Source organism: Candoia aspera, chromosome 2 (assembly GCF_035149785.1).
Source record: "Candoia aspera isolate rCanAsp1 chromosome 2, rCanAsp1.hap2, whole genome shotgun sequence".
In the NCBI taxonomy this organism is placed as follows: Eukaryota; Metazoa; Chordata; class Lepidosauria; order Squamata; family Boidae; genus Candoia; species Candoia aspera.
Window position 1 is genome coordinate 136550009 of NC_086154.1, and position 288358 is coordinate 136838366.

Below are 288358 nucleotides of genomic sequence, written 5' to 3' on the forward strand. Positions count from 1 at the left end.
CCTAAATATCTCTCACTAAAAAAGTCTGAGAGATGTTAGGAATGTAATATTTTAACAGCCATCTGGATAGTTATTCAAAATATTGGGTATATTAACTAATCTTAGTCATATACTTTCACTGATGACATTCATTAATAAAATCAATGTTTGTTTTTGTCCTTTTAAATTTTGCTTGTCATTGACCAAATAAATATGATTGATTGATTCAGTCATTCATTAATTTTAAAAATCCAAATTGCCAAATGCATTGGAATAATGCGTAATTCAGAAATGGATTAATCATCTGGCAAGTTATTGTTATTCTTTGTGGAACAGTAGTTGACTGATTACCCAATTCGTAGAAACCAGGTGTTTGTGTGTGCGCGTGCGCGCACGTGCATGAGAGAGAGAGAAAGAAAAAAAGTCAAGATGGTAACTAAGAAGGACAGTGGTCTTACCTACTTGGGCTGAGCCTTATATGATTGCAGCCCAGGTTCCTGAACCTGGTGACTTTTTGCAGTTTCTCATGTAAAGGAGTCAAGAGATCCTGCTTGTTATTGACAATCCAGTGGGTCTGAGGAACTTGACATGATTGTGTAATTTATTTGTGACAAGCTGGTTGCTAGTGATGATGTAAAAGGCAAGACTGGTAGAAAAACAAATGATGAAACAAATGGGAGGGTTGTGTGGGAAGACAATTATTGATAAGTTCACACCTAAATGTGTGCTTTCTCCTTAAACTGCAGGAGATGCACAGTCCATGAGAGAAGCTGAAAGTACAGGCTCTGTTTGTTCTTAAACAATTTAATTAGATAAGTAAATAAATAAATAAAGGGTTTCATGGTCCCCAGGCTGCTCAGATATATTGTGCCAAGTGTGTGCATTTGTGTGTGTGTGTCTATATGACAGTATACACATGCATGCACACAACAGAAACACATACATACAATATATTCATATGTATTCGATGCCTCATTATAACAGATTATTAAAAAGCTGAAAGATATCCTGGATCAGGTGCTGGGGAGAGCCCAACAAAGTGGGAGAAGCTCTCTCTCTCCCCTCCTGCTCTACTAAGAAGCTGCTATCCATCTTTGGAGCACCAGCAATGCTGAATCCATGGAATCTCCTGCCTCAGCCAGTGCCACCACAATGCACAGTCTGCTGATCAGGAAGTCTGTGCAAAGAGGACCAAGCTACATGTCTGTGGCATGTCAGCAAGTCCCTGGAGGTTCCTCTCAGTCAGCACTGCTACCATGCACAGCCTGCCCACATAGGGGCTGACATGCCACACTGGGAATCTAAGGGATCTCCCATGTGGCATGTTGGCAGCTGTATTGGCAGGACACAAACAGGTTATGGTGGGGCTGCCTGAATGTCCCACTTCAACCAGCACTGCCACCCCATTACAACCTGCCAATCTGCTAGACATGGTGGATCTGTGCAGCACAGCATGCCAGCACCAATGTCAGCAGGTCCCTCACAGTAGCAACACTGGTTGTAGCAGAATTTTCCCTGGATCAGCCCTGGATGTGATGCAACCAGCACTGCCATTTGTGTGACCTGCTGATGCAGCTGCCGATGGGCCACATGAGGGGCCTGGGAGGGGAAAATATGATTTCCAAGGGTCATTTTCTCTCCCTCTCACCAATATCCCTACCAACCATTATCTACTGCAAGTGACTGCAGGGTGGAGAGAATGCTTGCACCAGTCAAAGCTGGCCAGTAGAAGCTGGGCAGATCTCACCTTTGTTGCATCATCAGCTCAGTCACTGCCAAAGCACCACAGGTCATGCAAATAGCAATGCTTGTGTTATAAGATGGGAAACCCCACTTCAGCTGGGGTTACTAAAGACATGACAGATGGCTTTATCATATGGAGGGGTCCTTGAAGAATGGTAACCAGGCACCCTCAAGCTGAAAGTGGAGGGAAGCGTAGCTGCATCCTCAGTCTGTCCTCCTGTATTTCACTGTTAGGTAAAGGTAAAGGTTTCCCTTGACGTAAAGTCCAGTCGTGTCCGACTCTAGGGGGCGGTGCTCATCTCCGTTTCAAAGCCTTGGAGCCGGCGTTGTCCATAGGACACTTCCGGGTCATGTGGCCAGCATTTCACTGTTACATACATGAATATTACTTTAAAAAGCAATAAAGGCTTTAGCATCTTTAATTCTTTGCTGGATTGTGGCTGATAATTTCAGATAAAGCTGTACTGTAATTGCAGAGCCAGTATGTTGCACTCAGAAGGTATTTTGGATTTTTTCCCCATTGACCGATAAAGCTATGATTATCTGCCTTATTCAAGGAATTTCACAAACAGCCCATATGACTGTATCTTCCTTTTGTAAACCTTCCATCTTTTCCCACTTCTTCCATAATCATTCCCTCATCCCTCCAAACATTTAATGAAATAAATAGCTACATGTTGCCTTTTTATTGGTAACACCACAAGACCTCTATATGGAAGTACCCTAAAGGTAGCACCTCACTGCTGCAGAGTGTGCTTCAATGCCACCCTGGAATGGCCTGGGTTTTGCTTGGGACTTCTCCATTTCATCGCTATTGACAAAGAACACCAATATTCTACAGTGGTTTTCAGGTCTCTCTGATGCTGTTCATTGACATGGCTTGACTCACTATGGCCCCTACCCTTCAGTCACCCCAGATCTGTACAGAAGTATACCAGTTTATTTCTGTTTTCCAAAATGTGTGGAGGTTGAACAGCTGTTGTTAAGGATTTCCTTCTTCAGGATGCATGAATATGCTTTCTCTTGCTCCCTTATTACTTGTAATAAATGTTTTTGGATGTTTGAGCAAAACACACTGAGTTGTTAGACAATCTGAACACTTGCTGCAATATGGTATGTAAAGTCTCCCTCAAGTTGAGTTTGACTCCTGGTGACTACATGGATACGTCAGTAGTTTTTCTTGGCAGCAATACAGAAATGGCATCCCATTTCAATTTCCAGGTTTTTTTTTTTTAAATCTCAAGTCTAGTTTACAATCTAGTGAGTTTGTGATGTTTCCCACCCAAGTACTAGCCAAATCTGACCCTGCTTATCTTTTCCAAGATCAATCAGGTGACACTATCTGCTCTGACCACCTGAACCTAAATTCTTCAGCAGAGAAAATCGCAAATCTTCCTGTAGCAAGCCTTAAGCAAGCTGGGAAAGGCACTGACTAATCTTGCCATTTAAAACCAATATTTTATTGTATGGATTGTGGTGATAGTTTCTTTCCCCACTTCCAGGAACTGAATGCCACTGCTGGGGGAAGAGAAGTGCAGTAATACAGCATTTGGCATTTCTTTTCGTTCGTGTGATCTTATCCATTTTTTCCAACTTTTGGGAACTGACTCACCAGTATCTATAGTAACTGGGAGACTGCAGAAGTCCAACCCACCCGGAGGCATGTGGCTGGAGACGCTTATCCATGGTAATCTGCTACTATTCTCAAGAAAAATAGCCTGGCTTCCATCCACCATCGCCGAGTTACTGTAGGCAGAGAAAGGAGCGGTCTGTGACTAAATGCATTCTGTATACAACACACGATGCAAGGTACCCATAACTCCATCCATTAACCCTGCAAATTAATTAACCATGTAAATTCTCCAATGGGATTTATTTTGAAGGACACAGCTACAGGCTTGCGTTGCAGGTAACCAGAGGCAAGGACGAAGTCCGCCGTCCGTTTAGATTAAGAGTGTAATTCGGGAGGAAAAGAGAGGAGCCTATTACTATACGCGCTCCCTTCAGCAGAACGGACGTGCGAGGGGAAGCTTAATCTAAACCAGTTGGAAAACCCGGGTCAATTTCCCTTTCCCCGCCCTTCACGCGTCACCTCGCACGGCCCCACTGACGTACGAGAGTGGAATGGGCAGAGCGATCTCGATGAGCTATTTCGGAGAGGCGGAGTTAGAGCCTGGTACCGTGAAAAGCTATTGGTGGAGCAGAGAGGAGCGCCAGCCCCTTACTGGGCGCGTTTAAGGAAATTTGGAGAGAAGGCGGTGGGGCGGAGTCGAGTAGACGGTGGTTTCCAGTTAATAGGCGGGTTACGGGATGGGGTGGTGGAAGGTGATAGCTGTTTCGGAGAACCGGGACGGGGAACTGAGGTACTGCGCTAGGTGGGCTCCCCCGTTGCCCTCTCGCGCGGCAGAGCGCTTGGCGCGAGCCCGCGAGCTTTGCGATCTTGTGAATGTGCGACGGTGGTAGTATGGGGATTACAGTATAGGGAGGCTGGCTTTCACGGGACGGGGCATTATTCCTAACCTGAAGCGAGAAAAGTAGAATGTAAAAAGGTCGTGCGTGTGGTTGGGAAGAGGAACTTGTGAATCTTCCTACTGCTACTGTTTTACAGTAGGGCGTCTAAGGTGGACTTGGGGAAAGGAGAATAAGAACTGAGAGAAAAAAGATGCGAGGGTGTCTCTGGATTTTTTTTTTTAAGTATGTTTTCCAGGACTTGCTCATTATCACTACCATATGTTTCCCACGTCTCCCTAAGCAATTTAATATTACTGAATTACTGTATCACAGCAGCTTGGCGTGAATGGATTCATTAATTCGAAGATGTTTCCATCTTCTGTGGGGAACAGTTGGTCAAAAGGGGGGGGAAAAGTGCTCAGGGAGGGGATGCAATTTTACCTTCTCCAATCTAAGGAGACTTGGTCTCCTCTGGTCCCTATCCTGAATGGGGTTTTCTCATTCTTGGTTTGTGTATCCCTGCCCTAACAAATGCCTAAAAATGAAAAGTTGCAGCTGCTTCACAGGACAAGAGGGAATATAATTTGAGAACAGGAAGTTGATATTCTCTAAATGGAACTATATGGGTATTAACCTAAGTATTTCTGAAGATTCATCATGTTTGTATGTGATGTATACAAAGGGGCAAGTAGGATGTGAGGAGCTGTTCTTTACGCTGAAGGGGCATTGGGGCTTATATCCATAAGTATTGTTAAACAATTGTTATGAAAGTATGTTGAGATTTTTAGGCTCAAGAATCTGATCTTCACCATTTGCTATCTGATGTCAGCCTTACATGTGTACAGTTGGATGTTTCATGGACAATGATGTTGCTTTGGCCGGTTACAGTTAGTGGAGTCGTGGTGTTGACATGTTTAAATATCTTCTTTTCTCTCTCAAAAGTTGTAACATTATATATGGATCAGAAATAAAGCTGTTTCCTCACTAGTCATTTACAGGCCTTCTCCCCACTGCTGAGTTGAAGGATTCTCTGCCCATCCTAGAATTGGCAGAACAGTATAGTGGCATATTTGCTGCCCAGATGTCAATCTGTCTTACCTCTATTGCCTTTGTTCCCAGCCACTGCAATCACCTGACTTCCTTCTAAGAGGTAATGGGGTGACAAAGCCTAAATAAATTTTACGTACATTATGGCTGACCTTGGATGGTGCTGAATATGGAAAAAGACTTTTTTAACCCCAGTGCAGTTAAAGATAATGTAAGCCTATATCTGAACTCAGAATAAGATGAAGGTGATGTAATGGTCAGACATCCAGTTTGGTGTAGTGGTTAAGGCACCAGACGAGAAACCGGGAATCTGAGTTCTAGTCATGCCTTAGGTATGAAGCCAGCTGGGCAGTCACTCTCTCTCAGCCCTAGTAAGCAGACAAGGGCAAACCACTTCCAAAAAACCTTGCCAAGAAACTGCAGGGACTGCTCAGGCAGTCACATCAATCCAGAGCATTGTGAGAAATTAAAATGGTTCCTAGTCTCAGGCACAATTGATTGCTGCCACCAGCAAATAAGCCTGATGGGTCAAAAAGGAGAAATATTCCTTTGACATACCAGAGGCCAAGAATCTGGCTTTTATCATGCGCGCTGATCCTATCCTGCTGCACTCCCTAGTGCATGTAATGTATAAATAAGACTTTTAGACTGAACTTCTCCCCATAGCAGTCTGCTTGCTTAAAGAACCAGAATTGAATTGAACCAGAGGTAACTATTACCCTGCCTTTATTGTTTTCTTCAGCCTTTTGAAAACAGCTGGCTGGCTATTTGCCTCTTTCTAAAGCCGCAGAAACTATTAAGATGTCATTTGCTGGTTAAAAAAAAAACTGAACTGCAAAAAAAGTAACTTGAATTCTCATTAATTTGGTGCAATATATATTTTGTGTGTTACTAGAGTATAAAATCTAGAATGGTGCCTACTCTGGTTCTATTACTACATCTGCTCTAAAAGTGTTTGTGATAGATGCAACCCATGTTATTTGATCTTGTGAATGCGAGAGGGGGGGCCTTATTACTGGAAATATTCAACTAGAAGCAGGATGGCCATTAATCTGGATTACTACACCCAACAGAAGGTTAGGCTTGATGGTCTACATGGCTTCTTCCAACTCTGGGACCCTAGAATCATATGAAAAAGACCAGTTATGAGATTTGAGCACTACTTAATTTTAAAAGCAGTGTCTAAAAGATAAATGATTTAAAATGCAATAAAAAGTACCTTGCCCTGAATCCTAGACCTGTGCAGCCATCTGTAATTGCTTTTTCCTTTTCCTTTTCCACCAAAGAAGTTCAGGATACCATATCCAGTTAGCACTACATCTTTAGGCTGGGCTGGGAGCAGTTTGTTGACTCAGGGTCACTTAGCTCAGTAAACTTTATAGCTGAAGATGGAAAAATCTAGAGTTGAATTCTAATTCAGATCCATTATATACTGGGCTAGCTGTTTCATATTGCATCATATGCTTCACAGTTGAGCCCTGGCTAATCTTAGTTCAGATCAAACGATGGGTCTGAAGTGCTAGCACAATTGAAGCAACACGTTATGTGAATAATGTTTCAGTAATACTTCTTAACTGACTTTTCTACTAGTCATTCCTTACTTTATCAGTTCTCTTCTGATTTATTCTCCTGGTCAGTTAAATATAGCCATATCTTCATGAAAATTAGGATGGATTCTATGGCTATATATGCCACCTTGATGTGTATGGCATGGGAGAACTGCACTAAAAGTATTTTTATTTATTTATTTTTCAAATTTCTATCACCACCCATCTCCCCCAAAAGGGGAGTATCTCTATTGCTCCTATAAGCCGTAGAATAATAGGGTTGGAAGGGACCTTGGAGGTCTTCTAGTCCAACCCCCTGCCCAAGGCAGGAATCCCCAGACCATCTCAGACAAATGCTTGTCCAATCTTTTCTTAAAAACCTCCAGTGATGGAGCACCCACAACTCCGGTAGAGTCTCTAGATGCATATTGGTAAAGGAATCTAGGGTTTTTCTTTCAACCATTCTCATTCCAGTCCAAAATGTTTCCCTAACATCTGTTTGCCAGCTAACAATACTACAAAGGCTTCAGACATTTAGAAAGTGAGAGGCACTGTAAAGCTTTCTTAAATGCTTCTTTTCTCCTAGTTGTTCTCTTCAGATATTTTTGCTTGAAGCAAAGCTGATTTGTATTCTGAACTTGGTTAATAGGATGGGGGACTATTTAGCTATTTCCCTTCCCCTCACTGACTAGTTCCTCTAGTATCTCAATTGTGGAGTCCTTGGTGGTCTCTGAGCTTGGTTGTTTGCTTGTTTCACTACCCAACTAGATAACATCATCAGTGCCTATTATGATATTAGAGCTATAGCACAAACAAACAAAAAAGAGTTAGCTGCATTGTGCAGAGTTCCACCCTGACTGCTTTGCTAGGGTTCTTTTTCTCATGTAAAATACTTCATTTTTTTTCCCAGATGCATAGATACAAAACATGGTTTCATCATATGCTTGTACTTTTTTTGTTGTGGCTGTCTGAATAATAAAAGTTCTGAAAACTAGTTTAATCTAGTGAAAGTAAAATTATCACTCTCCTATTAACTTCTTGGTTGGCCTTGGACCCTTCCAGTTCTGCTTGTATTTAAACTTTCTTCACAGAGTTCTCATGTGGATAAGCACACTTAAATATTTTACTTGTATGTTATTCTGTGTATAAGAAATGATAATTAGACCTCTAAAAATTCAACAGGCAGTATTAGTTAATTTATTGGCCAAATTCTAATAGACTTTTTATGCACATTCCAGGACATTCCCACACACAGCAGGTCTGTTTTTCCCAAGAAGTGCCTCTCCCTTGCACGTTATCACTTTTGCAATTCTTCCCTCTCTCTCACAGCACTTCCAAGGAAAGGTTGGTAGATGCTGCTTACAGAAGAAGATAAAAATCCATGTGCCACCCTTAGTTTAGTCACATGCTTTGGACTGAGATTCTTTTTTTTTTAAACTACTTTGCATTAAGGCCAAAACCTAGCCCTAACTTTTGTTCAAGAACAGCACTGTGCATAGTTTTAATTGGCCAGCCGCTTTGTTAAATAAAAAACTAACATCCATGAGAACAAATGAAATGCTTAGGGAATGGTTCAACACTGAGCAGGAGTAAGACAAGAGTGTTTACACCTTCGTAGTTTAATGCAGTTATGGATAAATAAGGAATGCTTGTTGTGATGTTAGAAGTGTGGTGCTTGGAAATGCATAGTATGTGTTTAAATGTAGATGATACAGGCTGTTGGTTGCGAATTTAAATAATTTGAAAGTGAATATTGGATAGATTGTATAATACAACCAGGATCATGGATGTGAAACTGAATATATCAAAGACCAAAGTATTGTTTGGTGAAAGGGAGTAAATGATTGCAAGGTATATACAAATAGTAAAAAAAAGTAGAGTGTATATGATGCAGGAAAGCAAAAATGGCTGAAAGAAGAGGGTCCTTCTGGGCATTTTATTATATGAGAATTAAGTATGTAGAAGAAACATAAAAGCAAGTTGAATGAAGTAGAAATGGGCCAAAGAAGGGATGGATCAGGAATGAATAAATGTGGACTGAATACAGAAGTGATGACCAGTACATAAGAACTGCATTAAGATGGTTTTGTCAAATCACAAAACAAATATATGAAAGAGTGAGAGGAAGGAGAAGCTGAGAAACTCATGGTTAGTTGATGGGATCCTCAAAAAGAGAGGGGCAAGAAGTTTAAAAGAACAAATGGCAGTGTATGGAGTAAGCAGTATATGGATGTTGTGGAAGCACGGATGGTTTCCCAGGTTAGAAAGATATGGAGCAGTCTAGTGAGTGGTGTTAGTGTAAACCAGATTGACTTAGATTTCTTCTTCTTCATTTCCTCCCTTTAATATTTTTGCTTATTACTTCTTACCCGGGCATTACATCATATCACTTATGTTGAAAATGAATAGCATGATGGGTGGGTGTGTATGTAAGTGCGTATTATGGAGATAACCTAGCTAACATTACAATGTTGCAAGGACTGGAGATTACTGTATGCAAAGCATATGGAGAATTAAGGGAGAAGTGTAACCTATGTGCTAAGACTTCTCAGATTTAAGAGTTGGATGGGTGCTGTCTTACAATTCAAATAATAACTTGATACCTATACAGAATAGAGCATTCAAAGTGCTAAATAGATGTATGTCAGTTTTCAGCAGCCTTCTTTGGTGGGCTAATATTGCAGATCGGTGGACTGAGGGCAGGAAAAGACCACCTAATGAGTTAATAGCAAGCAGCCTAGGCCAAACAACAACACTAGCCCTTAAACATGCATAGTTCATTTTGACTTTTGTTCTGTAGCTCAGATACTACCACACAGGTTCTTTAAAGTGGCTTTAAGTCTATTTGTTTCTGGCTTTGGGTCCATTTGGAAACTATGTTGTTGTTGTTGTTGCAAAAGATTGACACCAAAGGCTAACACTTGTTCCAAATTGGAAGGATTGCTTGGCCACAGATAGAAAAAAAAGGGTGGAATCTCTATGGAAGATTTCGTGAATAGACTGAAAGCCACTTAAGGATAAGATAGGAGTAGAGCAAGGGGTGCTACTTTGCTTCTCATCCTTTCAGCAGACTTCTTTTATCTTGTATTTCTGCCATTCTAAGACATCTGATAATTTACTCAAATTCTGTAAAAACGAGCTTTTAGACAGGGTTGTTTCAAGACTTGCCTTGTTCTATGTCATGCTCTCCTCCCACACTAAATATTGGCGAGTGACTAATGCTCCTTTGCAGGATAGGTTGTTGTAACATTCAGGAAAATCTTCTTTATTTCTGAAAGATACTTCTCCAAGTTCAAATTTATTTTGGAGACACTTCAAACTTCTGGGAGGTTACTGCCCTTGGAGCAGATGGGATCATCACTAAACTTTAACGTGTATGTACTTAGCCTCTAGATTTGAACTTCAGGGATGTAAAAATCACTAAGTCTCACTGCTAGACCCTTAAACATTTATGCTGGCATCTTGGAATTTTTCTCCTTTTTCTAATTCTGTATGTGTCTGGCTGTTACCAATTTGTAAACAAGGGCTGGAAAAATACTGCAGGGTTGATGCAGAAGCTTAAAACTCTTTTAAAACAGTTTAGCAGGATGCTGTAAAAAGTAATTGGATTTTAGTGTAGGAGGTTGTCTTGTCCCCTGCCTTCCATAAATTAGCAAGACTTCCAAAAAGCAAGTCTCTATGAATCTATACAGGTAGCATAGCTCATGGGATACAGTTCTTTCATGGAACCTTGGTGTTGGCTGTCAAGTTCCTTAGTAGGAGATGGTATGAAAGAGTGACAGTTATTCAGAAGACATTCAGAAATCCACCTTGGATCTTTTCCCTATTTATTTCCATTTGTAATCCATAGTTAATCAGATATAAAATGTGACAGCATATTAATTGAAGAATTAATCAAGCCCATAATCAGTGTACGATATGGCATTTAACTTTGCCAGTCTAGGTTTTTGTTTGTTTGCTAGTTTTGCTTATCTGTGATTCTGTCTAAATTCTTCATCCATTTACTCATATAACTGATAATTTGTTCAGGTTCTGAATTTCACCAGCAATTTAGAATAGGCCCAGCAAGCGATCCAAATTTTGTTTTTTAAGGTTTTCAAATTTTTCAGAGTTTCCCTTGTTCTTGTAATTCCTTTAGAGCAGCACTTCCCAGCATTACCCAGCTTTGGGAGGCACTGCTTTAGAAAGAGTGCTTATTTGAAAATATTGGAACCAGTCCAATGGTTCTGACTATTACAAAAAAAAAAAAGAGTCTCAAAGGATTTCCACGTTACCTTACTGACAATTAAATCTATGATTTATTATATCTCTAGTCAGTCTGCTTACTATTGGGGTTCTGGGTCTTTGCTGCTTTGAAAATTTACAACATGACTTAATAGGCAATGAATTTCTAATTCTGTTAGTGTGCACACAATTGTGCCAGTACTATATGTCCCCCTTTTGTCCTTGTCATGGATATGTTATATGCTTATTATATGTAAATATAATGTCAAATGAGCAAGGCCTAGTAATCTTTTCCAGTAAGCTGTGTAAAGAAAAGGAAAAACGAAATCAGCATGGTCAGGGTAAGCCATATTCAAGTCAGTTAGATAAACCTATAATCTGAGTAAGTGGTAAGGCAGCTTCGTATATTCAATGTAAAAGTCAATTGTGTATAATCTGAGCACTCATTTATCTGCTTTATTGGGAAAAACATTGTAATTATCAGTGTTTCCCCATTTTATGTGTACATCTTGTAGTCTCAGTGAACAGGCCATTCATTAGGTCTGGAACTCTCTGTACTTTTAGGGATGGAAAAGGGAATTGTTTGTTTGGATCATAAGGAATATAAATGGCAAGATAAGCAAGAACAAAAGTCCAACCAGATAAGGCAGGGCAAAGGCTACTAAGGGTGTTAAATTCATTTTGATGCACAGTTTTCTGAAATAGCTTTTTGACATGTACTGTGATTAGAAATACAAATTTGGCTTGTGAATTAAGCATCTCAAAGTACTAGGGTCAGTTTTGTATGAGTACACTGCCAAGTATTCAGTTGAAACTGGGTACTTAATAGTTAGGGAGGCAAGTAGCAGGGATTTAAGCCCTGTCCTATTCACTGTAAGCAAAAAAAACCAACAACCCCTAATTATGGCAGGTATGTCTTATCCTAAGCTACTTAATTGAGTCTGGTAACTTGGGGAATTGATATTTAGAAAAATCAATCTGTAAATGATGGAATTCATTTTCTATCCTAAACATATTGTTTCTTTAAAAAACTTGATTCTCTCCCATTGCTAATCTCTATTAACTGAGCTTTTTGTCTAAATCAAGTTAACTAACTAGCAGCCTGCATGCTACTTTTCTGGCAGTCTTTATCAACTTTAAATTTTAGTTAAAAATAGTAGGAATAAAGGAAAAAGAATTTCAGGAAGAAGGAGCATTCTACGTGTTAACACTGCTGTAACTTTTGATATTATGTTTATTTTATTTATTAAATGTATAGTCCAATTTGTTGGGTCAGTGGGCATATCTAAGTTGCATGTAAATGTACCTATAAATCTGCTCAAGATACACTTCTAGACTACAAGGTTTTGACTGAAGAATAGCATTTAGATGCTACAAAAATGAGTTGTGATCTTTTCCCTTAAAATAATTTAAACTTGACATTATCAAGACATTACAAAGTGGTAATTAAATTTGGACTGAAATTTGAAATGTAAGATAATTGAGTAATATGTGTGTCTCTTGAGGACTATTACATTTAAGAATCCAAGCAAACTAAGCTTTCTATGTACTTTCATAATGACTCAATTTAAAATTTAGAGAGCTTAATGTATTGACTTTTTGGACTGCAGAATTCATATGTATAATTGACAGTTTTATTTACATACATGAGTAAAACACTTAAGAAATACATTTTGTATTGGGTAGCTCCTATCACGGTTCTTTTTTTTTTTTACTGAGTATTACTTGTTCACCTTAGTTCTCTGCTCCAGCTTAAAATTGTGTGAAAACTCTGGTGAAATACATATCTGATTTATATTTTATGGTTTCAGAATTTGCCTCCTTGGATAACACTACCTTAGATTGGCAAGTGGCTTACTACATCTCTTCTTCAAAACTTCAAAATAACATCAGTAAGTATGTATTTAATTATGATTTATATTGTTATTTTGGTTTACTTTTAAATGACCTTTTGGTATACATTTACAAAAAAGGCATCTTATTTACTTGTGCTCTGGTTTGGTATTTTCTGTGTAACTCTTGAAAGGAACTGCAACAACATACATGAAGGACCTTGAAGGAGTGCTTGTGTAACTTGGCTCTGACCTTTGGGTACAGATGGATCCGAGTGAAATGAAGGATCTGTGTTCTTTGGCTAATACAAGAAAATGAGTGTTTTATTTAGAGGTGTATTATATTTGTTGGACTGCTGATTTGCTTTTATTTTATTCCATACTTTTATTTCTTTAAAATATTTATACTCTGTTTTTTCAGGAGTGATCTTTGGAGCAGCTTACATCTAAAATCAAACAATATAAATTCAAATGCCACCAGCTTATTCTTCAAAAAACTATGAAAGAGCTTACACATTTTATCTTACCGTAATCAATATTTTAAAGTTTAATTTCATTTTGGTACTGATAGATTGATGAATTCTCATCCCTTCATAGCAGCCATCTGTAAAGACAGGAGTTTATTAGAATTGATCAAATTTATACTCTTCATTCAAAGAACTCAAAAGATTAGTTTGCTGTTACTCTCATATTAAGCTCAGAGACTAACACACCAGTTCATGTCTGAACATTGGACCAAGAGCGATGTCCAGAACCATAACACAAATGGTTGCAGAAGTTTGGGGACAAGAGCAAAGCATTATTTTAAACATGGCAACCCCCCCCCCCCACCATATTTTAATTATTCAAGTAGATGGACAGGCCAGATTTTTTTAGTGGTATAGCTGGCTATGATGATCCTTCCCAGAGGTTAAAATATAACATTAGCCATGTATTGGACCAAGCCAGAACCATCTTGTGTCCAGCATTTTGTTTCTCACACTGGCCAGCCAAATATCTCTTGGGTGTTTGCGAGCAAGAGGTGGAGACATATCCCTCTCCTTAGATAGTTCCACTGCAACTGGTATTTGGAGACTGCATATTGTTCCTCACCATGAAATATAAATCTCAGGAATAAGAGCACATGATACACCTATCATCTATATGATTTTATCCACTCCCTTTTTAAAGCCCTCCAAGTTAGTAGTCATCCCCACGTCTTGCAGTAAAGAATTCCATAGTTAATTATGCTTGCTTTTGTTCTCAATTGCCTTTCAGTTAGCTCAAATGGATGACCCCCAAACCTACTGTTTTGAGAGAAGAAGGAAACCTATTCCTCTCACTTTCTCCAGGCGGTGTGTAACTTTATACATGGTTGTATCTGTGGGTCCATCATGTTCCCCCTCAGTTTCCTTTTTCAAACTAGAGTTCCCAGTTTTCTGTCTGAAAGGTTTCTGAGCCATCTCATCTTTTGTATTCCTGTTGTCAATCAAGGTTCAATCAAGAAATCAAATATAAATGAAATTGCATAATTATGTTGCGTTTTAAAGCAGTTGATGTATAGAAAGAAATATTTTGGAGACCACATGGATAAAAAAAGGTGAAAGGTCCCCTGTGCAAGCACCAAGTCATGTCTGACCCTTTGGGGGACACCGCTTTTGCGATGTTTTCTTGGCAGACTATAGAGCGGGGTGGTTTGCCATTGCCTTCCCCAGTCGTCACCTTCCCCAGCAAGCTGGGTACTCATTTCACCAACCTCAGAAGGGTGGAAGGCTGAGTCGTCCTGAGCCAGCTACCTGAGAATCCAGCTTCTGCTGCAATCGAACTTGGGTCACGGAGAGTTTCGGTCGCAATACTGCCGCCTACCACTCTGTGCCACACGAGGCTGTGCGACATGGATAAAAGGATCCCTTTAATTGTTTATTTGTATTGGTTGCAGTGGTTCACAAAAGTGTTAAGACAAAAATAATAATAGTAAGCATCAACTATATAAATACTGTAGCTTGTAAAAATAAAACAATGTAATAATTTTAAAAGCATTAGGAAACCAACAAAGTGCTTTGTCTATTGGCAGGATTTCTTCCTTGGGAAGAAAGTGTCATAATACAGCTCCATTGCTAAAGCAGTCATCTCCCTGACCAATATCTGCCTCACCTCACTTGGAAAGAGCCTTAGCTGCTGATTTACTGATCAGGCAGGCATTAATGTAGTCTCTCAGGTACTGAGAATTTTAGCCAGATGTTTATATCCTGTCTTTTATCCAGGAGGGCTTTAAAGATTTCAATCAGCATTGACTGTCTACCTGATATATTACACCTATCTGTTTGATTTACCCTTAATTAGGCCTGCAACTAGGGTCTGGGTCACCCGAGGCAAACATGGATTCCGTGCCCCCCTATGGATTGGTGAGGGAGGATTTTGTCATTTTGGCACCCCCCCACCAGCATGGCGCCCAGGGCACATGCCCCACTTGCCCCCCAACCGCCAGTTGCGCCCCTGCCCTTAGTCCTTTCCAGTTTGGTGCCTTAACCATGATCAGTGACTCTTGCATGGTAAATGCAGGATGGCCACCTGTTCTAGTTAGCATTAACCAGAATTCAAAACCTACAAGTAACCATAATATCAAATTCCACTTAGCATTAACCCAAAGTAGCAGCTGCTTCTCACCCACATGATGCACTTAACTGTAGAAGGGATAACAACCAAGATTAAGGAGCTATAAAGGTTTGGAGTAAGAAGGTGGCATGTGTGTTCAGTTCTTCCAGCCAGGTTTAATGTGTCATGCAAACCCTTTAGCTTAGGTTGGGAAGTTATTAGAATTCAGCAGTTTTTAAGATCTGAAAATTCTTTTAAGGATTTGTGAGAGAGAATCCCACAGTCAATGCTGATTAGGGACTGATATTTCTGTGCAGGCATACATACAAATATAGTGTATTTCATTAGAATAACTGGTCAGTTACCTCTTTTTAGGATGAAATGACAGTAACTGGCACAGCAGTCTTAACTATTTTTTGTGCGTGTCAATGAAAGGCAGAAAATGCCTCCAAGATGAGAAGCTGATCTTTTCTGGGAGTGTTATCCCATCCTAAATACAGAGTTATTTGAGCAGAATGTGTATTCATTGGCAATTGAAAAACACAGCAGTGTAGCATTATGGTGTGTATAGAATGCTCAGAATCTAGACATTTTGTTGGCATATTTCTTCATTGTGATTCTTTATACATGAGTTAGATTGCTGCTTTCCTGACCTTGGACCATATGGTAAAGAATCTGTTTACAACTATTAAGTGGTAAAAATAAGAATGGTAGTTTGGACTGTAGTTATTCCAGTCTTCAATTGCTCATATGGGAAAAGTCTTATTATTATAATCTGACCATGGGTGCTTCTGGATGAGGTTATTATTGCATTATAGTTCTATTTTAAAATTTTTGTAAAGGGTCTGGATTATATCATCCTCCGTTTGTTATTAGTAATCATATCAACCCACAAAAAAGCAATTTTTATTGTTTTCAGGATTTCTGCTTTTTCCAAAAATTATAAATGGATTTATTTATTTTTTAAGGGGCAACATATGCAGGCAAATTTCTCTACAGATTTTGCTTTGAGATAATTGTAGCAAAGTCATGACTTTCCATTCTGTTGGAAGATTTCCAAAAATTATATGAAAATAAAACAGCATTTTAGTGGCACCACACTAAAGGCACACACAAAAAGGTAAAATGAAAAAGCAAACTAAAAGGAGCAGTAAATAGATTTCATATTTACATAAAGAGGTAGAATGTATTATTTGGGCCATGAGCAAAATTTATCTCGGGCCAATGAGAAAGACACGATTGCATGTCATTCTCATTGGCCCCGAGATAAATTTTGCTTATGCTAATTGCTTCCCCAATTTTTAAATTTCCTTTTTAAAATTAATCTGAATGTATGCTAGGTTTGGAATGCTGGTCAACTGATCAGATACATGTTCATTAGTCAAAATATTTTCAAATTATTATTTTCACACAGTCTTTTATTGCATCATGAATAGGAGTAAGTGTCATATGCATCTTAGCTGTACAGGAGTCAGCATTAACACATAACCCCATTCCCACTCCCAAAGAGCTCACTCCTGTTGTCTGAAAATTCTCTAGAGCAGTGTTTCTCAACCTTGGCTACTTCAAGACATGTGGACTTCAACTCCCAGAATTCCCCAGCCAGCCATGTTGAAGTCCACACAGCTTAAAGTTGCCAAGGTTGAGAAACACTGCTCTAGAGGGTTTTGCCTTCTCATGTCCCACTTCAGCCAGATGCAGTAGCTCAGGAGCTGCGGTGCTTGGTTTTTAGCTTAGAACCCTTAGATTGACAACACTATTTTCCTCCTTTCCCAGTTGAATATACAATGGCACTACGAACAGAGATGTCCATGTAAAATGTAGGTGTCAGTGAAATTCTCTTTTTCTAAATTATTTCTAAATAGTTCTATACATATGTAAATAGTTATGTCTATTTAATTCATGAAAAGCAATTGCTGCCTAGCCTCTGGTACTGGTGGTCCAGCTCCGTTATTTAAAGCTGATTGAATTGTTTACTTTGTACGGGCCTGACCATAGGGATGAGAGCCAGTTTGGCCCAGTGGTTAAGGCACTGGATTAGAAGCTGGGAGGGAAACTGACCATGAGTTCTAGTCTTGCCTTAGCTACGGAAGCCAGCTGGTGACCTTGAGCCGGTCAACGTGTCTCAGCCCTAGGAAGGAGGTATTGGCAACCACTTCCAAAAACATTGCCAAGAAGACTGTGAGGATTTGTCCCCACAGTCACCAGGAGTCCCGGCTGACTAGCAACAACTAGCCTGAGCGATAACCTGATATTCTGAGCTAAAGTATTAAACTTAAACAGCCTGTGGGACTGTGCAGAGATCTGGATTTAGAGTGCAAAATGGGATTTGGGATATGTGTAGGTTTACATGCAGCAGCCTGGATGTTTCCTTATTAATTGATAGGCTGGTATGACCGTGAGTATGACAGGAGATTAAACATTTTTCATTGGTTTTTATGGTCCCAAGGTGCCCTAAGGAATGCTAGCATGGACTGTGTTAAGACAGTATTGTAAAGCTGATATTGCTTCAGACTTAAAAGGGGTGGATGGCTTTAAAATGGCAACAGTCTTCATGGTGCTTTAAAAATCTTTGAAGCTGAGCTGTAAGAATGGGAAGTGGGTGACAGGAAATCAGTGAGAGAAGAATCATAACCACTCTTTCTCTTGCAGAAGTTCAAAATGTATTTGATCAGTTCTTTGATGAAGGTGACACAGACTAGTGTTGCTACCTAGCCAGAATTCCCACATTTATTTTTCAAATTTTGCTACCACCCATCTCCCCCAAAAGAGGTGGTGCAGTGGTGCTGAATTTATAATGCACAGTTATGTACTATCGGCACACATTTACATATGCTTTACTACTACTTTATGCAATCTGGTCCTTAATCAGAAGGGCACAGAGGCAGGTGGCATAATTCTGTGAATTGCCTTTGGCATGACAGCATTGTGCATCTCAGCTGGTGTCTCAGTAGGTGTGCAGATTCGCTCTCCTTCCTTCATCCCAGCATTTTCTCTGGCACTGGAGTGTCTGTGGGGCTACTACCAACCTTTGTCAATAGGTTTGAAAGCTTAAGAAAAGGCAGAGGATTTTTTTTTAGATTTCCCACAGGTAATAAGGTGACAGGGTGCTTCCCCCACCACCACCCCAGTCTTGCTCCTTGGCTACTAGCATCCAGGAGCAGCTGGCTTCTAAATCTGCAGATTCTGTAGCCATCCCTAGTAGCGCCTGATTTACCTTCTTCTCCTGAAGTTTCTCTTTTAACACACCTAAGCAAAAGGCCACTGCTACTTCTTACAGCAGCAGTTTGAATGTGAACGGCATCAAGAAATCCTTTACAACTGAAAGTGTTTTCCCTGTAGTATTGTATTGTTGTAATGTATCCATCTATTGTTCCCTGAAAATGTTTTCCCTGTGTTCACCATATTGACACTTGCTGGGAAAATAATTAAAAAATAATTAAAAAAAAGTCATGAGGAATCAGCCTTACAGGTTTTGGGCAACTCTATGCTAATTTGAAAAGAACAGGAAGATGGAATCTTGGCCCTTCAGTTAGAGAAACTACCAGGAATGAGGGAGTGCTTAACACGTTTTTTTCCTTTGGGCTTTACCTTCTCCTTAGCTCTCCGTAGAGGAGGTCCCCGAATCTCTCCTTGTAAGGAGAAAGTAATATTGGGGGAAACTTTCGTATCATCTCTGAATATCACTGTTTCTGACGCTGTCTTTGATTTTGAAAAATAAACACAATGGAATAGAGATACTTTTGCATTTTTGTAATAAAATATATCCCTGACACAACCATAATGTGTCACTACGGTAAATGCAGTGATTAATAGCGCCTGAAGGGTAAACTGATTAAACTGAACGCAGCTGCACTCTACCTGCTTTCCCGTGTAAGGCAGTTTGAAGCCCATCTGCATTCGCTGTCCCAATTTGTAGATCCAGCGCTCTGCCCGTTGCACGTGTGTCCCTGTGCAAGCCTAGGATTCCCGGAAGGCATCATAAGCCAATCAGGGCGTATCCTCTGTCCCTCCGGCTGACCAATAGGAGTGTGCAAAGAACCTCCGAGCAGTTCCCCTCCTACTGGTCCTGTAGTGATTGTGTACAAAAAGGGAATACGCGCACGTCGCTGCTAACCCCCCTTCCTACCTTATTCATGTTTCCCTGGATTTGCCTCTGTATTTTTATCTGATTTTTTTTTTAAGAAGAAATCTGAAAGGTTGCTTTGAGGGAAGCTGTGTAGGAGAAAGGCATTCTAAAAATGTAGGGGCAAAAAAATCCATTGATCTCCACCCCCCACCCTTCCCCAATACTTCCCGCTCACCACAGAACATAGTTACCTCCTGTATTCAGAAGCCTCTGTAGTTTGTGAAAGGGGCAGGATAACGTGGCAGCAGCGTTACCAGAGCCATGGGTTTTTCCCAGGCGCTCTGAGCAAAGAGGCTGGATTCACGCAGCGGTCAGCGATAAGCTCTGAGCTATGCATACGGGAAGAGAGAAACCCCAAGGAATGAGACGCTGACCTGGGAACAGGGAGAGGGGCATATTTCATTGCAGTTGCTGTAATGGCTAACTTGATCCTGGAAGCCAGGAGGTGGGATAGGACAAGAAATCTTTCCAGTGAGAAAATAGCCTGCCCACGAGGGCTGCAGAACAGCAGCAAAGCTTTTTGGAAACCTTGTCATTCAAAGGAAAAGTGATCTCGAAACTGGCTTTGCTGCTGTTTCCAATGAACTGGAGTAGAGTCAGAAATAAATTGATTCAGCTCCCTAAAAAAAAAAACAACCAACAACAACAATTAAATTGTTGAAACAACCAGGGTTCTGTTCTGTCTAATCCAGGTAAGGAGCACTTTCTGCAGAGGTGGGTAGCTCTGTGTTCCTCACCCTCTTCTGTAACCTGGAGCGGTGATCAATCCTAGAGCAGCTAAAGAGCTCCCTTTCCTCAATTAAGGTACCAGGAAGAATATTGCTTTTAAGTAACCTGCCATTGCTGAAATGAAAGGCAGGATTTCACTGTATGTGAGTCTGCATTTATACAGTGTTTAGCCATGGCTAAAGTCAGAAGGAATGTGCAGAGAATTCTGATTTTTTATTATTATTATTTTTTCTCTTGAAACAAGAATCCTCCCCAAATGATATCAAATTAAAAATGTGGGGTCTGTTAGAGTTGCAGCACATACCAAGTCTTTGAACATGATGTTCCTCTTAAAGATGTGGGCATATAAATAATTAGAAATATTGATAAGTAACAAAACCTAAAAGAGATTTGCACTGCAAAATATACTTGTTGAAACGGGTTGTAACATGGCTTGCAGTTTTAATGAATGACTAATGTGTTGTAGGATTCTTTGCAAAATGTTAATAGATGTTGTGAAGATGCATAGGAGTTGGTAGGGTGCATCTTTGCCCCCCTCGTTTGATGAGTTCCCAGCCATCAATAGAGACGTACCTTTAAAAGTAATTTGATGAACATTTATTTGGACATTTCACAGAATCTAATAGCAATTGCTCTGGAATTTGTTTACACTCTTCAAAGACAGTGTTATCCAAAATGTATAAAGACTTTTGATGGTGAATGAAAACATAATTTTTTTTAGTATGATCACTGCTGCTGAAAACATGCATTTGGAAATTCTCTGTGTGGTTTTTCAGAGCCATTTAAATTAGGCTCTATCCTAGAGAAACTAGAGTACAGAATATGCAGGTGTTGTGGAAGCTTTTTTTTTTTTTCAGCAGGAGCATTTGTCATTTTATAATGCTGTTTATGGGGTGGATGAATAAAACCTTGGGGATTCATACCTCAGAATGCACCCTGAGCTTAACAGAACCAGGTTAATTTCCTCAGAAGCAATGCTAGAATAGAAGTTAGCAATTGGAAACTGGAGCTTTTCGCCATGCCTCTGAGTCATGTGACAGTTACTCTAACAGAGTCTAAATTGCCTGTTCATTACTGGGATCAGGCAGTCACTCACTAAAGGCACAGTTCAAAGGAGGTACGGCTAAGTCCCGTGCCAAACTGCAGGTAAGTTTTTAATCAGGTTTCTACCTTAACAACTGAAATCAGCCTCCAATGTAAATATTTAGCATTTTAAGCATCACACAAAGCTCAGTTTGTCATTGTGTGATCAGGTGTTTAGATCCTGGCAAAAGCAGTAAAAAAAAAAAAAAGCTTTACAGAAAGTGAAGGTAGATTTAAATGGTTCTGAAATGATTGTAATATAATAGCTGTAGCAATTAACTTTTTTTCTCTCCGAATGTTAATTAACATTTGAAAATAGGGATAAACATAATTTTTACCATACTTTTTCCTTTTATGAGTTTGCTTCTTCTGGTCTAATAGGACAAACTTTTTTTTTTTTTTTTTTTTGTGCCTTTGGGTCAGTTTTTAACTCCTGGCAACTGTCTGGGCAAGTCCCTGCGGTTTTCTTGGCAAGGTTTTTCAGAAGTGGTTTGCCGTTGCCTGCTTCCTAGGGCTGAGAGAGAGGGGTTGGCCCAAGGTTACCCAGCTGGCTTCCTGCCTAAGATGGGACTAGAACTCATGGTCTCCCTGTTTCTAGCCTGATGCCTTAAGCACTACACCAAACTGGCTTTAATAGGGCAAACTAGTGTCAAGAAAATAAATATTCTTTGCAAAAAATGAAGAATGCCAACAGCTGTGACTGAGTGCAGCATTATAGTTAACTTGCTGTTTGGTTCTTGCTTCTAAAAGAAAAGGCAGCATTTTAAATGTTTAAATTAGGAAGGCAGTGCCTATCAGTTGTTTTCCTGAGTGCTGTAGGAAGAACAATCTTAAAGCTGAGAGCTGATCTTCTTTTTAAGAAATTCCAAGTAGATGTGGGGTCCTTGTTTGTATGTGCAGGTCAGGAATCTCAAGGAGGGACTGACTTGGCAGGTCCTTAGTTCAAAATAATGCAAATAATTCCTCTTCCTCCAAATAGGTTATACTGGAAATTAAGACACATATGAAAACTTAATTGTAATATTTCTTTAAAAAGTATTTCTTAAGCAAAATCATTTATTAGAATTTGTAATGCAACAGCCAAATCAATTTTTACTAGGAATACTGCAGCATTGTTAAATTGATGCATGATCCAAAACTAAAATTTGAACCAAGATTGCTTATTATATAACATTTAGAATAATGTACATAGTGCAGATGCAAAATTTCAAGAGGATACATGTGATTAATAAAACTGGCTGTGTTTTAAATACAACAAAGGTTCTCGAAAAGGTTTTCCATTAAATAGTAGGTCATTTCGTGACAACAAGACAATAAGCCTATGTGATACATTGAGCAGCTGGAAACATTTGCAATGACACTAGTTTGAAGAATGGCTTCTGGACTAAAACATTTTGTAACAGAGTTCAGTTGTATAGTAAGATCTAAATGTAGATGGCATGTGTAACTATAGAAGAATGTTCTGGGGTATAAGAGCTGAAGTCAAAATTTGATTTAGGCCTTTCCATACTACCAAGGTGAAGCACTGGATTAGGTGCAAATGGAGGTACAGCTGAAAAGGAATACTTAATCCTATTGATTGAACCAGCAGATCATTTTGATTCTATCTAATGCACACTTTTGAAAAAAATGTAGTCTTATAAGCCTTTTTGTTCTGTTCTTCCCATTTCCTTTCCTTGTCACATTACACTATAAGTCTGAGAGACCTGTTTTATGTTTGAAATCTCTAGGAGATACTTTCTGTCTCAGGCCTTTGGTTCCACTTAATGTTTTTGTCCCAGATTATTATTTTCTATTGTTTTAATGTGCTTTTTTTTCTCATTCTTAATTGAGTTTTGTTGTAGATCACTTTGTGATTTCTGGATGAAGAGTATTATATAAATGTAATAAATGATACATATAATAAATAATAAAAGCAATACCACTGCATAATAAATTTTTATGTAAAATTCCCCTCTGTTTACAGTCAGAAGGACACTTCTTGCATATTGACTTTTCAATGCAGATACCTCCTTAGGATAGGAAATTATATGAGATTACAAGTAGTCTTTGTTTGGCAACTGCCTTGTTTAGCAACCGTTTGCAATTACGAAGGTTATTAAAAAGTAACTTTACAACCAATCTGCGCATTTACAACCTTTGCAGGTCTAAAAGGCAAAGGAAAGCTGAAGTAAGATCATAAGCACAGTTGTGGTTTCGCTTAACAACTGGTTAAATGGGCAAATTAATTGACGGCAAAGAGCTTGGACAATGAGATTCCTTCAAATTATTTTTGACTGTCAAGTTTGATATGGCATAAAATTTTGTTTATTGGGCTGAAGCTAAATGTGATGGTGGTTGATCTGGGCAGATATCCATTGAAATATTATTTAAAGGGTGGGAACATGGCACATTCAGTTGAAGAGGGGGAGTGATGCACCTGAGCCAGCCTACAATATCCTTCTAACCTCTTTAGGCCACAGTTGGGCTACAATACTGGAGTTAAGCCTGGTGGGAGGGAAGAGGCAAAAAGGAGGAATGGGAGCTAAGCTGTGAGGATGTTGAACAGTTTAGCTTCCAGTAGTTACTTTTAAAATTGGACTTCAGTTCTACTTTACATGTAATTGGGGCAGTCCAGTTGCAAGCAGACTATGACTGTCTGTTCTAGTTTTGGTGATAAAAGCAAGATGAATGTACATTCACAAGTAATACTTACTTTCCTGCTCCTTTCAAGCCACTGAAAACTTTTCAGTCGCTTGTCTTAATCAAAGAGTTGGGGAAAAAATCCACACAATAGCATAGATGAGGTTGGTGAATTTCACAGTTGGGTATCAAAAGTATGTCTTGGTGTATGGATGTAGCAGAATTAGTAATAAAGGAAGTGTAAGTGCTGGTGTCATTTTTAAAATCTATCTAGAAATTGGTTCTAATGTAAAAGACAGGCGATTCCAAGATGCTGAGGCAGCTCCTCACACTTCTGTTCAGAAGATGTGTTATCAGTCTTTTCCTTTTTAGCCAATTTTATGAAAAATAACAACAGAGAAAGCAATTGTCAAACTTCACACTAGGCATGGCAGTAAATCTCAGGTCTTTAGATACTCAGCCCTACATCCAATAATTAGCTTACAGCAGGAGATTCTCAGACTCCACAATGCTAAATAAATTATTACATATAAAAAATATTAATGTGGAAGATTTGCCTACCGTAGAACTCGGGAATCAAGCCTAGGCCTTTTCCTCCCAGCCTTCCAAATCAAAGGACCTTTGGTCATTCTTTTCTTGGCCTGAGAATCAGAGACATGCGTTCCATGTTTACATAACAATTCTGTCAGGCTTGAGTTGGTTCCTGCCATACCAGGTCCAGGTTTTACAGCATTGGAGAAATATTGCAAGTGAAAGACCAAGAATGGAAACTCATTCCCTCCTCCAAAATCCCATAACTGAGGGTAAATGAATGCACAAGAAAAGTTTTCTTTGTGAATTCCTAGAGATCTTCGATAAACTGAAATTTGTCTACATCAAATTACACCAAAAACAAAACAAAAACAGTTTATTGATTCCCAAAATATTTTTGTAAATCTTGGTTGTCAAACTAGACTACAGCTGTACATTTGATGAATAATCCAGTAGTTGAATAATTGATAATTCAGGAATTTAAAGTGTGAAAACTTGTGTGTTTTTTTGATGAAAGAGAAGAGAACAAAAGTTACAATGCGAAGGCTTGCTTTTGAGATGCCCATTGAGAAACACATAGGGTGCATACCCCGTAAACTGGATATCTATATTTGTTGGCACAAGCAGACAGTGTTGCTGTGCATATTGCATATAAAATGTTGGTGTTGTAGGCTTTGAAAGCCTAAAATCAATTGCCTTATTAACTACTTCCAAAATTAGTCCTAAATATGTTCTTAGTGACTTAATCCTATAGGGTTTTTTTTTTTCTCATTTTACTGGCTGACTTCACATATCATACTAAGCCATAATTTGGTTTATCTGATTTTGACTTAGTGTGATACATAAAACTTACTACTATAACTGAAAAACATTGAAGTTTAGAGTTTATCATAATAAGAGGCTCATTCCTGCACACTCAGTTTGGGAATGCCACCAGGGTAATTACTTTACATTTTTAATGCTTTGCCTGAAGATAAGCAGCAATCTCAGATATAGTAATTTGAAACCAACTGTTTTTCTTTTTTAGCTGTTCTCACTTGTATAGAAATCAGTATTTTTCTCCCCAAAACTTTAATGTGTGCCTTCTATTATGCTAGTTCATTTTCTACCTTCCAAATGTACTTATGTGCATAAACAGGGCTGCATTCTTAATTTGGATTCATTAGTCATCTTAGTTTTGTATTCCAGTACACGTTATAATTGCAGCTACATGCAGAAATATGCCTTGTTTGTAAAGCGTCATGCAATCAAGCGGGGAAAGCCCTTGATAAACAGTAATAGGAACTATAGCTTCATTGAAGATTACAATGTCCAAAATGCAATCCTTGAGGCTGTTGTATCACTAGAAAGAATCTCCTGCATGTTCTTCTACATGCAACCTCCTCATCCTAAAAGTCTTACCCATTTTGGATTTAAGGAGTTTAAATATTTGAGGAGTACTGTGGTACTCTTTAACAACAATTTGAGTTGGTTTCATTAATTTTCAGAGCAATCTTGAGGGACTGGGAGAAGGTTAACTTGGAAAAGATTTAGGTAAATTGGAAATTTGGGAGCACTGTTACTGTACAGAATAGTGTATTAAACATGCCGTACTGTACTTCTTTTTTTAACCCTCAACCTTGTTCAGATGCATATGCAAGTAAGAAACAGAGACATGCCTATTCTATATTTGTCTTTTTAATCTTTTTAATCCCCAAATTTGCTCCATTTTGAGCAAAGAGGTCTCAGCAGAGACTTCTATCCATATTTGCATGAATGGGAGTAGAATTTCCCGTGTGCTTGGGTACTCTTATAAGCAAGATTTCTGATTGTATAGAGAATTCTACTGTTGGGTAAAACGCCCCATTCCCCAGTTCATACTTTGACACTCAAATCAGCAAGAATAGTAACAAGGAGGCTGGGCTACAGTTGCTGGAATCAGGGCTGTTGAGAGTAGTATCATGCTCCTAAAACACACTGGATTCTCAGTTCAGACATTGTAACAGTTCCTGAAATTATTTTCAATATATATTAATATAAGGAAATGTATTTTGATCAGGCAACATATTAATACAGCTTACTGGTAGTGCACACAGTACATAGGCATCAAATACCACTTCTAGTTATAAAAATGTGTCAGTAATAGATCATACAGATGAGTAATTGGTCAAATTATGGGATACAGTTAAAAAATTGTGTCAGTAACTACATGGTTACAGAATGTTACTGCACAAGAGTTGCAGCTCAAATTTAGCTGATTTCAGAAGAGTGGGCTCCCTGGGGCTACTGATCTGAGGGCAGCAGTACATTGCCACTTTGCTGAATGTGCTGAAGAAAGGCTATATAGTGGGATGGGCAACCTTTTTTTTTGGCCAGGGATCACAAACTTTATTTTTTGACCCCGAAGGCTGCAAGCGTACTGTGAAGTTGGAAGGTTGATCTTTATCTTTGTTTTTTTGTAACAAAGATGCATTAAATTTACTGGCTGAAAGGCTTGTTTGAAACAAAATGAAGAACAATTATACCACTGAGAAGGGTGATTTGCACTAAATTCACTTGTACAATCTTGGTGGCTTTGGAAAAATCACAAAAAGGGAATTAGAGGGAATCACAGATTGCTCATATCAGCTGTAGAAGCAATCGAGAGGAGAGGAACTTTTTGTGAAAAGTTTGTTGGTAACCTTCCTTAGAGTTTCTTAGGTGAATATTCCCTGCCTAGATCATCTCACTGTATTTCATTTTTTGACTATTTCTATAGCTCTTGTTAAGAGTTTGGTATAATTGGAAAAAGGAAAACAGTATCAACATTAAATTAAAAGTCACATGTGTATGTCTGCATTCATACAGAGGTAAGGTGCCTTATCATGTCTCATCAACTGTTAACCAGCATGTCACTGTATACTTTTTTTTCCTATCTGCATATTTATAGATAGATGTGAAATAATGAATGCAAGTTCTCCAACTTGTCTTGGCTCTGAGAAATCCCAAAAGGATTCTTTGGTCAAATATACAGACCCCTCAAGTTAAGCTGATCCTCCAGTAGAGGATTCTAACTAATGAGGCAGGAGCTATGTTTTCCAATGCTTGTGTAGACTAAAGGCAATTCCACTCGGGCCAGTATTAATGTATCCCCATTCATTCTGGAACCCTGAAGAGGTATAAAATGTTTCATTGCAGTAAACTCTGTCCTGTGGTTTATTTTTGGCTAAATTAGCTAAATGCTAATATAGCATAGCTACCCATCAGAGTTGTAAGATGATAGTGAATCAGTATGGAAATTATATTGACCAAAGGAAAAGCGCTGCTTTTCCAGAGAGGGCAAAGAAGCAGTTTGCAGAAATAATGCATTTAGATAAAAAATGGGAATCAAATATTTTGTTCTTTTTGTGCCACTAAAATTACTTCTCTTAGCTTATTTGTGTTGGAGTTCTAAAGCATTTACATAGGTTATGTTTTAGTGGCTGGAGCTATAAGGTCAAAGAAGGCATAGTGACCTATGTGACATTTCAGTCTGAAAAGAGATGTGCATATTTTAATATTCGCCTGAAAATCCATCTCTTTTCAAAGTAATTGTTCCTTTGGATTTCAAGGGGAAAAAAAACAATAGTATTACAGGGTTTCTGCAGTCTCAAGAAAACAATTCATAACTCTGCACTGAGGAGTATTTAGAGGAATTTACCAGACGGTTACTCAAAGTTTGTTCATTTGCCGTCAGCTTTGCTTCTTTAGACTTTGGCTGCTGGTAGCTTTTTTGAAGAGAGCATCCAATTGAGAGCAACTGTAGCCCAGGATATGCTGTGACATTGTCTACATAAATCCCTCAAGAAAAAGCATGTGTTGTCTAGCTTCCAAATAAAATCCATTTGTAATAAAATCATAGGAGGTATTTTGGACACTTGTTAAATATAACTAGTTTTGTGTGACAATTCTAAGCAAAGCTCTTTATTTGTGGATGCAACTAAATGTATGTTGGATGGATACAGCCTAGGATGTGTTGAGTGCAAGATGAAGGTGGATGGAACATTGATAAGAAAGGGAAGAGGATGGAACGTGTGGGACAAGGGTGGAAAAGCAATGTAGTGAGGAGAATAGGAATAAAAATAACATGCAAATTCAAATTAGTGGCTGGGTTTGGGGAAGACATGGAAACAGTAGCTGAGGGGAAAGCATAAAGATTAGATAATCCATGCTGTCAAACTTTCTTTCTTTGTCCTAGGCGTGAAAGCTGGCTGGGTGACTTTGGGCAAGTCACTCTCTCTCTGCCCAACTCACCTTACAGGGTGGTTGTTGTGGGGAAAATAGGAGGAGGAAGGAATATTAGGTATGTTCGCCACCTTGAGTTATTTATAAAAATAATAAAAGTGGGATAGAAAATAAATAAATGAATGGATGAATGAATGAATGAATGTCATTCAGGGTTTGTGATAAATTTAGTATAGAAATCTTGGTACATGGTATATGACAGGGTCAAGCTTAAGATTTGCAAAATACTAATTACCTTGGCATACAATGATTAACATCATATTTGAACTGATATTTATGAGATCTTTTTCTCTTCTTTGTTATTAATTGAGTGGAAATATTTCATTTTATAACCTTTTATTTCCTTATATTTTCAGTATGTGATAACCTATTAAATTGATACCCTGCACATTTCCCAATCACAGTTCTTGAATTAGCAACATCTGTTTGCCAATGGGTATATATTTACAGCATCATCTAGGTTAGCAGGTTAAAAATAAGCAATTACTTTGGACTATATGTATTTTGGAGCTAAGGATAGAACGGAAGGCACTGCATGCATCTATTGCTGGGTCTGTCTGTTTCACAGAACATAGTATTCCCAGGAGCTGTCTGTCTTCTTCACTTGGCACCCTAACCACATTCTTAAATAGATATAGTAACTCCTGCATGATCCTTTTGCTAGGCATTTGTCTTCATTGCACTCCATCTGTAGCTGCTTTTTCAGCATGGATTTGCAAGCCAGCAAATGAGTGGGTAATTAATCATTCATGCAAGGAGCTGTAACATGAAGCTTCTGTTTCCATATCTGTTTCTGTGTTGTTCCTGTTTCTGTTGTGATAGTACTAATCATACCTTGTTTTCAGCTCTTTTAGCCTCTCAATATTAATGGTACTGAAGGCCCTGTTTTTTTTCCCCTGTGTCTTTGGTTCAATTCATATTGCTATTGTCTGCCTCATCAGTGCCGCCCCCATCTTCCGTTTGTTCAATACTGGCTTAAGTTCCAGTATTAAGCGCTCTATTTGAGACTCCTGATAAACCAGAAATTGCCAAATTTTGAGGACCAGAGTATTTTGCCTCATTTAGGGTCTTTTTCTCCAAAATGCTTTCCATCTCATCTCTGCTCATCAGTGTTGGCTCAGAATTGAGCATTAAAGATACTCACCCATATTTCCAAACATTTATGTATAACCAAAGTGCTGGTTCTTGATCTTCCCCTTCAATTAAAAAAAATTGCTTTTTCAGGTACATCATGTTAACAGTGATACTGCAAAAGCAATTCCTTACTTGTTTTTTTTTTCATAGAGATTTATTAATTTTCAAGATATAATTAAAACACAAAATACAGAATGTAGAACAGATAGAATACAACTCTAAAAAAGAAGCAAGATACAATACAGTTACAGTATTTTCTCTTATCAATGCTGTCAGCTTAGCCATTTGCGCCAGTTCCATTAACTTAATCCTCCAGTCCTCCATTGAGGGAATTTGTGCATCCTTCCATCTCTAAGCGCATAAGCGTCTTGCTGCTGTTATCATATATAAGAACAGAGTCCCATGTTGCTTCCCAAAGTGTTGATCCATCAAACCCAAGAGAAACAGCTCTGGTTTCAGTTGTAAGTCCACTTGGAGAATCTTTTGAATAATAGGACATATTTGATTCCAGAATTTCTTAGCTTTTCCACAAGCCCACCATAAATGATAGAAAGTTTCTTCACCCTGTAAACATTTCCAACAAACATTTGGTACCCCATTATACATTTTGGACAGCTTATCAGGAGTTAAATACCAACGGTACATCGTCTCCTTACTTGTGAATGGTGAAGCAGTCATTAACAGTACCTTTCCCTGTTCTTGTACATCGCCACTATCTGTAGCCTAACTCCCAAAGTTCCTCAGCTAATGTAGTCACATACAATATGTAGACAAAGTCCACGTATATGGGTAACATCTAGGTCAGGGAGGTTCAAGAGAGAGATAATACGTATGTTTGTTGGTTTTCCTTAAATACTCTAACAATTCCATTGTCACTGAAGTAGCTCAGCGAAAGTTCACCCTGTGAGTCCATTTTGCACTCATTAATGGTGAGAGGAAAAAATTGGATATCACATTTTTACCTTTCAGTCATATATCTGTTCCCCATTGCTAGTTTCCAAACATGCATATCTAAATATCTGTAGCTAGTGATCTGTGCCTGGTCTGTGCTGATTTTCCTTGCTTGATCCTGCACCCCAGAACTCAGTTTTTTGTTCCTATGGTGTGGGGTTTCAAGAACTCTCCATCGAATAGTTTGCTTACTGGATTTCATTGTTCAATTCATAGTAAAGCTGCAAGGTCAAACATGCAGTTCCAAGAAAGTTATGCATTTATATAGTCTGATGGAGGACTGTATCAGAGATACAACATGGCTTTATGAAATACAGTCCCAGTCTTCTGTGTGTCCAGCTCCTCAGAGAGGACGTTCAAGCCAATCTTAGCAAACATGCATTCCTTCATTATGACTCTTCAGGTTTTTGCCCTGTGTTGTGTAAATTTGCTTGTTTTTCACACATGTTGGACAACACAAAAACCACACAGAAGAAGAACAAGTTGCTTGTTATATGTCTTGGTAATCATTATTTTGTACAATCACAGAATTCAGCCCCTTCCTCCATGCAGGAGCTAGTATTATCTGTATGCACATGTACATGTGCTCTCTTTTTCTTTAAGCTTATATGAACTGCTCCAGTTAGGACTTGGGTTGGGAAGTCAGGAGCTGGGCCTCCTTGAGCCTGTTAATTGAGGGTTGTGTGTCCATAAAAGGCTATCTTTGCTGAGGCTCAGTATACTACATAGCTGAACCACAGTTACAGATAAGCCACCTTTCTTGTTAGTTTTGATTTCTTAGCCATGAATTCCTTTGGGAAGGGATATAAGGGTTTTCTTCTCTAAGAAGTCCATATTGGGACAAATATGAGCCTGTCCTTCATCCTTCATACAAATAAATCTGAAAGGTATGGGAAAGATTGAATTTGCTTTCTTAATGTTTGCCAGGGGTGTCTTTTTCAACTTTATTTAATATTTTAAAAGCTTGGTTTGCTTAAGTAACATTGGACTCTTTACAGAGAGATCTTTCTGATGGAGCCATATGAACCTCCAATAGTTGTTGCAGATACCATAAATGGAAATAAGTTATCTCTGCCAAGAACCCCACCATATATATATTTAAATAAAATATAATCACTTCTTCTCTGTCTCCATCCAGACCGGCAAATTTTTGTAACCCAAACTCCAGAAAGTTTGGGCAGTAGAGGCCAAGTGAAATTTTGGAGAGCCACATTTCCCTCTTATAGGCTAGCCTCTCCTTAAGAGTGGCATTCATTACTCTTGAAGCATATTTGTCTTGTTTCAAAGTCTCAGAGATAACAACAAAATACAGTACAATTTTTGTCTAGGCAGGTGGTCTCTTCTTATATCAACCAAGAAACAACTGTAACTATTTTGGTAGAAGTAAGATCAGAGAATTTTAGTACTGACTTAAAATAGCACAAGTCCATTCAATGTTTTCTGTATGTACTGGGAATAGCCTGTTTGTCCTTTTGTCATGATATCATCTGTCTTCGTGGGCAACATATGGGAGCTTGTTCAAAACAAGGCTAATCTGAGAACTGTGCAGACACCATACATTGCCCTGGCTTGTGGGGACCAAACTCTCCCATTCTTCTTTACTGTCTGCAAAACTATTTGGGCAGTCTTACTCCCTTTTACTAAGTGCTCTGTGCAAATAAAGCTTCTTTGTCTTAGGTGATTTGTTAAAATATTTGAGTTTTGTTTTTGGCTTCATCAACCTAATATACGGGCAGTTAAAAAGGTGTTTTCCAGCTATTCTTGCTAATAAATATACAAAATAGTCTCTCCTCCTGCTAAATAATATCAAGAAGAATGCACAGATTTTTTTTCCCTTTTACATGTTGAGATACCATTGTGGATGCCAAAATACAGAAAACTGGTCAAGAAGCCTTGGATACCCCAGTCACTCTTTTTAACAACTGTAAACTGAAACAGTTCTAGTTCTGTTAATGCTATGTTTCTTTTTCCTCCAGTACAAAAAGCACTGACATTTAAATTGCAAAATAATAAATATCCCCAACTGGGAATTGTACAACGTATTTACATAAGGATTCCCAAATTAACCACTGATTATTAGAAAAAGGAATTATGGCTTCATATTTCATCTTGCCTTAAAAACTAGTGTTTTTCTCACAGTTTAGAGTGTGCTGTTATCAACTGAACCTAACAATGATTAGCAAAGCAAAAATCATACTCTGATCAAAGAAAAGGGTTAGCTCATGTGGGAAACATGACTTCTGGGGTATTTTCCTTTAGCAGATAGAGGTAAATTTCTTGGAGAAATTTATCAAAAGGCACTAACTATATTTCTGAACTTTGGCATAATACAAGTTGTATCATATCTAGTCATTCCATCATCAAAGGCTCCACGTTCATTTTGATGATCTTGCAGGTAAAACTCAAAATTCCTCAGTGCTCTGCAGCTCAACCTCAGCAGTAAACCAAAGACCACGATACACGGGTTTAGCTGAGAAGAGCTCAGTACCATGGAAGAATTTAATAATTGTAGCTTTGTCTCTTAACTAAGAATTATGCAGGTTACAGGTCATAACAGGAGTGTTGCATCATAGCTTGGAGTAGACTGTAATTTGGGAAGTTCCCAGTTCTCAAACCTTACTTCAGTTGTGAATTTGCTGAGGTGTGGCTTCAGCAAATCAGTATTCCTTGCAGACATAGTGTGCGGCCTGTAATACAGTAGATTAATTCTGGCCTTATTGTAGGTTTGATGTAGGAATTGCCAAGAAAATTATGTGATATATTGTGTATGCTTAAATACAATATAAATGGCCTATTGACCCAATGTTTTATCCTACTCAGTGACTAACAGGCGGGCAAGACCATCCCTCCTGTATTTCCTCCAGGATTCAGTGTATAGTAAATTGTGAGCATTTTGAGCATTTTTAAAAGCTATAGTGAGTTTAGTGGGAAGTCTTTTAGGTTACTTGACCTTTTAAAGAAATCATCTTAAGTAGGCCAGCCAAAATAGTGTAATACTGTAACAAGTTTTATTTTATTTAGAACATTTATATGGCTGCCCTTTTAAAGAAATCTAGACAGCTAACAAAAAATATAGATAAAAACACAATTTAAAAAAAAATATGAAACAGACCAATTTACGAATGAATGAGGCATCTCACATTTGTCTGAAACAAAACATCCATGCTGGGATCTACTAGCATCCTGGCCCTAGCCAGGTGGTCAGGGCTTTCTGGAAAGAGAACAGGTTTCAGGGAGGCTGTTCCATAGGGCAGGTGCTATAACAAAGAAGGTACGTCTTTTGGATCCTGCTAGATGACGTTATTTTCCAAGAGGGATCTGAAGCATGCTTACCTGCCAGATCTAGGGGTCAGGCATAAACCAGTGAAGATAGTCCCACAAGTAACTTGCCCCTGTGCCATGCAAGACTTTACAATTATCTTGAATTGCACCTGGAAGTCAGTACAGCTCTTTTAGCAATTGTATTATGTGGGCATATTGCAGTGACCTCTGGCAGAACCCTAGGGTTTCATGGACCCCTGGTTGGGAAACCCTGATCTAAACCCTTTCCAGTTGTTTCTTGGCTTATGAAAATGCTGCCTGCCTGCCTGAACTGATCTAGTTTAGAGATCTCTTTCATTAATTTATGCAGTGGATTAAGCTTTTTGCAGTCTTCCAGGTTTTGAATATTCTGAATCCTGGCTTCAGATTGTCAGTGCTGCACTATTGCTGAATAGTCAGCCATCAGCATGAAACTATGGTAGAGCAAGGGATGTCACATATTATGCAAAATCAATCATAATGACAAAAATGGCAATGTCTGAAAAAGTATGTCTGAAGTAATTCCGAAGCCCTCTGCCCAAAAATCTTGGAGTCGTGGGCATTCTTGCCATATATCATATTAATGAGCCAATAGGGGTTATCTTTGAGGGCTTTTCAGAATTTATTAGATGCGTTTGCAGAGATGAAATGTACAATACATAAAGGGTGTTAAATAAAATAATGGGAGGTCTGATGTCTGTTTTAAAACAGTGTATATTTGTAATCGTTTTCAAGATACACAAATGAGCTAGTTTTTATTGGAAAAACAGTGAGAGAGGGAAACAATGATGAAATCCTCTTCTCCGAATAATTCAGTCCTCCACAGCTACTGTTGAGTCCCACATGTTTCACTGAGGTAAAGCTTCAGCAAATCCACCAGTGTCTGCCAACTAACATTCTCTTGTCTCTTCCCACACACACTATCTTGTTACAGTGAAAACAATTCAGCTGTAATTCAGGGTACATCACGATACACTGTTCTTTCCTGCATTTATGCTATGATCTGTTAAAGCCTCCAAAGTCACACTATGGACTATAGTCATAATTGGTAGATTATAGCAATTGTCAAGTTCATGATAGATAGCAGGATCCAGTCTTAAGCAAACAAGAGTGTAGGAGCTTCAGTTTGCTCCCTGTTGTTACTTTTTCACATATAATCTGCTTGCCTATCTAGGTGGCAGCAACAGGTGCTCAAACTTTGCTGATCTTAAAAAACTCAACAATGTCAGACCTGTTTAATTCCTGGATGGAAGATCACCAGGAAGTCCTGGGACTGCAGAGTTGGCTGGGAAGTAAGAAAAAAAAAAATGCTTCTGAAACAGTTGTACACATGCAGCTGCTTTAATGACTAAAAAGAAAAGGTGCTCCACAAATGCTCCTATCCGTTGTGAAGCATTGCTAAATATTCACATCTTCAGCTTGGAAATCTGAAAAACCTCCTTGTTTTGCCAGGACTGTTTTAACAAAAGTTGGTGGTGGTGTTTATAAAGCCTTGTGTAGTCTCCATTTATGAACCTAATTCAGATTTTTGAAAAGCAAGACCAAATGTGTCTAGTACGTATAGCAATATGTCTGTCTGTCTGTCTGTCTATATATCTGGAGACTGATTGATAGAATGAGAATATCAAACATTAGAGAAGTGTGTACAAGAGCTTCCAGCTAATTTGATACCACTAATGAACTTCAGAAACCGAGAAGGCTTCTAGCTTTCTAGATTATCATGTGATTGAAAATGAACCTTATCTGTAAAGGCCCTTGTCTCTACAGGTCAAAGAACTATATACTCTTACCTGATCTTCTTGCTTGTTTCCCAACTCACTTGCAGGCATAAGCAACTTCTGCTATTCTACGTGTTGCAGCTGAACTACAACTCCCAGGATTACTCCCTATTGGCCTTGCTTCCTAGAATGCTCGGAGTTACAAGATCAGCAATATCACAGTATTGCTTATTCCTGTTCTAGTCAATTCTCTGACCATTTAGGTGTTTGGAAGGACACTTTGATTCTGTGAAATGCTTAGTCACCTTATAGTAGTTCTAGTTCCTCAAAACAATCTATCTTTGTCCTAAATTTACATTGCATGAAATGGTTCTGTTTTTAATAGCATCTATCTGCAAATAGTGTTGAACTTTCGTTGAATTCTGTACGGTTTGTAAACCATTTATGACGCCTTTGTTCCAAACTTGGGACATGCACAAATCTGACAAGGCAGAAAACAAAGAAGAGGAAGAAAATTCTGATTGCATTTACTGAAAATGTTCCCTTAAAGTGTTGGGGCTTTTTTCCAGAAAAACTAAGTTGCAGATGATGTTGAACATTTTTATTGGTTTCAGAAGATAAAAGTTATGTTGCCTGGATAGTAAAATACTGCATGTTTTGAAGACCTATTTTGCCTGGTCATGTTCCTGTTTAAATTTATTATGGCATAACTCATTTATGTATTTATTTCATTAAACTTATTATATTAGTCTATTACTTCACTTTATATTCAACAGTGTCTTGAGTATGAGTAAGATCCATAGGATGTATGTAGGATATATTTTGGCAGGCTTACTCCATTTACTTTTGAGTACATGGTTTGTTTTTCATTCCACCATCCCAATATGCTATCTTCAATTCAGGGATCAAGTCAAAGTTAATGCTTAAGTCTGAACCATAAAATGATCATTTCTCTTATTACAATTGAAAAATAAGTGTAAAAACCTATAGGATCAGCATATATATGCTGCATTAGATGCTTCATAATATCAGGAAATAATGCAGACTCCAAAATGTTTGTTGGGTAATCTTCTGTGTAGGTAGTTGAATACAGTGCTTCCTATTAATTTTTTTAAAGAAGAAATGGTAAAATCTACTGGGATTTTTATTAATAAAAATTAAGTGCCAGATTTAAATCTTATGAAATGTAGTTGGAATGGAATTGATCTAGTATGTTAAATTAGTGCAAATGATGCCATATATACCAGGATTTATCCAGCCAGCAAATAAGTAGCTTTTTTCTGTTGGAAAAAACTCTAGATGACAATACATAATAAAACACCAGAGGAGTTAATTTGGGGAGTGGGGGTGGGGAGCATCTGGAAAATAAATCCAAAGTTGAGTCTAACCTGTTTTTAAATAATGTAACTAGCAGGGAGCTTCAAATTTTATAGATATTACCGAATTTTAAGAAAATTAATTTAATTTTAAAGGGCTTTTGAAATGTTGATCCTGGTGAAAGACTACAATAAGTATTTATTACATGCATAGAGTCATACATTTATTTATTAAATTTATAAATATGTGTACGCATATCTAGCTATATCTTCCTAAACAGGAAAATACCTGTTTCCTGATCATCACATTATATTCCACCTTTCCTACAGTTTTTCCCCACAATACCAACCCTGTGAAGTAGGTTTGGGTGACTGTGAGTGACTGACTCAAAGTCCTGCAGAAGCTGAACATGGCCAAACGCGGACTAGAACTCGGCTCTCCCTTTTCCCAGTCCTAGCCCAAAATCGTACCCACTACACTATACTGGCTAGCTTATTTATGTATTTATTTATAACCATTTTAACCACAGTTTCATTGTTAAAAACCGAATGCCAAACTGGGGAATTTCATAGAATTGTTACGTATCATTTATTGAGGTAGCAAAAGGGCAATAAACTGTGAATGTTGTAATGAAACTGGTAGGCTGTTTTCCACAGGGACAATTAAGTAGTAGCTGCTTAAGATTCGGGAATTCCATCTGAAAGGTGTATTAGTCATTGTTTAATGATATATTCATAATTCTGTTTAGCGAAAATTCATCTGCCTCTTGAATATTTGGTATGTGGGTATGTATCATATGGAACTAATTAGGTAAATTAGTTCCATATGACGTAAAGTCCAGTCGTGTCCGACTCTAGGGGGCGGTGCTCATCTCTGTTTCAAAGCCTTGGAGCCGGCGTTGTCATAGACACTTCTGGGTCATGTGGCCAGCATGACTACACGGAACGCCGTTACCTTCCCACCGAAGCGGTACCTATTCATCTACTCACATTTGCATGTTTTCGAACTGCTAGGTGAGCAGGAGCTGGGATGAGCAACGGGAGCTCACCCCGCCGCGCGGTTTCGAACCGCCGACCTTCCGATCGGCAGCTCAGCGGTTTAACCCGCAGCACCACCGTGTCCCTTATGGAACTAATTAAGACCTAGTAATTCCAACTGTATAAATGAGGCCGAAGGTCTAGAGACTATAGCATACTGAGAAAGAAATGTATACTAAAATCTTAAAAAGCTGCTAGCTTAGCCTGTTATGGCTACTGGTAGTTCAGGTTTCCATGTAGAGAGGGCCTCGCCCAAAGACAGGTTTCATGTCACCCAAACCCATGGCTTGTTTAATCTTGGCCTATTGAATAAACCACAGTTAGCTGGCTTCACCATAACATGTCATGCTAAAATTGAATAAACCCAATGAACCAGGCTACTTTTCCAGAAGACAGATTGTGCTGCATGCTCTGGTGAGATTTTTCTTAAGCCTTTCCCCCAATTTTAAGTAGAGGATTGTAACCTTTTAAGAGGTATTATTTTACCCCAGTTAACTGAAGGAAAAATTTCAAACATCTCAAGAAAAGAAGCAGTGAAATAATTTGCAAGCTTCAGGGAACAGACCATAATTAGAGGACGTTCCCACTATCTTTTAAGGAATCTGTTTTTGTCTGTACGTGATAAAGGCAAAAAAATGAAAAAAAAATCAGGCAAATCTTTGTGATGCAGAAAGATCATCTCTAGCCCAAGGAAGTGAAAATATCTTGGAAGTGCCAGATTCTGTTGGTGAAAGATGCTCTTGTTGGCATTCAGAAAGATACAGTATTATCAAGAAGTAATTTGGCATTTCTTTAATGAGGTAACAGCCAATATCAAGTATTAGCAACTCTGCCATGATACTGAAATCTGAAATTGTTGGAATGGCTAGAAGACTCCTGTTTTATTTTGGATGGAAGTGGCCTGTGACTACCTTGACTAATTTAATTTCTGGGTTGCATGTTCTTGCTAGAATAGAGATCTGGAATTTGTAAATCCTAACCCTAAATCTGGTTATCTTATGCCCAGTAAACCAGCGTGTTTCAAAGCTCTAGTCTACTCAAGGGCCAGCTTCAGCACTGAATTTAGACATATCTGGGTGTATCTATGAAATCACTGTTTTTGTGAAACCTGAGGGTTACATTCATATCTTAAAATTAGCCGGTAACTAGAAATTACCCAGTAACCAAAGAAACATGTTTAATTCCAAAAGGAGGAGATTCTGGTTTTGTGAATTTGGAGAAGTGCTGAGAGTGGGAACTGATGCTCCAGAGTATTTTTTAAAGAAACAATAACATAATCTTTCAAAAAATATGCACAAAGACAGGATTTTTATGTTTCCGTGTATGGTGTGGTTACAAAGGACCAATCTAATTCTTGTTATAGCCTAAGAAGAATGTTGTGTCATACTGAAATATATGTATGTTATAATAATATACAGTAGCTGTAGCCATCTTCTTTGTTTGCCAAATCTGCCTTCAATGGATTATATGGATCAAGCCTGTATAATAAATGATAGCAACCTCAGGATGGATTGTAGTGTGCGTGACTACTGTACAGCAGTGGGTTATTGTATTGTACTGAATGATATGATTAAATTCTAAAAGCTACACTGAAAATTAAGGAGAATTAGTTTATGTGTTTTTAAACAAAAGAAACCCATCACTTCAATAAATATAATTTAGAAAAACAGTATTTGTTCTAGTTTTTAAAGTGCCATTTAGAGTTCTGTGTTGTGCGGATTGTACTATCGTACTATTCTATCTGTGGTTGATGAACAGACTTTAACCTTAAAAAGTGCAGATTCATGAACCTGAACAATTCTTCAAATTCCTAAGTGCCAGTTTAAGTATTTTGGATAAATAAGCCTGCTGACAATGAGTTGGCTATGACAAGGAAAACCTGTAAGTGCTATCTCTGTTTCACTCCAGAAGACAACTATACTATTTTTACAATCCTGTTTAGAAATATTTGTCAGATAAACCATGAAGAATTTTGTTCTTTTTACATTGTCCTATGCTTTCTATTTAACTGGGTGTTTCTTCTAGAAAAGAATAACCTCTCTGTTCTGAAGGCCCCTCATGTAGCTAGTTGTTAATATCTTTGAGAATTCTCCAATTTTCCTTTGCAGTGCCCTGAACCCCGCATGGAATTAGCAAAAAATCAGGAATTTGGTAGCACCTTTTCCAACTAACAAGTTTTATTAAAAGGCACACGCTTTTGTGAGCTGCAGTTCACTTCATCAGATGAGAAAAGTGAGTGTCTTAATACAAACGGTCAGTTGGAAAAGGTGCTGCCAGATTCCTCTTGATTTTTTACCACCATAGGCTAACACAGATAACTAGCATTCTCTCTCACATTTCTGAGGTGACGTTACAAGAAGCAGTACTAAAGTGACACCTGATTTTTTGTGACTTATGTTTAGGTGTGGTGAATTATTTGCAGAGTGCCATGCCTCATTCTTTAATGTATGTTGCTTACGTCAATAGGTTGGAGTTAAAAGCTAGAATAAATTCCCAAACTCAAAGTAGGTGAGACTTGGACACACTCTTGATAATTGTTGGATGTTAACTTTTTATAATAATTTTGGATTGCAGGTGGTTCCATGTCAGAGTTTCAGAGCTCGTGGGAATTATTTCAGCAGGGTATCCCAAATGATCTGGATGTCGGTAAAGTACCTTGCTTTCTTTCAAAAATATTCCTGTGAAGTAAAATAAGATACTTCTGCCAGAGAGGAAAAATAAATTGTGCATTTTGAAATTACATTGTCTCAACCATTCTGAAAAGCCTGATGGACAAATCAACATCTGCTCTTTGATCTTTCTTGAATAGCCCAGTTTTTTGCATATATTTTCTTTGGTATTGGAATCTGCAGTTAATCTGTAGGACTGATTTTGAATGAAACGTGATAGTCTTTCAGTTGTGACCTACTTTTTGTTAATGTACAAGGGTACAAGCTTTCAAACTACTTAAGTGCTTGTGTGGGTAAAAAATAGAGCTTTGGATTAGGATAGCAATTTCTGATCTGCTGTGAGCTCACCAAGCAATCTTAAGATGGACATCTCTGATTTTATGATGTCAGCCTTTTATTTGCAAAATGAAGACAGTAGATGATTTTCTTCTTCTTCTTCTATAAATTTATTTATTTATTGTTCAAATTTAATCACTGCCCATCTCCCCCCGAACAGGGGGACTCTGGGCAGTTTACAATAAAATTAACAATTTAAAACATCCATATATAAATAACCTAACAAAGAACCAGGCAATAAAATAATAAATATATAAATATAAAATCCAAGTGGCAAAGATTGCATTTGATGGGGGGAACTCTACAACACCAGCCACCCCTGGGAAGTTATTACAAGTTGTCGTCTTATAATAGCAAAAGTCATCCAATTGCTTTTCTACACACTTCTATTTGCTATAAAATGCTAAGCGTTATTGCTAGATATTGTTAGCTGTATTTTCCTCTTGTACTTCATAACATTTGTGGTGGAGCACAAATGTTTAATGTGAGAGTGTGTGCTGATGTTGGAACACAGATACGGACATGGAGGGACTTCAGAGGATGATAGAGAGAAGGATTGTGAAGACTAGCTTCACCAACAAGAAAAGCTTACAGATCGCTTTTCTCTTCATCTCAGTGGAAGCCCTCCTCTGACATGGTAAAGAAGACAGTCTTTCTCCTAAGGAGAGATAATGACCCTCAATCATGATTCCGCTTTTTCCTCCACACAAAGTATTGTTTTCAGCAGAGGGAAGATTCCTTGGCCTATTCATGATGTCAGATCATGAATTTTCAAGAGTCCTAATGTATACAAAGACCTTCCATGAAAATAGAAGGCTGTCCTCTGCAAAAAGTCACTTTGCATGTGGAGAGCAGTGGCAGAGGGGGCGGAGCTAACATCTCCTCCTTCTGTTTAAGAGCCTATATGCATTACAGGTGCCTGAAGGTTTCAGCCACAACGCAGTGGCTGTAGTGCATGTAGTGAAGTGGATGTTTTCAGCTCTGCGGACTTGGAATTCTGTAGTCCCAACAGATTTGTGGTACATCTGGCTAACAAAGACAATTTGAGCCCTTGAGCTAGAGTAAGCTGTAAAACTTGCTACATAGAGCAGTGTTGAATAATGATTCTAGCATTTAATCAAACTACATACAGAGCGATTGAGCCCTAAACTAACTTTTTAGGAATCTTAGAGCAAATTCTCTGTTGGACTGCTCCAACAAATTAGCTCTTCTGGCTGAATGCATAGTGTATTAAAACCATGAACAGTGGGCTGGCTGATAACACCTGAAAGGATTAACTGTGTTAAATTAATAACAAACTTTTCCCAATGTTGTAGAGAATCAGTTATTCTTAGTTGTCTAATAGTCTTCCGTGACTGTGTTTAGGTTCTTCACAAACGTATTGGTCCAAGGGGATACCACCTGTCCCTCATTCTTTGTGTATATTCTTTTTGTAGATATTATTGGCTGCTCTGTAGATAATAGTTTCAGTTTTAAGAAAGATTTAATCAAGCCCTAGTTGCTAAAAACATTAACTTCTCCATCCTGGGTTATAAGCTAAGCAATTTCAATTTGCATAAAATCAGTTTTATTTTTTCAGTGTCTCTTCCAAAAAAACCTTTTCCACCCGTAGCCTCAGTACCAGAACTGAGAGAAAATAATTTAAGGGGCCATAAAAAAAAAATGTGGGCAGAAGGAAGTTCATCTGCTCTTAACAAACAGAATTGCCAGGTATTAACATATGGGTCTGTCACTAATACATATTATTTGAAGCCAGTCCTTTCAGATAGAGACCTTTTTTTAATCTAAGCCCACCTGTACACACGCTACATACATGTTGCAGAACAGCTTTTAAAAAAATCCTTATGTAGAAGCAGACCAGAAGAGATTTTCAGTAACTAGCCCCTGATGAATATTCCAGATTCTTGGCTCTCAATTTTTAGCCTTAATTGAAAAGATTTTGCTTCTAGTGGGACCATAGAAGAAACATTTGAAGGAATAAACTGTTGAATTACTTGTTTCTGTCGTACACTGTATGGCAGGGTTTCTCAACCAGGGTTCTGTGGACCCCTCGAGTTCCACAAGAGGTCCCTGGGCATTCCCTGGGGGATCACGATTTATTTTAAAAATTATTTCAAATTCAGGCAACTTCACATTAAAGAGGTAAGTTTCATTCTTTAGTTTAAGGACACTGTTAATGCATATATACAGGCCTACACAGGAAACGAATATAATGTTGTTACTTCTGGCCTATATTTGAGCCTGAATGTGCAGGGGTTCCCCGAGGCCTGAAAAATATTTCAAGGGCTCCTCCAGGGTCAAAAGGTTGAGAAAGGATGCTGTATGGTATTAAGATTAATAAGAGAAGCATACATCTAGTTCTTCTCCGTAAAATGAGAATTAAAAGACAGAGTTCTGACTCTTCCCTTGCAATTCTGTTTCCTTTTCATATGAAATCTCACAGTATGAAAAATAAATTATTTTCACACTTTCCTTGTTTGAAACACCCCCCTCCCCTAAATTTGGTATAAACAGTGAAACTATACCATGAAATCTTTTCTTTTGAAAAGGTAATGTAGAAATATCCTGGTTGGGCAATATTTACTTCCTGTAATTCAGCCATTTATATGAAGGTGAGCAGACAAAATAGAACTTGTTGCAAGATATGTTTTTATCATCCTGAAAATCAAGAATATGTTTGTTAAGACCTGTACATCTTGAATGAAACATGTTACTGTGCTCACGGAAATATTCATAGTCAGATTGATAATGGGGCGAGAGAACTTCTTGCTGGCTTTTATATATTCTGTATGTATTGTTGCCATATTACTCAGAGAATATTTATTTTGAGTATATTTACTCAGAAATTACTATGATGAAGTTGGTAACATTTACATTTCCTCTGTCACAGAAATGGAGCCCATGGCCCCTTGTCCATCCTTTACTGATGCAGCCAATGACTTTGACAGGAACATTCCCCGCATCTGTGGTGTCTGTGGAGATAAAGCTACCGGCTTTCATTTTAACGCTATGACCTGTGAAGGCTGCAAAGGATTTTTTAGGTATGTGGTTCTTCACTTAAACTAATGCAGTTTTGGTCCATGACTTATCTTTTTATTGGAGCAGCAGTTTCTTCTTGCCATCAAAAATCAGTCAAAAAAAGATGGTTTCTTATCTTCTTCTCAGGCCCGCAACTAGGGTCTGTGTTACCTGGGCAAACATGGATTCCACATCCATTTTGGCGCCCCCCCAGCACTCATTTTGGCACCCCTGCCAGAGCTCATTTTGGCACCTCCCCAGTGTGGTGCCGGGGGCACATGCCCTGCTTGCCCCCCCCCCCAGTTGTGGCCCTGCTTCTTCTTAAACAAATGCAACAAAATAATAATACTTGTAAAGTACCTTTAAAGAAACCCAATGTACCTATTCATAGTCTAAGGAAGGAAATATAAATTGTTTTGCCTCCAATATGGTGGCTAACTTTTAGATGGGAAACTATTTGATTGGAACCTCAAACTGAACTTATTCCTATATAATAAGAGGAAATAAGAAAGCAGCTAACTTTCATCACCTAATTTAACGTGTGGTGCAGAGTGGCAGGCGGCAGTATTGCAACCGAAACTCTCCCCACGACCCGGGTTCGATCCCAGCGGAAGCTGGATTCTCTCTGGGTAGCCGGCTCAGGTCGACTCGGCCTTCCGCCCTTCCGAGGTCAGTGAAATGAGCACCCAGCTTGCTGGGGAAGGTGACGACTGGGGAAGGCAATGGCAAACCACCCCGCTATAGTCTGCCAGAAAAATGTCGCGAAAGCGGCGTCCCCCCAAAGGGTCCGACATGACTCGGTGCTTGCACAGGGGACCTTTCACCTTCAAGAGGAAATTATCGTTGCATATACACTAGCCAGGAGTGTTCCAAGAACAGTCATCAGTTTAGCATATTTCATACATGAAATGCTTAGTTCTCATATGGTACACTTCTGTAATTATGACATTTGAGGTTTTCCTGGGAACCATTGGCATAAAATGGATGAGTAATTGTAGCTATAATCAAGAGCTGAAGCATGACTAATGAAGGGAAATCTCATTAAGACTACAATTGGAAGGTAGGAATAGCACTGATATGGGATTTATATAAACACTAAATTGGAATTCTAAAGGACAATTTCCTCGTAATGTGATTTTTTTAATTGCAGCATTTCTGTAGGAGACATATTTACTTCGCAAAATAAAGAATTAGATAGGCTGTTCTGCATACCATAGACATTGCAGCCAGATTTCCAGTCAGGCTACAGTGCACTTGGCTAACCAGAACTGCAACATTTTCTTCAATTACAGTTGCTTAAGTGAGTGACTTGTCTGCCAGGGGTGTATTTCCACACCAAGACTGGTGCCCTCGGCTAACCAGTCATGTACTGTCTGTCCTAGACATAAAACACACCAGGTTAGGTTTTTCCTCAAGTTAATGAAACGTTAGCTGGAAGAACTGATAGATACTTGGGGAAATAGTGAATGAGGCTTTGAGAGTGAGTACTTCACTCCCTGTAGCATGTTGTCAAAATGTAAACAATTCTTTCACAGGTATTCTGAAAATCATAACTTTAATTATTTGACTAAGGAAGATCTCCACCTTTCAGAGAACACACCTGTGACCCGGTGTTCCCCAAAAGTATGGCAGCTAAGGAGCAGTGCTTTCCTGAAATAAAAGCTGAAGATGTATCACTAGCAGTGTTAGTACCCCTAGAACATGGAGCCATCTAGAGCCAAGTTGTGGTAGGCTGAGCCTTTAGAGCTGTGTGGAGGCCAGCAGCAGGAGCTGAGTGGTCTGAAGCAAAATTGGTGTGACGCTTGGGTCATTTTGTGTCACAGCAGGTTGTTTTGTGTATGAAAGAAGCAGTACCTCTTCCGAAGTGCAAAAAGATTGCGTGCCCGTATCGTAGAGTAATAACTTGTATAGAGATTCAGTGGAAGAATCCTTGTTGGGCTTTTGAGCGTGATCAAATGATTTCTAGTGCACAAGAGGAGATTCAGAAGAGAAGATTATGACAAAGCTGCTTTCTTTGGTATATGAGCAAGTCCAGTTAATGTGTATCCATGTATACTTTGTAAATGATTGCTCTAGGCCTATAGTAGATTGACCTGAAATTGGTTTCTCTTTAAGAAACGTATTAGTAACATGTTATTAATTTAAGATACCTTTGTCAAGAAAATTGGTTCTGTGCCTTGGGAGATCCAGTGTTTTCCAGAATTTTTAAACAAAATGAAAGAGGGATTAACTGTGATTACCTAGAAGCTAGAATACAGCTAGCTTCCTTAAGGACTGGTTTGCTCCCTCCTTTTTATCCCTTCCTCCAGTGTGGGTGGGTGGAAGAATTTTGAAGTTGTAACTTTTACTTTAGACTAATCGAGCTTTATGTCACAACCAAGCTGGAGTGTGTTTAGTCTTTTGTTGCCAGCTGACACAGACCAATATGATAGGGTTATAATGTCTGGGCTTGGATACACGCTTGGAGAAACAACTCTGAACAGTGACAGTTTTTTCTCCACTTCTCAGAGAATACCTTTGCCCAGCTTGGTCAGCATACATGTGGTTATTATCTCTCATTATCTGAAAGTTTTAAAAGCTTATCATGTGGCAGTTTTAGTTGTTTTCCTTAGTTTCCCATTTTTCTACTTAAAGAGTTTCTTCAGATCAATTATCTCTGATTTCCACTGTCACCATTATTCTGCATCAATCTACAGTTTCTTGTTGAAATGAATTTTTGCAGCAATCTTAAATTATGCCCGTTTCTTTAAATGAATGGAATCTTCTGTCTGTTCATTCCTCTTACGCTTTTTACCCAAGCTGCATCTTAGACATTAAGCTTTCTTTAATATCACCATTGGAAATAAATTTAGATAGTAGTGGGATATAGATGAAATAAACCAACCAACAAATAACATAATTTCTAAATACACTCCAGGCAAACTAATTTTGTGGTGTGGAAAGCTTTGGAAGTGGAAGATTACAGAGCAGGATCTCCATTCCAAAACTACTCTATGTAAAAGATGCTGAAACCAGATTTGTTGGAACTCCAAATCCATGGTTCTTGTATTCTATATTGAGCCTATATTTCTACTGCTAAATTTGTCTATATGAGAGCTAGTAAATTTTGTAAAACCTGTCCACATATAGTTAATATTTTAAAGCAAGACAAAGGGCACTTCCACACACCTGTGTTAATGTGCATTCTTCCCAACCTTGAATTGGCAGAAATGTCAATACGATTTGTGCTGCCTCCATTGCAGAGCTTTACTGTGCCTCCACAGGGTAGATGGGGAGTGGTGCTGTTCTTACAGAGTTAACATGGGACAGTTTCAGGGCAATACTAGATGGATTGTGTCACCTCCTGGTGGCAGAAACAATGACAAATTCCTCTCCAATAACATGTGGCATGAAGGGGGCTTGCGGCAAATGACAGAAACGGGGTTTAGGCACTTTCAAGTTGCCAGAGTGGTCTTCTGGAAGGCAGTTATTTTTTTAGTGACAAGTTGGTGGTCCTGAAGAGAGCTTGCAGGCCCTTTGACTGAGCTCCTTCCCATGTCACAGTGTGTCCCTTCTACATGCCCCATCAACCGGTCAGCTGGTTGAGGGTTCTTTTATCTTTGATACAGGAATACCCAGCTTTCAGAAGTTGGATATGTTAACATGGAATATCCAGAAATGAACAAATAAATAAGCAAGTTCAATTCATTCATTCATTTATTTTTATCGATCAAATTTTATCATCTCCCCCCAATGGAGGGGCTCTGGGCGGTTCAATCATATTCAAAGAAGGAGCCCATAACAAGCAGCCCCTGGAAGGAAGTAAAATGGCATCAGAATAATCCAAATAACAGTACTCCCCTACCAGTGCATAATAAAGCCATGTGAAATCCATTCATGGCAAGGCTGGTAAAAAAAAAACATGTGATATGTTCATTTGAAACATAACCAGTGAGTAATGCATCTCTGCTGATTTAAATCAATTGTCAGTGGGAGGTTTATGGGGAGCAGGGCACAAATTTAAAGGCAAGTCTGTTGGTAGACCTGTACATATAAGGAACTCATGTAATGCTTTATCTGGATTTTCTGAACTGCCATCTAGGCATTACATGGGCAGATGCCCCTGGCAAGCCAGGTAAATTGGATTATCTCTATTTCCCCACCTGGGAGCTGGCCACATGAAATGTTGGTTTAGGCAGACATTCCTGGAGTGGATAATGGGAAATAAATGCATCTGATACTCTGCCACCTATAATAGGCTGGGTATTGCCCTCAGCCTAATAGGTATCTAAGGTAGACATGACAGATAATGTGAAAGAGGATGAAAGTTATTGAAAGTGGATCATGAAGAACTGAACTGAAGGCAATGAGTAGAGCAGGTAAAAACTGTTATCCAAATAATGAGTGAATGACTATATGAAATGAAGTGAGAGAAAACCTTAAATGTCTGAATATCTTCACTTGCAGATTTTGTTACGTTTTAAAATGGTTAATCAGACATTAGGCATTATTTGAGTTAGATAAATAAACTTACTTCCCATGTTAGGAATAAGAGATGGTGCTGCTGGACCTTGTGTAATCTACCTCCCCGTTTACCTGAGAGCTAGATAAAATACAGGGTTACGTTGAAACAAAGTTATTGTGAACATAGTGTTACTTTAAAGAAGTTTCCTTCTTCCTACTTAATACATGGCATAATACAAGCTAGGATGTGATATCATAGGGATTGACATTTCTGTTAGCTGGTGATTTTGGGAAGGGAGAATCACAAACAATGCAATACGGTAGTTTCACAGCATACATCTTATTATAGTAGAGGTATTAGAAAGAGAGGAGAAATAGACCTACAGCTGCTACCCTGTCTTGAAACTTTTAGTTCTGGCCCATAAACATGGCATAGCACTGAAGGCTAAATTGTCAAGGAAGTTTGAACTTCTGTGCTGTGAAACCAACTCTTTAGGTCTTTTTCTGAAAACATGCACTAAAGGAAAGTACAAATTGCTGTGCCTGAGATGATGATAGCTGCAGGAACATCAGTGGTATGAGTGATGGAAGCCTGAATATATCAGAAACAATAAGTGACCTTGAAGTGAAAGACCATTATCTTGATGGAAACTTGCAATAGGCTGTTTCAAAGCAACAGTAATGATATCTTATACCCAAAGAGGATGTTAAAAACGAGATGCCTGCCAAGAGACTGCCTACCCTCTGGACATTTTCCTCTCCTGAGCATGGGTTTAAAAAGATTGCAGATTACCTTGCCCTTCATCCTATTTGTGAAGGACTATAAGAAATGCATATCTTAGCAGAGAAAACGAACTAATTGCTGCTCAGGCATGTATATTTTAAACTAGAACTTTGCTCCATAAACGTTGGGTCCTTCATAACAAATCCTTTAGATATCTTGTAAAACTGATGTCAAGGCAGTTTGTTTCCCATGGTTTCTGTTCTATTGGGAAATAGTTAAAATCCCTTTAATCTTTGGACAGGTTATATTAGATTCTCTCCTTCGTTCTGTTAACCCTTGACATCTCTTGTGATTGGTGATAGGGTCAGGGTACTAGGCTAACTTGTTTTTACATCAGATTGTGTTCATATAAAATCAGTCACATTTCTGAATTTAGAATAAAGTAGAAAATCTTCTCATTGTGCTTGTTTTGTAATGCCAGTGAAATGTTTTACTGTGTTCTAAGGGTCTAGGTGGCTTGCCGTGCTCAGGAAGAGGCCTAAAATGCTGCAGTTCCTCTTTCTCCTCCATCATTCATCAGTAAACATGATTGTCTAGATAAGTGTTTCTCAATCTTGACAACTTTACGCTGTGTGGACTTCAACTCCCAGAATTCCCTAGCCAGCATGTTGGCTAGGGAGTTCTGGGAGTTGAAGTCCACAAAGTGTAAAGTTGCTAGGGTTGAGAAACACTGGTCTAGAATGTTTTTTTTAGCTTTTCCTTCCCTAACCCAATGTTCAGAGTCCTCTCTCTTAGTAGGTATGGGTTCCTTTCCTGTTTGGCAGAGAAAGATATAAATGATGTAATTTTTTTTTTAGCTCAAGATAGGTTCTAGTGAAATATAGCTGAATGTTAAAGCAAGAATTTCATTTAAGCAGAAAATATCTAAGGGTGAGGTAAAGGTGATATAGATGTACAAAGGACAAAATGACATTAGACAAGGTGTTTAAGCTAAGGCAGTTCGAGCAATTATGTGGCTGATAGGAGATGACTCAGCTATCAGAAAGAGGAGGTAAAGGTATTAGATAGGTGCTGTACAAACTTCCAGTTATGATTCTGTAGCTCTTAACAAATCATTTGATGCTACATGAAGTTAATGAAGCTAAAGCCTAAATATTTTAGATATATAATAAGGCAATTAGTCATTGGAGAAGATCCTGATGTTTGGAAAATTGAAGACAATTGGAAAATAAACCAACAGAAGACATGATGGTGGGATACCATCACTAGTGACAAACGTATAAGTGTACATAAAGTTGAAGAAGCAGTTATTGATAGACCAACCTGGTGAAATAATGTTTCTTGGATCACAAACAGCCAGAAGCAACTGAATTACAGTACAAGACAACGAGAAATAAGCTTTTAATTCAAGCACTCTGGTTATTACCAAGTCAGAAAGCTACAGGAATTGATGTAACATTTATAGAAATATGGGAAACAACGGAAGAATCAGTAAAGGTTCTAACTAAACTATGCTTATGCTAGCAAATGTAGAGAACATCACAGTAGCTATCAGATTGGAAGAAGTCAGTCCACATAGCATTACCAAAGAATGGAGACTTAAATATGCAAAATAATAGAAATATTTCTAATTTCACATGTTAGCAAAGTAATGCTTAGGGTTAGGATTAGTCGCAATTTAACTTAGCAACCACTTTGCTTAATGACTGAGTTGCTGGTCCCTACTGTGGTCACTAAACGAGGAGTACCTGTAACCTGCACTATGTTGATGATGATATTCTGATAGCTGAAAAGGCAAGTGACCTGGGAGCTGTAGTAATGAAAGGACAGGGCACAGTGAAAGCGGAACTAAGATTAAGTATCAAGAAGTAATGATGACAGTAATCAGCCTTGGAATTGACAATGAAGATACTGAAGACAATGAAGATATTGAAATGGTGAGTAACTTCTGCCTTTTACAATTGACTATGAACAGTAAAGGAACCAGCAATCCAGAGATGTGCCATAGATGAGGACTTTGTAGGGTAGCTGGAAGTAAATGTCATTTATTATTTTATAACCCCTTCTAACACTAGAAGACGACTAATTCTTTATAAAATATTACACTTGTAGCTGTTTATAAATGGTTATTGGAGACCATAGGGAGGCCTGGAATTCTGGTTTGGGAATGTCAGTGAAAAACTATGACACAAATTAAAATTAAAATTAGTTCAACAAAAAGTATTACTATATATATATCTGATACCTCTTTTTTTTTAGGAAAAAAAATAGATGGATTCAACCAGCTATTGAAGACATGGTGCTCATGAAAACATGTAGCCATGGTTTATAAGATGGTCATGTACTATTCTTGCCTTCCTTTTTAGATAAAACATACTCTACATATTAATGTAGTTCTAGAGGATTCACTAATTTTTGTATATACAAGAGTATATACAAGTGTGTGTTTTGGAAACTAACAAGAAAAGAATGGGAGTGGTTATACTACTGCATGCTTTTGTGGTTGGGAAAAAATGATGCTACAAGGCTGGAAGGATATCCATTGTCAATCAGTTAAAAAGTGAACTGAAAAACTCACCTCTATAGCTGAACAAGTATTTTACCAACAGGAGTTATATACTGTGCTTAGAAATTTACACTGAGTATACTAGTTTATATCCTTAATTGGCCATATTTTTCCTATGCTTATTTAAAAGGACTTAAACATTAATAATTTAGTTGTATAACATAGCATTAATATATATGTAAGATTAGTTTATTTATAATGTCAGAGATGTGGGGTTTTGTGGTATAGATAGATAGTCTCTCTGTGTGTGGTGGTGGGGGGTGTAAAAATATGTTTGGGATGAATAACGCCAGACGGTTTGTGTGTTCTTCTTGCATAACAGTGGTGAGAATGTCTACTTTGCTTGTATGCAACATGTAATTTTGTTGTCATTTTGTAGCATAGATCATGATATTTTAAAAAAATAGATAGTTTTATAGGATACTTTTAGGTTCCACTTCTGCTATGTACTGAAATCATTAGAATTGAATCAGCTTCCTGTTCCTATTGCTATTCACAAAGTGGTAAAGTGGTATTATGAACTGGCACACAATTCCACCCTAACACATTTGACATTGTGATTTGTCCAACATTGAACATGTCCTTGTAAAGATGAAGAGAAACTTGTTCCAGAGGAGGGAATGGTTTGAGTTCAAGCCCATTCAACCATGCTCTGGACCCAAAAGAGGCAAAAGGAAGTTCAACAGCAGCTGAGGCTTGATGATTTCTTAAAACAGTGAAGGAGAATTTCAGGCTTCCAAGGTTACATGGTGATTCACTGTTGGGACTCAGGAAAATCCTATCTGGTGCTACTCTGACTGGTTTTCTGAATTCCTTTGGCCAGTAGATCTGTGAGGTCATCTCCAAATGACTTGGTTCAACAGAGTCTAACTAGTCATTTAAATAAGGTTAAACACTAGGCAGCTTCATTCAAAGTGCAAACAACATTGACTTGGTTTTCTGGCTCTTTATAGAACAAATTTGCTGTTTACTTATTAATTTATTTTAGGAAAGAGACATGTTTGTATAATTCCCTTCAACACTAAATGCTATTTTACTGTCACCAACATTTAGATTTGTAATATTGCCCTCTCTTGTACATGCTCTATGTATTCTGCGCAGATACTTGGCATGCTTGCATGGCAGATGGTTGATAGGTTTTTTTAATCCTCTGACAAGCCCATTCAGTTTGTTCAAATTTCCTGCATGAATCATAGGCAACAGTGATTGTCAGTAGAAGTTAGTACCTATTTAATTATCTAAACATTTAGGCTAAAGCATCATATACTATACTGCCGTCACACCATACAGTTGTAGGTGGTATGTGAATGATAGCACTGAGCTCAGTGAGCATACATTAATTCACAGGATATCTGATGGAGCAGGCAGCTTACTGTTAAACCCTGAATGGATATATTGCAATGACAAGCTTTAAAAAAGACACATCTGGTGTGATTCAAGTTATATTAACCCACTTCTTTCTGCATTCATTGATGGCAGGTTTGAAATCCAAGTGTTGTGATTGATGTTTTCCAATCTTTTTTATTTCTGTTTTTATTTTGTGAACTGATCCAGTGTACTTGCGGTTGCATTCTGAGTCCATGTCATGTATCTGAGAAAGCAAGTTAATTGCCTCTGAAAGCTCGTCAGAAAAAAAAACATGACATCACAAGTCATTACTGTGACTTGAAGGGGGGATGTATATATTATCTTCTTCCATTCCATTTCTAAATAGTTCTCTACATTTATAGATGGCTGTTGGAGCCATTTGAACAGTGGTTAATGTTTTCCTGTTTATTGTACAAACTGTTTCTGCTTGACAAGAAACTGTATTCTTCTGTATGCAGTTCATAAAATATTAAATGATTGTTGCAAAGAAAGCCACGAAGACATGCAAATGGTTTGTGTCTTCTAAGTATAATAACAGAGCAGATTTTTAAAATACCCAGATTTCTCAGAAATAGAACTGTAGTTATGTTTGAGATATCTATCCTGTGTTTGGTGGTAAGCTATGCGTATTGCCTTTTAAGGGACAGCTCATTTTGTGTGTAGATCTCCCATACTATTTATTTTCAGAGCAGTATCTTTGCAGAAACTATAAACTATGTCTCACTCTATCAACAAGTAAGCCAACTTGATGTATGTTCTGTTTACTTTTTCAGGAGGAGCATGAAAAGAAAAGCAATGTTCACATGTCCATTCAATGGTGACTGTAAAATTACCAAAGATAACCGGCGGCACTGCCAAGCTTGCCGGCTGAAGCGTTGCATTGACATAGGAATGATGAAAGAGTGTGAGTATACATGTTGCATTCTCTTCTTTGCACAAGAGGTTTTGGAATAGTTAGTGGTTTGGGCTTTAAAATATTAGGAAGACTCCAGCTTCAGGTTTTCAGGCACTTGTTCACTCTGTCTGCCTGTCTTTCTTTCTCATTTAATAGGATACCTAACATTCTCCTGCTAGTATAGGTAAAGCATCCCCATCTATTTTCTTTATAGACTACTACACAGTTATCTAAAACTTTTGAGGAGCACCACGTAAGCCAAAAGTCAATAATATGGCACCTGTGGGAACCATCGCACACTTGACACTCCCATGGCATCAGTGGGATGCCAAAATTATTGCTACTACCTGAAATATTTAGATTTAGAGATTTAGAGCAATAAATGTCAAATACCATAAGACTTTAGGTGAAAACATGTCAATCTTGCAAGCTTTGGGCAATTTAATTATTTTTTGTCAGCGTTGGCATCCATACCAAGGATTTCTTGCAGTATCTGTGCAGACCACCAGTGGTCCCTGAGACGCAGGCTGTATATTCTAATCCTAGAGGAAAATGTATTTTTGTAGCAATACTGATTTCCAAGCTACATGTGCCTGCTTAACTTTTTTAGTTTCATGATTAAGAAGAGTTTAGCTGAGGAGAAAAAACAATCAGTTTTGTCCAGAGGGAAGGGCAGTAATGGATCAATAGGCTTCTAGTCATTTGCAGTACCTTCAGATGCTTTTGACTATGGTGACATATGAGGCAAGACAATTACATTGTTGATCTTGTTAGGCTGCAGCAAAGAAATGCAGTTTGGAGAAAGGAGTGCTGAGTACAAAGCAGGCTTTTTATTCCTGAGGGCTATTTAGACTTCCTGGTTTGGCTGACGACCTCTTCGGGTTATGGCTACAGTGGAAAATGTTAGTAATGATTTTTTAAAACAGTTGCACTATCAAGGACTTCTACTTTAATTATATACTTCTAAAATGCAAGTATGAGTTGTTCCAGTCAATGTATGTTACGTTTTGTAATCACTTCTAATTTACATCCTTAATTATTTCCTAAAATCTGCCCCGTTTACTTAGTGACGTGTGTGATTATTACCAGTATTATTCTAAACAGTCTTGAGAATATAAATTTTCGTTGCTTTTCCCATCCTTTTTTTTAATGTTACCACAAATTCACTTGAAATCAATTCCTCTACCTTGTTCTGTCTCAGCTGCAGCTATAGATTTCTGGAGTGCAGAGAATTCTTAGCCTCAAAATCCAGAGCCTTGCTTCCTGAAATTTGAGCACTCTTTTCCAGAAAACTAGGGCTACCGGATCTGGTCAGTAAATATCTGGACAACCATGAGATGGAAGCTCAATAAAATAGACAAATACTGCTGCCATCCAGTAGTTGCCTGGATTCTTGCAGCCCAGGTCTGGTAGCCCTAAGAGAGCAGCAACTAGCTTTCCTGAATATAGAAGGAAATAGCTATCAGAAGGAAAACTAGTGGTCTGGGGAAATGACCAGTGAAGTATGTGTTAGAAAAAGTTGGCAGCAAAGTTCTAACTGTGAAGTAATAGGTTTAAGGTAAAATATGAAGCAGGAGAAAGCAAAGAGAAGTTTTCCTCTCATCAGGTTTGGGTCAGATGGCTCTGGAGGCTGCACAGAAGTCTTTGTGGGGGTAAATGCAGGTCATAAGTTGTCTGTACTGTACAGTACTTAAGTTGGATCAGTGAAGTCTCCATGTTTTTGAGGCCAAACTTACATTGACCTGGGCCTTTTACTGTGAATGGGGAATGTTGTGGGAATGCATCCTGACAGAAATATAGAAACTGTTGCTGCTATATTAGAACTGTTCCACTTCGTAGGAAACACAATTCATTTATGAGTATGTTATTCTTCTGTTCCCAATTTACAAAAGACATTGAGTTTATAACAGCCATGTCGTATCTTAGCTCTTAAAACATTTCTAGGAAATGTGGGATATTACTAGTTAAAGTTTGCTATGATTCTATAATGGTTAATATAATTCTTGGTAAAAGGCAGTGTATGAAGTGATGTAAGGTCATGGTAGAAGCAAAGATGATTTGCAAAGATAGAAAGGATACTGTGTGCTAGTTAGCACAGCTGCTGTTTTGTGCCTTGATTGAAGCTCCCAGGCATTCTTCAGAAGTAGCCTGACATAGAACACATTGCTCTATCACAGGTAGACATAAAGTCATGTAGACTGTTGCCAGGTTTGAGCATCTGGAACATTAAATGTATTTCCATTAATTTGTTCTTTACCAGCAACACCACCTGGACATCCAGGGACAGCATTGGGTTATGGAGCAGGTGGAGACTTGTAAACCTACTACAGTATTTTAGGGGAAGAGTACAATGCCTTTCAGAATAGATTCCCCCACACACAAATGGGAAAATTGAGGAGAATCATCTTCATCTTGTCCAGATTATTTCATGCAGACTGTCCTAACAGCCAGGAACCACACTGAGACAAGGAGTAGGTCTCTAGTGTTTTATTACTGCTACATAACAGAGAATCCTAACAAACTGAAGAAGCGTGGGAAAACCCAGACATATAAACCCCAAAGACTAAGGCGGGCCCAATCTGTGTCTCTTTGAATGGCCACCTAATTCCTCAGTACTACGCATGTGCTTTACAGCCTGGATGGGAGCCCCCTGCTCACCATCCTCACTCATGACACAGACCTTTATCAAATATAGGCAGCATTCAAAGATATCTGTTGGTTTCTTGTTATTAGATTATATAAAGTACAATAGTATTGAGCATCATCAGCTTACTGGTGGCAGTTTACTCCAAAATTCTAGATCAGGGATTCCTAAAAGTTTTGCCATCACACCTCCCTTTAATGTAATCTTAAAGTACACACCTCCCCTAAAAATACAAAGACCAAAATGAACATAAATGAACAATGAAAACAATACAATGAAACTTCAGGAAAGATGGATTTATTGTAACAATGTACAACAAAAAGCTTCAGCAAAGGATCGTTACCTTGTCGTGGTGCTGGAGCTTGAGCACCTCAGTGATGCCATGAGCTAAACCATGAAGGGCCACCCAAGACGGGAAGGTCATGACAGAGAGGTCAGACTAAATGTGATCCCTGGGGAAGGTAATGGCAACCCACCCCAGTATTCTTGCTGTGAAAACTAAATGGATCAGTACAACCAGAGATATGTCGGTATACCATCAGAAGATGAGACCCCCAGGTCGGAAGATGGTCAAAATGCTACTGGGGAGGAACAGAGGATGAGTTCAACTAGCCCCAGACATGATGACGCAGCTCGCTCAAAGCCGAAAGGACGGCTAGCGGCCGACAGTGCTGGTGGTGAATGGCGAATCCGATGTTCTAAGGATCAACACACCATTGGAACCTGGAACGTAAGATCTATGAGCCAGGGCAAATTGGATGTGGTTATTGGTGAGATGTCAAGATTAAAGATAGACATTTTGGGCATCAGTGAACTGAAATGGACTGGAATGGGCCACTTCACATCAAATGACCACCAGATCTACTACTGTGGACAAGAGGACCACAGAAGAAATGGAGTAGCCTTCATAATTAATAGTAAAGTGGCTAAAGCAGTGCTTGGATACAATCCAAAAAACGACAGAATGATCTCAATTCGAATTCAGGGCAAGCCATCTAACATCACAGTGATCCAAATATACGCCCCAACCACAGATGCTGAAGAAGCTGAAGTAGAGCAGTTCTATGAGGATCTGCAGCACCTACTGGACAACATGCCTAAAAGAGACATTATTTTCATCACAGGAGACTGGAATGCTAAGGTGGGCAGTCAAATGACACCTGGAATTACAGATAAGTATGGCCCGGGAGAACAAAACGAAGCAGGACATAGGCTGATAGAATTTTGCCAAGACAACTCACTCTGCATAACAAACACTCTCTTCCAACAACCTAAGAGGCGGCTTTATATGTGGACTTCACCAGATGGACAACATCGAAATCAGATTGACTACATCCTTTGCAGCCAAAGGTGGCGGACATCTATACAGTCGGTGTATACCACTTGGATGGCTGAAAGTGAAGAGGAACTGAGGAGCCTTATGATGAAGGTGAAAGAAGAAAGTGCAAAAGCTGGCTTGCAGCTAAACCTCAAAAAAACCAAGATTATGGCAACCAGCTTGATAACTGGCAAATAGAGGGAGAAAATGTAGACGCAGTGAAAGACTTTGTATTTCTAGGTGCGAAGGTTACTGCGGATGCTGACTGCAGTCAGGAAATCAGAAGACGCTTAATCCTTGGGAGAAGAGCAATGACCAATCTCGATAAAATAGTTAAGAGCAGAGACATCACACTGACAACAAAGGCCCGCATAGTTAAAGCAATGGTGTTCCCTGTAGTAACATATGGCTGCGAGAGCTGGGCCATAAGGAAGGCTGAGAGAAGGAAGATCGATGCTTTTGAACTGTGGTGTTGGAGGAAAATTCTGAGAGTGCCTTGGACTGCAAGAAGATCAAACCAGTCCATCCTCCAGGAAATAAAGCCAGACTGCTCACTTGAGGGAATGATATTAAAGGCAAAACTGAAATACTTTGGCCACATCATGAGAAGACAGGACACCCTGGAGAAGATGCTGATGCTAGGGAGAGTGGAGGGCAAAAGGAAGAGGGGCCGACCAAGGGCAAGATGGATGGATGATATTCTAGAGGTGACGGACTCGTCCCTGGGGGAGCTGGGGGTGTTGACGGCCGACAGGAAGCTCTGGCGTGGGCTGGTCCATGAAGTCACAAAGAGTCGGAAGCAACTAAACGAATAAACAAACACAACAAAAAGGTTCTTCACACCTCCCCAGACTCTGTCTGCACCTTCCAAAGGGAGGTACACCTCACAGTTTGGGAAACCTTGCTCTAAATAGTGTCTGCCACCATTTTATGTGCGTATTAAGCAACATAAGGGAAATAGTACACTGGGACATTGTTGGACAATATAACAAGGAGTGTTGTTGTTTATTCGTTTAGTCACCTCCGACTCTTCGTTACTCTGGCTCTGTTTCTATGTCTGTAACGTCATCCTAACAAAATGGAGCAGATAAACCATGGAAAACTTGGCAAATTCCATAGAATCATATTTGGGGAAAAAATGGCAACCCCTCGAGGAAAAAAGGAAGAAGGCAGCATACAGTAATGAAGTTCTTTGCCCCAAATTCTGAACTGCTTTTTTCTATATGTCCACTGAGCAAAACTATGCTCCTTCTAGTAGAGGTTGCTCCACTGAGAGCATTGGACTTTTCCACTTTAGGCGTTTTTGTATCTGTGCTGAAAGTGAGTTAAAGGTCAAGTTCCTTTGGCATTTGATACATGCTTTAAGGCTAGCAGGGTTTAAAAGAACATTTTAAGGTGATAGGAAATCAATACAGCTGCAGTGGGAAGCAGGCATGAAGACTAAACTCTGCTCAGTTGTTCCCTGAATCCAGTTCTTTCACTGTGTTAGCATTTGAGGTACTGATGTTCCTCTGCCATTTAAGGAATTCCACTACTGGAAAGAGATTAACTCTGTTTTTACAAAGAAATACTTGCCTGTTTGAGAAACAAAGGTTGTTCAAATTATTTCCAAATCTACAAATCAGATTATTATTTTCCTGTAACAGTGTTTTCCCCCCACACTTAATTACCTTGTTGTGATCATTAGACAGGCAGCATTTAAATGGAGCTGATGCTTTTGTGCTATAGAGATACTTTTGCATAACAAATTCAAGCCCCAGGAGTTATGAGGACTTTGATTTCTGCAACCCTTAATATGAGCAAAGGGCACTTTCGGGGGAAGCGTATCCACTATGAATTTGGGAGGGCCAGTAGCAGCATGGGAGGCGGATGCTTTCTGCAATATGGTGGTCATGTATAGTGTGGTAGTTAACTTGTAAATGATCCTTTTAGTGAAATAGTTACTTGATAAAGGAAACCTTAACTGATTGTAGCTAAAAATAGCCCTTCCATGCTGACCTCTAGTTAAATGAATGAGAACAGAATGTGCTTCAAAGACCTGTAGGCCAAATTACTAAAAAGGTTGTGATCTCTGTACAGGACTTCTGCAGCACTAGCTGTTTTTCTTTTTCCTGGAAACAAGTGCCGTGATTCATAAAACATAAGACATTGCCTTCTTCCCATCAATTGGATGGTCCTGTAACTTCTGAGATGCCATTGTCAGCTGCTATGTTTGTAATAGCTCATACAGCGTGTACTTCAACAGGATTGCTTGTTTTATTGACCTTAGTTAAAGATTGTTGTGGTTCAGAGCTACGTGCGACTTTTCATTTTTCTGTCGGCTCCACCATCCAGTTTTTAGGTACTGTGGACTCTGGAAAGAGTGGCAGGTGTAACTATACTTAATAGTTCAAACTGTACTCCAAGCCATAGGTTAGAAACCTGCTTCTCCAAACTGTGGGTTCTGATTTTGGTCTATTAGTGAATCATAAGCTGTATCTATGAATTCTGATGCCACAAAATCATATCTAAGCTACCTGAATCAATCAAGTGTGGCTTAACATGATCTATAAAACAAAAATAATGTTGATGTTGCATAAAACATCATGAAAGAAATCTTTCATCCTTGTTTTCTGTCATGGTAATAATATATGTGGAATAATTAACAGGAATAACAATATGATGCACTTCTCTACTATAATCAGATATAGAATCTTTTTTATTGTATCTGATTTTGTTGTTGCTGGGGAAATATGCATAATACTATTTTGGGGTTTCCTGCATACTAATCATGTAATGTTAACTTTTAAAAAATGCTTACAGGCTCTAAGTCATGTAAGCCTTACACATAAAAATTTATATAGGTACATACCAAGCTCAGATGATTCTTTGGGTAAAAAAAAATAAAGGAGAAACATGAGAGTGTAAAGGAAAATGAATTCATGCTTGAGTGGTCATTTATAACTGTAGAATTGCTGAGGGAATGTAATTAAAGAATCAGTTGATCTGAGATAGACTTGAGATGGATAAAGATAGTGAAAGTATACAAAAATAGTTCTGTTTAGCAAAACCTTTATTAAAAGAAAAAGCAAGTAACATCACAGAAGGATACAGTGGTACAAGAAACTCAGTAATAGATTTCCTGTACATTGCTTTATAAAATTATAAATTTTATATATTTTATGTTTCTAGAGTTTCCTCTGGGTTGTTCCAGTGTTGTCGCCCTCTTAGCACAACAGATCCTACTAGAGCAGGGGTCCCCAACCCCCAGGCTGCGGACTGGTACCGGTCCGTGACCTGTTAGGAACCTGGCCGCACAGCAGGAGGTGAGCAGTGGGCGAGCGAGCAAATTTACAGCCTGAGTATTTACAGCCGCTCCCCATTACTCGCAATACTGCCTGAGCTCCGCCTCTTGTCAGAGGAAGCAAGCCCATTGGCTGCTATCTCAAAACGGTGAGAAGAAAAAAGAATAAAAGGTTGGGAAAAAGAGGAAGCGCTTGAATCATCCTGAAACCATCCCCCACTCCCTCCGGTCTGTGGAAAAATTGTCTTCCACGAAACCGGTCCCTGGTGCCGAAACATTTATATGCTCCCACCAGTTCTGCTGTAGAAGGCTAGTAGTCCTACAGAATAGATTGGAAAACGTAGAAGTAGAGAGAAGAGGAAGGAGACATTTCCTGCCTGATCTCTTTGGCACAGTTGTGAAACTTTGCCTCTTCTTTCTCTCCCTTATTAATGATGTTGTTCAACAGTATGATTTTGTGCAGTATTGGAAACCAGGGAGAGATTCTCAAGGTACATCTTTCAGTACATTTCAACATGTTTGATTCAAACGTTACTTTAATGCCAGTGTTTCATAGCTAAACCCTTAAGACAAAATTTAAAAATCTGAGCTATATTGCGGGGGGTGGGGTGGAGGATTAGGCCTCCTTCCCACTGCTACCTTCAGAAGTTATTCCTAAAAGTTGGAGGCTCCTCTGAAGAACTGAGCGTATCATCACAAAATACAAGTGAAATGGAAAGGTGACAAAATAGTAACAAATGTACATTCTACAGAGCATTTAAGATTTTGTTGCCATTTTTTTTCCAATAATTTTTGAGATAACTCTGTCCTTATCATACATATCTGCACAGCTTTGCATGACTGGAAACTCACTTGTTCTGAAGGTAGCCTGTGTAAATTGTTGTACAATATTCAGTATGGTGATAATGACTGTGATAAACCAAATTCCCATGGCTGTTACTCAATTGCTGCTGGACTTATCTGATTTAAATCCGCTAAAACTACTGTATCTTCACAAAGAAGGTGTGAAGATGGTTGATGGTTTCTTGATGGTTTCTGGGAAGGTACAATAAGCATCTGAACTTAACAGCTAGCAGTTGAAAATATAATATAATAGGGAGTTTGTTAGATTTATTAGTTAGATTTAGTTTAGTTAGTTAGAATTGTTTGTTAGATTTATGTTTTCATTCAGAGTTCAGTGTGAGATATGTAGTACTCCTTTCCCCACAACAACTACCCTGTGAGGAGGATTGGGCTGAGAGAGAGTGACTGGCCCAAGGTCACCCAGGGAGCTTCTGCAGCTGAGGGTGGATTAGAAACCGGGTCTCCCCGGTGCCAGTCCAGCATCTGAACTACTACAACCCACCAGTTCTTGTTTAATTCCATACTTCTGCTGGCTTTCAAACTTACTTTAACCTTTCTTAAATTCTAGACCGAGAGAAGAAACAGTTACGTTTTTTAGGGTTCTGATATCTGACTTAGGTATCTGACTTAGAGCCAGTTTGGTGTAGTGGTTAAGGCACCAGGCTAGAAACCAGGAGACTGGGAGTTCTAGTCCTGACTTAGGCACAAAGCCAGCTGGGTGACCTTGGGCCAGTCACTCCCTCTCAGCCCTAGGAAGGAGGCAAGGGCAAACCACTTCTGAAAATCTTGCTAAGAAAATTGCAGGGATTAGTACAGGCAGTCACCAGGAATCAAAAACTGACTTGAAGGCAAAAAAAAAAAAACTAAAAAAAAAAGTATCTGTCATTGCCACATATTTCTACAAATGTGACCAAAGGCAGTTTCTGTTAATGCTTCTGTACATGGTGTTTAGGAATAAGGTTTAAGTGCATTGTTTTGCTGTTTGCGTGTTTTATGACAGGAATAGCTGTTCCATTTTTTCCATATACCAGAAGGTCCCACTGAAAGCTGGGTGTTTAACAACTTCCCTGTGGTTCCACCAGAGATGAGGTTTAAAAAGTTGGGCCTCCCTGTCCACTCTTAGCCAAAAAAGCGAGCAACAGCAACAACAACTTCCTTCACCAGGCAGAGGATATCGTACAAGAGTGAAATCACATTCAAACAATTCCTTCTGCCCCTTGGGATGGGATGAGGGGGAGTTGACCAGAGCTGCTGCTAATCCATGCAGCACATTTGTGTGAATTACAAAAGGAGCCCCTGGAATGGAGGATGTAGGAAGCCTGTATATATGCTGCTGCATCCCCTGCCCTGCTCAGCAAGCAAGCCATCCTCTTGGGGGGCAGGCAGACCATGCTTGTTTGCCAAGCTGCCCAAGTGCCATTCCATCTGCTGGTGGATTGCTTGCTGTTTGTTGCTTTGCCTAGTAAGGGAAGCACTGCTGATTCCTGCACTTTGCTGGCTAGCACCTTGTGGAGTGTACAACTGCATGCTACATTCCTGGGATTGACATTTGTGGGACTGCGCGCATATGTAAGATTCAGCTCCCCTCTTGATCACAGCCAAAGCTCAAAGACAGGAGGCTTTGCCCTGTTTCTCTATCACTGCAGTGGTTGGTAGAAGTTTTCCCCCAGTCGATAACGTCTGGAGTGGGGCGGCAGCCCAGCCATAGTGTTAAACCAATTATTTTGCTTAATGTGCTCTGGAGTTGCCTAATCAGGACAATACCATTCAGCAGTGAGTCAGAACAGAGGCAGGATAGGATTGGTAATGGGGACAATACATTCACACCAATGTGGTGTTTCTGCTGACTCAAGAATGGGTTGCGAGTCTTTCACTCAGCAGTGGGGAAAGGCCCTTAGACAGGAAATTTCAGTAAGAGAGGAGGCACCTAAAAAAACAGTAATAGTAGTGCTTCATGAGACTTATACATTAAGAACATGTACTCTAATGTCTCCTTTGATTTCAACTCCTAGGTTAGGGTGAACCGTAAAATTAAAGCTTTGTTAAATTGAAATAAGTGCTTCACTTATTTCAACATACATATGTTCAGTATTTGGGGATGGATCCAAAGTATTTTCTCAAAATAGAAGGCCCTTAGATTCACGCAAGTATCCCTTCTTTGAGAATAGATAAGTATGGCATAAATGAAAGTGTGATCGGAATGTTTTTTTTTCCAAGCTATTCTGTGTCTGTTTTTGTTGCACAGATTTAGAGGTGTTTATGTTACAAAGTTCTGATATCTCCCATTTTTTCCCAAGCTGTTCAGTTTCTTATCTTTTATGCTCTTCTAAACTCATGATAAGTGCACAGAAGCTGCAGGCAGACAACAAATTATGGTGGCAGGCAAGAAAGAGATAGTCTGAAGGCCATTTGAAAGTAGCTTTATTTTTCTGCAGTGTCATCCAAAATATGGGTAAAGTTTCCAGTTACTCTCAGCAAGGTTTGATACCTCTGTAACTTCTACTTATTGCAATATGCTCTAATGAAGGCCCATGTCATGTACCAAACTCCTTGTGCATTTAGATTGTGATGAATCTAGAAGGGGCAGGAAATTTATCGTAGGGGTTTAAGGAAAGGCATCATACGACAAGCACCAGGAGAATGCTTTTATCTGCAGGGTGCAAGATTAGACAGGATAGAGAAAGGATGGGCCACCTGCCTGCTTCCTATAAGTACTGAGTCCCTTTTTACACCCCTAGAAATCATGCTGTTCAAAATCAATGGCAAACCACTGAGAAACAGGTGCAGTTTGACCTAAATAACTGGTTTGACCATTTGCTTATCTTTGGCAAACCATATTGGTACCATGGATTCCTGTTCTTGAGAAAAGAATCTCTTTTTGATTGATTAATGAATGGGAACAAAAAATTCTTGCATGGTTCTCTGATGATAGCCTAATCACAGATACATCTTTAGACATGGGGAATTGTTGGAAATTGCCCAGGAGTCCAAACAGAGGTTGCCTTATAAGGCAAGAGAAGCCAGTGCCCTCGCTGCCTTGGATGAGCTACACAGAGCTCCTCCTCCTCCTCTTTCCCCCCAGATTCCTTATCTTCAACACAGTACTCTTGTTGCAAATGTTTAAAAATGTTAGTGGTTGCAATAAAATATTTTAGTGGGCCCCTCATTTTGACAGGAAGTAAGAAAAATGTATCACATTGCAATTCATCTCTCTTGGAAGAAGCCCACTGTTCTGCTCCTTGCCATTTTCCAGTCTGCAGAAGGCTTACATCAGGCTGCTGGCAACATTCCAAATGAGAAGCTGCCAGATTCCCCCTAAGAGATGGTAAAATCATTCTAGAATGGAATCTTGTAAGAACTTTCCTGCAAAAATTGTGACATCGGGAAGCACTTTCTTGGTAATACTAATTTGTGTTTGTGAAGGCTGAGGGCCAAAATAGACTTAGAACATGCATGTTTTAAAATATGAAGAGCATCTTTTCACATTAGTAGTACTGTCTGGGAAGGGGAGAACATTAATCATTTATCAGAATCCCAGATACAGAGAATTTAATCCTTTCCTCTTTCTACTGAAGAGAATCCCTCACCAGGAGGTAATACAGTATTCATATCTGCCCGACGGCCCTGTTTAAGATCACTCGATCCCTTTTTGGGGAAGGTGGGCTCGGTGACCCACCTACAGGGCTGTGCAGAGGAATTTGCTGAGCATCTGCAGGACAAAATCGCTCGGATCCGCTCCAAGTTAGACTCCAGGCGTGAGGCTTGGTCTGGAGAGATACCAGGGAACGGGCTTACCCAGTTATTTGGGAGCAGTTTGATCCTGTTGGACCTGAGGAAGTGGACAGGATCCTATGGACAGTAAATGCCACCATGTGTCATCTAGACCCATGCCCCTCCTGGCTGGTAAAAGCAGCCCGGGAGGTGACATGTGGTTGGGTCCATGCGATGGTTAATACATCCTTGGGAGAGGGGGTGTTCCCGGCTACCTTTAAAGAGGCATTGGTGCACCCCCTCCTCAAGAAGCCATTGCTGGACCCTACTGTTCTGGACAATTTTCGTCTAGTCTCCCACCTTCCCTTTTTGGGGAAGGTGGTCGAGAAGGTGATGGTGTTGCAGCTCCAGAGAGTCCTGGAGGAAACGGATTATCTAGACCCCTTTCAGTCAGGTTTCAGGCCCGGTTATGGGACAGAAATGGCATTGGTTGCACTTATGGATGATCTCTGGCGGGAGCAGGATGGTGGCAGTGCATCCATCCTCGCTCTCCTTGATCTCTCAGCGGCTTTCGATACCATCGACCATGGTATCCTTTTGGGTCGGCTCAGGGCGTTCGGGGTGGGCAGTGTGGTCTTGCGCTGGTTCACCTCCTTCCTCCAGGGCTGGTCCCAGTCGGTGGTGATAGGGAGCGAGAGGTCTGACCCTCGGCCCCTCCTTTGTGGGGTGCCGCAGGGTTCGGTACTCTCTCCACTCCTTTTCAACATCTACATGAAACCGCTGGTTGAGATCATCCATCACCACGGGGTGAGGTATCATCAATATGCTGATGATACTCAATTGTACATCTCCATCCCAGGTGAGGTAAGTGATGCTGTGACTGCCCTCTCGCGGTGTCTGGGGGCTGTAGGGGTCTGGATGGGGAACAACAGGCTTCAACTGAACCCTGGTAAGACGGAGTGGCTGTGGGTTAATGGTTCTTCCATATCTGGGACATTATCCTCTCTGGTTCTGGATGGAGTCGCACTGCCCCAGACAGACCCGGTGTGTAATCTGGGGTCCTCCTGGACTCACAGCTCCTGCTCGAAGAGCAGGTGGCAGCTGTGGCCAGGAGAGCCTTTATGCAGCTACGTGCTGTGCACCAGTTATGCCCTTTCCTGGATCGGGAGGCCCTTCGAACAGTCACTCACACCCTTGTTATCTCTCATATAGACTATTGCAATGCACTCTACATGGGGCTACCCTTGAAAAGTATCCAGAAGCTTCAGCTGGTCCAGAAAGCAGTCGCGCGAGCTGTTTTTGGTGCCCCCAGAAGGGCACATGTAACACCGCTGCTGCGCGAGCTGCATTGGGTACCAGCTTGCTTCCGGGTCCAATTCAAGGTGTTGGTTATCACCTTTAAAGCCCTACATGGTATGGGGCCAGGTTACCTGAGGGACCACCTCTTCCCCATTACATCAACCCGTCCCACCCGATCGTGCAGAGAGGGCATGCTGTGGACCCCGTCTGTAAGACAACTTCGTTTGGTGGGGTCCAGGAAGTGGGCCTTCTCTGCAGTAGCTCCTGCCCTGTGGAACACGCTGCCCCCGGAGGTGAGATTGGCCCCATCGCTCCTGGCCTTTCGGCGGAGTCTGAAGACCTGGTTCTGCCACCTCGCTTGGGGTGGAGAGGGGAATAGATCTACATGGGGATGGCTGCTATAGACCACTCCTCCCACACCTGGAGTGTTTTAGATTCTTTGGCCACTTGGACTTTTTTATTTTTTTATTTTTCCTCTTATTTATATTATTTATTACTGTAATTTTATATTGTGTATTTTATTCATTGTATGATTGTTGTTTTAATTGATTACTGTAAACCGCCCAGAGTCCCCCAAAGGGAGGAGATCAGCGGGGACAAATTGGATAGGTAGATAGGTAGATAGATAGGTAGATAAAAATATCAAGAAATCCTTGCTGACTACAGGGCTAAATTTCTCTTCCATCTCTGCTGTAAGCCCAACCATTATCTGTTCTTTCATATTACTAAATATCGGTGTTAAGGTCATACCTACAGTACTTGGGGCCATAAGATTGGTCTCCGTATCATGTTAATGCATTGGGTTTAACCTGCTTTATGAAATTGGGTCCCGAGATCCGGTTAGTATTAGATCTAAGGAAGAGTTTTCATTCCTATTTCTATGGTTCATATGGGATAAGAACACCAGTGCATCCAGAGGACATTCAGTCCTGCAGCCATATTGGAAAGGGCCTTATCATCCCAATAGAGGGATGATTCACTCCTTGTATAAGTTTGCCCAGTTAGTATGTTTGTGTACAGTTACTGCAGGTTCTTTCATCCCAGTGAATTACAGGATAATTCTGATTGACTTATTTTACGACATTTAGAACACAGGCCTGATTTCCTAGATATTAAGATATGAGGGATGTTAGCTTTGGGAAATAAATGCCACATCTATCTTGGAACTTTTCCTTTTTTATGCAAAAATCAACTAGTATCTCCACCTTTTTGCTTCACTTTATTCACTAGTTCATAATTCTGACTAATGCTGAGTCAGCTGTGGAAGAATATATTCCAAGTCTGCCTCTTCCTGTGCTTTGAAGTGGTCCGCTATCCACTGTGGTCCATAGACAGACAGACAGACACCAGGATTCGGCCAATGCTTTGAGAGGACAGTATATTTAAACCTTCTGCATGGAAAAGTCTTTGAGCTTCCTTCCTTGAATGAAAAACTACCCACAGTATTTAGGGCCTATATACGGTCAGAATTCTGCTCTGTGGGTTTCTTTAGAACAGCTTTGAATCAGTTTCATTGGTGTAGTTCAAAGATGTTTCCTAATGCTGCCAGCTCTTTTTCGGTAAACTAAAAGCAGAAATGCCCATTAACAATCCAGGCTTGAGGGACTGGCCTTGTTTTGATGTATACTTTTCATTGTGTTCCACCTGCACAGCGTTGGTGACGGAGTGGGAGATGAGGTACGTAAGCAGTACAGTCTTCTTCCATTTCTTGGCTCCCGATGATTGCGCCTTCTCCATTCTCCAGACATTTTGAAGCAGATGCTTCTTGCTACCATGAGAATAGTATCTTCAGATGGGGTAGGGTTCTCCAGAAATGCAGATTCAGATAAAGTGTAATCTAACTCATAATCTAAGCATGAATATTCTGTGTTTGGTGAAGGATTGTCATCTCTAACTTGTTCCCTGCAATAAATTAAAGATGCCCCCAAGTCAAGCTCTGTTCCTGGTGACTAAATGGAGGCAACCATTACTTGTTCTTGGCAATAATATGGAAGTTTTATCATTATCTTCTTTTGAAATAGTTTTTGACTTCTCAGTTTAGTTTTCAGCTCTGAATTCTGTCAGGGCCTGAGCCTGGTTAGCTTCAGAGTCCAGACAAATTCAGCCACTTGCTGAAACTTTCCTGTATAATTGAATGTAAACATGCTTTTATAACTTGTTGCTTTTGTGTATAAGTATATTAACTGGTGGACAGTGGTTTACACCCTCAGAACATTTTGTTACATTTTAGGAGCTCGTTACTGTCATAAAATCTTAGATAAGGAGGGTATGGAGGAATATTGCTCAGAATAATTATTCATAAAAGCACCATAAAGAGAATGTGATACACCCGTAGGGGACAAATATTGTACATGGGAAAACACCTCTGCTGCCTTTGCCTGTCATTGTGCAAATGAATTCTCTAGAAAGTTCACAGAATTTGTATCTGTTACATTAGTTAATCCACCAAACCATTAGAGAAGAATAGTACAATATAGCTTCCTTTCTGGAAAATCATGCAGTGATTGCATGAGAGAGCTGAACGCACTGAGAAAAATATTGCATACCCAGCATGCCATATTCCTTGTTGGAAAGTCCCCTTCAAACTCAGTTGAATCCTGTTGCAAAGTGGTCGTGGTGGGGAGATGCAAAGCACTTGTGGGCCTGGCAAAAGCACCACCAGATCGCTCTGACTACGTATGCCATGTTTTCTGGCAGGCAGCCATGAACAGTAGTCATGTGTGGAGGTCAGCAGCTGCCTAACAAGCTACAGGTGTCATAAAAGCCAACCCCACTGTTAGAAAGACGGGGGCTTTCTGATCAAAGTGCGTAATTCTAATAGCTTTAGTATCTTCATTGATCTGAAAGTATTTCCACAGCAATACTGAATCTTTCTCAACACAGCACTGCATGAAAAGTTGCAGTGATTCATTTCCCACACTTAGGTTTAGCACGCAAGCTGTTGCAATAGGCTTTCCAGCACTGTCCACAATATTTATCTATTTTTACCAGTTTGAAAATGTGTTGTGACTGTTTCTGAGGAAATAACATCGCCCATCCCCAAAAGAGCAACTCTGTGGTGTGGGGGTGTGGGGGTGTGTTTGACGTTACAGAAAGTATTTGGAATTCTCCTCAAGTAGTGTAAAAAGAAAGTTTAAAAAAATGTTACTCTTCTAAAATGTGCTGCATTGGCCAACTATGTTGGGGAGGCTCTGGGATTATTTCAAATACAGCAGGTCCCAGGTTTAAGTACGTCCTGGTTTACGGACGACTCCTAGTTAAGAACAGACTGCCACAAAGACTATTATATTAAAAATTCAAGTTAAGTACAATGTTTTGGGTTAAATACACAATACTACTTTGCATATTATTATGTTGAAGATGTTTTAGTGTATTTGGGAGTGTTTCCTAAGTGTTTCATATGCATAGAAAGGTAAAATACTGTATATACTGTATACTAAGACAAACATTTGACTAACTGATGCTAAATAACTGTCCCAACTTACATACAAATTCAACTTAAGGACAGATTTAGGAACGGAACTCATTCTTAAACCTGGGACCTGTAGACCTATTCCTGTAGGTGGGGGTGGGGGGGAACTAGAGTGTTCATTACAGTTGCTGGAGCCTTGGCATTGGCTCAGAAGGGATCAGTTAGATATATTGACCAAAGGCATAGGATAGGCCTTATAGATAAATCATTAAATGCTAGCAGATGAGCAATTTAATTTTGATCTTTCATGGATCAATTCATTTGATTTTGCGGAAGGCTTGATACATGTTCTTCTGTAACAATCCTTATAAGGTACATGTTGCTTCATACTTTGGTAGGGGTAGGGTGGACTGGATTCCTGAAGGAGAGATGGAACTGCAAATTGGTTGATGGGACTACTCCAGCTGAATCAAAATATTGAACCTATTTTTTCTTCAGTTTGATGCAAGTAGGAATATTGAAACCAGGGATAAATGTTTGCTAATTTGTTTTATGCCTTGGCTTTAGTTAATCAATTGTAACAAACTTTTGAGCAGACCTATCCCCTCAGCCTTAAAAAAGTTCAATCTTTACCAACTTTGTCCATGCCAAATTCAGTGCCTTGGGTTTAAAATAACATTTATTTATTATCCCCTGCCTGCCTCTGCAACCTTCTTTCATTTCTCCTGGCACAAACTTTGGTGCTTCTTTTCCAGCTAGCTCACTAACTCGGTTTGCACAGCCATGCACATGTGTAGCATATCTTTACTACACTACCTAATGAAGAAAAGTGGAATTTACAGTTTTATATTTTAAGGCTTTTTAGAGATTACAGTTCTGTGGAAACTCTTGTAGTTAAGAAAACTGCCTCAGCTGCCCCAGGGATGCAGCCTTATTACAGTGGCATAAACTCTGGGTTCACATCTCATCAAGCCATGATGTGGTTTGTTTATCTTTAATATTACTGTAGTAGGTTGGCTAGGTTCACACAACAGATTAAGTCTTAAACTATGATTTATTACTACAGTTTATCCACAAACTATTTTGAACAAAAATATGCCATAGTGTGAAGGATGAACCCAGCCCAAAGTATCCTAGTTTTAGCAGAGAAACAAAACAGGAACTATTTCTTCCAATCTAGGACTCAGATTAAAGCGGGAGAATCCGCAATACAGATATTCTTCCAGAATTCATGTCCCTAAGGTGTTAATTCAAATGTTTCTTGATTTTGCATTCTGACGTAGCTTAGCTTCACATTTGGGTTACCATAAGTAATAGAAGTTTTACAGAACTGGATTTCCTAGTTTCCAGTCAGCAGAACTGATTCTTAGGAAGTTTAGTTGTTGAATAACACTCTAAATATAAATGTGTCTCCTGGACTGCTGTTACTTTTCAATAGTTAAGAGAGTCCTCCTTTTCCTTCATAATGTTAAAAGCAAGTATGGTACTTACGCTAATGCCTTAGTTGATTGATTTTGAAGTTAAGTCTTTAAAAAATGCTTGTATCATAATATCATTCTATCCCTGAATAAGTGTTGGTATTCTGGCCACCTCATAGTCTGGAGAGACAGTTAAATACAGTACTACCTTGATCTTTAGATCATTTTCAAGAATGCTCTGAGTTGTGCAACTTTTGTATTGGAAAAACACTAGTGGCTAACACCCTCGGCTTATGTAGCTGCAGGCTGCAGAACACGGTTACTTGCTTGCATCATCCAGCCACACCACAGCGACAAATGACCTGGCTTCTATTTTTTCTTGCCAGACCTCGCATTCCAAACTCCACCTTAACCATAAAATGTTCCTTCTGCCCAGTGTCTGGAAAACAAAAAAAACAACAACCAACAGCCCTAGTCATAAGATGAATGTTTCCCTTGTGATTTGCTCCTGTTCGGGTGTTTTTTAAAGGTTACCAGTATTTTAACAAATGAAACTTTATCAACTAAGATTTCTTTTTCCAGGGTGTTGGTGATTTGTAACTCTGGTTTTTTTTTTAAAAGGCTTCCAAAACAACTGTTGTACAATGGCTGATACTGCAAAAACGATGGGAAAGAACCCCATAGTGCATATTTTATATATAAAGGCTTCGCTGCTCATGCTTTATTGTTTGCAGAGGTTAACATGAAAGCAACAACATAAACATTACAGCAGTAATCTTGAACAGACTCGGTAGAGCACAAGGTTCACCGAACGTTGTATTTTGGAGTTGATATACATAGTATTCCACTGCACACATGCTGGATATTCAGTAAACACCATTAATCTTCACTACCAACTGAAATTTCCTGTGTTAAATATTGGGGGAAAATTGGGGTGTGTGTGTTTTTTTCTTCCTCCTTAATGAATTATGAGAAAGGTCAATATATTCAACAACCAGAGTTTTCTGAGAACTGAATATTTGAAAAATGTTGGGCTTCCTTCCACATGAAATTTTTAAAACTACAATTCTCAGGTGTGACAATAGACATTAAATTCTTATATGCCCTATCCAGGATCCCATCAGTCAGTCTCTTATTTTCCATAGGCCATGCTGAGCTCTAACTTAAGGCCTTTCCTCTTTACATCTAACCATGGCAGAAATTTACTCTGGCACTGTCATTTTTCTGCCACATTCCCATGGCATTGTCCATAACTGTACTACTGTTAAAATGGTGTTTTTTCCCTTTCTTCTGACACCATCAGCAGCCTCAAGGTATCTAAAAACTATTAGGCGTTTTTGCCCATTTCCTTGGAGGGAGGTCAGGTGAGTGGCAGTTCCTGGAAACAGAAGAAATACTAGCAGGGTAGAGATGGACAACTGAGACCCCAAATTTCATGCCATTGCAATCCTCTGCCGACTCAAGTATGTGTGGGGAGCACTTCAGCTCAACAGTGGTAAATGTGAATATGTTTTCTACTACAGATTAAGGTTACTATGGTAACCAATCATTTTGGCCGGGTGAAGAGGTTGAATTTAATTATCCTCTTTTCTGATGTTGATTTTTGCACCTGGGGAGAAGAACGTGTCTGGACTTGTTTTAGTTTCAGTTTCCCTTCTGTGTAGGCGTGTAGAGAGTTAAGCAGCTCTCACTGAGAGAGCCTGTAAATGTGTCTGCTTTCTGTAAATAAAATTATTTTTATAGAAATGCCTGGTGTGTGACTCTCCTGGGCCAAAGGCTTTCCTAGCAATCTGCCAACAGTAAAGGGCCCCAAGATTCCTACTGAGATTCCAGAATGTACCAAATTCCAGCTGTTATTAGAGCTGGCTGCAACTGGGGGGGGCAAGTGGGGCATGTGCCCTGGGCACCATGCTGGGGGGGCACCAAAATGGGTATGGAATCCATGTTTGCCCCAGGTGACACAAACCCTAGTTGTGGGCCTGAACGGGTTTGGAAATAATATTTACCAATAAGTAAGTGGCATGCAGTGCACACACTATAACCGTTGGTCATCCTTTGTCTGTGTGGTTTTGATAGACTGTGTATCACATCTTAATCACTGTTCAGCTTTTATTAATGGATTCCTCCTCCTCCCTTAAGTTGGATATCAGCCTAAATCAGAAAAACTATTAACAGATAATGCATGTGATAATTTGAAAAAAAATATGATGAGCCCAGTAGAGCCAGGTGACTTGGCATGGTGAATATCCTTGTAAGTGTAATTACTCGTCTGTCTAAGCTGGGTTTGGCTTGGTTTTGGAAATGGCAGGCCAGAGTTTCAGTATGTATGAATATTCATGAGAAGCTAGCCTTAACTTATGGAAGGCTTGACATATTTAAAATGATAGCATCAGTGGGGTCCAAGATAAACTACTTCCTACTTGTGCTTTATCAGTCATTACAATAAATTTGCATTCTCTTCCAGTGTAAAGGTTGTATAAAATAAGCATGACTTCTACACACTTTTCCCATTTATTACCACTCTAAGCCTACTCCTTTCATGATGGTGGCTAAAAATAGTTTTCTTGTTTGCTGCCTAACTTACTCAACTATTTGAGGATTTCAGTCATAAAGAGCATTTCCAGAAAATGATTTCTTCCCCACCCCTCCCCTCAGTCGAGAAACATTGGGTATAAACAAGCCCTGATGCAAAGTGAAAGATTTCTTAAAACTACAGTTAAGCCACAACTAGAGAGCTGATCTGCATTGGCAGGCATCTGTTTTTCCCAGGGTGGGGACTGTGTGCACCATTTCCCCAGTCCCTGATACCATGTCATATAAGCCTGCCTAGGTAAAAAATCTGCCAAAGAAATGTCGCTGTCTTGCTCCTCCTCCAGTTTTTGCTGGGACACTGCAGTTCATAGGGCTTGCTGGAATGCTGCTTTCCCAGGATTTGCTGTGGAGTACCGAACTGATGCCCAGGGGAGGAGAAAGCTGTTGGGGCTTCCTGATGCATTTATTCATAGTGTCCCAGACTGATCTCCCCTTGCAGCGAAACCCATAGCAGTCCCTACATGCCTGACCAACGCATGTAGAGGGTGGGGAGCAGGCAGGGTCCAGAGTAACATTTTCTCCTGTTTGGATAGAAGGTGAATTGATGTTTGTTAGCCCTTAGACAATATCCTCTGCAATTGGCACATGGAAGTGTAATAAAGAAGTAAATAAATAGACCAGTTTGAATCAGAAAAAGTAAACATTAGCTGTTTCCCCCCCGCCCTCATATAACACATCCACATGGTCTGATTGTATTTGTCTAAATCAGGGTTTCTCAACCAGGGTTCAGTGGAGAAGTCACTAGGGGTTCCTTCGGAGATCAGGATTTATTTAAAACATTTCAAATTCGGGCAACTTCACATTAAAGAAGTAAGTTTCGTTCTTTATTTTTAGCTTAAGAACACGGTTAATGCATATAGACAGGCCTACCCAGGAAACTAATATAATCATTTTGTAACTCCTGGCCTGTATTGGAGCCTGAATGGGCAGGGGTTCCCCAAGGCCTGAAAAACATTTCAAGGGCTCCTCCAGGGTCCGAAGGTTGAGAAAGCCCGGTCTAAAGTCAAACTTCAAGCTGAACTTACGGTAGCATAATTTGCTCACCTTATTGAGAAAATAGCTGTTCCCGGGAAGGCAAGAAAATACTAAGAGGGGCTCTTCCAAGATACAGCTAGGAGGCAACCACATTAACCTTAGTCCAGATGCTAGCTGTAGTATGTGAGCATAACTGTACGTAAAACCAGAGGTGTAAGATATAGAAAAATACAATTTGTAAAGGAAGATCTGTATATATATATATATATATATATATATATATATATATATATATATATCCATATAAAGCAATATCATATAGATCTTGGTTGGGGGAGATTTTAAGGTATAAAACTAATATTAATAGCAAAGTTTAAACTAGTAAGTAACTCGATGTTAAATAATTAAACTAACACGAAGACAGAAAGAGACAGTTAACACAGGTAAAGATTTAAATGGTAAACGCCTTGGGATAATGAGGTGAAAACTGGCAGGCTTACAAATAAGGTGACCACTTAGAACGCTTTCAAAAGAAACAAAGGGAAGCAATTGGTCTCTAACTAATTAGCCTAACACTGACCAACAGAGGAGACATATGCCAGATGTGTGATAAGAACAACTTCAAAGGAGGCTCCTCCAGGATGTGCTAAGCAAGGAGATAGAGTAAATGTCACCATATGAGAGATTGGCCTATAAAGATTTCAATGTGTGAAAACCTTGGAATGTTTAAAATGTTTCAAAATGAGGCTTTTACAAGCGTAAGCAAAATAAGATAGAGGGGTCCAGGGGATGAGATGGTTGGAAGATTGTGCGTCTGAGAGTACCCAGCCAATGGGGAAACAGGCCAGAAAAAGGGGGGGGGAGGTTGGACGGGAAAAGGTATAAGAAAGTGTATATTTGTAATTTTGTGTGTGGCATCTCTCCTTTCGATCAGGCTCTGCGTAACCTGGTCGAGGTGCCCACCGCGCTTTGCAAACCGCTCAATAAAGTAAGTTCCTTTTCAGAGATCTCTGGTCTAGTTTTCGTGATTTTTATATCCAACAGAGGTTTTTCTGGATTTGCTGTTGGGAAAAAATAGGTTGGTGCTCTTATGAGTTTTAGGGAAGCAGGTACAAAAAGACATGCGCAATCAACTGCAAAATCTGGTTTTATGGATTAAACAAACAAACTAAGCTAGAAACATGTTTTTAACAGCAAAAATGAACTTCTTTCCCATAAAGTCTACACACAGCAGCAGATTTTCTTTCTTTCTTTTAAAGTTTTCCATCCCATAGTTGTTGTTTTTGTTTTTAATCAAAGTGATTTGACTGACAGATTTTAGGAGATGTACAGATAAATATTTAATGGGGAAAAAATTGTGACAGGGAATAGCCATCTGGATGTGGCATTGATTTCTCAGTCACCTAATGCTTCAGATTCACTTGCTTTAAAAATGTTGCATGCACACGACAGTATTGTGCAAGTTTCCTGTAAATAATATAACCTGATTCAGAGAACAGGCCTCTGAGAATCCTCTTAGTAAACAGCCTGCTGACTAGAGTGTGGGTTGGTCTTTTAGTTCTCTATGATATGAAATAAATTCTAAATCAAGGAGCTAGACTTCTGCCCTTTCACCCAGTGCCCTTTCCCTTGAATGCATTTACTACCCTAAATGTACAAGATATATAGATCTGTGATCCAGAACTTACTGGACTTCTTTTGATGGTGCCATAAACTGTAAGAGAGAAGATAAGATGTGATAAGGATAGCACTGAAATATGTTTTACACAAGAAAGAGTACCGGTCTTTTTCCAACACAGCAGTTCCCCTATTCCGTGTTCTGTGGGCCTGTGCTGATTCCGGAGGACAGCAGGGAAGGGCAGAAGACGGGGCAGGGTAAAGAGTAGCCCTGGTGACCCCTGCAACCCAAATCTAACGGCTTCAAATGCCCTCCCCTCCTTCATCTAACACCTCCGTTTCACATTTCAAACATCCAGTTACACTGTTCTAAGAAAAAGCTCATGCTAGTTTAAAATATACTGGTAGTTATTTTGAAATGAACCTGAAGCAGTGGGTTCTGAAATAAGAATGTCACATGGGGCCGGATAGATCAACCCAAAAGTCCATCTGATTCAGGGTTCTTTTCCCACAAGGGCCCACCAGAAGAACACAAGAATAGTCGCCCTCTCTAATCCACATCCCAGCAACTGCCCCTGATGCTAGAGGGTATAACCATGAATGTTCATGATGTCAGAATTTATTTATTGCTTGCTTGAGCTTTTATGTCATTTAGAATCTTGGGACTGAAGCCCCATAAAAGGCTAAGTAAGTAAGCAAGTCAACAAATAATAAATACCCCGTCATTTGGGGTACTGTACCATACTTTATAGCAGTGGTTCTCAAAGTGTTGTCTGGGGATCCCTAGGGGTCCCTGAGACCTTTCCAGGGGATCCGTGAAGACAAATATTTTAAAATTTCTCAGTTTTGATTTCAAATACAGTAAATATCGATAGGTATAACCCACATAAACCAAAGTTCTTTGGGGTCCTCAATCATTTTTAAGTATGTAAAGGGATCCTGAGTGCAAAATGTTTGAGAACTGCCGCTTTATAGTATGCCATATACTTAAAAGAAGCAAGCTAGAGACTTGTTTTTTTTAATTTTTATTTATTTTCTATCCCGCCTTTATTATTTTTATGAATAACTCAAGTGGGGGGGGACTTACCTATTTACTCCTTCCTCCTCCTATTTTCCCCGCAACCACCACCCTGTGAGGTGGGTTGGGCTGAGGGAGAGTGACTGGCCCAAAGTCACCCAGCTGGCTTTCATGCCTCAGGCGGGACTAGAACTCTCTGTCTCCTGGTTTCTAGCCCGTTGCCTTAATCATAGGAAGAGAGGGGTTGCAGACAGCCTGCTGCTCCTCATCACACAATAGCAGAGCTCTTTCTCAACACTTCATCCTGCCTGCCAAAATAAGGCTTGCAGCTGTTGCATACAAAGGGGCTGATTTGAATTGCAGCCCTCTGGTTGCTCTGCTCTGCCTATACATCCTATATTGCAGGGGAGCCTTTGTACCGCTTTTAGCATTCAGGATGATTTGTAATCTTTCTCATTATTCCTTATGTGTCATGAGTCTTTGTTTAAAAAAAATAAATCCTGAAACTGCTCAAAGCTACCAATAGCTGAGTTGAGATAGGAACCCCCATTTCCCAGGTTCCAAATCTAATCTTTCCCATATGGGGCTGCCATGCTGCATTTTGCCCCCAACCATCTTTGGAATGTAACTCATCTGCATCATTTGGTATATGCAAGATATTTTTTGAAGTAATGTCCATGTGCTATTCTGACCACAGAGGATTTCCCATACTAGCATCTGAAATTAATTAAAATACCCCAAAGCCTGATGGATTAAAATCCGGATGATTTTCCAGAAGACATACAGAATTTGTATTTTGAACAATTTGTCTTGCTTCACTCTAGAAGTATGTGGGGGTGGGAGCAAAGAGGGAGCCCTGCTCACTGCTGTGTACAAACCAGTGTTCATGTGGAGGCTGGTGTCTACAGTCCATGAAATCATATTCCAAGGATCATGCAGTTTCTCTTCCACTTTGCATTTACTGAAGCCTTACCTTGCTGTACTTCTGTAAAAGCTATTTAATTCAATGGGCTTTTGGCTCCAGCTGACTGGTTTGGGGTACCTATTTGGGGGTTATTTTGGATTTTATCCTTGCTTTTTTTTCTTTTTCTGTTATTTTTTGCTTTTGATACACATTGGGATGAGAATGGTGATGATTTTGCTTCGTTTAATGTTTGCTGCCCAGAGCCTTTGGGATTGGGGTGGGTTATAAGTACTGATAAATGAATAAATCTCCGTTGGGGATTTAACTGTGAAATTTTGTAGAAAAGGGATGTGAATGTTTTGGGTACTATTGGAGTACATGTTTCTCTACCTATGTTAACCACATTTAGAGGAACTTGGTTTCTGTCTTTCATTTCCCGAAGTCGGCTTTTGTCTGTATTTGCCAAGTGTGTACTTGGTAGCTTGTCGTGCAATACTTCTGTGACTGATATAAAAGTGATAATGCTTCTGCCAGCAGTGTGTCTATGGCACTGCTACATTGTGAGAATGGGCTGCACACTTGTCAAAATATTCAGTTGCTTGCAGACCGTAGTTGTTGAATTTTCAGTAAGAAACCCAGGCAGTGAAGGCCTTTGCCCCGCTGCGGAGTTGATCTGCTCTCCCCAATTCTTTGAGCTGACAGAAAACTGTACACCGGGATGATATTTGTTACCCACATGGTCAGCCTCTGTTCCCAGACACGGCCACTCACCTCAGTTCCCTCCAAGGTCAGGGGTGACAAGGTCTAAGAGATTTTACATGCCATGAGGCTGCCCTTGGATGGACTCAAAGGAAGAAAAAAAAATACAACTTTAACATTGGACCGTTTGAACTTGTCTCTGGGGACAAGGTGTAGGGAATGCCATGGGAGCATGCTACCAGAGGCTATTTGTGCCATGGCTAATTGTCCGTAGGGAAAGGGCCACAAAAGCAGCCTTTTCCTGGGTTGAAATGTTGTACAGGTAGCTTGTGGAGGATTGGTGTCGCAAAATGCACGCAGACAGCATTCCAGGTACCATTCAAGTTGCTGTTGATGAGGATGGAGTCATACTATTCCTCCAGTTCAAAAAAGGACTGCAGTGCACAGTCATACAAAGAAAATCTATTGGCTGTGTATTTCTTTAATAGCAGTAAGATTTATTCATGTCTATGAGGTCTGCTTCTAAAAAGTACATCTGGCTTCATGTCTTCAACAAGTATGCAGACATCTTGTTTGAAGAAAGTCACTGTGAGCCAGAGAAAGTTCTTTAAAGCCAGCTTTTAAACTAGAGTTTTTGACGTTCACCAAATGGACTGGATTACAGTCCAGCTGGGATGTCCTCTCCATGTCAACCGTTGCTCTTTCTTCAGACATTTGTTAGCTACTGAATCATTCTTGCCCCAATAAACAGTAACCCTTAGGAAACACGTGTTGTTGTCTTCTTTCTTTCTTCAGCTAAATCTAGCAGTGTGATCTTACCTATACTGTAATGTGCTTATTATTAACCTGCCTTTGCAGTTATTCTGACCGATGAAGAGGTTCAGAGGAAAAGAGAGATGATAATGAAGAGGAAGGAGGAGGAAGCTCATAAGGAAAGCCTAAAGCCCAAATTGCAGGAGGAACAACAGCGAGTCATTGAAATTCTTCTTGAAGCCCACCGCAAAACTTACGATCCCACTTATTCAGATTTCACTCAGTTCCGGGTAAGCTATAGGGGTTGCTTGTTCTTTTACTTTACTATAGCTGTGAGTAGTAGGACATCTGCTGGTGAACAAGTGAATATTTTTCAACCTTGTAACTTTTCTGAATCAGTGATTCTAACTCTTGCCGGCTTCCCACTTAACAAAAGTAACATTGCTTGCAGATTCAAGTCGTTAAACAAATCTGCAATTCATTATGAAAGAACCATTCAGTGTGTTTTTAAACTGGATCTATGTCCCAGATTGGAACTCTTTAGCCAAGTCACTGCCTTTAGGTTTATTCCAACTGGAAATTATTTTCAGGCTGGGTTAGCATGAAATACATCTGTAAATATACCACAATCGGCTCTGCAGCTATACAGCTGGGAGAAATTACCAGATGTGACTAGACTTTAGTGGGAGATGGCTGTATTATGTGGGCTACCCAATATAGCTTCATCACAATCTGTCCTTAAAAATGTACTTGATGGAACAAAATAGGGGAGTGTTCCCTTAAGGAGAATGAATAACTGAATGCCAGGTCTCCCGGTGGGCCCCATTATTCTACCTGCTGAACCTGCCTTTCTCAGCCACACACAAGTCTTTGGTCTTTGAACAATGATGTTTATCAGTTCTGGGGGGGCGGGGGAAGGAAGGAGAAGGTACTTGTGGCTGAAGCAACCACAAGTGTTTCCTACCTCGTCACAAGAGCAAAACAGCTTGGGGTTGAGTGATGCACATGAGGCGTCAAGAGAACAGCTGAGGGAGATAGCAGAAGTAGAAGAAAGAGAACTAACTGGCTGACTCATGGTTTTGAAAACCTGGGGTTACTCAATCTTGCTTTTGTGGTACTTCCCGACAGACTCTCATTCCCTCCTGCTTCTCTCCGCTAGTTTATATTTTCTGAGCAAAACCAGTATCTCCAGTATAGGGTGATGTAGCCACCAACATCTTCTGCTTCTCCTTTCTCAACCTGAAAATTGAACAGATACAAGCAAATGCATCTTACCTGCTATCAAGAGGCAGTAATGCACATTCTTTTCAAGGTCAATAGGCAAATGACATAGCAGTTACAGTGGCCATTTGGTTCAGAATACTCTGCCTTGTGAAAGCATTAAGTCATCCGTACTGTTAGGGCAAAATCTTAGGATATCAGAGGAGAAGTGTCTTCTCTTGGGAGGTTCTAAGAAAGGGGTCCATGGAGCTGGACAGCATTCAGTAGACTGGAAGAACAGAGGTAGAGGAAGTAAAAGCCTCAGGGCACCCTTTTCCTTTCAGCAAACCATCTCCATTGGTGAACTAACTTTCTGGTAACTAGAATCAGGATGAAAGTATGAAGAAGGTAGTGAGCTACTACCACCAAATGGTATCCTTTCTGTTTCAGCCTCCTGTAAGGCAAGATTCAAGCCAAGACCATACAAGTAGTTCTTCCTCTATCATGACACCAGGTTTTTCCTTCTCAGATGATTCTTCAGATGCTTCCAGCTTCTCTTCAGGTAACATACAGGGTGCTAATCATATTTATATTCATGGTAAACTGCAAGAATTATAACAGCAGCTATGTTTCTTCTAACCTGGCAAATCCCACAGTTGGTTTTTTGTACTGATGTGGTCTTTGCAGAACTTTTACAATCACTCTTAACTTACAGCTAAGCAGCCCGTGCCCTGTCTGGCATTTGCTTAAGAGCAACGGCTCGTGATTGGTTTCGGCTTTCTTAGTCTGTTTTATACCCACTGTTCTGAAGAAAGACAGGGCTGTGTTTTCCGAGAGATGCAAAACTGCCACTGAAAATATGGTCCCCATATATGTGGACTGATTCCTGCTATACTACTACTTTTCCATGGTAGTGATGTTACAATATTACCAGTTCCACACAGCAGTCCTTTATACAGAATTAATCTGGTGTTAATGTACAATATGGTAGCATGCCACAGGGTAGGTTGAACTGCGTAGTATGGGGGAGAACGGGCCAGTCTGTTTAGTACTTTGGGGCCACCACTAATCCCAAATTAAATGCTTCTGCTTTCTTACTTCATGGGTTGCTCCACGTTCACAGTAGCCCTGTTATATCTGTTTAGAATATTTCTATGTAATTCATTCCTGGAAGATGGAATGGAAATAAATACCTATTTGATTAGCATTCTCCACATAGATTCCCTCACAAAGGCCTCCCTCTCAGAAGACCTAACACAGTCCTATGACTTTTAGAGAGTACTTCCATTCAGAGAGTTCTTAATGCCAAAACCATTTGTGTAACCATTCTGATTTTTCTCCTTTAGTGGTTTTGTGGAAAAACAAAAGAGATTGTAGAGAAACGCAGAAGACGTCTGTGGCTAGGGGGACCATGATAAATGCTGCCTCTGGCATCATACCAAGATGCATTCTGAGGACACTTCCACATGGCCAGCATTCCATCTCCATAACCTTCGAAGCTGTTCCTGCAAAGCCTGTGATTGATCCAGTCACAGCTTTTGTGTGAATGGAGAGCTGGCCTGCCCTTCTGCTACCTGAACAATAGACAAGTGTAGAAACTGAGTGTCAGCCAAGAGCCCTTTCCTTGTTGGTTGCGTTTGCTTGCAGTGGAGGAGAAAAAAGAGCTAGTTAAGCTGTAACCATTGTCTAAAAGAACCATTCGAAGTGGGGCTAGGAAAGAACAGAGCAGTGGATTAAAGTGGGAAACTGGAGCATGTTTGTGATCATGTGGATAGGAACCAAGAATTGGATCTCTCAGGAAATTCAGTCTTAAAATTTAGATCTCACTCACGAAATCACCCAGTCTGGACTCTTTTGGTTTGCTCATGCCTGTTAGAGTACTACCAGCATGGCTTTCAGCCTGCCTAGAGACAGCAAGGGCCTAGCCATTGCAATGGCTCCTCAACATCACCTTCACATCATGACTCTCTCAGTGCAAATCAGTACCCAATAGAAAATTAATAAATAGTAATCGTAAATAGCCCGACTAATGCTATGCAAATTCTAAAACATTTAACCTGTCATGCTGTCATGAGTGCTAAAATCACCTTGCCTGCTGGTCTGACATAAGGGTCTCAACTGTGTCTTCCTCTCCCTGTCCACCAGAGCCGAAGATGCTTTCCAGTCTGGAGTTGAGCGATGACAGCACATCCATGTCCCTTGACTTCTCCCGCCTCTCCATGTTGCCTCACCTTGCGGATCTTGTTAGCTACAGCATCCAGAAAGTCATTGGATTTGCTAAAATGATTCCAGGGTTCAGGTAGGGAGATTTAGATGTAGTGTCAGAACACTTGCCTGCCTTTTCCTATAGGCGCATATCTGTGTCTGATTTTTCATGTTTAAATAAACACATATGAATGCACAACACCACAGATCTCTCAAGGAGACTTCAGAATCTGCTAAGGTGCAGCAAAAGGCTCAGTAAGATGAAAATGGGTCAACTTAAAAGCCAAATAAAATCTTGACACAACAAGCCACATAAAGAAATACAATTGTTCCTGAGTCATGCAATGTTTCTCAGGTTTATTGAACTGAAGTCCTACCCTACTGAAGTCCTGCACTAGTAGAGAACATTCTCCACCTTTTTTTAAAGCCCTGCAGTCCATTAACAGCTCTTTCCTTGGCAGGTGACTGCAGTCTTCTCAACCCATTGCTGTAGGCAAGAGCATGCATGCCACCTTGGCACTGGTAGAGAACTTGAACACGGCATCTCAGATTCCCTCTTAAATAAGAACAGGAAGACTGGGGAGAGCATGTGTGTGGGTGTGCGTACATGCCTGTGCAGAACCACTGTGGCCAGAAGTTTCCCATAAGTTTGCTGCTTTTGCGAACTGAGTAATACCGTTGGCTAGAAAGTTGAAACTCTGCTTTATGGAGCTCTAGCTGCTGCAAAGTCCTCTCTCTGCCTGGAACCTTGTGTCTTTTTCCAGAAGTTTTTGTGATTCATGTTGTTTTGTGGCCCAACAAGGTTTGTATCACAAGATTCCAGGAAAACACTTGGCACTCTTGCATGCTCCAAAGAAACTTTCCTTAATCAAATCCACAGCATTGCACAGCCCAGTTGTGACTGGCTTTTAAATCAATGTGTGGACTGTGTTGCTAAAATATTGACATGAAATGACGTTACAGTTCTGTCAGGAACATCTGATCTGTGGTCCATCATTCACCCAGATAAGCTACCATTTGAGGCTACAGTGAGCTTTAAGCACAAATGTCTGCAATCAACTTAGAGTTTGTCACTGGTTAACTGAGCTTATGTGTGGGGACTGTCATCCAGGCAGTTGTATTAGAGCAGTTTATACTAAGAGAAATAGCAGCATGGTGGGGAATAAATGATAATCATTTCCAGTCCTGACCTTAGAGAATGATATGATGATGGATTGCTTGAAGTCTGAGTTTCATATTCTCCGTTCTTCAAATACAGAAATCTAACAGCAGAGGACCAGATTGCTCTCCTGAAATCCAGTGCCATTGAAGTAATAATGCTCCGTTCCAATCAGTCATTTTCACTGGAGGATATGTCCTGGACTTGTGGCAGCAATGACTTCAAATACAAAATCAGCGATGTCACTCAAGGTATGGCTTGTAGGGTGAAGCAGAAGATAACCTCATGGAGTAGCCACCTCATGGAGCTCCATTTTCCTTCACTACTTTTAGATAAATCCTAAGATGTATAGAAGATGTGTCTCAAAGCTACATAAGGTTGAAGCAAATCAAAGTGGCACACAATACTTTTATGAATTGGTTTACAGCTGGTAATATTAAAAAGAATTAATGACAGTGGTGCATCTGAGAACAGGAGTTGTGTTTATCATTTGTTTAATAATTTAGAGTTTATTTATAGTGTAGTGAAAAATGGGAAATGGTTATTGTCCCTAGATTTCTTGCAACCTTTAGGAAATTAATGCCTTTCTCCTTGGCAAGAGAGGATAGGGAAAAGGTAAGGGTGGGATTGAAGGGATTTTGGAATTGAAGAAATAACAAAGCAAGCAGGGACCTGTTTCCTAATTTTTTTATTGTCTCCTGACTGAGGGAAATGCATATGAATGAGTATTTTAAAAAAGAGACTTTAACAAAGGCTGGTGTTAATTTATATTTCTATTGGGATTATACTGCTGGATGTCTTATTGACTTATAAATATTTCTCCTATTAGAGTTACTGTTCCAAGAAACAATATGGAATAAACCTGAAAGTTTATGTAAATTAAAGCTAATCTTTCAGTACTGACTCATTCCTTGGCAACTAATCCTGATTTGCCATCTCCCCTGTGTGGCTTAGGGTTTTGTGCAGAACCGTGTGATTGCAGCAGTTATGACTGAAGAGCCCTTCCACACCATCTCCATTCTTATATCAGAGGCCCTTAGAAACACTCCCAAATCTCCTCAGGGGTGTTGTAGGAGGCCCCAAAACATTGAGCTCAAGAGATAAGCTCACAAGTACTCCCTCTAGCTTTCCAATGAGGGAGTGCAAAATGCAGTATTCCCTAGGTCAGTGTTTCTCAACCATGGCCATTTTAAGATGTGTGGACTTCAACTCCCAGAATTCCCCAGCCACACATCTTAAAGTGGCCAAGGTTGAGAAACACTAACCTAGATAATCTGTCTCTGTCTCCACCCAGTTCCATGTACTAAAACACCGTTCTGCTGCTGCAAAGGAAGCTTGCAGTGATGTTTTCCTCAAGAAAGAATGGGGAGGGGGAAGCTGAGGAGCCAGGGTGAGGTAGGAGTTGCTCCCAACTCTGTCACTGCATGAAAACTGCGGGTGACTCTCCTCAGCTGCAGCCAAGCTAGAAGGTACTTGTCTGGACCACCTAAAAAGGAGGCCAGTGTAGTGTCGCTAAAACCTTGTGCGGTTGGGCTTGAAGTTCAGGGAGGAAAAGGGATTTCTTATTTGCCGAAACCAAAAAATTGGGAAGACGCATTTGATGGCATGAGCTGCAGCTCACAAAAGCTGATGCCCTTTTAATAAAATGTGTTAGTTGGAAAAGATGCTGCCAGACTCCTTCTCTTTTTTTGCTGCACCACAGAGACTCTTACTGGAGCTTCTGGGTGGTACCCAGCTAGAAGAAAGGAAGGCTAGCAAACCTAGAGGAAGGAAGGGCTGTGAGCCAGATAAAATAAGGTTCGCTCTGCTACACATGCAAATGTTTCTCCAAGTTCTTCCAGTGGAAATGTTGTTTTATCCCTATGAATAATAAATGGGGATGAGGAGGTGGACTATCTGATGGGCCAGATTGCTGAGCTGGCTGGTGTTTCATGAGGTGTGCAAACTTAAGAATTGAGTTTCTGCTGCAGCCATCTAACCAAGATGGGAGGAACAGGAAGCTGAAAAAGTAATCACATAAACTGCATAATTGCACAGCCTCAAGGACTAATCCAGCACAAGTTAAGTTTGCCAAAGGCCTAGTTTTAATAAAAGGTAGATGTTGCTATTCTGGCTGCTTGGTTTCTTTGGGCATTCCTCTCACCTTAGGGATGACGACTCAGTGGATGACACACTTAGAAATGGATGCATTGGAAGGAAAACCCATGGCCAGGATTTATGCTTACATTTGCTTCTTCCCCTGTTTTAGGCTAGCTGGTAATTAGTAATCTAGTGCCTGCCTCTCAAAAGTTGCTTTGTTTCTGTTTCAGCTGGCCACAACCTAGACTTACTGGAGCCCCTCGTTAAATTTCAGATTAGTCTGAAGAAACTGGACCTGCATGAAGAAGAACATGTGCTCCTTATGGCCATCTGCATCCTTTCTCCTGGTGAGAAAAACTTTAGCATCTCAGGCTGCATTTCAGCTGCCTTAAAAACATGTGCCATCAGTGAACTATCTTATACTTTACAATTTTCCTATATGAAAGTCTTGGTAGGAAATAACACACATAGCCGTGTACACCACCATACGTAAAAACTGCAGGCATCTTTTTGACCAAATGTACGTATTGGACGTCCCTCAGTGCAAGCTGCTCAACAAATGACTGCCTATAGAAAATTAATTTTTGCAATCCCTTCCATAACATAAAGTATTGTTTTTAAGAATTTGATCTTCTATCCTGGAGTAGTTCTAGACAACTAATCCTTCCCAGCCCTTTGGAATCTACTTTAGAATAGACCTTGGCTAGATTCAGGCTGTTTCGATTATTTTCAGATCCATTCAGACATCCAGATGCTCTGAGCACATAGTGGTATCGGTACATGCCGTTTTTGGGCAGTAGCTGAAGACAGACAAGTGTCAGCCAATCGGTGCTTCCTTCTTGACCATTTATCTTCATATCCCCCTAACCACTGCATGAACATGTCCCAGTACCATTTTTATGTGCCATGTCTTCATGACGTTTCCATTGTCTCATCCCCAGCCCACAGTTGAGACAACTTAAAGTTACCTTTGGCTACTCCAGTCTTAAAGAAGTGTTTTCCCTCTTCTCCCCACACATTTTGCTGTGGACACTATCTAGCACACTTAATTTATGTGGTACCTGACATGGTTGGGGTGAGATTTGCCCAGCTCCTTTTGGCCAGGTTGTTCCAGGTGTGCCCCCTCCATTCTGGTCACCCAAGCATTGTCCTTTGTGGCCACTTGACTTTCAGGAAAGACTAGAAATCTGGCTTTCACTGAGACATCTGCCAAGATAATGCCTGATGAGCACTTTCCAAAGTGCTCCTTAGGTCTAATGCAGTCTCCTTATATTCTCAGGCTTAGAGTTCTTCTGAAAGAGTGCTAGGCCTGTTTTTAAACACTGATTTAACCACCCTTTTGGAAGAGTGCTAGGTCTGTGTTTAAAAACAGGACTAGCCCTCTCTCTAGAGAGCACTGGTTTTGTGGTGAACAGAAAGTCAATTTTAATGAAGAAAAAGAGTGGGTTCTACAATCTGCATCTTGCTAGTTCTGTCACTACTGAGTGCTGTACAGGTTGCTGCTGCTGCTGCTGACATGGGATTTTAGGGACTATACTTTTTATTAGTTGTATTATTTTGTGGGGAGTGGGTCTGCCTATGCCATTTTGCCTACTCCATAGGCTACTTTGGAGTCTTGCTGGCCACAGCCATTCAGCCCTATTCTCTTGTGGCACTAGTCAAGGACGGAATTCATGGTTATTGATTGCTGCTTCCCACCTCAGCCTATGCCCCTTTTCTACACCTGGGTCCTGTCAGGCAGGCTGTGTTGGGGTGAGCCACACCTTCAACCTATCTCATATCAACGAAAAGCACCACCAGGGTGCACAGGAAGTTGTGGCAATAGTTCAGCTGCTGAAATTATCATGTCTCCATCCCATTCTTGTCAATACATCTTGTTTTGAAAGACTGAGCAGACCTCTCTTGGAAGAATTACTTTCGGTTGAGGCAGATACCAAATAGCCTGACATGTAAGTCAGGGTCCAGGATAAGTGTAGCTCTTTTGCGTGGCATTAAAGCAGCCATGGAGCTAAAAATCTATGACCTCCTGGCATCACGTCCATGGGAGACTTCTCCCAGATTAAATAGGCATGGAGCTCTGACATCAGAATACTCTCTAAATACCAGCTAAGCAGGGAAGTCTCTCCCTCTCCCTCCCCAAGGCTAAGAGATTGAAAGATGACTAAACAGAGTGAGCTGACACAGACGGTGAGTATCAGGAGATCTCCTGGTTAGGCGGTGGCTTCCGACAGCATACAATATGATAGACATATATGAGCAGTTGCTTGCAATTAAGCCTGCATGAAAATTGTGGCTAATGCTTCTCTGAAATGAGGCAGCAATATATTTAGCCCTCAAGTGCAAAACCATGCGGAAAATACCGGATCACTTTTTATGACAATAATTGGGTGATTTCAGAGATCCAAGGAACAGGGCGTAGGTAACCCAAAGGTTCCAAATAATTCGGATCTGCAGGTTTATCGAAGTAATCAAATTACGTTGAACGTTGTTTTTCATAGTGTGAATAGATGGAGATGTTATCCATGTGGTGTATATATGGAATTTATTGAATCTAAATAGAATGAAATGGGTGCCAAGTAAGAAAGGGAGGAGTAGAATAACAGCCTGCACTCCCCCCTGACAGATTGCGTCCTTGCCAAAGCAGACTTTGAGCAAACTGAGTATACAGTCTGGGGATTCAGCTGATGTTTCTGAACAGAATCTGATTAACTCTTCTAGCAACCTGCCACAGGATGAATAGAAGGAGATTAAACTGGGGTGACCTAAGAAAAGACTGCCGTGACCTACTTGTGATAAGCAGGGTGAAATAAGAGTGAAAGAATGGAATAGGCTTAAAGATGACAAATGACAAAGTTAATAGGAAATCGTCCTACATTAACAAAGACACTTAAAGACCTCTTAAAATACCACTCCCCGAGCATCATGCAAAAGGAAGTTTGTTGCACAGCCTGGGTTGGAGACCAGGCCTGGGAATCTGATATTGTTTAGCACATTGAGCAGGAACTCGCTCACAAAGATCCCATGCTTGACCTTCCCGTCAGCGGCAGTGTGCTTCACTCCCTGCACAACACGGATTGTTAGAAACGTTTGGTGTTCAGTTTAGGTCAAGCAGCTTTCCAACCAAAGAAACCGAGCGTGAGGAGCCCCAAGGTGGGCCTTTCCAGAAGTGTCTTGGTTAACAATTTAATGGCCAAATGGTTCTGAAATTACTACTGAGGGATATAGGGTGTTGTCTGTCAAAAGGAAAGGACAAAATGCTTGCAGAAAACTTGATTTGTGAGCTTATTAGTTACAAAACACACTACTTATGGAGAATTTTGTGTAGAGGAGACAAGCTTGCTTGCTGAATAGAGAAAGGTTCAGGGGGGGCTTGAGAATTTTTGTTGTGTGTAAGGTATTTGCTGCGTGTCATTGTGGGAATTAAACTTTACAGTCATGACTAGGATGCTGAAGGAACATATTGATTGGCTGTCAGTCTGAAACTTTGTCTGTTGGATGACCTTAGAAGATGCTATAATTTACTAGTGGGGAAGTTACCTTTATCAACATACGCTATTTAAGAAAGTTTTGTCCTGTTTGTTGTGCTATGGCCCCTTTTGCATCTGTTGCATTTGCTGATACAATTACAAATGAAGATGGGAAAACATGGTGGGGTGGGAACTGGGCTGGAGATTTATTATGTGTGTTGCTCATATAAATGTGAGCAATAAATAAATAAATGTGTTGGGAATATAGCAGGGCTCAGTGGCAGCGACACAGGCCTGTCTCAAAACTGCAAGTACCAACAGAGGGATAATTCCCCTTGTATGAATGCCAGGGCTGTGCTGTCATCTGGAACACCTCTAGCAATGCTTTTAGAATGACATCATCTACCACTGTCCTCTATAAGGCTATCCCCTCTTTAATGGATTCTAGGCAGTAAGAAAAAGGGCCAAAATAATGGGGGAAAGTTACAAATTAACCACCTGTACCATTCCATGAACAAGGTAGAGCAATTGTACAGAAATCCTTTGTTTGAAAGCATCCGTACCTGCACTGCAATCTGGGTGTGCTTGTTCTTTGTGATTAATCAGCATGCGGTTACAAGAGTGAACTATTTCTGACCCAGGCCTATTCTCTCTGTTTGACCCAAAATGCTGAGGAAATTAAATGTGCTGAAGCAATGCTTTACTCATTAAGCGGATGGTTTCTTTCAAGCAGACACAAGGAAGCAACCAGTAACTGCAAGTGGTGAATGGTATCTCAACAGCATCCCCTTCGAGATCTTTCGGTAGAGAGTTCCAGTGGTTGAGCAAAATCACAACAGTGGTACACTCTTCTATCCAGAACAAGTTGTGTTTTTCTTTCTGAACCTAAGAGCAAGTAGCAGAGGGTTGGTGGTAATAAGTTGACATGGGTTTGTGATCGCGCAAGCCAGGGTTGAGCTGTATAGATCTGGTCTGTGGCCCATGCAAACTTCAATTTTATTTTTAATGCAAAAGCATGGTCTTTAAAAGGTCCAAGCTGTCTCATAATTGAAATATTGAAATAAATACTCTGCCTCTCTTCCAAAGAATTGCTTTCTTCATTGCCAGTTACTTTCTTTTTTAAATCATGTGTTCAAGCTGTGCCACTGCACCTAATACCTTTCACTGACTTAGGGTTTTCCAATATCTCTGAATCTTGTTTTGGTCCTCCCTTTTCTGTTTCTGGCACATGACGTGGAATGGATATGTGGATCCAATGGCAAATTCAGAATTATTTTTAAGTGATTTCGAAAAACTTCTATTGTGACTCTTAGGGTAGGGGGGCGGAATTAAGAGAATGAATAGAAACTAGTATTAGGAGAGGAAAAAAGTGGAATTAAGTATAAGTGGAGCACACACAGGTCCTGTCATTGATGCTATTGCCTATGTCCATCATGTAAGAGGGTGTGATGTGTTTTGTTTCCTAGACCGCCCTGGCGTTCAGGACACAGCTCTGGTGGAGTCCATCCAGGACCATCTTTCGCAAATCCTGCAGACCTATATTCTTTGCCGACACCCCGCTCCGGGCAACCACTTGCTCTATCCCAAGATGATCCAGAAACTCGCAGACTTGAGAAGCCTGAACGAGGAGCATTCCAAGCAATATCGCTACCTCTCCTTCCTACCCGAACATAGCATGCAGCTCACTCCACTGGTTCTTGAAGTCTTCGGCAATGAAATCTCCTGAGTGGCCATTGAGGAAAAAACACATGGAAGTCAAGAGTGAGAGTCAGCCCAGCTTTCCACTGGCAACAGACTGAAAGTTTTATCCCACATGAAGTTGTGTATATTCTATCAGTGAGAATTTGATTTCTTCCTTTTCCCCCTATGCTACGTGAAGAGCCACACTCTTGATACATCCCCAGTCTCTTTCTTGGCCTTGCTGCTGAGCAGCAACTTAACTCCCCCCACCCCAGCTGCCCTTCAAAATTGAACGGCTTTCTCTGTTGCTACTTTGCAGCGATGAAACAAAGTATTGGTTTTCAAGCCTCTGTAGTGTGGGAATAGGAAGATACTGATTGTGCAAGAGCACCCACCAAGAATGGGTGGAATTTAGGGTTTCAGAGAAAATGGAACCTCGGTATTCTCCTTACTATACTCTATTAAAAGCTTTCAGTCCTGTATAATTGTAATACACAGAAATAACAAAATGCCCATTTTTATTTAAAATGTGCACTTCTTCCTATAATTTCCTGCCAAATACCAAGATGCTTCAGCAGCAGCAACAACAAAATGTATTTATTAGCCAAATGAGGAATAGAAGAGAGATTCATCAGAATAAATAACCATCTTCTTGGGGTTTTTTTTAATACTATTTGTCAAGTGCATAGAAATGTGCCAGCACATTTTTAGCCCTAAATGATCTATAATAGGAAATGGAAGATTTTGGAACTAATCATACACTCCTCAGTGGGGAATATGGGGGTGTTCTTAATAACCAGGTTCCTCCAGGATCTCTGCACTATTAAAAGCGTGGCCGTGTTTGCCTCTTCCAGCCTTGCACAGTGTCTGACGCTACTAAGTACCAACAGTTGATGAGGAATAATCCAATAGTATAGTACTGACTTTTAATCTATCCAAGAATGTTCAGTTTGTTCAGAAAAATGGTTTGGCATCACTTTTTAGCAGGTGTGGAAAGGATCCCTATGGTCAGATTAAATCATGTACAAACCCACCTTAATTATCAGAGAATAAGCAATTTTCAGTTGTTTCCATGTTGGGGCTATAATGTTTGCGTCAGTTCTTAGTAATCCTTGGGAGGCTGAAACTAATTTGTTTTTGATACTGGTAAAACATTTACTCTTAAGTTTGACAACCTCTGGGCTACATGATCTCTAGAAAAATTAAGCACGTATGAGCCATTTGTTGATAAGGAAAAGAACTTGTCATCAGTAATGTCTTCACCAAGAATCTGTGTGGTTTGAGTAGTTTTTTGCTGCATTGGTCCCAGATAATATGAAATAACACTTGGACCAATTTCTCTTTGATGAAGGAGTCTACAAGCATTTGAATGAGAGATTTATTAAGACTGCACAATTAAAAGATAAGTTAATTGTCAGTTTGAAAGAGCAAACATGATTATGGATGAATGTTCTCCTGCTGTCACTTAGATGGAGGCCTGTTCATAAAATATATATTGCTTATTTCAAAGACATGTTGAACATTCAGCATTGAGTAGTTCTATTTGGTTTTAAATCTTGGTGATAACAGCAGTTTGCACACCATACATCTCTACATATTTTAATGTATTAGGTAAAATAAAGTAATTATATTACATGGATAGGAACAGATTAGATAAGCATTTTTTTTTAGATTGTGCTGGTTAGATTTTACAGATGATGATAGAAGGTGGAGATGGACATTGAAATCTCCCCTTTGCTCACTAGGTGTCAGTAGGGTAATAGAGTAGACAGTAATTCTTGTGAAAGTGCCTTGAGTTTGCTGCAAAGCAATTTATCTTTTTCCAGAATGATTAGATTGTTTTACTCTGAAATTAACCTAAATTACTGGGATTGGAAGGCTTCATCAAAGCCTTAACTTCCTTCTGTACTTCTCTGAGAGTTGGCACAAAGGCAGCCCACCCACATGGAACAAGTCCCTGTGGTTGGATGTGTGTGAGCACATGTGCGTGGGTGCCCCTCGTCCATCAATAGGACAGCTAGCTCCCTTTCCATGGACACATTATTAAAGCTCAAACTTTTGCAACCCAGAAAGGAAAGATACATTGAATTTCTCATTATATAAACAAACAACTTGTAATATCTCCTTTTCAAAACTTTGCCCTTTCAATTGCAGAAGCACATCATCGCTTCAGTGAACCCTCCTTAGCTTTAGTCATTTGAATGGGCTTTTTTAGGACACTCTTATCAACATTTGTACTACGTCTCAGCATCTTAGCTGATAAATAATTTTAAAGATAGGATGGGTTTGTGTCTACCAGATGCTTGAGTCAAGAACACTTGACCTTTAAAAACTGAAATCACATCTGCAAATACATGGTAGAGATGCAGAATGGAGTTGTGGCAAATTTGAGTTCCTTGGTGGTATCAAGTATTGAAAGAGACCCAACCATTTAGAAGAAAAACATTCAGGTATTCAACACCGAATGCACTATATAGACATTGCTAACTTGTCTGCTATTTAAAATGCTGCTAGAGCATAAGCATGCTAATTTGCAATCTGGTATGTGTGTGTATGTATCTTTACCATTAGACATTTTTGCCATTTTTTCATGGTTAGAACAATAACAAGGTCTTATAGGAGCTGCGGTCATGGATATAAGATTTGGAATCCATATATCCCATATCAGGAAATAATCTCCAAGCCCGAAAGGATAAATGAGGGTGGTGGTGGTAGTGGTCTAGTAGTTAAAGCTTTTCTGCCTAGGAGAGGAGTGGAACTAATTAGCCTCCCAAATCCTGTGCACTCAACTGAATACAGCAATGTTTTAACGTCATGCTCGTTACAAGCCTGTCAAGTTACTAAGATGAACCAGGCCTAGGCTATCGAATGTAAAAATGATTCTTAATTCTATTGTAAATCTTTTTCAAAATCTCTGGTGTATTTTCCCCCCCATTTCCTTTATTTGTGAGAATGGAGAGTGGAGGGAGAAGAACAATAGTTCTGTTTTGTTTGGTTATCTGTTCGAAGCCACGCGGATAGAGCTGATTCTAAACCTAAATAAATGGATTTGTCACTGCAGTCGCTAAGAGAATAAAGTTTGCCATTGTATTTTCTAAATACTTGGGGAAGTATCTTGGCTGCCCGGCCTTTATGTTAAATCCATTAATAAGGCCTACGCTGAACAATTTGCAGCAGTTTGCGGCATAATTGTATAAATAGCTATTTGATATAGGCTGAAAATATTCCATGTGAATTGGTTTTAGCGGCTTTAAGAACAATGACGTTTGAATCAGAGCTGCTCTTTCTGAAAGATGCTAGGCTGCTGCTGCCACCTCTGCGTGTAAAAGCCAAACCTGTACAGTTAGAGAGGGGTAGCTACACAATGTGGAACACAAATCATTTCTTTTTTGTTGCCTTGTGTAAGAAATTGTCATGCACTTTATAAAAATCAAATACAATGATTTAAAGAGACAAATCTATATTTTAATTATACAGTAGTGGTGGTGGTAATGATGATGATGGAAACTTAGAGATGAATGCTATCTTTTTATTCCTCTGTACATCTTTTGGCTTTTTTTCTAACAGATAAAGGTCTGATATTTAAATATAATATTCCAGAGCTTTAATAATAAAGAATGATTGAATAGGGTTTTTTGCAGTTTTAAGTGTAATGCTCGGTTATCTTATTAATAAAAAAAATGGGGGGGGACCTTTTGAGTGATTGATTTATGTGTTTGCTCAGAAATAAATCATTTAAGCCCCCTTTATAGGGGTTCTATAAAGCACCAAGTGAGCAGATTCCTGTTGAAGATGATCCAGTATTTGTAACATCCCAACAAAGGAAGAATAAAGCACCAAGTAAGCAAATGTGGAACAGGTGTGTGTGGGCTCCAGTGCTCTTCCCAGTAATCAGGTAGAGTGGCTGACTTGTGTGAGGCTCTCAGAATTTTGAGGTTGGGTCACATTTGAAAAGCTTTCTAAGGACTGGAGGAGTGAAAATTACATCAATTGGAAGGGACCATAAAAACTTCCTAAACATACGTACTGTATGTGCATATCACATATTTTAGGTTGAGTCTACTGATGCTTTAAAGGTTTAATGCTGCTATATAAATTGTTTCGAAATACTGAACAGCATGAGGAATAAGATGGCGCCTTGAAGTTAATGGGCAAAGCTCTGCAGAACTAGGTTGCTGAGATCGCATGCCTATAACTGCTGCTTCACTCCTTTCATGAAACCACTGGGGGAAGAAATTTGGAGATCTGGTCTGAAGCATCAGCAGGCTCATCCTCACGTACTGCTGCTCATAGCATGAAGATGCTCCACTAGCCATTTTTAAAGGATATTTTCGCATGATACTGCATTCACTCTATCTTTTGCCAACAACAGAGACAGCTTAAATTTACCTTCAGCTATTCCAGTTTTACAGTGCTGCTTTTCTCCTCGTCTTGCCATTTACACAATCTACAATGCCTCACTGGTAGTGTGTGATGATGCAGTCAGGCTTGAATATGCCCAGCTCCTTCAGACACACCTCCCCTTCTTGAATGCTGGTCACTGCCCTCCATGGCCATTTTAGCTTGGAGTGGGGTAAACCTGGACAGGTTAACTATGAATCCCAATTTGCATGTATTTTCCAATAAGGAATACTAGAAATTCAACCCAAAGTAATCCAACACTTGGAATTCACAACCTTAGCTAAAAGTGGTAACAAGTGAAAGCAGGAACCACAGGAATGCCAACTAGCCATGCCAGTCCATAATAAGTGCTTGAGGACCATTTGCATCAAGCGCTGGGAAATCAGACTCCACTGTGTTGGGGAATATCATGTACAGTATGGGGAAGATGTGTAGGAGAAGTATGATTTAATTTATGCACCATTTATTCACCTTCACTCAATATATATGATGAGCTTATTCAATAATGAGCATTAACCCAATCAATAAGGTTAACCTTATCAATCACAATCAATCATGCCTTGGTAGGTGCTTCTGACATGGAAAAAAAAATCACATTAACTGTAATGGCAAATTGCATTTTAATTAACTCTGTGATGTAACCAATCCAATGGACACGATACTTTGCAAAATATCATGCAAAATAAAAATTGTGTGTAACCCCATTCCTCTTCCAAGTCTTTGCTTCCTGACCTTCAGTACTGAACCTGTCAATAAATCAATTTACCAGGTTTTGCAAACTCACTTTGAATCAAGTTAAATATTGACAGTGTGGATATAATTGTTTTAAAAGAGATTCCTGTAAGGATTTTGAGGAATTTTGCAGAACAGAAAAGACTATGCTTTTTTAACAGATTCTGAAAAAGAATAAAATTGTTTTTTTGATGGGAAAGATTGGAAGGTGTAAGTTTTATGTTCCAACAGCAAAGATTCAGATTGACCTCCATCTATAAGGCCAAAGACTTTCTTGCTAGATATGGATCTAATTTGGATCTGGGTATAGATGAGAAACCTGCACCTGGAACTGGATCCCTAGAATCTGCTCTACAAGGTATAGACATGGGTGCCACATCTAAGGACTCTGATCTGATGTCTGCTTAATCATGGTTTGCACTTATCTTACTTGGAATTTTTTTTTCATTATTTGAAGAAATTAAACCATGACGTGATATGCTTGCAGGAGACTCAAATAAGAAAAAAAGATATTGAATATTTGATGAATAAAAATTTAGGAGAGGAATTTATTTCAGCAGGTTTGAAGAAAATAAATGGACTTGTAATATATGTTAAATCACAACTGAAACCACGTTTATTGCTTTCTGACAAACATGGCAGATATGTAGCAGTGGAAGTCGAGCTTAATGCACTTAAATCCATTGTTGTGGGGATATATGTACCAAATGAGGATAAAAGTAAATTTTTTAGACATATCCTGAATGAATTGTCACCTTTTTTCATATCAAAGCTGGTGTCTACTAGGAGATTGGAATGGTGTAACTTCCCCAAGAGTGGACAAGACATCTAAAAAGGAAATTAAGCTTAAACAAGGAAGACTCCCACAGTCCTTTTTTGACATGATAGACAATTTGGCATTAGTAGATTCCTGGTGACACAAAAATGGATTAGCAAGGGAATATACCTTTTACTCAGAAAGACATAAATCTGTTTCAAGAATTGACATGATACGGATTTCAAATAATTTAGCCAATAAAAGTTTAAGGTTGATATTTTACCAAAGACTTTTTTTTATCACAATCCAGTAAGTTTGAAAATAAAGAGACCATCTATGGCTTTTAGATGGAAATTGAATTAAGCTATTTTACAAAGAGAAAACATTTTGGCTGATTGTAAGAGGAGTTTAAAATATTTTTTTGACATCAACTTGGACAAAGGGACTGACCTAAAAACTGTTTGGGACACCAGTAAGGCAGTTATGAGAGGACATTCATTTACCATAATTGTAATATAAAAAAGAAGTGTCAACAAAAAATGCAAACTATCTTGGATCAAATTAAAGTAAAAGAAATTGAGTTACAGAAAAACCCAGTGGATACTGGTATTTTTCACCAACTTAAATTATTATACCAACAATTATCTATGTTGACTGAGGGAAATTGAGACAAAATTGAATTATGTTAAACAGAGACATTTTGAGTGTGCCAATAAAGATGGTTGGCCTATAAATTAAGGAAGGAAAGAGGAAAAAATGATATTAAAAATTCAAGAAGGAAATATTGAATTAATGGATAATGAAGGAATTAAGAAATCGTTCCACCACTTTTTTTTCCAATTTGTATAAAAGGCAAGAAGTTTCTCTGGAAAAGATAGATGAGTATTTGGACAAACAAAAATTACCAAAACTCTCATAATCACAGAAATTATTAATGAGCAATCCTATAACTACTTTTGAAATAGTGAAAGCTATAAAAAGAACCAAACTGGGGAAAGCACCAGGTCCAAATGGTTTGCCAGCATTGTATTATTGGTGCTTTGAGGATCAGCTTCTTCAGCCTTTTCAAAGATTGATGAATTCTATTTTGCTGGGCTCTGCAATGCCTGACTCTTGAAAAGAAGCCAATATTGCACTTTTACCAAAAGAAGGCCAAGATATTACTCTAAGAATTATAGACCAATTTCATTGTTGAACAATGATTATAAAATATATGCTTCAATATTGGCTGAAAGAATGAAGAAAATTTTACAGGACTTTATTCACCAAGAACAATGTGGGTTTCTACCCAAAAGGCAGTTAAGATACAATGTAAGAATAGTTTTGGACATTATAGAATATTTTTACAACACCACAATGAACAGCAAGCAGCTCTCATCTTTTTAGATGCAGAGAAGGTCTTTGACAATTTGAACTGGACATTTATGTTCAAAGTTTTGGAAAATAGGGACTTTGGAGACAATTTTATACAAGGAATTAAATCAATTTATGTGCCTCAAAAAGCTCGTATTATTGTAAATGGCAGTTTAACTGAGCCTTGTCATATACAGAAAGGAACAAGGCAAGGATGTCCTTTGTCACCTTTACTTTTTATCCTAGTTTTGGAAGTCCTGAATAGGGACATTAGACAAGATGATCAAATAAAGGGTTTGAAGATAAAGAAGGAGGTCTTCAAACTGAGGGCCTTTGCTGATGATTTAGTTTTAATATTACAAGACCCTTTGAACGTTGTTGAACATTTGATGAAGAAATAAAAGGAATTTGGGTCATTAGCTGGACTTAAACAAAAAACAAAGATGTTGATCAAGAATATGACTACACACAATCAAGAAATGTTGATGGATAAGACTGGTTTTAAAATTGAAAAAAAGGTCAGATATTTGGGGGTGACATTATCAAACACAAATTGTATGTTGTTTCAGAATAACTATGTTAAATTGTGGAGTGATATTAAGAAAGACTTGTTAAGGTGGGAAAAATTACAACTGTCAATGATGGGTCGGATATCTGTGATTAAGATGAACGTTTTGCCTAGAATGTTGTTTTTGTTCCAGACAATACAGATTTTGACAGCAGAGTTACCGTTTAAACAATGGCAGAAAGATATTGCTAAGTTCATTAAGGGAAGAAACCAAGAATCAAGTATAAATTGTTACAAGATGCCAAAGAACAAGGTCTAGGTTTGCCTGATTTGAAATTGTATTTTGTTGCCTGCTGTTTGCTATGGATGAAGGACGGGGTGACTTTGAAGGACAAGAAATTATTGGAACTAGAAGGACATGATCTCCAATTTGGGTGGCATGGCTACCTGTAGTATAATAAAGCTAAAGTTAATAAAGATTTTAAAAATCATTTTGTTAGGCGTGCCATACTAAGGATTTGGAATAAATATAAACCAATATGTACCTATGTGGTTGTCCCCTCAAGAAGCTTTTTTTTTAGAAGAGAGATGACAGTCAAACCAAGCTACGCTGAATTTTGAAGAAGGTATACGAAATTTAGGGATGCAGTGGTGCTGCAGGTTAAACCGCTGAGCTGCTGAGCTTGCCGATCGAAAGGTCGGCGGTTCGAATCCGCATGACCGGGTGAGCTCCTGTTGCTAGTCCCAGCTCCTGCCAACCTAGCAGTTCAAAAACATGCAAATGTGAGTAGATTAATAGGTACCGCTTCGGCGGGCAGGTAATGGCGTTTCGTTTAGTTATGCCGGCCACATGACCACAGAAGTGTCTACAGACAAACGCCGGCTCTTCGACTTTGAAACGGAGATGAGCACTGCCCCCTAGAGTCGGACACGACTGGACTTAATGTCAAGGGAAACCTTTACCTATACTAAATTTAAAACTAGGGAACAACTAGAACTGGAAGGTCATATTTGCCACTGGTTTAATTTCGCACAACTGTCAGAAAGGTTTAATTTGGATAAGAAGGTATATAATTTTGTTAATGAAAAAGCAAAATTTGGAATGGAACTTTGTACAAATGATGAGCATCTTATTAAGAAGACGTATAAAATGTTGTTGCAACTGAATTTAGAAGATGAGTATGTTAAAGATTGTATGATTAAATGGGCTAAGAATTTTGGGTATAATATTATGCTGGAACAGTGGGAGAATATGTGGAACAATGGTATGAAATTTACTTTGAATTATAATTTTGAAAGAGAATTTTTATAAAATGATGTACCGTTGGTATTTAACTCCTGATAAGCTGTCCAAAATGTATAATGGGGTACCAAATGTTTGTTGGAAATGTTTACAGGGTGAAGGAACTTCCATTTATGGTGGACTTGTGGAAAAGCTAAGAATTTCTGGAATCAAATATGTACTATTATTCAAAAGATCCTCAAATTACAACTGAAACCAGAGCTGTTTCTCTTGGGTTTGATGGATCAACAATTTGAGAAGCAACATGGGACTCTGTTCTTATATACGATAACAGCAGCAAGACGTTTATACACTCAAAGATGGAAGGATGCACAAATTCCCTCAATGGAGGATTGGATGATTAAGTTAATGGAACTGGCGCAAATGGCTAAACTGACAGCATTGATAAGAAAAAAAATACTGAAACTGGATTTACCTTTACCTTTACCTATACTAAATTTAAAAGCCACTTTTGGACTATTTGCTTGTAACGGAAAAAAATGAAGTTCTGATTTTGGGTTTGGATGGTTAAATGGTTTGAATTTAGAGAAATAACATTACTAAATGTTTAATTAATAGCAAGAGAGTAACTTTTAGTTGCTTTTATATCTGTATTGGAGAAGGTCGGAAGTCACCTGTCTTTTATGTTTTTCTGTCTATTCTTACACTGTTTTAGTTTTTTTTGTTTCTTTTTTAGACTTGTACTCTATCTGTTCTATGTTTGTCTTTTGTGTTTTAATTATATTCTGAAAAATTAATAAAGCCTTATGAAAAAAAGTTATGCTTCAATGTAATTATCTCTAATTGGTTTAAAGTATCCCTATTTTTTTTCTTTAGACTGCAGAAAAGATCAAACACCTGACTTCTGTAGAGGCATGTACCCATATAATGCTTGACCAGTACTTCAGAATGTACCAATCAAGTGGACTCCTCATGTACACAAGTATAGAATTCTTCTGAAAGGACATTAGATCTGTTTTCAAACACACGTTTAGCACTTGACCCATTTTTAAAAAACTGGCTACTGCCTTCTAGTTTTTGCCACTGTGAAACCAAGTTCTCACAGTTACAAATAAATGGCATGACACCACATCAGTCTATTATTAAATCAAGAGGTAGAAACTGTCATTCATGCCCAAATGAGAGTGATTTCTAAACTGATACATTGCATGGCAAAAAACAAAACAAAACCAGCAGGGTTGACAGGTTGCACGTGCAGTGGGGGAACACAGGATGAAGTGGGAAGGAGCTCTCACAATACTCCGTAACACTCTCCCAGTTTAGCTTACATCCTGCCACATTTGGTTCTTTGCACACAAGTTTAACCCTCTTCCAGAGGACTGCTGGACCCAAGGTCAAGAGAGGGATGTTTGTGAAATCCTCTGTTCTAGGCACTTGCCCACAGTCACCCAATCCGGTCCCACCAGAGTGATTAGTGGTTGGTCTTCCCACTAGCTGGAGATGCTTGATGTGAGGGAGAAGAAAGGGGAACCCACAACCACTTTCCTCGAGTTGTCCCACATCAAAACTGCAACTACAGTACTCCTCTTTTGGGGGAGATGGGCGGTAGCAAAATTTGAAAAATAAATAAATACTTGCTGGCCTACTTACTGAGGCATAAATTATTTGACCATCAGAACAGCACGATTTCTGCCCACATACTTCTCTGGAAGGATGAAAGTTAATGGACTAGGAGGAAGAGACTATTAACATAGCGGCCTCTCAGCTCTTTCTCTCATTTCCACGTATTGGTCTCATGGAGGCGGTGGACTTTTTGAACCAATTTTTGGTGCTTCAATTCCGCAGCCAGCATGGCTGGCCTGGGAGTCAAAGTCCACACACCTTCACGTTGCCAAGGTTGAGAAACACTGCTCTAGGACATATTGAAAGTAAAGGCTTCAGAACTCAAATGCAAGGGGGCGGGTTTAATGACTCATTCACTTTTTAAATATTTTCATTGGTTTCGACGACATTTTAAAAACAATGTTTATTAGATTTATACCACCACCATCCCTTTTTCTATTTTTTTAATTCAGGAGCTCAAGGCAACATACCGAGCACTCCGGCCTATTTACCCCAACATCCTGTGAAATAACCTGGGCTGAGTGTGTGGGTGTCTATCTCCTGTAACGTGTTATACAAAGTTTTGCCTTGGAAGGCAGCTTTTTTTTAAAGAAACAGTTTATATGTTGAATATTTTTAATTCTGTTTTTCGCACAAGGGAGGTTTGCCGCTCTACTCCCGTCGCGGGCGCCACTGCAGGCGCGTACTACCTGGTCCCGCTTACGCCCGCAATCGCAAACTGGGCCCGTGAACAGTCTTTTTCGTTTACAAGAAGTTGGAAGAGATTGTCGGTGGTGTGTAAGGATTGCACAACTTTTGATATTGTGGGATGGCGGATTTTGCGTTTCTATTTCTAACTCGAACGTCTGCAGGATTTCTTCTTCCCCAGGAAAGGATATTGTCCCACGGGGGAAGGGGCTGGGGAGAAGAAAATCTACGCGCCCCGGCTCGCAGGAATACGGTAAAGGCGCCCTACCAACTCTGGCGGCGGAAATCAGGCTTGGATCCGGGCAACCCCCGCTATGCGCATGCTCCGTGTCCTCGCTTGGGCTCCCCGCGCGACTCGGAGCCTCATGCCGGGCCCCAAGCGTGCGCGCCCACCCCGCATCGGCACCCACGGGGGCACCTTCCACTGCGACGAGGCGCTCGCGTGCTTCCTCTTGAGGCTGCTTCCCTCTTACCAGGTAGGCAGTCCCACCCCATAGGTACGAAGCAGTCCTGGCAAGCCGGTGCAATAGGACCTCTTTCCAGAGCAGCCTTTCTCATCCGTGTCTTCCCGAGGTGTTGGACTACAGTTCCTATGGTTCCCAGCCAGAATTTGGGGCTTGGGGGAAGCCGATACTTTCCATATGGTTTTGGACCCCGGGTCCTTGCTTTTTCAGCCGGCATGGCCAATATGAAGGCATTGTAGGAACTGCAGTCCAAACATAGCGAGGGTATCTGCCCTCTGCTTATGACGTGATGTAGGATTAAATTAAGAAGTCTTTCTTTTCCCTTGGGGTGCGTGGAGATGTGCTTTTTCAGATCCCATCAGCCAAGCACAACATGCTGGCATTGCTCTTTTTTTGGGGGGAATCCTCCCGGAGAGGCTTCGCAGATACACACACAAGCGCTGGCATCTTTCTTCCCGGTTATCTTCAGTAATCGCATGACTGCGGGTGTAAAGGCAATTGAGCCTTGATGGGGAGCACGGAAGGGTTAAAAGTTACTCTCCCTCCTCCACCTGGATCCTGGTATGAGAGGAATCCCTTTATCTGAGATTTACAAATGGAAAACAAATAACTTTTAAGAAGCTGTGACTAAAGCTGCAAATTTTTGCAGACTTACTATATTGTAAGTCATTGGAACTCTTACTCTACTCTTAGTCCTGCCCCTGTAATTACAACTATATCCCAGCTGTCCTAGATTTCTGAGATTTCACTAGATATTATCCACATGCTTTCAAGGGTACCTTTATAATCATAAGAAATGGAAGCTGGTATGATTTTTAAAAAGGCAAGTTCTTTATGGTGCTGATTTCTTTCTCTAAGGTCAGTTTTTATGTTAGAATGTAAGTGGGTGGGTGTAACATACAAACATAATATTTCAGTATCTTTCACACCCACAATAAAAGATAATTTGGGGAAACTTATTAGCTGGGATTTTTCCTTTGGAAGATCTCATCTAAGGATGGGTTCCACATGCTCCAGAAACCTTTATGTCCATCCTCAGTTTAAGGATCATGTCCCGAAGTTCTTTCTAACACAACACTTTAATCCCAGCCTGTTCCTTCTGGAATTCCTGAAGCACAAAACAGGAAAAATATATATTAATTTATAACAGCTTTTTGTCAGCAGTTGAATCTACAACCTGAATGAATTACAGAGAACTCTTCATCATGCAGATACCTGCTACCTGGTGAAGCAAACTGTCTAACTAAATGGAGCCTGAAGTTAAATAAAAGTTATCCTCTCACCTGGATTCTTATCTCTTTTTCACTGTAACTGGGTTAGAAGGGAAGGCGGTCAGAAACTGCAAGATTGATAGCTATGCACTTGTTTCACTGCTTGTGTTGTTGTCACACACTATGGCCTTAGGATGCAGAGATTATCCGGACCCGAGACCCCCAGCTGCTGTCAGCATGTGATATTGTCGTGGATGTTGGGGGCGAATATGATCCTCAGAAACATCGCTATGACCATCACCAGAGGTACCGAGGAATTCCTTAAACTTTTCCTCCCTATTCTGCCATCTCAACCTGGTGATTAAGTGTCACCGTCCAGCAGGTGAAGAAGCCAAGAGGAGTTTGAAAGACAGTTAACCCCAAATTTAATGGTCTTCAGAAATCTTGGGTTAGATTCTACCCTCTTAAGTGGCCATTGGGGAGGGTCTCCTTAGGAGAATTTCTCCACTTTGAAGAAGTGACAAATTACATGGAACCTGAAGTGTTTTTCATTCCTTGTCCTGCTTCTTACTGAGGTAAAGAACTTGTGCCAGATGCACTCCCATTATTCAACTTTATTTTTAGTATTTTAAATAACAAAGTGTTTCTCAAAGCATCTTTCAGACCCAGGGATAATACAGTTAATACGGTCCTTGTTTTTGGCCTTACAATCTAAAAGACATGACACAAAGGGAGGAGGGGAAGCATTAAGAAAGAGGAATGCACATTCTGGGCAAGGTTTCTTTGTTGTATGCATGGTTTTGAAATATATTTATAAATGCCAGTTCTACCAGTCTGAAGAAGAGAAATTTGGAAAGCCAAGGTCTTCCCTGAGGTGGCATGACTTTGTCTCTATTGCTGCCCTCCCAGCCTCCTCCGACCCTGTCTTGTTCCCACAGGTCATTTGAAGAGTCAATGCACAGCCTGAAACCTGATAAACCTTGGCAGACCAAGCTGAGCAGTGCCGGGCTGGTATATTTCCACTTTGGCTCCCAGATTTTAGCCAACAAGTTGGGCCTAAAGGAGGAAGATCCTGTTGTGTCTCTGCTTTATGACAAGGTATCTAGATGCATATGGGGTGTGTGTGTGTGTGTGTGTGTATGAAAGAAAATGTATGTGTGGGAAAGAGAAATAATTGAGACCTTTTCAGCAGCTGAAGCAGCTTTCTCCAACTTAGTAACTTCTAGATGTGTTGGACTACAGTGCCTGTAATTCCCAAACCAGCATGTCCAGCAGGGAAGTATAGTGGGAACTGTAGTTCAGCAGTATCTGAAGGGCCTCACCCCTGATAAGCCATCAAGTCGTACTTAGATTCAGTGGGTTCAATGCATAATTTACAGGGAGAATGTAAAGAGTGCTGTTGATGGGCTCCTTTGTCCACGCACTCCCAAGATCTATTCCTTGGGGGCTTTCCACTGAACTGACCCTATTCTCATTCCCATCCTCGTCCCTTTTAGTTGTATGAGAACTTTGTAGAGGAGATAGATGCGATCGACAATGGCATCTCCCAGTGGGATGAAGAGCCCCGCTATGCCATGACCACCAACGTGAGCTCCAGGGTGGGGTACCTGAATCCTCGCTGGAATGACAAGGATCAGGACACTGAGGTAGGATTCAGAAGACAGAGGTTTGGTTGGCAAATACGTGAAGCCACCCTTGAGCCAGTTTAGGTAAAGGTAAAGGTTTCCCTTGACGTAAAGTCCAGTCGTGTCCGACTCTAGGGGGCGGTGCTCATCTCTGTTTCTAAGCCTTAGAGCCGGCGTTGTCCGTAGACGCTTCCGGGTCATGTGGCCAGCATGACGACTCGGAACGCCATTACCTTCCCGCCGAAGTGGTACCTATTAATCTCGCATTTGCATGTTTTCGAACTGCTAGGTGAGCAGGAGCTGGGACTAGCAACGGGAGCTCACCCCGCTGCGCGGTTTTGAACCGCCGACCTTCCGATCGGCAGCTCAGCGGTTTAACCCGCAGCGCCACCGCGTCCCCGAGCCAGTTTGGGTGACAGTAAAATCAAATACAAAGGAAAGTCACTGTGGATTAAAAAAAAAAAAAAAAAGCAAAGCACAGCAGCACTGAAAACGTCAGGAGGAGTCCAATAGCACTTTTCCAGACTAACAAATTATATTAAAAAGCATAAGCTTTCATGAACGACAGCTGACTTTGTCAGGCATACACCTTTTAATAAAATGTGTCAGGCTGAAACAGTGCTGCTGGACTCCTCCTGGTCTTTGACTACCATAGACTAACACAGCTCTCCTCCTGCACTGAAGCATGTAAAAAAAGACAAAAGAAACAGCCCGGTGCTGATATTGCTGTCCTTTGGCCCCCAGGCGGTCTTAATCTTTTTTCACTTCTTTCTGGGGCAATGGTTCTACCCATGGAGGGTCACAGTGAAGGAGGCCCCTTGTGCCAGTTCCACTGGAGCTTCTGGGGGTGGGGGTGGCATGGCAGTCTTTGCCAACCCATGACCGACTCAGCACAACGATCTTTTTTCTGGAGAGCCTGGCCGTTTGGGAAATCCTTACTTGGTATCTCTCTGTGTAAGGGCTGGGCCGGCTAGGAAGCAACTCACAGCTGCTAGGAGGAAAGAGGCAGCCAGATGATGGTTTCTCTGAGGAACACAGAGGCAGCTCAGCCAGCGGTGTCACCTCATGTAATCAGTTAAGATAAGGACACATACAGCACAGGCTGCCTGGCCCTGCCTTAAAAGTGCACTCAGATTGAGACTTTAATTGCCAAATCCATCCTTCTTTTCCAGGCTCCTTTCCAGAAGGCCATGGCGCTGGTGGGCCATGAATTCTTAGACCGTCTAGATTACTATTACCGCAGCTGGCTCCCTGCACGCAGCCTTGTGGAGGATGCCATCCGACAGCGCTTTGAGGTACCCCTGCTGCTCACAACTTCCTAAGAGGCAGCCAGCTTCACAAACACACCTGTCAACGACCCCCCCCCCTTTTTTTTTTGGCTAAGCGTTCATTTTTCCCAAGGTGGAAAAGGAGCTTTGTGGTGATGTACAGGTGCTGCTGCATCTTCACAGCTGGAAGGAGATGATACGTCCAGAGCTGCATGAAAAGCCATTTGCTGCTGCTTTCCATTCCAGTTCTGGAATCATTAGAACTCAGGATGCATCTCCATGATTCCCTCTGTCATTATGAGGACTAGAAACCAGGGGAAATGAACTGAAACCTCTGTTAGTCTGATGATGCCAAACTTACTTTTGTACTGGAGTCTACAATAGGAGACCTTACGATTTGCACTAATACAGCAGTAAAGGCCTCTAGTGTATTAATTGCCCTCAGACATTGGGCTGGTAAAACTAGTACTTCTGAATGATGTGCATCTCTTTCTATGGCAGGTGGATCCTAGTGGTGAAATTCTGGTCCTGGCACAGGGGGGTTGTCCATGGAAAGAGCATCTTTTGCAGCTGGAACAAACAATGGATGTGAAGAAGCCCCTGAAATTCATCTTATATACAGATCTCAGTGGCCAATGGCGGGTGCAGTGTGTTCCGGCTGGGCTGCGAACCTTTCGGAACCGGTGAGCGTGGCTCCCCAACACCTTTTGACTTGCCCTGTATTTCCCTGAAAGAAAGGCTAATATTTTCCCCCCATAGCATATTTTTAAAATGGAAAGGTTGCCTCAGATTCACTGAGTATACAGCAAATGGTACAGATCAGTTTTTTTCTGTTTGTTCTTCCCATGATACGTTGCGGCAGAGGGGCCAGTGTCATCTTAAATTCAGCAGCTTCCTTTTAGGGAAATACAGTACAGTAGCAGTAAGTGGAGCGTTTTATAATTCCACACTCTTTGGGAGCCCCAAATTTTGGGCAACATCTTTGTTAGTGTCTCCCTCTGCTTAAATTAAATCCAATTCAGAATTAAGAGTAAAATCTGTTAAAACTGAGGACTAGATTGTGGCATAAGGTTGCTTGCCACTTCATCAGATATATGAAGTGATCCCTTCAGTGGGCATCTGAGAGAGGCTTAGGCCCACAAGAGGTTTCTCTATGCCACATTGCAGTTTTTAAACTTCAGCCTCATCTTTGATTTTTGGCTGAAACTGACTAATGCACCTGTGCTCCTCACATCTTTCTTCCTGCTTCCCTTTATTCAGCTCTCTGCACCTTAGTTATTCTGTCAGTAAAATAGAAATAGAGAGCCAGTTTGGTGTAGTGGCTGAGGCACCAGGCTAGAAATCGGGAAACTCTGCATTCTAATCCTGCCTTAGGCAAGAAGCCAGCTGGGTGACCCTGGGCCAGTCTCTCTCTCTCAGCCCTAGGAAAGAGGCAAGGGCAAACCACTTCCGAAGAACCTTGCCAAGAAACTGCAGGGACTTGTGCATGCAGTCACTAGGAGTCAAAACTGAGACAAAGGCCCACACGCCTCCAAAAATAGGAGTAACAACAACTTGTTCTGGAAGTTGAATAAAATAAGCAATATTTGTTTCCAGGATAAAGACTTCTTAACATCACGATTGTGTCTTAGCAGAGGCCGCATCCCATATTCTCTGTAGCCTTTTCCTCTAGCTCTTTAGGTGTTTGGGACTACGATCCAACAGTCCATTGCTTTTGGCCAGGCAGGCTAGTTCTCTGGAAAGTGAACTCCAGAACACCAGAAGGACCCCTTTGTAGGCCATCCTTCAGGATTGTACCTCCCTGCTCACCTTCTGATCTTTCTTCCCCCACTACAGATTGCCATTGCCGGAGGAGTGGCGGGGTTTACGTGAGGAGGATCTCTCCCAGGCCAGTGGGATCCCGGACTGTGTCTTTGTGCATTCCAGTGGCTTCATTGGAGGAAACAGGACTAAGGAAGGTGCACTGGAAATGGCTCAAAAGACGTTGGCTCAACAAGCTGAATCCAACTGAGGGATCAGATTCCACCAGTCTGGGCTCCTGGGAGTTGCTTATTTTGTAGGGTTGCGTAAGCTTTTGTTTTTAAAACAAAGGCACATCAGCCAATCAAAACCACTCATTTTTGTGTGTTTGTGAGAGAAAATGTTGAACCAAAGGGAAATCTTCAAGTTGGCCATTGACACCACCTTTGGGAGTGGGCAAGATAAGCATTGGCCTGCTGTCCTGGGATTTCCTTCCTTTTGGACTTTGGAGCTGGGTGTGTGGAAGAGTCCTGGATTTGAAGGAAAATATACACAAAGAGCTGACGTGATGAGGTAGTGAAGAGGAGTCGGGCATGTGGCTTACTCAGAATAAATTGAGAAAGTTATATGACGAATGTGGACCATGTGTGCTTCATGTGTATGTTTCATTAATAAAGTAAGGTTCTGTCCCCAGTTTACATTTTCTGACCTGAAATCCATTGGGAAAATTGCATCAATTGTGTAGCATTTTTCATTTGGTGCTTTCTACTTTGTTACGTAACAGGACAGGAACTAAGCTAGCCCATTTTAATTAGCCATTTCTCTCTTCAGATTTTAATAGGTGTGATTTGTATCAAGAATCAGCAACTTTTTCTAGGCTTGACCATTATGACCACAGTTCTGTGCAACAGCCCAGGCACCAACAAAAAATGCTGAAATTATGAGAACTGTTGCATACCATTAACAGAAAACTCTTACGATTTCAATCAGATCTTGTGAGATTTTGGTCTCCTGCCGTAGAATACTGCATGAATGTCTTCCAAGATTTCAATTGTCCTGATTTCAGTTTTCAAAACTGTTTTGCAATTTTAATAACAAAAATGACACATTGCGAAGACCTGACTTAGCTTTAAGCCTGAATCCATCCTGTGTTCTGTCATGTGACATAAAGCACATTCAACATCTAGAGATAGTAAAGCGGCAGCTATACTCCATCTTCCCATTCTGGAAATGGAGGCAAATTAGCTCAGTCACATTCATTTGGGCCAGCCTTTTCTGTGGCAAGCATATTTTGGCTTTGTCTGGAGGAGGGTGTTCATTAGGCAGAAGCCTGCACTGGGCTTTGCAAGCATGTTTAGGGTCATATCCCCAAAGTGAACAAGCCCAGGGTACAAAGTCCCAATATGAGGGGAAGCTTGGGCTGAAACGGGGGCCTTACCCTTTTAAGACCTACCTCTTGCCATTTGAAATCGTTCCTCCAAAGTAAAAAAATGTAGGCCATGCCTGCTGGGGTGTATTCAGGAGGCCACAAAAGGAGTGATAGTGGACCACAGTTTTGACCACTGCTCTAGAGCGATATAGCTAGGAATTATGGGGGTTGTAGTTTCCATACATCTTCAAAGTGCCAGACTGGAGAAGGCTGCAACTCTGGACCTTTGACTTCAGTTATTTATTTTGGGTTTCTTGGCACCAGATGGTTTCCTTTTATACTTCCTCCTGCCTATTTCCAGGCTATCAGGAAATTTCATAAACAGCATTTTCAGTGAAAAATTTGCTTTCAAGTGTTTTGGAGTAGAAAAGTAATGTCTACCAAAGCTCCAGCTAGGCTTGTCTGGTTTTAAAAGGTGCACTTGCTACATCAGAATTACCTTAAATCATTTTAAATAGAGGTAGTTACTGGGGTGGGGGGAAGGAACCCCATTCACAGCTATTTGCCATGTGAACTCAGCAACCTCCACGTAACTGGCACTGTTTGTTCTTGAGCGTTTATTTTACAGATTTCTAAACTTGAAATGGATTTCAGGTGACACACAAGAATTCAAATGACCAACATAAGTAGCCATAATCTTTTTTTTATTTGAGAGAGCTACTTTTAAAAACAAATTTAAAAAGTACCATAATTAAAAATGTTCATGCTAAAAGCGGTAAGTGGTATCATTGTTTATATGGCGTTCTAGAAGATGTTCAGGTTTGGGCACCATTAAAGTCTGTTGTCTCACCTTTCATGGATAGAAATGGCATTTCTGCTGACAGACCTTCTAAAAGGGCCTCATCAGACCAACCTAATAGATGGCATGCTTTCCTGTCTTAACAAGGTGGAAAGCGCACAAAAAGTAGTTTCAAAATGCTAAAACTGGATTTATTTACTTACTTTGGTGACTTCAAGTCAGTGTTGACTCCTGGGGACTGCCTGGCCAATTCCTTGCAGTCTTCTTGGCAAGGTTCTTCAGAAGTGGCTTGCCCTTGCCTGCTTCCTACAGCTGGAGAGAAGGACTGGCCCAGGATCGCCTGGCTGGCTTCGTGCCTCAGGCGGGACCAGAACTCCTGGTTTCGTGGTTTCTAGCCTGGAGCCTTAACCAGCAGACCAAACCAGCTCTCTGTAATACAGGTTGAACATAATTCATTGAACGAAGGAAAACTTCCTGAAAATTACAAACATAATTTATTCAGCAAAGGAAGCCTACCTGAAAAAAAACTCCCAAGAAAAACAGCAGAAAATGCTGGCTCGGCCCACAAAACGGGAAGTGGGCTGCCACGCATCATCGAAAAGTCCTAAAAGTTAGGGTGTCCAGTTCTGGGGTGAGGTGGGAGGAGGCTGCTGCATTAGTCTGCATCACCAGCTTTTCAGAAGTTCGTATTCATGTGTTACAAACACAAACAGCTCTTCCTGCCACTCCTCCTGCAGTCCAGTGAGGGCTCGCTCTCTCCTCCCACTCACAGAGTCATGTGTCTCAATCTCTTCAGCTGGGCAGCAGGCAGGGAACTAGACCGAGAGGACATCCTGGGAGAAGTTGATTCGTGGCATTTCTGGTTCCTGCATCCCTCAAAGGAAGCCAGGCAGAAGCTGCAGGTAAGGCTAGGAGGCTCCCTTGACTTTGGGCGACAGAAGACTGATCCAAACGTCTTGTTCATGCAGGTGAGTGTGGCATGATGGCTGCGGTGATGGAGGCATCAGCTAATAATTGGGTCTCCTTCGCTCGAAAGTCTTTAGTCTGGGCTTGACGATCCCTTCTGCGGCATATCAAGAACTGGATTAACTAATGCTGCTTTTTCTTTGAGATTCATTGGGATTAAAGTTTACAGGGGGGTGAAGGCTGGGGGAAATGTTACAGTGGGCAGTGTACCATGATCCAGTCTGCAGATAAATAATCATCTGTAGCATGGGAATAAGCAAAGCCCCATCCTAATGTTTACACACCCTAGGCAAAAACAACCTAGGCCAGATGAACTTTAGACAATAGTAATATGGCCCTAGGTTGGGTACTTCAGTTTAGCCAGCACCTTCCTGTAGCTGATCATATAAATGGCCACGGTTGTGCATGCACATACTGTACACATAAGCTTCTTTTCCACCAGGGTCAAGCCTGGGTGAACTCAATGGGAGTTATTGCTAAGCAGAGAAGCATAGCATAAAAGCACAACACATCCTCTAGATTTGGAAGGAAAAAAAAAACCTCTCTTCTATAGGTCTCCCTTCAAATCAATGGGCATAGGAGAGCCAGAGGTTATTTACGTGACACCTGGATGATGCCTTTGAAGGAAGCAGGGTTCCCTTCCAAAGAAAGGTTTTGTGGGCTCTGCCTCATTCAAGAAATGTTATGGAAGTCTAGAAAATGTCTTCAACTTACTGTCTCCAAGGCGTTCCAACTTCTGTACTACTTCAAGCTTCATCTATTTCAGTACAAGAGTTGAAAGACAAAAATCGCTGAGCAACGGCTCTGGAGTCTTCTGATCCGTTTTGGCTACCCAGATCATACCACCACATTTCTACATCGGGTGTAGGTAGATCGTATAATCACTCACAGATAGAAGTGCATCGGCTATTTCTGTTCCAGGTGAAGGCAGAGCAAAGCACTGGTATTCATTTAATCATATAAATCTGAAGACACAGATAAGCTAGTTTTCGAGCATGTAACAGTAGCAAACCATTAAAAATATATATATTGCCATTTTCTAAATGAAGCAAAAGCAAGGCTGAGAGAAGATAGGCTTGTCAACTTTGGTGTCTGCAACAGTGACTTGAGTGTAGCAGTTCAGAAGTGAAGCATTTCCTGGCAGGGAGAGAGTCATAGACAGATTGTGCTGTTTTTAAAGGCACAGAAGCAGGTACAGGAATCTGGCAATTGTATAAGCATGGTTAGGAAAAAAGAATAAAGATACTAGTAAGTATTCTACTGTAAATTTATGAGCTTCTTTTTGTAATCTTCTGAAAGAAAAAAAAACAACAACTTCAGAAGCAAATTGTCCTGGACAACCACCCTGTTTCTTAATAGAGTCTAAGACTTAAATTTCTAATCTTTCTAATCTACCTTTGTTTCTAACCTAAGCTGTTATTTCAGTTGCTACCATTATTAATATTTTTTATAAGTCCTGTCCTTTACGCCCTCATCGGGCTTCCTCTCCTCTAATCACTGAGTTATAAGTTGCACTGGCAGTTCAGTTCGGGTTTAATTATGATTATGCATAAAACCTGTATTTCCAATAGCCAAATACACCTCTCCTTTTTACACTGCTGAATTTGAGAGGGAAAATAGCTGGAGACATAAGAGATCTCTAAAGCAAGTTAGGTATTAGCTGATGTACCCAAGTAACAAAAAATGAAAGATAATTTGGAAAAATCTTTATTTTAAGTGGCAATCTCATTCACTTACCTGGGAATGAACAGTTTACCTGGGAATGAATGAGGCTTACTTTTGAGTAGATACCTATAGGAATCACCAAGATCTACCACTAGATTCAGATTTACATTTCGTCTACCTCTTGTTGAAAGAAGTGTGACAAAATTTCCAGCATGGAAAAACTGCCTGTGTTCGTATATGATAAACCAAAGCTTAATTAATTAGCATATGACTGTGCCACCATTTTACTGCTCCCCTTCTTTTCTGCATTTTAATCAAGATTTGAGGCTAATTTATCATCCACCTCCAAAACATTGACTATTTTTGATTTAAGGAAAATAGAATTTGTAAGCCGTTACAATTTGCACCAAGCCAGAACGAGGCCTTTCCAGGTGGAGAGGAAATGGTAGGCCTCAATGTTTGGTTAAATATAACTCATAACGAACAGAAAAATATTGTGTGCCCATTTATTAATGAAGCTTTATTGCTTAATGTCATATGATCACAGCCACTGCCAAAATAAACCCATGAAATGTGTTGGAAGGGCCTTTATCACTCTCACTTACCTTCTTCCCATCCCTTTGCTTTTCAGTCAAAGTTCTGGGCCTGCAAACCAGGATCTCACTATTCTTTGTGAGGAAGAGAAGAATTCAGCAGAAATGTCGGTGTTGTCTGTCTTCTTGTTCCTGATCCATGGCTTGCATGGCCATCTCTCATGCCCTCAAAGGTGTGACTGCCCACCAGGAAATGGCATGGTATGGTGCAATTGGAGAAATCTAATGATTATCCCTTTTGACATTCCTCATGACACTCGTGTATTGTATCTAGACTCTAACTGGATCATCCACATATCCAATGGGGCCTTCCGTGGCCTGAAACTGCTCCATGAACTTCACCTTGCAGACAATCTCATTGAGAGCATTGCTCCAGGGGCCTTCCATGGCTTGGGTGGTGCACTGAGGCTCTTAGATCTTTCAGGAAACAAGCTACAAAGAATAGATGCTGCTCCCTTCGTCATGCTGACCTGGGTTAAGCTAGAACTTTATGACAATCCCTGGCATTGTGATTGCTCACTGCAGGAGCTGATGAGGGCTCTTTCCTCAGGTACGTGGATGGCAGAGGAGATTGTGTGCACCACCGCAACCTGGAAGGAGTATATTGGAAAGACTTTGGCCGATTTGCTCAGTAGGGGTGTCAATTTCTGTGTCACTCAGCAGAAGAGCACTGACTTCTCGATGCTGCTCACTATGTTTGCCTGGTTTGCTGTTGTTATCACTTATGTCATCTATTATATCCGGCGCAACCAAGCCGAAACCCAGCGTCACTTGGAGTACCTCAAATCCCTGCCAGTTCCCAGCATCAAACGCCATCCTGAGGAGGAGGAGGTGGACGAAGACAATACACTCAGCACAATCCTCTGAGAGGACTAGACTCAAACAGCACTTGCTGGGGCTACACAACACTACTGCTTTGGAACCAGAGTTAATCTGTTATAGTTTGTCCGTCTAAAGAAACCTAGGTTTAAACCTAGGGCCTAAATGAGACATTTTGCTGCCTGAGACAAAGAACCAATGCTGCTCCCCAGCCCACCCATTCCAGTGTAGAAACCAGCACTGGACTCATCCACGTTGGCAGCAGAACAAGAGCCTCCATCAGACCTAAGAACAGCCATTTAGCTTAGGAGGCAGAGGGCAAGCTACACGGACACTACAGCCGTGTCCTCCTTGCCCTTATCCTCCTTCCACCTATGCTGCCTTGGGCAGCCGCCTCAAAATGCTCAATGATACGGCTGGCCTTTCTGAGAGGTCATTGGTCAGGACGTATCCCAACCACCCCCTCTCCTGCATTAACCCCAAACCCTCAGAGCTCAATCCAAATCAAGCATTTCCTCACCATCTATATCTTATAGCATCCTTCCTAATTTATTGTCCAGTGAGGACATCAAGTGGGGAAGATACCAGAATGTGGAAGGCTGCCAGAATTAAACTCTCAGCTCTTTATTCATTTATGATATGTATATAACAGTGATGCTAAAATGTCTGCTGGAGGTGTATAATATTCCATCAATCAATAAAGCCAATGAAAAGACAAATATGTAAAGGCAACTCATGGTATACCATCAACAGCCCACCTCAGTGTCAGCAATGTAACGGCATCCTAGGAAAGCTCTATGGAAAATTTCTGCTTTAACATCCTCAAAGACGTTCACTTGGGGATCTGGAGGGTGTATGTTAGACAGGCCTATCTTCCCATCCTAACTCAGCCAGGTTTCAATAATGCATACCAGTTCCACTTACTCATCTGCCACCAGGTTATGGACAAATATGGCCTTATTGCAATGGGGCCTGGTATGTATGTATGTACGTATGTATGTATTTACTATCCTGCCTTAATTATTTTTATAAATAACTCAAGGTGGCAAACTTACCTAATACTCCTTCCTCCTCCTATTTTCCCCACAACAACCCCGTGAGGTGAGTTGGGCTGAGAGAGAGTGACTGGCCCAAGGTCACCCAGCCGGCTTTCATGCCTAAGGCGGAACTAGAACTCACAGTCTCCTGGTTCCTAGCCTGGTGCCTTAACCCCTAGACCAAACTGGCTCCTGGTTACCAGCAACAACCTGAAAGCAAACCCATCAATTCTAGCTACTCCATTTCTCCTACATGACCATTTTCCAGTATAGCTAGAATAATTATTCCAGTATAATCTTACTTATGTCCTTCTCTCTGATATTCTGGAATGCTATCTGGGTTAAACGTTGGGCTAATCTGGGTTTGGCTAAGGCTGCAACCCATCAGATACCTTGGAAGTTCATTCTGTAGTTTGCCCAGGTGTGCTACCTGCTATTTTGCAAAATAAACTAGGAACATTTGCCCTAAGGGCAGAGCATTTTTGTTTTCCTAATAAACTCACATCTTAATCCACTAGCTTCCATTTACTAATTTGTTCACCAGTCTCACTCACAATACACTTCCTTGACTCTTAAAAATTTTCTCCTGGCTCCTCCCGCTAAGAAATTCCCTTAAACTGCTGATTGCTTAAATTAGCAGCAGCCTGGGATGCAAGTATCCCCTTCCCCAACTGTGGAGGCCCTAAGATGGCTGGATCAAACACTGGCTTTAAAAATCACCCTCCAAATTTACATTTCCCACTTTCATCAATGAGGGTAACTGTGATGCAAACCAGCCACTTGGAACTGTGGGAACATGTCTTTTTAAACTGCAAGCCTCACCTCCTCCCAGTGGCTTCTGAAATCCACTTCTGGTAGACTGTTCTATGGGTGGGTTCTTTTCTGCCTTCCCTCCCACTATAATGTTTGCAGATTTTCTTTTCTCCCAGTGGCCACTTTTTATAAACATTTTGAAGCAAGAGCAATATGCATAATGGTTGGCATCTCCATCATTTCTGGCAAGCATCTCCTGTGCCTTTAACAGTAGAACAGGAGGCCAAAAAAAAAAAAAAAAAAAAAAAAATCAGATGTAATTATCCTTGTAATCTTTATTGGAATTACTCCCTTAAAATTGCACTTGCAGCATTATTTCTGCCTTCTGCCTCCCCCACAGGCCACCATACTATATAATCCAAAACAGTTGTTTAAAAACTAATTCATTTCTATTGTGTACACTGTTTCTTGTAATTACAGTAGGTAGATTGGATCCCTCTTTCCAGATACATCATAGTTTAATACTAGGGAGCTAACCACAAAACCATAATAAATCCCTGCTTTTTAATGCCTGGTGTTTTACAGGGATGTTTCCATCTAATCTGCTCAGCTATTGCAAATTTCCCCCCAAACCGATTTGACTATCCTCTTAGAGGCTCTCAGCATATTACATCAGAAGTGGTCAACTGGTCTTCAACCTAATTTCGGAAGAATTATTCAGTTCAGATTCTTGGTAACAGTAATTCCTCCTTTTCATGATAGCGTCTCCATAAAGAATAAAGAAAGCAATTTAAAAAAAGAATGAGGTTGATGGTAGCAGAAAAAAGGTGAATATGACAGAGATGGAACAGGATGACTTTTGGCTGTACCTAGAATGGTCCTTGACCCACCCCACTCTACCCACTACTCCAAGGAAATGCTGTTCTTGGGGAAAAAAGAGATCCCTCATTGTTTCACAACATGACATGAAATGCGTATTTGCAATCAAAAGCGCTGCGTCTAACTCTGCCTCTTTGATGGCTGTGCCTAAATAAAAGTACATCTACTTTCAAACATACATTTGTCTCATTCTTATTTTGCTTTTAGACTAATGCAGCAGTGAGGAACCTGTAATTTTCTGTGTTGCTATTAGATTACAACTCATGGCCAAGGTAAAAGTTGAAGTCTGCATTACAAGTAGGAGATACCCTTGTGATCTTTCCAAATCCACATATCACCCTACTTAAACGTTTATCGTACGTGATTAGGTTGGTCCATTTTAATCCTTAGGATTAGATACTGAAATCATTAAGATGGGGACACTTTTGCTCGGCAGCCTTAGCCACATGCTTTTAGAGGAGTCTATTCAACTGTTTCATCAGCTACTCACATTTGATGAAGTAGACAGCCTAGTTCATGAAGTTGATGCCAATTGTTATATCCTTTTAAAGTAAAATCCACCATGAATGAAGTCTGATTCACAGTGACTACATGGACACCTGAGGTTGCACCCTAAAAGCCACCCCCTCTGCTCTTGTATAAACATTTGTTTATTCTGTAACAGGTTATGCTTTATTTTCCACCAATTGTCACTACTGTGAAAGGCACAATCAATCAACCTATTAGCCAGCAATCTTAAACATGTAACAAAGCAGTTTGTCTTGCCACATCCCCTTGATGAGTCTCTCCTCCCAGATCTACAGCTGGATTAAAGCTGTATCATGGGCTGAGACCTAGGTGGCCCAGCTCAAATGAGACCCTATCCTAACAGCAATTCAAGAATCAATAAAGGGAAGAGAGTGAGTTTATTTTTATTACTGGCTATTTTACTACTACCCCTTATGAAACTCCTTCTATAAAATAGCTGTCCTTCAAGAGTCTTTGGAGAGCAGGCAAGCAGGAGTCCAACTGCATCCTTTTTGTGTAGCCTCAGGCACTGTCATTCAAGCTGCTTTATTTGACCAAGTCATCTAACAGGCTCTTCTGTAACATGAAAAAAAATACCACCTTTGATGGTCTTCTCTGCCTTGCAAATCGTCTTGGCAGCTTGACCAGGGCCAGTCTTTACCATAAAACTGTCTCCTGATACAAAGGGTGGGCTCACATGAGAAAACAGGCCTACTGGATCAGGGCTGCAAAACTCCAGAGGACTGTTACCTGGTGGCAAAGAGTTTTTTGTAGCTTTTGTGGTCTTCTAGTCATGAGCTGAGATTTTGGAGTCCAGAGATGGTAGCCCTACCTGAAGATACCTTTTGTAATTAGTGTTGGATCATCACACTCACTTGAAACCAAGTTTCCTGTTCACTTGTGTGACAGACTCTTCTCCAAAATGGACCAGGGTATTTTGTAAGTGTTGTACATCAGTGCATAGCAGGGCAGCAAAATAAATATTCAGAGGAGTTGATTTGACAGGGAGTGGCCCTTGAGATATAGTTATCTTCCTGGCAAAACAATTAAGAAACTGTACAGACCAAAAAGGAATTTTAAAAAACATACTTTCCACCTCATAAATTATAAAGCCCATTTTACATCTCTCCACACATACACGTAGATCCTTGTTGACAGGTTCACATGACCTGTGATCCAAGTTTATGAACTCTTGCTATGTATTTTGCGTATTTCCACTAGCCCTTGCAAAATATCACAGAAATATGAATCTCAAATTACTTCTAAATATATCACAAACACAGGGAGAATCAGACACTCCACTGGTAATCTTCACTACCAATAATGAAGCATGTTATCATGCAAGAATACACACACAATTTGCTTTAAGAAATTCTTTGCTCATTTTAATAGCTCAGAGCAGAGTAACTCACCAGCAAACCTCCAACCCAGTCAATTCTCTTTATAAGCTGCAGAAAAAAATTATGAAACATGTAACCTGGAGCCAGAATATGAGGATCAAACCTCCATCTTCACAAATACTTGCTCAGAAAATTAAAATCTCTTGGACAGAAATATCTTACATATACCCATCTATGTGTGTGAGGTATACAGTCCGATTTCCTTTGCAGAGCAAATTCATTTGTTAAAATATTCATGAAGTTGCCCCCCCACCCCCCAATATACTTTCCTGTAGCGTTTCGATGGGACTGACCAGGTTCAAGCTTGGTGATGACTATCTTACTCTGCTTTGATTCATTAAAATGCCTGTTTGCTCATTGCATTAAGTCAATAGCTAATTTTACTCATCTGGTTTCCATCTTGTGTTAACCCACAGGAAGACACATGATACCAAGTCATAAACTATGGTTTACAAACCACAGTGCGTGGGTTTATGCAACTGGCCAAGCCAAAACTGAATAAACACACAACTTACTGCAATGAGGTCCCCAGCCAGTGGTGGACAACCTGGCACCTACCCGATTTTAACCACCACTCCAATCAATTGAACCATCCTGATGAATGGCAAGAACTTGCAACAGTCGTACTTCAAAATATTTCAAGGACACCAAGTTGTTGATCCTTTGCTCTTACCTCCAGGAAATGAAATTCACAAATCCTCAGCGCAACACAAGGTCTTGGGAAAAGCCCACGGCAGGCAGCAAGTGAAAAACATGCTCAGTAAAATTACAGTTAATCTCTCAATTACACAAAACAATGTTGTGGAAAAGATTACTAGCAGAGAAAAGAATAGTAGGCAGGAACGGGATCTTGAACTGATGTTTTTTTTTTTAATTTACTGCCCTAAATACAACTACAACATTGTCCACTTCAGGAAAGCAGGCAGGCATTCTTCAGGTCCGTCTCTACCTGCAGATCATATAATCCATGCCCTGCTCATGGAAGAAAGACACACATACTAAATCAAGTCCAAAATCAGTCTCAGGTCTCCCCTGTCCTGAAGCTGCCTAGGCTGAGGAAGACAGAAAAACTGGAGCTCTTCAGAACAAGTCCTTTGTGGGTTGACCCTTCAGAGTTCTGAAAACAGCGGCTGCTCCCGGGTGTTGCTCCAACTGCCCAAGGGCATGAGAGGACTCTGACCAGAACTAAATGAGGGAAACTGAGCAGTCACAAAGAAGAAAGGAATGTGGCTGATCCTTCCGGTTGACCAGCACTGCAAAAGAGAGACACAAGTGTCAAACCAAATGCAGCAGAAGCAAAGCATCCCTGTTTGCTCAAGACGGCCTCGGCAATCACAGGCTGTTTCTTTCACTCGTTGGGAGAGATCCTAGGTCATGGAGCACCACTCCTTGTCTAAAGCAGAAGTGCGTCCAGCAAGCCAACAATGGAAAGCAGATGAGTGAGCAGGAGTGCTGTGCATGATATTGGACTCTCCTATTAGGCTCAACCAGCTTTTGGTTATGGGTTCCATTGTTTTTGGTTTTATTAAATATATATTGTTTTATTCATGGTTGTAAGCTGCCCAGAGTTTGGTTTAAGAGGGGCAGCTATACAAATGTTTTAAATCAATAAACCTGCTTGTGGACTGTGGCTAAAGAACCTGGAAGCTGATTCTCTGGCTCGTTTGCATACATCCTTTCTTTCTACTGGTTTTGTAGCCATTATGAAGCCTTTTCCTTTCCTGACATCTGTTTTTCTCCTCTATTTTCTCATAGGTATCTGAGGTAACAGGTGGAATGTGGAGAAGACCCACAAGAGCACAATCATCCCACTTAAAATGGATTGAAAACAGGTTCTCTTAATATTACAACGTGTCTACAGCCTGTCAGTCCTTGTCCTCTCCAGCACTAATTGTATATTCATACACCTGTGACTTTGTCAGCTAAAGGTTTTCCCAAGGCTAGAACTTTGAGCTTCCTTACTCTAATACTGTCCTAATCCCCTTCCCTTCAGTTCCCATCTCTCTCCAGAATATAAACCGGGAGGAAGTGCCCAGTGCCACTATACTTTGATTGACAGGTCTAATACTCAATGATCATACATGTTAACTGGGAAACCTGGCTTACTTCCTAATATGCTAGGTCAGAAGCCATAGTTATCCTTGGATTCTGATTCCGAAATTGCTAAAGGAAAACAAGCCAGGGAATCTCCATTTACACATTACAGAAAACTAAGCATGGAGTGAACGCCTGTGGAGAGCCCAGCAAAAACAAGGGAGCAACAATTTCAGAACCAGGTTATCCCAGCATTGGTCATTTTGCATGTCTGCATTAATTGTTTTAATTTCCCCTTCATCTCCTTAAAAATTTCAGTTTTTAAAGGTCTCTGTAGGCTACAGCCAGGCTTTGTGAGATTCTGTAATTTCAAGCCATACACTAGAGAACTGAGTTTAAAAGTACAATAAATAGGTAAATAAATAAGCTCTTTCCAAGATGGCAATATGTCTAAATCAATTATTTATGTTGAAGCAGGGACTGATCTCCTTTTAGTCAGAGTAATATACTTCCTTACATAAGATAAATATAAAACTCTGCACTGGAATCAAGTATGCCTCATATTTCAATTCAAGTATCAGAAGTCTGGAAACAATATCTTAAGAGCTTCAAAGCTTGATTTCAAAAATTAATAATCTTGGGACTCTTGTTTCTAACCCTCTATGTAGCCCAGAATGGAATTATGAAATGTGCATAAAATCCCAATCAATCCCTAAACATGCATTCCAAACAGATTGATCTATGCAACTGAGAAAAACAAAACAGCACCTTCCAAGCCAGATTACATGAGGCCACAAAGCAATCCAGCCCACTTGGATCTGGAGATTTTACACTAATCCTTAATATGGTGACTGGGAACATCCCAGCTGTGAGTAAAACTACCCCTTTACATTTTCACCTAGGATATTCTAGAATAGACCACAGGAACCTTGCAACATGGCCCATGCTGGGATAATAGCCATCTGCACAGACTATTCTCAACGTTACCACCCATGTGAAGTGTGGACAAGCCAGCAAATCAAATAATCCAACATTATGATTCATATTTAAGATGTCTGGCCATAGCAAAACCTTCCCTCTCCTTGGCCTGCTTAGCCTTCTTTTGGCACTTAGAAAAGACAGATCCAAACAGCAACTGGATCAGGCATTCTTCACAATTCTCAGCACTTGGAGGTTGAACTTACCACTGTCAGAAGGGCTCCCTTCTTAAAGCAAGGGTGAAAAGTGACCAGCTGTGGCTGAGCGCCATCTTCACCCTGTAAGAAACCACTAGAAGTGGTAGAAGAAAGGGATTCCACATTATAGCAGGGATGCCTGAAGGCTGTTGTGACAGTACTTGGAGGCCTGCGCAGTCTGGGACCCACAGCGCACATCAAAAATACCTTAAAGTACTTATGCCCTGGCATATTGATGCCTACCACTCTCTCCGTAACATCCCAAGAGTGCCACCTCTCCTGCTTCTTTGGCTTAAATATACAGTGGGCAATTTGTGGCCTAGTGAATGTTGGTGAACATCTCCCAGCAATCTTTCTCAGTGTTCAGGCTGCCGGGAGTTACTGGGAGCTGTAGTCCAGCAACATCTGGAGGGCCAAAGAGTCCTCACTTCTCAGTCCAGACTCTTGTGCTCCTCAGTCCAAACCTAATCTACCATATTTACTAAAATTACCTGACCTGAAAATTACACCAAACCCTCCACAGACAGACAGACAGGAAAACAAAAACAAAAACCCTCATCTGCCTCTATTGCCATAATCCCAATGATTTGAAGATTTTAAACTATCTAAAGAAAAAAACAATCTAGATTTTCTTATAGATAAGAAATGGCTTGTGGAATCCATTTCCAGGTAAAGAGTGACATGACAATACAAACCAGGGCAGAAGTTCAAACACAGGGTTATTGCGGGTCCGAAACACTGCAATGGTAGTCTTGAAGTTGGAGGCATCGAAATTTCCTGCCAAAAGAAAAACTTAAAATATAAGGAACTGGATGAAGCACTTAATATGTGAACTGTGACTGTGATAGCGAAAAATGTGTTTTCAAAACTGATGACATCTCCAAAAACAGCTGAGGGTGGGATGGACCTTGTGCCTCACGTACCTAGCAGATCTTCCTGCAATCTGCTTCCAACAGTGTATATGAGATTTTTGGCCTCATCCATATAATAGCAAGATTTAAACAAATTCAGCATCAGAGCCAGACCTCATTGTGTCTTTAGTATATAAGGAGGAAAAAAATGCTGCTGTTTTTCCACAAAAGGCCCACACAGCTGGAAAGAAACAGCCTTTTTCAACAAATCTGGTACCAGGCGGTGGGGCGGGGGGGAGAAGCTGGGTGCCTGTGAACTGGTCAGCTTTTTTAAGGACATCAAACGCCTTGATTACCGTCTGCATGGACTCCTTATCTGATGTAAGTGGAAGAAGCAATCTTATTGTGGGATTTAAACACTGAAGAGATTCACCAAGGGTAACATATTTAAACTGGACTTTGAAGAAGCAGGATAGAAAGAGTACAGTATTGACACTTTTGACATTTGGTGTTGGAGAAAGCTCCCGAGAATACCATGGACTGCCAAGAAAACAAACCAATGGATCATCAAACAAATCAACCCAGAGTTCTCACTCAAGGTCCAAGTGACCAGGCTCAAATTAGCCTACTTTGGACACATTATTAGAAGACCTAGCTCTCTGGAGAAGATTCTAATGCTGAGAAAGGTGGAAGGAAAGAGACAAGAAAGACCAGCAGCAAGGTGGATGGACTCAGTTACAGTGGAGCATCTGAAGGACTGGGTCAGGGACAGATCATCATGGAGGAAATCTATCTATGTGGTTGCTATGAGTTGACATTGATCGATTGTATGCCATCAAATCAATCAATCAATCAACATGTTTAAATATTGCTCCTCTCATCTTATGGAAATATATTTGGGGGAGAATTCAGTTTTATAGTGCAGTTTACCTCAAGCTTTTAGAACTGGACAAGCTAGTATACAAAAGCCTTTGCTCTTGGTTATAGCATGACAGGGCCTGAGCTGGGAGGAATGATCTAACTGGTTGACAGACATATGCAGTCAATGTGGTTGGTGGCCTCTGGCAGCACAATCCTATGCAGACCGTCATGGGAATAAATTGCAATAAGCCAAATGGGACTCCTTCCAATAAACATCCTTGGGACTGCACTGCCAAATCTTTCCATATCTAAACAAACAGAAGGAACTTCAACGTGCATGTGAGAAAGAGGAACGTATAGGAGTTTACTCAGAAGCAGAGGTAGCTGTTCCTAGTTCTTTCTCAGCTAAGACATTTTTCCTGGAACACCATCATTTCCCAACTGTTTATTTATTTATTAATTTATAGGGCCACCCAAACAGTGCGACTCTGGGCAGTGTTCCACAGAAAAACAAACAAGAAACCAAAAGAACCACGTAAGGTTAAAACATACCCAATACATAAAATATAAAATGGTGACTGTTCCTGTTTTCATGCTCCCCTAAGTTCTTCAGAACTTAGAGAAGGGTTGTCTTATTTAGCACAGTGTTTAAGAAATTATGAACCAAGAGGCAGCCTGGGCCCTTTTTTTCCTGAAGCCTCAGCTTTAGCAAGAAGGCCAGGATGCTTTAAAACACAGTAGGGAAAAGTTATTTGAGGCACAGCAAGGCAGCCAGGTCATGCTTACAGTGCCCTTGCCCTCCTTTATGCAGGAAGGGAGTGAAATAAAGGGCCAAGGGTCATTTCAGTTTCCAAGCAGGATACACATATCCAAATAGAGATTAACACACACATGTACTTTTATAAAGCAGGAAGTGGGTATTCTTTCATCCTTGTCCTTTTTTTCCAAATATATAATCTTGAAACTGACAGGGTCAGTTTGGGCAAATGTCTCCGCCTTTATAGATCTGCGGGTAAACTGTGGGAAGGGAAAAGAATCACATGTTCCACTTGGAGCTCTCTGGAGGAAAGGCAGAACATAAAATGCAGAAGGAATAAAGGAGCAAAGCCACATAATGTACTGAAAGTGTCGTAACATCCCAAACTATCCACTTAGTAATATATCTAACATATTTTGAGGATTTTATTTGAGGAGCACAAGAATAAAATCGTCCTAAGGAGGCCACTAAATTCATGCGTGTTCCAAATAATTTTGAGGCATTTTTTTCCCTTTTTGGGTTTGGGGATCTCCTTCTTTTCTCCTTGAGATGTAACATATAAAAGTCCTTAAAATGCCCACAAAGCACATTCTTATGCTATTGCTCATGGGCATTTGAAGCAACGCACTTTCTGCTGGACTGTACTGCGGGGGTGCTGTTATGCCTGTACGCATGCATCGCCTGCATTCACATTCAAAGGCAAAAGACAAGCCTTTTGGGAAAGAAAAACCCAATGGTTTTCAAAATGCTGCATTTGGAGATGGTCTCAAAATTTGGCATAGGCATGTTCGCCCCTTTCCCCTCCATTTCGCCCAGCCTCCCCAAAGTTTCAAAGAAGCAGACTTCACCTTGAATGACTACGGCAAGCCTCTCCCCGCTTGGATCCCAAACCATAGAATGCACTTCCCCTCCAATCCTGGAACACAGGGACAGAGGACGTGAAGCAGGGGAAAAGGTTCACACGTTCAGAGTCAACAATGCACATTCAAACCTCAGCTGCAACAGGAAGAAAAGGGGGGGAGTCTGGAATAGGATGGGGAGGGTGACTTTCTTGAGAATGAAAATGCCACAGCAGGAAGATCATTACTTTAAAACCTTGCTTATTAAGGTGATACTTTAAAAAAAGTGTTAATAGGGGAAAAACTCTCTTCAAAAAGGAATTTACTTCATTCCAGGAACATATGCGTTCTAGTTCAAGGCTTTCTGATTGCTAGAAACCCAATTCAGAAAAATCTTTGACTCCCATCCCTGTGCCTGGTTCTCTAAGCTTCCACCAATCAACATATCTGTGCTCCAAGGCAACCACAACAGTGCTGAAGGCCAGAATGTGGCACTCCCTCTCACCTCTCTTCCCCGTAGAGAGTCTCGAAGGCCGTCTCTGACAGATCTGCCACAATGGAAGCTGTTTTAGACCCACCGACCTGCCTTTGCTGCTCTCCTGAAATATCGGAAGTTATGAGAAAAACCAAACCATAGGAGGATGTAGGTAGAAAGCAGCTTTACATCAGATTCCCTGCTTGTCTCTCCCATCATTGCTCACTTTGAGAGGTTTCACTTTGCTTATTATCTGTACTGATTTTACAAGCAGAGTATCATGCAAAATAATCAAATCTGTACAATTAACAAGTTTGAAGTAGGATCACGCAAGACACTGAAGCCAGCCTGCAGACCAGCCAAAAACTTATTCAACAGCACTATCTGCTCTCTTCCAATGCACTGCATATACAACAGGTTTCTAAGATGGCTAAATATTCCATAACACTACCAAGTAAATAGTAGCACAGAAGAATCTCTGAAAAATACCACCCAACAACCACAACCTTCACTTCATTAAAGACGCAAAGATTCCAAGTACAGTGCCCAAAACTATTTTTCATGCTGCAAAAACCCAGAAGCCGTATTAGTGTCACAGCCGCACACTCACCACTATATTCCAAGAAAGATAAGGAATAGATCACAGATTCCCCCTGGACAGTGAACAGCAAACGGCTGCCATCTGGACTCCAGCAACCAGTCTGGGATCAGGGAATGGAGAACAAATGCACTTTTAACGCAGGTAAAACAAAGGATCTAGAATTCTCTGCTGAGCAGAGGTACAATTGTCGAGTTCTTGATGTTCGCTGTGCTTGGTTGTATTCTTGCAGATGTTACATTATCAGGCTAGGTAACGTCACCAGTTCATGGGAGAGTGGAGTTTGCTGGCTGTTTGAATATAGCTTGCCCTGCTGGCAGTCAATCCCCAGCTGAACAGGGAAAACCCCCAGCTAAACAGTTAAGGAATAGACAATATTCTAATCAAGGAACCACCAAGGCAAAAAAACAACAACAACACATCCCAACCGAAACTGGCAGGCCCTCTCTCCCTCGCGCTGATGATGTTACTTAGCCTGGTAATGAAACATCTCCAAGAAAACAGCCAAGGTCAGCGAATGCCAAGAACCCAACAGTTCAACCTTAAGCTAGTATATTCTTTAGTGTTGGAGAGGTTAGATTACTGTAACTCATTCTGCATGAGGATGCCTTTGAAAACTACCCAGAAACCACAGTTGGTACAAAATGTGGTGGCTAGGAGGCAAAAATTGCCCCTATCATAGACCACCTATCCTCTGGTTGCTTTGTTGGTTAGGTCAGGTGTCTGCATCCAATTCAAAGTGCTGGTTTGACCGATAAAGTCCTCTAGGGCTTGGCTCCAGGACACCTCAGGGATCTTCTCCTCCAAGTGGAATCTGCCTGGCCTATGGAAGGGGATGCTAAGAGTCCCATCCCTGGAGGTCCACCTAGCAACATTTTTATTGGTGTTTTGCAAGGCAGGAAAGAGTATGAATAAATGAATGAATAAATGATTGGTTTATTACAGTCATAAGCAAATTCCAAATAGAAATTCAGTTCCCGAATGGAAAGACTATACTGTTAAATTGGATTTTGATAACTGATTTTGGTGGGATTTCTGGAGGTTATACAGTGACCAGCAGCTATCTCTTTGGCAGCATATTATTGTGTTGTACTCCATTATTTTTGAGTGATTATTTTTCTTTTTCCATTTGTAAACCACCCAGAGTTGTATGAGCTGGGCGTTTTTGTAAATAAATAAGAACTCTTTGCCACCCTGTTTTCCCAACATACCCGACAAGGACCTTTGATAGTTGGCCATTTCTCGTAAGTCCACATTTGAACCTCCCACACTCTGCAACAAGATGCACAAGTTGGTAAAAAGAAATGAAATTACTTTGGGAGCACCATTTAATGTAAGGGTCAGCTAGAATAGGTGCAATGGCATTCATTGTTCTACCCACAGTCCACTGCTCCAGAAAAGAAAGAGGACTGATCTTAAATGGCGGGTTCCAAGGCACTCTGCTCACCTGAAGACTGCTGAAGGTGTTCCTGCCAGCACTTTGCTGCCATCAGGTGACCAAGCCAGGTAGGTGACCCCACCTCCTCCAAACCACTGCAACTGGATGCAGTTTTCTGTGGAAACATCCCACACCTGGCGGAACAAGGTCAAAAAAAGGGAGTCCACTATGGAAGTGCTGTTTTACAATGTCTCCTCCAACAAGCCTTTTCCAGTAGCCCTTGCTTCAAACTAAAGTGACACAGCATCTGATGGGAAGAAACTTAACATCACGCATCCTGAAGACCTTGTGAGAAGACTGCCCCAAACATCTGCCCTCAAACTCTTTGACCATTTCAGGGCTTCCATAGCCCATGTGAACCATATCCGCAAGAGGACACTCACTACAGAGCGATGTCTGTGGCTCCACTTGCCCCAGCTTTTATGTTACCTCTTGTTGTTCTATACCATAATAGCAGTAACAGCACAACATACGTACAAGCATGGCTGTATCAACAGGTGAGGCTGACAGGAGCAATCCTCCACTGGGAGCCCAGGCCAGGCTGGTGATGGGACTGTGGCCAGGATGGCTGAGCACCTGAGCACAGCCAGATGAAGGCCTACAGGGAGCAGATACACATCACAGGAAGGCCACAATGTGGTTTCTTTCGATTTTGCTTGGCATCTTATGAAAACCCACTCAGCAATTAAACCAGAAGCCAGTGTGTTTTGTGAGCCCACCCAATTGTTTCTCCAGATATGAGCACATATGCTGGCAAAATAAGACTGGTTGCTAAGGCTGTGCAGCATTTTGGATCTGAAGGCCAGAAGGGGCTTAAGAGCTACACAGTACCAGTCAGCCCTCCTCAACCCAAATGTGTTTTTCCAAGGTTGCACTGTAGCTATGGATGGCAGGTGTGCAATTCTCAGAAAAGGGGTGACTGCTTTAAGGAACTGCAGAGAGGTGCTACGACCACAACCTTGCAGGCTCCAAGGCACCTTTTCCCTTTGCGTCCAAAGCACTGCATAGCCCTGCTGCAAATATCCCCTGCACCACCCAGGGTACCTCTGTACATCTATCATCCAATGCTGCAGAATTCACCACATCCCCATTACCGGAAATCAGCAATATGCACAGCAAGTAGCCCCATGACCAAGCGCTAGAAAGGCTGAGAAGCATTGCTAATGCTTGGGATGGAGATGGGCACTTAGTGGCCTGAAACATTTGGATTCCAGCCTTCAGCAAAAATAACTCCCAGATCAATAAAAAGAGATCGTCTCTGTTCAGAAGCTTGCAATACAAAGAGACAACAGAAAATGGATAAGAAACAAAAGAAAACAAGAACATTATAATAAGGAATCTGAAAGCCACAAAAATCTTCATACACTGCCACTGACTGTTGGAAGGCTGCCTCATGTCCTTGAGAGGGGACCCAGAATCCGATAAAACTTCTTGGGCTGTGCGGGCAGCTGATGGTGGCCTTCCTTTCTTTGTCTCCCTTCAGTTAGCAGAAGTTGAATGGGCACAGGGACCTTCATTTTCTCACACTCTTTATTTAAATCATAGACTTGGGCAAAGGGAGACATGATATAGAGCATACATAGCTTAGAAATGGGAAAAGGTTGATGAAGGAAGGGGAAAAAAGGGCTGTAACAGGCTAAGGATACACTAAAGAAAAAGAACTGGGTAGCGTGAAGGTCTTCTCAGTTTCAAGCATCTGAAATCTGATAAGCATTTCCTTCAAATAGCAGCAACAAAACAGCAACTGTGACTTGCTGGCTACTGTGGGCCACCATCACTGATCAAACCACAAGGCCTGACTGGTTACCTGGTGGAAAGGGAAGTGGGATCCAGATGCCAAACCAGCACACAGCTATGGCACGCCACAGCAAGGATGGATGCACACAGTGGCTTCCAGGCCATCAAAGCCACATTCCTTTGCAAGCGATGCTTCAGGATTGGGACTGTAGTACTGGAGAAGAGAATCCAAACAGAGATATAAATTCTCCTGAAGGGCCAGTGATACCAAGTACATATCAGCAAAATGAACATAAAGAATTGGTCTAGGCCACCCTGTGTGCTTCAGGGCCCCTCAAATAGCATGACACAGAAAAAAGGTCAGGATCTGTCCTGAAGGTCTTCAATTACAGAAGGGCAAATTTCAGTTGCATGTTAGAAGAAACTTCCTAGCAGAAAAGAAGGTAGGCTCCCCTTCCTGAATGTGTTCAAGTGGACGCTACAGGTGGATTCTTGCACTGAGCAGAGGGCTGAATTCATGGCCCTTTCAGCTTCTAGGATTCTGATCAGTGGGTCAGAAGCTATAGTTCTACATGCAAGCACAAGAATAAAACAATTCCTTTTATTTGTGTAGATTTCCATACAGAGCAATTGGGCAGGTGGTTGACAATTGGTGTTCTGCAGATTGTGAACTATTTCTGTTGGATGATTTATCACGCGTAGATTGCTGAGATCCCTGACAAACTAGATCTTGGATTGGCCTTATTTATTTAACAGAACATTAATATTTTAATACTGGCTGTTTGCTGGTTGGGCATAAAGCCAACAGCATTCCCAAAGAAAAACATTACAGTGCAAGTATTAAAAAATGGTAAGTACTAAAAAATATCTCTAAAAGCCAAGTAAGAGGGATGCGCCTCACTAACTCCAAAAATTAATGAGCAGCTTGGGAGGGGACTAGTTATACCCCTGGAAGGAAGGAGTGCATGCTACAGGTTGAGAGCCCCAGGGAAAAATCTTCTCTTGCAAACCTCCGCAGGGAGGAATATTCTCAAGCAGATCCTCCCTGTATATATTATTAATTGGGCAGGTCCACAGTAAGAATATCTTCGGTTCTTGGCATGAATACTCAAAACTACTTGACACAGGCCACAAAGATGGGCAAAGAACAGCTGCACAGGATTGCCAACCTTTAGTCCTAATGCTCTCCTTCTCCCCCTCTGCCCATAAACTTTGGTGAGGGGAAAAGCTTGTTTTTAAGCATACCTGGCTTGTTCTGATACACAGGTGCCATTACTAGTCCCATTTCAGGGCCCAATAATCCAACTATTTGTTTTTCTTGGCCTGTGCTAATCAACACTTGTAAACTCTTGAGCTGAGCTTTCTGTACAATCCTGGAGAGTTCAAGCTTTCTAAATGTCTACCATATGCCTTGTTAACTGCCACTGGCTTCAGTCTATTCAGAGTAATGCTCTGCCTTAAACCTGGATAGGAGACCCCTTACCTGTTTGTATTGTAAACACGGATGGAGTCATCCAGAAGGGCCACTGCAAATTTGTTGGTGTGAGGATGCCAGGCAAAAGCTCGGATCGAGCAGCCTGCCCTGTGTAGGCAAGACAGGGGGGGGGGGGTTTAAAAAATCAATGGGCTTGCTTCAGTCCAAAAGCCAAATGGGAGCTAAAATGTAGGAGCTACCCAGAGTTGGGGTTGGTTGGGCCAAGGCTGCATACCAGAGAAAATCTCAATCTAAATGAAAACTGGGTGCTTCTGAACAGCCACGTTAGAATGGCCAAACAACAAGGCAATTACTTCAGAGAATGCCTGTGTATAAAGAAAACATTTCAGTTTGCATTTGTGATTAGCACAGAATCACAGGTTGATAGCTATTCTAAGGTTAACTGATACTGAATAAATGTATTTGCCCAAACTAATATGTATTCAGAAACATGATTAAGGACCCTGCAGATTATCTAGTAAGTAAGAGCCTCTATACATGGTAAAGGAGAAGAATATTTCTTTCTTTCTTTCTTTTTCTCATATTTAGCCACCGCCCATCTCCCCCAGAAGAGGGAATATGTCAATTTCAGGTTTAAAGCAGATCGACTCAGGTCCCTCTCCAATAGGGGAGGGGGTTCAGGCAATAACTAATATTTGGTTGGCTGGAAAAGGTTGCAAAGACATTAGTTCCAAACAGCTGTACAACTGAACAAAACAATATAAATGTCGAAAAAAGGACACATGCAAACACCCAGGACTCACCAATCCACAGCCTGGGAGAATTTTGCTATTATGTCTTCACTTGGCAGCTTTGAGAAAGAATAAACACCAATGTTAATACTTTACTGGTAGCCATTTCTGAGCTGGCCATATCTGAATACACAGGAGAAACTAGCTGAATGGGGAAGGAAAGGTTCCCTTCAAGAAACGGAAAGAATGTACAGCTACCACAGCTGGCATCTCAATCAGTTACTGCACCATACAATCCCAGTATGGGCTGGCATGCTTCCCAGCCACTAGCTGCCCCTGCCCTTCTGTTCTACTTGAGCTACATTACACAAACCTCACCAACAAATGGGGAAAGAAGGAGCCGTAGAGGGAGGATATCCAACAGCAGAGTGCTAAGGCACATCGAGATCCAGATTTCATCCACTGCAGAGCTGAAAGATAATACAGAAGATAGCAGGTGTGGCACCAACTGCTAGAAATGTTTTGAAAAATGACCTCAATAGGTTGGATCAATTTTCTTTTCTCACACTTAAATCTTATCTTCAATAACTTATCTTTCTTTTCAGCAAAAGTAACATTTAGAAACGTTATATCCTTGCAATAAGAAAGAGGCGCTCCTCTTAACTGGGAGACAGCACATCATTCTTTCAGTAAGCTTTGGAAGGGGCAGACATGAGAAATCCCTCAGGAAGGGACATCCTTCTAGTGAGCCAATTTAAGCAAATCAATCCTGGGATGGACGGGATGGTGGATATTGCAGCTGCATCTCTCTCTTACGTCCTCATTTGCTCTTATTATTGCATTGATTAATCAGCAGCAACTAAGTTTCTAGAAAAACATGCAATTTTGAGATAGGGCTAAGAAAGGATTTTCCTATTCACTCAAGGGGTCAAGCGATACAACTCTTAGCAAACTACCTAGCTCCTTTGATGATTCCACCCAAGACTGCTCATCCGTTCCCTGGTCCAAGTCCTGCTCCTCTTCTGCATTTGCAAGCTCTTCAAGCACACCAGCCACTCCAATGTCACGCCTAAAGAAAATATATTGTGTGAAAGCTGTTATAGGTGAAAGGGAGGGCCATGACTGTTCTATGTGCAACTGGAAAAGAAATTTGATTTGCATCATACAAAGTGACTTCAGATTTTTCCATCACAGCTTCTTCTTTTTCAGCTACTGTACTGAGAAGCTTGACTGTTTCTCTGTGACCAAGCCTTATGGTTTTTATTCTCTATCCTCCTGACTCACTGATCACCCAAGGACCTAAGATTCTCCTCAGTCACCAAAGACAGGCTTGTTGTAAAAATCTAGACTTAGAAGCAAAACCTTCTTCAGTTTGCTCGACTCCACCAGGTAATTTCCCCACTTATTCTTCTATAAGAATAGCAGAGGAAAACTGCCGGTTTGCCATCACCTTCCTAGGCCAGGGAAAAGAGACTGCAGTGCTTATCAAGCTGCATTCTGGCCAGAAGACCTAGAACAGCTGCCACAATGTTATGCTGGTTCTCCACCTATGAAATGCTGGAGAATTATGATACAGGCATTTTCTCTATCTCTCTGTGCCCTGAATGCAGCTAGCCCACAGCCTAGTTCTGCATTTTTCTTGTCCGTACATAACAGCCATCAAGGAAAGGGTAGCTTAGCAGCCCATTCTCTAACTGCCTCTAATGTGTAAGTTTGACTGAAGACGCCAGGTTGTTGCCAATCAAAAGGAAGGTTTATCTGTATTATTATCCCACTTACAGTCTAAAATAAGAAACATCCTTTTCAGCATTAGCTCTACTGGGACACAAATGCATACTGTCAAATGAAATATTCTAAACTGATTTAAAGTATGTTAATGAACATTAAACTACTTTATTTGAAACTGGAAATAGCAACCATGTAAGTTGGACAAGGATATAAAACATGAGGGCAGAAGACTTGTATGTTTAAACACAAATCTGATCTAGTCAACTAAAAAGGGAGGTCATCCTAAGAACCTCCTGCCACTTTTAACCTGTCTACTTAGCCTGTCCCTCTTTTCTCCACCAATGCTTTTCTCCTCTCTCTCAGATACCGAAAGCTGACCTGGCTCAGTGAAAAATTCATGGAAAAGAAAACAGCAGGGTGACCAATCACAGGAGGGAAAAGATTTGGTGTTTCTCTTATAGTCCTCCAGCTGAGAACTGGGAGCATACATTTTTCTTAAAGCTGAGGATGATCTGTGTGAAAACACACAGCTCTGGCCCGATCATCCCAACCCAATCCAAACTCACCAGGCTCTGATGCACCTCTTCCACAGTGACTCACGATGATGAAGGAAGGCAGGCTTGGTGCCGTGTTCCAGTCGACTGAAAGCTTTTAGATTTTCTTTGGGGATGGTGAGGGTGGGCAATTCTTCCATCTGTACAGTTATCCCGAGAATTAAGAAAAAAGTGAAATGCTTGACCAGAATTACATGTACCCCCCCCCAAAAAAAAAAGCTGGAAAGTAGAACAACCAATCAAGGTTCCAGTTTCACTTCAGTTTATAGGCAGCATGAGAGTAATAGTACACATGACTTTTCTCTATTTTTTTTTATTAGCCTGCAGGTACTAGTCAGAATTCAGAACATAGAAACCTTTTCTTCTTTCTCTCTCCCTTCACACTTCATATTGCCCAGGCAGCACATACAGACATTCAAAAAGCTAGAAATAAAACTTCTAGTTAAAGGTGTAAAACTTTATATGTGGGCTTTCCTTGTAACTAGCAGAAATATTACTTAAGCATTATGGAAAATAAGTCACAGAATTAAAGATTTTCTTGGAAAAGAATTCTGTTATTCTTGGTCAAATGTAAACAAACCCAGCCTATTAACTTCTGTTATTTGGAATACTTTCCTCTGCTTGAACACTCCTTTTCTAGTTCACACTAGCCTGCTCAATCAGTATTTCTGAAGGCCTTCTGATGGGGATTAGCCAACCCACTCGAGGAGTCACATACTGCCTTCAAGCAATTCTTCTGCCCTTCTCAGTTTGTACCTATATTTTGAGGCTGATTCCTACCACTTTATTATTTTTCCTAAGCCACCGAAAATGAAGGCTATCAGATGTGAATTGCAAGAATCCAGGCAACCATTAGATGGCAGCAAAGAGTTAGACTTTTCCCCATCACTCTGCTGCCATTTTGCAGTCCAGATCTGGTAGCCTTACCAGAAATATTAATTCAATCCAACAAGGATCTGAAGTATTGATCCCCCAGAGGCAGAGGCCAATCACTAATCCTTTCAGGGAGATGAAAGAAAAGTTCAGTTTGTTTCTCTCCCTTGCCTTATTGTCCTCATCCTAAAGAATCATGTCAAGTACCCATTGGACATTTATTTTTTGGAAGGCTCCCTATTGTCAGCAAGGACAGGATGGTAGCAGATTTCTTCCCATGGTCAGAAACTATGACTTACCTGACCTTGGAAAGTAAGTGGAAGCTTCTCATAGCTACGGCCAGAAACCAGGGCATTGTTGAATTCATAAAGGGTGATGTCTCCTGGAGGAGGTGGAGGTGGAAAGAGTGTTAGGGAACACATCTTTCTGATCATCGAGGAAAAAGCAAAGAGGAGGAAATGAGAGAACTTATATTCAAAAGCACAGCACTCTGGACATTTCATGCAAAGTAACTGCACATTGCTAGTCATAGTGCTATTGACAACTCCAGAGAGGCCAACAGCAAGTTTTAGTCCCAATTAATTACAAATAATTCAGGCAGATTTATTTACTTAAAAGCTTTGTAAAATTGCTCCTCTCATAATTGTGACTCTAGGTGGTGCATAACAATAAAAATCAGAAAAGAAATTTTAAAAATTAAAAAGAAAATAAATAGTATACAGAACCAAAATAAACCAGCAAAAACTGCACATAATCAAAACACAATCAAGGCTGGCAATGATGACATAAACTCTCATCAAAAAACAGGCTCATCTACTATTCTGCTCCAGCACACAGGAGAAAAGCCAGGTTTTTACAATTCTACAGAAGTCCAGTAGGATCAAGGTTATCTGGAAGGGAGCTCATTTCAAAGGGCAGGTGCAGCAATAAAGAAGGCACATCTCCTAAGCCTTGTTAGGTGACATGGCTTCAAAGAAGGGACCTGGAGTATGCTTCCCATGCCCCATAGGGCCTCATGGGACAGGCAGAGAAAACTGGAGAAAGGCAATTCCACAAGTAATCTGGTTGTTTGAGGGCTTTATTGGTGATAACCAGCATCGTGAATTGCATCCAGAATCCTAATGGAAGCCAGTGCAGCTTGCAAAGCAGTGGTGCTAAACAGGGGCACCAAGGCACACCCATTATTAGCTATGCTGCTGCATTCTGGACCAGCTGAGGCTTCCATGTGGTCTTTAGGGGCAGTCCCATGAAGAGTACATTATGGAAATCCAACCAAGAAATGACTAAGGCATGGATACCATGAGCAGGATCTTAAAATCCAGAAATGGGTGCAATTGGTGCACAAGACAAAGTTGTACTAAAGACTTCCTCATCATGGTTGCCACTGCTCAAGCAGGAACTATGTGTCTAGAAGAATCCCCAAACTGCACACCAGCTCTGAGTGGGGAAGTGCAACACTACAACCAGGAGAGGAAAATCCTCAGAACTGGATCCAGGGGACCGAAAACCAACAGCTAGCTGTAGAAGAGCAGTTTACAGGTAGTCCTCGCTTAACGACCAGTCGCTTAACAACCGTTCAAAGTTATGACAGCCTTGGAGAGGGTGCTTTATGGCCTGTAAAACACTTTTGCCTGTTATGAAATTTGGCCCCCCCAGTCACGTGATCGCATTTCGGGCACTTGGCAACTGGCTCGCATTTATGACTGGTTGCCAAGTTGCAATCTTCTCTGCCAGCTTCCCCAGAAAGTCAGTGGGGAAGCTGGCAGGGAAGGTTGCAAGTGGAGGGGATGGAGGAGAGGGGAAACCCTTTGTGGGGCTGCAGGAATGGAGCTCAAATCTTGAGGATTTCTGCTTCATTCCTGCAGCCCCACCAAAGATTTCCCCTCCGTGCACAGAGGGGAGCTGAAATCCTTTGGCAGGTAGCTCTTTCACTCCGTCTACTTAATGACCCGGGAGACTGCTTAATGACCACAACTGGGAGTGCTGGGATTGTGGTTGTTGAGCGAAGTAGTCATGTGAGCATCTTGCTTAACAACCAATTCACTCAACGACCAAGATTCTGGTCACAATTGTGGTTGTTAATCAAGGACTTCCTGTACTTCCCTGCAATCCCTTTCTCCCCAATCAATCTGTTCTGCGAGGGGAGGGGAAGAAAAAAGAAAAAAAAAACAGGTCAGGCACAGGACAACATGTACTGACTGTAATGGCGATCACGTGACTGAGGGATGCTGCAAATGGGCCATAACGAATGGTCACTGAATGAATGGTTGGTAAGCGAGGACTACCTGTATAACAGTACTGTAAGAAGATGCATGAACAGAGAAGGCCACAGCCTGCTAAGCATATCACCAGTGATATAAGCAAGGCTACAGTTATTTTGCTAGGTATTATAGTATCAAAACAGCAATTATACATCACTGAGTACAAATACAACTGCAAGTCACTCTATTAAAACTCTGATACAAAAATCCAAAGTAATGAACAATTCGTGAAGATTTTTTTTAAAATCCAATCAACATGGGTTGAACTCTCAAGAAAACAACAGCAGAGTAAGGCATACCTTTTTAAAGACAACAGTTTAGACCATCAGTAACACACTATGGTATCCCTTATCGGCTGTTACTTGGGAGTTGGCCCCCTGAGTTCAGTATGATTTATTTCCATGCAAATATGCACAGAATTGGGCACAAGATACTTCTAAAGAATGACCTAACAAAGCACACCATTCAGTACCTGTTGCTGGGGGTAGGTGACAAAGGCACAGATGGATGGCCCTCGTGCCCTGCTGGCGGGCTTCCCAAAGGCATCTGGCTGACTGCTGCAAGATACTGAAAGCTGGATTTGAGGGACTCTTGCTCCGATGCAGCGGCACTCCTAGATTCTGAAATGTGGGCTTGAGCGCATGGATTCCTGCATTTACTACTGCTGCATATTCAGGCCATTACCAGCGCCTCAGACTATTCTGAACGAGATAATAACAACAACAACAGTAATAATTATAAATCCAGCAGTCTCAGCAGTCTCACTCTGAGAACTCCTCCTTCTGATACAACAATAATAGTAATAATAATAATAATAGGAATGACTATAAATCCAGCAGTCTAACCTTGAGAGCTCCTCCTTTGGATAAAACCATAATAATAATGATAATAATAATAATAATAATAATAATAATAATAATAGGAATGATTATAAATCCGGCGGTCTCCCTTCCAGAGCGCCACCCCCCACCCCCTGACTTCGGATAACACACGTGCTGTGGGCCCGTGCGGCAGAGGCGGTGGCCTGACACGGGGAAAAGCAACCCGGTGCCTCCGCGTCTTCCCGACACCGGCCGAGGCTGACTGCTGAGCCCTGCTTTCCTCAGTGTCTTGATCCGGAGCGCTCCCCCGACAGAGGGAAGGGAACAGGCCTGAGGAACCCCATTCCCCCCGCCAGCAGCGGGACCACGCCCGCCAGAGCCCGCCTCACTTACGCGGCCGCGGATCTCTGGGTCGCGCCCAAATCCGCTTTCGTTCGGCGCGAAGGAGGGTCGGGAAAGCCGGGAGGGAAGGCGCCTGAGCCAACTTCGGCTTTTCGCGGGTACCGTTCAGGCAGCAACCACGGGCGCCGCAAGGGACCAAAAGAGTCGAAGCGAACGCCTGGCGTTGCCGCGGCCCCGAGCTGGCTCTGCTTAGGGATGGATTCGCCTCCTAGCGGATCGGGCGCGTAACAGGAGTTCCCGTCCAGGCAGGACCAACGTTCAAGTCTTAGAGGGCCCGCCACTTCCTTCCAATCCGTCGTTCCAGCCCTCCTTGACTAAGTGAAGCAATCATTAAGAGAATCCAACCGGATTTTATGACCTTTTTTGCGGTGGTCATTAAGTGATTCACTGCAAGCATTAAGCAAACCAGGTGGCTGTTAAGCGAATCAGGTGGTTCTGCGTTGATTTTGCTTGCCAGAAGCCAGCCGGGAAGGTCGAAAATGGCAATCAGGTGACCACATAGGTTGTATTAAAGGCTTAACTATATTCTCCAACCATTATGCTCAAGGTCAGGATGGAGCCTGCATACCAAGCTTCAAAAGATGAGGCTTCCCTTCAGACTTTATTTCCATTATTTGGTGAATGCATTGTCATTGAGATTTGGGTGGCAAGCAAGTTTAATACATTATTATTACTATTATTATCTGCTACAGCCATTAATTCCATTTCTCATATCCAAACACTACGAGCAGGCCAATATGAAACATGCAGTTACTGCTGATGATATCAGTGCAAGTTAGTTCTTGTCCTTGTGAGTTTGAATACATGGGGCACACACTGGACTTGGCTTTCATCTCAGGGCGGTGGCCACATGATCTGAATTGGGGGATGTTGCCACTGCACCCCCAGTCTGCAAGGAGACAGGGCTTATTTGATTGCCTTGCCTAAAGGACCCATTTGGGTTTGAGAGGGAGATTGAGTTTTTTCCTGATATTTTGATACATAGTTCAGCTGAGGCCTTGGTTGCCCTCTGGAATGAGGTGGCAGCAGCAGCTTTAAATAGGATCACACTTATGTGCAGGCCTTGTTAGGGCCCCTTGTTTTCAGAGGCCTCTGGGAATGAAGCAACAGAAAAAATGCCTAGAATGACATTGGTGGAAAACTAGGAGCAAGTCTGATGGGTCACAGGTAAGAGCCTTTGTTAGAGTTTATCTTGTGGCAATAAGGGCATCAAAAAAAGCCTATTTCTGTGCCATTATTGCATCCTCTGACTATTTGCCAGCAGCTCTGTTCAGGGTGAGCATCTGCAGAGTCGCTGTGAGGACTATTCTCAAGACCTGGTGGATAAAGTCGCTCGGATTTGCTCCAAGTTGGATCCAACTCTGCTTGCTTAGAAAAGCTGTTAAGACCTGTTTTTTTCTTCTGGGTATTTCACTCCAGTTGAGTGAAGTCCCCTTTTGGTTGTTTAATTATTGTGTTTGGTTGCCATTTTATATTTTATTATTTTTTGTTGTTGTTTATTTGTTCAGTCGCTTCCGACTCTTCATGACTTCGTGGACCAGCCCACGCCAGAGCTTCCTGTCAGTCGTCAACACCCCCAGCTCCCCCAGGGATGAGTCTGTCACCTCTAGAATATCATCCATCCACCTTGCCCTTGGTTGGCCCCTCTTCTTTTTGCCCTCCACTCTCCCCAGCATCATCATCTTCTCCAGGGTGTCCTGTCTTCTCATTATGTGGCCAAAGTATTTCAGCCTTTAATATCATTCCCTCAAGTGAGCAGTCTGGCTTTATTTCCTGGAGTATGGACTGGTTTGATCTTCTTGCAGTCCAAGGCACTTTATTTTATTTTATTTTATTTATTTATCAAATTTTTATCACCACCCATCTCCCCCCTGAGGGGGGGGGTCTCTGGGCGATTTACAATAGAAATAAAATTTAAAATTCAATCCAACCTATAAAGAATACATTACATATAGATAGAAATAGAAGATAAAAATATACAATGCAATAAAATCCAGATGGCAGTAAGGTTCTACTTCAGTCCATGAATATAAAAGGGGCCATTCTAGGATACCAGCCATCCTCAAGAATGACTCTTCCACTCCCTGCCCCAGGCACAATGGCAAAACCAGGTCTTCAGTTTTTTACGGAAGTCCAGGATAGAGGGGGCTTGCCTCACCTCCGGGGGAAGAATGTTCCAGAGGGCAGGAGCTGCTGCAGAGAAGGTCCTCTTCCTGAACCCCACCAGATGGAATTCTCTTACAGACGGAGTCCGCAACATGCCCCCTCTACATGACTGGGTTGAGCGGGTTGATGTAATGGGGATGAGACGGTCCCTCAGGTGGCCTGGCCCCATGCCATGTAGGGCTTTAAAGGTAATAACCAACACCTTGAATTGGACCCGGAAGCAAACTGGAACCCAGTGCAGCTTGTGTAGCAAACGTGTTACGTGTGCTGATCTTGGAGCACCTAGAATTGCCCACATAGCTGCATTCTGGAGCAGTTGTAGCATCTGGATACTCTTCAAGGATAGCCCTGTGTACAGCACATTATAATAGTCTGTGTGGGAGATAACCAGGGCGTGAGTGACCGAAGGGCCTCTCAGTCCAGGAAGGGGCGTAACTGGTGCACAACATGAAGTTGAACAAAGGCCCTCATGGCCACGACTGCCCCCTGCTCTTGGAGCAGGAGTCATGAGTCCAGGAGGACCCCCAGATTCTGCACCAGGTCTGTCTATTTTATATATTGGGTAGCTTTTTAAAAAAAAAAAAAATGTGTGTGTTTGTTGTGTACTGCCCAGAGTCACATTGGTTGAGATTGGTGCCCCTATAAATCAAATAAATAAATAATAAAAGAGCCAGGTTTGGGGGGGAAAAAAACAAAATGTGAGGAAAAGGAAAGGAATGAAATACATTCCTTGCAGGATGGAGATTGCCCTGCAACATTTTTCCAGTTTAAGTCACCTTTGCTTCTGCTTCTTTCAAATGATTTGTTCGAAAAAGAAAGTGATAGTTGATCTGAGGCACTTCCACATGCAACATTTGTGCCGTTCCTGGACCAGCTCAACACCTGTGTGCTCCCCCTCGTGTTTGTTGGGCGGATGAACCAGTTTCTTTCTGTTGTGGTTTATCAGGAACCACACCAAAACTGATTTCCAATAGAAACTCTGAAGCTCTTTGGCATTTGGGGGTGGATTGTTTTCCCATGAATGGGAATTCGTGTGCCTCTCCCCACCCTGTGCAGGTTAATCCACCCAGAATTGTTTCCCAGGTATTTTGGATAAGCCAAGAAATCCTGACAGCAGATAGGCACCCACTACAAACAGATATTTTTGCAAAACACCAATTACCAAATATAGCGTGAACTGAGCACATGGATGGGGCAATACACTGATTGCATGCAGGTTTTGCATCCTGTTATTGGTCAGCCACATGGAATGCTGACTGGCTCAGGTCATGTTCTCTGTGTTTGGAGGTTGCTTGCAGTGTGGTGGTGTGGAAGGAACACTACTCTGTTTGTCTAGGAGTATCCAGGCTGTGTGATTCCAGAGGCTGCAGCTCAGAGCTGTCCATATGTCTTCCATAATTTCTTTTTTTCCTCTGTGTGAGCATGTGTGCAGGTGTGTGTAGATGTCTCTGTGAGTGTACACACACACTTCTTTATTTGAATGTGGTAGAGAATGTGAATGTATGAAAGATAATGCTTGTGCATTCATGCTTATGGGTACTGGTGTGACAGACCACATTTTGCATCTAACTGTGCAAGTTCATATTTGTGTCTCCCACCCATGTGTGTATGTGCGCTCGCGTGTGTTCCCTTTTACATTCATGCCCCTCCTTGATGCTAGCTGCTGGTTAGGAAAGCTCCCAGTCCTTCTTTGGGATTATATTTTTGTCTCATTTTTATTATATTTATCTTGTTTTTCCTAGAGGCCACAGAAGTTTTATTTTTTCAGGATATTATATAAATGCTGTGGCCAGGGGGAGGGGTCTGCAAACCTGCATTCCTGACCCATCAGAGAGCGAGACAGAAAGAGAAAAGAGAAGGAACCAACATGATTTTGATGGCGCCGTAGCCTCAAAGACATCAGAAACACCACAGGCCTGGCGTAAGTTCTCTGGTGTCTGGACACAAACACAGGCAGAAGCTGGGTAGGCAGTGGCGGGGGGTGAGCGAGTTAAAGCGTACACACTGCTGGTGCCCTGCTGAGTGCTGACTTGGATGGTGGTGCTGGTGGGGAGGACCTTGAGGCTTTACATTCTTTTCTAGTCAGATAATACAGCCCAGGGAAGAATAGTATTACACTCTTCTAATTGTTCAGCATTAGCCATGTGCTAGGTGCTGAACACATCATGGCTGTGATGTCCTCCAACTCCAGAAGGTTGAAATCTGTCAGAAAAGAATGGGAAAATGGTCAGGAATATTCAGTGGGAAGAAGGAGCAGAGTTGCATTGGTCTGGGACAAGGACACAGGAAGTGGTGCAGACAGGCGCTCTCCCATATGAAACGAAATGCTTAGAAGGAGAACAAAAGATTTTGCCAGATGGAAGCAACACCAGCTTTGCCCTAATGCAGACATTACTCCAAATACTCTATGAAGCAAGATTTCAGGAGCTGGAAAAATTTAGCCTTGGGAAAAGACTAACCAGGACAAAAGTCACACAGAAGATGCTCAACACCTTGCTCCTAAGCATAGGACACAGAATAAGGGATTTAAGTTATAAGAAGGCAGATTCCAACTGAATGTAAACTTTCTAACAAGAAGAGCAGTTTGACAAGGACATGATTACTGTACCTAGAAAGGTAGTGGGCCTCCTTACATTGAATATGTTCAAGCCAAGGTTACCTAGCCAACACTCTGGGATGCTTGACTGGGTGGGACGGGTCAACTATGACTGAACTAAACATGGCATGGACTTGATGTTCTAATTGGCCCCTTCCAACTTTGAGTTTTGTGGGTCTTTCCCCCTATTTAGTTAAAGTGCTACTGTAATGATTGCCTTATCCCAATGAAGTCAGTCTCACCAGGGATTAGTGAATAAAACTGATTTATTGAAAGGATAGTATGCAAATACGAAGAAAGCTGAGAATAAGCAAAAGCACGCCAAATACAAACTAAAAACCCTTGCCTCCAAGCCGATCCCACCTCCCACCCCAACATCGCAACCACCCCCTCCCAGCATTGGCAAGCGTCACACATCTGCCTGGGAAAGTAACCTTGAATACATGTCATAACCCAAACACACATTCCTTCAGGGCAGCACAGAGATAACACCCTGGCAGGGCTGGAATTCCCCACCCCGCAGATGATAGACACGGATCAGAAACATGACATGCGAAACGTTACGATGTATGCAAACCATTGGAACGATGAACATGACAGCTACCCACCTGTCCTTGAGCTGACAGAAAACTGTGCCAGCAAAAAAATTGCCATCTGCACTGCTAATCCCTATCCTGTCCCTATAGTCAAGTCACGGGGTGTCCTGATTTTGGGTGTCAATGGCATGTAAAGCAAAGCCATTGACTAAACCATCTGGCTTTGGTGCCCGTCCCTTTTCTGAATGCCACCCGCCAGCAAGAAATCCTTTGCCAATCAATTACTGTATTGCAGATGCTTTTGACCAATAGGTGAAAAGGTGGATTTAGCCATCTGTCAAAATCTGCTTCCTCCTAGGCTACCAGTCAGCTGAATTAAATAGCTGAAACAAACCCATTGAAAACAAGCCCACTCAGTAGCTGATCAGAGAGCCAGTTTGGTCTAGTGGTGAAGGTGCTGGGCTAGAAACCAGGAGTCTGAGTTCTAGTCCCACCTTAGGCATGAAAGCTGGCTGGGTGACCTTGGCCCAGTCACTTTCTCTCAGCCCAACTCAGTGCAATGTAGACTAGCCTCCTCATGGTGCACCCTGGGCAACATGACTTGTCACGGCTAAATAGTCTACACATCTGGCTGCTGGACCTCACAAGGATTTCCCAGCAAGAAAAAGCAGCATGAACACCGAACTGCTGTGCCATACAATAATAATAATAATAAAAGTAGCTGATTAGTGGAGTGGAGTGGGGAGATTTCATGATGCAGCCTCCATCACCCAGCAGATTAGGTGCAAGGGAGGCTGGTTTCAAAACTCTGGCATTTTAAAGAAACAGCTAATCATACTCTTGAAACAAGTTTGCCCAGCTGCTGAACATTGAAGTTGCCCAGTAAAATGACACAGCCGCTTCGTCATGCAGCCTCCACTCTTCTGCAAGACAGCTACAAGCGCTCCAGACAGCTGACGGTGTGTGGGCAGCCTAGTAAAGCTGGGGAGCTTCTCCTCATTTACTAGGCAACTCACCCCCCTCACAGACAAGGTGTCTGGTGGCTGTGTTTGGACAACGGGCTTAGTGCTCTCAGAAGCGTAATTCTGAAACGCTTTGAAAGAGCCATTCTTTCACTTTACCGTGCTACTTCCCCAGCTACTGTTCAGCTGGAGGCTCTGTCCCACTCTGTCCTCTTGGATGGAAAAAAAATGGTGGCAGGAGAGCCCCCAGGACCCCTGAAGTGGCCAGGAGGCACAGGGCTTCCCTCATCCCTTGGGTGTCACCTGACTGTGCCATGGACAGAATAGTCAGCAAAGTACTTTAGATTTTATTGCCTGGACTACGTCCTGGGATGCTGCCAGCTGAAGAAGAGGAAACCCTGTTTTAGGACTGGAATAAATAAGGACCCGTCTCACTCATGAGCTGGTAATGAGAAAATGTCGTTTCCGAGTTGGCTGGGAGTTCTGGAAGTCCCACCACAGATGTAGAGGGCACCAGGTTGGGGAAGGCTACCTTCATCAGTCTCGGAATCAGATTAAAGCTGCTACACATTGGACCATAGGGTGGGAGGTGTTTAGGTCAATTGGTCCCAGAATTAATGGCATTGCAGGCTGATACTTTTTTAGACTGGTTTGCCAATGTAGAAAAAAAAGCATTATACATGGCCAGTGCTTTTTAATGAGAGCCAGTTTGGTGTAGCGGTGAAGAAACTGAGAGACCATGAGTTCTAGTCCTGCCTTAGGCATGAAGCCAGCTGGGTGACCCTGGGCCAGTCAGTCATACTGTCTCAGCCCTAGGAAGGAGGCAATGGCAAACCACTTCCAAAAAATCTTGCCAAGAAAACTGCAGGGACCTGTCCAGGCAGTTGCCAGGAGTCAACACTGAATCAAAGGCACTAAAAAAGAAAATGCTTTTAACAGTGAGTAGAATCCTCAGGTGTTTGAGGAACTTTAATTTTTGCATAATTTGATAACGATCAACTTCATTCAACCCACATGGGACTAATGCTTAGGTCAGAAAGCAGGGCATTTCCACACCACACTACTTCTACTCCCCAGTCCCTGAAAAATAGTTTAAAGGAGATCTGAGCCAGTCATACAACTTACTGACAGGAGAATGCAAAAATTGGCATGCAACCAGCGTCCAGCCCCCTGAGCTATTCTAGATTCCAGAGGACGTAGGATCCTTTCACACACACATAAACAAGAGGAAGAAAATAAATTGCTAGTTCTCTGTTTTCCCCACCTTTCATATTTTAAAGTCATATTAAGTGCATTTGCAAACAATTCTGAGTGCCTTCTATGAGGAAAAGCTTTCCAGCTGCAAAGCTGTTATGCCACCAGCATTGAAAAGCATCTAGTAAGCTCTGACAGGGACATGACAGCAGGCTAGCATTTTTGCAGCCAGGTGCTTTCCCACCACTTCTAGCTGGGGTTGTGTAATACTAGAATGGGGGGGAAAGGAAGGTACTTTCTCAACCATGTCTGCATCAAGAACTGAACATAGAAGCTCAAAGTCAGGAGGTAGAGCGAAGCAAAACTTCTTGCTAATGAGAACACAAATTACACACAAGCCCGGCAAAGCTCTGGGATCATGAAGAGAACACCAGCTTTGCTTCAGTTTCAGATAAACCAGAGTGAAACATAAAAAAAAAAAGAGTCAGCTTTCAAATAGTGATGATGTATTGGGAATACTAGCAGTTGATTTTAAATGGCATGGTCTGCATACAATTGCTGATGGTTATCCATTAGATTACACACATCTAAATATTGCACAGTCCCAGCCTGTTGAACCTTATTTTTATATATAAATAATCTTAAGGGGCTTCCAGAGAGACTTTTAATACAGAATGTGCACAGTTGATTATAGTAATTTCAGAGGAAATCCAGTTGACATTATTATCCTTTGGCTGCACCATCTTTATTATCTTCAATCTATTTTTTTCTTCCTCTGTACAGTGACAATTTGCTTAAGCACGAGAATGGAACATTTCCAAAGTTGGGGTTGTTTCATTAAGCTTAATTACTGTTGATGTTTGGGGTAACAAGTGGCTTGATATCAGCAGTAACATGCATCATCTGTTTTTTTCCTTCCCTAAACAAGTGAATTATTCACATACTTCTGCGTACACCTTTTCAAAAAGCCAATTTCTTGAAAAGGGCATCAACTCTTCACTATACATATAACCTTTTTTGTTCAGAGTTTAAGGAATTAATGTATAAAGGCTTCTGTTTCTCATCATCAGCAGTCAGCTGGCATTTGAATAGCTAGAATTCTAATTCTAAGAAAGAATTAGAATTTATATGAATTAGAATTTCTTAGAATTCTAATTCTGAGAAAGCAAACAAACAAACAAGTTGCATGAGGGATGGGATCTCATTTTCAATGTTTGTGGTTTCACTGACCACATTGGGAGAAGAGTGATTCTCCCTTCGTGCTGGAGGCCCAGGTATCCAAGTTTTTCAACTTTTTGGAGAAGATTTTGTGGGCTGTGGGAGAGGGGGAAAAGTACAGTTCCTTTGCCCCAGCGGAGTTCACCAGTGGACTTTGGATTCTACCCACTGGGCTTGTGATTCTATAATTGTCAATTAAACTGGAATTTTGTACCTAACGTTAAAATAAACCCAAATGACAAAGAAAGAGGCTGCATGTGCCAGGGGAGCAAAACAGCTGTGTGCATGCTCCCAATACTGCTGTCTCAAGAAAAGTGCAGCAGGGAAGCAAGACAGTGGATAGGAGATGTGGGGAGAAACCCTAGCACATCCTGTGATAATCTATTCAGGGGTATAAATGGAATACAGTGAGTTTTTCTTTGGAACAATATGTAAGGTGCCTTTGTCATGTCACGCGGCAGCTACAGCTTCCTGGTGCTTCATTCTCCTTTTCTTCTACAACGCATGTGCAGATGTGCAGAGTAGTAACTGGTCAGGCTTCTTCCCCCAACCTGGTGCCTTGCAATGCGGCACTATAACCATTCCCATCGTTTCGCACGCCCTGTGTCATGGCACCATTGTGCAGTGCACAACTTGCACACCTGTGGCCGCCCTGAGAATGAGAACCGCTTGTGGCAGCCATTACATTTCTGCAAGCAACATACAGGTAGTCCTTGCTTAACGACCACAATTGGGACCGGAATTTTGGTTGCTAAGCAAAGTGGTCATTAAGCAAATCCGACCTGATTTATGGCCTTTTTTGTGGCAGTCGTTAAGCAAATCACTGCAGGTGTTAAGTGAACCACGTGGTCGTTAAATGAATCACATGTTTCCCCATCGATTTTGCTTGCCAGAAGCTGGCAAGGAAGGTCAAAAATGGCGATCACATGACCACAGGACAGTTGCCAAGTGCTCAAATCTTGATCACATGACTGCAGGAATGCTGCGACTCTTGTAAGTGTGAGTACCAATTGTAAGTCGTTTTTTTCAGTGCCGTCGTAAGTCTGAACCATCACTAAACGAATGGTTGTTAAGCGAGGACTATCTGTAAAGCAGAAAAACAAGCCCACCACCCCAAGGAAGACTTGAAGCTGAACAAAGGCTGGGTCATTGCAATATCCTTGCAGTGGGTTTTTGCCTGTCCCCTTCCCCACATTATTAGCTCCTGCTGACAGGGCTGGCTCAGCATATCTGTTCACAAGGCCATGGCCTAGTAAAGAAAGAATGGAGGAATTTGACACAGAGATGCAGTCATGAGCAACAGGGCATTTCCTCGGAGAATCCTATTGCTAGGAATCTTTTCATAAACAGTGTAACCATTTGCACGTGTCCCCTTGCAGCCTAGCCAAGGTTGCAGTTCCTCCCATCCCGTCCCACCCCTCCTCTTCTGTGTTTGTACTGGCAGAAAGATGCAGATGAATTGAAGGCCTCTTGTAAAAAAAAAAAAAAAAACCTTCCAGAAACCAAAAAAGCCCCGAACTGAAACTCCAGGAGATCAAAGGGCTGGCTGGAGCCCAAGGCGTTGTGAAGAGCCGGCCTGTGGCAAGTTACACTTGGCACAGCTCAGCTCCTATGGAGCCACCCACCACCACAAGCTTGACTTTGGAGGAGGCCTCCGAAACCTCAGCCGAGGAAGAGGAAGGGGAGGGCAACTCACTGGGAGATGCTGCACCTCAGCAGCCAGGTGCGAGTTAGAGCCTAGCAACCTTATCGTAAATTACAGACTCACAGTTGCAAAGGAGCTTGGAGATCTTCTAATTCAACCCTCTGCCTAAGACAGGAATTTTCATGTCATCCCAGGCAACTGGCTGTCCAACCTTTGCTTGAAAACTTCCAGTGATGAAGAGCCCATGACTCCAGGAGACAGGGTCCACTGCCAAATAGCTCTCATGGTCAGGAAATTAATCCTGGTTTTGAGTTTGGATCACCCTCTGTAAAGCTTCCACATGTTGGTTCTTGTCCTGCCTTTGGGTGCTATGGAGAATAGATCCCTACCCTCTTCCCTATGAAACCCTGAAGAGAATTAGAAGACTGCCATCATGTTTCTCTCTAGCCTTCTCTTCTTCAAACTAAACATACCTTGTTCCTTTAACTGTTGTTCATAAGATACATGACCTCAGCATTGTCCTCACTCTTCCCATGGCACATTTTCCAGTTCTTCAGATTCTTCTTTGTACTATAGAAACCAGAATTGGATACAGTATTCCAGGTGTGAGAGAACATGAGAATTATTTACAAGGTTATCCAACAGTTGTTTTTTTCTAGTATTTTGGGGAGAGATATGGAGGTACTAAGAAATTCACGGGGACAGCCTGAAGATGAGAGCCACCCACAGGTGTTTATTCTCAGCAACTGGTACCAATGCTTTTATCACCACTAAATGCTTGTAATGGATGTTGATGGGGTTATTTTGCATGAGTTGTCACATACTTTATTGAAGTTATCAGCTACAGGCCATAGCTGTTGCAATCCCCAGTGAATGAATCCTATAGTTTAAATATATATTCATAAGATATGGAAAAGTGAGACATCTGTCCAGGCAGAAGTAGAACTACTTACAGTTGTGTTTTTAATTCCTCTTTTTCATCTCTCTCTCACCCCACTCCCCCACCCCCCATAATGCTAAACAAGCCTTTTGTGGAACCTCATTCTGAACGGTATCTTCCTGCTGTGTCAACATTTGCAAATGTATCAGTGACCTGGCCATCAATCTGTTATCAGGAGAGGTTGAATAAGATGTGCCAACTGTTCTGTACAGTACAGACGAACTGTTTCCTGTGTGAATACTAATAGGGACCAAAGCATCATTGTTTCAGGGAAGAAGTGGTGGAGCTGGGGTTTAAAAATGGGGTGGGGTGGGGGAACCAAGGTGTGGTCTTGGCAGCAGCAGCAACAGCAGCACCCAGCAGAAGGATGCATTGACCACAGCAGCTACTGTACGGGGAGAGAGTGAAGGGAAGGACCTGGGAAGGTTGCAGGGTGGTCTAGCTGGCATAAAGACCATGCAAAGGAGGAAGGGATGGTGCCCCCCAGTCTGGCCCTATTCAGCCTATAAAATCAGCCCCAACCCAGAACAATCCAACCATATCCGAGGGATGGATTTTCTTTCTGCTGAACCCCAGATGATCAGAAACAGTTTGGCAGAACTTCCCAGCTGTAATCATTTTTCAGATTCAAAACAAAACTTGCTTTCTATTTCATGCAGAATCCCAAAACTGGGGTGGAGTAGGGACGGTTATTCAAAAGGAAATGTTTCTTTGTTTATTATTTATTCTGTAAGTGACCCCTTTTCATATAATGAACTTAGCTAGATTGTAACAACATGTAACATAATCAAGTCTAAGACATGAAAAATAACACAATCAGGCATTGTGTGATTGTGAAAAAAAGTCAGGCTGCTTTAATGAATAACAGAGAAGTGCTGTGCTCTTGTGAGGTCAGGAGGACATCTAAATTATTTCCAATGTGTGCACCACCCTACTATGCACATCTCACTGACTTCAGCAGGATTCTTTTTCTGAGCTAGTATATAAAGGATTGGAAGAAGAAGAATCCATGCTATATCTAACAAGTCTTTCTGAAAAAATAAAGAATAAATAGGAGTGATATCTCTGTTAGTCCAGTCTAAACATATAATGAAGTGTTCGAAGGTGCCAGGAGGACATTCCAGTAAGTGCCCAGTGGGTATCTTTTGGAAGGGTATCCTACAAGAATGTGTAGACACCCACCAGAGCTTTCCTCTCCTCTATATTACCTGGAGGAGCACCTGGGGAGGGGGGAACCTTTGAAAATCCTTCACTGTATCCCGAGGAAGAAGGCAATCCTGGAGTCATAGCCCAGCAAGAAAGAGGTTCACCACCAAAGATGCAATCTCTCACTGAAGTTAGGCAGCTGCTTAATGCCAAATCAGATGATTCCTCCTAGCTTGGTGTTGCCAGTACCTCCCCAGGCTTCTGAAATAAGAGCCTCTCCTAACTCCATGTGGGGCGGGAATTAGGGGTGCATTTTAGTTCTGCCTAAAGGATATGGCAGAGAGACATTTGGAAAACATAGCTGACACATTTCAGAAGGTTTCGGAAGATGCTTAGAAGAGTTACCCAGGCTTTCCTTTCCTTGTGTGTCTGTGCGTGTGGGAGAGAAGAATTGGATAAGCATCCGTCAGGAATGCTTAGCAAGATAGAGGATATCCTGTCTTAAGGTCGTGGGCTGGATTGTGCCATGGTGCACCGATTTCCTTCCAGCTCAAGGCTCCAGGGGGGTTAGAGGCAAGGGCTGCACGCGGCCATGTGTGTTTGCATAAGGCAAAGGGAGAACAGATGTGCTCCCAGCTGTGCCTGGCTACTGTATGCTGACGGTGTGTGGTCCACAGAGGTCGTTCTGGTGAGCGCTTTGAAGGCTGCTGTTGGAACCGCTGTGGGAGACTCCATCCAGAGGGGGATTTGGGGGCCCCCTGGTGTTTGCAAGTAGCAATGCCTTAAACCAGAGGTGGGCAGACTTCAAACCTGCGAGAACTACTTTGAGTTGGTGGGTTTGTTTTTCTCCAGAAACCTGAGATAAGCCTGACCTGGTTACAAAAGGCATATCCTTAGAATGAAAGAACTCTCCACCCTGAGTTCCAGAGCAGAAAGTTGCTCACAGTCTTTTCATACAAAAACCCATTCCTGTTTACCCAAATTTTTCTTTATTTCTGTAGTATAATTTTATGTGCACCGACTTTGTATTTGTTGCTGCTGTTGTTAAACATCTGGAAATCAACTTGTTTATCAGTTGCCTGCAGTTACCTAAGAAGCTATCAGTATATCTGCCTGTTCCTGCTTAAACTAAAACCTTATTTTTAGGGATGCCAAAGTTTTATAACCCATAACTTTCAGAACAAAGGTGTTTTCTTTATTACTATTATTGTTATTCATTCTTTTCTGTAAATTCATTCTACCCTTTGCTGCTCCTGCATAATCAGATTTTTTTCCCACTAGCCTCATTTAAGTCCATAGCTACTCTACCCTACCTCCACCCTTTAATGTATGTCAATGGTAGTTTACTTTTATTATGCTTTAAACTAAGTGCAATGCAGCTTGTTAAGCAGAAAGTGAACTGGGAAAATATTTCTGGCATGGAGATAATGACTTTGAGAGTTAGGTTTCTGCATATCAGTCTGCAAAGTTGAAACTTTACCTAAGCTGCCTCAAAAGCATAGGAAGGATAGTATGCAATGTTAGCAACACTGTTGATAAGGTGAGCTACATTTCTCATTTTATCCTAGGAACTATTTTGAACAAAAAGTGTATTTCCTGCTCAAATGAAGATACCAAAACATACAGGACAGAACGGAAAGAGGAGAACAACCAGGGCAAAGGAGAAGCATAACACTGTGTGGAGTATGAAGGAGTGAATTTCCACATTTCCATATGCAGGATCTACACTTTATCTGGATCCTCACTGTTTCTCTCTGGATTGGCTTGTGCAAATAACTCACCTTTCAGATATGCTGGACTGCAATACCTCTTCCATGCCCCCCCAACAGCAGATAGGGATTGTGGTAATTGTCCGTCACCGTAACCACCACACTACACTGGCTCCTATACTGGAAGAATACTGGATTGGTGAAAGGTGATCTAGACTAATTCTTCTGTTTCTCTCTTGACCGTTCCTCTTTTGAGGAACATAAGATCACAAGCAGTGTCCTGCTGGATCGGATCCATCTAGTCTAGCAGTCTCTCCTCACAGTGGCCAATCAACTGCACAACAAAGCCCACCAGTGTCCCAGCAGATGGTCTTTAGAGGCAGTCACACTGCCATCAAGGCTAATAGCCATTGATCCTCATGGGTTGAATTAGTCCAACTCACTGTCTGCCTGCCTGTCCATTTTCTCTTCTTTTCTCTCTTCCTACTTCCTTCTTCAAAAGAGGAACAGTTCAGGCTTCCACATTTGGACTGCCAACATCCTAAAGACCTTTAGGTGACAACAAATAGGTTTTTTTTCCCTATATCTCTTTGCTGCCATCTATGGGTGTCTGAATTTGAATATCCCAGACATGGTTGCCCCAATGGAAGAGCGTACACACAACTCACATTAAGTTAGTATCTGTTTAGTTGAAGGCCAATGGATTAAAACAAATATTATGTAAAAGAAATAATTAAGTTGCATCCTATAAGTGCTTAGGCAGAGGTAAGTTTTACTTAACTTAATGCCTAGAGGTTTTTCTAGCATCTCTAAAATATCTGAAAGTAGTCTTATAATTCTTGACTTTGCCACATGGGGGCGCATGCAGTCTTAGACCATGGAAATGTTGAATTGTCAAGTATCATGGTTAAAAAAAATAGCATGGTCACTATCTTGTCCTAACTTAGGTGGCTGACACTGTTAGATCTGTCAATCCCCAATGTTTCCTCTTTGTAAAAAGCCATTTCATGATCTTTGTTTCTCTGTGTTGTTCAATGTAGAGAACAAGGTAATAAAATGTCCGTATGATACCTCCAGATAACAAATAACTCTGAACATCTGCAAAATGAATGTAATCAATCATTCTTTTAAGCTGGGTGTTAATAAATGCGGGAAAGGCAAAAGATTTCACATAAAGCAGAATTAGCTTAATGAGTTCCTGTAGGTAAGCCTCCCGCATTGTTGTACAGTATATTATAAACATTTGACTGTTCTAATTTTGCATTTTATTATGTTCCTTAATGCCACCTTTTGTTCAAGCAAGGCTCTTGTGCCTTTAAAAGCTGCTGGGTGGAGAAGAATTTAACATGATTTCTCCATGCCAGAAAAATATCACTTGCTAAATCTGTGCCAGATATTTTTGAAAGAAAGATGTAAGAATCTTGCCCCCAAAATGTCAGCAACCAAGTCTTTTAGAGCCATTCTCTCAAGTCACATCAGTAAACATCCTAGCAGGGTAGATCCTAATACAATAATGGTTCCAGCCTTCCATTTTTATTAAATTTGGAACTGCATTTGACATGTGTGTCTTTTTTTAAATCATGGTTGTGTTTGTGAAAAGTGTTTTTAAATATTCCCCCATTCCCTCATCTGAATGAAAACTGTCCCCCCGCCGCCCCCGGGAAGCTGCCATTTGTTCGAAAAAGCCGCTGTTGACGCCAAAAACAGCTTTGAGCATAGAGTGTGATATTTTTGTTGGGAACGTGGCATATGGAGGTGAGATTTTAAAAAAAACTCCCCACATGCTGTGTCCAGATCCTGTTTCACATCCCAATCTTATTTTAAAAGAATAAACAAAAGGAGACACGTTTGAAACATAGTGTGCAGAATAGCCTACAGCTGAAAGCAAGTGCTACTGAAAGATGCTGGAGGCTAACTAAACATCTTCAGCATCTGGTTGTTTCTGCAGAATAGTGGGCTATCTGGGTCTTTCAGCCTTTGGGCATGTCTTTCAGCAATCTCTAAGCTTTGCAGCCAACATAGCAGACATATTCTGAGTCCGGCCACAGTAGTGTCATTACGACTGGCCATGGCTCTGTCCTTGACTTGCCCTCGTCCAAAGCTCATCAGCTGCTGCTACCCTTAGTTTTTGATACCCTATGGAATCCTTCAGCTTTTAAATGTGTTTTGTTTGTTCCATCACAGTTTAAATCAGGGTTTCTCAACCAGGGTTCCGTGGCACCCTAGGTTTCCGCAAGAGGTCACTAGCGGTTCCCTGGGAGATCACGATTTATTTAAAACATTATTTCAAATTTGGGCACCTTCACATCAAAGAGGTAGGTTTCATTCTTTATTTTTAGTTTAAGAACACTGTTAATGCATATACACAGGCCTACATATGAAACCAATATAATAATTTTGTAACTTCTGGCCTATATTTGAGCCTGAATGTGCAAGGGTTCCCTGAGGCCTGAAAAATATTTCCAGGGTTCCTCCAGGTCAAAAGGTTGAGAAAGGCTGGTTTAAAGGCTCTTAAACGGTGAGCATACCCCACTTCCCAGGGTCTCCTTTCTCCTCAGTTGTAAATTGCAAGGAGTCATTCTCCAGGATGGTTGGAGTGAACATACCCATAGCAGGAAACTGGACTCCAAGGAGGTATCTCTCAGGGCATTCAACCTATGAGCCTAATTGCCTCTCCCATAAGGTTCCAGCCTGAGATCTGGCTTGGGCAGATCTCTTAAGGCAGCTCAAGGGCTCTGGGCCTAGGTAAATCTTGACCAAAGCCATATTTGTAATGAGACAGAAGATCATTTTTTAAAATATTTTCTTCTGCATACTTTTGCAGTTTCCTTAATCTATTTTTTGCCTGTTCTTGGGAACCACTGAAACATGCACAAATACCACGAAGAGCACCCAATCTACTCTGGGTACAGTTTCAGCTCCTTTTTAAAAATCTTTCCCCCTCCAAAGGAACAAGAGGAATTAAAGCCTAAGGGGGCCACTGGTAGCAGAAGAGCTGAATATCACTCTTCAATCCCAAATCTATCAATTGCCATGAATTTCTCAGAGCTCCCAATTTTTCACAGTGCAGTCTCACAGCAGACTCTACCCTGGAGAAAAATCCAGGATCCTCCAAAGCTGAAATTAATGAATTAAAACAGCTTCAGACTGTTTCTTCAGACTCTGTTTTTATTTTCTTCCCCTGTAGGGAGCTTCCTCTGGACATGCTCATTTTATGTCCATTTTATCAGCGGAGAGTGTAATTTCCTCCGATTCTGGAAGCATTTTCTTTCTGAAAGCAATTAACAGCCAAGAGCAAATGATCCTTTTAGTAGTAAAAATGGGAAAATGACAGCAGTAGTCAATTCTCTCCCATATATAGTTTAGGGCTGTGTTTTCCCTTTATATCCAGGAGTTCAGGGGTTTATTATTTCTTGAGCAATACTTAGAAGGAAAGCAGTGGGCATCCACTGAGAGGCAAATAACAAAATATGTGTGCAACACCATCCTGCAAATGCCATGACTTACCTACTTGCATCAGAAGTCAGGAAGCAAGAACATAGTGGCATTTGTGTGATGATGTCACTGCATGTGTGTAAACTCTTTGGCATCAATGTGATTCACTGGACCAAACTTAGCTGTCTTTGGTCAAGTTCTTTATGTGACCCAAGGAAGAAATTATGAACGTATTTTCCTGATAATATCTACAGACAATATTATATGCCAGTGGTTAGAAGGTGGGTGCGGTGGTGAAGGAATTTGTTTTTTCACAAGCTGATGCCAAGTTGCAAGCAGAAAATGTGCTGTCTGCTACTGCTTCTGTTATTTCATTTAAGGCTGCAATTCTACTATGTATTATTTCTTTGGGCTAAAGCTTCACTGAACTCCCTTGCACACATTTGATCAGACATAGTCTATAAACGGCAGGTTACCCAAGTATACTGTAGCATAGATAAGAGTATCTGCCAGCAGTTTTGTACTGACCAGGTTAGAGGGCTGGTTTTGGGGAACCTAGTAGATGAGGGTCCTCTTCTCCTGGGACCCTCCTCATTAAGTGAACATCACAGCCTCTTCTATGCACGAACTGCAGCATGAACATGTCCTGGTAGTCATCTTTTAAGTGTGTCCTCTTGATGTTGCCTAAAGTCGTCTTCAGCTCTTCCAGCTTTAAGGCAGTGTTTTCCTTCTTGTCCTGACACCACCCTTGCACAGGATGAATGACATAGCAGGCGTCCCTGGTGCTGTGGTTGCTGAAGTGCTCAGCCCCTGTTGGCCATTTTTAGGCTGTTACAGGCACAGCCCTTCCCCCCCAGGGTCTGGGAACTGTCTTCCGCAGCCACTGTGGCTTGGGGTGCAGGCCAGACTGGACACCTGGCTTCTACAGAGGCATCTGCCCAGGTAATGCCCGATCGTGTTTTCCAAAATGCTTGTCAGGTCTTACGTCAGCTCCCTACTGGAACAGGATTTGCTTTTAAAAGGATGCCAGGCCTGGGTTTTAAAAGAAGACCAGCGCTCTCAGAAGATGTTCCACAGAAGGTCAATTTAAATGGGGGGGAAAAGAGCAGTGTTTAGCTGGTTGGGTCACCAGTAAGTGTATTACCAATTTGCCACTGCTTCTGCTGACAAGGGGGTTCACTTTTCGCTGTTTTTATTACTTTGGTGCAAGGCAGTGAGGTGGCACCAGGTTGCCAACCCTGCCATTGCCTTACAGCTCTAGTTGCAGATGGAGCACTCCTCTTCCATAACTGTGATCTGTCAGCCAGGCTGTTTTTGGACACAGGTTTACAGGTAGTCCTCGCTTAACGACCACAACTGAGACTGGAATTTTGTTTGCTAAGCAAAGCAGTCATTAAGTGAATCCAACCCAATTTTATGACTTTTTGCAGCGGTCATTAAGTGAATCACCACAGTCGTGGTGTGAACCATGTGGTCGTTGAGTGAATCATGCAGTTCCCCATTGATTTTGCTTGTCAGAAGCCATCTGGGAAGGTCAAAAATGGTGTTCACGTGACCATGGGATGCTGCAATAGTCATAAATGCAAACTGGTTGCCAAGTACTCAAATTGTGATCACGTGACCGCAGGGACACTGCGATGGTCATAAGTGTGAGCACCAGTTGTAAGTTGGTTTTTTCCGCACCATTGTAAGTCTGACCATCACTAAATGAATGGTCATTAAGTGAGGACTATTTGTAGTGGTCTTTCAGAAGCTCTCTAGACCTGCATTCAGAAAAAGCAGTTGCCCACCTTCACCTTGTTAGTCAGACAACTTGACAAACAACTAAATCAGACATTCTAAGGGCTCCCCTAAGTTCACCCGTCCCCAACCCACCCCAACATACTTTCAGGAAAGCGATTAACGTTTGCCAGGTGACAATCATCCAGCCAACCATTTCCCTTAACTTGTCCCATATTAAAACCACCCTGCTGATAGGGATTGGCAGTAAGGACAGGGCAATTTATGCTGATATAATTCACTGCCAGGTTTCAATGGAGTTATCATTTTTATTGTCTTTCGTTGGATCTATAGGTAGGCTGCTCTGGACTTGAGAGACAGAATATGTGCTGGGGGAGGGGGAGAATGAGGAGCAAACAGTGCATTGTGCTATTTGAGATACAGAATGTTCCCTGGAGGTGAAGATAGCTAGGCTCAGACTCTCATACTTTGGGCACATCGTCAGGAAAGACCGATCGCTTGAAAAGGACATCATGTTTGGTAAAGTCGAGGGCCAGCGGAAAAGAGGAAGACCTTCAGTGCAATGGATTGATACAATCACAGCAACAATGGATGCAAACTTTGGAACAGTCAGGCAAGTGGCGCAAGACCGAACAGCATTTCGTTCTGTTATACACAGGGTCGCCATGAGTCGTAAACGACTCAACGGCAACTAACAGCAACACAATGTTTCCATTTCTAGTTCTGAAATCTTGGCAGAATCCACTTTTATAGTTCTTGGAGCCACCTCTGGCCATGATTGCTGAAAACGGACAGCATGTTTTGAGATGGAAAACTGTAGGATAAACCCTCTGTGGGTATATCCCAGTTAGAATCTTGCTTTCGTTTGACTGGAGACCTTGAGAACATTAAACCTGTATTTAAAGACAGGCTTCCTAAAAGCTGATCAGTGCAGAAGAGGGACTCTGTGGTATAGATGGGAGACTCCTATTCCACCACACAACCCCTCCACCCCATTAGTTGTTAGGAAGACTATTTTAAAACACTGGTTTAGTGTTCAAACCAGTGTTTCTGCCGTGCAGGGGGAGTCTCCCACCCTGCTTGTAGCTCATCCTCGTCTCATGCACCTGTCAACTGACAAGTGCACAAGGAAAGGAGGAGGATGTGTGCTGTGGTGACTTGCACTGGTCAAAGGGGGAGGCTCTGTGGCACAGTGGGAGTCCCCTTCGCATTGCGTCACACAACTCAACTGGCATAGGGAGTTGTGCAATACACAGGAGTCTTCCTTCCTGCACAACACCCCTGTGATTCTCAGCTGATAGGTGTGTGTGTGTGGGGGGGGAGGTTGCATGCTGTGATGGGAGGAAGACTTGTGCTCCATCATACTATAGAGGAAAGGGTTCTGTGGTTCAGCTGAGATAAACAGGCTGCAAACCAGAGTCTCTTGGATAGACCTGGAAAGGTGGTAACCCTGATCATTGTAGAAAAACACAGAGACCCCTAAAATTCTTTTTCCAAAACAGCCCCGACCACATGTGTGATATGTGTACCTTATCAGCTTTAAGGTCTGCAGCTCTGGCCCCTAAAAAGTTGCCCACTTCTAAGTTAAACTTTGTTAAACTGAAGCAGACAAGGGGCGTGTGGTTTTTGAATAGTCGATGCATGACAAAGCTCTATATTCTCTGGCAGCAAATCAAAAGTGGCTATCATTGAATAATGGTTTGAAAATACGTGTGCAATATGTGTTGGAACTTCAGCATCTCAGGAGGAGTATGTGTTTGTGAGAGAGCACCAATTTTAGAATGGGGTCTTCAACACAAGCCATCAAAGAGTGATCTGAAAGATGGCGTAATCTAAAATCATATCACGTAAAGGGAAACTTCTAGATTGTGTTGGTGGGGTCTAAGCTAACTGGTACATATTAACATCTCTGGTAACTTTGCAGTTTGTCATTCTCTTGAGTCAAGGGCCTTTGAAGACATTTGAAAAGTCTTCTCTCTCAAAAATAATAAAACTTGCTTCTGGCTAACTATCCATATTTGCTAAAACATAAACTGATACAGCTAAGAGATGTATATGCTTCCTGTTGCTAGCTGCTAGGTTTCTTATTCACAAAACAATGGAAAATTAAAATACTTCTTTCATTGGATGAATGATATTTAAAAGTGTGGGAAATTGCTTTGGCTCAATAATTAACAAAAAATTGGAAAAGACCATACAAATTAGGGATACAATGATTCAAATGTGAATGTAATTATTTAAGTTGCATTAACAATGGTTTAAGGTTTCCCTTGACGTAAAGTCCAGTCGTGTCCGACTCTAGGGGGCGGTGCTCATCTCCGTTTCTAAGCCTTAGAGCCGGCGTTGTCCGTAGACACTTCCGGGTCATGTGGCCAGCATGACGACACGGAACGCCGTTACCTTCCCGCCGAAGCGGTACCTATTGATCTACTCACATTTGCATGTTTTCGAACTGCTAGGTGAGCAGGAGCTGGGACGAGCAACGGGAGCTCACCCCGCCACGCGGTTTCGAACCGCCAACCTTCTGATCGGCAGCTCAGCGGTTTAACCCGCAGCGCCACCGCGTCCCATAAACAATGGGTTATCTTTCTATAATATTGTTCTGTATAGAAATAAAATACTGGATTTGTTTAAAATCTTTGTATTTTTCCCTACCTGCAGTATGTATCCATACAGTATATGTATGTTCCCAAGTCTTTTTTTTTTTTCATTTTTCCTTGATTTTCTCCCCCTAACCAACTCTGTATTTTATTACCTTTTATCTTGATGTCCAATTAAAAAGCAGAAAGAAGAAGGAAAAGGAGAAAAATATGATATTTTTCTGGGAGAGGAGAGAGTCCTTTTCCCATGTTTTGGTTATACTTAGCTGGGGTAGGCTAACCATTGGCCCCAAAATATACCCCTGCTTTTTTTGAGGCCCTTGAAATCCTCTGGCCATGACTGTGGAAAACAAGGCATATCTTCTGCCATTCTACAGTGGAAAGATCATGAAAACTATAGTGTAACCTCTAATATAGGCATTTCACAGTTAAAAAGCAGAAAACCTCTAAAACTCTCCCCCCCCCCCCAGACTTGCCCCACCCACATGTATGATGTGGCCCTGTCACTTTGTGGTCATTGCCTCCCCAAATGTTAAAATAGCCCTTGGTCACTAAAAGGTTGCCCACAGAGCTATGCCTCGTCTTGCCAGCTTTCTAATCAAGCCCTGCTCTTCCTGTATTCAAGAAACAAGTGAGGTCAGTGTGCTGTCAATGGAAAAAGATGTTTTGGTCTAGAGCTGATGCAATACTATATTTAATATTGGGTGCTTCCACATGTGGCATTGCAGTGATAAAGGCTGAGTTCATATATCATGCTAAGCCATAATGTGGTTTGCGTTTGGCTTAGTTAACAGACTTGATTATGTGTCAACATGGCCATTATGGCTTATTCAACCAGGAATAAAACAAATCAGTATAGGAGCTTTGTTGTTGTGTCCCCTTTTTACAGATGTTTTCAAGATCTCATCATCCAATCACTGCTTTCCTCTTTCTACCATTTGTCAGAGTAGCAGAGCATTCCTGGTGTACTGAATCACAAGATACTGTGCAGTTACCAACTGGATTCACACAAAGTGACATCTTAGGAATAAACCACTGTTGGTTGGATTTGTACAACATAGTAAGCTCAAATCAAACAAACCATATTAGGGTTTAGTGCAGTGTGTGAATTTAGCCACCCAGCCTTTTCCTCTCTATCTGAGTTTCTGCAGAAAGAAAAAAGATGACATAAACTCTGGGAAAACATGGGATAACCTCGAGATCTCCTTAAGCTGAGCATCTGTCTGCGTAACATTTAGTGAATGAGGTTGGGCACCTGCACAGTAAAAGCCTTGCCTGGAAGCACTAGGAACTGCAAACACAACAGAAGCAAAAGAAAACAAACAACATCTCAGCTTTTTTTCAAACTAGCACTAACTCTACAAACGTAATTGCCTTCACGTATAAAAAGATGTTCTCTTTTGAGTTGGGCAGTGATGCATCCAGGAGGAACTCACTGCTGTTTTGGCAGATGCCTTTTCATCGGCAGTATTTAATCTTTAAAAACAATCTGGGACAGAGCACTAAACTTGTTTTTCCTCTATTTTTCAGTACATGTGCTTCTGGAACAAGCATATCTGTTTCCAAATATTAAAACCATTTTGGAGTTATTACACAACACTAACAAATGCACATTTACGTGCTAATTTTAAAATACTTTTAAAAACTTGACATTTTAACCGGGTTTCCTTTTAGTCTGCAAAATGGCTTTAAAACTTCCATTTGGTTTTATAAACATTTCTTCTAAGTAAAATAATAATAAATTCTGCTTAAATAAATGCTCTTGCATAAATTAAAAGTGTTGTTTTAAAGGAGAAAAGTGGCAGTGTAGACTGTCCTGGTGAATTAGATCGTTGCCATCTCTGGGGCTGTATCTTGCTCAGCAATGTGGGTGGAATGTATTGGGATCATGTCCATACACATAGCACCTTATCCTCCAACTATGGAAAGTTAATTTTAGTCCTGTTGGTCTCTTTTAGTGAACACGCACTTTGGAAGTTGCTAGTTTAGAAGCTACTTTTGCAAGTGATTATTTATTTATTTATAGGACTTATATGGCTGCCTATCTGATATAATGACTCTAGGCCACTCACAACAATCCATCAAAACATGGTTAAAAACAAAAGTACCCCAGTTAAAATCTCAGTTGGTAACTTACATAAAATGCTTGATTGAGTTTGCCACGTATCCAGTGCGATATGCGATTGCGCTAAGTAAATAACTGATCTGATGCAAAAGAGGGATAGTCTTAATCCCAAACCATACCAGGAGGGCCCTCTGACCACTCACCTATATTGTACAAGCTCATCATTTCAGCCATCAGGTAGTGTACTCAGCCAGTCCTCCAAGAAAATGAGGTACAAATGTAGAGCAGTTGAAGATGTAAGATGCTTCCTTACAGAATTCACTGTTAAGATCTGGCAACAAGAACACACCTCCCAAACCCTGACTGGCTGCACCACCCAAGCCATGCCTACTATTGTCAGCTTGGCCAAACAGAGGAACATTGATGTAATGAAGGCTTGCCAGCATTCTCCTGCCACAAGGGGTCATGGAATATTATGCAGGATTGGAAGAACTAAGCAGGGACTGGGTGCTTTCCAAAATGGTGGCTCTTGACCATTTGGCTGTGTGTTAGGGTTGTGCAATGTTTCAGACTCAAACAGAAGGTGTTTTGGAGTACATTGGGGTGCTTCTGTACTACCAGCTGAGAATTCCTCAGATCAAATATAGCTTTCCCCAAGATTGTGCTGCAGATGTAGAAGTCAACCACACAATTCTGAGAAAAGATGCAGCTGCTTCAAGGTGTAGCTGACAGTTGCTAAATCAGTCCTCTGTGTTTTTCCCCTTTGAGTCCAGTGCTGAGCAGCCCTATTGTGTGCTGCAAAATCCAACAAGCAAGAGTTATGCCGGGTTAGTGGCTGACTAGATCAAGCAAGATGTAGAATTCAGCTCTTTATAAGTAGGTCGTCATGGGTGGCCACTAGCCAGGCTAGCAGCATGGAGAAAAAACTCACAGATTTATGATGTTCCTAGGGAATCTTGGACACTGTCACTTTGTAAAAAAGAAAGCAGGAATTGCTAACAGAATTCTTTGCATTGTCTCCCAATGACAATTTCCCAGATCTAATTCATAAAACCCATGACGACAATAACACTAGTGTTATACTCTTATTAAATTGATTTTTATTCTGCCCTTCTTCTCAGAGACTCTTACATGCCTGTACTGCAGATGTGCTCTACTTGATTACAGCATCACTGTAGCAATGTATGTGAAACATTTTGAGCCTCATATAAATGATAGTTTATTATTTTGTAAGTCAAGAAAACACACCAAGGCTCAGAAATCTCTGAAACAGCTTTACCCAATGTGGGCCGCTTACTCAGTGTCCCGCTTACTTGAGGCCAACCATCAGTCTAGCTAAGCATTCACTTGCCAACTGTGACCTGCCAGGTACTGAAAAGCTGACAGGTAGGAAGTGAAGCCTACTTTACTATTCATCCCCAGAAATTTCTATTTCAAAAGATGTTGCACGTGAAGATGGATTTTCCATTGCACTTACCAACACAGTGATGTCCAGCTGCCATCCTATGAGAGATTCCACTCCCCACCTCCAAAACTCCAGTGCTCTTTCTTGGACTGCTAGAAAAACAATCTTCTACCAGCATCTTTGGGGCTTAGTACCTGAAGAGGCTTAGTACTTCAGAAAATGACATAGGGCTGCCCCAGCCTTGCAACAAGCTGAAGCAGCCTGCCTCAGACAGTGGGATCTGCACGGTGACTGGGATTCTTAAAAGTGGGTGGAGGGCCATTTTGGTCTCACGGAGCAGTGTCCTGTCTTAGACTGGTACTGAGGTTATGAGTAAGCCTGGATGGGAGAAAGCCTCCAAGGGGCATCTCATGCTCAAGTATGAACCATGACGATGTAGTGAATCTCAAGGAGTTAAAGTCCAGCCTGGCTGGTGTTGGCTGTAATTGCCCTTCCTTCTGATGAGAGTTAGTCTCCTCACAAAAGTCTATTGTGCTCTTGTGAAAGCCCTGCTGACAGAAGGTCTTTGTTCCAAGGGGGTGATCTGGGGGGGAGGCTGGGAGCTCCAGTAGTCACCATTTCCCGAAGGAGGACGGCTTGGGGGCTTTGTGGCAATTGTCCTGTGGAGTGCAATTCCTTCCTTGCCATGGGAACTAAAAGCAGGGGAATCCCACGTGGCCCTTCGGTGACTCCTAGAGGCAGTGCCTGCCTCCTTAGCGAATTCCAAGGTAACTAACTCTGAGGGCAGTGATGCTGCCACTACTACTACTACTACTACTACTACAAAACAAAACAAACCTCAAGCCCTTGATTAAGAGAGGGAGGTCCAATGTCCCCACTGGTTACCCCACAGTTCAGTCAGCTCATCCTTTAAAGGGGTAATCCAGGTTAGCCTTCCTCAGCTAGGTACACTCTAGATCAGGGTTTCTCAACCTTGGGAACTTTAAGCTGTGTGGACTTCAGCATGGCTGGCTGGGGAATCCTGTGAGTTGAAGTCCACACATCTTCAAGTTCCCAAGGTTGAGAAACGCTGCTCTGGATGGATGGACTGGGCACTGCAGAAGAAGAAGGGTGTCTTTCGCTGTTTACTCTCACACACTTTTTGGACTCCTGCAATTCTTAGGAGTTTCAGAAGGGAAATCTGTGGGTGTGTTTGAATATTGGTTTTTTTTTTAAAATATAGACCCCAGGCTCCCCCAGTATGCATGCTTGTGAGCAGCTACAAAGGCTCCAGAAAAGCAGTAATTTTGCAGGCAGCAAAAGTGCCACTTTATTAGAACTGTGGTACAGTAGCACCAGATTGGATTGTACTTTCCTCCATACATAAGGATCCAGTTTCTTTCAGAATTCTTTTTCCCCCCAACATAGCTTATATTTTATTTTTTTTAATTAAATTAAAAACAAGCAAAATCCAAAGCAAAAGTGAGTTTCCATGTGAGTTGCCTGAGCAGACAAACAACAGGGAGTGATGTTTTGCACTTCTGAAGCAATGTGCTGGACTATATTTTGTGTTAACTGGTTAATAGTAGCTCCCCTCTCTCAAAGCCTTTAGGGTTTCTCCATGTTGTGAGTTAATCACATTTGGGGTTCCCTCTGACAGCCAATTAATGATGTTGGGAGCAGGGGCAGCACACGGAAACTCAGTAGAGATAGTGTGCCTAAGTGCTGCAAGGTGGAAGGGAAGAACTCAACACCAGAATGCTGTTTTTAGCAATGACCTCTTGTTGGGTATTAACCGTATGAGTTCTTCCTTCTGTCCAGTGGCCTTGACCTGAGTACAAGAGCAAGCAGATCAGAGGAACATGGGAAGTATTCAACCACATAGGCCCACAGAGACTATTCCTTCCAAAAACGAGAACACTCAAGAATCAAGAATCTGCTTCTCGGTATTTCTAATATTAACAAGAGTTTCCAAATCCATGTGAATCTTTTTTTTTTTTCCTATCAAAAATGAACAGAACTTAAAACAAAAAGCATGTTAAGGTTATAAATATTCCATTTTTTTTTTCAAAATATGAAGCAACAACCGAAAAGAACAGAGCAAGTTGCAGATTGTACCGTTTTGCACAAAGAAAGGCCCCCCAATTAACAGAGAGGTAATTCTGATCAGATAATAGATGCCTTGTGTTAGAGGCTTTTTGGAGAACCCAGTCACCTCCTCACCTCTATTAATTTTCCATCATAATTTAAGGCATAAATATACTTCTAGATTAAATATATGGGAAGAGAAAGGTCCAAAACAGCCTTGTAGCACCTATATGGGACATCTTGTGGGCCATTCTTCTCATTTCTCCTATAAAATGATTGGTTTTCCTCCCCAACTTTCTTTACCTTGATAAAGCAAAGAACATTAGAATTTTTCTATTTCTGGACTTCAGTGGAACAGTCCAGTTATGCTGTATAGGGTCATGTCCCTAATATTCCAATTATGGCCCAAACATGCTCTTGGCTTAATACATGACATTCATACAAAACCAGAGGAACAGGCAGAACTACCACCTGCAAAATGCAAAAGTCTTCTTCGGAGCGATCACTGCGATTCCTCCTGATGTTGCATCAGAAAGCATGGACAGAGGAGATCAATGGAGGACAGAACCCCTATTTATGCTGATGACAGAGTGATGGCTGTATAATTGGCTGCTAATTTATCCCTCTGAAGCATTGCCTAGGCCTCCTACTGTCCTGTACCAAGATGTTCAATTTTAAATAAGATGGAAATTTAATAGCAAAGTTCCCATTATATGTGCTGAGGCAACAATTTCTAACCAGCAGTTTCCAAGTTTATTTAAAGAGAGGTGGAGGCTTATTGATGGAACTCCATATCTGGATCCTGCCAGGGCTTAAATATCTTGAAGAGCTTCACAGTTAGGCATAGTTTTACCAGGCTTTTCTCATCAGTGCTGTCGTTCACCTGAAAAGCCATCACTGGTAAAACTTGCTTTTTCTTGCAGCTCTTAAAGCTATAAGCGCTCTTTCAGTATCTGAAGCTAACAAGCCTATCTGCCATCTTCTGAGTTAGAGATAGCACTGGCTTCCTTAAGAATTCTGGAGCAAGGGCATGTTCAGTGGGTGCAGATACACTATGCTAATCTCAAAGCAGGCCCAAACCACTTGCCTTGTTCTTTCAACCACCTACGGGTGCCAGAAGTTAGGAGAGATGCTCAAAATCAAATGCTCAGTGGGTTACATGAGATGGAAGGTGATTTCTGTACATACCCTGAGAAAAACTTACTTCAGTCCTGCCCAGCCTGCTACTTGGCTAGTCCTACACATGGTCTTATGACTTCAACATTTTGGCCATTATCTGAGTGATCACGCAGAGACCTCAGTGGGTAGCTACTTTGGTTATAACGGCTTAAGGAATGATAAGGGATGTAGCTTCAGATTTTGCCTCTGAGTCTTTAGCCACAAAATCATGGACCTTCTGAGGTCCCAGCTGAATTTGCTTCTGGGCTGGGATTAGGGAAGCTTTACACAAGTTACAATCTTAGCTGGAGGAATGGCTAACAGCAACAGTGGCTGTGTTTTATCCACAAATAAATTACTTAGCAGGAAGCATTCAAATTGAAATGGTGGAGATGGTGTGAAGTAAGTACGCTGGAGCACATGCAGCACCCATCAGATCTCCAGGAGGCTGCTCTGCTCAGGGCTGGTGGCATCTTTTTCCTCTCCAGCCAGGCCCTCTTGAAGGGCAGCGGCACCGGGGGAACCAGCCACCGTGGCAGCCTCTTCCCGCTCAGCTTCACCTTCAGGGGGCTTGCCTACTCCTATTTCATTATGGGTCTTCTGATGCTTGCTGAGGTGGTCACTGCGGGTGAAGCGCTTGTTACAGAGCAAACAGGTGAATTTCTTCTCTCGGGTATGAGTGCGAACATGGCGCTCCAGCTCATCTGAGCGCGTAAAACGCTTGCCGCAGAAGAGCCAGTTGCAGACGAAGGGGCGTTCCCCGGTGTGCCACCGCAGGTGGGCCTTGAGATGCGAGGCTTTCCCATAGACCTTCCCACAGCCTGGGATGTGGCAGCTGTGGATAGGCTTCTTCCGCAGGCTGGCTGCCGAGGCCCCAAGCCGCTCTAGTTCTTGGCAATTAGGGCAGTCGCAAGTGGACCTGCCGGCTGTGCTCCCAAAGGAGCCCCCTCTTCCAGACTTCAAGGCAATCCCACCTTCCATCAGGGAGTTATTGGCCACTGGCTTGGGCTTATACATTTCTTGGGGCAGCACATGTTGTCCTGAAGGGAGAAGGTGCGATGAAGAAGTAATGCCTACTGCAGGGTAAGGAGCAGGGTTCAAAGTGGTGAACTCAGACGTGTAACTGGGTAGCTGGGGGCTGATGGGGGCCTGGCTAGGCATGGACTGTAAGGAACCCTGGAGTCCATCTGACTGTGGCTGAGAACTCAGCCAGTTGCTGTTGGAATGCATATCCCACCAGGAAGCAGTAGGGTTGCTAGAGCTGGTCGAGATGCCTGGGTGGATGCCAGCTTTGTACCAGGAGCCATAAGGGTGTGCCATGTCCAAGGAGGTGTAGACACTGGGGAGACAATCAGGGGAGGGATGCCCCTTAGGCACCAGCAACGAAGAGGGATCTTGAGTTGTGGGTGAGGCTGGGAAGGAATGGGGAAAAGGACTATAATCATTGCTGTAAGTGGTAGAAGCTTGTGGGCTTGCTGAAGGAGACATCAATCCATTCCCATTGGGGAAAGTGGCCGTATAGGAATCTCCCATGCCTTCAGCACTCCAGAGCTTTGGAGCAAAAGACTCTACTCCCAAAAAGTAAGGTTTCCTTCCCAAATTGTTCTCAGCTCTTCCGGGAGCGGCTGACTCTTGGACTGGACTAGAACTTCCAAATTTATCACAAGTGTCCATCAACATAGCCAGGGGACTGGAGCCATACTGTACTTCTTCCTAGGGGTGGGGAAGGGGAGAAAAAGCAAAACAGGCAAAAGGAAATTTAGGCATGCTGTAAATTGGGGCAGATGAAATACAGGCAGGATCACAGACAGTATCCTACTTTTGGAAGTAGTGGACCATTTTCCCAAGAACAATGACTATTTGCCCATTAGGAGTCAAAAAAACCTTCCTTGCCACCATAATGAGATACTTTTATAAGAAATAATGGAACCTCCTAATCATTGGATAACAATGGACATTGCCTGTTTGTCCTGAGAACAAGAAAAACAGAATTTAAGAGCTTTTATATGGGGATGGGTTTTAATGCAATGGAAAATGTGAATGCAACACAGGTCTGATACTTGCCACTGAGCCAATTCTTTAGTTATTGGCATAGTTCAGTTTCATGGTGCACTATATTGTAATACGAATTATAAATTACATGTATGAAAAAGTCACACCATTATCCTCAAATGGTATATATTATTACTACAACACTAATGTGCAGTATAGCTGATCTAGCTGCATATACCAAATCTGCTTTATGAGGCATACTACCTCACTGCCAAAGGAAACGGCCACTTCAGAAAAGATGTAGGCCTTCCTTTCTGTTTTCATGATCATGTTAGGTTTTTCTTTCTGCTTAATCAGGCGGTGCCTTTTTCAAATAGCTGAGTGGAAAGTTGTCCAAAGAAACAGGCCTGAAAGGATGGGTTGCAGAGACCTTTTACCCTTCTTATTGCAGTCACAACGTGCAGTCAACATGACAGCAGCCACAAAGTCCATTTTGAGTCTGGGGTCACTGCCATTGCCATAGTTCTCTAAGGGGCATTGCAAGGGTCTCTGGGCAGAAGGTTCTGGGCAAGATTCTCCATGCAAGGCACACTGAATGGGAGCTGCACAAGAACACAACGAACAACTTACATCTATTTCTATAGAAGTTCCTAACTGTGTTCAATACATGATAGGAACTACTTTTTATTTTCATCACTTTGTTGCTTAGATTATATTTCTAAGGATACATTTCAACCAATAGGGTAACAAAGGTATTTGTCAAAAATACAGGTTACCTCCAATAAAATCCATTCTATGAAAAAAAAAATCCAAACAATTCAGTTGGGGTGAATTAATGAAGAAAACCAGAAAGCAACGTGGAGGTGCCTATGTTGTCACTAGGGATATCACCTGCCTCCCTTTCTGCCCTGAATTAACCATGAATTAGGGACCATGAATGAAAAGTGAAAACTGAGGAACATAGCTTATGGATTCCTCATCTCCCTTTCTCAACACACCTTCTCAACACCTTGTAAAAAAAGTTATCTACAGTCACAGCCACTCAACATACCTTACATTCTCAGCACCTGTTATGGCACACGTATAGGTAAAGATATAAGGAAAACCTTGACAGATTAGACCAGAACTCCATCTATTCTGGTTCCCACCACTAAGAAATCCACAAGTAGGGTGTGTGAATGCATCTGTCATGTTCACCGTTCCAATGTTGCCGGTACATCGTAACGTTTCGCATGTCATTTGGCTGATGCGTGTTTTGTCTGGGAGGGGAGGAGGATTCCATCTCGTGGGATTGTTATATGTTGGCAGCTGGATTGGAATGTGTTTGGGTTATCTCGTGTGTTCAAGGTTCCTTTCCCAGGACATCAGCAGAAACGGTTACCAGCACCTGGGGGGGGGGGGAGTTTGCAACGGCAGGGCGAGGGGAGGGATTACGTTTGAGCCGAGGGTTTTTAGTTTGTATTTGGCGCGCTTTTGCTCATTCTCAGCTTTCTCTGTATTTGCATACTATTCTTTAATAAATCAGATATCATTAAGTTCCTGCTTGTGAGTCTGAGTCTATTAGGGTAGGCAATCCTTACATAAAGCTGAGAATCTCAAAAAATTTACCGTTAGCCCCTTTCCAGATTTATTTTGTGAGGGAGAAGTGCTAGCGATGAGCAAACCAAATCCCCAAACCACGGAAAGTGAGGAATCAAGCGAGGGGGAACCCGACTCCACGGTGATAAGAACAGAGAGGGTCCCTACTCGGGAGCTCTCAGAAATTCGGGAGGTGTCGAGCTCCAGCCTGGGAGAAGAGGAGGTTGGAGGTAAAAGAGCCCCTGAACTGACCAGCGAGTTGCCAGGTGAACTGACCACCTGGGATGAAACCCAGGGACCCCTACCAGGGATGTCCAAAACATCTTGGAAACAGCGGTACCCGAGTTCCCCAACTGTGGTGAGGCAGGAGGGAAATGAGGATTCCCAAACCCCTGACCGTATAAGACTGGTGGAGGCCAAATTGGAGTCAATAGAATTTATGCTTCAGAAAATATCAATGGACTGGGGTCCCCGGGAGAGGAGGAGAGAGGAGTCTAATAATAGGGATTCGTCCCCTTCTTCGCCCACACCTTCTTCGGAGGAAAGGAGTAGGACCCGGCACAGAGAGGAGGCAAGGGCGCCGAGGGTGCGAATTTCAAGGTCCCCTCCTCGAGAGTGGAGATCCCTGGGAGCTAAAAGAAAGTCCAACTGCCCAGCTGTGGCGAAGGGACCGCCCGGAGTGGGGGTTAAGGACTTTACAATTAAATTTGACGGAGATCCAACTAAGCTATCGTTCTTCCTTACCAATGCAAGGAGTTATATGGATGAATGGGAACTGTACTTTCGTTCAGAAAGAGCCAAGATTAATGCCATTGCCACTAAGCTCAAGGGGCGGGCTGCCGATTGGTATGTGCAGTTATGTCAATCGGATGCCCCTGAACTGGAGGAGTTCGAAGAATTCCTGTGGGCATTGAAGCTACACTTTGAAGACCCGTTAGCTAAAGAAAGGGCAAAACGGGCACTGAGGGAGCTTAGCCAGGGGCCACGATCGGTAGCGGACTATGCTCTGGAATTTAAGGCTCTGGCTGGGAAGGCTGAGGATTGGTCCCAATCTACCTTAATAGAACTTTTTAAGGACGGTCTGAACACGGAGGTCCTGAGGTGGTCGCTCGGTAGGGATGACCCAAATACCCTGTATGAATGGATACAGTTGGCAGGGAAGGCTGAGCATGCCCATGAAACCTTAGCTCACAGGAAGGTGATGAGACATTCCGGGCTTAGCAAGGGTTCCCGCCCTGCTGCGCCCACTGGAAAGTCTGGTCAATGTGCCTGGGAGGAGGAGAGGGAGTGCCGCTATGTGAGAGGGCAGTGCCTCCGATGTGGAAAGGAAGGTCACCGAGCGGCGGCGTGCCTGAAGGGCAAGACCGATGATCGTTCGGGGAAGCCGATGGGGAAATCTCCCTCCCTACCCAGGAAAATGAAGGCAGCCAGGGCTGAAACTGAAGTGGAGGAGGTTCCTTACTTCGGGTGCGAGGGGGAGCCCGATCTACACCAGCCGGCGGGAAACGCCAGCCACCTGCTATAAGGAGCACCTGTGGGCAGGTGGTGGAGGACGGGCGCGAACATGTTTCGGTGAGTGCCAACTATCCCACACTGAACGTGAAAGTGAAGTTAGGCTCCCGCACAAGAACCGTTGAAGTTTGGGCATTGATCGATTCGGGGTGTTCGCGTTGCTTGATGCACCCTGACGTGGTGGCTGCTTTGGAGTTACCCAGCTTTCCACTGCAATGTCCCATGATTTTCACCCAGCTGGATAGTTCTATGGTGGGGGGGAAACCGGTCACCCATTTCACGGGTATGGTGGCGTTGCAAATGGGCAGCCACCGTGAGGGGCTGCCGTTTGTGGTGGCGCCTGTGGGGCATCCCTTAGTCATTCTGGGAATTCCTTGGTTGGTCCAACAAAACCCCTATATAAATTGGGTGCACAGGACTTTGACTTTTGGGGATGGTTTCTATCAAGCCCCTGGGGAGGACGCTCCGGAGGCTGCAGTGGGGAGGGCGGTGGCAGCAACCCCGCATTTCGCTGTCACACCACTGGAGGGCTTGCCGGAGCAATACCAAGGCTTTGCGGATGTGTTTGGTGAGAAACAAGCGGACCAACTCCCACCCCATTGGAAAACTGACTGTGTGATAGAGTTGGTCCCCGACGCTCAACTGCCCAAACCGAAAATTTATGCCATGACTCAAAAGGAACTGACGGCGTTGAGGGAGTTTGTGGACAAAAACTTGGCCACGGGTTTTATTGAACCAGCAAATTCGCCAGTGGGTGCCCCCATCTTGTTTCGAGCGAAGAAGGATGGGACATTGAGACTTTGTACAGATTACCACGGATTAAATGCGGTCTCGATATTAAACAAATATCCTCTGCCATTAATAAAAGACATGTTAGCACATCTGGCTAAGGGGAAAATCTTCTCTAAGCTGGATTTGCGGGAAGCCTATGTCCGCATCCGCATACGGGAGGGGGATGAATGGAAGACTGCTTTCAATTGTCCACTGGGTTCTTTTCAGTATAAAGTTTTGCCTTTTGGGTTGGCGGGGGCACCAGGGGTGTTCATGCAATTGATCAATGAAGTGTTACATGAACATTTGTTCAAGGGTGTACTGGTCTATTTGGATGATGTCTTGATTTATACTGAAATGGAAGAGGAACATGAGCACTTAGTGAAACAAGTGCTTAGCAAACTGAGAAAGGCTGAGCTCTATGCTAAGCTTTCTAAGTGTGAATTTCATCAGACTCAGCTTGACTACCTGGGGTACAGGATCTCTGACAAGGGCATTGAGATGGATCCTGTGAAGATTCAAGCCATTTTGGAGTGGGAGCACCCGTGTACCCGCAGGCAGCTCCAAAGTTTTCTTGGGTTTTCCAACTATTACCGCCAATTCATCCAGGGGTTCGCAGAAATTGTGTTGCCTCTCACTGACTTGTTACGTACAAAGGGGTTGGGGGACACACACAAGGTAAAAAACCCAGGGGCATTGCTCACTTGGACACCTGATTGCCAGTTGGCTTTTGACAAACTCAAAAGCCTGTTCACTGCTGAACCCATTCTTCAACACCCTGATCCCACTAAACCCTTTGTGGTTCAAGTGGATGCTTCCAATTTCTCAATTGGAGCGCTCTTGCTGCAAGTGGATGCTGACAACCGCCTGAAGCCATGTGTGTATCTGTCCCGGAAATTTTCCAAGACGGAAAGGCGGTGGCATGTTTGGGAAAAAGAAGCTTTTGCAGTCAAGGCTGCCTTGGAGGCATGGCGCCACCTCTTAGAGGGGGCTAAATGTCCTTTTGAGGTTTGGACTGATCATAAAAATTTGGAAGCGCTCAGCACGCCCCGTAAGCTCAGTCCTAAGCAGATCCGCTGGGCTCAATTTTTTAGTCGCTTTGACTTTAAGTTGAAATTCATTCTGGGCAAGAAAAACTTCCTAGCTGATGCACTTTCCCGCCTGCCCCAGGATTCGGTCCAGGCACCTGACATGGTGGGTACGGTGTGGACAGAACCCCAATTGGGTTTGCAAGCTGTCACATGCAGTCAAACTCGTGCGCAGCTGCCTCCAGCTTCAGTTTCACCGGCTGGGGGCAGGACACCAGTTCCCTCGCAATTGCAACAACAGTTTCTGCTAGAGGTGAAATCTGATACTTGGTTGCAAGCAAATAGAGAAAACCGCCTCTATGTCCCTGACAGTTTGCGAAGGGAAATTTTGAATAGGTCTCATGATAATAAAGTGGCTGGTCATTTTGGGTGTGTCAAAACCTTGCATCTGGTACGCCACCAATTTTGGTGGCCCACGTGATGTAAAAAGTTATGTTGCTTCTTGTCCTGTCTGTGCCATGTCAAAACGGAAGGGGGGTAAACCGCACGGGCTGCTGCAGCCGGTGGCCAGCCCCTCCCGTCCTTGGGAGGAGGTTTCTATGGACTTCATTGTGGATTTGCCTCCTAGTCAGAGAAAGACTGTGATTTGGGTGGTAAAGGACTACTTTTCCAAGCAAGCCCATTTCATTCCATGTGCTTCTATTCCGTCTGCTCAGCAATTGGCCCGCCTTTTTCTAATCCACATCTATCGGATTCATGGTAGCCCCTCCCGCTTGGTCACGGACCGCGGGACACAGTTCACTTCCCAATTTTGGAAGGCATTTTTGAAGCTGGTGGGCACCAAACAGGTGTTGTCCACTGCGTCGCATGCGGAGACTGATGGATCTATGGAGGTTCTTAATTCGACCCTGGGGCAATTTTTGAGGGCATTTGTCAACTATCAGCAGGATAATTGGGTTGATCTGCTTCCTTTTGCTGAGGTGGCTTATAACAACGCCGTCCATCAGAGCACTGGACGCACTTCTTTCCATATTGTTTTTGGACGGGATTTTGTCCACATTCCTGAGTTGCCTCGACCCCCCGCGCAGCCCTGCTCTGCGTCTGATTGGGCTGCTCGACTGGCAGATTCGTGGCCAGTGATTCAGCAAGCGTTGGCTGATGCCCAATCTGCCTATAAACTGCACGCTGATAAGCGACGGGCTCTTCAACTTGGTTTTAAAGTTGGTGATAAGGTCTACCTTTCCACCAAGTTCATTAAGTCCCCTCAGCCCTCGAAGAAGTTGGCTCCTAAGTTTGTTGGTCCTTTTCCCATTGTGGGAGTTGTGAACCCTGTCATGTTTAAACTGGATTTGCCACACAATCTGAAACATTTACATCCTGTTTTTCATTGCAGCTTGCTCAAGCGTGTCAACCACTCCGATCATTGGCATCCGCAACCCCCACCTCCTGCTCCGATCATGATTGACGGACAGCAACATTTTGAGGTGAAGGAGGTCCTTGATTCTTGCCGACTACGTGGCACTCTGCAGTACCTTATTTGGTGGAAACACTTTCCCCACCCTGAGTGGGTGTCTGCCCATGATGTTCAATCTCCTGTTTTAGTTAGACGCTTTCATTTAGCTTATCCTATGAAACCTGCTCCTTAGTATTTTTGGGAGGGTGGTATGTCATGTTCACCGTTCCAATGTTACCATTACATTGTAACGTTTCGCATGTCATTTGGCTGATGCGTGTTTCATCTGGGAGAGGAGGAGGATTCCATCTCGTGGGATTGTTATATGTTAGTAGCTGGATTGGAATGTGTTTGGGTTATCTTGTGTGTTCAAGGTTCCTTTCCCAGGACATCAGCAGAAACGGTTACCAGCACCTGGGGGGGGGGGAGTTTGCAATGGCAGGGCGAGGGGAGGGATTACATTTGAGCCGAGGGTTTTTAGTTTGTATTTGGTGCGCTTTTGCTCATTCTCAGCTTTCTCTGTATTTGCATACTATTCTTTAATAAATCAGATATCATTAAGTTCCTGCTTGTGAGTCTGAGTCTATTAGGGTAGGCAATCCTTACAGCATCTTTGAATCACCAAGGTTTCATGTAAAACATCTAAAGCCCTGGCATTATAAAAGGGGGAAAACACATTTCTTAAAGATCTCAAGGGGAAAAGCTGCAGATATCTTAAGAAGAAACATTCCAGTGGATATATACCAGTTAGAATAAAAAAGACCATGGGATTGGATTCCAAAGGTTCAAAAAATATCATCTTACCGGAAAATCTTAGGGAAGTAAACATATTGAGGGAATACTTCCTGAGAAATTGGTCCTGTCAACCTTTTTCCACCCCTCCAACCTCCCAGGTAGCCTTTCGTCTCTATCTTGCTGCCTGGCCAGACATTTTTTTAAAAAGGTTTGCTTGGATTAAATTAACTGTGGAGTGTTGGCACTTGCTGATAGTTGTCCCGTTATCACCTACACCTCCCCTCCCCTTTTGGGGTGAGCTGTGAGCTACTTTTGCCTAGGGATCTTTCCCCCCTCCCCAGTGGCATAACTATCACAAAGCAACGTAACTATGACAAAGTGAATGTTATTACAGAGCCAATTTGGTCTAGTGGTTAAGGCAACGGGCTAGAAACCAGGAGACTGAGAGTTCTAGTCCCGCCTTAGGCAAGAATGCTGGCTGGGTGACCTTGGGCCAGTCACTCTCTCTCAGCCCAACCCACCTCACAGGGTTGTTGTTGTGGGGAAAATAAGAGGAGGAAGGAGTATTAAGTATGTTTGCCACCTTATTTATAAAAATAATAAAGGTGGGATTAAAAATCTAATAATTAATTAATTATATATTATATGTTCTTATTAGATAATTCCCATTCATATAATTAGTGACTGCTCATCACATAAAATCTGTTCTCAATTTCACCTTTGTCCTCATCAGTTTCAGTTAAGTAGTTAATTTAGAATCTGTATTCTTTGGTAAACTGCATCATGGCTATGTAACTGAGATGCAAAAAACTGGGCCTTTTACTGAAAAAAATCATGTCTTAAACCATGGAAAAAGTCCCCATGGCGAAGCCAGGAACAAAAATGTGAAAAAACTTGAAATTCAAGTAGCTTTGCATTTCATTCTAGCTGTTTCACAAATCTCACCTTGTGGTATCACAGCCAGAGGTGAAATTCAAAACTTTCTTCTGCAAGCAAGGAAAATTACCATCGTGGTGACTTATGGCAATATATCAGAACAAGTTCTGAAAAGGAGGGTAAGAGTTAGGGCCAATTCATGCATCTAGTTTTTCAGAAGTGTCTAACTGTAGATTTGCTATTTACCTACAGTGATCATTTCATTCACACCATTCCAGCAAGACATAGTCAAGATTACACTAGCCTAAACTATATAATGAGTGCACATCAGTGTTGCCATTACATAGCACGGGAAGTTGAATGAAGATGGAATTGAGGTGGTTGCAAATGGTGCAGGGAAAACAGAGAGAAACTTTAAGTTCCTTTGGAAACAGAAGATATCAAAGGGATGAGTGATGGAGGAAGGACAGTGTTTCTTCCAGCAATACATTATTTTCATTGCCACTACACTGTATGTCTGTCTTCAGCATTAGCAGGTAAAGAATAAGAACATTCATGTGCCAGTTACAGGTTAACTGAGCAGATTAATTTTCTAGCATACATTGTTACCCATTTCAAGGTGCTACTTTTGTCCGAGAATACTCTTGGAATCACAGTGGAGCACATTCACATACCCATGTATGTGTCTTCCCATTAGGGCCATGCAGCACTTCAGATCTGATTCCCCAAAGATGCTTTGGTATGCGTAAGACCATAAATGTAGCACTTGTCTGCAACTCTTTAAAGCAGCTATGTCCACCTTTCTGGAATCAAATCTGAAAGAGCTGCACTGCTCCGTTCTTTACATTTTAAGTTCAACTCTGGAGGTTCCACTAATTCTGAAGAATGGAGTCACTACTAGAGTGGGGACCCCTCTTCTGGTAATGATCTCTTACGAAATGCTCCCTCATGGTAAATTGCACTCTGCAAGCATTTTACTCTTTTTGGCACCTAGTAAAAATGTATTTACTCTCCAAAGTCTCTTAATCATCTCTTACATAATCTTTATGACACTTTGGTGGTTCTAGTTCCTGCCTTTATTTGTCCTGCACTATAAACCTTATAACTGACCTTCTAGCTGCCATTGTGATGGCTTAATGATGTTCCAAGGTATAGTTGAGGCTAATGTGAAATATTCTATTTCAAAACATTGAGATTTCAAAAGGACATAAAATGTTGAAAGCGCACGTAGTACATCCTAACACTGAACAACTATGTTTAGTGCTGTGATAGTTTCTTTTGGTTGGTTTATGTGGGAGTTGATCTGTATTTCTACCTCCAGTTTCATCAGTATAAGATGAAAGCTACAAGATACACACCAAACCCTCTTTATCAGCATTTAAACCTTTTATTGCTAAAGGGAAGCTGTTTTGCATGTAGCAATATAGCAGAAACATATTAAACAGCAATGGGGAATTATCCAGCAGGATGCTGTTTTCTCCTGCACACCCATCATTTCAAATACAGCGTTTGGCATATAATATTGAATTCAGCACCTCAAGAACTTAATTTTATATTTAAACAGGAATACCACAGAAATGTGTTTGTGATCTAGGAACTGTTTGACAGATGTTGTGCAGAATAATTAACAGTGAGCCTTACAGATGTTCTATTCACTTTTTTATGTCATTCACATATTTTCAGTCCCAACCACATAGATGGAGGCCACACCACAAAAGTGCATTCATTCATTATAATTTTATAACACTGGACTCAAAACAACTCCCAGCAGTTTACATCATAAAAGCATGAGCAGCAAAAAGACATGGCATCAAAATAATTAATCAGCTAGAAATACAAGAATAGAGTTAAGTACAATAGTGATCATTCATTCACCAAGTGCCTTCCAGAACAGCTTAGTCTTCAGTAGTTTCTGGAAAGCCAATATTGAGGGTCCCAGAAAGAGAGTATTCCTTAGTTCAAGGGCCATGACCGAAAAACATAGCCTATGAGCCCACTCCCCTTCGACCTTATGGGCCTGGGGGACCATTAAAAGATTTTGGTAAGAGGAGTGCACTGGGAGGAGCAGGCAGGCCACTTCTGTATGGAAGAAGCAGTCCAGCTAACATCTAGAGAACAAGCTACACAGTATAGGACTTTATAGATTAAAAACAGCACTTCGAATACCACCTGGAAACGTATGCAAAGTTGCCACAAAATGCAATTGAAAGTGCACAATGGGAATGAAGAGAAAACGTGTTACAGCTCAGTGCAGGAAGGAGACCAAGAGAGGAGGCCCTGCTCATTTTGCTGAGCCACTGGGAGATAAGAAGGTGCCAACAGGAAGGGCCCATATGCGTATAAAAGGGGACTATCTGTTCCCCATGTGCTTACTGAAGTTGCACATCCCTCTCACATGTAAGATGTAAACACAGCTAAGCTCTTCTTCCAGTTCTTGTAGTGAGGGGACAAGGAGAGCTGGCTGCCCCAACTGTCATCTAGTTCATACGGCTCATATGATGAAAGAAGCTGAAGGTTGCAAAATTCTATTTATATATGCTTTGAATTAAATCTACTTTAATCAGTAAAGCTTACTTCTGAGTTAGCATGCCTAGGATTAATTGATTTACCACCTACCTTTTAACTCTCTGATTTATAAATTACTGATTGATAAAAGTGAAATTAATGTACATGTACTCAAAATTGTCATGTCAGTGCCTTTTTAAAGGAACAAAATGTTACGCTAAGTTAACATTAAAAAAAACATGATTGCTTTGTGGTTGAAATTATGGTCATTTTTATTTATTTGGGGTGCATTTTCTTCACTGCAATCAAAATAGTCCAAAAGTATAAATAAATGCACCCTTAAATTGTAGTTCCAACTAAACTTTACCACTGCTAATTAAGGATGCTTCTTTATAAGCTTTAGCAAATTAGCATATCAACTGAACTGTTATACAAAAAGGAAATTAGGCTGCTAATCCATGTGTGTTAATCTGGGAGAAAGTAAATGGGATTTACTTTCAAATAACCATACATGGGATTATGTTGTAATAATAGAGCGTTGGATTTGAACCAAGAGGTCATGGCTCAAATCCGCATCAGTCGTGAAATTCACACGATGACTCAGAATAATGTGCTTAATTTGGTTACTAAATTAATCCATTTTATGGGTTGACATAACACATGCACAAACAAACTAATCAAATAGACTGGGTTCACAAAATATACTAAACCACAAAAGAAACAGCCAAGGTTACAACTGACAAAGCTTACCAGGTTGAGCCAATGCAACTGTTATTTGACTTGGCTAAGTAAGAAAGTGTTCCTTTTTTCTTACTTCCCAAGAAGGTTGTGAAGCTAATATTTTAGGGGAAGAACTATGGATGATGACTTGAGCACTGTAGGAAAAGTTTTCAAGCAGTGAAGTAGAAGTGAGATGGGTGGTGACTAAATTTGAAAAGTAAGTAAGTAAGTAAGTAAGTAAGTAAGTAAGTAAGTAAGTAAGTAAATAAAATGCAATAAAAAAAGGTCAAGGCTCCTTCAGGTGGAACTTGACTCCTGGTGCCTTCATAGATGGACACGTGCATACAGTTTTTTAGGCAACAAAATGGAGCAATTTGCCATTGCCTTCATCCAGGAGATTTTCTCAATTTCTCAATTTAGCCTACAGACCTGGGATTTCCAACCCAAGTACTAACCAGTTCCAACTCTGCTTGACTTCTCAAATTCAGCCAAAAGTAGCTAACTCCTCCACCTAGCTGAGCAAAAGCAACAAACAAGCAAAGAAAAAATTTATAGTTTACATAATTTTCATTTGGATTTATTAAATTCCATTTTAATATATTTTATTGCTATTTTAAAATATATTTTAACTTTTTAAAAGTTTTGACCCATTTAAAAATTAGAAAACTTAGAAACTGCTAAAATCCTTCCTTCCTTCCTTCCTTCCTTCATTCCTTCCTTCCTTCCTTCCTTCCTTCCACAACTCATGCTTGTTGAGGTTTCTGTCTTTCAAATTTCAAGATATTTTTAGATTCAAAATCCTTGGGTTGGCATTCATGTCATCTATCAGCTCTAAAATGGGTTTTGCATGTCATTTTTCTTTCTTTGCTGGAATTGTTGTAAGACTTTCCTCCTAGGATTGATGGATAAACAGTTAGAAAAGAGCCATGGAACATTGTTTTGATATATAATAACTGCAGTGAGGTTATTGTATGCACAAAGATGGAAAGATTTGACAATACCTACAACGGAAGAATGGTTGGTGAAGATGACAGAACTTGCTGAAATGGCTAAATTGACTTGTTTGATTAGAGAAAAGACAATATCTACATTTATTGGTGAGTGGAAATCCCTTATAGACTTTTTGTGTAAAAAAGAAAAAATGAATTTGTGATTTATGGTTTTGATGATTAGACAGGATAGACTATAGAAAGAAGAAAATCATGATGCAGCCTTAGAAAGAGAAGTTAAAATATACTGTAATTGTACTTATAACTGCTGTGAAGATCAGAAGCCACTTCTTTGTATCTTTTTTGTATATCTTTTTTCTACTTTTCTTTCTTTTTCTTCTTTAATTTCCTCTTTTTTGCACTTTTAGCTTCTTCTTTTATTTCTCCCTTTCTCTTTCTTCTTTCTCATTCTACTTTAGTTTTTATTAGTTCTTACTATTGTTGTTAAAACTCTCAATAAAAATTATATATAAGAAAAGAAAATTCTTGTAAGACGTGTGGTATATGTGTATGAGAAGCAACAGGAAGAGATTCTTACCAATAATATTTTTGCATGTTTCATCCAGAGACTTGGGTGAATTGGTAGACTTTCCTTAATTTCTCCATTGTTTTTGGATTTTCATCTTGGGTTTATATATGTGACATAGCAATTCACAAATCACATTTTTTTGCTCTAGAAGAAAACCATCCCAATCCTAGTCATGGCAAGACCTGTTTTTGCCCTTCTATAGGTGCCATTTAAATGGCAAAGCATTTCTGAGCATGAAACTTGGTGACTTGGTTCTTGTTCTATGCACAAAGCTCCCTCCCTTAATGAAAAGCCATTTCCAAAGCATTCCACAACAATTCAGCAATCATATCCTGACTCTACAATTGCATCCTAAAGAAAATATATATTTGTTTACATTTATTTTAAATTTCAATATTTATCTAACTCACCTTATTCTCTATTCCTGTTCTTTGCTTTCTATACTTTCCTTCTTTTCATTACCCATTCTCCTGGGTGGAGCGAATGTCAATTTTAATTATAATCTGTACATGTTTTATTTATTTAATTTTAAGTGAAGAGACAAAGTTTTTTTTCCCCCAATGCCTCTGAAGTGAACAAATTTTATTTATTCTTTTAAACTTCAATTTATTTCTAATCTATGTTGGTTAAATTCCTTTTTATACATTTAGAGACTAGTACATTTATTTTGCCATGCATCATGAAAAGCAAAAATCCATGTCCATGACATAATTTTATTTTAATAGCATATTCATGTATGCTAGATTTCTGTCTCCAAGTTAAGTTTCAACCAATCTTATCAACTCCTTTATAGGTCTTGAGATCCGATTCCATTGTTTGGGTTCTGTGTGTGATTTCTTTGGTTTACTAAACCATCATGTTGTTTCTCTGCTATTCTCTGTGACTTCATTTCTTCCCTCTTTTCCCTCCATTATTTGCTCTCCTTTCCCCTTTTTCTTCCCTACAACCTCTTAATTCCTAATATTATTTCTCTTTGATGTAACAAGAAAACCAAGACTGAACCGCTGTGAGTGACATAAATTTGGGGGATTTGTCCCACCAACTCATTAAACCCTATGAGCTGTACTCATACATCTGAGGGCCAAAGCAGACATGTGCTCACTTACTGATGTCAAGTTTATTCATCAGTGTATAAAACTTAGTTGGGAGCTACCTATTTTTATTAAAAAGGATTACATTGGGAAGCCTGCCCATCCTCTTTTATTCACCACAAACTACGGCTTTAACTTGATTTGCTCCTTCTTCAAGAATTGGAAGTGTGCTGGTGAATAACAGCTTAAACCAGCAGCGTGGCACTCTCAGTATAATTGTAAGGAAATTAATCTTTCCTTTTCTACTTCATAGTTAATTTTTGTTTTTTATTTTTATTTAAAACGCCATCCTGTCTGGTGTCGTAGTTAAAATGCTAGACTGGGAGCCAGAAAACTCGACTTCTAATCCACCCTCAACCATGGAAGATCATGAGGGATGCTGGGCCAGCCGTTCTCTCTCGGAGCAAGAGCAAGGGAAATGTGGTGTACTGTGGTGATTAACATGTTGGGCCTGGTTCAAGTCCACTCTCAGCCGTGAAAGCTCACTGTGTGGTTTTTGGCCAAGCACACTCTCACAGCCCAACTGTGGGGAGAAACTGGAGGACTGTCTTGAGTTTGTGAAAGAACGGCGGTATAGAAACGTAGCAAATTCTTCAAAACAGACTTTTCCAGGATCCTAAACTTACAGTATGAAAGCTGGTTTGGTGTAGTGGTTAAGGCACCAGGCTAGAAATGGGGACACCCTGAGTTCTAGTCCCACCTAGGCACAAAGCCAGCTGGGTGACCCTTTGCCAGTCACTCTCTCTCAGCCCTAGGAAGGAGGCAATGGCAAACCACTTCCAAAAAACCTTGCCAAGAAAACTGCAGGGACTAGTCCAGGCAGTTGCCAGGAGTCAGTACTGATTCAAAGGCACAAAAGCAAAAGCAAAGCAAAACAAAACAATACTTCATTGTATAATACAAAAATAATATAGAATACATACATAAAAATATCAGCAGCAAATGGATCAGTTTAAAAACTTCACTACAATTTATTACTTTAAAATATGAAAAAGCCCAGGGAAAGTTTCTCCCATTAATAGACATATTTCTGTGCTATCACACAATGGGGGTGGGGGGAGTATGTATCATTGCAGCTTAACCCCTTACCCCCATTTAAAGCTTGCTTTTCAATTTTTCATAACTGCATATCTAATGAAGGCTGCCAATCCAGAAGCAGCAGCTCATTGAGGCTTCTGAGCGACTCCTGTTTTCAATCTCACTATTTTTTTTTAAATGGGCCTTTTTAATTGAATTACATTGTGGCATTTTAAAGCATCCCTTTTCCCTTCCCTGAACAACTTCCTTTTCATTTGCTCCTTTTATGTTTTTAATCTGGTACTTTAACAGCACTGGGTTTGCCAATTCTGACATGTAGTGCTGTCTTGAACACACACACAAACAGACCCATACACCATCAAACACATCCTGTTCCAGCTAATCACTCAGACTCAAAACCTTACAGCTCAGGATCCGTTTATATCTTCCAAAATCTGTAATAAAAACCATTCTGTGATGAACACAGGAGATGCCTTCTAAGAATCAGAACATTTAAATGATGGAAGAATCTTTAAACAACCATTTAATTCAACCCAAATTCTTTTCAAGACTACCCTGTGATATTCCCCCCCCTTGTATTTTTATTAGCTGGAAGCTAATGATAAATGGCAAGGGGGAAAAGGAAGCATATTTATTCCAAATGAAAACTGGTTGGTTCATTTGTACGGCTGCCAAGTCACAGCCTAGAGCAGTGTTTCTCAACCTCGGCAACTTGAAGATGTGTGGACTTCATCTCCCAGAATTCCCCAGCCAGCCATGCTCTCATGCTGCACCCCCACCTGCTATTCTCCTAGTCCTTCTATTCACTATCCATGCATGCAGCAACGAGGGGTTTAATATTGCTTCAGAGCAAGTGAGAGGTATACAGTCTCCTGTTCCATTGTTACTGTTACATCTGCTTTGGCTTCAGCCACTCTTGTCTATCAGTCAATATTTTGGAAAGGATTTACTTCCCCAGGGCAGAAATCTCCAACCATTTTCAACCATGAGCACATCTAGAATTCAAAGCATGTTGTGAACTCTCTCACAAAATGGCTGCTAGAGGGAATGCCACAAGTCACAACATAACAATATACCCCAAAGCAAATGGATGAGGACAATTCCTGCCCCACCCTAGTTTGCATTTATCTTCCCCCCCCCCCCCCCGGTCAAGTAGGAAGACTTTTAAACAAAGCAGTGGGCTACAACTAATTTCCATATTTATTTTTTAAAGAAGACATATGGGACCCAAAGATATTCTTGGAAAAAATAATAATGCTGGTGCTACAATGTGCCAGCATCCAAATGATTCTTTTTATTATTAAAATATTTATTCTAAAGAAAATCAGGTAGGAGAGGGAGCCTGGTCCCAAGGAAGATAGCTGGAGGCACCTGGGCACCACACTGAAGATTCAAGCCCTAGAAGTTGGGATGCTTCTGTGGCTGAAAGCAGACTTCCAAATGGTTGCTGGAAGAATAAGAGAAGATATACTTTGGTGTGGTATGCTGACGGTATATTTTAGTCTGTAAAGTTACCATTATGGAACTAATCCAACAAGTACTTCTTTTTTTAAGCAGTTCCTTGCAAGAAAACATCTGCTGAGTTCATGTTATTCTCCCCTCTGATTGAGGGGAGAATGATTCCAAGTATAGCTTTCATTGTGCCATCATCCTGACTCATTTACAGGGTTTTGCATTGTGACATAAACATTTACAAGGAATATGCTTTCATGTAGAGCCCTTATATTGTCACACGCTGCTTCTCCTACATTTTAATCCATATACTTTACCTTTTGACTCACAGTGCTAGACCTCTTCTCTCTGGAAGCACTTGATGATATACTGTAGACTAAAAGCCCTAACCTTGGCTATGAGATCAAGGCATTCCAGAACAGAAATATTACACCTTTTTGTAATGTTCCGATGTCCTTGTTCTATGCATTTCCCCCATTTCCACCCTACACGTTAACTTCCCTCCGCAGAGCTAGGGAAATGGTCAGGACCTGGTGCTGAGCTACAGCAATAGGTCAACCAAAGGCAGGCAAGAGGGAATGATGACTACCAGAGCCTGGAAAGGCGAGAGAGCAGGGGAAGCGTGGTGGCAACTTCTTTCACTGCTTCAGTATTTTTGAAAGTGAAAAAAGGCCTACAACCTGGCAGCACTTGCAAGGAGTCCTAAGTTTTATACTGCACTGCAAAATCCAGCTAGTAACTTGACTTGAGGTCAAGAATAGATCCTTATCCAGCTGGAGCAGCAGTGTGTAATTTTTCTGTCCCTGTTTGTTGAGTAGCTGGCTCTAAATTTGTTTGCTACCGAAGAGATTGTTATCTTAGAAGCCCCATTTTTATATGTTTCATATTGCGTTATTTGTGGTTGTGACCACCTCTCTCTCTCTCTGTGTGTATTTCTCTGTACTGGGACTGTTTTTATGAGGATTCCAGTCATTCCAAGAGTATGTGATGTACCTTCCAAATATAACAAGTCAGTGGGACCCACAGCGAACTGAAGAAATGGGTTGTCTGTGTGCGCCGCTGAATATTTTTTTCTAGCATTTCTATTTCAAGGTAGCAGTTTGAGCGTGGACAACCCTAACATCGAGGGGGTTCATTCTCCTCCCTCAACAAGGTGACATCAAATTAAAAATAATAGATAATGTTTTTGAGCAAACTTGATTTCAAACAAAGCTGAATCAACTGTAAATTTTTGAAATATTCAAATCAAAATTATTACATTGTTTAATAGAAGATTTTAATAGAAGTATGTGATTATACATATCCTGATTTTAACAGAAATATGTAATTATACATATCCCTTGGATCAGTTCTAGAAGCAATATTATTTATTAGACATCAGACAGTAGGTACCTGTACATAAGATAATATCACAAATCTATAATGTCACTAAAGGGGAACGGGAGGCAGGGAGGGGCCAGCACTTGCAGGAGGAGTCAGCTAGATTGGAAAAGTTTGGGGACAAATATATAAGATGATTTTTAAGCTATTAGAGGGACTGAAATGTGTTTCTGTGGCTAAATCATGCCTGTATGGCACCCAACCTAGTAATGTTGGACAATTTTTACTTTTTTACTACAAAATTTTTATTTCAGCCAGCAGGTTAGCCAAGGATAGTGGAACTTGTAGCATAATACATCCAGAGACCACCAGGTTGGGGAAGATAATACTAGGTGATTATCAAATCACCCCTTGTTTAATAGCTTGATATCAATTAGCTCTATTTAATTGGTTTACTAAGAATATTTGAGGAGGCAGTGATTCGTCCCCTCCTCAGAATGTCATCCTTGAATCCAACAGTTCTGGATAGTTTTCATCAAGTCTCCAACCTTCCCATTTTAGGGAAATGTTTTGGGAAGGTGGTAGGTGCATAGCTTCAAATGGCCCTGGAGGAAGTAGACTATTTGGACCCTTTTCAGTCAGGATTCAGGGTGCTAAGATGGCATTGGTTGCACTGGTGGACGATCTCTGCAGGGCTCAGGATGTGGGCAGTGCATCCATCCTTGCCCTCCTGGATATCTCCAAGGCTTTTGATATCATCAGTCATGGTACTCTTCAGGGCTGGCTTAGGGGGTTATGAGTGGGAGGTGCTGTTTTGTGGTGGTTCTTCTTCCTTTTAGGCCAATTCTAGTCAATGCTGGTGCAGCGAGAGAGGTCTGGTCCTAGTCTCCTCTTATATAGGTGCATCGGGGCTTGACTCTGTTCCCATTCCTATTCAGCATCCATATAAAACTGCTGGTGGAGGTCATTCATCAGCACTGGGTGAAATATCATCAGTATGCTGATGATACTTAGTTATACATCTCCACTCCAGGCCAGACAAGTGATGCTGTCGAAGTGGTTGTCCAGAGCCTGGAGGCTGTGAGGGTCTGGATGGGAGAAAACTGGCTGCAACTCAACCTTAGGAAGATTGAGTGGCTTTGAGGTTTTGAAACCCCTGAATCTGGAGATTTTTCATCTTTAACTCTTGATGGGGAAGCACTTCCCTAGAAAGAGTTGGTACACAATCTGGGAGTCCTTCTGGACTCACAGCTCCTGCTGGAAGAGCAGGTGGCAGTTGTGGTTTGGAGGGCTTTTGTACAAATCCATCTTGTGTGCCAACTGTACCTGTCCCTGACCTGGGAGACCCTGCTCTCCATCACTCATGCCTTAGTCACTTCCCAGCTAGATTGCTGCAATGTGCTCTATGTGGGACTGTCCTTGAAAAACACTTGGAAGCTTAAAACTGGTCCAGAATGCAGTGGCTCACACTGTTTTGAGCACGCCACTGTTGCACTAGCTTCCAGTATGCTTCCAGATGTAATTCACGGTCCTGATTTTCACCTTTAAAGCCTTGCATGGAAGCAGGGACTATCCCTGAGGGTTCTGCCCATTCCACCAGATTTGACAGGGCAGGTGCACTCTAGGTCTTCTCAATTAAACAATGTTATCTTGTTATATTGCACTGCAAGCTAGATATGTATAGAAATAAATTATCTGACTGCCTTTTGTTAACTACTGAGTTATTGCTTCCTGGTTTATTATATCTTTTGACCTTCTGGATCAAAATCTGCCTGTACCTAAATGAGACATTTTTGTATTGAACCTAAACCCAAACATGGCAAACAAGTTGGCCAATGCCAATTCCTTCAATGCCTATATTTGCAAAAGGAGTCTCAGTGATTAATCAGTGTTGATGAAACTTTAGGGCAAATTAATTTTAGGCCTAACCTTTATTCCAAAGGCTTTTGTAAGTGCAAGCTGAACAATGACAACACGACTACCAGCTGAGCTCTATTTTGAGAAGCAATGCAAAACATGTACAAAATCAGTTATGAAATCAACCATGTAAAAATGGCATATGGCTTGGTACACTGACCAGTCTTCTTTAGGGCTGCAGTGCTGATAAAATGGAAATTTAAAAATGAGTTCCAAAATCACTACATGCAAATTAAAATGGAAATATTTTTTATGTTGAAATCAGAAAAACAAAGACATGCAACTTCTAAGATAGTATCAAAGAGCCTAGGGTCTAGGTTTATGTGCCAAAGCTACATTTGATCCAATATCTTAAAAAGGAATTTGACAAACTGGAGCATGCAAGATAGTAAAGGGATTATGAGGAATGACTAAGAAAGCTGAGAATGGTTACAAAAAGAAGAGAAGATTAAAGTTTTCAAAGCAGGAAGGCTGACACGCAGAAGAGTTGTTCCCTGTTGCTTCAGGTAACACAGCTAGAACTAATGGGTGAAAAACTGCTGGGAAGCAAATTTTCTAAACTTTAGAAAAAACTTCCTAACAGCAAGAACTGTTTGACAGTGGAACAGCTGCAAGTTCCTCTTTTAAGGCAGGACAATTTGCGTCCCTTAGATATTGCCAATGTTACTCATGTTGGAGCTACTGGGAGGAACCCACTGATCAGGGGTGAGGAATTTCTAGTCCTCCAGATGTTGCTGAAAATCAACCCCCAGAAGCCCCAGCCTTCCTGACCCACAGTGAAGGTTCTAAGAGCTAAACAGTTAACAAGACTTGGAGAGCAAAAGATTCCCCATCCCAGTTCCAGATGACCTCCAAGGTCCCTTCCAAATTCTATGATGTATTACTTTGGGCATTTCTACACTATTGCTGTTTCTCTTCCTTCCCTTAATCTGCAGAAGCAGTCTGAAGATCACCCATGATTGCTTTCACTTCTGCTAATTTATAACGTTGAGAACAAGGAACAAAAATCATTGCCCTATCCTCTGATCTCATTTCACCCAGAAAGGGAAGAAAGGCAAGGGGTACAAGTCTCAAAAAGTATCTCAGCATTTTGCAACTGGCTTGTCACCTATCAAAGGAAAGGGGATATAGGCCTGTGTTGGTAGAATTATAATGTTAATCTTATTCTTTCTCTTTTAATCTGAGTTCCTTTGGGATGGCTGTTGGGAGCCATCAAACTAACTTTTCCTTTGCAGGACTTGAAAGTCAGGAGTCATGGGGATGGTGAGGCAAGGAAAAAAGGCCTAGACTTTTGAAATGAGTTATCTCAAACAAATAAACAAACAAACCTAGCTCTGCTGCTAGTTTTTTAAAAAGAATTTTATTAAATTTCAGAAAAAGATAAAAGATACAGAAAAACAAAAAACTACAAAAAAAGAATAACTAAAAAAGTGTGAAAACACATGAGAATTTTTTTTTAAATAGATTACAAAAAGAAGTGACTTCCGACTTTAATAATCAAGGATATGCAGCAATTTTCCATAATCAATCCCTTACTCTGTATTAAACCAAAATCACATTATTTCTATAAGTCAATCCCTTAGCACATTATAAAAATAACTAAATATCATTGGTCCCTCCCCTTATATTAAAAGAAAAGAAAAAGTATAAATTACCTAATCAACTTCCCCCCCAAAATAACAATTACTTAATTATTCCCTTCCTACTACTATTCTACACATTCCTGTCTACTGTAATAAAGATCAGAAATAAAAAAGCATGTCAATTGTCTGCCATTATAATTAATAATACAAGAAACATGAATTAATATTAATTTTCAAAAAACCCTTAATCCCAATCATTAACGATAAGTAAAATCATCCAAAGCCAAAAGACCATCCAGATAAATATTTTTAGCCCCTTAACCCACTCCAAAATAGACCAAAACGTTTACATATCCCCATAATAAACACAGAGCTATTTTCTTAAAAAAATCAAACAACCCAACTGCTCCCCTCACAAACACAGACTTCTCTTCAAAAAACCTCCCATACATAATTACCCCTTCTTTTCCATAACATTCTATCAGAAAATCAAATTCAGTCATATCTTGCAACTCAATTTCTCTGTTAAACTTCTTCAATTCAGCATTGTCAATTTCATCTGGCATTTCAACAGAAGCCCCAATCTCACTCACAGAAGGGACATTTCCATCACTGTTAAATTCTTCAGTTTCATCCACAACATCCCCAACCAGATGGCACATTTTAGACCACATATTTTCCACAATGCTCTGAATGTCTTGCATAATAACTCAGCAGGAATCAGAAGAAATCTGCTTAATATCTGCTTTAATATCTCGATGGAAGTCAGAGAGAGTCTGGTTAAAATCCTCCATGTCTCACACAGTAAATTATGGTGCCCCCTGGATACTTAACCAGCAAAAGTAAGAGGTAATGGAAAATTTCCGAACTGAGTTAAGATAGCAGACAGTTCCCAGAGAAAGTAGCGGCAGGAAAGTAGAAGTTCAGAATGGCAGATTCAATGTGTAGGAAAAATGCTAAACTCTTCAAAATTAGGACAAACATAATAACAGAGAGATGATAATATACTCTCAACCCACCTTAGTATTGGGTGGAAAGCAAAATCTAAAGCTTAAAAGGAATTTTAAAAAAAACAAAAAATAACGATGAGCACCAAGAGAGATCATTTCTCTTTAATGTAGAAAGCTTCTCTTAGGGTACAAATACTTTTAAAAAAGGGTGTTTTAGAAATGGGGTGGCTGGACTTAATATTCCTTTAAGGCTGCAGCGCAGCTTGGAAATGGTGATGTCCCAGCCTCCCGGTGAAATCTTACCCATCGATTGCGAAGACTGTTTCCAATCTCCTGGCTGTAATTCGCCATCCAGAGGACAAATGGATCGATTCCAAGTGTTTTCCCTGATCCAGAAAAATGTTCCGGGGTTCAGGAGAAACCAGCCTAAGCCCGAAAAAACTGCCACGATGCCAGTTCTGCCCGTAGAGCTCATGGGCACAGCTGTTCAGTCTGCCATGTCCCCACCAGAAGTCTGCTCTGCTGCTAGTTTTCATTATGTACCCACAGCTGGAAATAAACCAGCTCAGCTATTCAATACCATTGATGTCATGGGAACACAGAAGTCTAAAATTGTTTTTGAATGCAGAATCCTTGTGTGGAAGTGCCCCTTATTGCTTTCTAGTTGTTATGCATTGAGTTGAGCTGCATTATGATGGAAAGTAATATTTTAATGTAAAATAAACAAACAGTGACTCATTTTTGGTCCATTTAGTGGTCAGAGATAGAGAGAACATGTTTATGTATGACAATCTACCTGGCAACATTTTCTCCTTTTTTAGGGAAATTCCATTCCAGTTTTTATCATTGTGGTGCCCTCCAGGCATGTTGGACTGCAATTCCCATCCTCCCCATTCAGGAAGCCAGTAGACTAACAGAACATGGTGGGAAATATAGTCTACTAATTTGGAAGGTACCAAGTTGGGGAAAGCTATCTTATGCTGCTCTTTGAAAGCCCACAGTGTTAAAGCTAGCTACGTTTCTAACAAGGTCACTTTCACTTTTGTTATTTGGTTTTAGCTTGTGGGTTCTGCAGTGTCCTGAAGACATTCCTGGACTCTGAGACAACCAAAAGAGGAGACAGTGAACCCATCCCAGACTCAAGATCACCAGCAAGAGGAGACAGACTTTGTGGGAGAGGGGAGAGGAACAAAGTCCACTTGCTTTTACCACAGACCAGATCAATAAAGCTGGCCTGGCTACAGACTCTCCTGGGACATGACCTTTTTGTCAGTTTAGTGTTAGGCTTACTCACACAAGCTCTGTGCCACAATTTTGGCAGAGCAGTTTAATTTGCTGAGTTTGTTGCTGTTGTCAGTTCAGGATTCTACAGAAACATTCTTCCCCTATGCTCCCAAAATCTGTTTTTTTAGTCAAATGTGGCCTATGGAAGCAGACTGGTGATTCTTGTTGGTTTTGCAGCACAAGCACAGATCATAGGCAAGACTGTGGAACTGGAGAAAAAGTGAAACTGGCTTTGGAGAAGCTGATTAGTTTACCATTATCTTCCTGGCAAAATGACAAATAAGGGAGCTACTCTGTCTTCCAGTCTAAAAGGAAAAACAAACATTAAGAAAGACATTGCAAGAGCCTTGACTATTTGAAAAAAAATATAGGGTTCAGCTATGCCCAAAGGGCATGAACTTCACCTCTGTTGCTACCTGGAGCTCAAAGGATACAGATAAAGAGGTTTAACCCTCACTATCTCCTATAGGAAAAGAACTCAGTAATGATGAGAGTCAGGGGGGGCACAAGCGATTCATAGCATGCTTACCCACCAAGAAGTTGGAGGGCAACTTCTTGGTTCTACTTCCTACTTCTTGGTTCCGCCAGAGTCCTTCAGAGAAGAAATTTACTGACCCAGAAGATGACCCTGCAATTTTTGTCAGTCAAAATTGGGTTTCCCAACTCACATGTTACCTATGATGATATTAATTGACATTCTAGTACAGTATCACAAACAGGGAATCACAATAAGTAGCTAAAATGCACCAGAGTTTCCTGTTGTAAGTATGAATTATACACTTGGATTCACACTATCCTGAACCAGCTCTCTTGCTGTTCTGTAACAGCGAAGAAGAGATTGGGAGCTGTGGCTTTTGATTTTAGGTGACCAAATTTTTCCATGAGGTATGAACTTTAAACAAGATAGTGAAAATTAATTAAATGCCAGATATGGTTTCAAATTTGGATTTGTTTTGAAACTGTATTTTAAACAACAACAATATTCTAAGCTCAGATGTCACTAGGAACTATGGTTAGTTTAAAATACAAACTGCCTCCCCCTTGCAGGCCAAAGAGTACTGAATAAACTGAAGATTCAGCTCAATTCTTTGTTTCCCATTATCTCTGAACAAGCCAATATGTGTAAAGTAGGATGTCTGTTTTGGCCAAGATATCACACATGAGCTACAGAGAGGAACTCTAGCATTTTGTTCACAGCGATAAGTATCAAGATCATACTGGAGCTGAAGGATTTGTTCTTACAGCCCTATGAAAATATCATCTGGAAAGGCACTCAGTACTTCAAAACAAAACCTATAATATTATCTAATGGGAGATGCCAATGATCACAAGCTAGCCATAGAGAATGGAAAATTGAAGGTAGGAATATTCTTTCCTAACCACGTGATCCAACAGAGAAAGCAGGGATCTTTTCTGAACCCCCTTTTTTGCAGTCCCTGGGGCCCCTTTGACTATGTCACCAAATGTCAATGTTGTAATTGCCAGAAATCAGCAAGGCAATTTCCCATTATCTTAGACTTTACACATTGTAAAATACAAAGAATGCACCAAACCAAAAGAGAGAGAACCATCCCACATGTGGGATGCTGCCCTATTCACTGAATGCACACCCCACCCAGCCTCATCACCTTGCCCACTGCGTCGGACAGACAGACAGACAGACAGACAGACAATGAACTGCAGGCCTTGGTCAGAGAAACTGAAACAGCAGCTATCTGTCAACAAAGCTGGTATCTTCAAGGTATCTGCTCATTTCATGCCTCCTTTACTCTCATGGTCAAAATCATATTAGAATGATGTTAACATCTAGCATCGTGCCTCTTGTGGCTCCTGCTTTAACCTCCGGTGTTAGAGGAAGTGGCTTTGACATAGCTCAGCATGTGCAAGCACTGCAAACTATGGGACTGATTCTAGCCCACTTTAGTTCAAACAGTAGAATGGCAGGTAATAATATCAACTTCCATTTCCCTGGCTGCATTCATATTACACAACTGGGCCACTCCACTCCATATCTAGCTAAACGTTTTACCTTGTGATACAACTGCAGAAGATCACTGGAATAAGAAACTGGCCAGTTACATCAGGAAAGCTGTCTTGGTTGATAGCCTCCTTTGAGCAGATATGCTGGTTGTCTTTTGTTTGTCAGTCAGTGGGATAAAATATTAAAATTAAAATCTGTAGTTGTCTACCTAATCAGAACCAGAGTTACCATGAACAAATTCATGAAAGGCATGAAATGGGTGCAGAGGTACAGTATGTGTGGAAATAAAACACCACGAGACAAAATCGAAGAACTAAGCCTTATTTTGCAGGGCCTTCTTCATGCAGGAAGCCAGAAAAGTTATTGCTATGTTACCCTCTTTTGCCTAACAGGAGATGGCTGGATTAAAGTAAGTAACACAAAATTAAGCAAGGGTTTTTTTGCATTTTTGTGGTCTGTTCATGATCCAGAAAGATTGGGTTTCTGAGTTCACATAATAAGCTAGACTAGAGTCAAATGGAGTTGGGTAATTAATGGGCCAGCATGTTGTAAGAAATCATGACATCATATTAAAGGCTCATCCACGCAGCCATTTTGTCATGCTTTCTTCCCATCACAGAGCTAAAAGAAATTCTTGTTGGGTTAAACCAGGAAGCACCCACAGTGTGCCCTTAATACACATCTGGAATGGGGCCATGCTGTCCATACAGCTCCTCTGCACAACACTATAAGGGTAGCAACTGGCAGTATTCCTCAGCTGGAAACTGAACATCACCAACCACAGGAAAAGCCATCACAATTGCTGTACAGAACATGTGGAAGGTCCTGGCACTCCAATCACATATTTTTTTCAATCCCCCCACCCCCCCACACACAAAGGGCTGTTGATCTACAGACCAGGCCACACCAGCAAGGAACATAGGCAAAGAGTTCAAATTTTGTGTCTCTTCTGACTGTCACCCAGCCTGATTTCTGCAGCCCAGATGCAGCCACTATATACGTAAGTGTTCTTGGAGTTTGACTTGAGAAAGGACTTTTGATTGGTATTAAGTTATGGGGTGCATAACTTACAAGTATAACCATACAAAAGTTCCCAAAAGATTATTGATCTGTTAACTTACTGATGACTAGATGGCATCAAGGAGTCTCTCTTGCCTGTCATCCAGGGGTTTTCTTGGTTTGTGCAGCCCAGATGCAGCTGCTGTAAAAGTGTTTTTGAAAAGCCAATGTTTAAGAAAGGGGGAGTTGTGCATCTGTATGTCAGTAGTTGACCTTCCATTCAAAATACAGCTTGGCTCCAGAACCAGTGTTCTGGTCTCTCCTGCAGGCAAAACAACATACATAATGGGTACAGGGCTGAGCAAAGGAACATGAGGGGGTGGCCCCACAGCAGACCTGCTGGGCCAGTTGAAGCCATGAAGATAAGACCATGTCATCCCAAGGCTCCTCTCCATGTGTCCTAAATAGTCCACATAAGGGATCTTGTGGTAGGACAGGAGGGAAAACACCACTTTTACAATGGAAAACCTAAAGCCAACTTTTGGCTGCCTCAGCAGTGGACTGGCAGTCATCTGGAGGCATGCCATAAGGCTCCCACTCCCAGGTGATCATTTATTTAGTGTAACAGATGCTGTTATTACTGAATTCTTGTTACTGCATGCACCCCAGCAGGTGTCCCTCCTCTCAGATGTATTATGATTACCAATCAAAGATACTGTGGGTCCCAGTCACTAAACAGGATATTCAGTAATTTGTATCTGCATGTGATAAAATTTAATGTATGTTTATGTTGCTTTTGATGTTCTTCTTGACTACAGTGTAGCCAGTTTGTGTAATGCCAGATTTCCCAAAGCCATTAAGATTAGGACATATTTTGCTCTGGAATGTGTATCAACAATTTCACCAGTTCTTTAATTAAATTATTTAGCTTAATTTTACCTGGCAGACAGGCCATGGTATACATCTGAGAGAGGCTGCCCAAGAAATCTTAGTGCCCAAGGCGGAAACCATACAGTGCCTTCCCAATAATTGTAAAATATTGATAAGCAATCTTGATTGCAGTTGAGAATTTTGCTGAATACAATGGAATACAGTGATGAGAATCCATGTACAAATTTATGTTATAAAATAGTACCAAATCTGCTAATTATAGTCCCCCCCCCCCACTGCAATCCAAGACAGGACATGTCATACTGCTTAATGATATAGGCACCCTCTGATGATGATGCCTACCAACAATGGAACATAAATTTTCATTGCGGCAATGTTGCTGCTTCAAGTATATCAGCCTGATACTGCTATTGAATTCTATTAATAAAATCAGAGTTATAGTTTCTGATTTTAGTGTGTGTTTATTGACTGACACATCTTATTTTGTATTCCACACAAATTTCACAATGAAATTCAGATCTGCCAAAGAATGGTATTACACTTCAGGAGGACAATGAAAAGGCTTTTTCAACAATTTCAGGTACTTCTGTTTTGACACTCCAACTGTAGTTATCAATGTAATCAAAGTGGTGGTATTTCCTGGATGAAAAACTTCAACATGAAAATTGGCCAGATTCTCTTCATAGTTAAAACTTGCTTGAATTAAGAGGACATGTTGACTCAGCCATTTAATCATATGGATCTCTGGGATTACAAAGTACAATTCTGATACCAGGAGATGCATTTCCCTCTCTTGATTGGTTGGTTTTGCAATTTCTGTATGTTGGAATGAGACAAGTGTCACAAACATCTAGAATGTTCCCAGATGAAGTTTTTATTAAATAATCACTCTGTTTCATTCAAGGAATGTTACAGAGATTCCAGATGTTGACTTCCATTTTATCCCTCCCATGTTTTCTTACTATTTTTTTCTTCACATAACACGATCTATTATGGAGGAAAAGATGAAATAGGACTCAATTTTGTTCAACAACCACCACTAGGATCCATCATCTGGAGGTACTCCAGTTGGCTCTTGTCTACAATATGAATGATAACAAGCAACACAATACTCTGAGAAATGGGCGTACCATTAAAGTAAGTATTCAATAAATGGCTTTTCCAACATATGTAGTTTGCCTTTTTCTTGTAAGAAAAATACTGTGTGTGAAACAGAGCAGGAATGGCTATTTGTTTCAGAATGGGTAACCAGATACTCCTCTGTTCACTACCTGACACTTTCTTCTCCAATAGATAACTATAATTGATAAATCATCATATTGCCTGGAATACTGCTAGGAGTTGTAATTCAACATTATCTAGAAGTCTCAGACTCCACATCTATCTTTGCCTCAGCCACTTGGCTAGAAAAATTCCACATCTGTCTCATCCATCCACACTAGACAAACTGAAAATCTTTGTCGCTAATGAAAAGCTACCCAAAGATGGAGGAATCTTTGTGCTGATTTTCCATTTTCCTAAGAAAGGGTTGCTGCTGAGTATGGCACCAGGAGAAGTATCTTAAACCAAGGTTGGGACATCCTGTCTCTTGTGTCTTATCTCCAGAATTTTAGCATACCAGGCAGGCTAAACTTTGCAACTCAAGGGTATCCTTTAAACTTGCCTGAACATTGTTGTTAAACCCAGAGGCAGTGCCTACCACCAGCTTCCCACAAATTAATCAGGCTCCACTAGGTCTTGTAAAAACTTTACATCTGAGTCAGCCCTTCAGTTTATACAACATTATTTGGAGTCTACTTCTTCCAAAAATCAAATCACCAGCCCCTCTTTGGCCATACTCACTGTGTTAACACAACACTCTGAATCACAAAGTAGCCAACCACATTTTAGTCTAGTGCTGGGCTTCTCAAAGTTTGTGATCCTTCAACTTCCTAATATGATAAATTAATCTGTGTGACGCTCCCTTCATAAATACAATTAAATAATTACTAAATTACTGAATAAAAATAACAACTAAAACTGCTGGGATGAGGTGGGTATTTTTGATAGAGGGCTAGAACCAGGGGTTTAGCCATCTCTCAAACATGAGTTCAGGCTTTGCTCCCTGGTTTACCTATCGAGCCCACTTCACACACACAATGGGAGCGCATTTTGATAGTGCTCTTGCTCTGCCTGATCAACTTAAAAAATTGTGACCCCAAAAAGTTGTGTGGAACCCCTGCTGGAGTTTCATGACTCATAATTTGAGATCCATGGTCTAGTGTGCTGTGTGAATCCAAAAACTGGGTTGAGTAAACTGCAATCAAATTAACCATGGGTAGGGATTTAACACATAACCATCCTCTGTCTACGCCTAAACCAGATTGCCAGGTGCCCCCCTCCCCCCTGTTTCTGAGCATACCCAAGGCTTGATATGCAGGCCAAAAAGAAAAATGGAAAGTTTGGGTAAAATCCAGGCTTACTGAAAAAAAATGGATCATACATTAGTCATAATTAACTGAGGTTTCATTCATTTCTACTGGTTTATTCAAACTAGGATTCTGTTGGATTTCACCTAAAACTTTCCTTCATTCTTTTCAGTCCGGCCTTCATTGCTTCCCAGGAAATATCAATTGGAAAGTAACTAGCCACGTCAATGGCAACACACAAAACACCACTTCTCAGATGATTATCATACATTTCTGGTGAGAAACAACATTTCGCAGTATGGCATGTTGGGGGACAGAAAACACGGCAGAAAAGTCAGACCACAAATTTCTCATATCTGTCTTGCTAAAAGAATAACAGCTTTCAAAAACAATAGTGGCTTTTCTGTTTAATCTACAGATATTAACAGTAACTCAAACTCATATTATTGAGTTAACTTTAATTCTACTACCATTAAATTGCTCTACAATCTACATCAATTATTGTTGATTAAAAAAAAAAATTAAGGACCATATGAAAAATTGTGTTGAATTCTCACAGTCCAAGGAGCTGAAAACAAATACAATAGTTGTCATCTAGTTTCACATCCTGTTTACTCATTTTTGGTCTGTAACCCTGAGCTAAGAAACCCACATATTCAGCTTGGAACAGTTAGTATCTTTGCTCTTTGGGAAATTCCTTGGAATCTTTGAGCTGGGATATTCACTAGAAAGATCAAAGGAAGGTATACAGAGAACAGGGTGTGGGATGAAGATAATAGAATCACACCTGCATTTTGACTTTTGACCTTCTATATAGCCTTGAGCTTTCTACCTCAAGAAATCAAAAGAAAGGCAAATATGAAGATGCACCAAAGAGAGGGCAGGGGAACTGCTAGTTGCTGCTCGTCAGAACCTGGAATACTATCACCCCTGAACTGGCCCAGAAATAGGCTAGTTTGCACATGTCCAATCATTATATCACAATATCAAATGTTCAAATGACTCATATGGGAATGGATCAGTATTTACATAACACCCTAGGGGAAAAAAAAGAAATATTACTGAATACAACACAATGTATTTCAATGGAGTTCCATGCACAAAAACCAGGTGATCTATATGCATGCACGCACCATTTTGCAGACAAGGATCTTCTGCTTTACCTTCCTTACTGGAAGTTTTATATTATCAGTATTCTTTAATGGTTGTGCCATATCAGAACTGATTATGAAAATTCTCCCCTTTCAAAAAATGACTATGGAGTATGCATTGGAGGGGGGAGGGGCAGTTTTTAAAAAAAAGTGTTCTTAGGATCCATGCTGACACAATTATTCTGTGTTCCCTCATTCCAGTTTTGTAGGATGAGCAGGTCTATCAGACTAGAAGGAGTGATAACACTTATGAGATCTATCCAGCCATTTGTCTATTACAATTTCTAGAAATCAGATCTGGGAAAAAGCAATCCAAAGGGTCTTGGATTCAGTTCTTGGCATCTTCCAAAAGACCTGGAAAAATCTATGCCTGAAATTTGGAAGACTTGCTGCCACTTAGGTTCAAGAACACTAGGTTAGATCTAACTCATTTTAAATCACCATCCTACATTCATTATAGTCAAAAGTCACTTGCTTCAAATACCTGAAGGTTTCTTTCATAATTTTAAGCTCAAAATGTGAGCTGCGCAAAAAGATTTTTTTTTTTAAAAAAACTGTCACCCCTTTATGTTCTTTAGTTATAAGAAAGTAAAAAATAAGTTCTTTTTTCATTTTTTGATGCTTTTAAGATAATTTTTTTAAGGCCACATAGGGAGAAAAGACGAATATAACACCAGAATTATATTACATATTACTCTGGAACAATGAGCCAAAGGCAAGAATGTCCAGGGGGGGAGAGGGGAGGGGGTCAAAAAAGCCAAGATGGCATCTACACCATCAGATCCCTGTCCTCTTTCTATGTGCATTGAGTGTATGACACACATAAAAAAGGGGTGAGGCCTTGCGTGGCCACAATGCTATCCTGATTTTTTTTTTTACCCCCCACCCCTTCTTGTAGACACCCTGGCCCAGGTGCTAAAGTCAAGACCAGCTGCTGAATGCTCTGGATCCAAAACAGAAGTCCATAAATTCCATTTAGATAGACATATGAAGATTTTAAAAAATCAGAAAGCTGTTGTATGACAAAACATGGAAAGAACTTATCATGATCTGTGCAGAAAAGCAAAAGCATAAAGTGTATGCCTAAAAAAATGATCCTTAAATATGGTGAAAACAGGTCCAAGGTTTATGTAGCACACAATAATTTCATGAGTGGCCCTTCAGATGTTGTTGGATTCCAGCTCCTATCAATCCTAGCCAGTACAGCCAATGGTTAGGATGATGGGTCATAGGCTCTTTGCCTCTGCAGTAGACTCATGAAGAGCCAATAAGGCTTAACTGACTTATGTAGAACAAATTACACATTGCAAACATCCTGTAAAACTGCTCCCTTGGGACCTGCCTCTTTAGAATGCAAATTTCACACACACACACACATGCACACACACCCCTAAATTTCTCAATAGTTAGAAAGTTAGGGATTCTGGATAGGTACTTCCCAGATACTTGAGTTTTCTATTTGTAGAGAGATGCACAATCTTATGATAAAATTCTTCTCCCTGAAATGAAGTATCTCTTTATATCAGCAACTAGGACAGGGTTCCCCAAAGTGGTCAGTATTGACCCCTAAGGGTCAATGGGACTATCTAAGGGGTCAATAAATGGCTGGGGGTCAAAAGAGGCTCAGTAAATATCTGGGGGTCAACAGGTGGTCAATAAATGAGGGAAGTTCGATTGGGGTCAATTAATCCATGCCAGTCCCTAGTCCTGAAAGTGAAGTGGCTAGTGGCAAGATGATGTTATCCAGGGTTGGATGGTCAGCTCCCAGTGACAGTGGTCTTGAGTTGTCTCTATTATTGTTGTTGTTGTTTGTAGTACTATTAGTTAAAGTAATATTTATTAAATTATTTTCATATAAATGTTTGGGGGTCAATGAACAATCTGAAACTTCATGGAATGGTCAATAAGCTAAAGAGTTTGGGGACCCTTGAACTAGGATATTGCAGAGACTGATTAGACCAGGAGCTCCAACTAGATTCTGAAGTGGTGCAGCCTAGACAGAGTGTTTTGCCTCAAGTGCCCCAGTGACTGCTTCTTTCTGACATGTCCTCATGACATTGCCTTTGTCTCATCCCCAGTACATATAGAAGGGCATTTAGTCATCTTCAGCTGTTCCAGTTTTAGTGTTTTCATTCTTCTCCAAACTCAGGTTTTACAATGGAGATTCTGGCATGTTGGGTCAACACTTCAGCAACCAGTATCATGCATCTGCAGTTCCACATTTTAGTTAGTTACATTACTGCTGAGGGAGGGATATACCATTCTGGTTTAGTGGCACTAGATACCATGTTGATGACTGCTGTTTTTGCATTTAGACCTATCACTATTGCATGTTGTCTGTGGCCATCACTAGCTGCTTCCAGGAGCTACCAGCCACAAGGTCAGAACTGAACTCCTTGGTCCTGCAAACATTAACATTCTCTTGCAGAACTAGTTGAAGACAGAGCTCATTTATTACTGAACATTCCTTTCAATTTCATTCCACAATCTCCTCTCCCTACCTGCTAAGCTATTTCTGAACACAGGTTTAATGCTCTTGTAGAAGATCACAAGATTCTTGTTCAGAAATAGCCCAAATGACATCCCTTTGCTGGTGGACAACCTTTCCCAGTGGCTTAATGTATATATTAATCAGTGTGGAGAGAGAGCATCAAGTCTAGAGCACCCCATAATGGAGTGACTGAGAGCTCAACCTCTCCACACTGGAACTGGTCACTCTGGAAGGACAGCCATTGTAAAACAATAGCCTCCACTCCCAGCCCTTGTAGCCAATGGATATAAGGGTCAATGATAGTGAAGGCCACTAAGAAGTCCAGCAAGACCAGCACTCTATACATCCCAGTCCTGCCAAAAGTCGACAACAACAGTGATCAATGTGGTTTCAGATCCACACCCAGGCCTGAAACTTGACTTAAAAGGGTCTAGTTAATCCATTTCATTCAGGGCTCTCTGTAACTGTAGTCCAACCATCTTCCCTAAAAAGGAAGGATACTAGTCAACAGTTATCTAAAATAGCTGGGTTGAATGAAGGTTTCTTGAGGAGAGGACGCACTACCACCTCTTATAATCTTAGAGGCAATGCTTTATTACTGAAAAATGCATTTTCCACTACCCACACTTAGCTTCCTGTCACTACCCTGGCCACTTTCACCAACCAGGTAGGGCAGAGATCTTATCCACAGGTTGCAAAGCTAATAGCACAGAGGACCCTGCATACTACCTCAGTTGCAGGTAATTCCAAAAGACAAAGCTTCAAGCATCTCAGCTGTATTTACCCAGCCAGGGTCCAACTCCAGTGATATTCTAGATCAAGGATTCGTAAGCTTTTTCAGGCAATGAAACCTGTTAGTTTAAAAAAAAATTCCCAGAATCCCTGATCAAGAGGCAAAGCTCTAGTGATAGAAAATTGGCTGCATTCAAGGGATTTATTTTTTTTTGCCTTTAGTCTCTCAAGGAACCCTATCAAGTTATTGTGGAACTGTAGGGTTCTGTGGAACACAATCTGAAAAACCATGCTGTAGGTGTCACTTCTACAGCTTAATCTGTTGGACCTCTTCAATAAACTAAGGAGCTGACATGGATCAGCAATTAGAGAGAGTCTGTTCAGGAGCAATCCCATCAAGGACCATCACTGATATCTTATTCTAGAAGATGACCAGACATTCCATACAACTGTCAGATGGGGCTTTCAGAAGCTCCCCAAGCGTTCCTTGGAAGCCAACAAGTCCTTCCTTTGTGTGGAGAAACAGATCCATTAGGTGCTTCCTCTGTGCAGAGGTCCAAAGGTGTCGGTTAACTCCCTGGAAATCAGAGAGGTCGTGAGGAACATCAGGAGAACTTTTTCCTGTCTCACGCCGTGCCCCCAATTCCAGTACCTGCCATTTGTTAGTTGGGCAACTTGAAGAGTAGCTAAACCTGCCATTCTAAGCACCAGACTAAACTTGGTCCACTGTTCCCCACTCCATCTTAAGGAGAATGGGGTTTATTTATTTTGTTTTTTGTTGCCTTCGAGGCAGTGTCGACTCTTGGCAATTGCCTAGACAAGACCTGGCCAAGTTTTCTTGGCAACATTTCCAGAAGAGGTTTGCTATTGCATCTTTCCTAGGGCTGAGAGACACTGACTGGCCCCAAGTCACCCAGCTGGCTTCATGCCCAAAGTGGGACTTAGGTCTCTTGGTTTCTAACCCGGTGCCTTAACCACTACACCAAACTGGCTTCTTGGTTTTTCTGCCATTAGGTGGTATCTGATGGGAGGGAAAATAAAGCCAGGAAACTCCACTCATCTCTTTCCTCAGCCCACAATAAATAAGTAAGGACAATACTATTAGCCAGCTTTCATACTATGACAGAAAAGAGATTGGTAAGAGGGCAACACAATTTATGGTAGCGTGCTTTCCTGCCATCCCAAGGATTGGTGAATAGCACTTTAATTTGGCCGTCTGGAAGAGCACACATACAAAAAACAGATGATCTAGGAACCCATTGCTTGGTGCTGTGAGCTGCAAGCAGTTTAGGCATAGAGAGGAGAACACCTAAGAGAAATTAATCTACTTTCCTCAAGTCTGTATGCTCCTGATATGTTCTACGGTACATCCAGAACACATCAGATTGGGTAAGGCAAAATTAACACAAAGATGAGATGACCTCTAAACGTAGAAAAGGTTCCCTTTCATGGTACTGCTCTTTCATATTTTTTTCCAAAGCACAACCTTTCCACAACTATCACTTTCCCCTTCACTCTTTATCTAGTCACTTTCCCTGCTTGCTCTTCAAGGGTAGCCCCAAGTAGAGCGCATTACAGTAGTCTATATGGGAGATGACCAGGGCATGAGTGACCATTCGAAGGGCCTCTCGCTCCAGGAAGGGGCATAACTGGCACACAACACGAAGTTGTGCAAAGGCCCTTCTGGTCACGACTGCCACCTGCTCTTTGAGCAGGAGCTGTGAGTCCAAGAGGACCCCCAAGTTATGCACTGGCTCTGTCTGGGGCAGTGCCACCCCATCCAGAACTAAAGATGGCAAATTCCTAGGAGCCGAGGGGCCGTTAACCCACAGCCACTCCATCTTACCAGGGTTCAGCTGAAGCCTGTTGTTCCCCATCCAGACCCCCACAGCCCCCAGGCACCTGGAAAGGGCAGTCGCAGCATCACTCACTTCCCCCAGGATGGAGATGTATAATTGAGTATCATCCGCATATTGATGATACCTCATCCCATGGAGATGGATGATCTCACCCATGGTTTCATGTAGATGTTAAAAAGGAGAGGAGAGAGTACCGATCCCTGCGGTACCCCACAAAGAAGGGGCTGTGGGGGCTGATCTCTCCTCCCCTATCACCACCGATTGGGACCAGCCCTGGAGGAAGGAGGTGAACCAGTGCAAAACTACGCCACCCACCCCAACTCCCTGAGCCGCTCCAAAAGGATACCATGGTCGATGGTACTGAAAGCCTCTGAGAGATCAAGGAGAGCAAGGATGGATGCACTCCCACCAGAGATCATCCATAAGTGCGACCAATGCTGTTTCTGTCCCATATCCAGGCCTGAAACCTGACTGAAAGGGGTCTAGATAATCTGTTTCCTCCAAGATCCTCTAGAGCTGCAAAGCCACCACCTTCTCAACCACCTTCCCCATAAAAGGGAAGTGGGAGACTGGACAAAAATTATCCAGCATGGTAGGGTCCAGTGATGGTTTCTTGAGGAGGGAGCGCACCAGTGCCTCCTTAAAGGCTGTTGAAAACACCCCCTCCTGCAAGGATGTATTTGCCATCAACTGGGCCCAACCACACTTCACCTCCTGAGCTGCCTTCACCAGCCAGGAGGGGCATGGGTCTAGATGACATGTGGTGGCATTTACAGTCTGGAGGATCTTGTCCACTTTCTCAGGTCCAACAGGATCAAACTGTTCCCAGATAACTGGGTAAGTACGTTCCCTAGGCATCTCCCCAGACCCTGTTTCACACTTGGAGTCCAACTTAGAGTGAATCCAAGTGATTTTATCCTGCAGATGCTCCAAAAACTCCTCAGCATGGCCCTGTAGATGATTTTCCAGGACCCCTTTCCCTAACAGGGATCGGGTGATCCTAAACAGGGCCGCTGGGCAGCATTCTGCGGATGCAATAAGAGCGGAGAAATACTGATGTTTTGCTGCTCTTACCGCCACAAGGTAGGCCTTAATTGTGGCTCTAGCTTGTGTTCGGTCAGATTCAGTCTTTGTCTTCCTCCAGCGGCGCTCTAGACGTCTCTTAAGCCTCTTCAAAACCCTCAACTCCTCCGTAAACCGTGGGGAGTGTCGGGTTGAATGAGGCAAGAAGGCCTCACAGGCACGATCCTATCCAAGGCCCCGGCCTCCACTGGACCATGCAGCAGGTCCTCGGGTATAATCCCCAGCTTCCTCTGAAACCGCATTGGGTCCATCAGTCACCGGGGGCAGACCGATTGAATAGGTCCTATCTCCCTGCGGAGGGGGGTGGCATATGAGAATGTCACGGTCACAAGGGCGTGATTATTACCCACCTACATGCACCTTTCTCCTCCAAATTTCTCCCTCTGTCCCACCATCACTTTGCAACAAGATAGCAGCAGCCCAGGGTCCCAAGACCATATTTACGGCCAATATCCAATTTGTTTCCTCTTCCATGCCAAATGTATTCACTTGGGAAGTAATCCTAGGAAACTCAGTGGTCTTTGCTTCCTGGTAAACACGTTAAGGATTTCAACTTTCACTGATCAACATCCCATGAGGGATGAGAGATTAAAAATAATGGCTAAGTAAACCTTCTCAACAAATTAGAGGAGCATTTTTTTCTCTCTCTCTGTACACAGAAACTGAGAGCAAATTTATTACAGAAAGTTACTGGCAAGAAATCATAGACTTATTCCAAGAGACTCAGAAGTGAGGACTACAGAGGAACACAAACAATAACCAGAAATGCTTCTCCAGCAACCAAGGCTATATTAATCCCAAACTGTCAGTCAAATGGCTTCCTCTATGCAAATATAGAAGTAAATCAGACACCAGTTGCAATCTCATACATTTGAGCTGGGAATCTCTGCTCACTGCTCGCTTTTTGTTATAGCTCCAGCCACCGTCTGCTGTGTCTTCTATTGAAATGTCCATGTGACAATGGCCTTTAGTAGGAAAAGTCCCAGAGAGTTCAATGCAGCATCTTAGAAAAGGTATATATTTGCAGTTCCTTTTATGACATACCCAACTAGGTGGCAACAATTGGGCAATCCTGCCTGATCTCAAAATGCTAAGCAGAGTCAAATCTGGTTAATACAAGGATGGGAGACCACCAAAAATACCAGGGTTGTAGGCTAAGCTGGGTATATGAAAGAAAAAAACACACCAGAAAACAACAATCACAAGCCTCTTCCATACTGTTACTGAGACAATCATATGGGACTTTTTGTGAAGTCACCAGTAGTTTAGGGCTACCATATCTGGTCTGCATAACACCAAACCTCTGTCTCTCTGCTATTATCTAGCGGTTTGTCCAGATCGTTGCAGACCAAGTATGATAGCTTTATTTTAGTTGAGCTTTACCTAGTAGTCTGAAATATGTGAAGGGTACCATGTTGGGAAGGTTGGTTATATTATGAAAGAAAAATGCCATATTTTTGTTCCATTTAATGCAAATGTTACATTAATTACTTCATGGAAAAGGCTTTCATTCAGGGCAGCAGTTCTCACAGTGGTTTCTTTTAAAAATTGTTACTTGAAGAAATTTGGAACGTCACATTTCCTTAGATTTCATGTCCCCCACCCCCCACTTATGTCGGTTCAGAAGGAGAGGAAATAAAACAGCAAAAAAATGATAAGAGAAAAGTGACCCATGTTGGGTAGCACAACTGAAGCACCAAAGCTAAATTGCAACATATCTTTCCTTGATAAAACACTGTAACTCCGGGACTTTTCAGAGAAATATCTTTCCTTATGAGAATAGAACGATGCTATTAAGTCCTAGAGGAGAATTTCTCTCATTCTGCATATTCAGTGTTCAAATTTCTGGAAGAAGTGAGCAGGGAAGGCCTTAATATGGAAATAGACAATATTTTGGGGCTGGGGGTACACTTGGGATTCTGAGGCATGTAACTGGCATACTTGAAAAATGTTTACCATGAGAGAATGGCCTTTTCACAAAATGGCTGCTACAGCTGGCACAGCTAGTCACAAAACACCTGTGTATTAGAAAGCAAACTAGATGTGCAAGATGCTTCTCTGCTACCTCAGTGGGACTTCTATGGGATTGAAAAGCATTACTCCAAATAAAAATAATCCTAAAGGCCGGTGCTTTGCTCTGCAGCATGCTAGCTTCCTGTTTAATTCTTTAAAACTAAGTTTCGGGTTTTTTTAAAAGTCAGGTGGAGCAAGGGAGGTATGGGGATGCCCAATGATTCCCACAGGTACCAAGTTGCCTCCCCCTGCCTTAATATAATCTGTGAGCTCCATGTCTTAACTCCTGCTAAAGCTAGCAAATGTCTGTCCCCTTCGGTTTTGCAAAAGTAGCAGGTAAATGGCCAAGACACATGATAATGAAGATGGGCAAGTTCCATTGGCCTGTAATTTAGTTACTATTTAACCTCCTGAAATGTTGGGTACTTTTAGCTACTTCCACCTACAGTATTAACTTTCTGTCTTTAGACTGAAGAACTTCTAGCTGGGTCATCACACAGCGTAGAGCCTAACTATACCTCCTTTACTTAGACAAAACATCCTTTACCTAAAACATCCAAAGAGACATGGCTACCACCCTTCTCCTGAAAAGTTTCAAAGTGACTAGGCAGGAGTATTACGTATGTTCATCGCCTTGAGTTATATATAAAATGGCAAGATAAAACAACAACAACAACAACAACAACAACAGGCCCAGTCTATCCTTGCAGCCAAATGAGGTGGGAGGAATTCTCCTGAGGTGATGGGGCAGACTATACTACTTCAGACAAGGCCACAAATCCTGCAGAGCACCATCAGGAGAAAATGCACAAGAGTAGGCTGGATTTGAACTGCTTTTTCTGAGGCACCTTCTTTCAACCTGAAAAAATTGTGTTGATTTTTAAATGCAGAAGAACATTTTTAAAAGGTACTTTGCCTGCTGTCCGAAGTAATAATACCACCACGTCAGGATTTTACCAACAAATGTTTTGCTGAATGACCAGTCCTAAAATATACAGATACCACAGACGGCTCATTACATTGCAGATGTGTTCATACCAGGCTCCAGTATTTGGAACTACTCATATGTAACAAGGGATGGATCTTAGTACAGGGAAGACTTCTGATTAGACCTCAATACAACGGCCTTCTCATGCACAGGGCCCAAACTCTATGACGATTGACATCATTTGTGTCATGGCAACATCACACAAATTACATCATTTGTTTCATTTTACATCTCTGCACATGATGTCATCACACAAACGATGCAAAAATGGCACAAATGAGGCAATGCGCTTCATTTGTGTGACGACATCATCATGCAAATAACATAAAGCACTGCAGAGTTAATGTACATTCTTAAATATCAGCTCCCCCCACCCCCATTAGTCTATTAAAATGAGGCTTTACTGTGAGCCCACCTTTTTTCATTGAAAGATGCACCCAATTCAGTTTGGAGGGGGCTCAGTGAGGTTCAAGAAATGCATTCCCCCCACAGATTACACTTTGGGCTGCTCCTCACAAATGGATAATGTTTTCTCATAAGTAAGTTCCACCGTGTTTAATGAAGACTTAGTTAACTTAATAGTTGTAGTGCTATCTCCTAGTCCTTAAGCTGGAAAAAAACTCTTAACAGCAAAACATTTGCTGCCCCTACTCCTGATCCTTATCTTGCCATCCCTATCTTGCCACATTCTTAATGTCTTAATTTTGTATTTACTTGCTCATAGCACCCTTAAGGGCTGGAGGAGCAGCCCTGGGCCCCATTCAGCAGGCTGAGTCAGACCGATCAGCCAGGCAGTTCACTGCGGTCTTAGACCAGTACAAGAAGTGTGTCCTTAAGCGATCTGTAAGCAAAGCTGACAAACAAAGCTAGATGGAGCTACCACATGTTAAAGTAAGCTAAAGAGTACCCTTGTCCAACTACAGAGGGGATGGCAGTGGTGCACCTATGAAGACAAGGAGTTAAATATGACCTAGCTATGCCACTGCAACTGTCAATCACTGTGATTGGGTGAAACAGAGTTCAGGTATTATGGAAGGAGAGATTTCTCCTTTTCCACTTACTAAATACCATTTATATCCCTCTCCCCAAGCAAATGCCGTACACTCTTGTGTCATTCAGTCAATGTGCTGACAGCTACCAACTCAGTTTTTCTATACCTGCCTCCCCTGTTATTCCTACACTTTACCCATTCAAGATACAGACCCTCTTTTCATTAGATAATGATATGGTTTTAGAGTGTTAATACTGGTTCTAATCAGCAATTTATTTATTTATTTATAAAAGAACAGCATTAGCCTGGTTACAGGTTTTGAAGAAATATTGTTCCTAGAAGGTACATACTCAGCTGCGGGATAGTACAGCAAACCCAAGGAGTCAAGGAGGGAGGAAGGGAAAGAGGAAAAATAAAGGAGTTATTTGTAGGGGATTTGTTGGGGAGTGTGAGAATCACAATATAACAAATTACATTGATTAATAGATTCAGGGTCGATAAACAGTTATGCTCTAGCAACATAAGCAGGGGCGACATCTTCTGGGAGATTCAATAAATGCTCTAAAGCCTCAAACTTGGCTAGAAGTACCGACATAAATTAAGACTTTGTTGGACATGTCCCAGTCAAGCTTGGTGCTTGCACTGTGCTGGAACAACAAATTGATAGAAAATGGATAATGTTTTCTCATAAGTAAGTTCCACCGTGTTTAATGAAGACTTAGTTAACTTCACTCATTGGGCTGCAGAAATAGGAACTACTGCACTTCTGTTTCTTTCTTCACTTTGGCAACAGGATGGCAACTTAATACAATGGAATCTATATAATCAATACTGTAGTGTGCTAAAGAAGCAAACAATTCACTCACTGGCAAAGCCCCAGAAAATAAAATAGCACAATGCTTTTTGGACATCTGGTAACAGAAGTGAATTACACTCCAAAAGGTATCTAATTAGAAGAAGGAATCCTAGGGCAGTGATTCATGCAGAGATGCCATAGGCAGCCTGCTGTACTTATGTCCCACCCCTATTTAGGCTGACAGGAAGAAAGTAAAATAATGGATTATTCAGATACTCAAAAAACAGCTTCTCTGCAGGGGGATGGTTTAGTCTCCATGGGAACTTTTAATCATTAATGCCTGTCTCCTGTACTACTGGCTGTTCTCTTACATCATTGGTCTGTGCCTCAGCACATAGTTTTGGAATGACTGGGCTAACCTAATACGTTCAGTCCAAAACTAGATGGAAAATGAATGACTCTTGGCTTTTCTGCCTGCTAAATCCAACTCCCCTTCCAAACTTAGGGCAAAGAATCCAAGAATCTTTCTTTTCTGTTCTGCATGTGGTAACAGGTTATATATTATAGTAATCTCTAACTCCATATCATTGTTGAACTATCTGAATCTCTGGCATCCATACTCATCATGATTGGTACCATATCCAAAATCTTAACTATTCCTGCACTCCAAATAATTTCTGGCAAATAGTTAATTACAAAATGCATGTTGTACAAGAAGGGCCAATGAATATATAATAATTACTTTCTCTGCTGTCCCTTAAAAAGAAATTGCACAGTGGCAGCGATCAGTCCTCCTCTTGTGCATATTTTATTTGCCATTATTAATTAAAAACATTTTTTCCTCCCTTTAAATATTTTCCAGGACAGGTAACAAAAGTCCAGAATGAAATGTATAAAGGTAACATTTTCAGAGAGGGAAACTTTCTGAAAGGTGGGGAGTGGGGGGAGGGGAGGGATTTGTCAATTGTTCTGCTTATTTTATTTAATTTCCAGAATAGTCAACACAGAATAGTCCCATCCCTCAAAGCTAAAAGATTAACAACGAAGAGTCTTGCAGTTCCTTAAAGGCTAACTAATTTATTACCACATACACATACACTTTGGTGCATCATCCGTACACTTTTTCAGCTGCAAGACTCTCTTAGTGCTGCTCCAAACAACTAATACCGCTATCTTTCTGAAAATCTAAAAACTAATAAATGTATTATGGCACAAGCTTTTGTGAATTTCATCTATGTCATCATATATATGCATTCTTTTAGTTTATCTGCTACATTTATTTGTTGTCCAAGAACAAAACACTCTCTGATTAGTTTTTTCTTATTTATCCTCTTGAGCTGATTCTTTCCTCGTAAGGAAAGAAACGGCCATAAAATGGGTGGGGTACATTTCTACTCCAAGGTGCCCCTCCAGATTGTTTCTTCTTCCTTCTAGAAAGGTGCAAACTGTCCAAAGCAAGATGGTGATTTGTTAAAAAATGTCAAGACATTATTAACCAAAGGAGAGTTACTATCTCAAGGGAAATGCCAATACAGGAACTGCCAGGCAGGTGATCTCAGTGATCAAAGCAATGCCAGCTGCTGGTAATATCTCTTTAAATACCTGAAAAGCTTCACTGTTTTTATGTGGATACACAATAGTTTCTGAAATCAGTTGCTCTTAGTGACTGAAAGGCACAATTCACAGGAGCATTTCTGAGGAGCTTAAATGGGCCTGCCTCTTTCTTCCCTTCTAAGACAGATATTAAATCCTCTCATGGATACTTTCTCCTACACACTTGAAAGTTGATAATAGCGATACCAATCAATATTTTATTCACACTGCAAAAAGCAAGTGTGTTCCCCAGTTAGATATTTGGGTGGAGACCATTGTCGGGGCAAAATTTTATTTATTTATTTATTTTGTCCCCGCCCATCTCCTCCCACAATATTAAAGTAACCTTTAGTGAGATACTTTAATTGTCAGATGTGCTCCATTTCTACCCTCATTTTGCTATTTTATTTATTTATTTTATTATTCAAATTTCTATTACCGCCCATCTCCCCCAAAAGAGGGGGACTCTGGGTGGTATTTTTCTTGTTTTTAAAACCACAACTCCAAAATGAAAGACTAGAGTAATGTCAATTAAGCCCCAACATACAAGCCAGCATCCTCAACTAGTTTTTCCCTACATGTTGGACTTCAAATCCCAGAATTCTTGGCCAACATTTATGAGGGTACTAGTCAGAGCTCAGAACTTTTTTGACCCAACTGAAATCTGTTTCAGAGCTACTGAAATTGTGACCTAGTATACTGCAAAGAAGAGAACAACTATTTCACACAGACTTTAACTGAAGAAGGTTATATTATATAGTTGCCAAATCTAAGAAAAGTTACATCAGTCAGTGACAGATTTACTGCTATAAATGCCAGTATGGCAAAGCTTGTTTGGACCGAATTGAGTATTAACCATAAAGATAATTAATGCTATCTAAGAATTTAGCTGCAATACAAACTTTCATCTCATACTGAACGAAATGTTTTGGGGAAGGTGGCTGCTAAGGCTAAGTTAAGGAACATTTGCTGTACAGAAGTTCTCAGGTGCAGTCCTCTAACAACTTCATTTCCAGGTGCTCAAAAAAAGTTGTATTTGAGAGCCATCCTGTGATTAGAGAGCACAAGATTAGGAAGATCAATGGCTTTAAAGGCAACTCCATGGCAACCCCATATATTAAAGGTGCCTCAATGGTTAGTTGAGCCCAGTGGAGCAACTGCAATTTTTTCCAATAATCTGGTGTTACAGATTGTAATAAAGAACTACTGGGTACCATGGCCCCTGGATCTACAGACAGCCAATGGAATTACGACTGAAGAACATTACCAGTCTATACATCTTTGAGACCATTCGGTCAACCAAATATTAAGCACGACTTCATTTTTCAGTCAACTGAAAACTCAAGAATAACTTTGTTTGAGAGCGAGGCTGAATTGTGAACCAGAACAATAGGTTGAAACCTTACTTTTGGTTTAGACTAGTCATGGAGTTTCAGATTCAGCTCCACTTCTGCAATGTAGGGTGACCTATGTTACGTAACCATTGTATTAGAGAGATAGTATGCTGGAATTCTCTAATACATTTAATATAACTGCTATTATTTATTACTACCTTAGATGGACAGAAATACTTCTGCTAGGAAAGAAAATGTTTTAGCCAAATGAATCAACTATGCAGTACCCTTGTAATTAACATAATCCTATTAACTAAAAAGAAACTCCTGAATACTTTGTGTGATATCTACCAAGATATTTTGGTATTACCAAGATATTTGATATGATTTTAAAATGGGTATATGTACGTGTGTGTGTATATTTAGCTGATCTTAAATTTTTTCAGTTGTTGACTGAGCCCCAATACTTCTAATAAATTTTTGTTCAACAAAGCAAATAAAGTTTTTCCCCCCTTGAAACACCTAACTCTAATGCCAAGAATGGAATCCTGACTGACTAAACATCACTACTTTGCCTCTATTTTTCATTTTTCCAAGGTTACACATTTAAGCCTTGAAGGAAGGGAAGTCTGTCTCTAGTTTTTTTTTAATGTGGAACATAACCTTATTAGTGCACCTATTTCCAGTCTGTATTACTCAAAACTCTTTTTTTAAAAAAAACAAACTTCAAAGAACTTGCCATAAAAAAACAACCTCTATGCTTGATGCTGGTTTTATTTTCCAGTCAATCCTTAGTCCCATTTTTAATTAAATAGGTTACTATTAATTTAACCCTTTCAAATCTTCAAACCTTACAGTTTTACTTTACATCAGCTCCTAGCCTTTAATATTTTTAAGCTAAAAACAAGGCTGTAAACAGAACAGCTACAAGGGAGGAAGAAAATATCTGTAGCCAATAAAATCTGAAAATAGCCCTGAACTAGGGTTTTGTCCTCAGATGAAACCTAAATATTTGTGAATACAGTGGTTGAGAAGTCGGTTTTCTCCAGTAGGTTTTTTCAAGACTCCCTCCAGAAGCAGGGGTGTGGTGATATTTCAGAATGAAATCAATTTCTCTGGACACAGCTCTTCTCTTTCAAAATCAGATTGGTGAAATATTTGCAGTTCCTCTAATCAATTGGGGGGTGGGGTGGGGTGGGGGGGAAGAGTCATATACATCCATACACTAGGAAATTGAATAATTGTTTTTAAAAGAAAAATAAAGTCTGCCTTCATGACAAACTAAATACAGATGACACTCAGGCAATTCAGAAAGACCTTCGAACATCAAACGGACTTTTTAAAAAGTTGGGACAAAATACCCTTGATCAGTCTGCTAACCTTTGCTACAACCTCTTCAAGTTGTCCACATTCCCCCAGCCTTAAACTGTAGCTTCCCTAATTCTGAAATTTAAAAGCCTGCCGTGCTTCTTTTATTTAAAAAGGAAAAAGAGGATGAAAAGAGAAGGAGGTAAATAAAGTAACAGCGGCTTACTTTTCCCAGCTCCTTGAGGTTTGGACTTTACTTTCCACCTGGCCTGAGAAAAGCTCCAGATTGCTTCAAGTCAGGACTCTCTAGGGCCCCTGATCGCGCACAGCAGGAAGGTTACCTCGAGCAGTGGTGTTGCCATCTCTGTCCCAGCCTGAGGGGTTTGCTGCAGGTTTTTTTTTAGGAGGAAGGAGGGAGACAAGCAAAAAGAGAACGGGTTGGTCTGTAGTTGGAAGAGACTGGGGGTGGGGGGGGGGAGAGAAAGCTCCTCTGCTTTACAGGATCCACCCTCTAATTACAGCTTGGGAGCCTTTGAGGACCCGCTAGTATCCAATAAAGGAGGAGGGACTGTGGTAGTGGTGGTGGTATGGGGTGGAGGTGGAGGGGGGGGGAACAGTCAACATCTTCAGAATGAGTGGCTTCTTCTACTCCCCCCCTTCTCAGACTTTGGAGGGTGAAAAAGAGGAGGGGAACAGGGATAGAGAGAGATTAAAAAGAAGAAAGGAAAAACAAAGCACAGGAAGGAATAAAAAGGAAGCCAAGGGGAGAAAAAATAGAAATTTAAGAAGGAACTCCCTGGAAGGAAAGCAGAGAAAACAAGCTCTCTGTGACACATATAGCCACAGACACACATACCCCTTCATGTGCCGGTCCAGTGGCCAGCTGGTACACTGGAAGTTTCAAGATCTAAGTCTAGTAGGAAGTCAGGTATGGCAGCTTTAGCAACAGGTGACACTAAATCCAGGGGGCATAGTGTAAAGCAAAAGGGTGCTCTCCCTCCTTGAAACTAGTGGGAGTGCTAATCAGGATCCTTCCGTGTGTTTGGACTACAACTCCCCATCCACTCCAGGAAGTATGAGAGACATACTGCAATTTATGTCCTGCCATTCTCTGAAAGCACTGATGATGTTACCTAGCCGGGTAATGAAATGTCTGCAAGCAAACAGCCAAACTCAGAGAGCACCAAGGACTCCATAATTCTCTGAAACCTCAAGGCAGCTTCCATGGGAGGGAAGTTATAATTTTATCCCCAGCAAAAAACCTGTGAAGTAGGCTGGGCTGGCCCAAAGTGAGCAATATAGCAAAGTGGATGGGACACCATTTGATTTTCTTGCCCAGGCACCAAAGCAGGCCTGTTTGGAACTCCTTGGTTGGCTTACTGGAGGGAAAATAGAAAGATGTGGCAGGAAAGGATAACATGTGGCTTGCTAGACACTCCTGAACTCCAAGTCCCATCAGCTCTAGCCAGCATGGGGAGGGATGATGGGAATTGCAGTTCAACAATATCTGAAAGGCTACATGTTGTGCACCCTGTAAGGTATTTTAAAGTGGTCCTCTGAGGTTTACTCCAGCATATGCTCCATCTTTCATGGTGTCTGTGTCTATGCAGGTCCTGGGAGTTGCTTTGAAAGAAAACGATAATTCAAAGATACTACTGCTGGGGTGTGTCTTCCATGAAACCAATAACTATGTAACCTTGTGCAGATGTATACAGAACTAAGTCCCATGTGCTCAGTGGGCTTATTGCCAGGTAAGTGTGCATAAGATTACAGCCTGAAATATGTCCAATCAACCATTATAAATAAAATATTAAATGCACACGTTTTATATCTCTTGATATAAATCTCTTGCAGCAATAGACCACACCTGCATTATCTGTAAATGACAATTTATTGAGAAATTGTTCTTGCTCCTTCACTCTGATTTTACCAAAGGTTCATAAGGTATAGTATCCATCAGCATCCCTTCCAAGTTCACAGTGCTGCTTCTGTTCCCTCATCCATCTTAAGGATCTAAATCCCCAACTTCCTCTCTCTTGTAGGATTTCTGAGCATCCTGTACCACTGATACCTTTATTCTTTGCCAGTGGCAATATATAAATGCCGGCATTCTCCCAAGGGAAGAATTAAGGATGGAGAATCCCTGACATAACCTGCTTATACAATAGCTGATAATCCAAGGGAAATTCTAGCAAGATCCATTGCCCAGGAAACTTGGGTGAGGATATCACAAGGCAGAGAGGATACTTACTAATTATTTGAAAAAGAGGTTAAGAAACACACACACACACACACACACACACACACACAAACACACACTTGAGACTCTTACTTGTTTGGCTCTCTAGCTCCATCTCTATTTTCCAATTTAATTAAGGAAAAAAGAAAGAAAGAACCATTGAGACTTCAAACATATAAGAAATACTGCTGTAAAGTTAGAAATCCTTCCATTTCTCCTGAGTACATCTTCCGTATTTCTTAACCACCCAAATGATCTTTGAGCAAAACAAAATGATGGTCCACCATAAAACCTGTTTACAATCAAGATATGGCAGCAGTTCTTCAAAGTTTGCCTGAACCTGGATTTTCTAGGTCCTTTACCTTAAGAGGTAACTATGCAGACTGTCCTCAATTAGGACACTTGTTATTTAGTGGTGTCCTGACTATAAATTTAAGGTCACTATAATTCATTAATATATATTTTTAAACTTTTCAAATGAGATATTTACAAAACCCTGAATTTGCAAAGCTGAGAAGTGCTTATACACTTCAAATAATTGAAATGGTGGGCTCTATCCTAGTAATCATCCTGTTTAATCGTTTGTTTATTTATTTATTTATTTATTTATTACTCACATTTAGCCACTGCCCATCTCCCCCAGAAGAGGGACTCTGGGTGGTTTACAATAAAATCCCACACAAAACATAAACATTAAAATCACATTTAATTGCTGCATAGTAGAGCACATAGAAACAAAATAAAATTCAACAAGGACAAAGCATATGGTAAAGAATAATTGATTGCACTATACATTAAAGAAGAATTGATAAGTGTTAATAGCATCATACCAATCTATGCAGATGCTATAGTCAATAATAAACATTTAGGTCTGCAGACTGGTGCTTTGGATTACACAATTCCCATTATCTCCAGGCAGTATGATGAAAAGGTGTTATTCAGCACCTTCAAAAGGCAGTAAGATGCAGAATGCTGATCTCAGAGACCTTGGATAAAATTCTTCCAATTATTTTCAATCAGGACATTGCATATAATGGCATTCCCCAATCTAGTTTGGAGGAATGAAGGAACACGCCTGGAAAACAAGTTGGGAAATGCCAGTTTGGAAAATCTGAGAAGTAATGGTGTTGCCCTACACATTTGAAAGTTTTCATCTATGGGATTGCCATGTTTTGTACTCACCTAGTTATTTTGCTAGTAAAAACACAGAGAAATTTTGCTAATGAAGTTTCTTCCATCATTTCCAAGGAATGTCACCATTTCTTATGGGTCATATAGCTCAACATCCAAGTACATTCAAAAGACTCTGGGTATCTCTCATTAAAAATCTTAAGTAGCAGAATTCCCCAGAGATCTCAGAGGACTTCTGCTATGTTACTTCTCAACTAAGCTGACCAGAAGTCTAAAGTGGATTCATATGATGCAAATTCTGAGTCAGACAACTGTTTAAGAGTGTGGAAAGCCAAGTCAGTTCAAAAGTTGGCAATGGTAGTGCCCTAGAGCTTTGGCATTCATACTGCTTCAGCATCACAGTTCCAGCAAGTTATGAGGAAGGATTCAGAAAAGAGCTTCCAGACCTACTGTTTTTATCTAGAAGCCAGTATGTGGTATAGATAATGGAATACTGAATAGATAATGGAATATTGAATATATCTATCTTAGAAAAACAATATTGTAGGGGAATAAATTCAAATTAGAAGAAGGGAGATTTTAGGCTGGAAACAACTTTTCCCTATATAGGTTGTGGAATAGTAGATCAGGATCTACTGTTGGATCTCTCAGTAATTTCTAGTGGATGATTTGTGGCTAGATCAGTTTCTTTCTTACTGCCAAGTGATTAACAATGAAAAGTGTATTTCTCCCTCTATTAAACAATAACTCATGATTTTCACTGGTACGTGTGAATGCAGGAGAAAATTGTGCTCAGTCCCCCACCTACTATGTTACATCTGACTCTACTAAGTGGATATTGGGGGGGGGGGGTGCGCGCACGCGCGCATGCGCGCATGCCTTCAAGTCAGTGTTGACTCCTGGCAACTGCCTGGCCAAGTTTTCTTGGCAAGATTTCGGAAGTGGTTTGCCATTGCCTCCTATCTAGGGCTAAGAGAGAATGACTGGCCCAAGGTCACCCAGCTGGCTCTGTGCCTAAGGTGGGACTAGAACTCATGGTCTCCCAATTTTAAGAAAAATACCACAGAAGCAAGCCTGAAATTTGCCCTCATTTGATATCCTGGAATTGGGTTTAGTGTCCAATGGGTTGGACTAGGAAGATTAACATTATCCCAGGATATGTAATTATCCTTTTAACCTTTCCAACAGCCCTGTGAGGTAGATTAGGCTGAGGAAAAGTGACTGAATCGACATGACCCATTGAGCTAAATGGTAAACAAGGATTACACTACACTTGATCTTAGCCAAACGGCCAAGAAGTGATTAGAACCTGGATCTCCAGTCCGTGTCCAATAGTAATATACTTATCATTGCACATGTCAGTTCTCAAAGTGTAGGTATAATTACTATAAAGTGTAATATAATTATTCTTTGGGACAGGTTTACTTATTTTATTCATTCAAATTATTATCTCCTTTATGCTCAAATGAGCAATCAAATCAGCCAACATCAGCCAAATTAAAAGCTTAAAATCTAAATTCTATTATTGCAACATCAGTTAACAGATAAAAGCATGACAAAACTATGTCTCTTTACACATTTCTAAATGTTGAAAGAGTGAGGGCCAAATGCAACTATGAATTCCATAGTCTGGGAAGAATCCAGGAGACCATCTCCTACCGCTTGAGCCAGACAAGCTCAGACAGCAGGATTATCTTCAGAAGGCTTACTCTACCAGATCTTTCTGTTTGGACAGGTTCATATTGAGAAGTCATAACCTCAGATAGATACGCCTAGAATTTTCAAGGTCAATATCAACCCCTAAGAATTATTCCTGATAACCAATCAGCAACTAGGGCAGATCTTTCAGTACTTTCAGATTGTTTAGGTCTCAAGTGGTCTCTGTATTTGTTAGCAGACTAATTTCTGCATTTTACACCATCTGCAAATTTTGGGTGCTTTTCAAGGGTAGTCCCATATATATTGCAGAAATCAAGGCAGGATGAAATTACTGTCACAAAATTTGCTCTGGGAGTTCACAGCTGTCACACTAGCCTTAATTGTGCAAAAGCATTCTTTGCCACAGTTCTCATCTGCAAATGCAGTGACAGTTGAGGATCAAGGAGCACCCCAGATCTGCTCTTTCAAGGGGACTGCACCCCCACAGAATAGGTTGAACACAGTCCATGAGTCCAGTTTCCTATTCATTAATAACCCCTTCACCTGGTCCAAAATTAATTTCAGCTTGTTCTCCTTCATCCAGGAGTTGGATGGTAAGGAGCAGCAGGGCTACATGTCATTAGCAAATAATGGTACCCCATTCAATAGCACCACATGGCTATCCCAGCTTGGAAGACAAGATGGAACCCTGTGGGATGCCATAGGTCAATAGCCTACAGGTCAGCCAGTCATCTCTCAGCACCACCTTCTGGACATGACCCAACAGAAAGGATTGAAATCACTACAAAACAGTTTTCCTAAGGACCACTTCCATCAGAAAGTCTAGAAGGACACCATGGTCAATGGTATCAAAAGCCACTGAGAGGTCTAGGAGAACTAGCAGGACTGCATTTCACCTTAACCAGTTTCCAATGTAGATCATCTACTAAGGCAATTAAAGCAAGCTCAGTATTGTATCTTGGCTGTAAACCTAATTAAAATAGGTCCAAATAATCAGTATCATCCAGATGTGTCTAGGGCTGATCGTTTTTATTAAAAATCATAGAATATGTAGTCAGGGTGAGTTGGTTCTGCCATTTCAGTGTGAACTAAATGTCATATTAATCTGCCTAAGAGTTGCTCTGTATCATCATCACCAACTGATATAAAGTTTCTTCCCCCTCCCCTCTCATTTCTATGATCACCCTCATCCTCTATGCCTGACATAGGAGACCTTGCTGTGGAGCCAATGAGCCTTCCCTTTGCTTGTATTTTCTCCTTAGTTAGGAAAAGAAAAAGCCACTAATTAAAGATACGGCAGTTCTTGTGGTCATTTGGAGTCTGCGCTTTACTAACATTTGGAAGTGTTTAGTTTTTTGTGCATCTGAAGTTGGAGGGGGAGGGTGGGAGAGAGAGCAGTGATTGGTGGAAGAAAAAAAAATCAAAGATCATAGTGGCATGTGCTCCTGACCTCAAATTGATTTTCCAGCATGACATTAAAGACCTTAAAACATACACACACTCATAAACACACACATACACTGAACTAGCCAGAAAGGCAAAGATGGGGACTCCCAGCCTAGGGAACACGTTTACAAAATGGGCTAAAACACAGAGGAAATATTCTCTTCAAGTTCTAATCTTTACTGCTGCTACTAATGCTGCCTCTGCTACTAGAGTTCAGGAACTGGAGGCATGGCCCACTCAACACTTTCCAGAAAGCTTTGATAAAACAATTCTCTATTATATGGATAGAAAAGGATGGGAGGAGTTTGGGCTCTTCAGCCATTGGCAGCAGCGCATATTTTGGTTGTTTTATATAAGTTAATCCTGCTTTTCCTCCACAATCTCCTCTGGTTTTATCCTCACAACAACCCTCTTTGGTAGGTTCAGGTGAACAGTGCTGGCTAGTCTAAAGCCATCCATTGAGTTTCATGGCTCAGCAGAGATTCAAACTCAAACCAACATTAGGCAAATCCAATTTCTTATTTTCTAAACCACACCAAATATAAAAGAATCTTCTCTGGTTAAAGGACTTCTGTATCTTTTCCAGAATGGAATGAGGATTCAAAGTTGAAGTTGGAAAGATTGGAGAAATGATGTTTTGGTTTTATGCCTCTGTGCTCTTGGAAGAGAAGAGAATTAGCATGTATATTTCTCAGCTGAACAAGCCAGCCTCTGTTCAGTTTTAAAAGTAACTATGCTCATAAAGTATAGAATCTATAACAATAGAAGTGCTTTTATATACATGCAGCTTGATCCATTAGCACAAAGATTATTACTATACCTCTTAAAATAAGGCAAGTAGAACATTTTAAAAAAAATCTAAGGATGCTCCTGGGCATGTTACCTTTGTTGGTTTTTCTTTCAGCATAAATCCAATGGCCAGGGCATGTGGTAGAACTGAACTTGGGGCAAGGGCTTCCATTTGGATTGGCAGTTCTGATGGGCATGAGGGAAATTCTGGAATGAAGCACAAGCACAAACACAAGCATCAACTGCTGGGAAGATCAGGCCCAGAAGAGCACAGAGTTGCTATGTAGCCCAACCTGAAAGAATGCCGTTCCATTCCCTCTCTCCTCCTTCCACTGAAGCTAGAACAAGTAAATCGGTTCCTCTTCAGATCTATCTGCTCATCAATCTAATATACATTGACCCTGAAAGCAGTGTGAAGGGGGAAGAGCAAAGAACGCAGGCTATTCCTAAGTTTAATTGCTCCTTTTTTAAATGTAGGGTGGTAACATTATTCATATCAAAGAACCATGCTTTTAATTCTAGGTTCTAATTACTTTGTTGTGTAACTCAGATCTACTTATGGTCTGCAAGATACTTTTGAGTTATTGATGCATTGGGGTGCACAGTTCCTGTTTGCTTGAGAGGTGAAATGGTGCCTTTGCAAGACTTAAGGAACACATATTCTCTCTTAGAATCCTCCCAAACCTTCAGCAAAATGGGGAAAATAGGTCAGTTGTTAACTCCTGCCACTATGGAGGGCTCTGGGGACCACAAAAAAGGCACACTGCATGTGCAGCATGGGCCACACACTTTTGCATTCTTTATCAACAGTTTAAGAACATGCAGCTGTAGGATATTGGCATTCCAGACATGAATGTGTGGTTGATTTTTATTTAGGAATTTATATCTAGTGCCTGGTTCCTCAAAATAAATGGCCTCTGCAATTACATCAACCAATTAGTTTTCTGAAGATTAGTTGTGCTCTCCTTCTAGTGGGGAGGGGCCACAGCCACAAGTCAATGGTAGAACACATTTTCCATGCAGATGTGCTCAGTTTCTAAGTCCACGGCTGGGAAAGACCTCTGAAATCCTAGAGCAGTGTACCAAGTTTGGGAATTCTGCCAGAGATAATGTCCAGCTTTGTGTAATGGTATGTAGGAATGCCCGTGGGAGACAAGGCAAAGAGATGCAGCCAAGGGAACAGTCAGATAAAAGGCAACTTAGCCCACAGCAGGAATGTGGGCATGGCAAATGTCTCAGAAAGGACCCTCCCTAGTTTCTTGGGCTGTAAAGGGTATGGGGGAGAAACATACTTTCAGACTTGCAAGATTCTGTTAATATAACTTTACAGTATGGTAGATTTAGCTCATCTGGCCATGTTTCCTGTCTGGTCTACCTTGCAAGGCTGATACACCGTTACCTTACCGTTGGGAATGGCCACTCCCATTCTTAAGAATTTCTTATTGAAGAAGACCAAGTTAAGCCTTTCTCTGATAATCTTCTGTCAGTAAGTAAATATGTATTCATATAGGCCTTTGACTATATGTGTTACAGCTGCTAGGAACATTCTATAATTTGTTCTACACAATTGTTTTAGTAGGTTTAATTGATGTGTTAATATATTATTATTTAAGTCTGAAATGAATGGAATCATGATGAAAAAAATGACTCAATATGCCAATGCTCAATTAACAATTAGGCCTAGCAATTTTACGGTTCTAATTTCTGTATTAAGTATGCCAAAAATTAGTTATCCCATCAATGGTATCTAATTATCCAGCAGAACCTATTTTTTTTCCTCCAAAAACAATAAATCATTATCTAAGAATTACAATGCTCTCTTCCCCCTCCTTCTTCCTTCTAATTGTCTTTGTTTTGTTTTCATATGTTAGGAATGGTGGAGGCAAGAGAATGCCTTTTTAACTAATACTTGAGTTATCACCCAAACATGGAACATGCATCACCAAAAAGAAGGCACTGACTTCCATAAAATATGCAATAACTGTACTGGTCTTGGACTATATTAAATAAAGATATATTGACTGATTGATTGATGTGCAATAACTGATACACCTTGTGGGGAAGAACAGTGACAAGGCAGCTTGTGTACCTGATCAGTCTGCTGCCCTTCCCCACCTTTCTTTTCATAACTGCCCAGAGTCCCCTTTTGGGGGGAGATGGGTGGTGATGGACATGTGAAATATAAATAAATAAATAAAATAATAAAATAATAAAATAATTATTTATATTATTCTTTTAAAGAAATTCAGACAGGACCTTAAGAAGGCACCCTATATATGCCACAGGAAAAGGAAAAAGCCAAGGGGATGATAGTGAAGGAAAAAATAGCTCCTATTCCAGAATGTACTCCTGGAGCTGCAGTTTGTGAAACTTTGCTCCAGGGCTTTGCAATGAAACAGTAAAAACTAAGAAGAGTTACTACAGCAGATTTGGAAGTTATTAATAGCATCTTAAACAATTTGTGCCCTCAAAAACTCCTGGTATTAAAAAACAGATATCAAAGGTTTTAGAAGTTGCTGAAGTAGCAACATTCACAGGATGCATACACATTTTTTTAAACGTGCTCTGTGCTTAATAAAATCATAATCTCGTATTATTATATTCTATAAAGATTGGAATTTGGAGAATATAAATAATAAAAATTTCCACAATGCAATATATGCAGCTATTTTGTACCATTTAAGTGGAATAACTTATTTTACTTTTATTACCTTTCCCTATGTAATTGCTTTGACTGAATTTCATTTAATACACATTTTTCTTATATATAAGAAAAACAGGCTGAGGATCTATTTTTCATCTACAAATCTAACCCTGGAGCAGCTGCTGTGGTACCGGGACAGATTCAAACTGTTTAATTCCCCTTCAGTCCTTCCCCCCAGTATCCATGAGGTGTAATCAGCCAAGTAATATGGTATGCAGAAATAAAGAGGTAGGCACAGAGGAACAGAGCCTGTTGAGAATGAAGATACAGCTGATGGGCCCTAGAAATGTAGTGGGTGCAGCAGAAGGTGGCCAAGAACCATCGGTTTCATTTCCCACAATGCCCTCACATGTCATGACTCTAAGGCATTGTGGGAAATCAAAATGATAACTCCAAAGATTAGGCCTCTTTTTAAAAAGAGTGCCAGGAAAAGTGTGAGTGATAGGCTTTCATAACTCTCTGTCACCAGTCCTATGGCATTTTATAATCTTAATTCAGTAAAAGATGAGTCATTAATTTATAAATCTGACAATTCTTTGTTTACTCTGATTGACTCATGTGCTTGATGTGTGCATTTAGCTTCTTGCACTTAAATATAAAAACTATAAATTATAAACTGATTTAGCCTGAAAGGGTATTATTTCTTTTCTTGCTGACAGTATAAAGACATATAACGAATATGAGATTCTGTTATCAATCAGAGACCATTCGTAGGAATGGTCTACATGAAATTCTATTTAGAGGCAACTACTGTATGGAGCAAATACAGTGAAAACGATCAGTTGTCGTTAGGTGTACAGCACTAATATTAACATTAGAAAGTGGTACTTATCAGCTGGGAGAGAAATTGCTTCTCATTAGTGACTGAGGAGATTTATCATGATCCTGTTTCTAAGGGCATTTACACATTAGATTTTATAGCACAATCAACCAGCTTCAGTCACAGAACATTATGGAGGACCACGCAGTCACTATCTTCTGTTTGCAGCCTTCAAGTTTTTGTGCTGCTTCTTTCAACTGATATTTTACTACAGAATATCCGTAAGAGTGGAAAAATCAGATCAGTTCCACAGTATCCTTTGGCTGGTAGAGCTAGGATCTACCTGTTTGGAGGCATTGTAAATATTCTCTGAGGTGGGATTAGATTTTCCACAGGTGCCCTTTCACTGTTTTCATATTTCATGTGCAGTTTGAGAGAAATGAAATATTATGTTGTCTCCAATTCAGACTTAATAAATATAATAATTTAGTTAAAACGTATTATTAGATTAATTTTAAATAATGTTAACTTTCACCAAAAATGACAGGCAATTATGCTACATGGATGTGGTTAAAGGAAGATGGCTTTTAAATCTACTTGATCATTAATACCTTCAAGGTAACTTTTATTCTTGTTGCATGAAGTTTTCGGAAAATCAACCTTTCGTCATGTTGAATCTAGGCAAATGAAGTCATAATTGTACAGTATATGCCATGCACATTGCTTGGGATCATAACTCTTCAGGTGTCCTACCAGGGACAGAAGCCAGGTATCCCTTGCGATAATCCTCATTTGCATTAGAGAGGCACCTTGTTATGGAACCATTCTGCTTGAATGCTTTCTCTTCTCAGGTCCTATTTCATTATGCCAATACCATGGCAACAAGGTTCTGAATGAGGAAAATCTTGGGCCAGATTGCTATTTTTGGAAGTAGGAGACAAAGACTCCAGAGGTGAGAGAGGCCATGGGGAAAGATGCATGAAAAAAAAAACACATTCCTGCTTAATAAAAGGAAGGATCAGCGACTGTGGGACATAACTACAAATAAAGGATGTTCCCTGAGTTGCCAAAGGACACTTTGGCACATTTGCAGTGGATGCTGGTGGTCCACATCCCAAGCTAAGATTGTCTCTCTCAGGTAAATACGTTTCAGTCAGTACTTTGGTTTTAAGGCTCAGAACAATTTAACTTGGGTTAGGTACTCTTTAGCTATCTTGTCCTTCTCTCTCTCTCTCTCTCTCTCTCTCTCTCTCTCTCTCTCTCTCTCTCCTTAGCATTTTTGGGAAGGAGATTGAGGGTCAAAATTAATGCACTAAACCTTTTACTCTTGAAACACCTGAACAGCCCACCTCCTATAATTCTCTTTTCTTCTTTTTTGAATGTGCCTTCAATATCTTCTGCAAAACTTGGTGCAGCTCTCTGGCCAACAGAAGTTACACATTCCTGGAGGGGGGTGGGGAAAGGAGAACAAAGCCCCCCCCCACACACAAACATTTTCCTGGACTCAGTGAAGGCATTGGAAGTGGTTGATTGTTCATCACCTAATTATTCAAACGTACAGTACACAGAAACTCCTCAATAGGTGAGATGTAACCAAAGAACCCATGTGTCTTATCTAAGAACATAGAGATGATTATGAGTAGCAGTTGGATTTTTTATTTTCAAAAATGGGTGAAATCTGTTTTGTCACCTTAGTATTTCTTGATATTTCTAGATGCAGCTTGAAACATCTCAATACCAGATAGTGCCTAATTTGAAACTTCAGCCTTCATACATTCAGCTTTAAGACTAAATGTAAATTCCATGATTTAAACATCAGTAAATAGTTCCTTTTTTGTTGTTGTTTTACTTCATTACCTGATGAAGAGTTCTAGAAAACCCAAACGTGTCCATGCTAGAATTAGTTTCACAATGGGATTTGGGTATAACTAGGTTCTTCTTGACGCTGGCTTGGGTGTGCAGAATGCTACTGTAATCAAAATGGCAGAAAAATAAGTGCTGTTATGAATTAATTGCAGGTTTAGGGGGACGGGGAATACCAAGCACATTATTGTTTCTGTTCTTATCAATACCACTGGGGTTATTTTAGTTTATCTGCCCATAGGACAGTCAAGGTTGCTTCAGGATTGAGGGAGCTAACAATCTGATTAAATAAATAAACAATGTGTGTTCATTTGCATACAGATGTAGCAGGCTGAGAAAGAACCACTGAGAATCCAAAGTATCAAGAGGCAACTTAGTATTGGACAAGGAATCTGGGGAAAAAGTGAAACCTATATGTGATGACTGACATTCCCACAGATGAGCAAGAAGCCCCAAACCAATCCTCTATTATTAATGTTTAGCCAAAACAAAACAAACAAACAAAAACCCTGCACACATGTTTTCAGGCTTTCTCTCCACTGCCCCTGCAGCAATCAAGGCTTGAAATTTTGCTCTGTCAAAAAAAATTAAATCTGAAAGCTTAAATTCTCAGGATTCCACAGCAGCTACCAAAATCTCTTTTGAAAGTTCATATTAAGTATTTGCAGCATGATTGAAACCATACAGGTCCCTAGGCTTTATCCCTAACTCTGAAAGAAGAGCAAGTTTGCCTGCTGGCCATAAGAGTCGTCCTCTGCCCATATCAGGGGATGAAAATTTAGTGCTCTAGTTGAAAACATTATTATTACTATTACTATTATCATGGACCATACCTGCAACATTGGCTATGGCCTCTCTGACTCAGTTTTCTATATTTATTTTATTTTATTTATCAAATTTTTATCACCGCCCATCTCCCCCCACAAGGAGGGACTCTGGGCGGTTGCCAAGACCAATATGCCAAGACACAAGTAAAATTATTTCCCTCTCTTCTTTCCAATGGGAATACAATGGAAGTTTGGCACAACTCTTCCCAAATGCACCTCAGCTGGGAGCTCTGCTTGCACATGATACTGAGAAGCAGATATGCATAAATATGCTGTACTTAGTAATTTGTATTAATAGGGGGAGAGTTGGAGCCCCTTTGCCTGTCAGATTGTATGGGAGAATGTAGTTGTAATTAATTAATTAATGTAATTGTGGCCTACACCGTGGTTCAGATGGAGCCATAGGCAGTCAGCTGCCCATTTCAGTTCTAGGGTACCTCAACCACTCTTTGCAATTTATTGTTCTTTGTATTGCTGTGATGGTAAAAAATAGACATGAATTTACTTGTTCAACAGCAAAGATGGATTCCAGATCCTCTAACTCCAAAGCAATGGCTGGAAGGGACAGTATTTGCTAGAAGGAAACAGTGGCTGCGAAAGGATGCTTAATACTTCCCTCACAACTATTTCAGCTTCTCCCCGAGGTGTTTTCTCCACTGACTGCAAGATTATCATCTCAGCAAAAGTAAGCAGCAGACAGGGAACAAGTTAAGAACCCCTCTTTCTTCTCTCTCCCTTTTTTTCCAGATGCCCCCTACTACTTTGCAAGTCAGTATCAAGCACGGAGTTTAGTATTCCATATTTGTTGCCAAACATTAAATTCCAGTTTAATTCTGTATGGTCCAAAGGACCAGCAAATCCTTGGAGCAATCAACATAGAAACCCATCAGCATCTTATTACTTCTTCCATCTCCCTCTTTAACCAAGATGGAAGCCTCCAGCAGTGATTGCAAAAGCTATGCTGGCCCATGGGATCCTTTGGTCCATTCAAAGTTTTGTGGTCGCCCAACCAAAGGGAGTGAGCTTGGGAGAAATGAAAGGGTTATAAGTAAACACAGCATTTAGGTCCTTTTGCTGATTACAGGGCAGAGCCGCAGTCTGGCTGTGCAGGAAACTTGCTCTCTTATTTTAGCAGCTTGTGTTTTGGGTGACCTGACTCTCAGGGCCACAAGTGAAGCCAGTCTCTGTTATCAAAATTCTCTTATTCCTTGTCCGTGAATGGAGTTTATGTGCATGGGGGGGGGCAGGGGGCGGATTTGAAACTGGTAGAAGTACAAAGGTTGACATAACCTCACCCCCAACAGCACCATGCTGGCCTAGCAGCTTCTTCTCATCCATCCTGCCCAGCCCATGATATGTCTGGGCCCATTTCTCATCCAATAAGGTTTATTAATTTACAGGTGGCCACTCGAGGCTGGAAGCAGAAAGTTTTCTCTCCCCAAAGAACTGAAACCACTGCTGGCTGTTCTAATTCCCACTTTGATAAAGAAGTTTAATTGAGGTGGAAAGGAAATCTGTTTCAAGAGCAGTGCAGCCAAAGAACTACAAGTGAAGTTTCGGGAAGGAAGTCCTCTTTCATAGACAGGGCAGTACCAATCTGCATCCCTGGGATGTTATAATAACATTAGGGGGATTCCAGAGTGGAAGCTCCAATGCTATGTGATCTGCATGCTGAGATTATTAATGTCCAGATCAGCTGCTGCTCCAGACAAGAGGGGGAGGGACAATACATGTGATGATGTAATCACACCAATGCTGCTACTCACATACTTGCATTAGTTAAATAAATGTGACATTTGCATGACTACCCCATCATACCCATGTCCCTATTTTAGCATCATCATGGTTTGCTGCAAATGCCCCTGGCTCCAGAGGGAACACGGCAAAGGCACAAGTTACAATTCCTTTCGTGTTGCGGGACAGGCAGTCCTCCATTCTCAGGAATTCCCACCTTCTACCATCTCCCAGCTTCTTCAAAAACAAGGCGCCCACCATCCTCCCACTGTTAGGAGTTTTATTTAAGAGCAGCCTTGCCCTCCACCTCACAATCACTATTTTTAATTTCCCTCGCCGAAAACGCATTCCACTTCCTGCTGGCCCAGTGGAGACTGTCTCTGTTCTCCCACTTCTTCACCCTCCACAACACAAGGGAACAGTACTAAGGCCACTGGCTGAGCAGCACGAAATTGCTGCAGGGAGTAAGAGGGGCAAGTCCAATGGCTGATAGGAAGTGCCTTAAGTCCAGGATAGTGTGGGCAGCCTTGAGATGGCTTATTAGCAATTCAAAGGTTATATAGTGACAGCCCACCACACTATGGCATAGGGCCTGGTTAGTTGAGGGACTGCCTATCTCCCCCAGCATCTGCCCAGCCGATCTGATCTGGCAGGGGTAGCATGCTCTGGGTTCCTTCAGTTAAACAATGCCATCTATTGGGACCTCAGAAGGGTGCTTTCTCTGTAGCAGCACCCGCCCTCTGGAATGAGTCCCCCCCCAAATTCAAATGGCCCCTACCCTACTGGTGCTTCAAAGGGCCCTGAAGACCTGGCCTTTGGCAAGGGTGATTGAAGCCCTTTTCTTCTTTTTCTTTGTTCCCATCTGGGTTTGTTATCTCTGCCATCTTTGTTCTTTTTTGTTTTCTGTTGTTTTCTTGCTTTAATTATTTTTTAACAATTTGTAAACTGCCCAGAGTCACTGGAGTTAGGCGGCATATAAATTGAATAGATGATGATGATGATGATGATGATGATGATAGGGAAAAGCTATCACAGTTCTATTTCAGCTACTGCACATATTGCCCACCTTCTCTTTTTGGTGATTAACAAGTGACCTTTTCATTCTCCAGACCAGAACAAAACTTTAAATGCTTTAAGAAATGCCACAACTGCTATGGCAGTCTCCTTTCATGAAAACAAAAGTGGTATCTCCAGGTTCAGACTGAAGCATGCCAAAAATCTAGGAAAGCAGTTTGATCAGAGCCCATAATGGCACAGAAAAAGTATACATATGTATTGCAGCAGTGAATTTATGCTCTAATGAAAACCTTACATTTGTACAGAAAAGGAACGAGGGATACATTATAACAGGCCAAATCAGAACTTGTTTTACTAAGACCATATCAAAGTGATCTAAAAATGCCATTTCTCTTCCACTTAAGTTTCAGAGAAAATTCCTAAAGCTTCTGCAGTTAGTCAGCTTATTGTAAGAGAAATCCCTGGTTGGTTGGTTGTATTATATATGCATTCATTGCATAAAATATCTCTCTTATTTCAGATGCCTGCATCACCTTTGGTATATTCCTTCTTTTTCAACATTTGGTCTCTCCAGTAAAGGATCTATGCATATCTGATATGTCTTAAGTTTGTCCATTTTTAGAACGCTACTTTCCAGTCTCGAGCATGAATGGATGCTGCCCCCTCCTCCTTTGGTCACTTCCGGTCTCTCCAGGGGAGGTAAGAGCTGTGGAGGGTACGTCTTTGGGTGGCAGAAGGCCTGGTGTGGGGGGAAGAGAATATAATTGAAGGGAGTGTGCTGTTTGGGGTAGACTTTGTAAATTAGATTTCTACTGGAATCCAATTTGGAGCAGACAGCGCCGGGTTGACAGCTACTAACTTGATTACCTTCACCTTCTAATGTTCATTCTGTGGGAACTGCCAGCCAGCTCAGCTTGCAGGGAGGAGGATGGGTTTGATTTGGCAATGGCCTTGGTGGGTCATTCGTTGGTTTGGGGAAGAGACTGAGTCTTGCTCCGACGTGAAGCACTTCCGGTTCCCTCTGCTGTAAATGTAATGATCCGTTGCTCAAGGCAAGGAGACCGGGCTGCACGGCTGTGGGAGCCGTGCAGCAGTTCACGCTGCAGCTTCATTATTAGGTATTGGTAAGAGTTGGGGCAAGTGTCTTTAAACTGTGGGCAGTTACCAGTTCCTAAGGAGTACTTTACTTATCCAGTGACAGTGGAATTAGTTATAAAATCTTTGGTGAGGGATTTCATACAGAACTTGTTGAGGTCCAGTGAACTGTGGCTCCTGGGTCACTCATATCTATATATTTAGAGTTCACCCACATGTGCAGCTTGCCCCAGAATGAGTACAGGCCACTACTTCTAAAGAGCAGGAATGCATGATATCATCCTTTATCTATCCCTAGGCTACTGGGAAGGCAACCTCCCTATGCCTTGTTCTATTCCACATCCACAAATTGTATTTTATGTTTTGTGCCTGTTCAAGCACCACTGTCCAGTTCAGCTGCTCCATTTCACTGCTCTGTATGCAGACACCTCCATTCCAGTTGGTTGCTATCCGATGTTCCAGCAATGACCCCTTCCCCAGTAGTCACTGGTTCCTGCTCCCCATTTTTTTTTTTACAATTTCATCAGTAGAATGGTGAAAAGCTGGAATTTTAATTTTTTTAATAAGTTTATAGATGAAACAGTGGACCTGTTTTGTTTTGTTTTGTTTTGTTTTACAAGTTAAGTGATGAAACAATGAAACAGTGGACCTGTCCCTAGGTGAAACTGAGAAGAGTTCTGCCATTTTCTCTTTCTAGACCTAGTGACAAGAAAAATGGTAAAACTGTGTTTTGTTTTTAGACAGTCCAGGAGACATCAAGAAGAAGGGGAACCTGCCAATCAGGGGACACAGTATACATAGTCTGGACAGAACATTGGGCCATCACTATAGCCCAGTGTTTCTCAACCCTGGCAAGATATGTGGACTTCAACTCCCAGAATTCCCCAGCCAGCATGGGAATTGGAATTCTGGGAGTTGAAGTCCACACATATTAAAGTTGCCATGGTTGAAAAACACTGCTATAGCTGAACTGAGGAAGTAGTCCTGTAGTTTAAGGCTACAGTGCAGAAAAGCCCGCACTGCAATCATGCAGAACTCTAAGAGATTAGTGAGATAATGCTTAACTTTGCAAAAATCAAATTGGTTTTTTTCCCACCCATCTTGTAGAACTCTCAGGTGGATGCCCTCTGGCTGGAGTGCTTTATTTTCAATTTATCAATAAGCTCTAGAATTTCATTTCTTCTTGCTACTATTTCCACAGCCTCCCTTCATAAGAATATCAAATGGGATGAAATATTAATTCAGGAATTGACATCTGCTTCTTAACTTCTACAAAATTCCATCCAGCTTTTCTTTATTTTACTCAAGGACTTATTTTATTCCTTTATCATCCAGAAGTCTCACTATCTCTATAGCTGGTTTCCCCTTCCTGCTGTATTGTTTTTTTAAACGCTGATTTTAACATAGCTAGCAATAAGCTTCACAAAATCCCTTACCACTCCCCCCCCTTGGCATCTCTAATCATTTGTTTTAATTTTTGTACCCTTTCATTCTCCTTACTCAGACAAAGCTTTTTTCTGAAGGAAGTTTTTTTCTCTAATGCATCCCTTAATATTGCTGATTAATTATGCAGATAACCTCCTGGATATGGTAGTATCTTTTCCAATCTGTTGAAGTTCACTTATTGTGAATTTCCATTCTAGCTGAGCTTCTATTATTGTAGTTTAATCCCCAGGCATTTTTGAGAGATTTGAACTTTGATCTTCCTTTTTGGCAGTCATTTTTGCAGTTGGTCCTTGTAAAGCCACATGTGATTACAGTGGACTTTTTCCCCTCCCTTTGGCAATTTTCCACTTATGGATAAATTAAATTTGATGGCATGGTAGACCCAGTTTCCAGACAGTTCAACAACAGTCACATTTTGTACAAGGGCTTGGGAGCCATAAGTCCAGATTTGCTTCATCTCTGTTCAGTTCTATTCTTAACTGTACAAGAATACTGTAATTGAGGATATCTTAACATTTTACCTCTTTGACAATGAGAACTTACATTTAACCAGTCAGTAAGAAGGGGTGGATAAATTCATACATGACACTGACAGCAACACATTCTCATTTGGAAATCTCTCTGATTTAATAACCTGTCTCAAGATCATGTCAACTTCCTCCTTCAAATTAAAATTCCCCAGATTTTTTTTCCAATCTCAGACTAGCAAACTCTTCATCATTCTTCGGACCTATTTTATCCATTCAAAGTGGTCAGATGACTCTTTTTCTCTTCTCTAAAATAAATCTATTTTTGTCCTGAAGTTTGGAATATATTGGAAGAAACTCTTAAATAATGCAATTCACCACCTAAATCTCAAATGTGGTAATAATTATACCACTCCCAACTGGAAAAATCATAATTTCACCTGCAAAAATATGTAACCAAATTACAAAGATTTAAAATACTTTTCTTATTGTTGCTCAAGGGTGTCAGTGCAACACAATATACAAAGGAATGCGTAGGAAGCTATACTCTACTCTGTGTACTTTGACTTCCAGACTCCAGGAAGACCTCAAGAAAAAAGTTTTCTTCGTTTGTCCCTAAATTATAGAGGTCCAACCAAAAGTAGAAGTTTGTGGATGTTCTAAAAATTTTGTTACCACTCTCCACAGCTGCTGATTGAGTTGTCACAGAATGTTTGCAAACATTCTAATTTTCAAGAGTAAATTATCTAGAGTGGAATATTGAAAATTAATGCAGCAGGACTGACTAGGGGATATATCAAATGTAATCAATTTATGCAAAATCCCAAGTGTAAACTTCAGAACTAAAACAAAAAACCATTAGTGGAAATAGGCTTACCATCTGAAGAGCATTTACTTGGAAGAAAGTTGTATGAAATCAGTGAAACTTCTATTTAATATTTTCAAGACTAGGATATCATTGCAGTGGAAGTTGGTGGTTGGAGATTTCTGGGTTATATTTCCAGCTCTGAGCTAATGCGTTAGAGTAGAATGGTGTAAAACCCTGAAAAGGAAGTTGGGTTTAGATACTTAGAATAGGAGGGGGGAATTTGGAAGATTCCTGGGTTTTATCCCCAGCTTTGCCACTGGGTTCTTGGCAATGTTAGTACTAGATGCATTCCTGGAGGTTTCATATCATGAAGAAATGTCTTTAAGGACTGAGCTATTCTGAAACCAATTTGCTGTGGAGCAATCAGATTTTTGCCCACAGTGGAAAAGGGTGGACCAGTTCATGTATCAGATTATATAGTATAATCACTAGTCTGGTTACACCTCTGGTAATGTATAAAAATTTAGTGAGAAGAGCTGATAACAAAAATCATTCTGATTCTCCATTCAGCACTCATTCTGATAATTCCCTCTGGTTTTAATTCTGGGTTTCTTGTTGAATTGGGCTTGGAAATAAATTGTTAATCCTTGGAGGCTCCAGGATAATCCCAGTGGATTGTTAGCAACTTGATCTGCCACTAACAAAGTATTCTGCATGCTTAAAACATTCCTATACAACTTTTGACCCTCCAAGCCAAACATAGTTTACCAGCTATGTAAAGTATTATTAAACCCAGACATGGTTAGAATTCTTGATAATCCCTTCTTTATCTTTCCTGCCTTCAATCTCACCTATGATAGCCCCCTTGTTAAATGATGTGACTTCCTCTTCCATATCATCCTCCACAGCCTCCTTCTCTTCTGTTTCAGATCTCCATAATGCTTCTTTTCTTTAATTCCCAGACCCATATTTAGTTTACTTCATTTTAGCCCATCATATCTTTATCCTAACAGCCTGCATCCTAGTCTTTATGTAGCTAAAGCAGCACTATTATTCACACATAACAGGAAAGATCAGCAACAGGCTGGGGACTGAGCATGCTTCACAAATAAAGATTATTGGTAGACTTTGAAGGGGAGGAATGGAATGAAGTTCTTGGAATCCTGACCCGGGGACACTTCCATTGTGCCGTTTTCTCCATATGCTATTATCCCTCTGCCCACTACCAGTTAAGATGCATTGTTTCCTCTTGGCATTCAAAACACTTTGACACTTTTAAGGCAGAAAATCCAATTCCTTGGATGTAAAAAACAAAATACAGGTAGTCCTCATTTAGTGACCACAATTGGGACCTGCAACTTGTTGTTAAGCAAAGCTGCCGCTCAGTGAAACCACGACTGTGCTTAAGATCTTTCGCTTTCCTTTGCTTTACAGACCTGCAAAGGCCATAAATGTGAGGATTGGTTGCAAGGTTCCTTTTTATCATGGTTGCAAATATGTACGAACAGTCACTGTATGAGGCAGTCACTAAACAAGGGCTACCTGTAATAAATTGAACAACAGATTGCTTCCTTTTCCCAATACCTACATTCCATTCTCTTAGCCTACCATTTACCTTTCCTACTGCCCCGGGACATGGCAGTTGGTGATATGAAATCTTGGCCCAACATATTGATTTGTCAATATCTTATGAGAAGGTGCCTCTGTGATCTTTCTCTTTATTTAGGATATACTGCCTTCCATTCTGTCAGATTCAACATAAATACAGGATTTGTGCATTGTATCAAGCCATAAAGTTGCTTGTCTGGTTTTGGCTCATTCTATAGTGTGAATATTTAGTGTGAATATTATTAAGTGGGGCTTACTCAATGCATCATGGGTAAACAAATGATGGCTTAACACAATGTGTGAACCAGTTTAAAGACTTTACTTAACATGTTTTATGGGAGTATTGATCAGATGAATTTATGGAAGATGTGTGGTGGTAACAAATACTTGTTCCTGCCAATTTCTTGAAGGAAAGACAAACATAATGAGGACGATCAGTAAAAATATTTTTTCTTTCCTACATGCTTTAAATCATGTTTACACCATCATTATCCAATTCTACAATTAAACATTGCAGAAATACTGTAAAATAATTGATTGTTGGCTCTGTGTGTGTGTGTGCTTCTGCCTTCCTTCAGATTTTGCTTCAGACTCCAGCCAGTCAATTGAATAAATAAGATGCACAGATATACATTTAAACAATATACTTTTGCTATGCCTTTCATTATGTTTGTATATAGTAGAATTCATGCAGGGAGATGAGTTTTGTCCTATGAGCTAGAATGGCCCCTAGCATACATCCAAAGAAAGGAAACACATCCCAGAAAAAAGGGTACAGGGGGCAAGAAATCTGCATAAAATTTGCATGTGCTAATGTAAATGTATGGAGAGCCAGTTTGGTGTAGTGATTAAGGCATCAGGCTAGAGATGGCGAGTTCTAGTCCTGCCTTAGGCACAAAGCCAGCTGGGTGACTTTGGGCCAGTCACTCTCTCTCAGCCCTAGGAGGCAGGCAATGGCAAATGGCAAACACAAGCTAGAACTGCTATTAAGGCCTACCTTGTGGCAGTAAGAGCGGCAAAACGTCAGTATTTCTCTGCTCTTTTTGCATCCGCAGAATGCCGCCCGGCGGCCCTGTTCAAGATTACCCGATCCCTCTTGGGTAAAGGGGACTTAGAGATCCATCTTCAGGGCCGAGCTGAGGAGTTTTCTAGGCATCTGCAGGATAAAATCGCTCAGATTCGCTCCAAGTTGGACTCTGAGCGTGAGGCAGTATCTGGGGAGATACCCGGGGAATGTTCTTACCCTGTTATGTGGGAACAGTTTGATCCTGTTGGGCCTGAGGAAGTGGACAGGATCCTCCGGACTGTAAACACCACCACTTGCCAATTAGATCCATGCCCATCAAATCACTTCTGAAAAACCTTGCCAAGAAAATTGCAGGGACTTAGTCCAGGAAGTTGCCAGGAGTCAACACTGACTCAAAGGTGCGTGCGCACACACACACACATATACAAACAAATGTGTATGTATAGATGCAAATTAAAAAGAAAAATAATCCATCCTACATAATGAGGAAAGCTGACCAAGAGCCTTTCTCACTTGCCAGGTCTCTGAACCTGAATCAGCCTGACTTGTAGCTGACCTGCAGTAGTTGGGGTGGGGGAGTGGGACTGCATAGTGAAGTGGGTGAATGACCCACTGGTTTAGCCAACTGTCAGATCTTGCCTCCTCTCCCAGCCTTAGGCTCATCCCATGTTAAAGAGAATGTTTGGTTGATGTTTTCCAGCTGACTGGTGATGTTTGGAGGGAACAAAGGAGGGAAACCACCGCTGGAAGAATCCACCAATCCCATCTTTAATATGCTCTGCACACTATAAATAAGGACAGCACGATTTGCTGGCAATGTGGTAGGGTAGGGATCAGCAGTGGGGACAGAAATGTTATGCCAGTACAGAATTCTGTGTGCTCAAGGACTGCTGGACACCACTTGAATGCCACTGTGATAACACAGAGACTCTTGGCTGGATTTGCACATCACACTTATCCATGATTTGCTAACCATTATTTTTTGAATAAGTTATAGTTGATTAGAATTACATAGTGCACCATGACATAAATTATGTTTTACAAACCCAGTGCTGAGTCCACACAACACACTATGTCAAAAGCAACAACTACATTATGACTTAGCATGATATATGAACTAAGCTTGAGTGTCTGCTTAATTTTTGTTCAAGTGGTAGTTATTGATGGGCCACCTCAGAACTGCCTCTGAACTCCTTACTTACAATTTTCTAGACTTGAACTGAGTAGCCCTTCAAATAGACTATAATTCCAACAGTGGCCCAAGGCAGAATAGGATCATACTTTTATGTTTGTTTGTTAATCCTAGTTCTACAGCAGGTGATAGCATCTAGCTGACCTTGGATGATCTCAAAATGCTAAGCAGGGTCAAATCTAGTCAGTACTTGAGTGAGAGATCACCAGGGAATCCCAGGGCTGTAGAGTAGGCTGAAAAGTTGAAAAAACATCCTGGAAGAAGGCAATGGAAAATCACTACTGGATTGTTGCCAAGAAAATTACACGGATGTGTCCATGAAGTCATCACAAATCAAGTTCAACTGGAGGTAGATTTCTTTAAACTACCGCTAAGACATGATACCCTGAGTCCACCCTTACACCTTTTTACACTGCCAACATAACTTCTCCATAGTGTGATGTAGCAGGACTGTGTGCATCTGAAAGTTGCATGCCTCATTGCAGGGTCAGAGGTGATATTCAAGGCCCTGCCTTGCATGCTGTTATAAACCAGCAGAGCAAAATAAGGTGTTAGAGATTTGCACACCCTTTCTGGGGGGCTGTCTTATAATGAGTAAAGACACCCACAGTAGTAGATCACTATGAACCTTTTATGTGTGCATGAAATTAAAAGCAGCTGAGAGGAACTCCAAATGTTATCTCAACCACATAGCTACTGCCGATAATCACTTCCCCCCAAAATCGTTTCCACCTGCTCAGGCTCCACATGGGTATGGTAATGTTCACAGGATATCCTGTTTACAAGCCCTGAGAAAGCTAGCACACATAGATGGCAATTGTGATTCTTCTCCATTGGAGTTAAAGAGACCAGGTCATGGGAAAAACCTCTGCAGGTAGCATGGGCGGAGGCTGCTAGTCCAAATAATTACCAGGCTACATTAGTGAGCATTAATGAGCTGCCTCTCCTGTTATTTAATTATTTAATTAATTACATCAACTTGGGCACCACCCAATTCTGGGTGGTTCACAACAACAAATATACAAAAAGCATATAACAGTAGCAATAGCCAGATGGCAGAACCAGACAACTAGACAAACAGGTCATACACCCACAAGGGGCTCCAGCTACCCCAGCCCAACGCCTGGGAGAAGAGCCAAGACTTAAGGCCCTCGAGAATGCCATCAGAGAGGAAGCCATATGGATCACATGGGGAGCCTCATTCCAGAGGGCAGGCACCATGACAGAGAAGGCATGCTTCCGATAGATGGCACTTTTTGATCAAAGGAACCTAGAACACACCAACCAGATTGAACCAGCAGGCGGATACCATGGGAGACAGGTGAACCTCAAGTGAACTAGGCTTTATGCTGTGTAGGGTTTTATTGGTCATAGCCATCAGAAGGGCCTCCTGATCTAGGAAAGCGTGTTGGTTGACCTTGGATGCCAGAGACAATCCAAACAAGATGCTTTCACACTCCTGGCATGTCCCCCTCCCACTTTCACCGACCCACAAGTCCCAACACGTGTTGACTCCATTCATGCATGCAAATCTGATCAGAAGTTCTGGGTACATTTGATCTGGGAGCATGAAAATAACACTGCCTTTATTACTACATAGACTATTCCATTCCATTCACAGATCAGGCAGACCTAGGTGATCTGTGTCTTGGCCAAAAAACATGTGTTTTGGCTGGTCATGGACCTGAAAAATGGGTTTAATTAAGACATGGTGTTCCAGGAGGGAGCAGGGAAACAGGGAAGTTTATTTGAGATGGTGGGGCATGGTGCATAACATGTGGTAACAGTAAAGAGAGTAATGGGAAAGAAAAGGGCAGAAAGATGAGGAGGAAGGGAAGGAAGGCCAATTGTGTATGTTCAGCAGTGGACAGGTGAGCCAATTTGTTATGTGTGTATGGTGTGGTGATAGGTGGGTAGGTGGTCTCAAATATCTAGAGCAGAGCATCTGTGGTGTGCATCTAAGGGAAACGAAGGTGCTGGAGATGGGAAGAATCAAGCACACAGGCCAGTAAAGGAAGAAGTAATATAAGGACAAAGTATACCAGCCTTGCCCTACTTATCCTGCAAAATCCCTCCAAAATATGTCTCAGCCAAGTTTTGGTTGACCAGACTATGACCCACCCAGAATGGTCTGCACAAACTTCCAACTACATGTTTGTTCCAGGCATGGAACAAAACATATTTTTTTCACTAGGTTAATTTTGGTAGATCTGCTGCAAGGACTACTCAGTCGTCAGAACTACAAGAAATGGCAGATTGTCCTCTAATGCTCAGACACTTTGAAAATTAAATAAGCAACTAGGCATAACATCCTAGAGACTTCAGCGTGAGATCCTTTTTTTGACAGCTTTACTATTTTAATAGATCAGGGGAATGCCATGGACATAATCTATCTTAACTTCAGCAAGTATTTGACAAAGGCTGTCAGGATATCCTCATTTTTTAAAAATTGTAAAATATGGGCTAGATACTCTTTGAATACTCTCTGAGCAATCATTTAGCCAGTTGCAAATCATGTAACAGTTATTTAATTAATGGCTCCACATCAGCTTTGAGAGAAGCATTGAATGGAGTGCCACAGAGCTCAGTTGGCCCCTGTGCTATTCAACATCTTTAATAATGACCATGGATGAAGGGATTGAGGGGATGATTATCGGATTTTCAGATGACACAAAATTAGGTGGAATGGTTAACACGTTAGAAGAGAAAGAGTAGATTCACAAAAATCCAGGTAACCTGGACAAAGGAGTGAGTGGATTTGGCTCACTGTCACCCTGGAACCAGAGGGTTGAAACTATAGGGAAGGAGATTTAGGTTGAATATTAAGAGGAGTTTCCTGATGGTGTAATAGGTCGCCTCATGAAGTGCTAGGTTCATTGGAGGTCTTCAGACACTGGGCAACTATTTGTCCCAAATGCTTTAACGAATAAGGTATTTGACCATCTTCTAACTCTATGATAAGCCACTCCCTACTCAATTATCTAAGGATGGGGTTTAGATCTTTTTCTACAGTTGGAATGTGCAAAGCATTTAGCAAAAACGATTATTATTAGAAGAAAGCACCTTTTTCTAGAAAATCTGTAATTATGAGTGGGTGAGATTCCAGTAGCTTCCCATTGTAAACCTTGTCAGCTTCCCAAATAATTAGAAATGTGATACTTTCAAGACATTACTTGTATTAAAATGTTGAGAGGGGAAATCACAATGCCAATTTTTGACAGACACCACAGAAGAACATTGGAGAGAAGGGAGTATTTGTGGCCGTGTAGGATGGCTCAAATTCAAACTCACATTTCATCTGTTCATCCTGAATCAATAACTAAATTTTTGTCCTGAGGTTTGGCCCACACATAATTATCAATTCAGTCTTGATTAAATCTTAATACTCTTTGAGTTTCTTCATATGAGTTGTGATTAAGAAACACGGAAGACCAGTTTTGCTATCCATCTACCAAGAGCACAGTTTGACTATTTTGGCTCCCTTTCCCACTGCTGTTGCTCTTAAGCTGGAGAAGAAACCTTTTGCAGAAAGTCAGCGGAGTATTAACTGAGTACATGAGTGCCTGTGCACATTTCTCCAGAAACAGAGTCACGCAAGAGGAAAATTTCATTACTGATGGTTGCAAAGTAATCAGATTGTTTTTTTGATTTCTTGTATTGCACCACTAGACTCTAGGCAGCTATGTAGGGGTATCTGGGCCACATCCTGCTGCAGATGCAGGGTATACCACATATCTCACGGGACTTCATACATTAATCAGCTCACCAGTGCAAAAGTGCTTTCGCTACTCCTAATGTCTGTTTTATGAGTGGCCGTTTTTAAGAAGGTAATTGACAGGATCGGCATTTTCTGCTGTTCAGTTCCTTTCAGCTGCACTGCTTAATACTGTATTTTGTCTCTCTCCCTGCCTGAGTGTCAATGAGCCTATCTCAAGACATTGCTCCACATATTCCTCAAGAAAAGTTTATGGTGTAATAGATGCATTTATCTTTAAGATGCCACTTGATTTTTTTAAATTAGCCCTTTACTCTATCTTTTAAAAGACATGTCTCTAAACTTATACAATCAAAGCAAGCTCAGGAACCAGACTTGAGAGGCGGTATGATGGGGGTTCCTTCTTCCTGCCTTTTTCTTTACTCTCTCTCTCTCTCTGTGCATGTGTGTGTGTGTGGAGAAGGGGTATCTCCAACCAGTTTACCCCCAGGGGCTGGAGATCTGAGAGAATGCCTAGACAGAACAGGCACTTTTCCTTCAAAGGGGAAGCAAAATAAACTGTGGAATGAGTTCCATGTGCTGAGGTGGCTGTGTGTGTGTTTCTGTGTGCGCATGTGTCTGTGCCTCTGTGTGAACAGAAAGGAGTGTGGATGGGGAAGTAGGAAAGACTCCTTGGATGGGTAGAAAAAAGCACGGAAGCCACAATGTGCACAAGAAAGTCTTACCCAGGAATCAGGGAAGGAGAATAGGTCAGAGAAGGAAGGACTATGTAGCAGGGAAGAAGGAGCTGAGCAATTTAATACTTCGTTCCAGGCTGGGGTGGGGGTGGTGGAAATCAAAATGGGAAAGCAGATCCAAGAAACACAGTAATAAAAGCTGAGCAGAAATTATCAGAAGAGTTGTAGAGTCTACCAGTTCTACTTGTCAGAGGCACAGGACTGTCAAGTAGTTAAACTGGGGTGGGCACAGGAATGAGGAATTCCTGACTGCTACTGACAGGGGATGGACATCAGCACGGGCTGCACAAAAGACATAGCTATAAGGTATTTGTGGTACACTTTGGCCTGGCTTGCATCTGAGAGGCAAGCCTGTTTCCTCCTGCGTTGTGCTGTTGTCTCTTATCCAGCTCATTAGGCCACAGGCCATGGTACAGTTGATAGGTATGCTGTGATACATGCTAGAATGGTGTTTACTAGAATGGGGTGAAACGTTTTCTGCAATGGTAGTAGTAGCAACTTGCATATTATTTGCATAGCATTTACAAATCAAGTTACAAAAATAAAATCAAATAATGAAAATAAATAGGGCAAGACAAGGGACAAACATATGCTTACCTGAGATTGTGTTTGCAAGCAGACTATATTATTTTTTGACATAAATTTTTTTTTTACTAAAAATCTACTGTTGCGCTTAAATAATTAATAATTCATTAATAGATAGCATGGAAATCTATATAATCAGTTTCAACTTTGTAATTAACTTTTTTTTTCAGATAACTGTCAAAGAAAGTAGGTAAATAAATGGACAAATATTTTATTGGGAGGTGTAAATAAGGTTCATTTCATTTGTTACTGTAAACTACTGAGGGAGTAGTTTACAGTATATTAAACTAGCTAAATATATAATATCCCAAAGTATAGGTGGTTTGAATCCCCGTGACGGGGTGAGCTCCCGTTGCTAGTCCCAGCTCCTGCCAACCTAGCAGTTCGAAAACATGCAAATGTGAGTAGATTAATAGGTACCGCTTCGGCGGGCAGGTAACGGCATTCCGTGTAGTCATGCCGGCCACATGACCACGGAAGGGTCTACGGACAAACGCCGGCTCTTCGGCTTTGAAACGGAGATGAGCACCGCCCCATAGAGTCAGACACGACTGGACTTAATGTCAAGAGAAACCTTTACCTTTACCTATACATAATCCACGTATTCTAAATCAGACCAAAAATTAAATGGGGCAATTTGAAATATTTCTTTGGAACATTCTGGAAATCTTATTCTTTGGATTTGACTCATGGCACACTTGCCAGAAAAATTTTACTAGCATTGCATAATAAATACATACTCTGCTGGGGAAAAGGGCAGGAAGTTAAGTAAGGGTGTTTAGTGTTGTAGAAAATGGGGGATGTTTCCTCAGTTTTTCTCTGGAATAGCCAGGCTTTCACTAGGCTTATTTCCAGGCAAAACTTTTATTATGTAATCACTTTGCTTCATTCACAAAACTGCACAGGATGTCATCATTTTCTATTTGCAACCCTCTCATGTTTTCCTATCCATCACCAGCACTTTTGTCTTTCTCCTAACTAGAGAGAAAATAAAACATTAGGGAGGAAAAGATGACATAGTTCCACGGGCTCTTTTGACTGGTAGCATTAGGAATGCCCCATTGGGAAGCTCCATCATTTTTATATATTATAGTATATAGTATATAATATATAATACTATTATATCTTTCAAAAGACAGAAAACTTAAGAAAACGTGGCAAAATCTCTGCGTTCTCTTATTTATTATTAAATCAATTTATATGGCCACCCATTTGGCAGATGTGACTCTGGGTGCTAACAACATGAAAACAACAATAAAAAACAATATTAACAAACAGTGAAAACCTACAGTGGTCACCGAGGGTAAACACAGACAAACTAATCAACAAAAAACTCTCAACAGGTAATCTAACCTCCTGACCCCCAGGCTCTGGAACACATTCAGGTCTTCAATGCTTCATGAAAGACCAGCATTCTCTTTTTAAATGCATCATTTTAGCATGTGCGGTGCAATTATATTTACCTTTCCTGGCAATGTCTTTTTATTAGCATGTCTTTCCTTTCTTATACTGTAGATTTTTTGACTCAGAAGTGGATCACTTGAGGTTTCTAGACATTTTGGGCTGCTACTCCAATTGTCTTTAGTATTGTCCGTATTATCTACCTCAGCTGTAACATCAGAATGTTGCATTTTAGGACCTATCAGTAGAGAAAAATACCTTTATGGAGTTAATGGATCATTTTAAAAAGTTGTCTGGATGTTAGTGTGCTATGCTTACATAGACTGAGAAAGAAAATGTTTAAAAATGGCATTGCTACAATGAGTGGTTATTCGTTTTAAGTTATACAGTATTTCACACTTCTTTCATTATCTCAGAAGGCAACCTCCATGAGACATTTGAGGATAAAATCACTTGTCTTTGTGCTGACTTGAGCACTGCTTTTGATACAGATGATGCTGACGTGTCCTGTGTGTTGCCTAGTCTAATTGCATGGGTTCACTTTCAGTTTATGAGGTTTGAGAACATGGACAAGTTGTAGCTGTCCAGCCTACCTGCTCTCTTAACCCCTGCTCAGTCTGTTAGCTGAGAGATGGTGACTGGGTGGATACAGGGAGTGGTGAATGTTTCTTTACATTATGGAATAGTACCACCAACCATAAAGGAAAGAGAGGTCCTGAAGAAGCCCTCCCTGGATCAAGAGGATTTCACCAACTACTACTGAATCACCAATACATCTCCCTCTCTTCCTTTTTTTCTTTGGCAAAGCACTGGAGAGGGCAATGTCTATGGAGCTACAGACAGTCTTAAAGGGCACCAGTTATCTCAATCCTTTCCTAAATGGTTGTAGGACAGAATCAGCCATGATGGCCCTTTTAGAGGATCTATTTCAAGACAGAACCAGAGCAACTGTGACGCTATTGATCCTGCGTGATCACTTGGTGGCTTTTTACAATACTGTATTGACCACAATATCCTTCTGGAGCATCTTGAAGAATTGGGGTTGGGAGTACTGTGTTACAGTAATTCCAATCCTATTTGCTGGGATTGTCTCAGAAAATATTAAGTGGTTGTGCCTCTGGGCCCTATGGGGTGTAATAAGGCACAATGGTCCTCAGTGCTATTTAATAATTATATGAAAAAGCTAAAGAGCTTGGGGACTGGATGTCATTAATATGCTGATGATACTGAGTACTCTACTTCCCCATAACATTTAAATAATTGTTCTGAACTTGTATCTGGATGTGGTAACAGGATGGATGAGGGTCTGTCATGATCTTCTTGTCAGGATACAATGCAGGTGAGTAGTTTCTGAATTCAGGAATTGGACAGTTAGTACATTCTCAGTGGGTTTGCATTCCTTCAGAAATACATGGCCATAATTTCTGAGTACCCCTAGACTCATCATTGTCATTAGAGGCCCACACAACCTCCATGGATTGGAATGCCTCTTGCTTCGATTGACATACCAACTATATCTTCTTTCCTGAACACAGACAACATAGATATTTTTGTCCACTCAATGGTAGCCTCAGTCTTGAATTATTGTGTTCTATTGTTGCAACAAAAGCAACTAAAACTCATAGACACATCCATGGAATCACAAGGAGTCAAGCTTGACAAGAAGGAGTCTTTTCCATAATGGTATTTAAGATGGGCAGCTAATCAGATATTATTTAATTGGGCAAATAGCGCAGCTTCTGAAATGTGCCCCTTATTTAAACAACTAATAATGTAATTAGAACGTTCTGAATTATGTCCTCAATCTCTGGCACTGATATTCTTAAAAAAGGGCATGGTGTTCTTTTGTGTCTTAAGGAGAAATATCCTCCTAGTACAAAAACTACCTTTAAAGGAAGCATATTCCTCATCAGAAAAGCAGGGGAGGAATGGGTTACACTGCCTTTCTCTGCACTGATTCCCTTAATTAAGAGTCTTTCCCCCTCTAAGATGATGCATTTTTAACTGATATATTAACTACAAAGCCGCAATTAACATCCCGCTCACTTGGCCCTTAGAGTAAAGGAATGTCTAGCAGTATGAATCAATTCTCGGTGCTGGACTGTGCAAGATGAAAACTACCTCCATCTTGTTTAATCTATTTTTTGCCTTTTGCTTGGCTTACAGTCTGTCCTTGCGCACACCCCTTGTGCTCTTTCACTCCATGAAAAAGAGCAATCCTCATCATGCAAGAAGCCTCCCTCAGCCCCGGATGTTTCCCTTGTGGTCAGAGGCCCTGAAATAAGCTTCTCTAATGGGTGTGTGGGCTGTGGCTGCCACTCACTCCACCCGAAGCCCAACTCTCCTTTGCCAGCTGCCACTGGGCTCCAGACAGCTCAGCAGCAAGGAGGATCGGGGAGGCCACAAGCATGTGGAACCTTCCTTCCATCGCTTTCCTGCTGGACTAAGGACAGAAATACTCGGACAGCGGGGGGCAGGGGGGGAGTGGGATAGAAAGCCAGCGAGAAAGGGGAGAATAACATTGATTCACGAAGGGTTTCCTACAATTGCACACCCATTAAAGGATTTGGGGAGAAGCTTAAGGAGCTTCACCTGTATCCTTGGGCCATTGTTTAAACAGTAAACAGGGAATTACTGCACCATAGTCTTGCCCTCTGATATAAAAGTCTAGCTCATGACAGTCATTCCATCTATTTTGATGCATGAACAAGAATAACGTGAAGGTAAAAAAGTGTGTGCCTTTGAGATAGTCTTGACGCCTGGGGACTACATGGAGAAGTCCATGCCATGAAGTTTTCATGACAACATTTTCCAAAATGGCCTGCCGCTACCTCATTCCTAATGTTGAGAGAGAGGGACTGGCCCAAAGTCACCCAGTAGCACTTCCAGTTAAAACTGTGAAGAAATGCTCTTGTTCTTGCACAAGCCCATTCTGCCCTCCTTACTGGCCTTGCCATTGATTCATCTGCTTCTGAGAACATGTGTACCTCACAAAAGACTTACAACTTGGTTTGAGTTTATGATGCTTGTTATGCTGCGCTGTAGCTGTTCTATCTACAAACAGTGGAGATCTTACTAAGATGTTGCAGTGGGGATACATGTGGCACAGGAACCACAGGTTTACCCTTCCCTAGACCCAGAGTACAGAACAGGTAGCCCCCAAATCAGCCAGAAGGATAGGGGTAAAAAAGTATACATTCAGATTCTGGAGCCAGGACCAGGAGCTAACCACTAGACCACATTGTATGTTTTGTACTGGATCCTTTTTTGCCTCTCCCATGCTTATCCACAGATGGTTTGGCCAGAGATGGCTCAGATCTTTCTCCAAAACCTCTGGCTCAACTCCCTCTTTAATTAACAGACAGATCACTGTAGCTTTTTAAAAAGAATTCCCTTTTTATATAGCCTTTATTTTCCCATATAACGCCTGAAAATTAAAGTAGAATCATGGGCAGTTGATATGCCCCAAATAGCTTCCTTTCTAGAGGCAGCCATTCTACAGTCATCATGTGAGGCAGGCTCCAGAACTCATGCCTGCCTAGAATATACCAGAGGGCTTCTGACACTTTCATTCTGGGTAACCAACCCAATGCTTTGTGTGTAACTCGACTGCAACATCTCATGCATGTGCCAGAGTCAGAAAATATGCAGGAGCAATTCTTATACACATGCAGAGTCACGCTCAAACCATGCATGCTAGACAAACCAACAGCCAACATTGACCTTCACGTGCACCAACAGCCATCAGAATAATTCAGCTGCAGCCATTAACAGATGAGGGGGTTCTCATGGGTTGCCACATTTGTCCAGAGGTAGCTTGGACAAAGCTTCTGAAGTTCTGGAAACTGGGCTTCACAGTTTGTGGCTTGCTCCCCTTCCCTGGTTTCCTCTGGCCTACTATCTAATTAGCACCAAGGCCCAGGGCTAAAAATACCTTTTCAGTGCAGGGCTGGGCAGGCTTGTTTTGCAGGCTGTGTGGTCACCACGGGGAATGGGTGAGACCCACCCGGCCTTCCCATGCCAACCTGGCAGATGGCAAACGCTGCCCACGAAGCTGTGCTGCTGAAACTATTTCTGTCCTTCTGCATTGATTGTTTTTTTTTTCCTTATCCCTTTGTATGGATTATTTGTGGGGTTCCAGCCTGCAGCCTTGGGTTCAGGAAGCACATTTAAGGAGGCCCAATAGTCAGAGACATCTGAGAAGTGCTGATGGGAACAAAACTATTTCTTTGTTCCTAGAGTTTATATCGTCTCTCACAAGAACTTCAAGAAAGCATAACAAAGTAATAAAATGTAAGTACATTTAGTAGGGGCAAAATGAGAGAAACTCTGCCTCATCTTCCTTTTAGAAAGCTCTCGATATTCCGTACTCACACAAAGAAAGGACTCTACTTTCCACATCTTGAGAGATCTGGGGAATCAAGTACATTCCTTTGCTTGTAGGGAAGAAAAACCATAGAAGTCTGCTTAGTGCTGGCAATGGAAATATACTGCCCCACTCTGGTAACAATGGACTCAAATATTCCATTAGAGAAGAATTCAGATTTCATTCCTCCATAACTGATCCTACAGAAGCCAGTAGCATTGAAGAATTCTCTTTCCTGGAACAGATATTTTCTTCACAGTCCAACTCAGGGGGACAATGGGGTATCTTGTGCACTGCAAACCAGAGAAAATCTCCCAGTGACAACAATGAAAAATATACTGGTCCACCCATTTTCCTACTTCCTTGTCCTTGAACCTTTGAATATGGACAAGTAGCCAAAGTCTGAGATATACTCATGTGGAAATACCATTGAGATCAGTGAGGTTTGATTCCAGTTAAATGCCCTTGTTGTGCTAAGTTTGGCATTTTAGATCAAACCAAGATTTCATTTAGATCTAGTGTTGACGTCCAACAGCAACAAGCAGGGTTCCTGTGGGAGTTGATAAGCAAAGTATTGTGATATTGTCCACACAGACATACCCCCCCCCATTTTTTTTTGTTTCACGACATCTGCTGTCCAGAATTATTGCCTTTGATGAGAGTGTTCACATTCTGGGCTTCATATATTTATCCATGAATGCAGTCAGAGAAGTTGCATGTTGGAAATGCTGGTAATCTGGAAGTACCCTCAACTCCAGATCTACAGTTTGGATTTGCCGATCGGAAGGTCGGCGGTTCGAAACCGCGCGGCGGGGTGAGCTCCCGTTGCTAGTCCCAGCTCCTGCTCACCTAGCAGTTCGAAAACATGCAAATGCGAGTAGATTAATAGGTACCGCTTCGGCGGGCAGGTAACGGCGTTCCGTGTCGTCATGCCGGCCACATGACCCGGAAGCGTCTACGGACAACACTGGCTCTAACGGCTTAGAAACGGAGATGAGCACCGCCCCCTAGAGTCGGACACGACTGGACTTTACGTCAAGGGAAACCTTTACCTTTACCTTTACCAATGCAAAGGATTGTTGCATGGGGCACTGAAATAATGTGCGTGATGTATTCAAGGAAAAAAACACATACTCTGCAAACATTGCCATTACTATTGTTATGAACTGCACTCTACGATTTCCTGCTATCGAGCATACTTCTTTCATGCCTCAGCCTCTCCTAACTGGCTCTGCCAACAAATCACTTTCAGTGCAAGGAAGCCGTGTGGCAAGCAGGATGTGTTGAAGTGGGGTGGGTGTATTTATTGTGCAGGATGGCGGGTGTGTGTGTGTGTGTGTGTGTGGAGAAGCAGGGGCCATGTTTCTTTTTTGGAGGAACAGCCAGGCAGTCCCTTTTCTGTGCCGGGGCCTTCGATCGTTCTGTGGCCCAGGCTTGGTTTAGATGAATCATCATTTTGAGTGAACACACAAACCATAATTAGCTTTGGAATATAAATATGGAAAGTTCGGCGAATGTTACTGACCAATATAGCTCCCTGGCTCATTATCTGCACCCGGGCTGCTCCACACAGCTATTTTCTGAACAAAGGGCCTCACTTTCCAGTTATTTAAATAAAACCTGGGGAGATTTATGGGACATCAAGGCTGGGGAGAGGTGGAGGTTCAGGAGGAGATACTTGGCTTCTTAGCAAAGCTGCTGTGGGACCAGATTCTTTTCCTCGGAGGAGAAATAGGAACTCTTCATAGGGCCCATCCCAGCACTCAGGCCTTGAGGGAGCACAGAAAGGGTAGGGCAGAAAGTGGTCAAATATTTACCTCAGCAAACACATAAGCAGACTGGAGCAATATAAGCTTTGGGGGTGACATAAACTTGAGGGGACATATCTACTTAGTTGAAGAATAATTCCAATCTATATTGAATTTGCCTCAGATGGAATCCCCTCCTTTATCATCCCTCTATTTTAAGCCTGTATATATGTCTGGGACAATGCCATTACCTTCATGTCTTGCTTACAGCCTTCTAGAGGCATCTAATGGAGTACTACAAAAATAGAGAACTCCTACAGGTCTTTGGTTTGATCCTGAATAGCTCCTCTTACCTTTTTACATTTAGGATTCAAAGATCCACCAGGCTATCACAGATCTCGTTTCACAGAGAGAACTTTTGCACCATGGAGTTGTTTCCCAGATACAGGTACCATTCATGAAATCTACAGTAATCAAATGGAGGGAAATCTAATGCTCTATTTGCACGTAAGAAGCCGTACTGTTACGTGCAAAACTCTATGTCCCTCCCCTAATTACTTTTTCAGGGGCTAATGTAACATGAACAATTTAATTAGCATTCTCATTGCAGATTTTAACTACTAAGTAGCAATTGCAAGAGGAGTTGTGGCAGATCTTTAGGGTACAGGGAGGAGTGATGAAAAATCTCCCTCCCAGGAATGATTTTGGTGAAACTAGCAATGGGCCCTCAATAAAAACAAAAGCAAAACAAAAAGGCCCAACCCTTCCCACTGGCACTTAAAGGGAGGCTGCTCTTCTTAATGCTTGTTACTGTGTAGAGGGGGCAATTTTTCCTAAGACTAGGAAGCCTCCCTTCCTACTATGGTCCTGCTATTAATCCCCCACACACACACATTTGGTGTTTAATTTTTGCAAAGACACATGACTAATAATCATACCATTAAAATAATATACAGCTAGACCAGTAGTCTCTCCAGAAAATCTAGTTCTTGGTGTTCTTTAAATTAACTGAGTTTCCAAAAATGTCATGCAATACAATCAGGTAGAGAGAGAGGGAGAGATGGAACAAACATAGCAACAGCAGTATTTTCTCTTTTAAAAGACTTACACCAGATCCTAAAATTGTATTTTATGTTCTGAATGTTCTGCAGGGTACCTTCCGAAAAGGGCGTTCAGAGGAAGTAATGTGTTTTGGCTGTGTGTCAACATACTTGAGTATGAATTAGTTGGCAGAGCAGTGGGTGGCCCTCAGAGAACTAAGACTGATCCGTAGGCTGCCTGTAGCTGACCAGAGGTGCAAATTCACCGGGAGGACCCCTTGTTTAGAACGGCAGGAGTATCACTCTTATTTCTGATTTAATACCCAAGATTAGCTGGCCTTTGGAGATGATGTTAGTAGGAATGGCTCCTGTCTGCATGTGTCACACTTGAGAAGGAAACAGGACTTTACTCAGCCTGCAGAATGTGTGAATGCACAGGGGAGCAGAAGTGAAGTGAGATCATGTAAAGTCTGGGACTATCTCTGTTCCCCCCACACTCCCCAATGTTTCCAAACCACACTCCTTCAGCCCCATCCCGGCTCTGACCGCATGCTGAGAATGGTTCCCTAATTGCAGGCTCCAGGGAGAGGAGGTTAGGCCAGGCTGCTGCAAGCCACATGAGAAGCGACACCAGGGTAAGGGGAGGCTGAGCCTGGCACAGAGCCCCCCCCCCCGCAGACGTCATGTGGCAGTGATTGAGCTGTGGTTGCAAGACCTCATCAAAGCCAGGGCTCCACGGCACAACAAACGCCATACGCAGAGGGAGATGGGGAGGGAAAGGTTGCTGACAACCAGCAAGCAGCCTGTCTTAAAGGGTTAAAGGGTCCCAGCCTTCAATTTGCATTCTTAGTACTCAGAGATTCTCAGTTGCTGCTGCTGGTGCTGCTACTTCTGTTGGGGGTTGGGGTAGGGGGATGTTGGTCTTTATTTTTTTGTAAAAGGCTAGCATAAAGGGGCTCCACGTATGATAATCACGCGTGCCCAGATCCCACTCTTTGCACTGTTGTATGAGGCATCGGGGGCTATGAAGAGAAAGATGAAACTATTTTAAAAGTATTGGGAGCAAAGAAGCTACTTTATACTAAAGCAGTGTTTCTCAACCTTGGCAACTTTAAGATGTTGGGAGGGGAATTCTGGGAGTTGAAGGCCACACATCTTAAAGTTGCCAAGGTTGAGAAACACTGTACTAGAGCATGTGTATACCTTCTAGCCTCACATTGTCTACTCTGATCTGATGTTTTCCAGAGGGATCAGATTTAGAATCCCAGAATTCTCAACTATTGTATTATGTGATCTACTTTCTTTTTAAAACCAGAGATTCCTCAACAGGCAGCATTTGCATCAGCTCTGCATCCTTGTGATCCTGCAGTGCTGTCCTACTGAAAAGGAGAAGTTCCACAGAGCTTGGGAGCAAAGCCAAAATCCTAACTCCTCAGCCTTTTCCTCTCTCTGCAGAGATTCAGCCACATTGGAGCCATGCAGAGATATTACTGCTCCTCTGTTCATCATTCTGGGATGATGTTGTGGTGGCTTTCTCCTCCCTTCACAACCGTGATTTTCACAAAGCACAAAACAAGTGAAGTAAGCAAAGAAACCTTGACTGAGTGGGATATGGAGGGAATCAATAGACTAGATAGTATTTAAGGGGAGATGCAGATATTTCACTTGTTCAAGTACAATGTAATGTGAGATTTAACTGAATTTAATGCTCAGACTTGGAGCATGTGGAATTATCAAGGGCTTCTGAGCATGCTCACTCTGAGAAAAAACAATCTGCATGTTCACTTCCTTTAGCATAATGTTCCATTTTTCCTCTCCAGAATCCCAGCACTAATGCACATAACGCAACATTTGTGCAAGAGGAGGGAAGGCACAATATTGGACAAAAGGCATAACAAACGTGCAATGTGCTGCAATTTTTCTTGGCACTTCTGCATAAATTCAAAATCACTCTCATTCTTCCTGTCTTGCAACTCCAGCTTTTTTTACTTGAGCCATGGCACAAAACTGACCTGGCCATGCCTCATGCTGTTAGCCCTATCACTCCACCCTCCAGTCCCTGCTAGCTTTTGCATATCTGTGTGGAGTTCAGGCACAAGCATTTCCTCTCTCCAACATGTATGTAAATATATAGACTCATTCAGAAAATATTTATTCACAAAGGAAGCCAACCTATAACAAAATAATTTGTATCCTCATCACCTACTCACAGCTACACTGGCGTTTTTATGCAGTCTCCAGTGTGTAACAATTTTATTTTTCATAACTGCTTAAACTTGCTTCTCTGTGCCATTGAATTCACTGATTAATAGTTTCCTCTAGAGGGCAGTAGTGTACATAAAGTGTGCATTAAATGTTTTAAGTACATGGGCAGATTTTCTTTCTAACATCTAGGGTTGTGTCTGTATCTGTAACACCAAGTTTAGTTTCATTAGCACCACAGGCTTATCAGAACTGAGCACTAATATTACCCAGAATGCTCAAACTGGGTGTGCGTAGAATACTTTATTTATTTATTTATTTTTAAATTTGTCTACTGGCCATCTCGCGTATAATGACTCTGGGCGGCTTACAGATGATAAAAATGACAATTACTAAAAAGAATTCAATATAACTATAACTATAAGATATAAGATTCAAGATGGGAGATGAGTTCTTCTCCTTGGCACCCTCACGGTTCTAACCACCCCCACAAATAGCTGTCCCCTCTCCCATCCCAGGCAAGATGACATAACCAAGTCTTCACTCCCTTCCGAAAGGCCGGGAGAGTGGGAACCTGTCTTACCCCCAGGGGAAGCTTGCTCCAAAGGGCAGGTGCAATGGCAGAGAAGGCCCTCCTTCTGGACCCTGCCAATCGGCAGTCCCTCATGGACAGAGTCCCTAACATGCCTTCTCTGCCTGACCAGGTGGGACGGGTTGATGTAACGGAGTTGAGGCGGTCCCTCAGGTAACCTGAACCCATGCCATGTAGGGCTTTAAAGGTGATAACCAACACCTTGAATTGAACCCAGAAGCAAACTGACACCCAATGTAGCTCGTGCAGCAACAGTGTTATATGTGCCCTTCTAGGGGCTCCTAAGACTGCTCGTGTGGCTGCATTTTGCATCAGCTGTAGCTTCCGGATACTCTTCAAGGGTAGCCCCATGTACAGTGCATTGCATTAGCCTATGCGGGAGTTGACCAGGGCATGACTGACCATTCAGAGGGACTCCTGATCAAGGGAAGGGCGTAGCTGGCACACAACACGAAGTTGTGCAAAGGCCTCCCTGGCCATGACTGCCACCTGCTCCTCGAGCAGGAGTCGTGAGTCCAGGAGAACCCCCAGGTTCCGCACCAGATCTGCCTGGGGCAGTGTGACCCCATCCAGATCCAAAGATGTTAAATTCCCAGACACCCAGGAGCCCCCAACCCACAGCCACTTCATCTTACCAGGGTTCAGCTGAAGCCTGTTGTTCCCCACCCAGACCCCCACAGCCTCCAGGCACCAAGAAAGGGTGGTCACAGCATCACTTACCTCACCTGGGATGGAGATGTATAATTGAGTATCATCCGCATATTGATGGTACCTCACCCCATAGCGATGGATGATCTCACCCAAGGTTTCATGTAGATGTTAAAATGAAGCAGAGAGAGCACTCAACCCTGCGGCACCCCACAAAGGAGGGGCCATGGGCTGGATCTCTTGCTTCCTATCACCACCAATTGGGACTGGCCCTGGAGGAAGGAGGTGAACCAGCGCAAAACCACACCACCCACCCCCAGCTCCCTGAGCCGCCCCAAAAGGATACCATGGTTGATGATATCAAAAGCCGCTGAGAGGTCAGGAAGAGCCAGGATGGATGCACTGCCTTCATCTCGCTCTCGCCAGAGATTATCCATAAGTGCGACCAAAGCTGTTTCCATCCCAAATCCTGGCCTGAAACCCGACTGAAAAGGGTCCAGATAATCCATTTCATCCAGGATCCTCTGGAGCTGCAATGCTACCACTTTCTCAACCACCTTCCCTAAAAAGGGGAGGAGGGAGACTGGACAAAAATTGTCTAGCACAGTGGGATCCAGCGAAGGTTTCTTGTGGAAGGGGTGCACCAGCGCCTCTTTAAAGTCTGCCAGAAACACCCCTTCCCCTAAGGATGAATTCACCATCGCCTGGACCCACCCACATGTCACCTCCTGAGCTGCCTTCACCAGCCAGGTGGGACAGGGATCTCATTGACAAGTGGTGGCATTTACAGACCTGAAAACCCTGTCCACTTCTTCGGGCCCAACAGGATCAAACAGTTCCCAGATAACTGGGTATGTATGCTCCCCATGCATCTCCTCAGACCTGCTACACACTTGGCATCCAACTTGGAACTTTTGATGTATTGTTGGTACCAGTCTTGCACTATCAAACCCATAGACTCCATACACCTTCAAAACTGTAAGGGGCAGAAGTGAAAGCCTTTCCCCACAACAAGATTATAAGGCAAGAAAGGTCCATATAGTATTTATAGTCCATTCTGTAGGAAGTTCTAGGACTGGTATATTTGAACTTAAAAAACAGCATGCTCTCAGGGATAGTTGCTTTAACCTAACACAGCATAGGAAATGTATTTGCATTTGCATTTGCAGTCTACCTTTTTTTCCCTGAGAATTCAAGTTAGCTTACATGGGGATTTCCCTTGTTCTGTAACAACCTGGTAAGGTAGGATGAAGTGAAAAAGTGTGGCCAGCCCAAAGTCGCTAAATGAGCTTGCTTGTTATGTTGGTCAAAGCCCAACATACACACACACGGAGTCACACACATACTATCATACACTCGTTCATAGTCCTCATTGCACATCTCCTCTCCTTTCCATCCTGTGTAGTATCAAAAACAACAGCAAGAGGTTGGGAGGAAGCTGTGAGGGAGGGACAAGAAAGAAGGGAGGAAGGCCACCCCTGGGTTGGGGATGAGGAAGGGTGAGTCCAGGGGCCTGAAGGGCAAAGAAGTGGGAGAAGGCTGGATCCTAACTTGGGATGTAGGAAAGGAGGAAGAAGGTTGGAACCAGGTAAAACTGACATGGAAAGAGGCGGATGGGAGTGAGGTTACACATGTCATGACATACTCAAATGGCAGAACTGATGTACTGTGCATGATCTATGCCAATTTGTGTCAGTTGTGCAATGATACTGCAAGAATCTTTAGCTGTTAGAAGCAAGAGGCATTAGAAACTTTTCAGAACAAGCCTTTCTCTCATGTTAGAGACTAGGAATGTGCTGTTCCATAGAAATACCTTCAAGGTTAGCTTCAGACAAGTAGACTAAAACTAATGAATAGCGCATTCTGTTCTATTCTATTGATAAGTAACTGTATTTCATTTCAAACTAAACCCACCCTGAAGTTACTACATAAAACATTAGCATGATAATTAGATTAAAGCAGATTGGCAAATGAAATTAATGTATTCGTGTGTCATTAGATGTATAAATACTAAATGATCTCTCTGCATTGCACAGCCACTGTATACAGGGTTATTCCGAATTGCTTTGTATACTAATACACTTCATTTCTGACTCAGCCAATTAGAGGTTTCATTTTTCCCAGCTTGGAAATGAATGGGAAGACTGTCACTTTCTAAAAATGGTATGACATGTGTGATGTCATCGTGGCTTCAGCTGCTATGATTGGACAATATGGGGGCGGAGCCTGCTCAGTAGCTGTTCTAGCCTCTTTAATAATGAATGAGTATTTCAGTTCTTTTTAAGTGTCCTGGACAGGTTCTAAAAAGCTGACTTGTTCAGGAAATAGGAGACAGATAATAAGTTTCCTTTAAGTGGCACTTGACTCTACATTTGGGTAGACACACATGTAATTTTCTTGGCCACTATTTATTTCTTTATTTAATAAAATGTGTAGATGATCCTATTTATAATATACAAATGGTCTACCATTGCCAATGATGATGATGATGATTTTACTTACCAATCTATCCTGGTGACTGCCTGGACAAGTCCCTGCAGTTTTTTTGGCAAGATTTTCAGAAGTGGTTTGCCCTTGCCTTCTTCCTAGGGCTGAGAGAGAGTGACTGGCCCAAGGTCACCCAGCTGGCTTTGTGCTTAAGGCAGTACTAGAACTCATGGTCTCCTGGTTTCTAGTCTTGTGCCTTAACCACTACACCACACTGGCTCTAACTTTATTATTTATCCATTATTAACAAAGATGTAAAGCAGTGTCTGAAAGATAATGGGGTTCTAACTAACTTGAATGGCCCAGTTATTTCACCGTGCTTGAATTTTTTATTATGTCTCTTGTATAAATGTCTTTGGTAAACTGTTTTTAAAGTTACAATCTATAGCATGAGACAAATAAACACTGTATACAAATAAATATGGTGATAACATTTCTTACTCACCTTACAGAATTATTTTTTAATTATTAAGCATGTAGTATTCAATAAGGCATTGAAATAAACAACATGAGAAACTCCCAGTCAGAAATTAGAAACTACAAACATTTTTTAAAAAAAAACCTGCATAGTTTGGTGGTATATATAAATAGATTTGTAATGTTAAGGAGAGACATGGAATTTTAAACATCCATATTCAATATTTCCATCAAAAAGACATTTGTATATACAGAGGTAAACTCTTAGGAATTTCCTTGTTGACATAATTAAATATAGTTGTGTTTAAAACTCACCATTTTGGGACCAGAGCTTTCTGTTCCAGAATATTTACTTCTGTACAACTACCAAACCACTCCTGGACTGACCAGATTGATGTGTTCCAAAAGAAAACAGAACAACCTTGGAACAATGAAACTTTTCGTTTCCAAAGGAGTACATTTTTGCACATCCCTAAAAAGAGATGACTCATTGCGTATAAAACATTTTATTAATGTTTATTAATAAAATGTATGATTCAATACAATTAACATTAAATAATTTATAATAGTTATTTAATAAACTGATTATTAACAATTAAAGGATTCTGCAAGCCTTTTTGTTACTGTATTGATTATTTTCAATCACTGCTATTTCCCACACTTTTAAATACCACTGACGCAAAGGAAGATATACATTAATTTTTAAGTGTTAAGCTACAATAACAACAAAAATCAAAACTGAATTAATTCCATGTACTGCACCATTTTATATGTTCTAGAAGAAATGGATACGAAAACTAGACTGTCGTTAATAATTAAAGACAGTTGTGTAATTTTTCCAATTCCTTCAAAAACTTCCAACCAAAATGAGTAACTAAATGGGCACTGCTATCAGAGATGGCAACACATACCAATTCGATTATAGCCCAACCTAGATAGACTTGGATTAATTTAATGCATCTATGATTTTTTATGATCACTTCTTGACTTACAAAATATATTTTAAAGGAATTATTGTAAAGGACAATTGATAAAATGTACACAAAACCATTTGGAAGGTGCTTTAATTAAGGCCATTTATATCCTTCTCTGTCAGACCTCTCCCAGGCAGGCTAGACTGGAACCAGTTAGAAGGCACAGAAGAATTTAGGAACTTCTGGTAAGTAGTTTTACTGTAGACAAGCTGAGAAGCCATTATGAAAGAATTCCAGAGATTGGTATGTGTTCAGAATTAGTGTCACTGACCAGTCACATAATAAGGGGGAAATACTGCTTAAATTCCTTTACAGTGAGGATGATTTAAGCCTGCCTGCCTCATGAGAGCCGGTTTGGTGCAGTGCTTAAGGTACTGGAGTAGCAACTGGAAGACTGTGATTTTAGTCTTCCCTTAGGCATCAAAACCAGCTGGGTGACTTTGGGCCAGTCACTCTCATTCAGTCCAACCCACCTCAGAAAGTTGTTATTGTGAGGGAAATAGGAGGAGGAAGCATTATGTACATTGCCTTGATTTGGACAAAATAAAATGGGATATAAATCTAGTAAATAAGAAAATAAGAAAATCCTATTGCCATTAAAAGAATCTATCATGCCTTAATGCAAGACAGGCTGTAACTATTTCTTAGGATAATCTTCTCGTGGTTGGTGTGAGGATAAAATAGATGGGGGAGAACTATGGAATAAATAAAGTGAAGCACAAATCACTGCTATGGATGTGTGGTAATGACTGAAATAAGAATAGGCAGGGAAGAGAAATTTAACCCTTTCCTCTCCTCCTCTGATCAGAGTGAAAATCACTCTCCTGGAACTTCTAACTTGTTTAGAGGAAATTTCCCAGTGAGGACTATAGCAATAACTTCAAGAAGCTGTTGATGATGAGGGGAAAGTAATATAAACGTAATGACCGCTATTGTTGGGTCTAGTTTGTCCCTTAACATATTCCCAGAGTTGGAAAATGGGCGTAAAGGACTTTGCTTGATTTCATATACGACTTCCCAGAGCCATAGATCCAACAGAACACCAAGACAAAGAGAATGATTTGAGCTCCTTCATGCAATGCATTTATTTATGATTGTCACGCCAGCAATCAAAAGTTTGATGCCTTTTGTATCCAAAGCTGCCTTATCCACGATCTGTCAGTCGGGGCATGCTTGTATTGTACACAACAGGTTAGCAAAGGAGTCTGAAGAGTTATGCTAATAAAAGAGCTGATGTCAAAATAAGAGTGAAGCCTGCAATTATAAGCCACGTGCTGACAGGCAGGGACTCCAGCGCGTGCCCCATTCCAGCTTGTTAATCCTATGTTAGCAACTTTTCTTCCAGATATTATTTCTTTGGCAACGTTCCACCATTTCTGACAATGGACTAATTCTATGAACTCCTGTCATTGACAGCTGGGCCTCTTCTCAGGGAAGGGTTCCAGAAAAGAACTGGGATTGCCATGTGTGCAAAATTCAACATCCCAGAAATATCTCAGCTCTGGCGGCGTGGGGGGTGGGGGTTGGAGGATTGTTGTTTAGTATCTCCTTAAGCTGCAAGATGGGATTGAAAAAGTATGGTTGGGGCAAAAGGGAATGTTCTGGATGGAATCTCAAAAATCAAGTAGTGCTGAGCAAACTTTCCAGCAAGAGTAGATTTGCGGTGTTTCACACCGATGATTACGACATTTCCATGGGCAGCAAAATCTGTGAGGGTTGCCTTCTGTTCTACTGTACAAAGGAGAGTCCTCTATTTGAAGGTGTTTTCTATTAAAGGGCCCTTTGATCCAAGTCTGACTGAAAGCTGAAGAATCCCCGCAAGAGATAACAAGGGCTCCTGGAGATAGTTCATCAATAATTTGCACTGGGATAGCAGGTTCCCGTCTTCCTCTCTATTATGAAAGTATTTTCTATTTAAATCATAGTGCTTCTTTCTAAATTTGCATCCTTCTTTTTCGGTATCTACAGATACATAGATTAGATTACACATTTCCTATACATGTGCACATTTTAGGCAAATCTATATATTTTGTTCCATCTTTTTTCCCCAGATAAACTGTTTCCTCTGGGGCTTTGGTGGTATGAAAGTAGCCATACTACTTGTGATTGGCAAACATAGTCTGTAATTGGATCCCTGATCAGAAACTATTTTTATGAGTATGCAACACTCTTTAAAAAAACATTTATATCTGCCTTCAAGAAACTCAGTCAATATATGGTGTTTCCCCTCCCCCATCTGAACCACAGAATGATCCTGCAAAGTACAGATGGTTGAATTAAATATGGCTTAGCATACTTTATGTTGAGCTATAGTTTGCTTAATTATTGTTATACAATCTGCAATAGGCTGGTTTTGCATACTGCATTGGGCCATAAACCTGTAGAGCTCCCAAAACTTAAATCACTAGAATTCAGCGACAAACTGCCAAATTATAACATTGTATTTAAAATAAAGCAGTAAAATAGGTGCATTAAGCCTCTGTTAGACTTCACCTTCTTTAACATAAAAGATTCAAATAGCACAATAATGGAGGAAAAGGGCCCCAAAACTCTTCCTTCGGAAAGTTACTATATCACTGATGTGGCCTTCAGTGCCCAAATAATAAAATGAAGTTTAAAAAATGAGGCCCAGTTGCAAAGCATTACCTGAATCTTCCATCAGCATGGTTAATAGACCACAATAATTTACAAACCGCTATGGCCAGATTTCACAACACAGTAAGCAAAACCCAAATTATATTACATCTTAGAGCAAGAAGTAAGGAGTTACTAGCCCAAGCTATTCACTAAGCATTCAGACCTGGCTCTTTCCAGGCCTGATGTCCTAACAGTCAGAAATCATGCTGAGACGAGGAGTAGGTCTCTAGTGTTTATTACTGCTACATTAAACAGAAAATCCTAACAAACTGAAGAAGCGTGGGAAAAACCCAGACAGATAAACCCCAAAAGTTAAGGCGGGTCTGATCTGTGTCTCTTTGAATGGCTGCTTAACTCCTCAGTACTACACATGCGTTTTCCCGCCTGGATAGGGGCCCCCTCCTGCTCGCCATCAGTACTCATGACACCTGGTCCAACAATCTTAGTGAGCGTTCTACTATTTGGCACTCCAATGGATAACTTCCATCATTTCATCCAGCACTTCCAATGGCCCACTGAGGTTGATGAGCTGCAGTCCTAGATGAGATCAGGTTGGGTAATCCTGTTCTTCTATTGGGGGAACATGTTCTCCATTCCCAGCTGCCTCAGCCAGCATGGCCAATGATAAAGGATTCTGAGCCATAATCCAGCAATATCTGAAGGGTCACATCTTCTCCACCCCTGCCCTATACAAAACCGTGTTTGTACAAACTTCACAGACTCTCAATTCATTTCCAAACTCAGTCCAAAGTGCTAGTTATCAATGTCTAATTATCTCCTGATCCTTCTTTATGCTGACAATATGACCATCCTCTCTTGCTCGGTTGTAGGGTTGATGAGAGTTTTAAGAGCGTCCACATACTATTGTGAAGACCAGGAATTGTTAGCAACTACCAGAAAACAAAAGGATTTACCTTTGCTAAGAGAGCAAAAGTGTATACTTGCACTGTCAAAAGTAACAAAATGTCCTTTAATTACGTATGTAATTACCTTTCATGTCTTTGAGAGGCGAGATATTCATCTAAACCACCTTTCCCAAGGGGCTCAGAGAAGCAGTATAACCATGCACAGCAGACCACCTTGTCTCTGAAGTTGCCAGCCACAGTTGCCGGTGAAACATCAGGAAATCTGTTGTCTAGACTGTGATCACTAAGCCCTGAAGCCCAACACTGCCCAACAGTGCAATCATTTATTTTTTTTAAAATAGCAGGAAGGCAGTACATTCTGGCTGAACTGGAATTGAGCTGAAACTTTATGAGGCCAAGGCAATGGCACAATTACTCTATGATGTACAACTGGGTGCAATCTAGATTTCTAAGATTGATTCAGCAGGTTACCAGTGTTGCTGGAAAATTGGAACTATGTGTCGTAAGAATGGAGGCCTAGATCTGGACTAGTGCCAGATTTAGACTTGGTGAGGCCCTATGCTATATAAAGCTTGGAGGCCCCTTGTTAAAAAGTTACACCAGAAGGTCGCACAAAGGTGCATACCAAAACAGGACCTTGAGTTGCCATGAAAAAATTGAAAACATATATATAAATGCCTTTTAATTATTTAATAGCAAGGTATTTGAAATGAAAAATACGAATTGTTTTCAAATGAATGCATTTACTGATTACATATTTATCATTTGGCTGCCTTGATCTCTCGTATAGATTGTAATATACAGTAGTACACCCTGGAAACAATACTTAAATGCAAATTCTAAAAGCCACCCCCAAAAGGCTGAAATTTTGTGAGGCCCTACGGATTGTGTGGCCCGAAGCTGCAGCTTGTTTATCTTATGCCTAAGCCGGCACTGCACTGGACTGTTATTCTCAGGTACTGGCTGCAGCTGAAGTGTAGCCTGATGGGGCTAGTTTCCCTAATAATGAGAGATATCTTATATCCACAGTGAAAGTCAAACATCAGGGAAAAACTGGCTCTCTATTGATTTTTGTGGGAAGCCCTGAAAGTACTGGGCAGTAATCAAATTAGCAAGATGACCAAACAGAATACTATGGAGGATCTCCTGCAGTTCCAGCCCACCCAGTTACTGCCAATTTCTGATAAGTTCTTGCCATTACAGAACTTTTTCTCTTGCTCTTTCCTTAGTTGTTATTAAGGGCAGATATTGTAAGATCCCCATATCAATTGCCCCTGTGGCTCTCTGGCAACTGAGGATGTGGATCATGCCTTCGTATATTGTCTTCCATATAACACCTCCACTCCAGGTTGACCACTTCAGCTCCAGGTGCAGTTCAAGCTGCTTGTTGTCACTTCTACAACCCACAGGACCTGGATATCTTCAGAAGAACCTTCTCCCAGTTGTTTCTCCCTGTTCAATAAGATCAGGAAGAATGGGGTCCCTCACAGTCCCTTCACTCAAGGAACATAATCAATAGGGACCCTGCAGGTGGACCATTTCAACTACTGCCTCCCTTCTTTGAATATAATTTTTAAATTAAATTACAATAGTAAAAACAAATACAAGCTAAACTTAGAGAAAGTGAAGAGAATGGGGAAAAAAAGGATAAAAAGTGCAGGAAAAAAGAAAAAGAAAAGAAAGAATATAATAAAGAAAAATAAAAGAAATATAGAAAGAAGTGCCTTCCAACCTTCATCAGAACAAGTATAAACAAATTTATAACACTTCACCCCCTATAAGGTTGCATACAGATATCTCTTCATTGCACATCCCATCCCTTATCTATGAGCAAATCTAAATATCAACTTTTCAATCCTGGTGTCAGCAAAAAGTCCATAAAGTGTTGCCAGAACTTAGCAAAAAAAAAAAAAGAAGTCTTATTTTAACCTTGAGCAAATAAATCAACTTTATATTCCTTCCTTTTACTTCTAACGGTCTTAAGCTTTAAATTCAATTAAATATTGTAGGATTTGATTTCTCTTCAATTCTTCTTTATCCCATCACACAGATTTCTTCAAGGCTTTAACAAGCTTCTTTTGTAGATCCAATAAAAAAACATTTTCCAGGTCATTGTTGTGGTTTATCATTTGTATTTCCCTTTTAATTTTTAAAACTTCAGCCAGGTTTTTTTTTATATATCCAGTAAAACATCCTTTTCCAAATCATTCCCTTGGCCTGTCATTTGTAGTTCCACTTTCATACTTTTTCTGTCTTGTCAGATAAAATTTGTTCCACATCTGTCATTCCTTCATTAACATCTTTTAGGCATAGTCTATCGATAGAAGCAGACATTATTACTGACAGTGTTGATATTATAGTTACTGATTTCTGGCTCCATTTTTCAAAGATCTCCTTTAATGTTTCCAATGTTATAATGTTTTGTATCATTTTGTAAGTCCCAGTATTAACTGACATCAAGAACAGGCTTGCATTTCTTTCTTTTGCTTAGAATCATTAATCCCCTCTAGTTTCCGGTTTTGAAAATAATTGCTTATCTTAGTTATGACTGACAATAGCCAGGATAGCCAAAATAAGTCTGTTTCCCACAAGAAGCTGTTTGTTTTTATAGTTAATTCTGAAATCTTATAGTAAAAGTCAATATTCCAAATTTATTTGGACCCTTAATCTGTTTATAACTTTCGTAGATCAAAGTCTTATCTAGCTTTTTGCTGATTATTTCAAATTCTTTAGTTCTTAAGCTTATAATTATTTTTCATTTTGTCCAGAGTTGAAGATAAACTCACCTGATGAAGACTTTTCATACTTGTTGTTCTGAAGGTCTCTAATAGCCTTAAGATATTTAATAGGCAATTTCCAAAAGTGATTAGAAAGTGAGGTTTGCAAACTTAGTGTCCTTTGAAAGGCTCCACCATGGTTGTGAGCAAGATGGCTGATCCTGTCGTTTCCTGGCATTCAAACGCACAGAAGACTGCTGTCCTGCGGTCTCCTCATGAGAAGTAACTGTCCAGAGCACATGTGGGCGATCTCCCATCCTCTCCTTATCTGGAGAGGTTCCAAGGAACTGGTCTACTCACCAGTTTCTTGGTCTTTGCTGCAGTCATCAGCTCCATTTTCACAGAGCTGTCTTCAGTTTGTCATACCTTGCCCAGAAGTCCAACTACTGCCTTCCTTCTCTGGAAAAACATTGTTGCTGAGATCTGCATGGGGCCAACCCTGCTGGGTTTTAGAAAGGTTCTCAGAATATGCCTGTTTCAGAAGGCTTTGGGATTGGGCATGTTGTGTGTTCCCAAATGTAGTCTGAGATCTAAAAGATCTGCTAGGTTCCACACCAGAACAGAAGTAGCTGAGGCAGGATAGGGATTGGCAATAGGGGCAGCAAATTTAATGCCAGTATAGTTATCCTCCAGGTTAAGGAGAGGTAAATAACACTTTGATTTAGCAGTGGGAAAAGATCTTCAGCTAGCTTTGCAACATCAGCTCTAATGTTATCAATGGTGAAATATAAGTGGGAGGGAAGTGGGCTGTAGTGACTTTCTGTGCATCCTGAACAAATGCACATTACCTTATCTGAAGTATTAGTGTAGAAGAAATCCAGTTTTGTCCTCTCAATAGTGCAATAAATAAACTATGTAGTACGTAGTTACCACAATTTCTTTTTCATCCCCATTTCATCCTCCTGTATGCCCATGGGTTGACTCTATCTGTGTGAGAGAAAACCCAAGAATGAAAAGGGAATTCACAGATAGAACATTAAGCTTCAATACTTTGGTTTCCAGTCTCTGTGTCTGGAAACCAGAAGAAAAAAGGGGAGGAGGATATTAATCCTGTGTATGGAGCCAAAGCTTCAGCAAAGGATCGTTACCTTGTTGTGGTGCTGGAGCTTGAGCACCTCAGTGATGCCATGAGCTAAACCATGAAGGGCTACTCAAGATGGGAAGGTCATGACAGAGAGGTCAGACTAAATGCAATCCCTGGGGAAGGTAATGGCAACCCACCCCAGTATTCTTGCCGTGAAAACTAAATGGATCAGTACAACCAGAGATATGTTGGTATACCATCGGAAGATGAGACTCCCAGGTCGGAAGATGGTCAAAATGCTACTGGGGAGGAACAGAGGATGAGTTCAACTAGCCCCAGATGTGATGACGCAGCTAGCTCAAAGCTGAAAGGATGGCTAGTAGTCGATGGTGCTGGTGGTGAATGGCGAATCTGATCTTCTAAGGATCAACACACCATTGGAACCTGGAATGTAAGATCTATGAGCCAGGGCAAATTGGATGTGGTTATTGGTGAGATGTCAAGATTAAAGATAGACATTTTGGTTTCATCAGTGAGCTGAAATGGACTGGAATGGGCCACTTCACATCAAATGACCACCAGATCTACTACTGTGGACAAGAGGACCACAGAAGAAATGGAGTAGCCTTCATAATTAATAGTAAAGTGGCTAAAGCAGTGCTTGGATACAATCCAAAAAACGATAGAATGATCTCAATTCGAATTCAGGGCAAGCCATCTAACATCACAGTGATCCAAATATACGCCCCAACCACAGATGCCGAAGAAGCTGAAGTAGAGCACTTCTATGAGGATCTGCAGCACCTACTGGGCAACATGCCTAAAAGAGGAGACTGGAATGCTAAGGTGGGCAGTCAAATGACACCTGGAATTACAGGTAAGCATGGCCTGAGAGAACAAAACGAAGCAGGACATAGGCTGATAGAATTTTGCCAAGACAATTCACTCTGCATAACAAACACTCTCTTCCAACAACCTAAGAGACGGCATTATATATGGACTTCACCAGATGGACAACACCGAAATCAGATTGACTACATCCTTTGCAGCCAAAGGTGGCGGACATCTATACAGTTGGTAAAAACAAGACCTGGAGCTGACTGTTGTTCAGATCATGAACTCCTTCTTGCACAATTTAGGATCAGACTAAAGAGATTAGGGAAGACCCACAGATCAGCTAGATATGAGCTCACTAATATTCCTAAGGAATATGCAGTGGAGGTGAAGAATCGATTTAAGGGACTGGACTTAGTAGATAGGGTCCTGGAAGAACTCTGGACAGAAGTTCGCAACATTGTTCAGGAGGCGGCAACAAAATACATCCCAAAGAAAGAGAAAACCAAGAAGGCAAAATGGCTGTCTGCTGAGACACTAGAAGTAGCCCAAGAAAGAAGGAAAGCAAAAGGCAACAGTGATAGGGGGAGATATGCCCAATTAAATGCAAAATTCCAGAGGTTAGCCAGAAGAGATAAGGAATTATTTTTAAACAAGCAATGCGTGGAAGTGGAAGAAGACAATAGAATAGGAAGGACAAGAGACCTCTTCCAGAAAATTAGAAACATCGGAGGTAAATTCCAGGCAAAAATGGGCATGATCAAAAACAAAGATGGCAAGGTCCTAACAGAAGAAGAAGAGATCAAGAAAAGGTGGCAAGAATATACAGAAGACCTGTATAGGAAGGATAGCAATATCGGGGATAGCTTTGACTGTGTGGTCATTGAGCTAGAGCCAGACATCCTGAAGAGTGAGGTTGAATGGGCCTTAAGAAGCATTGCTAATAACAAGGCAGCAGGAGATGACGGTATCCCAGCTGAACTGTTCAAAATCTTGCGAGATGATGCTGTCAGGTAATGCATGCTATATGCCAGCAAATTTGGAAAACACAAGAATGGCCATCAGATTGGAAAAAATCAACCTATATCCCCATACCAAAAAAGGGAAACACTAAAGAATGTTCAAACTATCGAACAGTGGCACTCATTTCACATGCCAGTAAGGTAATGCTCAAGATCCTGCAAGGTAGACTTCAGCAATTCATGGAGCGAGAATTGCCAGATGTACAAGCTGGGTTTAGAAAAGGCAGAGGAACCAGGGACCAAATTGCCAATATCCGCTGGATAATGGAAAAAGCCAGGGAGTTTCAGAAAAACATCTATTTCTGTTTTATTGACTATTCTACAGCCTTTGACTGTGTGGACCATAACAAATTGTGGCAAGTTCTTAACGGTATGGGGATACTAAGTCATCTTGTCTGCCTCCTGAGGAATCTGTATAACGACCAAGTAGCAACAGTAAGAACAGACCACGGAACAACAGACTGGTTTAAGATTGGGAAAGGAGTACGGCAGGGCTGTATACTCTCACCCTAACTATTCAACTTGTGCGCAGAACACATCATGCGACATGCTGGGCTTGAGGAATCCAAGGCTGGGGTTAAAATCTCTGGAAGAAACACTAACAATCTCAGATATGCAGATGATACCACTTGGATGGCTGAAAGCGAAGAGGAACTGAGGAGCCTTATGATGAAGGTGAAAGAAGAAAGTGCAAAAGCTGGCTTGCTGCTAAACTTAAAAAAAACCAAGATTATGGCAACCAGCTTGATTGATAACTGGCAAATAGAGGGAGAAAATGTAGAAGCAGTGAAAGACTTTGTATTTCTAGGTGCGAAGATTACTGCAGTTGCTGACTGCAGTCAGGAAATCAGAAGACGCTTAATCCTTGGGAGAAGAGCAATGACAAATCTCGATAAAATAGTCAAGAGCAGAGACATCACACTGACAACAAAGGTCCGCATAGTTAAAGCAATGGTTTTCCTAGTAACATATGGCTGTGAGAGCTGGACCATAAGGAAGGCTGAGAGAAGGATGCTTTGGAACTGTGGTGTTGGAGGAAAATTCTGAGAGTGCCTTGGACTGCAAGAAGATCAAACCAGTCCATCCTCCAGAAAATAAAGCCAGACTGCTCACTTGAGGGAATGATATTAAAGGCAAAACTGAAATACTTTGGCCACATAATGAGAAGACAGGACACCCTGGAGAAGATGCTGATGCTAGGGAGAGTGGAAGGCAAAAAGAAGAGGGGCCGACCAAGGGCAAGATAGATAGATGACATTCTAGAGGTGATGGATTCGTCCCTGGGGGTGCTGGGGTTGTTGATGACCGACAGGAAGCTCTGGCGTGGGCTGGTCCATGATGTCACGAAGAGTCGTAAGCAACTTTATGAATAAACAACAACAAGGAGCCAAAGGCACAGGAAATAATGAAACAACAAACTTCAGTTGCACACTATGATTAAGATACTCTGCCTTAACCACACTTTGACCCATGGTCTGGGTTTGGATGACATGCTAGGTATACAGGTAGTCCTCACTTAACAATCATTCATTTAGTGACAGTTCGGACTTACAATGGTGCTGAAAAAACTGACTCACAACTGGTACTCACGCTTACAACCATCACAGCATCCCCATGGTCACATGATCACGATTTGGATGCTTGGCAACCAGTTCACATTTATGACCATTGCAGCATTCCATGGTGACATGATGGGGAACCGCATGATTCGGTTAATGACCATGTAGTTCACTTAACCCCATGGTGATTCACTTAACAACCACTGCAAAAAAGGTCATAGCATTGGGTCAGGTTTACCTAATGGCCACTTCGCTTAGCAACCAAACTTCTGATCCCAATTGTGGTTGTTAAGCAAGGACTACCTGTACCACTAAGTTAGCTTAAGTGTATTGTGTAAATGCAGCTCTGTGCATGTCTACATCTGACACAGAGCAGAGTGGATTGCTTCAGACTGCCAAATACCGGTCTGGTCTGCTTTCAAACTTTTAACAAAAGTTAAATAGGCTTTGGGGATAAGCTTTATTACCTGTTAAAATCCATCCATTTCGCTTCTGTGACCAAAGTGGAGGAAGTAAAAATGCTCAGTTTGCTCAATTCATCACTCAGGTTAAAAAGACTGAACACCCCCCCCCCCCCTCAGCTCTTCTGAGGACAGGAAGAAATTACAGGTTGATTGGGTCTTCCCTACTGGCACAAGGGAGGTTTTCTTCACAAGAGTGCTTGGTCTCTGCAGTTTCTTATGAGCTATTTTTCAAGCAATTTATCTCTTAAGGCACCAGTTCAAGACCCTGGGTGGGCTTTATTTTTGACAGCAACTAGTTAAAATCTAAGCTTCCTTTGACTCCAGGCAGGTCCAGAGCAAAGAGACTAGGGTTTCTCTAGGAAGTAAAGATGATCTAATGTGAATCCCACAGACTTGGGGCTATGTCACTGCTCAGTAATTGGAAGGAATTCTTACCCAAGGCCAGAAAGATTAAACACGGGACTTGGGAAGAAAACCAAGTGGACATCAGCCATCAATGAGTTGCCCTCAGAACGGAATATATAAATTCAGCTTTGTTGAAAATCAGGAGTTGAAGGTTGCAGCTTAGCTAGGAATTTCCCATATTAAGATGTTGTGCCAGTGTTGGACCTTGTTTAGGAGAAACTAGAGATTACAGAGGGCAGGATTTATGGATTTGGGTCTGAATAAGGTATCCAGTATTCCTTGTTTACTTACTAGCCATACTCCTGTGCTTTTATGTGCCCGACATACAGGTAGAGCTTTTCAAGACAAGCAGATAAGCAAGAGAAAGAGCAGCTATGCAGACCCAGGTATAGCTAATTTTTTTTCCTACAAGGGCTGCTTTATCTCAGGTGGCATTTTAGGAGTCTGCATTCAATTCTGGAGCAGATTTCAGGCATACAGTGGGTGGACTAAACAGATGGGCTTGGAAACAGGCCAAAGTTCACATGGCCATGATCTGCATACTGCCTTTGGGGGACAGATTCCTACCCTGGAGTAGTCTAGTATAACTGTTAGTGTCATATCTAGTAACACTTAATTAATTAATTAATTAATTTCGTTTTCGTCTACTTTATCACCCCATCAGTGGCATCCGTGGAGGGTGGGATCAAGATATGCAAGATGGCAATTGCAGCCCTTTGAGTGAAGCCCCACTCTTTATACATGCATGTGACATTGATGCACATACAAAAGGGGTGGAGCTTGAATCACACTGCCACAGCCACCATCTTGCCTGTTTTGACTCACCCTGTAGATGCAGCTGCACCCGATATATTAAAATATTGTCCTGAATTTCCATACCTCTTACTAAGCACCAGATATAGATTCCTAAATTTCATGAGAGCAGTTCCACAGTGAATTATTTGACTCTGCTTTTTTATCTGATTAGTCAGTAATAACCATTTTACCTGAGAGAGAATATCCCTCCACATGTATAAGATGTTGTTTGATGAAGATCTTTCTGAAGTCTAAATATCTGCCCTCTGCATGGAATTTGTAAATCCAGCCATGCAGGAAATTAGGCCCAAATGGAAGATTGCTAATGATTATTCAAATCTCAATATGAATTTAATAATATAAGCGGAGATGTATCAGTGACAACTCTGGTTCTTCATATAGTTTTTCTTTAAATTTCTTGGGATAAAAGCTGTAATCCTGTATGGAATAAATCTAACTGAACTCAGAGGGTCTTACTTTCAAAGAGTGGGCTGAAGCTCTCTTCCTGGTTAAAGCTGGCCAGCAATCTGTAAGTGGGTTTCTGAATGGGTGGGTTTTTGTACTCACTTGGTACCCTCCAGACATGTTGGGACTCCCAATGCTAGAATGCCCCAGCCAGTGTGGCAATGACTACTGTTAGCCATGCTGATGGGGAATTATGGAGTTGGCCTTCTGACATATTAGGTAGGGAAAGGCTGTTCCAGGCCAGGTATGCAGGTAGGTTATACATGCTTTTAGGCAATTACATCTAAAATTATGAAAGCAGGTAAACATTTTTTTACCCACACTCTTTTTTAAGATGGCATCATCCCACATTCCATCTCTTCTTACTTAAAAATCTCTTTCTGTTTCTCTCCCATACTACTCCGCACAATGTCTACATTCACATACAGGTAGTCCTCATTTAGCAACTGCCTCATTTAGCAACCATTCACAGTTATGACAGTGATGAAAAAGTAACTTTATGGCCAGTCCTTGCATATACGATATTTGCAGGTCTGTACAGAACAGGAAAGCTAAAGTAAGATTATAAGCATAGTCCTGGTTTCACTTAGCAACCGTTTCACTTAACAACCAAGTTGCCAGTCCCAATTGTGGTTGCTGAACAAGGACTACCTGCATTGCATTAAGCCATGACTTTTAACCATTATTAAATCAGCCACAACTGACCAGCTTCACACAGCACACTAAGCCAGAAATAAATAAACCAGAAATAAATAAACCAGAAATAAATGGCTCAGCATGTTATTTGAATCAAATTACTCTGTTCCCTAGATACCCTCCATTCATTTGCACCCTACCTCTATTCAAGTGCATAGACCTGCTTTTTGAAACCAGAGATTTTTACTTCCAAATCCCTTGACTTTTTGCTCAGGTGATGAAAGAAATGGGTCTCTCCTGTCTAGAAAGAGATACTTGTTTATAGCATGAATCCACAGGGATCTGCAGCTTCAAAAAACCCCTTGGAAAGGCTTGTGAAGGAGTGAGCCTGTGGATGCCATGGGCTACTACCCAATGAATTCAGAAGGGCTTACTTTCAAGGATTGGGCTGAAAAGGTACTCCTGGTTAAAGCTGGCCAGCAATTTGTACGTGGGTTTCTAGATATGTATATTTTTATTCCACGCCAGTCTTCCTTTGTAGCATTAGGTAGCATAATAGCATTAAGGGATACAGCACTGAGCATGGAACCCAGCTGCACCAGGATTTGCCAGTACTGGAATCTATTCTGAATGGTAGACACGTTTGAAAAAATAATGAATAAAGAGTGCCTCTAAGCAGGTACAGAGTATATTTCCCACCCTGTAAAGTAGCACAGCCACCTCCTACATATCTGGGATAAAACAGCAGGATTTTCTGTTTTTTTTTTAAAAAGGAACTTTTTAAAGAGATTGTGCTGAGTCTTGCCTTCTGCCCTGCAAGGAAGCCCTGATCTGTAATCTTAAGCATATAAGGCCAACTGCTGAGATGAATGCTGGGGAGTTTTTTGCTTGAATAGAAAATATTTCATGTTTGCTGTTCTCAGTAGAAGTGATGCAGCCATCAAAGGAGGAGAGTAAAAATATATGGGTGTGGCCAGGTTACAAAGCCAAGGCCCACAATTCCTGGTATCTCTTACTTGCCCCACTGACTGCAATATGCACAGGACATGCATTCTATGTATAAATGCACATACCTTGGATTACAGAATTCTCTACCTCCTTTCTGTCTCTGTTAATGCCATGTCTGTGTAGCTGTTTCTGTTGGTGGGTGTCTACGAAATAGGGGCTTTGTCCTTGTGTCAAATATTACCGCCTGCCGAATCTCCTGTCTGTAGATCCCTTGTTGTGCGGGAGTGCCTGCCCCCCTCCTTGTCGTCTCCGTGCCCAGGCTACCATCTGGCTTTGATCACCCTCCCCTCCCCGCTGGCGACGCAGCTCTCTTCTGTGGTTTCGGATGTAGAAAATGTTCCAGGAAGTGGCTTCTCTCTTTGGATTTATTCAGGCAGCCCAATCGGAAATTGTTACAAAGGCAAGGGGTGCTGAGCGTGGCCTGCTTGGCGCTACCCTCTGCTGGGCTCTTGATGGCTTATGGCCTGGGCTGCCAGTCTTCTCCATCCCCACTCGCCCAGGGATTGTGGCTCTGGAAAAAGCTTTCCCCCTGGCGTTGCTGCGAAGGAAGAGAGAATCCAGGGGAAGAAAGATGGGGGAGCAGATGGGTTACAGAGTCGGACCAAGCGTGGCCTGGGCAGTGCTCCCGACTCTACTTCTTTGTGGGGTAAAACAGCCCAGCCAAGTCCATCAGCTTCCTTGCAGCTCTGGGATCTTATCTTCCGCTGGAAGGTTTCTGGTCCTCAATTTGTTTTGCTGCTGGCTGTGCTACGTCTGGGGGTGTTTGGGGTGGGTGGGCAGAGATTCTGGCAAATGCTGCTGTTGATTCTGCTGCTCCTTGTTTCCCCATCCTCCATTTATAAAGGAGAGGATGGAAAACAAAGACAGCCATGCAAGTCTCAGAGTAATTTCTAATGATCAGTGACCAGTACAAGCTGAAGCTTCCTCCTCATGCGAGCTATGAGATGGCTGAAAACATAAAAACCAAGGCGGGGGGCGGGTGTGTGTGTGTGGAAAGCCAAATTCACTCTCCCTGGATATCTTGCAGTTGAATCCAAGGCTCATTCCAGTCAGCAAGTAAAACTGTGCACCGAGAATGCAAAAAGAGTTCAGCCCATACCCAATTAAATTGGACTGTTCCTTTCAGAATAACTACTGCACAAATTAACTATTGTTAATTATTGTATAAACAATAGGAACATGTTCTGTTATTTAAGCAAGTCAGTCTTCCGTTCACCATCTTGCACAAGTTTTATGTGGTCGCTCTCCTTGTTTCTGGGAGTGTGATGTAGGATGGGTGGGCAAGGAGTACCGAACGAATAGGTAATTTGGAGGGAGTGGGATGGAATATAATAGATATGTTCAAGATGCCATCACGGTAGAAATACCAATTGTATGAATCTGGAGTGGATTCTCAGGGCTCTTCCACAAGACATCTTAAGTGCTGGCGGGCATGCTTCAACAGTCACATTGAGAGGGCTTCAATGGACAGCAACATCTTCCCCTCCCAGATTTCCTGGTGCAGAAGCAGCCTGCAATCACTCTTTCCTGCTCCACTTCAAAACTGTTATTTCCTGACTTGTGCTAGCATAAGCCTGGCTGCACAGTTTCTCTGCTGCACTTTAGTTCAAACTAGGGAATGTCTGTGTTCTGCTGGTCACTGCCCGCATGCTCCCTCCCTTCTGGTCACTGGTTGTTGCTGTCCATGACTGTTTTGGGGATGTCTGTGTCCAAGGAGATGAGCCTGCCCACAGGAAGCTTGAACCCCACTGTGCTTTGCCAGGCAAGTCTCACTTGTTATGTGGGTTCCTCCTATATGCCCAATAAGTGGTACTCTGAAACATCTGTTTGCAGGATCCTATCTGTACTTGCAACTGTACACCAGCAGTTGAGATAGCTAGCCGAGGGGATAGTTAGGCAAAGTACTGGTGAACCACTGGCCTTTTCTTCTCATCACTAGAGGGCTTCCAATGGAGAGGGGTTCATACAAAAAGTCTATCAATAGAAACCCTATGTCCTCAAAAAGCCCATCCCAGGAAAGGGAAGTGAGTAATGCTTGTTTTCCAGGCACTGGTGAGACAGGTTAGGAACCAGTGGAATCCACCCACTGGGAACTCTGGGAACTGCCACCTTGATCAATATTGTTGCCAAAGCTGAAGAGCAACCTGAAATCTGGACATTAGTTTCTTAATTTGGCTTCTTTTCCAGCTGGTTTCAGCATGGGAAACAAATAACTTAAAGCAGCTGTGCAGAAGAGTCCTCTGATAAATAAAGACTAAGCACTAGGAACTGAGCAGGATCACAAAGGAAGCTGAGTTGCACAGGTCACAGTCACACAAATATATGAAGAATATAAATGCTGATTCCCCCTGGGTTGACAGCATGGTAAAGCAGGACAGCTCTAATACTCTCACACAATTCCACAAGTCCACTTTACACAGCAGCAGTCCTGCACCAATCCTCCACCAGCAGCCGAAGCTTTTACAGTTGTGCAAACTCCCACTATTAACCTTTCTGCACCCACATACTCAGTGTAAAAACACACAGGGCAGGAGGTTCAGGCAGAAGGAGGCCCCTTCCACATTGCAAAAGGGGAACAATAATCCCCCCATATGGCAAACTGTGTGGAGCTCTTTTGGGGTTCAAATAGAATGGCAGCAGACAGCCTGCAAACTAGAAACGGGGGCAGATATGCCCACATCAGCCAACGAGCTCCAGGATGATCCTACCCACCTCAGGTCACCTGATGGCATGGATGGTGAAAAGATTTCACATACATTGCAAGTTTCATGAGATGCTGTTGGCTCAAGGGGGAAAATACTAGTTTAACATCAATGTAGCTAAGGGCAACTTAAGACTGTCTCAATCATGGGCTGGAGGCAAGATGATAGAGATGTCATGGGGCCATTCAGAAAAAAAGTGTCACTAGGGCACATTTGCACCATGGTTATGTACAAGTGGAGTATAGTAACAGTTAACCAGCATATATGAAAACCATATTAAAACAATAATGTTTATACTCCAGGTGGCAGCAAAGGCTTATTTTTCTACCAGTCTGTTTTCAACTCCTGTTCATAGCCTTCCCCAAACTGGAGCTAAGCTGTGTTAGACTGGTAACTTCTGCACTAGCAACTTACAGTATCTTTTAACATTACTGAACCCTAACTGTGCCAAAACAACAGCAATAAGGACAAGTGATGGCTCAGTAATGCTAAAATATGGTATAAATTACTAATGGGGACATGCCACACATAGGATAGAATTGGAAATCCACATATCTGGAAGATACCAAGTGGAAGAACACTGCTGTATTATGGACAGGAAAAGAAAAAAAAAGCTGCTATCATTTCTACTTTTCTTTCTTACAACCTTCAATCCTTACAATACATTGCAATCTTTATAGCACTTAGGATAGATGAAAGAGAGAGAGAGAGAGAGAGACTTTTTTTAGTTAGTTCCATGTTATTTCCATTTTGCTATATCTTTGTCTAAAATTAAATACACTTAGAACCAAGGCTGTGGGAATTGAACATAAATGTCCTACATCCTCAAGTTTCCATTAACCAGTGTCATACTAGTATTTAAAGTTTAATGTTTATTTGTAAATTTAAAAGTATTCATGGTTACATTTTTTAAATTTTTACTGGAAACCTCTTTGAACTGTTCAGAGAAAAGTTAGAGTACAGATGTTTTAAAATAAATAAAATCGTATATTCAAAATTAACTCCTGTTTAGTTCCATGCAGAAATATATGAATGTAAGTAAAAAAGTTTATTGTATGATTGTTGATTTAGAAAAAAGTATATGATATTCTTCAATTACGGAATGTGTTATGTAAATAGAAAGGATTTTTGTCGTTGTTGAATGTGATAAAAGCAACATATAATAGACAGAAAATATTCGTGGGAATAAATGCTTACTGAATGGTTCAACCCTGAGCAGGGATATCTGATGTCCCCTTGGTGTTTAATGTATTTATGGATAATGTATAAGAAATAACTGGGGTGATGTTTAGAGGAGTGTCAGTTAGAGGTGAATGTGCATGTACTTTTGTACAGTATTGTGTTCTTGGCTGAGAATCTGAATGATTTACAGCGACTGTTAGAATGTATGCTGAACAAGGCCATATAGAAAGAATGAATGAGGATACTGAGAAAGTTGTCCTAAAATCTGCAAAAAGAGAAAGGTGAGATTCTTAAAGAACAAAAATATATGAAGCAAGTGGTTTATGGACAGAATAGAAATAAGGATGGTTGCTTGCTCATATAGAAAGGTATGAAGAGGTATGAAGAGGTATAAGAAATGTAAATAAAATGATGTAATGTAGATTTTTCTGTAGTTTCTTTATCTTATTTCATGCCCTTCACTTTCTTAGCTTACCATTTTTTACTCCTTTTGTGTGCCTTGCATAACACAAAGGAATAACCTGATAAGTTTGTACTATATACTTTCATGGCACTTTTTCCTATAAAAATGTGTGTTGGATTATAGCCCTAGTATGAAATCCAGTTATATGTCTTTTCAGTTAGAAATATGTATATGTATATGTATATGTATATGTATATGTATATGTATATGTATATGTATATGTATATGTATATGTATATAAAACTGTGAACTGCTCAGGGTCCCCCGTGTGGGGGAGATGGGCAGTGATAAAAATACGATAAATAAATAAATAAAAATATTTATGCCCCAAATACATAAAGAGATTATCTTGTCACACAGGGATTGAACCAAACCAGAACCATATTAATCCAACTGGTTAATCTGAGAGGTACCGTAATTGATATTCAGGGCCAAAGGTTTAACTGTACATCCCGGCAGCAGAACACATTGCAAGTTGTAAAAAAGAGGGGGGCTGATTTTAGGCGAAGAGGTCCAAGAGCAAATTTACTCATTTCTTTTCCATCTCTCTTTTTCCTTACGCCCTACCCTCCCTCAGCTGCATTTCAGCTGCCAGGTCTTATGTTTGTTCCTGGAGTCTACTAGGAGAGAAGCATTCAGTAGAACATGGGGTATTATTCCCTCCTTCTGCCAACTTTGATAGAAATTGTCCATATGGTATCCATCCACTGTACAGTGCTCACCCATTTGAACACAATCTGTATTCTAATACATGACTAAGATTTATAGCGCTTCCCAGGTGTTTTGGACTGTAGGACCCATACATGACGGCCATTGCCAATCATAAAGTGCCCATTTGCCAAAGGCAAGCTGGTAAGGCTGCTCCCTGACATTCACTTTAATTTCCCAGGATGCTTGCTACCAATACTTTAGGTTGGCTGCTTTCCAAAAAGAGCACTAGCCACCATGTTTCTGCTGTATAAGAATGACTATGAAGCCTGTGTAAGGTCCAGAGACATCCTCTGAAATAAAGCGGATGCTAGAAGTTGCCATTTTGCTTGGCAAGCATACCAGCTGCCTATTAATTTTTTTTTTTCATTAAAAGACTTGCCCTACATGGTGGGCTTTCTGCTATACCTGAATTTATTTTATTTTTTAAAATCAGGTATGGTGGAGAGCCCAGCAGGCAGAAAGAAAGATGTTCACTAGCAGACTGATGTCCATGGGCAATGTGCTGCCAGACCCTTGGCTAATGTACCTGAAATCCAGAGACAGAAACCCAACTACAGGGCCTCTCTTTTGGAAGGCTGAACAGTATTTCTGTGTGAGCTGAAAGCTTCCTCTAATTAGTATTGAAACATTGCCAGCATTGTTCTGAGTTTCTCGTATTCAGGGAGTAATGCATCTATAACTTCAGGAATTCTATTATAGTTCTTGCTTCATTCCACAATGTGTAAACAGAAGGGGGGTTTGAGATTCACCTAATTCTAAGGATCCCAACTCTCCAGCAGTTTCTGCATCTAACCACTAAGTGTCGCTGGATCCTAAGAAATGTTGGGGAAACAAATTCTCTTTGCTGGACTTTATTAAAAAATGTGCTATTGTTTCCTCTGCCCAGCACAGATTTTTGCAATCCTTCTAACGCACATCAAGTGTTACTTATTGCCATCGGAACAAGAAACAATCACAAACTGAATTTCTGCATGGTCACCAAGTTAAAACAGTTAGTAATCTGAAGGCAAATATCTATGCCTCAAACAAGACCCACAACAAAAACACATACTTTGAAAAATCTGGAAGCTGTACACGTACCTCTCTCCATAGTACCCATTATGGTAGTCCTGGGCTTTAGGGATTGTGCTGAGAGAACATAACATTCTTCCCCCTTGTATTTGATTTTTCTCTCCATATTTGTCCAAAATAATAAAGACTTTTATTGGACTTGCTTCCACCAGAAGCTTTCTACAGAGAATTAATTTTTAAATGACTATGGTTAGGATTCATCATTTTCTATGGCAACTGCTAAAAGCTTATAGAAATGTTTTATTTCTTAACAAAATATCTGTTTATGGATCTCATAGTCTGAGGAACATTTTTGAAAACATAAAAATGTATTAAATGCACCCTCCCCCTCATTTTTAAACTTTCTATTGTGTTGTGACTTCTAACATATATCTCAGTACTTCCACAAAATGCTTCGTTTCTGCCACAATGATTTCTTTGTTGTAAAATCCTCACCTTGGTGCAGATGATAAAACATGCATCCAAGGAGCTTGAGGCATCATGCATGATGGTTTTTGCCTGTTTTGACTTCTCACAAGTCTGTTAGATGGATATGACTGAGAGGATATCACATGGAACTAAAGAGAAATGTAAATCTAGATGTCCCAATATGAATTTCTATTATTGTCTGTTACATATGCTATCTTAAATAGAGAGACTTTATGATATGGAGCCTCCATAGTGAGATTACCAGATGCTGTGGACAAATGTGACCACCTTCTGAATTTCCCAGAGGCAGGTGCTTGAGCTAAAGAGACCTTTATTTGAACCCAGCAGGACTCTCTTTATATCTGTATGGCAGCAAACACACATGTTTGCTATGATAAGAAGATCCTTATTCATAAGGACTTATCGGTGCCTGCTCTTTTGCATAACTGTACATCATGTGATGTGATATTTTCTCATGGGAAACACAACTCTGTAGTTGATCTGCTGGTTTTTTATAGCTTCCTTGTTACTCTCTTGAGCATTATCAACATTCCAAAGGAGAGAAGCCCACTGTAGCTCTTCATTTGCTTCCTGTCAATGAACTGACAAGGGAGTTGGAGCAGGTTCCTCTGGTCATTTCAAATGTTACATGGTAGATTTAACACCGCTCTCTCATAAGAGAGCCAGTAATTAATCTGAATGCCTTGGTCTTTTGCACAGAATGGTCTTTTGCACTGCATTGATTTTTGGGACCGTGGGGGAAAATTTTCATAAACACTGACCTAGGTTCCTGCTGAGGCACCCCTGCATTCACCAATTGCAAACTGGCCTCTATTTCAGCACTGACCTGTGGTTGCAACCATAGGTCTGGAGGATTGAGTATGTCCATCCATTCTTTCAGGAGGAGTGGCTGGAAGTTCAAGGCAGCTTTTGAAGTATTCCTTAGTGACTCTCCTATATTGAGGGAGATGGTCCAAGATAAATGGAATAGCTCTGGTGATTAAGTAGCACTTATTCAGATTAACAGAAGAGGGAGGGACCTCCTTAGGTTTGAAGTGAAGTGGAAAACAAAGTAACCTTCATTCAGAGACAGTAATAATACAGTCTGTCAGACCATATGATCCAACACTGTTAAGCAGGTTTAAGTCCCACGGATTTAAATTGTAGGCTTTAGCATATTGCTATACTTGCTGCACTAAGCAGGGATAAATCTACAGAATACAGTGCTTATTTTGGTTTGGCTTAGTTGAGAAGGTCATCTGGCATTTTGCAGTTAAGCAGTCCTGGAGTACAGGGCAAATAGTGGAAGACTGGAGAGAAGCGAATGTTGTTCCCATTTTTTTTAAACATGGAAAAGTGGACCCAGGAAACTGCAAACTCAGCTGAGCTTCAATACCTGGGAAAATCCTAGAAAAGGTTATCAAGCAGTAGGTTTCCGGAAAGCAGGAAAAAGATGATTGCTAGAAGCATGGATTTGTTAAAGCAGGTCATGCCAGGTAATCTTTATTGCTTTTTTTTTGACAAAGTGACTAGATTAGTAGTCAAAAAAAGAATGCTTTGGATGTAGTGTATTATACTTAGATTTCAGTAAACATTTGATAAAGCTAAGTATAGTCTCCTTCTTGGTAAAATGTAACAATGTGGGATGGATGGTCCCACTACAGATGGATTTGCAGCTGGTTGAACAAATGTATCTACAGTAGCTTACAGGAGGATTTGTGAGAAGGATCTGGGTATCATGATAGACTGCAGATTAGGCACGAGCCAGCAGTGTGCTGCAGCTGCCGAAAGAGCTAATGGAATCAACAGAGAAATAGTGTTGAGATCACAGGAAGTGACAGCTCTGTTCCTTGCTGCATTGGTCAGACCACACCTAGAATACTATGTCCAGTTCTGGTCACCATAACAGAGGAAGAATGCTGAAGAACCTGAAAAAGTGCAGAGAAGATAAATGAAAATAGAAGGGAAAGAACTAGGTATATTTAGTCTAAAGAGAAGATTAAGGAAAAACATGATAGCAGTCTTCAAATATCTGAAGGGCAGTCACAAGGAGGAGGGTGTGGATTTATTCTCTGTAGCTCCCAAGGGTAGGACAAAAACCAATAGGTGGAAGCTTTACAGAAAGAGAACCTAACCTGAAATAAAGGGGAATGCCCTGACTGTAAGAACTATTAAGCAGCGAAAAAGCATTTCTCCTGGAGTTGTGAGTGCTCCATCACTGGAGATTTTCAAGTAAAAGTTGGACAGCCATTTGTCTGGGATGGTATGAGGATTTCTGCCCTGGGCAGGTGGTTGAACTAGAAGACTTCCAAGGTCTCTTCCAAATCTATGATTCTATACAATAAACAGGTTAGGTATGGATGGAAGGGGTCAGCAGTCAGATATTCAGTCAAATTCCACTGCTTCCTATGGAAACCAGCCAGCGGGCACTTCCAGACAACCAGTTGCTAAGTCGTCACATCAACAACTAAAAGAAAGCATATAGATATTAAGCAATTGTTCTGGCTTTTTAGGATACCATGATGCAACAGAAATTGGCATTTGCACTTATTTGTAAGGCTGCAATGCTCACAGAGATCCAACAGCCCAACACAACCAGCTTTTCCTTTCCAATATAAGAAAACAGAGATATCTCAGCCAATCAGTGCTGATCTGCTGCCCAGTACTTCCCCCTCAGTTTTCTCCCAGGCTCATATTTATTCCACCTTGCTCCCAAAAAGGAAAAGAAAGTAGATAGCAAACTTCTCATCTGCCCAGCAAGGTGGCATTCCCTGAGACATGCTGGTTTGTATGAGGACCCCTTTCCATAGTCATGGTAGGATAATGTAATCCAGGCACCTCTCCAACCGTCATGCAGATGCCACTGTGCAAGACAACGGCTCTTCTGCATGACCCCCTAACTGCAGCAGTTGCACTTGAACCCTCCTCCTCCTCCCCTCACACCTATCCCAGCACAGAGACAATCTGTACTTATGTTTTCTTGTTCCACTTCAAAGGTCATGTTTTCCTACCTGCACCAGCCAAAGCCTGGGTGTGCAGTTTCTGCCTTTAATTCAGTCTAGACAGTATCTCTACTCCTACTGGACAACGTATGGAGCTGTCAGTGTGCCCCCTCCTCACTGGTCTCTGATCATGGTCACCTGTGGCCACTTTAGGAACATCTGCATTCAAGGAGAAGAGCATGCCCACGTATACCCTGAATGCAGGGGTACTGTGGAGGTAGGTCTCCGGCGTGACTCTATGTGGGTTCCTTGTATTAATCCGATATGCAGTGCTCTGAGGATCAGTTCACTAGTTCCCATCTGCACACGCAGCTAGTGTTACAAGCATTTGGGCAAGCAATAACTGGTTAAAGAGAACCACTAAACTCTTTTTCCCATCAGGTTCACTAGTGAACCAGTAATACACCCAATGATTCTCTCTTATAAACCAGGTGAAATTGACAAGAGTTCTGCCAGTTTCTCCTTCTAGCCCAAGTGACAGAAAGAAGGGTAAAACTGTGATTTGTTCAGTAGTTTTTTCCACTGCTCCACCAGTGGGTGTGCCAGATGAGAAGATTTCAGGTATAAGGAGGATTCATTCAGAAGGTATATCAATGGAAACCACACGTTGTCAGAATTAAGAGCAATTGGCATCGCAGAGGGGTAGCCACTGCCTGGATAGAACTCCAGGCCAACGCCATCACCAAAACTGAAGAACGGACTGAAATCTGGACATCAATTCTTTAAACCAACTTCGTCTCCAGCCACTTTCTATACAGGAGACAAGCGGGTAGAGGCTACCATGTAGAAGAGCCCAGGGTTGCAATATTTGCTGCCTACAAATGGAACTTCTCTGTTTGTATGAAACCCTGAAACTGCAGCAGGAAGAAGTCAGAACCAAGCGGTAACAAGTGCCCTGAGGCTGTATTGACTGATCATTAGCAGGTTGAGGAGGCTCAAATTGCTTTACAAGCAATCCACATCTGGCAATGCCCAGGGAAAAAACAAAAACTACCAGCACCCCAAAGCACTCCAGATTTACAAAGTCTAAAGTCTGGGCTTCCTCAATCTCTATCTCACAACTGCAATCTCTTTCCTTCACAGGTATTTATATAATATTATCCTTAGCTGGGCGGGACCTGGTGTCTGCATTTTTATCTATTCAGATGTCAGACAATTAGTTCCCATGGAAACATGGTTAATCCCAGAGATAATCTCTGTATTATCTGGGGATATTAATCCTCCTTTGCTAAATCTCAAACTCTGCCCAGACTGGACTCAGGGCAAATCAAGTTCCTCTTCACAAAAATTTAAGAGGAAACCTATAAAGCAGGCATGTCCAACCCGCTGCCCTGAACAGCTAGTAATGTGGCCCCAGGGTTGAAGCACAGAAAGAGTAAAATTAGAATTAGAATTTCTGATGGGCACCTTGGGAACTCACTGGGAATTGCAACCACTTTCATGGAACGAGACATTGATGCATGAGTTTCACAAAAACAGGGGCAAATATCCCACTGGTTTTATGTTGCCCTTTTTAAAAATTTTATAATAAAAAATATTAAAAAATAAATGAAGTTTTATTACTTATATACATTAACTATATTATATATTTTATGTGTGGCCCAAGACAGTTCTTCTTCACTCAGTGTGGCCCAGGGAAGCCAAAAGGTTGGACACCCCTGACCTATAGCTATGTCCAACTCCCTCACTGCTCTGTGCTACTGGGGAACGGAGAATTTCCCCCAATTGTTGCCTTCTCTTCATCTCATGCAGGTACTGCTTATATGATAAAGCAGCAGTGGGCTGGGGAGAAAGGGTGCTAATTGGGGCATGAACTGCTACAACATTGCCCTGTTTCAGGCCTGCACTCCTTACCTAGCTTTTACTCCTGGAAAAGCACTGCCAGAAAGTAATCACGCCTGGAATCTCATGTGCAAAATCTGCCCTGTCCTGGTGAGTTTGGATCCCAGGTCCGTAAATCTCATACTTGCTGTCTGGAAAAAACGAAGGAATCCAAGGGAGTGGCGCTTGTGTGCCTTTTGCTGACACTAGATCTCCCCCCCCCTTAAGAAGAAAAAGTTGGCTCCTTTCCAACTGGTGGGAGTTCTAGAGTAGAGCATCCTTCCATTTCTGAGTCCCAGGAGCATCAGTAAGTTGAAAGGAGTTCTAGAGAAACCCAGGGGTGCCTGTCTTATCAGGAAACAGGAGCTCAGAGCCAAGGGATGCAGTGGTTAAAATATTGGACTAGTTGTTGGTTTAATCTTGCCCTAGTCATTTACATCTCAATCTGTGCTACCTTAAAAAGTGGTTATGAAAGGGGAAGGGTGTTAAGTGAGGGGAGGGAAGACCTTATTTCCACCCAAAGCTCTTTAGGAGAGCAGTAGGATTAAAATACGTGTAACTGCTACAAATGCTAATGCTGCTGTTGATTATGATGCACAGCGGGCACAGATCTTTCATTTCCATCCTTCCCTGGGTAAGAAGTGCTGCTGGGATTGAAGAGAGTATGAAAGTGGCATGTTGCACAGTTACTCAGCCCTCTGCGGAGAAAAAAAAGGAGATTTCTCATAACTGTTCCATGTGTGGTTATTAAGGACATCATCAGTGTCCAGCACTGTGGTTAATGCATGGCAGCAAGTTTAATGAA

The 288358-nt window shown here is 41.3% G+C and overlaps 5 protein-coding genes across 6 annotated transcripts; 3 read left to right on the forward strand and 2 right to left on the reverse strand.

Moving 5' to 3' along the window:
- The first annotated feature begins 12422 nt into the window (after window positions 1-12422).
- VDR (vitamin D receptor) lies at window positions 12423-96172 on the forward strand. Of its 2 annotated transcripts, none has more exons than XM_063293804.1 (10): window positions 12423-12883; window positions 40765-40836; window positions 44086-44236; window positions 54088-54218; window positions 80801-80985; window positions 82346-82457; window positions 84041-84194; window positions 85359-85510; window positions 87569-87685; window positions 92272-96172. In XM_063293804.1, exons 1-10 carry the CDS (start codon window positions 12793-12795, stop codon window positions 92529-92531), a joined length of 1425 nt encoding a protein of 474 aa, XP_063149874.1. In that variant the 5' UTR covers window positions 12423-12792; the 3' UTR covers window positions 92532-96172. The 2 variants fall into 2 exon arrangements, with proteins under 2 accessions (XP_063149874.1, XP_063149875.1); XM_063293805.1 differs by lacking the exon at window positions 12423-12883 and adding an exon at window positions 21175-21401.
- Window positions 96173-104066: 7894 nt separating this feature from the next.
- On the forward strand, window positions 104067-110790 carry MYG1 (MYG1 exonuclease). The gene is made up of 7 exons (XM_063293806.1): window positions 104067-104265; window positions 105658-105770; window positions 106403-106562; window positions 106961-107110; window positions 108262-108384; window positions 108859-109040; window positions 110194-110790. The coding sequence occupies exons 1-7, from the start codon at window positions 104104-104106 to the stop codon at window positions 110366-110368; spliced, it is 1065 nt and encodes a 354-aa protein (XP_063149876.1). The 5' UTR covers window positions 104067-104103; the 3' UTR covers window positions 110369-110790.
- Window positions 110791-112942: 2152 nt separating this feature from the next.
- LOC134492415 (leucine-rich repeat-containing protein 3-like) lies at window positions 112943-116719 on the forward strand. The gene is made up of 2 exons (XM_063296586.1): window positions 112943-113167; window positions 115528-116719. The coding sequence occupies exon 2, from the start codon at window positions 115595-115597 to the stop codon at window positions 116354-116356; it is 762 nt and encodes a 253-aa protein (XP_063152656.1). The 5' UTR covers window positions 112943-113167; window positions 115528-115594; the 3' UTR covers window positions 116357-116719.
- Window positions 116720-121734: 5015 nt separating this feature from the next.
- Window positions 121735-140573, reverse strand: AAAS (aladin WD repeat nucleoporin). Its single transcript, XM_063293807.1, has 18 exons — window positions 140446-140573; window positions 139704-139932; window positions 137270-137396; window positions 136110-136237; window positions 134772-134884; window positions 134194-134285; window positions 133888-133934; window positions 133133-133231; window positions 131720-131863; window positions 130390-130510; window positions 129922-130046; window positions 129686-129746; window positions 128487-128577; window positions 127907-128000; window positions 127411-127478; window positions 124789-124870; window positions 124103-124187; window positions 121735-122137 (listed from the first exon to the last, which is right to left on the reverse strand). The coding sequence occupies exons 2-18, from the start codon at window positions 139775-139777 to the stop codon at window positions 121994-121996; spliced, it is 1695 nt and encodes a 564-aa protein (XP_063149877.1). The 5' UTR covers window positions 139778-139932; window positions 140446-140573; the 3' UTR covers window positions 121735-121993.
- A 28391-nt stretch (window positions 140574-168964) lies between these two features.
- On the reverse strand, window positions 168965-170743 carry SP7 (Sp7 transcription factor). The gene has a single exon (XM_063296587.1). The coding sequence runs from the start codon at window positions 170714-170716 to the stop codon at window positions 169469-169471; it is 1248 nt and encodes a 415-aa protein (XP_063152657.1). The 5' UTR covers window positions 170717-170743; the 3' UTR covers window positions 168965-169468.
- Window positions 170744-288358: the final 117615 nt, after the last annotated feature.

What these genes read in the sequence shown, in the direction of transcription:
- MYG1 (XM_063293806.1), top strand. Translation starts at nt 104,104, where the DNA reads ATGCGCATGCTCCGTGTCCTCGCTTGGGCTCCCCGCGCGACTCGGAGC. An exon ending in TGTCTCTGCTTTATGACAAG is followed by an intron (nt 106,563 to 106,960) that starts GTATCTAGATGC and finishes CGTCCCTTTTAG; the next exon opens with TTGTATGAGAACTTTGTAGA. An exon ending in CTGCGAACCTTTCGGAACCG is followed by an intron (nt 109,041 to 110,193) that starts GTGAGCGTGGCT and finishes CCCCCACTACAG; the next exon opens with ATTGCCATTGCCGGAGGAGT.
- AAAS (XM_063293807.1), bottom strand. Translation starts at nt 139,777, where the DNA reads ATGCCTTTGGGAAGCCCGCCAGCAGGGCACGAGGGCCATCCATCTGTG. An exon ending in CCTTCTTTCCCCATTTGTTG is followed by an intron (nt 133,935 to 134,193) that starts GTGAGGTTTGTG and finishes TCTTTCTCAAAG; the next exon opens with CTGCCAAGTGAAGACATAAT. An exon ending in ATCTTTCTTGGAATATAGTG is followed by an intron (nt 128,001 to 128,486) that starts GTGAGTGTGCGG and finishes CCGATATTTCAG; the next exon opens with GAGAGCAGCAAAGGCAGGTC.
- LOC134492415 (XM_063296586.1), top strand. Translation starts at nt 115,595, where the DNA reads ATGTCGGTGTTGTCTGTCTTCTTGTTCCTGATCCATGGCTTGCATGGC.
- VDR (XM_063293804.1), top strand. Translation starts at nt 12,793, where the DNA reads ATGGTTTCAGAATTTGCCTCCTTGGATAACACTACCTTAGATTGGCAA. An exon ending in GGCTGCAAAGGATTTTTTAG is followed by an intron (nt 44,237 to 54,087) that starts GTATGTGGTTCT and finishes TTACTTTTTCAG; the next exon opens with GAGGAGCATGAAAAGAAAAG. An exon ending in TGCTTCCAGCTTCTCTTCAG is followed by an intron (nt 82,458 to 84,040) that starts GTAACATACAGG and finishes CCTGTCCACCAG; the next exon opens with AGCCGAAGATGCTTTCCAGT.
- SP7 (XM_063296587.1), bottom strand. Translation starts at nt 170,716, where the DNA reads ATGTTGATGGACACTTGTGATAAATTTGGAAGTTCTAGTCCAGTCCAA.